Here is a 288,358-nt window from a genome sequence, read left to right on the forward strand (position 1 = left end):
GCGAAACCGATTTGGTAGATTAGCAGAGCAATGTTTCAAATTGCGACCTACAAAATAAAACCTAATTAATTATTTTAAAGATTTGTCGAAGACAATGTCGTATCTAGTGGCTAGTTTAATCTCATCTTTATATTTTTCCATTTGTTGGATTATTGTATATAAGCCATTCATTTTAAAAGAGGCATAAATCACTTTGTTTTTAAATCAAGTATGTTTTGAAAGGGCAGTGATTTACTAAAATTGTTGATTGAATTACATATGTAATAATAATTTATACTATCAACATATTTACTGTAAAGGTTTGTTTTGAGTATTTTTTTATTATAATGTTCATTAAAAATACAAAAATAATTAGTTCATTTTGAAACATAATGTAACTTTAATTAATTTATATGCAAAACATCATTTCAATTTAATTTTCGTCACCAACAGGAGTGACTAAGTCCTCGGAAATCTTGTTTGGTTTCAAATTTTTAATATCACTGTGGTATATTAGGGGTATATAAATAAGGAAGTCCATCATGCCTTTGTATTTTGCTGAAGAAACAGGAAGAAATCCAGGGTATAACGGATCAATCTCTATTTGTGAATAACGCCTAGATCTACTTCTTTTTGATCACAAATTAAAACTTAAAAATTCTAAAATCTTTTTCATCTTAAGTTAATTTATAAAACATTTTATAGGGAATACTATAGTAAAATCGTATCGTATTTCCATCTGTTATGCTGTTTTCCTTTTCGGGCTACATAGAAATCGATTCTTCATCTGATGAAATCACTCTCACATGTCTCTATCTGGGGTTAACGCTTTCTCTCATTTTAGAAATTTTAATGCCCATTTAAAGCCACCTAATAACTAGATAAGTATGTTTTACTTGTACGTTATACCTCCATAACTAAATAAATATGTTTTACTTGATTCGCTGTCTGAAAACATCATATAAAAGTAATTTTAATAAAGTAATGCTAATTATATGTGCTATATTATATGTCACTATAATGTAATTCATAAAGCTGCACTATACTTTCGCACTTTTAAAAAGAAGACAACAACTTTTTTAAGAATACTGATAATTACTCTTAACAATACTTCACACACCTTTATCACGTGTTTCCATTTCTTTCACACTAAGCCCCGCAATTAATTTCCTGAGTACAGCGACTTATGCCTCTTTCAAAATAAACATGTTTGTTATGTCGTTAATTACCAACACTTCTCTCGAACAGGTCTCAAAAGGTCTCAACTTATTTATTGCAAATTTTTTAACAATGAAATGATACCGTTAATTGTATTTTTATTTTAACTCGATTTTTTCTAAAAAGTCACTTAAGCCACTTTCAAAGTAAACAGCTCATATAAGTGTTGATCTCCAAACGCCTGCTGATTTTCAATCACTAAATACCGTTTATGCAAAATGATGCGGGTGGGAAGACGGTTTCACGAACAACACATTTAGTCATGTATTATTCAGACCATGTAATTACTTCAAAGCTATTAGCCAGCCAAAAATTGTGCTGTTGTGAATAAATTAAATTTATTAAATTGAAATTAAAATATCTGAAACACTTGCGAATAACTTAATTGTAGTGCTGTGGTTATGGAAACCCCTGCCAAATAGGTTCTTCCCTTGTCGTAACCGCTAACTAGCCGTGGCCTGATCATCAATAGTGATGCTAAGGGAAACCTACATTCAGAGTCAGTACGAGACATAATAGTGCGAGCTGTCGAGCAAGAACTGTGGGGGGCGAAAGAGGAGCGTTTGTCTGTGCTTCCATAAGAAGCAGGGTCTCGAGAAAGAAGAGAGAGAAGTGTCGGTCGTGTGATGATGTTCTCCTCACTCTTCGCAGCTAAGCGTCATTCCGCCACTGGACAGACGGTGGTAGTATTGTGAGGGATATCAACGACCGAAGGCAAGATCCACTGCTAGTGGCTGAGAACAACCTTACTTGCGAGTCCTAGTTGCTCCCACTCATGATTCTCTTGGACTCCGGGTGTGTCCTCTTAACGACTTTGCTTGTGATAAGGAAGGAAGTTTGTCCATCCGCGGTGCTCTATGATAACGTTCTGAGGATCTGTCATATTGCGATGAAAGCGGAACATCTCAGGGGTTTTGATTGGTGCAAGTTAATCTGTCGGAGTCCATGCAAAGATAGTATTTTCCCTCACATATAACAAAAAAGTGGTTAAGAACTGTTGTTCTGATGATACGTCGCAAATTCGGTACCGTCATTCTTCACAAACAGTTTAAAAAAATATTATAAAGTAGTTGCCATATTCTACGACCCTTCTATCCGAATTGTGTCGGCCTTATGGTTTACGAAGATAACTGCCTCAGAGTATCAGCTTGTACCCTACTTTTCAAATCTCGAAATACAGAGCTATTTACCATACAATTACATTTGATCATCTAAAAATACATAACGACAATTATTTTTTTAATAATAATATCGTTTAATATTTTGCCACTTGTTGCTTACACCTAAAACTTTGCAAACTTAAGTAAAAATCTAAATAAAAGTTCAAAGCTCTATTTTATAGATCAAAATACAATGATACCAAATGGTTAAACAAGGTTTATCTGTTGATCTATTTACGGTAACAATGGAACATGTCTCAGAGAACCCATAGCAATATGAACATTCAATTGTCATTGATTTTTTTGCTGGAATACGTCTCTATTTACGTGAGCCATTTCTAGTAGGTCAACTCCGATGTACAAATACTGATGCTTTCGAACCAATTCGTATTTCGATTCATCTGTGTGCAAAACAAATGGAATATTGATGCATTCACGTAATCGGTACATCGTCGATCAAAAGAATTCGGCACGGTTAGTTATTTTTGAAAATGATGCGCTTTTAATTAAGTTCCTGAATTGTGATACATACACTTTCAGGGAATTTTTTTAATTTTCTATGTGTTATGTGTAATGTATAGTTGCAGATTCATGCTTTTAAATTTTAAAAAAATCTAACACATGATTTTGATAAAAACATCAAGCGATAAAATGGAAAGGCTGTTTTAATTTTTTTAAGTGTGTATGTAATCCAAATGTCTTCCGTCAAGTTGCACACACTGTTTAAACCGAAGCCTTGTGTTCACAAGAGTTTGGGGGTTGATATTGTAAATTCTCAAGAGGTAGCCCCCATAAAAAATCTATCGCAGTTAAGTCGGGTGATCTCGGGAGCCACAGGATATCCTAAAAACGAACGACCAGTTTTTGAGGGAAAGCTTCCGGAAGCAAATTTATCGAAGCTCTGGACGTATGTGACGATGGCCGCGCCATCCTGTTGAAACCACATGTGTGATGAGTACGTTGGATGAGCTCGCTGATTTTGCAAAAAGAAATCCGTTGTCATGTGTTTCTCTTTATTGACATTAGTCGTTTGGCCTAGAGCGTTTTATAAAAAAAAATGTTCCAATAATCCCATTAGTGGATAAGGCAGATGATGAACAATTCTTAGTCAGTTGCTGTATTTGCTTGACTTTATTCAAAACATAGGTTTTTAATCATTGGTAGTTTACTCCAATTCGATGACTTGGCTATGCCATTTTCTTCGCCATCAAAGAGGAACGAATACGTGCTAGGATGGTAACTGGCCTTCGCCGGCTAATTACGATGCACGTAACAATACTGATCTGGAATCCGAAATGTATTAAGATTTTATTTCAGAAACATTGTTTTTGTATTAACTTGCTTAATCAGAATAGTAATAGGTGAGTTTAATACTTTTAACACATGATATCCATCATGTGTTAAAAGTAAAAAAAGTTAAAAAAATACAATGGATATCATTACACATTTTTTGTTATTAAAACACGGCTAGTTTTTTTTAAACTAATTTCCATACGGGAATTGGTTTTATTATTAAGGATACTTACTATCCAAAAAACTACAGATTGCGTGTTTAATATTTCGATACGATACGATTCCTTTAATCAATTTATTCGTTCTATATTAGTTAGCGAGGTTAACTGGCACAGTAAAATGCGCATAAGGTCGTTTGGACAATTTATTATTAGACCTACTTCTTTCTGCCTGTCATACATTACTGTGATATATTTGTAAAAAAGTAAATAAATTAAAATGACTTTGATTTATTTATAGTTATTATCTTTTAACGAGAAATTGTTACATTTAACGACTCTTTAGTTTTATAATTTCGTAATAAATACTTGTTTATCTATAGATCTTATAGAATGTAAGATTATTTTTTTATTCAATAAAATAATTACAACAATTAATTAAAGTTTGTACACTAAAGGAAAAATCGTTAACAACTACTGAAAACTAATGCTCTAAGTCAATTTGCTTATAAGTTTCGTGTTGTTTACTTAATTTAGTCGTGTGAACATTACGAACCGCATGCAAAATTTATCTCACGTGCCAATATTCGCATGTTTAACTGCGGTTTTATTTTAGAAACATTATTTTAACCTAGTAGGTGTAAGTCACGTTTGATATACCGAGAAATCGTATGTGCACTCCTTGGGGTCTTTAGAAAATATAGTGACAGTACACTGTAACTAGATCAATCGTTTGTTGTAAACGGCGTCTGGCTAGATACCACCGCGACGACTATTTCTGTTCATAAACAGCATCAGTATGAAAGCATTAAATCTTAGCTATACAAATCACTGGAATAATAAGAAAGTATTATATTATATTAAAACTGATGCGCATTTTTGTGTATGCTTAATGTAAAATCCTGAGTGGCAACATTGTAAAATATACGGAGTACAATTAAAAAAGTGGATATTTTGATGCTAATGTGATAAATTCATATTATAAGACCCACCGCACTATCACCAAATGAAATATTAAACAAACATATGAACATATAAAATAGGAAAGCCGATTTGAATTTGAACGGGCAAGAATAGTTTAACACAAAAGTTGTATTGGTGACTGTAATGGTCAGCAATACAGAGCCTAAACGTTATGAAACTATCGGATTATTTTTAAGAGAAAAATAATAAAGAGCTGGCAACGGGTTTTGCCTCAAACATAGACATCTAAATACAGTCTCCGCAGGGATTCACGATGCACATTTAATTAAGACAAATATAGCCCTGTGTCCCGGTTTCACTTATCTATTAGTTATAATTCTAGTTAACTGATATAGAGTTTATTAGATTAAAAGCGAACATGATTACTACCAATGATTTGAAATTACTGTTAAAGTTGTTAAACGCAATTGCGCTGTTGCTAATTTTTGTCATTACCACAGGTAGTATGCAAAATATTCTCATTATAATAGATCAACATTTAAACATTTTGTTTCTCTCACAAAAACACTTGAGAAATACGTACACTAAAGACCCGTTAAGAGAATAAAAATCCAGACGGGTGAAGTTTAGTAAGAAAATTCGTAAACGTAATTATTATTTTGACTAGTTGTGTAGTCGATACACACGAAAATAACAAAAAGCAGCGTTCAACTCTGATGCCTTAATTTTCCAATGAAATTAACTGATTCTGTCGTTGACTTGCTAATAATTTTTGTCTCTTTTTAAACACGTAGAAGTAAATAATATCCCTCAATACTTTTCTTCTACTACGACTACGGTATAAGAGTTTATTTTATTATATTAAAGAAATATATTGTAAGTGTATGCTGATAAGATTCAAGTGTATTGTTATTATTCAGTTACTGCATAACCAACCTGTATGCAATAATTACCTTATAGCAAAACTTTATATACAGCTACACTCTTATAAACAGGCAGTATCATTTACCAGAACCATTTATATTACAAATAAGAAGGAAAACTAAATTATTCACGATCTCGCTTTTAAGAACCGTTTCAGTTAGTTATTTTCATGCCACGCCCGTAACTTGAAACGGACAGGTATTTTGTAAGCAATTAAAAAGCTTTCAGCTAACGATAAACTATGCGGTTTGTAGTTTTGCTTATTAATATTACTTTAAAATGCATAATCGTATTACTTAACAAACTATTTTACTATCTTATTACCCCTAATCAGGTTATATGTAAAGGAATGAAATATAATCATCTATCTAGCATTCTATATTTACTGAATAGCATTTCGTTATAGAAAACTGTATTTAGTTAATACGTAAGTTACTATATTGAGTTTTTACATTAGGAAGTGTAAACTCAATGAATTTACTTTTCTTAACATTTAAAACCAAATTATTAATTACCAACCGATGGAGAACTCGTGACAAGACACTGTCTGCTTAATCGTCATTATTCCTATTATGCTCAACTATAGAAATAAGTGAGGTATTATTATTTTATTATTATTATGGTAAAAGTCATAAATATAAAGAACGAATTAAAACTGGCAATAAAATAATAATTGTAACCAGATTTACTTAAAACTCCAGTTTAACATTGCATTGCATATTAATTGCGTGTATCACTTGTCTTCAGAGTGAATATTCTGCTCATTCTGTCGCATCCTAAAACCTTAAAGTTAAAAATAGATGGGTTATCTGTTATTTCCCTGTGAACATGGCTTGGACGGAGCGTGCCCGAAAGGACTTTCTATGTTTTTTACTAATATTACCTTCAATAATTCATAGACGACAAAATAAGTTTTAAGTCAGGAAATATCACAACAACGGGCGTGGCCCTGATTTCAGTCGGCGCTGTTCCCTCGCTTGTTTGTTATTAATTCAGGTTCTAATTGTGAGGTAACGTGTCGTTCTTTGCACCCTTTCACACGGTCGGGCCGCCGCAACCCAGATTTATTATTGTACCCATACGTATGTAATTGCTTATTACATAACGGATATCTTTCATAACGTATCTAATAGTACATTGTGTTCTTACTGTTGCTTACTTACAAATAATAAACCAGCATCAGATACAATTGGATTTCCACAGAAAATCGAGAGCATTCGAAAAAAAAAACACTGTAGCCAAGTTTTTCGGCCTACTTGATTTCAACAGCCTCGCTTGTTATTTTGTATAATTGTTGTCTCATCATATACACGTTACATTATCGTAGGTGTGTGTAGTTTTATTGCATTACAATCAACGGAGGTAGATCAAAACATCATAATGTGAAATGAAAATTGTAGTCACCCATACCCAAGTTCCCAAACTTAGTTACTGTAAAGAGATATAGTCTAAACATCTACACCACTTTTCCACGCAATGAAGCGTAACGCGAAACGTAATCGGGTAAAAAGCCTTTATCAAATAAAACTGATAATTAATGTCGAAAACCTTAACTAATGGTTCAAACCGATTTCGTAAAGGTTCAAATAATAAAAATATTTGCGGATGCACTTTATGTAAATTACATAACATCACCACTGATGAAAGATCGAAAACAAAAGCATAATAGGTTCAAAGAGTCCTGGGATCAAAAACATGTAAGATTTGTAACTTTCACTATTCCGTACAGGGCCGTCGAGGTGAATTGCAGATATTAGAAAAAGTATAACGCCAATACAATTCAAATTACAATTGTTGTAACAATAACATAATAATAGGTTGTCAAATATCTCCCTTCCGCCTTTTTGTCTTTTGAATTTCGCGGCTATGTACAAAGCGCTACAGAGCTCGTATCTGGCAATACTATACATAATTTGAAAGGCCTTGACATAACCTACAAAACGACGCTATGCATGATTAGTTTGGATATTGCGTTCAACAGTTATAGACGTGTAAACATGGAGTTTACCAACGCCGAAATTCGCGCTATTTTAAAATTTTCCTTCGTTAAAGGCAAATCCGCTAGAGAAACGTTCCGTGAGATTAATGGTGTTTTAGGGGATGGTACTCTATCACTTCGAACCGCGGAGGAATGGTTTCGACGATTCAGAGCCGGCGAAAAAGACACCTTGGATAAGCCAGCCGGCGGAAGACCTATGACGACAAATACCGATCAAATCATGGACTACATCGAGTTAGACCGGCATGTGGCATCTCGTGACATCGCCCAGGAGATGGGAGTTAGTCACCAAACCATTTTAAACCATCTGCAAAAGGCTGGATACAAAAAAAAGCTTGATGTTTGGGTGCCGCATGATTTGACGCAAAAAAACCTTCTGGACCGAATCAACGCCTGCGATATGCTGCTGAAACGGAACAAACTCGACCCATTCTTGAAGCGGATGGTGACTGGCGACGAAAAATGGATCACATACGACAATATCAAGAGAAAACGGTCGTGGTCGAAGGCCGGTGAATCGTCCCAAACAGTGGCCAAGCCGGGATTGACGGCCAGGAAGGTTTTGCTGTGTGTTTGGTGGGATTGGAAGGGAATCATCCACTATGAGCTGCTCCCATATGGCCAGACGCTTAATTCTACCATCTACTGCGAACAACTGGACCGCTTGAAGCAGGCGATCGACCAGAAGCGTCCAGAATTGGCCAACAGGAAGGGTGTAGTGTTCCACCAGGACAACGCCAGACCACACACTTCGTTGATGACTCATCAGATGCTACGGGAGCTCGGATGGGAGGTTTTATCACATCCACCATATAGCCCGGACATAGCGCCAAGTGATTACCACCTGTTCCTGTCCATGGCGAACGCCCTTGGTGGTGTAAAGTTGAACTCAAAAGAGGTTTGTGAAAAGTGGCTGTCCGAGTTCTTCGCAAATAAGGAGGGGGGCTTCTACGAGGGAGGTATTATGAAGTTGCCGTCTAGATGGAAACAGATTATCAAACAAAACGGCGCATATTTGAACTAAATCCGATCACTGTAGCACTTTTTATAAAGCATTGAATGAAGAGCAAAAAAGCGGAAGGGAGATATTTGACAACCTGTTAATAAAAAAATTTGTCAAGGTGTTGGTTGCCTTACAAAAATGTTACGTGACAGGTATTATCGACGAGTGACAGCCCTGGCCGAGGTCCCCAAGGTGGCCCTTAAGCCTAGACTAGTACTATCGACAACCCTGATCCGGTGAAATTGTAGTATGTAGCGGCTACCGAAGCTACGCAATGAGCCCTCGAGCAACTTTAAAAGAGTTTAAAAGCTGAAAACCCTGCCGTCTAGCAGCCCCAGAATCTTCAAATGACATTTGGGCAGCAGTGTAAGTCAAATCCTAAAATAAATCAAATAGACGAACTTAAAAGGCAACAGATAACAGAAAAACTATAAACAAAATGATGTTTAATACAGAACTAATTAACAAGCCGTGCTCTAAATAGCTTGAACAAACATTATTTAAAAGCATCGTAAAGCTTTAATCCTATTCTTGCATCGGCATTGTTACAACGGCGCTTTGTGTGGAAGCTCTTCTTTGTTCCGTTCGCGATTGATTTAGAGAGTTTAGCAGATAGTGTTTATACAATCCCCCATATTGACCGTTCACTCGTTACTGCATATCTTTAAACACGACATTTGAGACAAGCTGCGTGTTAATTGAGGTCTGATTATTTATTCGATAAACCTTAATTAAAGCCAAAAAAACCGCTTGTTTGTAAACAGTTACAACGGATAATTTGTTTTTATTGAAAAATACGGTTTGTTTATAATCTGTTTTAAAATATTCAACTAGATTTATACGAGTCATACGATTTAAAGAGTAAAATGACTTCTTAATGAATATGCTAAGTACTTCGAATTCAGCTGCTTTATATCTTTATTTTCAAGTATCATATCTTTAAACGTATGAGATGAACACTATGGTTTTTCATATTTGCTTGTATATAAATCTTACGCCTTGTTTAATGATTAGATGAAATCCAAGCGAACTTCTCGGAGGCTTATGCGACAGACATAGTTTTAATTATTTCTTACAAGTAAGATATGTTATAGTTAACACTAGATAATTGACATCAGACGCATATCAAAAATATCCCGAAAGTTACCTCTAAGTTGGGTAAATAAAAGTTAATTTCAATCAAATTAAAGAAATTGGACAAACTTGAAAAGTTTTGCTTTAATTTGAAAACCTTTCAGAATTATGTGAAAAGCCTACCAACATAAGCCATAATAACATAAGACACCTAAATTTCTCTTAATTATTAATGCTATTTTCCAAAAACGAAAACGGTATTATGTATTATAGTGGAAGTATTTTACATAGTCTAATATATTTGAATGGTGAAACAGTAGAACGTGCAATTATCAAGACAAACACAAGGTATTTGAAATATTTTTAATTTTTACTTTGACGGAAGTTCGCTCCTGCTATGTTGAATTTACAGAATGCAGAGGGCGCATAAACCAACCTTCCACGGGAGCTTCTCACTTCTTATTATTTTCATTATTTTATTAGGAGGCCGCCGATGTTTCATATGACACTGGAGACACTGACAATGGAGTGATCAGGCGCGTAGACCCCGAGAGGGATCCCCTCGGCTTAGACTGTCACTCTGCACGTGTTTAGTATTCAAGTGCTCCCTTTACTTCAACGTTACTATTTCCACTTTTGAACAGACTGGTTGACGTTTTTCTACCTTCCTCGTCCTGCCATTTAAACACCTCAGGAAGTGACTAACACTCTCTCGTACACAGTTCACAAAAATATTACCTAAATTATATTTTTATAACTGCGCAAATAATTCAATATTTATTTTGTCCCGTAAAGAAATTAGATATGATTACGATAAAAAATATATGATCCAAATGCGAATAAAAGTAGGCAACAGCTAAAATATATTAAAAGAAACTTAACTACAAAATTTATGAAATAAATAACTATAGTGAATAAATGCTGTTGTATATGAAATGTCTTTTGCAGAATTCAACATTTACATTCAATGCAAAATACTACAAGTGATCACAAATGTTTAAACCGCGGCAGTTAATACCGTTTGGGGCATAACAAAGTAGAATACATTAAGAAACTTGATGCGCACAGCTGGCTTCTTGCGAAAGCTTGCGAATTTAGATCTTCTAGATGCAAAACGGTATTTAAAAAGAAATAACTGATGTATTTCTGTCCAATATGTACAGGTTATGTTTTAACTAGTATACTTAGTAAATCTATCTTATAGTCTTTATTGAAATATATTTTTGCACCACTCTTCAGTTGACAGAGCGCTGGAAATGCTTAACGCAGCGCTTGTTGTGTTGTACTAATTATACTCGAGGACTCGGTCTCAAGCCTCGATTCGAGTCAATACATTACTTACTTAATTTTCAATTATTACTTATTTTAGCGGATTAGCAAGGTTTTCTTTGGTAACACAGATTGAAGTTTAATAACTTACAATACAACTACCCTAATTATAGAAATGGTTATTCCTGTATAGAATAGAATAAGTTTATCCACCGTTTATCGTTATCGTTATCGGCTTTACTCATAGATTTCCAGCTGGACCAGTACGAAGCGGCCTGCATATGGTTTCTTCCGATGATATTAACAAGTTCGTCTATCCATATTGTATGTGGATGTTACGCCAAGCTCGCCGATCCAGTTTTCGGGTCCCAGTGGCTAACTGTACTTCGTGCTATTTACGAATCTTCTTATCTCGATATTTTAAAGCAATGTAGCCTTGTTCTGTGAGTTTGCTAAGATTTATCAAGGCTTAAAATACCATATCTCTGTAGTTCGTTAGTTTAAAAAATTTACTATAACGAAAGATTCTTATAAAAAAACACATACATACACTTAGTACTTTTTGCAAAATGCTTGTTTTTTTATAACAAGATAATGTTTAGTCGCCTTTCAAATGCACTTGGTTCTATTTTGAGGGCGCTTTTGCTTTGCTTGGTTATGTATATAGCCTAAGAATTACTATTCTAATAAATACATATACCTTTACACATAGGCTTCTTTTTTATTTTAATTGTTCCTTGATGTGGGTGGTCAAAAAGGTTGCAGCATGTACAAACTGTTATTGACTTAATTTGATTCCAGATCTAGGTTACAGAACCTAGCTCAGCTGTTATATCTAATATTTAAAAGTCATACCATCTTAATTATCCTGGGCATATATAAGTATACATATTACAGCTTATTTTAAATTACTTACTTCCCACATGGGTTATATCATATTACATCAGCGCTTGTCGCTTAAAATGCCTGTTTTTTAAACCTAAATATATAATATAATATATATATATATAAACTAATCGATAACTATTGTCATTAATTATAATCACTACTTTAAATTTGACAAACATTTTAAACGATGTAAAACAAACCCTTGATTGAGATAAAATTCAAACTACATATTAGTTAACCTAATTATAAATGATTTGATTACCTGGTCGTAGCTATTGCCGCTTTTAAAACCCAAACTACATTAGCTGTAATCGTATTTGAAAAATGTTTATATTATTTTAGTATTTTAACAAAAATGAATTATAGGATAGACATCACTACACGTATAGTAACAAAAAATCCTTTAAGCAAAGTGAGGGACAGCTTGAACTTTAAACAGATTATGTTGTCCGTGAGACCTTTGCGCGATGAAAGCACATAGACTCACTTATTCTGTGTGAAATTTCGGCTTGACAGTCATCCGGTTAGTTTGTATGCAAATAGCACATATCCCATGTTACACATGGACTACCCATTTTTGGAATGACAAAGTAAACTGCTTAGGTGTCGTCTTAGGCAATAAACGAAACCACGATCGGCAGTTTTCTCGATAAACAACAAATTGTCCATCGTAGATGTACGTCTAATTTCCTTCAACATACTACTACTACGTACTTGTAGTGGTCAACTTCAAAAAACAACAAAACATACCATATATGGGATTACAGCTAATGGTGTTTAAGTTTTAATAGCTTCGAAATTGTAATAAAATCAGTAATGATTAGGTTAATTAACATTAATGGGTTTGAATTTTGTTTCAAACTACGTTGTTATGACTTATTTCACATTGATAATTATTATTTCAATTTAAAGTAGCAATTATTATTTATGTTAATAATTATCAATTTATTTGTATGCCAAGATTAACGATTAAAATTCATAGTTTATAATAATCAAAAATCAATTAGAAAAGAGAAGATTCGCAGAAGAACCAAAAAATTGCTCCTCTGAAATGGTGGTGGGCGGGGCACATCGCTCGGGTAGCTGACAACCGTGAGGGCCGAAAGGTTCTTGAGTGACACCCACGAGCTAGTAGACTCAGCGTGAGCTGGCCTCCCATTAGGTAGACGAAGGACATAGTCATGGTCGTGGAAGTCACCAAGTACGGGAGGGCAGGACCTGTCATCGAGGTGGTCTAATAGAACTCCTAGGCTATACGCATAGACAGGCTCAAGCAAAAGCGCTCCCAAAAGAAAAAAGTGCATTCGGAAAGTGGTCGTAGATTCTCTCACTACAAAAACCGTAAAACTGTGTGTATCTAATTTTTAATTTAAAATAAATATGCGTTATAGGGTCCGAAGCGCAAACATGATTGTAATTTTTTAAAAACTAATGAGCTACTGATAAGCCGATTTTAAGTCTTGAGATAATCTTGACAAGCTCACAGTGGCTAATCTTGACCGTGGGGAAAACTATACTCGTGATTTCACTACAGGATCGAATCGGGGATAAGGAGATTAGTAGACGAATGCAAGTAACCGAAGAAAATCTAAGTAACATAGCCCAACAAATTGGCAAATTGAAATGTCAGTATGTAGGTATAGCTTTAGAATTCTGGAATGGCGACCTTGAAACGGTAAGCACAGCCTGCCACAAGCCACTTCCCACAAGGTGGACAGACTTGTCAAGAACGTTGGAAGACACCAAATTCAGGCCGCTTCCACCATTCCAGCCGTCGTCTTACGGCTGAAATGTTGGATCATGATATTTCTATGGACAGGGTCACAACGGGTAGTTCTGCATTGGATAAGGTTTAATTTTACTTAATAAAACTTCAATTTATGTTACAAAAGAAGACCTCATCGATGCGGTAAGATAATAAATAGGCTGTTATATCCTGACATGAGGTACCCGAGGGACACCTCGATGTCTGAAAGCTTAAAACCTTAAGCCTTCAGTCACCTTAAACCTAGTGCCAATAATAAGAACCACAACTATATTAGTTTGACAGAAATATATATATATATATATATATATATATATATATATTCAAAAAGAAAGATTAAAGGCATAGCTAATGAATTAATAGTTTAAAGGAACTTTGCATGCTTTCGTATATCTATAAACAATTATTTTTGCTTTACGGTAATTCATTAAAATACTTACTTACGATATTCATTATTTTGTTTTAATATATTTGTTGGTAAAGCGAAATAAATAATAAAGCTCTTGTTTATAATTAGTCGCATTCAGTATTTATTGTTTATTTAATTACAAGATATAATAGAAATATTAATTTCATTATGCAATAATAAACTTAAAACTCAAGAATTGCTATTGTATAGTGTAGAAGCAAGTGCAGGTCGCCTCCTAAAGTATGTGAGCGGCAGACGAAGGAGGTAGACAAAAATCAATCCATTTTTACAAAAGTGGTAGTAGTATCTTTAGCAACGAAATAATAACTGAAAATAGTCGAGGTCGCCTCTCGAGGCCCATATGTCAGGTCACTCCCTGGAGCATCTTCTTAAGTTTATTTATACCTATTATAATCTATATAGAATATTTTAAATTGACGACTTGTATAAGAGTTAGGCAGTCTCCCAATCTAATAATAAAAATAATACGTAGTGGCTCGAGGATCCATGGAATCTTTCGTGCCATTCTACCTAAAATCCTCATTTTCTCATAAAGACTAAGCGTCTTCTGCACTCTGCAGCATCTGTGAATACAGTGAGGCAGCAGCTACCTTCCGTCAATAAAAAACAAAACTGCCTTTTCAGATAATTCGAATGCGTATGCATTGTTCATTTCTGTATAACATTAAAAAATTATAGAGTATTCTAGTATGATTAACACTTAATTCTTAAGATATTTGTCAATAAATTAATTATTTTGTATAATTTTCATTTATATTCAGTATCTATAAATGGATCGAGATCTATTTTTACGTACATTTTTCGGGATATCTCTGATATGTGACTGATTTCAATTATCTAGTGTTAAATAGATTGACTAATTTGGAAAAAATAATTAAACAACACTTGTCACTTGAGGCTGCGCGAAGGTTGCTTAGCTTTTATCAAAAATTCAATGATCGTGAAGTTAGATTTCTTCTACACAAGCATACATGAAAACCATAGTAATCATGTTATAAAGCTGAAATTATACTATTTGACAAAAAATATATTTTACAAATCAATTTAAAGTACCTGCATATATTTATTTATCAAGAAGTAATTCTACACTTAAATCCTTATTATCAACAAACACGAATAATATATTATAACTGTCGACTCGTGTTTCAAAAATGTTTACAAAGTATAGCACATTTCAATATAAAAAAAATAATCTATTTATTATAACCGTCAACAAAACACCGATTTCTCTTTTTATCTATAATTAAGGTTGATTGAATAAAAAATCAGACATCAATTAACACGCAGCTTGTCTTTAAAACATATAAATCAACAAAAATGTCTATGCATGCGATGAAACAGATGTACATGATGTATATAAACATTTGAACATTACAACAATTGAAAATTAATCCGTAATGATGTAATAAGGTAGGTAGTGAATAATCTGGAATAAAACTTTGTCATGTGTTATATAATCAAAATCTAATATATTTATTATATACTGCGATATTCCTGTATATTAAAATCATTAATAATACCACAAGCACAACCTTTCTTGTAATCAGCGGAAGTGGAAATAAAAAACTACAAATCGACCTATGCCGATTTTTATGAACTCATCCTTTTTTAATTTAATTTCAGAAATTTATTTTAAAATAGTTTAGTTATAACGAAAACATTTAATGAATATAATAAAACATTATTACACATTAACTATTTTCTCAGTAAAATCGTAAGTAACTAAACATTATTAATTACCGTAATTATATTTAATGTGTTACTGCGCAACGTTTCTTAAATAAACAAGTCTACTTAAATTGTAATTTCAAGTAAGCTCTGTTGTTTTGAATCTACCAACAAAATTAAGTGTTTTGCCCATGTATATAGGCGGCAAAAATAACTGGCCACTTTGTTTGTTGTTTGTTTATAGTCGGCATTTATTTTGAATAAAACAGATTGTGTTGACCTTCAAATATGCAAAATATTCAAAGTCTAAGCTTGTCGATTATTTTGAGCATCAGTTCAAACTTAATTTATGGGTCGCATTCTGCCTAAAGGAACGTCGGAACTGTCAGACTACTCAATGCGACCGCCATGTATATCAGAAGGCCGCCATAAAGCCACCGTGCATAAAAATAAGTAGCGACCTATTTCTCAACAAATCATCATCTCCACTTCGCAGATAACATAGAAACAAGCCTTTTGAGAAATGCACGCAAGAAATTGCAGAGCTTCTTGCTTCCTGAATAGCGGAAGGCGTTTTGTTTATGAAATGAAAACATTTTCAAAGGTGACATTATAAAAAGTAGACCTGTAATTCAGTGATTAAATGACTAGAACTCGGTTCGCTAGTTCGAATCCCGATAGACCCATGCTTTGAATGTGTTGTGTTACACGGATGCAATGTTTAAACAAAGAATCATGAAGTAACATTAAAATCAAAAAAAATCATGAAGTAATATAATAGTAAATAAGTAACACATAAATAAATGTAGAATGCCTTAGCATCAAACTTACTTTAAAACACGGAAGTTTGTTTAAACTTTTTGTATTATTCCTAACATTCACTTTTTTAGAACTCTCATGACCCCTATGTAATAAACTTGTTTATATAGTCCATTAATTTCAATAATAATAGGCTTTTAGTTTATAATAACCACTTTAAGTGTCCCATATGGATTTTCAACAAGACCAGTTAGATGCGGCCTTTATTAAACATTGTTAAGATTGTCGGCAGTCCGCCGTCGTTAGAAGTTGTGATTGGAAATCCTAAGCTGCACTTGCTTAAATCTATGTTAAAAGTAAACAAAAAAGAAAAGTAAAAATTAAATTATGAAGAAATGTAAATGTAACAATAAAGAAATTAAAAATAAATCAAAACAGAATAAAGTATAATTCTGTAGTATTTGAGTGGGAAGGCGACGAATGTGAGGTGATGAATGAAATAATTAATAAAAAATGATAGAATGAATCAATAACATTGAGAAGGCAAAAATATTAAAACTTGAATTATATCACCTGTAAAAAAATATTGTAAAAACAATCCCTGTACTTGTTGTTACGGTTATGTGTTGGTATTGATTTTTTAATGAAACGACGTGCAATCACCTTAAAAGTATATTGGACATTGATCTGCTATATACTTACACGATTATAGTAATAACGCTGCTGCGGTAATGATGGTTGAACATGTTTACCCAAGACAGGAGAAATACGAGAATCCCCTAAAACGGGGGCCAAATAAAAAAAACTGCGTTCGCCGATCCTTGGTCTCCAATCCAAAACCATGGCCCCGTAGTCATCTGGTCTGCACGCAATGTGGGCTTCCCTCTGCCACTTTACCTTGCCAATCCGCCAGTCTTCATTGGTCACTTCTATTCGTCTATGGATCTCCTCTTTCCTGACTTGATCTCAAAGAGATCCAACGAATATAGCTTTGTCCATGGCTCGTTGAGAGACTGTAAGCTTGCCAACGACGCCTTTGGATTTTTGATCGTTTGTAATTTTCTTCTTACCCAAATGTATTTTTAACGCTCCGAGCTCTATGATAGATTACTCCACCGATTTCGCTATAAATACGAAGTCGCTATATAAATTTTACTATTGCATAATATTTACGTGTTATTTTATTACAATATTTCTGTCTCTAAGACTTGCTCATACTCTACTTTTTATTGACAGTTCTTTAAAATGTATGTCAACTGAATCTTAAACAACTGTCCGTACAAAACCTTCGCCTAACTGTCTTCATAATATTTTAAGTAGAGTTTAGACTTGAGAATATTTAGTTCAATTATCACACTGGTTTTAAATACAGTTAACAGATTTTGAATATAATAATAGAAATGGTTAGACTAACATTAGTAAACAAGATGGAATAAAGCAACCGAGCCGAGTCGGACAAAGAACGAATGAAGGAATAATATATATAAATAAATACAGCAACATTCTCTACTTATTGCCTGGTATTATAGGCATATTCATGGTTTTATGCGTTAGCTCACTCCATTGTAAGACATTGTATTTCCAAATATCTCACTGATTCACTAGCTACTTTGCTCTCTAAAACCGAATACTCACACAATAACTACAAGTTTCTGTGCAGAATTGACGGCCAATATGTACTCTTTTTGGCTCGTGGAGCCTGTGGTGTCTTACATTTACACCGGAACCACTAACTTGTTCATCTGATTACCTTATCACTTCCACTAAGCATCTCCCCGTCGTTCTTATAATTATTTTCTAAACCAATAAAAGCGAAGACATCTCCAATTTTCGAAGTAGTAAATAAAGATCGACATTAATTAAGGGCGCAACTTATACATTAAATTAATTACGTTGACAACTCACGCGGCAGCTTTGAAATTCTAAATTAGCTGAAATTTTGTTAATTAAGGTATAAATTTGTAACTTCCTTTTAGAAAATCATATGTGAAAATTGAACATTTCTAATTTTAAACCTTTGTTTTATTGAACTTTTTTGTGAAATGTGTGTAATAATACTCACATAATTAGGTCTGATACTAAGTACTAAGTGTAGGAAAAGTTGCCCTGAAGGCAGGTTAAGATGGAGCATCACAAAAGTTTCTCTTGCTGAGTGACAAATGCCGTTAGTACAGTGACATTTACAATTTTACCTAATTAGAGATTGTATCGCTCTATTTCTCTGTAGGTAAAGTAGTAGTATCTATAAGCAGTATGTGAGTTTTAGAGCTCTGTTACTATGAAAGGATGCATTGCAAATCAATATTTATACATAATACTAATATATGCATTTAATAAAGGGAGAAGAGAAAAAAGAGAAAAGATTTCAGGCTATTTTAATATTTAACTATTTTCTTTAAAAATATAAATATTTGGCTAACGTATATAAAAAATTATCTCTTAGGCTGTGAACTGCGACGGCAACGTAAGAAGAAATAAAGTAATATCCGACTTCGATGCCGGGAACTCTTAAAACCGCTCTTGTGCTAAAATTTTGCTAACGCAATTTGTGGCAGAGCATTATCAAAGTAATTTATATGTTAAGCAAAGTAACCACAGTAGCGCCGAATATTGCCGAAGAAGCAAAACATAAAAGTAATTACGATCCCGAAACTACGGATATACTAATTATCTCTTACACAAACGAAATTAACGACGCACACAAAACATACTGGTCTGTTATTAGAAGTATAGTGCAGAAACAAGTTCGAAATCACCATCTTGACGCCTCTGTCTATTTTTATTTTTATATAAAAATTTTATTGTTGTATGTATGCATGCATGAATGCATATATGTATGTGTTTTTTCATATACGTGTGTATCTTGTTTAATTGTAATTATTTATGGTATATATCCGTCAAGCGAACTTAGATTTCCAAGATGCGTAATAAAGAGAAATTTGATAAAAAAAAAACTACTTGGTGCTTCTAAAACACAATATTTGTTTCGGTAAAATACAATTCATTGTTTTGGATTGTTCAAAATATACATTACAATATTGGAACTATATGACAATTTTGAACCAAAAATTATATAGTTTATTACATTGGGGTTATTACAGGTAAGTTGCATTAGATATACCGCCAACAAAAAAACGAAAAAATTTTTTACAATTAGCATAAAAGAAAGCTCTATCCTATAAATGTTTAAATCACTAATTTTGATGACATACCAGTCTCTCTTAGTGTTTCAATTGTAACTTTTAAATTGGCTAAAGTTGCAATCTCAAAAAGCGCATCGAGCGGGCCACGTTGAATGTTCAACAAGTATAAACAAGCACAATTGCTTAAGCATACTACTGCTTTGAAATTCCGGTTATTTGCAGAGAAATTAACTTGACGGGCACCTAACCAACATTATACACAGAATAAGTAACTCGGCTGGGACCGCCGAGGCCCCACTGACAGCATAATCTGAAGCAAAGTCTAGCGGCGCTTTCTGCAGGTTTAAACTGTATTTGCTGAAACCTTTACGTAAACGTTATTGCTTTTTGATTTATCTATGAGATCCTACTGTTTGTATACGATTTAAAATTTTATGTAAATATTAACGAAATCTGTTTTGTTTTATTTAGGTAAATTATTCAGATGTATAATTACGATAAATATTTTTATTACACGGCAATCGAACCTATGATAATTTGAGCACCATCAGTGTGTACCCGATATATTTATTTGTTTACTGTACGGTTATTACACTATTTACGCAAAAGTAACTTTTGGCCAAGTAAACAAACACAACATGGCCAAAAAAAACAAAAAACCGTGAAAAAATTATAAGTATTGATTAAAATAAATACGAATCGACTCCAAAAACAGATTAGTTTATATAACCAAAGATATAATATTTCTTAATCTCTTCTTATGTAGTTTATCTACATATAAATAATGCGAATAATATTATGATCGATAAACGGATATTAATAATCTTTTCACCTCGCAATTATCTGAATTTTTTCACCACCTTGTTGACATTTAGCTGAATGCGACGCGTTTTCTTTCCCCTTTTTAATGAGCAAAGATACGCCGAGTTTTAACGGGTCAGCGGTATTTAAGTAAAAGGCCGTATTTATATTGGGGCATGGAACCGAGTAACAAAATACAATTCATAACAAAGTAACACACAACTTTAGTAAAGTCGTCATTCACTTTTATACAACCTATTAGAAAGTATTTTAGTCTAGTTTAGTTCTACGTTAGTATATTCAGAGAAAACTATAAAGTTAACATGGTCAAAATAGAATAAACAGAATTATAACAAACGTCTATCAAATATGTTTACAAAGACTCACGCAGGTCAATAAATTACTTTTACCTCGACTTTATTAGTACGATATTAAGTTAAATATACATTTATTATCACAGTCACAAAAAAATTAGTTTGTGTTGTCTCCACAGACCACACAGTCTTCTTTAAGAATATTTAACATTAGGATACACACTCTATTAAATATAACGTACTTTAAATGAATTTAGAGTAATCGGTTAAATAAATTATCATTTTTTTTTTTTGAACGCATTTATACATGCATACTCATAATTTAATAATGCATCGATAAATAGATGAACAGCACCTTTGACATTAAATTAAATTATATTATTCATTACATGTATTATTACGGTTAAAAAAAAAACACAAAAAGCGTCGGTGCGTGGTGATATACAACAGCGAAGGGCCACAGCACAAGCGTCTCTTGCATATTCCCGAGATACGCTTCGAAACATCGCATCACAAACTTGCTCTACCTTCACGTAGTTCCCAACTCATGCACTCCCCGCAAAGTTTACGTCTAAATTTTAGACGTGATCGTAGTTACAGTGGAAACCACAATCTAGAAATGTACCATTCCTAGACAAATTGGCATAATTATCATCGACATGTTAATGAATCATATAGTACTCCAAAACATTAATAACACCAGAAAACTAATAAAATTAAAATTACTTTATTTGACTTAGAGCACATCTAAAACGTGCTGTAGGCTAAAAATTCGTTCTTCTTTCTAGTTATTGATACACAAGGGCGCAGGTGCAAATACAGACGCACTGGATGTAAATGTTAATTACCGTTAAAAGATGCAACTGAAATATCCGGGAGCGAACAACAATACCCCCTGTTTAAACCAATTTGCCCAACTAAAAAAGAAAGGGATGGAGAGAAATTGCTAACTAACCTAATACTGAAGAGGTAATCGAAAGAAAATGACATTCCATGTGATAAAGCTATCACTAATGTGTATTATTCGATAATCATAAATAACGGCCCATTAAAATTTTTGAATCAACAAATCAATCATGATAATGTAAAATATTTTACTTTAATAAATTCTTAATATATTATAAGATTTATAATTTCAGAATATACAACCTCTACAAACACACTACTTTTGTACCCAAATAAAACTGAAGTACTATAATACATCAGTTTTATTTTCATTATCATTGTACATTTTATACATATATCGCATAAAATTTTCGTCATAAAATTTAGTAATAATAATCAAAAATTTGTATATATAATGGTTATGAATATACTACTAATTATTGTTTATGCATATTTAGTACATGTTAATGCACTACTACTTGGTCCAGCTTATGCTTCACTTAAATGTCATCGACAGTGGCGGTGAGTCTTTGTTATGAGTTGAATTATTATTCATGGTCAGAGGTACAACCGCAGAACAATATCTTACTAACTCTCGTTCTTAAGTATAACATCACATCTTACACATAAATTAAACAATAATTCCATATTTTATTTTCTTGTATTAATATTTTGTTTCACAAGAATATGCCAACGAAGTCGTGTTCGACGTCTAATAGTAGAGACTTTTAATAATAAATAATGTACTTCAAATATTTTAATCATACGTGAAGAACATGAGCAACAAGTGATTTCATTAAACAATACGAGAGTCAGCAGGTGTTCCTTGCCAGAAAGAGATCAAACTCGCACCATAAATAATTTCGAAATGAGAAGGACAGTCTTGTTCATTGATTTCATAGGTTAAAAATCCAACTTAATGCTTTCATTCATCCAGAGTTCTTTTTTTATTAGGTGAGCTCCTCTAAGAAAAAGGGCTGTAAATCAAATATTTTCCCATCTGTTTACTTTAAAACCGTACACCATATGCCACCGCTTCCCAAAAGATGTTATTTAAAACATTCAGTACACGTAAAACTAAAAATAACGATAATAAAGCAGTAACGCCGGTCATTAATGGCTCCGTGCGCACTGCACTAATTAAAAATTATCTCTATCCGTCTATATGGAATTTCCGGAGCAGATTCCTGACTCATGTCATTTCTACATCAATGCAAAAACTTGTTGGCATAGAATGTTAATCTGTTCCGTTACTAGTTTCTCTAAAAACTAAAACTCTTAAATATAAATCATAACAAAATTTCCTACTCTCTCACACCTTACATCGCAAGTAAAAGGAATATGCTTTGAATTAAACATGCATGTACATTTTTATAATTTTATAACCTTTTTTAGCTCAACGTTTAACTTCATTAATGCCAAAATTAACATTAATTATAATTTATTAATTTAAGACATCCAATAAATTGGTAAGTTGAACTTGCACATAGCTCGCAGAAAAAGCCGCTGAGGCTCTAAGTTTTTGGAATGGACACCACAGACTGGCAAGCGCATCGTTGAACGTTCACCCACAATGACTGAATACCTTGTTAAAATTGCCGAAAAACGGTAGATGCTGGCCTCTTCCAACCTGTCCTATGTGAAATATTTAGGGTTAGATTATGTCCAGCCGTGGGCGTCCTAAAAAATAAATGCTCTTACCATTGACCTAGAAAGAATAATTCTGGTTAGGGATAAAGATATAACTTTACTTGCTGTCGTTTATTTAAAAATACTTTACAAACATTTAGTAAAATGTAGTGAAAATGAAAGTACGCATTGTAAAACTTTATAGCGCAATAGATTAATTTAAATTTGTTACATTTTGATTTCCTGACATTCAGAGCGCTCGTAATCAAATAATTTTGCTTTGTTTCTATAACTCGATTTATTTGTATTTGGAATATCCGATCCAATGTACTTATTGGTATTCTGGTATGTTATTTATCTTCATAAAAATATTTGTGTGTTGTGGCTATAATATATGAAGTCATTTCATCTGATTATGGAGTAACCGAGATTTTAGTAAACTCAGATATTCCTAATACGAATAAATTATAAACCGAACGTTCACCGAAAAATTGATGCCGACACAAGGCTTTGCCAAATGCTTTTAATTAACAATTTCAGAAAGGTCAGTAGAGAATACTGATGACTCACTATCAACTCTCGCCATCACGGAGCTAACTGCCTTTTAAATAAATAAACATAAATAAAAATTTACTCATCGTCTAATTTAAAAAAAATCACTAAAATTTCTCCCACAATGCCTCTCTAGTAATTAAAAAGGTTTTGATTGTATTAGTAAACAAACGCGACGAACCAGTCTAAAGTTTTATGCAAAGTACAAATAAAGATAAATCATGTGCTATACATATTTCCAAATAATTCTACGTAATTAGTTATGTACAGAAAAAAATATTTTTGAAAACAATTTGCTGTTCCGCAAAGGCGTTGGTATTATCTGTAATGAAAGCCTTAACCGAATACACAATAGACATCAGAACGACATTATGCGAGACGGAGCGATAGCTTCATCAATTCCCTTTATAGTCACTTTCTTTCGCCATCGTCACTATCTAAGAGCGAGAGTCGGGCACGACGTTAAATTTTACGACGCCGACTCATTTGTGCCTGTTACTCTTAGTCATTTTCGTCGATAACACGCGGCATTTCTGAATTGACATTTCTGCGAATCGGTTTTCTATCGAAATCAAACTGTTGGTAGGCTCTTCGATTTCTCTCTTTGAACAATACACGACTTTTCTTGGTTAAAATATATTTCCAGAATAATCATTACAGGTGACAAGAAGCTAATGTAATTGGATCGATGCTTATTTAATTAAAATTATAAAATCAGGTTTTCTGTTTATTTTAAATATAGATAAAAAATATACTCAAATTACAGTGCCGGGACCAAACATCTCGCCCGCGTAATGAAAAATTCCAAATTACATCCCTCTCTAATAGAAGAGTCCCGACTGAGAGTAGACTGTGATATTAATACACAAATATTCTTTAGCAAAGGTAAGGTAAATGGATATCTTAAGAATATGCTACTCTCTTTAGTTGGGCGATGAGAAATTTTTGTTCACTAAAACTTCTTCGGCGTTCAGCCGCTGCGCTGATCGCTTCGATAACTACGTCCAGACTTCTATTTCTATTTTCCTCATAAATAGCATGTCCCAAATCCATTCATTCGAGACCATGTCCATCTATAATCTGCCTCAGAGTCGCTGAAGCTAGTGGCGTTTTATACTCCCGTCCTGAGCACCCCATCAATTTTTCCATTTCCTAAGAGAACCACAAATGTAACAAATAGTGCCGCTGCGCTATGGCCTTGATATTCGAGCGTTATCTGTCCTGTGTCAATCTTCTTTGGCTTACTCATTTTGCACAATGACGGACTTATAAAAGGAAGTCTTCGACGTCGAAGGGCCGTCCAGCGAAATCAACACGACTGCGGGCAAAAATTGTAAAAAGAAGGTTCGATCTCTCCACCGGAATCCGCTGCTCCCACTAACAGCCGGGCATTCCGCGTGCGTATGCGAGGCGGAATCGTCATTACTTTCCATTCAATCTTACACGGATAATCGCTGAAGGATACATATACACAAATACTTTGTTGACGCGGCATGCAATATATAGTTTATTGCTTAGGAAAAAAAGGTATCATACAACCATGTAGATTTTTGATATCTTTTAACTTCAAAGCTTTGCTTTTATCTTTATTTTTAGGTTAAGTGGTAATTCCTCGATTCATAAATTATATTAAGCGACTCCATTTGTACGTACAGAAGTACTGGAAACATCAATTATTCTCCAACCTGAGATAATGTAACTTAACCCATTTCTTACTTTGAACCCTCGTAAGATAGCTCCCGAAAAGACTTATCATTTATCTCAAAAGGCGCCATAATCAGTAAGTCAAGTCGCGGATAGGATTACGGGAATTTTAAGGGCCGTAATGATTTAAGGGCGCGGTTAGACGTCGCACCCCACAAAGTTTTATCTGACGCAAGCACAGTGAACGCGCCTTAACGGTAATCCTAATTAATTAATAGACGGGATGTGGTCTCAGACATTACACAAACTCGGTACAAATCGAGGTCAGTCCTGCCGGACGAAAATAATCCTTTTCACAATGGTACAGGGTTTCTTAAGCGGTATTTGCAAAAGCCTATGACTTAATCAGTGACTTTGAAAATAGGAAGTCGTATTAAGTGCGACATGCGACTCCTTAAGACTATAAAGGTACAGTACATAAAAGGAAATAATGCTTTTCTATATATTATTTTAATGGAGATAATCACCAAAAATGGTTCAATTAGTCTTAATCTACACTTATCACAGATAAAAAGAAATTTGTCACAATTTTCCTTGGATAAGACAAATTATGTATCAATGATTTCGTCTTTAGATGTTTGTATATAAACTTTATAAATATAATTCAATGCTTCATAAATATAATTGTAATCAATATTCAACATAACCATCATTGCCACCATTCATGTCAAATATTTCACCGCCATCTCCATTTGCGAGTGCATGGTGTGCTACTGAATAACGATCTCGGTATCTCTATCTTTGTTTCATATTCACTCAAACATGATTGATTGTTATTTACTGTACTATTTTTGTAAATATATTACCTCGTGTAAGGTTTTCATTAATTTTTACTTTTTTTTATTTTTTTGTAGCGATACATAAATACGTAAAAGAAAAGTTACCTTTCTGTCATAAATTGCTTTATATCAAATTACTATTTCTAATTTTCTTTGTAATGATAAATTAAAATTTATTTTGTGTAGTTATTGTTTTATATTGAGCATTCCGGAAAAGCAAACTACAGACATAAAACAGCTATACTGCAAACTAAACTATAGTTAAAGTCACAATGAAACTCGGAACATTTCCCTTCCATTATGTATTAAAAATTATTTAGCGAAACAAAGGTGTATGCAAAACACACCATAAAGAAAAACACGTCTGTTTTACATATTCAAAGAGTTTTATTTTTTTCCAACCGGCGGACGAGTAATAGTGGAAGCTGTTAATGAGTGCTCGTGAAAGCGTACATTCAAACCATAAAGCACGATAGCGAGTAATGCGATTTATAGTTTGTTGCTCATTATAACATTGTGCCTAGCTATAAAAGATATATTTCCGGGGTCGTTGAACCTCCGCGCCGTGCCCGCCCACGCTCGTTCACCCATGTAACCAAAGTCAATACGTACGGGCTGCATTGTTTATCCAAATTCTCCTGTTATTCGCAATTATTTGTATTTTCAATTTTTAAACGTTTTATTACGCGAGAATAATATAATACATGTACAAAACATTGTTATATGCCTAGAATACACCGTGTAGCCTACAATAATAATTGAGAGACGACATCTGGAGAATCACAATAGATCTACCTCATAAGTCCATAAGGCGTGTCCGAATCGGCTCAATGAAGTGTCCCGTTGCAACAAAATCAAACTCCTATATTAGACCACGACACATTGAACTCCTACTACCCCATAGCGACCACTACAGTACATTCGCTTTGATCAATATTGTTTCTGATAAGGTTATAGTTTTCTTTATTATAATATTTTGTATTCTGTTGTATTACTTCCATGTTATACTTTTGTGACATGTTGTGTAGTATGTAGTGTTTTCCAGGGTAGGCACACGCCCCACAGGGGAACAATTTGATTGTTAAGGGAGGTAATTCGTAATTGGAATCGACACGAGTTTAACCTTTTTCCTTTAATATAAAAAATATACTACATAGGGGACGTAAAAATTTTAGTAAGACTAAGGAGGAGCATGGCCATAAAAGGTTGAAAAATACTAATCTAGTAAGTCTGAATTGTTGGTTAGGAAGATAAGATATTGTTTTAATGAGAGATAACTATTGCACCTAGTGTTTTACGAGATATTTTTAAAATTAACAAAAGACTCATCTATACTTTGTCAATGGTTTACTAACTTACTAACTAATCATTGTGAAAATGATTTTTTAATTTCTGGTTGGACAAGGAGTGTGGCCATACGCAGCTAAGTAACAAGGATGATCCTTATATATCATAAAGCTATAAGCTGCACTTTAATTCAGTAAACAATTCTCAGCCACATACCAAACCAAAACAAGCACAATAATAGAATAAAACGCGGTGGTGATTATGAACTACTTCCATGTAACAAAGTTACTAACTAGAACAAAAAGGATTCATTTAGTTACAATTCAATATGATTAACATAAGTTTGTACATAGACGAGATGAAAGAAACAATAAGTATATAGAGATAGATATGTGAATTCTTAACTTCGGTTTCCTAACATAATAATATTAAAAATTGAAAGCGAAAAGATTAAAAATGATGAATGTTTTTAAGAATTAATTTTTCACTTTTTATGAAACGAAAATTAAAATTTGTTCCATTTACATGAGTAACTATACATTGTATTATTGTAAATGTTTTAATTTTTATACACTAAAGGTTAGTTCAGGAAATCATTTCTTAAATAAGGCTATTTTTTATAATTGAAATTGATTGTAAGAAAACTTATTCGAACGTTACATAATAACAAGAACTATAACTTCTATTATTTCACTTTATGCGCTATTCTCGAAACAAAAGACAAAAGAGTGTATATAAGAATTGTAGTGATAAGCAATACAATAACAAAAGTAAGTGAAATAACAAACCAAGTTTTTTTCTGTAAAATAAAGGACAAGTTTTTCAGTCTATCAAAGCCTTGTGAAGAACAAAGCCGAGTAAAATTCATTAAAACAAAGCAAAGTCGCTCACGATGGAGTTTAGAACGTTATTGCTGAGTGGTAAGCGGAGCTGCCAATAGCTCGGGTCAAAGTGTTCTTTACATTTAACCTCGCAATATTCTCGGTGGAGCCACCTGTGAATATATGCGAATCTTATGTTAAAAGAGGTAATTCTACCTGTCTGAGTGCCCACAAATATCTACACCAAAGTCTGAAACATTTTGAGATTTTAGATGCTCATTTTCAAGATTTCACTTTATTTTAAAAGGGTTTAATTCAAAACCGTCTGTATTAACCGCTACAAAATTGAACCACTACTTTATGTGTTAAATCACAGTACCTTGATAATAATAAATGACAACTGAATTCTGTGCAAGATTTGGGAATACCTACACTAATAAATACCGGAATCGCTTCCAACCGATCTTATTGAAAATCTACTTCCTCCAGCTGAAATGATAATAATCACAACGATGAAGAAGCTGCATCTCGTTTACAGCATGGCGTTGCATGGCGTTTTCACTAATTTTAGCTTGTAACTTACAGTATCTATTGTTACTATTGAACTGAACATTATTCCGTGATGATGATGATGATTTAGTGGATTTTTAACTATTAGGTAGCGGCAGTGTCATATTTTTATGAAAAAGATTTCAAAACTTTAGTTCATGTACACTTGTACGTTGTACGTTTATGTAACGTATGATTCTAGAGAAAGTGATTAAGCCTTTATACAAAATCATGTTCATAATCAAGAATAGTACTTTAAGCAAAACATAGCACAAAGGCATAAAGTTCCATCCACTTGAAGAAAGAAAGAGCGCGTTACTCTATGGTTAAGTAGTTAAAAGATTGTATAAAATTCAATGGAGAAAATTTTGAATGAGTGTAATATCAAAGTATAAACTCTACAGAAAAACATTTTTAAATGATTTTTATTTGAAACAATATTTAAGGCGTCTAGCCTTAAGTACCGACCTGCAATAGTAAGATAACTTATGTATATTAAAAAAAAACATTGTATCACTTTAAAAATTTTAAATGACAAAAATTTAAATTCTGTATAAAAAATTACGTTCGGGTTCTTCGTAACCCGGGCACGAGTGAGCAATAAATCACTCGATTCGTTCACACTCTGACAAAAATCAAAACGATAAAAACCGGTATATATTTCGAATCAATATTGATTTTTACCGTTTTTAGCACATAACTAAAAATTCATGCTCCCGTACTTTTTCCTAGAATGTTTTCGATCGAAAGCATTAATCACCTAGATATTTTTTCCCGTCGGAATGTTGAAAAATGAATTCATCCACGCGACGTACTGAAAATGCCAAAAATACATAAAGATTCTCCGCTATGCGTTAATAATTTATCGCTTTCCTTTAGTATAAGTTTTATAACTATAGAACAAATAAAACTGAGCTGCGGTCGCAAAACATGTCAAACAATAAAATGCAAGAATAAAAAATGCATATAAAAGTTATGGTAGTTTTGATACGGCCATTGTCTTCAATATTTATAACCTAGCTTCTGCTTTAGCGCTGGCTTGAATTTTGTTGCTATCAAACTTTATGAGTCATTTAAATAAAAGCCGCAATTTGAACAATGACGCATTACTTAAATAATGATTTTTCGACAGACATGCAAGTTTACATTTACTTCTGTTGATTACTAAACCGAACCTTATTACGATCGAAGTAGACAAGTAAATAAGCGTACAAACTTCCTTGCTTGATAAGACACGGGGGATATGTGGGGTTCCGTAAAGGGTTGTCACGCAAACTGTCGCAACATGGCGCCTTGTTTTACTTGTATCTAATTATAAACACGTGAACGGTTATGAATTAAGGTTCTGATAGGTGGTCGTTTACGATGGAATAGTTACGCACCGATATTGCATCAGAAAGGAGGACATCCGCAGGAGAACTGAAGTCACTGACGTAGCTCGAAGAATTGCACTCTAAGGGTGCAATGGAGCACTTTGTGCAGCCGACCGCTGTTGAGGTTGAAAAATTCTCGGGTGGCGACCACAAGCCGGTAGACTCGGCATAGTCAGTCATAGGCCAGTAGACCCCTTCTTAGTGAGCTGGTGATCTAGATAAGTTCACGGGATTTCGTTAGATACGGGCAGCCCAAGCGAATTCTTCCTACTGATCATTAGGAGATGCCTATACCTAGCAGTGGGCGTCTATCGGCTCACAGAATGATAAAGATATTTCGTGATATTTCATTAAATCGCCATCTCTTATTTTGTAAAAATAAAAGGATGAAGCATAACAATCGTTAGTTACTCGAAGAAAGGAGTCTGTGGCAAAACTCCCAGCTGAGAGAAAGTACATATTTTATTAGTTTAACTTTAGAACAACGGAAGAAAGTTTCACAAGTGGATTAATTTTTAATCATGCCCCTTTTTAGAGTTCGGGTGACATAATTCATTGATTAGAATTAAAACAATTCTATCTTATTCACTTTTTTGTTGTTATTTACAAAAGTAAATTGTAAACGGATAAACTGTAATAGTTTTTAAAGAATATCCGGAGTTTTTTAAATCGGGATACTATTTCTGTTCATTTCCTATTAAGTCCTCTTTAGTAAATTTCCAAAAGTCTCCCAAACTAGAATATTTGTCTGCTATTTTTTATTTAATTTCCTAAAAGCCGATGGAGAGAGCTTACTCAATATTACTATGTATTACACGTGATACTGTTTTACTATACTGTACTACCGTTCCTATTTTCCTCATTTCCTAGAGAATGTCTTAAACATCATCAAATTAGACCAAAAATATTAATAAATTCTTAACTCTGATTAATGATTATATTGATCACGGTTTTAAAAACCATATATAAAATGTAGTAATTACATTTCCGGTAACAAAGTCACAGATAAATACGTACATAGCGAATAATAAATAATGTTGCTTATTCATATTTTTGAAACATATACACAATGCATAGAGTTTTTATAGCATTTTGAAATGAAACATTATGAACATATTGTTCAGGTCTCTTTATAGCAGGATGGTGCGTCTTGTTATGTCAGTAATTTTACCAATTACGACGCCATTAGGACCGGAACACATTAATACTAACGCGCTATAGCTTTGCATCAGAAAAATAGAAGTCTTTATAAAAAGAAACTACATACAATATGTAGGTAAATTCAACATCCATAAACGAAACATGTGCACTCACCTTTTAATTTTTTTGTTCTTTTAAATACCTTGGCGTTGCATGTGAAGTTGTTTGGCGATATTGTCCACGACCATATAAACAGAATATGGGACATGGTTTATAGAAATGTATTTCTGTATAATGACCAATACTTCATACAACTAATTCTGCCAGATTAATTATTGTACAACGCATATAAATAATATGAAAGTAAATTAATTAATTGTCTAATCTTATTACAAGTACAACTGCATAGGCCACACGCTCCGAAGGGACCCTGATCACATACCGAGGCAAGCCCTAGAATAGAATCCTAAAGGAAAGCGAAGACGTGGCCGCCCAAAGCAAACCTGGCGGCGGACGATCACTGCAGTAAGTGAAGACAGTTGGAATGACGAGGAGTGAAGTAAAGCGCGAAACTCAAGACCGTTCGGGATGGCGACGTACTGTGGACACCCTCTGCCCCATTTTGGGGACATAGGAATAAATGATATATACCACGTCCGAAAATCGACAATTGTAACAGCTTCGCTGCAAGTGTTTTGAATATGGAAGTTAGTGACATGCCAATTTTCTTTTTTGTTATTTATTTCATTTATCATTTACACATATATTCAGTTATTGATTAAGTACCATTTGAATAAATAAGGTATTTAAAATAATAAAATAAGAATAAAAAACGACACGCGCCAGCGTGGGACCGGCTCTGCGAAAGGAATTTTCCTTGTAAGTGTTGGGTCTCGCGCTTTTTTGGCACGTGGCGGACCCTTTCTCGTACTTATATTGCAGACGCAATAAAAAAAATATAAAAGATGACTAAAACCACTGGTTCGCCAACGAAGTTAGAACGTTCAAGCGCAGTGCAGACACGCTGGCATATTATTTCGCATGATACCGTCGCCATACTGGCTCATAAAAGCATCTCATCGCGCGCATTGCGAACTCAGCGCTTGGAGCGTTCGGACATGTCTCCCGACTTTCCCGTCTCCCGTTTTGCTGACTTGAAACCAGGTTCGCTGCTTTGCATCCCGGTGCAAGGAATTCCTGCACACAGCGTTTGGAAGTGCGAAAGTGTCCTCGGACTTTCCCACCGCCCTCTCTGCTGTTGCTGCCCGTTAAATCCCGTGTCCCTGCGCACGGATTCGCTACGTTCAGCGTTTGGAGTATTGAAAGTGCCTTCGAACTTTCCCGCGTCCCGTAGTTGCTGACGTAGTGTCCGCCTTCTTGCTTTTCAGTGCAAGAAAACTCTGTGATCAGTGCTTGGAGTGTCGGAAGTGTCTTCGGACTTCCCCGCCACCCCTAGTAGCTGACGCAGACTATTGTTCGCTCCTCCTGTCGCTTCGGCTCCTTCATTGTGCCAAGTCAAAAAGCAAGCTGCGCCCGAGCTACGCGCTCGGTCAACTTCCGTCGACCGATTCGCTTCCCGCGTATCCGCGTTCCGATACCAGTCGCGCTTCGACGCCGTAACCCCCCGCCCCGGGGCGAGGCCGCCGTCCGCATGTGACTAGGCACTGTTTAAAACGGCACCCCTGCCACACTTTCTCTTCTTCCCCCCGCCGCCGCCCCCAGCCACTTCAGCCTGGGTGAAACCACTCTACTCGAGAGGCAAGCCCGCCACCCTCCTTTCCGCCCCATCGGTGGCTCATGAGCAACCGAAACACACTAAACCCCAAACCGGGTCCCCTTCGCCTACCGAGGAATTTAAAGCCCTCACGCTACCTCACCAATGTAGACCTCGACGAGGTCTGCATTTTCGCCGCGAAACTCCGCAAAGCCTCCGGTCCGTCGGAGCGCTTAGAGAATACAGAGGTATTGCGGAGTACTCGGCCCTTCTCGCCGCCCTTAAAGCGAAATTTAAATAATATCCGCTCCCCTGTCTCAGCGCCAGAATACACGCCTCACATCGAGCCCCTGCGGTCTCGATGCACATGTCATGCACTACTCACCTACACATGACACGGCGGCCGCGTCCGCCTAACCCGCGTTCAAGCGAGGGTGGTCCGGAGAGGCCCGTGTCTCTCCTGACCGCCGAGTACTCCTCGCTTCGTCCTACATACACTACACCTCACTCACTGCACTATACACCTACATAGGTATAGTTCTCCGCGTGTGTACGCCTTCGTCGTAACTGAGGTACGATCGCCAGATCATTTTAGTCCGTGGACCTCTGTTTCCACGGGCTCAATTTCGATGAAGCTGCACAAAGCCTAGATCGGCTATCAGCATAACTCCTAGTACATCAAATAGCAACATTAAATAGTATCTCTAGTCGGCGCGAGACCAACCCCTCATCATACACCCCGCTTCTCACGCCGGCGCGTGACCGGCAGCTAAGTTGTTAAAGAGAAAGGCCGATAACATGTTAATTACATTGCACAATATTCGTTAGTACTTACAATTAGTCATTCATTTCACTAACGTGGCAATTGTTTATTTTTATTATTTATATCGGAACTACTAATGTACATTAAATTCACGTTAACACATCCTAAAATTTCTAAAACTCTTTAAGGTTTCTTTAAAATGTGTCATGTATTACTCAATGTATTACATGTAATAGTATTACATGTAATACATAAAATAACAAAAACTACGTCATCAAGGATGTCAGCAATCACTAGACTTATCTGTAGGAAAAGTCTATCGACATTAAGTCGTTCTTATATAAGTACAACCTGTGTAAGAATTTATATGTACGTACATTGAAATGAATTCTTATTAAAAAGTTTTTGTGCTATCTGATATCCATGTTTCTGTCTCCTGATTTTATTTTTAAAAAAATACAATAATAAATAAAAATAGAAATGCTGGCAGCATTATTCAAATTGACAGAAATGGCACTAATTTTGAAGTACATTTTAAAAATTCGAACGACTAAAATAGATAGGTTACCGACGTATCTCATCAAGCAAGCAGTTATATTCGCAAGTCGTACAAAAACATTTTTTGCATGTAACTAGCACTATACAGTAGTTTTCAACATTCTATACGTTCGCAGTCTTTAAAGTCTACAAAACCGACCACATCAATGTTTCATAAATCGATTAATGTAATATGAAGGCTTGCAAAATAAAGCCAGTATTTGTTTGATTAACAATCTGTTTTTACCGGAGGCCCGTCGAAAACGGTTAGATTTTATCGTTGTACGCGAAGTGTCATAACTCGGCGTTCCGTGCCATCAAGTCCAGATAAATGACATCTCGTGAGCGGCCGCTGGCGGCCGGCCAGCTCATTCCGTCACATCTCGGCGGGAAAAAATTGTTCGCAATAATTATAGGGCTCGCCGGCCTATTAATTGCGGGATACAATCGCCAACCTCACTTAAAACGTGATCATTTTCCCTCGCTTTATTATTCATTAATTAGTTTTGTATAATACAGAAACCAGTTAAGTATTGTAGCTAGCATGCTAGATTTAATAATCATTTTTAGATACTACATAAAGCACTTAGGAGATAATGTAATAATTGAGCAAAAGTTTCAAAACATCAAAAATGTTCAACCCATTACCACTAATTTCTAGGACGATGGCCATCTAGGTAATTACCATAAAGTGGAAGTGGAGCTATCGTATATATCCGATGCCAAAAAATCCTACATAGATTCTTATTGTTGTTGGTGTATTACATTGTTCCCTTTGACTACCGGGCAAACGACAGAGTTATACCGGACTCCCAAAACAAAACCTAACGGATTTCTTTTGATGCCCGTTGTCAACATTAAAGGAACGCTTTTGCATACTGCCTTCTGAGCTGGAGCTTTTCATGCGTAATATTACAAGCACGATCAATTCACACGCCACTGCGGAGCCTTGGAATATGCGGAGCGGATCATGAAGACCATGGTTATGTGAGTTGTAAAAAGCGTGGTCCAACGTTTTTAACGTGCAGCTGGGGAAAAGCGGCTCCAATATTCCCTCTCTCTCTCTCTCTCTCTCTCTCTCTCCTTCTCTCTCTTTCTCTCTCTCTCTCTGTCTTCATACAGCCCTCTTCTGCAAGATTATTTGTCCATTAAACATCATTCAAGGCATACATGTCCAACAATATATTATTGTGCGTAGAACTTGGGTTAAACGTTCGGCATCGTTTTCATTTTTTAAATAATATATTCCTGGTGCTACAGTGGCTTTTTTTTCGTTAATAATAATTAATCCCATGTATTATAATAATTAGTCCCATAATATTGTGAATATAAATAAACCGCACATTTCATACTTCACTTTCAAGACTTTGCAACGACAAAAAAACGATGCGAGATTTATTGGACTAGTTTCGCAAAACCCATCGACCTCATCATTCAGCGGCACATAATTATATAGTAATTTTCGAACTGCTAGTGCCGCGACGCAGTTCCAGATCGCAAAAACGAAGACGCCTGATCTTTAATTAGCACACACGCTAAGTACCGAGCGCGGCACACTCACAGACGCACAAGTACACTCACGCACGCATTACTTGTGACACAGATGCGAGCACGCTGCAGTTCTTGTTTGTCATTTACCCAATCGGATATTTCGTTAATTATTTCTCTGTACTCGTAAAAGGCCTACAATATTTTTTTTTTCTTCTGATCATTTAACATTTCCACACTGAGCCTTGAATTATTTATATTTATTTTTTTAAACGTCCTTTCATTATAAAATATATCAATAAATAAATTTCATCTATCAATGTAATCTTCGAGATAGTTATTGGCGTGGATTTGAATACAGGAATATGTTACGATAATCTGTTGCGGTAATAAGTTCTGAGACATCTTATTATGACTCCAATATCATAGTCTATCACTCGCACAGAGACGTGTTCGTACCAGATCATTATGCGTCGAAACTAACAATAAATGTCACTGCCAATATTCTAATCTCCATAATTTATTCGTGAACAAGTTAACATTGCGTTGAAAACGTTGTGTGACGGTTGTCAATTGCAACACAGTGGGAGTCGAAAGCAGCTGAAATTCGCGCTAACCATCCAAGTAACAATACTCATTGTATTCCACACATCGGAAAGCCAATTAACGCCTTCTTTATATCTGATGTTCCACTTTATTTCGTCTGCACGTACCCTGTCGCCGGAGTTTTAAGTGGGCGAATTAGTATTCTTGATGGCAACACTAATTATTTTGTCATTGGTAATTGTTACAGGGTTCTTTTTAAAGGCACTAATGACACTGGTAGCCTGGAATCACGTACAATGGCGGATGTTTGTCTTTACGGTTTTTATAGAGCTCTTTGTGTTACAGAATATAATGAAAATGTTAAAATCAATTTGTTTATTATACAATACTATCATTACTCTCAATGGAAACATACAAATTACAAAACTTATTACACAAAGTTAAAATTTATGAATGCGTATACGAGTAAAAAACAATTATTTATGATCGAACTATGTATCAACAGTTAGCAGAGATATCGTAGTAATAAAGGTCAGTGACTTCCAGCCGTAGAAGCGGGATCGAATTCCGGCAGAAACAAAACACAAAGAGAATTATATAACATTTCAGCTGACCTAGGACCATAAACTCAAAATATTTATCATCGCTACCAGTCCCCCATCTCTCCCACAGTAAGAACATTACAAGTATGGTACAAAAACCCCAATTTTTGCGATTCGTCAGACCTTGGACAGCTATTTAGTTACAGAAGTACTTAGAGATTGAAAAAACAATAAAGTTATGGCATGCAACATTTCATTCACCACAAGAAAATTCAAATATCTCACAGAATTCAGTACATTGGTCCGCAAACTCCATTCAATCCATTCAGAACTTTCGGTCTCGACACGTAACTACTTACAAACACATCACGTGTCGGGCCAAACAAAGCCCGCTTAGCGGCCAAAGATTTAACTAACTCAGGTCGATCAAACAGTTCTCGGCTCACAATTCATGCTGACAAAGAGCGGTCGGAATTCACTTAAACTAGTGAATCAAGTGACCGACGCGACCACTGCAGTAAGTTCCGATCCCTGACAGGACGTATACAAGAGCTGTGTGCGGATGAAATAAAGACTTGAACTGCTGTAAATATTCGAAACTAGAAACGAATTACACAGGATGATTGGATACATGGACAAAAGTTTTAAAAAGGTGAATACCTCATATGCTGTCAATTACGAAACCTTGTCTTAAAAGTCAGTGGTTTCAGATATAATAAACAACATAAAATTGAACTAAAAAAAGCGTCGTAAAGTTTCCAGTGTCAGATATCTTTATTGTCGAGTTTAACCTGGTAGCATCATCGCGAAAAATTTATAACTTTTTTTTCGTATACATTTGCCTAGGAGACTATGACTAAGCAAATAAATGAGTTTCCTCTTCGTCTGCTGATTCTATCGACAAGTTAGTTATATAAGCTTGGGCGCGTGGAATCGGAGTAGTAAATAAACACTCAATTTAAGTTTACGAACGATATTCATCTCGTGAAGAAAATCAGTTCGCTGGAGATCAAAGTACTTTTATTAACATTTATCAAACTTGACAATTCAACTGATAATAAATTTTACCTTTAAAACAACAAATCGTTAGAAAGAAAACATAACAACTATTTCGCTTTTCATTTATCAACTTTTAGGTAAAATTAATTAGCACTCATCCTAAGATCACAAAGCCTACCTCTCAAGTTATACATATACTTGTGATTAAATACATATATGCGTGGACAAAACATGCGTGGACCGGAGAACGGAGCGGACGTCACGTTTCATTATAATAATTAAATCCTAAGATACTTCAACATTTTATCTCTCCCATACGACTTTAACACAAATGAGCCAGTATCAAGTCCTGAGTACGCAATGAAATGAGGGTTAGTTCGGCCTTCTGCGGAGCAATCACGGTTATTAAAGGACTTCTGGGACCCTGATCCTATCTTATACACTCGAGGATTATTGCAGGCTTGTGGTCAAGAAGGCGTGACGTAATAAAATATAATGAAATTCACTGGAGTAATAAAATTTGAAAGGACCACCTCTAGAGAAATATAGAGTAAATTTATACCTTAACAAAAGCATAAAACATGAAAAGCTACAACAATATTTATACGAAATAAAATTCTGAGACGAAAACCATTTTTATACATGAGAAAGGAGTTCTGATAAAATAATTATCATTTAGCACAAAGCTCGAGAACTCGATCGATTCGGCTACTTATCATGCTATTAAAGGACAAAAGGAAGATAGGACATTGACCGTACTTTAGACCATACTTTTCTCTTCCTGTACTAACCACTGAGTAAATTAAAACATTAGAAAAAAAAACAAAAAAGACTTACTAAGTGTAACTAAACAAAAAAACAGCGTCCTTCATAAAGTTTACGAAATAGGAAACTTTTTTGTATTTAATTGTTCTTTGTTAATTGTGAGTGTAATGAATTACGTATCATTTTTTTTGTTAGGCTGCGATATTGTTATAAAACTTTCTACAGACAAATGGTGCTCCTAGAAGAAAATAATTTTAAGTGATCAATACTAAATTGTACATATATTTAGCGATACCAAAATATTATAAGGGATGTATTAATATGTGAATATAGTGCAAATAAATGAAGACGTTTATTGAGATCTTTCAAAAGTAATATCACACGAGTTAAGAACTAATATTAAAATCTATTGTAACATAATTTTCTGTTTATTAATTTTCTACAGGTCTGTTTGTCAGTCTGCAAAGGTCCACTCTGTCCAAACCACTTCTGCCACTGCTTTGATGTCATCTCTCTTCCTTTTACCTATCCTGGGGTACCTATTTTTATTATATGGTGACTATTTTTCTGCATTTCAATCTCTTTATTTTTAATGTAATATCTTTGGTATTTGTTTTGCCGCCAAAACGTAATTACGTTTATTTTAAAACTGTATCGAAATCTAAAGAAAACTGCATTACTTCTATGAAGATAGACATACTCGTACTTGCAACAGTACACAATTTAGAGCGAGACCTCTTTTTGATATAAGTTCACTCATATTTAAAAAAAACTATCATAAGCGAAATAGATTCGCAGTTTAACCAATTCAATAATAACAATTTAATATTTTTAACACTGCTTAATAAGTTAGTTTTATATTTAATGCGCTATTATGACGAGAAATAATATGTGCAGTTGTTCTCTCATCCGTCTCGCCATTATCACTTTGGGTTTCATAACAAATTGAATTGGACAATTGGCGTTGATCCAAATTTCGGATCCAGTGAGACGCAATAAGAATTTTCCAATGTCTATTATTCCAAACTGATCATCAAAATTCGGTTATTCGGCCATTATCCAAATAAAACTACATGTCCAATAAAGGTATAATTATATATAATTTTTGTATAACATTTTCCATCCCTAAAAACACAAAACTCAACAGTTGGAAGCAATTACAAAAATGTTCAATGTTTGTTTACGATATTTAAAACATAGTAGTGGCGCTACCAAAAGTAATCACTTCCTGTTTTTTTTAAGTCTCTAGCACAACTTGAATGGCACAATTAAAACTTTATGCAAATATCTTTAATAAATAATGACATATTTATTTGCACATAATAAAAACAATTATGTATTTTTCATTTATTGATGTGTCAGTACTTTGTGTTTGGCCTATAAATCTGTTATGAAATATATTATTCATTTTCAAAATATTGGTTTTTTATTTATAATATTATTATATCAGTATTATTTTGGTCCCACAGCACCTGCGTAAGGTAGGGACCATAATCAATTACGGGGTGATTATAGGCGGATGTTTTGTTCCGGATTTGATTGACTGTTAGCATTTACAACACCAGGTGTAAGATCGCTCGTATAGATCGCTAAAAGAGCTTACCCTAATCCTAAGGCTAAGTTTAAACATCAACTTAGTAACTAAGCTAGGAGCACTCTTGGGAAAACTCCCCAAGTCGTTATATTATACAAAGAAGCCCCAAGTGTTGTTCCTGAAAAATACTGTCAATTAGCGTTATAAGTCCAGCTTATTTTTAAAAGACATTTGAAAACAATCACTAATCAATATAATCCTCTATCAATTAAATGATAACATCAAGTCAAATTATTACCGTTTATTACTTCGTTATACAATCAGGTCGATGTCCGTGTGAAGTGGCATGTGGTACATCCACCGCTACTTTTAATGGACCTATTTGATAAATACATCAGTACCATATTTTCAGTCCTTGTGAAAGTTAATAAATCATGTTCAATTTTGGAATTACGTAAATTATATTAAATTACGATAGTTTCTATCAGTTTCAAGGTAACACAGCCTTAATAATTTTACTAATCATTTTATCTGTGTAAAATGGGTAAATTGACCAAAAAAACTAGTCAAATAAATTATTTTTATTAAATCGAAATACTTACTCTAATTGATACTTAACTCAAATTGTTACTATTTTCACTCGTGTTTATCTCAGTTCTCCGTAGCTATTGTACGAATTTAAAATGATTCTGCCTCTCAAAAGCTCTTGAGTGGCAACCAACAGTCGCTAGACGCGGCGTGGATAGGCCATTAGGTCGACTAGACAGTCAAGGTCGCGGGAAGTGCGGGCAGCGCAAGACCATTTATTGATGAAGTGATGATCTTCGGGGGAGATGATGATGACGGTCTCTCTCCACACCCTAAAGAAGAGTTCTTTAACAATAATACTGAATTAAAACAAAATGTTCTGTCCAAAATGGTTGTATCTATCATGTCTTTGGCTCATGCAGTAACTAGAGTAGGATTAAAAAAGGGTTTCGCAGAATTATGTGAAAGGACTTAACACATACCATCAAACGACTGTATCGTTAAACTCGCATTTTTATATAGTATATTTGGTTTGTCGATGGTTTAAATACATTAATAATCCTGTCAAAATCAGAAAATTGACACAAAATATCCTGAAAGTTAATATTATAGTCATTAATACGGCTTAATTAATATTTTAATTTACAAATAGCGGAAACAACCCAATTAAAAAGTAAATTATTCCGGGACGTTTACGGCGTAACGAACAAGCAGCCAAGCGAAAACAATTATAAACCATTATTAATTAATTAGCACGTTGATTTAAACAAATTTCCTATATTCAGTACGAAAAATCAAGCCCAGCTAATTAATTAAAAAGATAATAAAAAATCTGTTTCATAAAAGATAAAAAATCCTTTATTCATGATTGGAACTTCTAGCAGCACTCTTATTGTTCGGCCATTTTTTTGTTCTTTTTTATATTTTTGACTCTACTCTGCTTCGCAAAATGTAATAGTTGTGGAGAAGAAGCAGGAAAAAACTTTTCAAAAGCACATCTTTTAAACGTTTGGTAATAAAGATTAATGTATGTACACTTTGTCAAATAAAGCCTAAATGAAAACAAAATAGTCAAGCAACATCATTGCCCAAATATTCTTATCATTTAAATATTTACTTATTGAATAATATACTTTTTTGCCGGTTTATTTTAATATTTTCTTTTACTATTTTGAATTGTTGTTTTGAATGTTGTTCGCCAATGAACTGGATTAAATCCTGATAACATTTTATTACAATGTTTACTTTAATTGTGTTTACGAACAAAAACAAAAAGTTATATTTATAAATTGTGGTACCCAAAAATGTAATCTCAACTAAACAGCTTAGGACAAAAAGGAAGTGTCGGAAGCAGGAACAAACATTTGGTAGAGAAGATAACGCACGGAACGTGACCGAGTACATACGGATGGGGCACATTCACCGCTTTTTGCGCCATTCGTTAACAAGGAACGAGGTTCAAGAAGCTGATGTTTACTATCACCAAGGTTTAAAACAGCTTCAAAAGTATTCACGTCTAATTTATCGGACTTACATAAAAAAAAATACTTCCGGGGTTTCAGGATGGCGATCATCTTGGTATCCAACTGACCACGAAAACGTGTGTAGCTGTTTGAATAGAGCCGTAATAGTTATAATAATAATTAAGTCTATTTATTGTATATTTCTTAATTACGTTTCAGCTATTGTTGGTAAATATGCTTAAATTACTTTTAGTGTATATTCTAGTCAGTGCAAGAAATATGAACTTCTGTTTGGGTACAGGCCTCTTCCAGCTTCTTTGATAGGGTTTTATATTTACGTAATCTGAACTATTGCTCCCCGTTATATTTATTATATCATTAATAGAACGATAGCAAGGATAATTATAGGGCAAATGAAACTTAGCATCTTACATACCAAGATATATGAGAATTAGTGTTATTTCATATTATTTTCTTTAACTTCGAATTTTTTACAGTGATCAATTTTGTACAACATAAGAAGATTTTTTAAAAACCTCAATTTTATCGAAACTGGAGTTTATTTGGGTCCGCCATATTGACATTCTTCGACTTAAAACTACGAAGGTTCCAATCGCGACTAGTAAGTGCCCACAAAAAACTTAACTGGGTTTTTTGTAACCACTCTCTCAATATATTAATAAAATAATCTTAATACGTTAAAGCAATTAATTTCTAATGGGTATTATCACTTAAAAGTACTTTACATTATCAATCTTTGTTTCGTTTTTTTGATGGACGTTTTTTTAATTTAATACTTTTTAATTGTTAGCACTTTGATGATTTTTTTTACATAAAATATGGGAAGTTTTTTTATATCATCGTTTATGGAGGTACTAAATTTATGTTCACTTCATCTCCTGTTGCGTCATAAAATCATTAAATTCTCAATCATCACACACGTGCTAATGTTACTACATTGCTGTCTGCTGCCGTCGATAAAAACCCTCCATCTCTACATTCCTTGGGCAACAATCATTCTGTCGTTATGTGCCATGTCGAGTCGATGGGAAGCGATGAGTCGCAGGTTTTTGCTCTCTGTACCATTGTGATGCAATTTAACGGGACCGATCCACTTTCAGACGTAATTTGATGTAACATCGGAGATAACTAATTGGTAACGGTAGTACGTAATAGGACAAGGCAAAAACCATTTCGACCCTGGCACTCCCGTCGAAATAATTATTGATTATAAATCATCGTTCACTTTAATAATCAGTAAACCACGACTACATGTACCGTTTTCATCTTATCATATACATTTCTTATTATTTAAAAATTTTAAAATCGAATAAAATAGCTGTATTAACATTTATTAATGTGAACAAAAGGTTCTTTTATATTTGTGAAGGTGATCACAAAGAAACTTGAATAAGTTTGATGCAGGATCAGAGTGCGTTTGGAACCCACGTTGCCTGCATTTAAGTTAAATGGTGATTTTAGAGTGTAGCTCAGAGTGAGTTAATTATAATTTATATCAAATTGGGCTGTTCTGACATTCTACTCTTAACGTATACAAGTGTTCACTATAAATTATTAATATTTTTTGCATCAAATTTACATTTCGTATTCTACAAAATTTACACATTATATGGGCTTTTAAAATGCACAAAGACGCACGGTAACTTACATTTATACATTTATGAAAGAAAGGAAATGAATGATAATCCAACAGGATTGCGTTGTTAGACACGCGATATGAGTCACCGCGGGGGGATATTACTTATTATACTTTGAGTCATATGGCATCGTTGACCTCGTTTTATCTACCTCTGGCAACAAATTAAATATTTTTCTAATGCAGGCCTGCTGACTGATATTTCTTAATTTTAAATTATTACAAAATTATGCATAAAAATCATATAAGTACAGAATGAAAATTGCAATAGCATTTTTTATAACTTATTGTATTACAAACACTATTATTCAGACTGCAAGATTACAAGTGTAAAAGCTCTAAAGAGGTGAATGTATAGCTCAATTGTCAGCAATTTTTTACACCTATTTCTAATCAATACAGTCATCATTCGGAAATAAGCTGCTTTAAATATTTTTTCTATTGAAATGCTACAGGCCAATAACTTCTGACAGTACCAATTACCAACCCTGCAAAGAGAGATAATAAACACTAATTAATTAAAAAATTAGTTATGCTACTTTTTAAAAATGTTTTTTCTTGCTGCATTATCATTACTTTAAAAAACAATAAATAATTATTATTTTTGAAAACATCGGTTTTTAAATAAGATGTACCCTTTTAAAAATTTTCACCCATAATCAATTACCTTCATTGTGAATAACCTTTTCTTCTATTAGTTATTTTATTGGTTCAATTTATGGTAGTTTTTTTTCCCCAAACCGATATGTATAATATAATTATTAGTATATTTTACATTACATAAGTCACTAACTCATTGCCAAACAAATTCATAATAGTATGATTTATCTCGCTCCGCTAATACCGAACTTGTGACATATTCGATTGGCTATTAACTTGAACGGTGCGAGATAAGGTTAGAATGAATACCGGTCATTACTTAAAGCTGAAGTGAACCGTAAAAGTACATATGGAACACAAGATTAGCTTCCCAAAAGCATTTCTCGAAAGAAGTCAAGAAAGCTCCGTTTTATTTAAAAAAAATAAGATCAAAAAACTTATAACAGATTAAATATAAGAGCATCGTTTTTTTTTCAATCTTAGAAATCAATTAAAATTTGAATTTGAAACATTTGAAAATAGTTTTAAAATTCGTTAAATACATATAATGCGTAGAAAAGAATGGAATAATTACCGTGTTATAATTACATAGGGTAAAGAAATATCGAAGCACACCTGGACGATGTTTTGTATAAGAGAATTAACAAAAAAAAATAAACAATTAAAAAAAGCACTTTAAAGTAATCTTCATCTTTAAACATCTTGTGTACGAGTATAAATTATTTCACCAGCCATTTAAACGACGAGTTGTTACGATAAGTTTTCTATTCCGCTATTAGTCTATTATTTAGTGAATAATAAAAAATATTAATCGATATCGTGTCTGTGAGCATTTTATAACTCTGTGATTGGAATGCAAGACAAATCGAAAAGTGGTGTACGGCTATGTCCAACTACAGTTTTTGTGATGGTTTTTATTCTACTATACCCTACGTGTCAAGGGCTTTAAATATTACGTCAGCTTTCGTTTGTGTTTCGATGTCACGCTTACGTCGAGAACAATTTTGTTATAATCTTTCATTTCTATCATCACAAATGGAGACTATTATTTACTTACACGCAATCAGTAAAATTAATTTCCTAATATAACCGGTTGTAATTTTATAACTAAAATCTCTTTCAGAAATTATTGAGCTTTGATATTGATATTGACCAACCGACTGTTATACTGCAACAACAAACATTTCTTTTCGCTTTAGCGTTTTAAAATTTTTATTTATTAATATATAAATAATAAATACCAGATGAAAAAAGAAGAATATCAGTGCAGTTATTTTGTGAAAGTGATTTCGTATTCTGTTTCTAAACTACTAAACATTGAAACGACCTTAGCCATGCAATGTGATATTAAATCCACATAGGGCAACGCTCCTGTACATTCCGCTTAGTCAGCCGTTCAAATAAAACGTATCCAAGTGGATCGGGCCGTCCAATTATTAAGCCCCGCGCCTGTACGTCGTCTAATACATGTTCTAATCACCTGCTCCATTCGATTTGTTTATGAAACTGCACACTCTTCAATATAGATTTAAAACGCAACACTTGCTGCTTATTAAAAATGTAAATTTACTTTTGTATATGTGGTATGATTTAACCATTAACTATTTGTATTTTTTCTATCCTAGACTTTTGTTGTATATATATATATATATATATATATATATATATATATATATATATATATACATATATATGTATATATTACCTCAGTTTTGTTATTTATTTCAATTTAATTTGAGATACGAGAGCCTGCTCGGATTATAATAAAATAATTATTTTCATGTTTTCTAACTTTTATATAAATATACATTTATAAAATAAACTCCTTTGTAATACCTAGGCTTATGACTGTAATATATATATTTTTTTAATTTACACGAGTTCTCTTACTAGTGCAGATCGTACACACTTTAACTATGTTATAAAAAAATGTTACGGTAAACTTTCTACACGTTGATTTCATCATAATCATCATTATATCAGACGATAGATGTAAGCTTCTGCAAGACGAAGGCCACCCTCTAAAGTCGCCACGGTGACCAGTCCTGCGCTGCCCGCATCCAGCGATTACCCACGACTTTAACAATGTCATCAGTTCACAAAGTGAAGAGTATTACGTAAAAATCCCTTTTCAGTAAAAAAATGATTATAATGCTTGGGAATGAATTGCTCAAATAACTGAAACATGCATTTTAACGGGTTCTTCTCATATCAGAGCATCCCTAAAATTAATAAACTTATTCCCGGATTACAAGAGAGCTTAATTAAAACTATTTTATAAATTTCCGACCCTTTTGGCATTATCCCCATGACGAACCAAAAACTTTATTTAATTCATAAAATAAATATTTATACAGTTATCATTATGTAATTAGGTTTTTCATAGTTTTGCTACTTTAATATAAAAGAAACCATTCTTCGGTACAACGTCTACGAAAAATATAACAAAAAAGTTTAAAACAATTTTATCATCATCGAGCAAGCAATCGTTTCTATGAAACATGACGTAACGGTAACTGACCATGCATAAACGTTCTAATATTACAGCAATTATACTTTAAAGTGGAACGAATGTGTGATATACACCTTTGTTAATCTAGATGTACATAACCATGTTCCCGGCTACGTATATGAATAAAAATGTGCTATTTACATCGATTAATATTATTACTTTCAGAAGAACTTATAAAACTTCAAGAACATATCGCGTAGACGACTTTCTTCTATAGAACACAGGCGTATTGCTCAGAAGAAACTTTTCCGTTTCCTTTTCAACTTGACATGACTTTTCCACACATATATATATTTACAAACGCGAATCGATATTTATATAAATAATAAAGAAAATTACTGTCCCTTAAAAGTAAACGACACGCGCTACCCGACGCTATTGATATATGGACCGTTTATTTTGAAAGTGGTGTAAGTCCATTTTCTTTTGTCTCGAGAAAATTAAAGGTTATTATATTTGTTGATTTAAAAATACAACAATACAAATTATATGAGGTCTGGTTGGATTCCGTTGTTTCTATTGTTTTATCAACATTTAATTTGTTTATATAGATTTGTTTTTGGCTAATTAGACTGCGATAACACATATTTATGTGCTGTAAATGGACTTACACCACTTTCAAAATTAGACAATTGTAAAAATCGTTTAATATCAATTTTGAAAAATCAAATATCGCTTAAAATATACTTCATTTTATTACAATTTTGTTTACAAATGCGCACAACAACACATAAAATATTATTTTAGACGCCAATTACATTGTTATAATTGCAAGATACTGATAGATACTGATTACAAGAATTTACTTATTCTTTGCATGTGGTAGTGTTTTAAAATATGCATGATGCACCGGGTGTATATAGGGTAGTAGCTGCTTCTCGTCTTTATATTTTTCGTACTGTTATGGCATTTTGGTACAGAGGCTCCAGGGCGATTTTTTCAAATTTTAACGGTCTCCCAGGACGTAGAGGTAATAAATTGATAATTTTGAATTCTGCGTCCGTCATCGTCGTTTTATAAAAAATGGTACATGGTGCACTTTTAAGGAATCCACCACATCCAACATATTTGCAACCAATTGACCTGTTCCCCGTTAGTATTTTTTAACTGTTTTTAATTGCATTTTGGAGATTTTTTTTTAAATGAAATTCTCCCGTTCTTCTTTAATTTAATTTAATTCTTACCTATATCACTATCTGATGTTAATATGAAGTTAGCCATTTTAACAAAAACATAGAATAACAAACCTAACTAAGCAACTCTTGACACGTAATGTCACACGTTATATAAAATAAATGAAAAATAACAAAACACTGATCGGCATCCATCTGCTATGCCACCTACCTCTGTCAATTGAACTTACACCACTTTTATAATCGATGATTATGCAAATTTCATTTACCGACCGATTTTAAGTTGTACAAAACATGGGATTTTTAAAAAAATTGAACACGGACTAGTTATATATAAAAAATTTACATTAAATTAAGCATGAATTACGTGATAGCTCATTTTTCTCAAACATGGACTTACACCACTTTCAAAATAAACGGTCCATATTATACAGCGCTATACAAATCACAATTCAGAAAAAGATGTCAAGATCTGCAACCACCTATTACCAGTAAATTTAATAATCAACAACATCATATCAGCCGATTAACGTTCATTGTAAGACTTAGGCCTCAAAGATTGCCTCGGTTACCAATCTTGTGCTACCCGTATTCAGCTACCTCTCGCAACTTTAACTATATCATCATTTCACCTAGTAAGAAACCTGATCACACGAAGTCTATTCGTGGTCACAACTTGAGAAAACCCCAGCCCCGAAGACCCATTTTCAATACTCTCTAATGATTACTTGAAATCAATTCAAATATACCACAATCTATATATAACCTTTACACTTGTAATAATAGATAGTTCTAAATATTCACTAAAGCAATCGAAAAAAAAAACATTAATGACCATTAGGCCTTTTTAAAATTCTGTTATGATAAATGGTCTTGTTCTACCAAACTATTGGAGTAGCAAACACAAATGACGTCAGACGACAATAGCCAGCCGCTAAACGATTCCCCCGCCAAATGACTTTTATCGCTTTCAATAAATATAGTTCCCGTAGAGCATGAGTCCCGCGTGCTTCTTATTCAGTTGACATTTCTAAATATTTTCTCTGTTGTAAATTTTATTTCGTGTTTATCATATCTAAACGAAATATCACTAATAAATTAAAACATTTTTATACAATTATCAGTAAACTATTTTAGTTTTTTAATAAAACTAGCAATATTGATTGTAGTAGACGACCATTTATTGAATTATATAGCAATAACAATTTATAAAGCTTCTACAATAACGGCTACAATCGCTTCAACTATTATTCCAACAACAAATAACACTTGACCATTAGCTTTATTGGATCAATGTCCCAGAGCACTTTACAAGATAACACATAATTGTTTGTAATCGTAAACGTACTACTATAAGTAACTGCTTTTATAGAGTTAGAATAACAGCGATGAACTTAGCCCGTAAAAAAATTATATCCAACAAAAGCGTGTTTATCACACTAGAGATCAAGTGAGGTATTGATCCAATACTAAAAATGAAAGTGTTTTCGTGTGAGTTTTCATATTCTACCATGGTAAAAAAATATTACATGCTGTAACCTTAGCGATATAGTGCAACAATGTTGTGTATTAAAGAACTGGATCTCAGATATATAATTTTGTAATGTATGCTAAACATTGAAATTAGAGCTAATCGTCTGATCATAATATAGCGCATAACCCAATTGCAACGCGCCGATGCTGAATAATAAATACAAGTTTGCTCCGTCTAATTGGTGCGCTCTTCTAGCTTGTTCGAGTAGCGACTGCAGGCAAATTGTGGCACTTGCGGGGAATGATGGTACTCCATCCGGGGTTGCCAGGTGTCCGATTTTAGATGGATATTTTTATCTTTTTATTCTAAAGGGTCAACTAATATATTTTCAGACAACTATGCTTTTTTCTAAGATACTTAACCGAATAATTAAAGAAAAAAATTCTGTAAGAAGAGGGCTACCGTTCTTGTGTAATAAAGTCGTACATACAAATAAATACAATACTTGTAAATGGCTTTAAACCAGTATTGTAATACAAAATCCTTATTACTAACACTACGTTTAATGATAATTAACCATTCAAGATTAAATTTTGATATGTTTATTACAATGGATATTATAAAAACGTATTTTCAAGCAATTCCGAAACAATCTTACTGAAGCGTATATTTCTTTTGTTAAATAAAAAAATGTAAATGTTTTGGATTGTCTTAAAATTATGAGTAGTTGATAATCCGCAAAAAATTCGAACGTGTCATCTGAGCTTTTGCGTTTAAACGCACACCCGACCTCAATTTCACAAAATTTCGTTTAAATAAATGATAGAAAAAAATATGTGAAAATCATTGTCCCAATTTTTTAAAATGGCTACCCTATCTCGAATACGCTTGAAATGCTTCAGGCCAAATTGGCCAGGTCCTTTATTATTAAATTGAACAACACGCCGTCTTGTCTAGCTACCAAATTACGACACCCGAGACAGAACCAAGACGATACTTCGGACCTGTATGTAGAGAGTGCGCCATGTCATAAATTTATCTGCTTCTTCAAAGAAATACTTTGATATAGTAAAAGAAATCTTTAAAATAACTTCGATAAGTACTGTTTTTTGAAGAAGTAATTTAGCTTTTTTAAAAGTTACGCGTTAAAAATCTGATGTACAAATACAACTTATTTACAATTTTCTCTATTGAAGTAAGACAAGGTAAATCCATACCATAATGATTTTAAAAATACCTCAACCTGATGGCAGAAGTTCATTTATAACTACAGTTTAATTTAAAACATGTCAAAAATCAAAAATCAACAAAATATATTTGGTTTGTATGTGATGACTAAAGGGCAGTCAAACTCCACAGGCAATAGATAAAACAATGAAAGACAAAACGCGAAATAACTTGATAAGGAGACGCACATAGGAAATAAAGAAAAAACTACTAGAATTAGTTGCCTGATTAGAGAATGTGGTTTTTCATCATAGTAACGCTAGACCACGCTCGTTTTTCTGAAATCTAAATATATTTATGTTATTTAGGTCTTGTAAAACGTCATTTGTGTATTTAAAAATAAATATAAATAAACTGTTTAATTATTTACTAAAAGTATCCTTTTCTCCCACCTGTAAATTATAAAATATATTAAAGAGAAATTTAAACTATATTTTTATTATATATCCTAAGGATATTGATTATCCTATTATTACCGTGTTATTTAGAATGGGCACGCGAATATAAATAGCAAGTGTACGAACGCTCGCCTTAAATTTCCGGTGAACGTGCACCAATAAAAATAAAATTGTTCGTTGCAATTTTGACTACCACCGCATAAAATTCTCGACGGCACAGTAAAACATCGTAAGAAGTTTTCTTATCCGTGCAACCTGCATACGTAATCTTTGGAAAGAAAATGAGAAATTATTCAATCGGCAATAAAACTGCATGGCTGTTTATCCATTAAAACTTTAAAAAAAAACAAAGCTATTACAACATTCACCTTATTCTAGATATTCCATAGGCGCTACGTTTCAACAATTTATACAGATATTAAAGAAATTTTAACGTATTGCTGAATTTTCTCGCACTTTAGATAAGCTTGTTTTCCATGATGGCTTTTCTAAATATTTTAAAATTTCACAAGTACATATAACGTATTTTTTGGTTTAACATGAGGTCAAAAGGAAAAGTCAAGGCAATGTATAATTTTTACCCAAAAAACTTCAAGTTCAACTTAACAACTCTTATAGTAGCCTGAATTCTCCTTCCAAACGCATTGGTACCTCTAAAAATTATTAACATAACTATTTAAAATGTTCAACACGATAAAAGCAGACCAACAGTTATTTTATTCATGGAAACTGAAATTTAACTCGGCGACATTAAATGTGACTACACCGTTATGCTCATAATTTTTGAAAACATTATTAAAGCTTTGTAAGTTAAACAAGTTGTATTTTTTGGAGGAAACTTTTAAAATTGAGATACATTCAATGTCAACCAACGGAACAACCTTTCATCTAACAAGATAACTTCAAACATTTTCGTATAGCGCTCTATATAAAGTTTGAGTACGGAAAGTTACATGTACAATGTATTGCTTGATATAATAATTTATTTCAATATATTTTGATGAATCCGATTATTGATTTATCTACAAAGGTGTAAATTGCCTTAAATTTCGGATGTTATAAAAAAAAGAATTTACTAATGAAATATAAAGCTGAAAAATTAAGTGTCCTATAAGAGTAATATGAAATAAGAGTAACCTTTTAAATTAGAGAATGACATTGACGTAAAACAGATTTTTTATACATAACTTAAAAGATGGAGGTTATGTAGTGTATTATATCGTACAGCATAGATTTATGATTTTGGCTTTTTGTGATTTACTGTGATATTCATAGTGCCAGAAACAGGTTGTTCAACTATTTTAACAAGCTTTGAATTATTTTTTTATTTGCATAAAATAACGAGAGAAGTTAAATATTATATGCAGCCCTAATATATTTACTCATAGACAAACCATGTTTAGTTATTTGGCTAAATATTTCAATAGCCCCGGAGCACCCAAAGCGGAAAATGTTAAACTTACTCAATAATTGTATGAATTTAGAAGTAAATGTTTTGAGTACGATACTCTAAACTATTTCGTGCAATATACATGTCAACCACCCGCTACTTGTCATGCATCTGTTTCCGTACTATGGTTCTCTGTAAAAATTGTCGCGTGAGATTTATCACTTGAAAACTCATTGTACTTTATTGTTATTTTAACTTTATTTTTACTGTTGATGTCATTTGTACAATAAATAGTATAAATGGACAAAAAATACGGCAATAGACATAGATGTCCCAATGACATGTCTTGACACATTGGTAAAAGATACACGAGGAGTTTTGAAATTCGTTAAAAATACTTTTTTTTTACATGATATTGTTCCAATAACTCTTATATCTAGTTCAGCAAACGAAACAGCTCAACACAAATTTATTTCCTAGTACCATATTTACGGTTTTCATATCCGCTTCGTCACGAGCAAAAGGCATCTTTAGAGAATACAGGGCTTTCACAGAGCTCGCTACGCAGACAAAAGGCATGCTTCAAACACATAACACTAATTCTATCTCTGATACCGAGAAATATTTCAAGCAAAAGTCAAAATTACTTTATTCAATTTATGTTTACAAAAAGCTTTTACTAACAGTAAAGATCATCCTTGGTTTACAGATCAAGTCCTTCAGATATAAATATCAAAGATTTCTGTTAATGTTTGTTTTTGAATAATTTTTTTACGCAAATCCTTTTAAGTGACAGCGGGTCAGTCTTGTATCAAATAAGCGACTCTTTAGCAGTACCCTCTGACATAAATGTTCATATTTATAATTTTTTTAAACAACTTATTTATAGAAAGGAAGTCTGTACTGTTCCACGCACATTTCGTTAACACAATACCATTTCTTGCAGTTAAAAGTATTCAAAACGTTTAAATACGAAAAAGATAACAACACTTTTCCCAGTATTTTTTTTAACTTTTTCCAGGTTACAATCATCAGCGTTTCTGTTGGTTATCGATCGATGGCACAAATTTCAAATTTACTTAACAGGATGTTAGCATAAGGTGGCACATCTCTTACGATATTAATATACATATGTGGGTCAGAAAACATACTCGAAGTCCATATCAGAAGATAGATGATTTGAATGGTCAGTGCCAAATTAAAATTCCCGTAAACCGCTCGAATATATTATATAATAACTTCTCAAATATATCCATCATATTGATATCGCTGACCGATGATGACTAAACAAATACATACAAATAACTGGAATCTCTATCGTGTACTGCATAGAAATAAATCCTTTTAAAATAAAACAGTCGTCTCCGTACATTCTGATGGAAGTATTGAGGACCCTCATAAATAACAGATTTTTCCCGCACCTGCACCGGAAAACGTTTCAGTGGAAGGGATATTGCCCACATACTGTTTACATCGACGAATACTCGGGAAGAAACAATGACTACGTACGTGCAGTCGGACGATTTCACGTATTGATTACACAGCATCGAATTCGAAATCGCTAACACCATATTATACTTCACCGAAATTACAAATACAGAATTATTATTTATCGTAGATATAAAAGCATTAAATGTATAGTACATTTGTTAACAAAAATTTAAACGCTTATTTATTTATTTTTTTTCAATTACTCTGTATAAAGTGTCTCTGCAATAAGTTACCTTAGCTTATTTTATTTTTCTATTAGAATGTGACAGCCTAATAGCTTCTGGCAGCATGAAGACTGCAAGATCTTACTAATGAACAATTATTAATTTTAATTTATGTTAATCGTAATTTTGAAAATGGTTTTTACTTGCGTTGTTTGTTATTTTCATAACTTGATTTTTGGATAGGTTGTACCGTGTATTTGTTGACAGCAAATGTCCTATATATTAATCCTACTTTACTACTGTAATTAATCATCCTGTGTATAAATGCAAAGCTCAAGAGATAAAACAATTTATTTTATGTATACCGCCAAAACTAAAAAACAAAATAAAATTGAAAAAAAAAACCTATTTAAAACAGTTTTTGGGAAGTAACAGTTATATTTTTTCCTATGGACTATATATACTCGTATATTTATAGGTATATATATATATATATATATATATATATATATATATATATATATATATATATATATATATAAATATATTCTGAATAGGGAAACTGACTAGCTAATGCCTAACCAACCAAACGCTGAGTTCTCATAAAATTCAGCAGCACTGTATGTGAACTCATATCGGTATGACAATATTTTACATTTTATTCTCACATTAACTTGTGTAAAAGTGTAATTAAAGGCTTCTGCTTATTAATAAATATCATGTACGTAGAAATTACAATAAAATAAATCAAAAATTAGGTAATTAAATATTAAAAAGGTTATTTTAATATTAATTAATTTATTATATATATATTATTAATTAATTAATTATTTTAATATAATAGTAAGGAAGAAATAAGAAGAATAATAAAAAAGGCATCGGAAATATATGATTAAACTAACTGAAACTAAAATGATAATAAATAAACCGATCTAATTACAAGTAATAAATGGAATTATAAGTACTATATGGATATTGTAATGAATGGGATTTTTTTATATCAAATGCGAAAAACCTATTTTATCCTATATAAAATGCCTATGTCATCAGGCGGCAGAGGATTAAAAGTAAATAAAAATAAAAAAAAATACTTCGATTGTTAAAGCATGCATTAACTGCATCTATTACCTTTAAATCTTAGTGTAGAAAAATCAATAACATTGTTTTAAAGAAATATGTCAAAAAAATACATTATTATCCTGTTACACTATTATTTTTAAACTTATTTTTTTGTATATAAATGAATAATCTTTTTATTAACGCCATTCGATTTCATTATATAGAAATGTACAAAATACATAATTTTTATCAGTTCATTGCTATAAGTATCTGTAATTAAAATGTTTTTTTGGGCAGCGATAACAATTATCTGTGTCGATATGAAAATGCGTATGCCATTTTTTTACCTTCAATATTTAATTACAAACGTATTATTTAAGGAATTAAAACCTTTTCAGGTCCTTCATAAGGATAAATTTACAGTCTTGTAAACTTGTCTATTTTCTTTGGCTCGTGAAACAAATTAAAATACAAATAGGTTGGTTACATTGTCCATTTCCGTGTTTTTATAATGAGTTATGTTACGTATATTTTTTTTTATTTAAACTTATTTATTATAACACGTTATCTTAATTATTCGACATAACAGCGTAAATTTAAAAAAGAATAGTCGAATTATAAACTACAATCAAAAACCTTAAGAATATAATAATTTTAGGAATTATTTTATAACTGATTAGATAGTCAATGCGATCGTTTTATTCACTCACAATAGTCAATTCATCGATATGTCTTTCAACATAGTAATTACAATGGTTACACAAACAACACTACTATGCCTATTAAAGTTTAAAGGTAGTTTGCACCGTGACAGTTCTTACTTAGATCGCATATATCAGAAGAGATCTTGAACCACGAAAAGAAAAAACATCAGACCCAACTATATAGCATAAAAAATACAGTTGTTCTATTTCCTTAAATATTAACATAGATATTGTTGTTTCCATTTCACCTTATGATAAGACGATCTAAGATATTCAACTTGTTCGTTAAATAACCTAAAACCATTCAACTACTATGGGCCGTCTTTGATAGGTACCATCGCAAAGCTTTTTACCTTCGATCGCACTGGTACCTTAAAGCATATATGCAGATATATATTGCTAAGCGTGTGAGAAATTATTTAAATGTAGTAGCACTAAAGAGGTAGTGCGATAAATTCAATTTTATATGTTACGGTAACATCACAACATAAACAGTGTTTGTTATGAACGCCTTATCTGTCCTGTTATTTAAAAATATAAAAAAACCTATTGAAAAAGAGAAATTAGCTCTTTGTTTTCACATCAAGTCCCAACACATAGATTTTTTTTTTCACTAACTACCCATGTGACTTACTACATCACGGGCCATGAGTATCTACGATCGTATACTGGTATCAGCAATATGTGTTTCTTTTGTAAATCTCTGAACGCACCAATAATGTTATGATTGATTATTTTCCGACTACTGCCGCGAATAAATATTACACTTGTTTTGCAGAGCAGAATCTATTTTAATTCATACTGTCCTCTATAATATTCATATATATCAATATCATCATAATAACAAAACAATCATAATAACAAAACAATCATAATAACATATAAAAAAATATTTATTACGGATAAGGCTTTTAATAATTTCGAAATGTCCAGGCTGTATTGAAACCGTGTCACAGAGATTGATGTATGAGACTATCCGAAATCGATATGGCAAGTTGGTATACTTTATTTATTTTGTATACGCGGTGTCAAGGGCTTCCAATGTTTGGTTTTATTTTTTGTCAAAGCAAATAACATAGACGTTGTAACAACATTAATAGTGAAAAGTTTATCTTAATGATTATTTTTTCAACTGTAAAGCCTGTGAGGATTGATAAGGCCAAAATAAAAATTGTTTATTTTTTGGCATTAAAATCAACACGTTTGAATAACACAAGTCTTTTCACAATTATTTTCCTAATACATTAAAGTGTAGGCAGCTCAATAAATATATAGTAAGTTATTTAAGTTTCACTAATATCAAACATCTTTCGGAATAGGCAACACAGTTTGGTTTCATGTTGCCGCGTACATATAATTCGGAAAGTCATTGTTCGAACTATTAATGCTTATAACATTTAATCGAATCTGTGGATGAGTTTAACTTAATAAGTAAATATTTGTTATTAGCTTGGATACCACAAAACCGTGGCTTACTTTCTCGAATTAGTATGCATGGGCGTTTTTGTTTTTCGGTTTCGTGAACATTTAAGTTAATGGTATTACTTGGTTAATGAAACCTATTACTTTATGCCTTAAGGCATTGTTACTTCACTTGATGATGAAGATAAACTATTGTAAATTTATGCTCATGGCATTAATTATTCAACATCGAATATATCAAAACGATATACTACAAATTTTGTTATTTGACCTACCCATATCAATACACTTTATTTTATGGCTTCAATATGCAAAAAACAATTATTCATGTACCAAACATCTTAGAACATTTTATTGTAATACGAAATGAACTCAACAATGATTATCTTTGGTTACCATAACAGAAAATAGATTAATTGTACGTTTTATAGTATATAGTTATGTCTGATGTTTTACTTTGCATGTGGTATCTCTTCTCCTTTAGGCTCTCTTGGTAAAAACTGCCCTGGTGCTAGCTACACCTGCCTTCAAACTTTAATGAGCATTATGTTCTATGATACCATAACTAATAACAAAAAATTACTGTCACAAGTACCAAGTGACAAACTATTGTGGGTGAATATGAAGATCGCATTTATTATCTTATCAGTTTTAAAAAAATCAGTCAATCAGAATCAAAATATTTTTAATTACATGACATACGATTAATAAAGAGACAAAAAAATATGTATGACCGAGCTACGCGTGATACGTTAATTTCTTATCGCAAGCCTTAGAAGGTAGGCAATTTATTAATAATAACTGTTGTAATTTATCCTTGTCAAGGCCCCGTGAAAGTTTTGAGTCCTTAAACAATCCGTTTATAATTTAAGGTCAAAGTTAAAAAAAAAACTATCGCGCACGCAATAATCCACTGATAAGGATAATTCTTATCACGGCCAAATAAAAAAGGTACGAGTATGAGTCTATTTTGAATACAGATATTTATAGAATGGTTTTGAACTGACTTAAAAGGATTTTGTATTTTTTATTATGTGTGCTTGTATACAATGGAATCGAAAGGTATTAATCAAAGAGTATTCATTTATATACGACAAAATCAATCCAAAAAATAATGACGTATCGGTAACAGGATAGCCATTCCGTGTCGGTTTTAAACATATTTATTTAAAAAAAAATGGTCTGTTTACAAGGAATTAATCTGTCTTCATAATGATATAGTAGATACATTGCTGTGTTTACAGGAAGGAGCAATCAAGTTACATGAGTATAAACTCGATTTTACTCGGTGTAAATAGCACAAAAAATCATTACATAAATAATATTTACAATTTATGTAATATTGACTTGAGTTCATAAACAGTGCAGGTAAATTTTATTTCGGAAGCTTTTTATTCGGCTCTGGATATGCACTATTGTCTTATGGGACTTTTACAAATTCTATCAGCTTCAGGAGGCAGAGAAAGGAAGGCGCTTTGCTAAACCTTTTACGCAACTTAGCTCGAGGGTTCCCTCCAGAATATGAGCTCGTGTCGCTACATACTACCATATTACTGACTTAGGAGGCCGCTGTGCTCTTAGATTGCTTAGACCGGCAATTAAAAGAGTAAGTCGACTTAGGCCACCAGTCAATATACGTTAAGCAATTTGACTCAGAGCACCCGAAAAAGCCGAACCTCGACTAGGTTAATTGCCTGGCTAACATTACTGCGACTTCGGGAAGCGTTAGTACTTGGTAAAAATTCTCGGAAAAAACTCTTGCAACACTTTCATCCATGAAAACAAAGGATTGTATTCCTCTTTATTTCACACATAAATTTCTTCTGCAAGACCTGGAATATATGAATAATTCACCAGATAATATGCGCAAAGACCTGTCAATCACAAAGTTATATATTGTCACTTCATTTGATAATATTGAATAATATATATTGGCGGCAAAGTACTAAGGTATTTAATGGAATCAGGCGTTACCGTGCAGTCTATCCTAAGTAAGAAAAGGACCAATATTAAGCCCTTTCCGCACATGCAGTAGCAGTTGTGTAATTCGCATTATTTGCCGCACACGCTTTTATCATAAAATTTTGAACCTCCTTGTGCTAGTTAAGAATATAACGGCCAAGTTTTATTTAACTCTCGATATAAAAATACCCATTTAATTAGATACATTATAAAGCCATAAGCCGCAATTTTACAATAATACGCACTTTGATATGACATATAATAGTCGCTGATGAGGAATAACAGGTTTAGAGCAAAGAGCGTACACAACAGTCAGTAAAAACAATTTCAGCTTTACAGTTTATACTGTAGTAATACATATTTCTTTTTTAACATTAATTTGTTTATTTTAAATTTATATTGTAACCACAACACACGATTAACATTATTAATATTTATTAACTCCACAGAGTTCTGTAGATGAAGTATTAATTGTGAAGCAATTTTATATGTTCAAAATATTTTAATGTACTTTTTGAGAATCAAAACATGTTCGAGATTGTTACCTGATATCACATTTTACGTCGAGAAAGAACCAATTATCATCAGGAGAACGCCTTTGCACATCTCCCCACATTTTCGTACATAAAGACAGAGCTATTATTTTGGTGCTTACTTTTCTTACAATATAAAGCAGAGGCGCTGGATCCTATCATATTTGACTAACACCGTAACCACGTCTTGAGAGATCTGAACACACTGGCGGTTCATACAATTTTTTTCTGTTGCCTATTGTAACGTTATTATACATTAATGTGAAATAAATTGCTGAAGAAGGTACATAGGTCATTGATTGTACTCCGTCTACCCTCAACTCTTCCGATTTGTTAAAACGGCTGAGATACGCGCGCGCGGCTATCGTGACATTCCGACAAGAACCGTTCCGCGACACACCCGTGCCGCGCCTTGGACTCAGTCGCCACGTACATTTAACTTAAGGGCTTACTTCTTTAATTTTGATTAATCTTTAATAAGTGTTGCTGTTTTTAATATTTTAGTGATATTGCTAAAGTCACATTAGAGCCTAAAGTACGGGTTCGACGAATCTTCTTCGTGCCGCTCTGCGCCACTCGCTCGTCCATTACCATCATCGAGCTTTACGGCTCCACTTACGGTACCACTTTCCCAGCATTGGACCACGGACTGCGAGAAGTACCAAGCTGGAGCAAAAACAGACAAGCTACCTTTTCTCCACGACCCGTAGTCGTCTTGCACCTCCCATTAAATAATATATTTGATGACTTGGCTCCTTATTTAGACGTACAACATCACAACGTACCTGTGTTATTCATACCCATATTTTAATTAATTATTAAATATATAACAATCACGTCATTTTGTAACATGATCACAAAAATGATAATTTTTTATTATGATTTGACAACGCAAACAATAAAAGAAATTCGAGCATACTACTAAAGTTCTCACTGTTACTTGTGTCCGCTACATTTAACTACACATAATTCAAGCACTCGCATGACTCGCAGCTGGGAGAAGATCCGTATAAAATAAACAAAATACATTGTAAACAAAACACCGTAGCGACAAAAATAATAATGGAAAAAAAGCTTTAAAAAACAAAATATTGTATGGAGTCAACCATAATGCACAGCATTTTGCTTGAAGTTACCTTACGGTTGACTTATTCAAGCGCCACTAGTGTAAAAAAAACACGACGCTTTAATAAACAGATTATGAAAACACGCTAAAAATGTTTTAATTATACCCACTGATATTTGCGTTTGCAGAAAAGAATTAAAAAAAATAATTGTATTTCTGAAAAAATATTTTTTTAATATATTTCATCGGTGTTCTTTACCGCTTACTAAATAAACAGATGTCAATTCTAGCTTATGTTATTAGGTATTCACAAGATCAAGCCACGAAAGACGAAATTTGTTTTACGACATAATTTCGTGTACTTGTATTTTCCTAATAAAATCAACAACTTTTTAAGCGATGCATGCTATTGCATTTTTGTTAACCTTTTTTTTTCCTCGAAGGGAAATCTTCTGGATGTTCAAAATGCCCTGCCTTTGGGGGAAGGACAAGGTTATGTGGGATTCCTACTAACTAAAACCGCCCAATGATCACCACGCGATGCGCTATAAGTGGGACCGCGGTATGTACAGGTCAGGGATTGCCACACAGTCTTCCCTCGCGCTGTGCTATTTTAGATAGCCTGTCCCGGGGTATACGTGTATGGTTCACGCTACCCCCAAAACTCTCGTGGTGCTATCACGATAGTTCGAGACCAAACCGACCCATCGTCCGCCACCGAGTTGCTGAAGCTAGGAGAAGTTTAGGGTCCCCACCCTTAAAACCATCGACTCCGAAGGCCGTTTATGGTAGGGGAACACCATTCTCCGGAGGACTGTTCCTGGGACTCTGCGCTGACGGCTTCGTCTCCTAGCGGGATCTCTCCTCTGCCATTCCCGTTCGGCAGCCTTCTTATGGAGCATGACGGTCTCACAGTAGGATGTCACGGCCCTCCGCGTGCATTTTTATTCACAGATCTAACATGATCTTGCTTTTCATACCATTAAAATTGTAAACATGCCTTTCACAGCTTACTCAATAGTTCATCATTTTATAGGTATTTACAATCTAATTTAACTTCGCTTGTCACATTTGCTTCTTAATGTATTCTTTTCATTCTTTATATCGAAACCTATATTATTGTAATTGCATACAAGAATTCAATACTCATAAGGTTAAAAAATAATTATTAAATATGTAAATCGATTTTATTCATCGACCTTTCTTTTTTAATTTAATTTAATTCTTTTATATTTAACTTATATATTTATTTACCTCGTAATGAATAAAAATTATTTTGTAATCATTGCAGTAGTGATCTACTTATCTCTCCTTGCTTTACTATAAGTATCATTAAAGATAAAGACGAATGTGTCAACTCAATAGTTTGTAACGTATCCAAGGTTGAACAATATGATATTATTTAAATACAAAAACTGATCTCCTTTAACAGTAATGAAGTGATGTACGCACCGTCGCGTCATCGGACCAGACGGTTCTCGCAGAACAGATCCACCACCCGTGTTTAGGTGTTTTAAATAGTATTATTACAACAGTGGATAAAAAGACGAAATGGCGAATCAAACCATAGATATCATTTCAAAAACAGCATGAAAATAGTTAATCTGAACTTTAAAATTGCTAATTTAAGATAAGAAAATCTAAACTTATAAGTAAAAATAAGTTGAATAGATAGTTATAGAAGAAATAACATCTTAATTTCTGTAGGCGACAAGGAGATTTCTCGCACGATTTTTTTAAGTCGTTTGATTATTTTTTTATGTATTTATCGACTCTAGCAAGTATGTAGGTTTTTAGCAGGCAAGTCGCTGTTGCGCAGCATGGGTAAAAGTACTAATTCTACTCAATATAAAATCAAAATTTTCATTGCAAAGAAATATATAAAACAATGACACCCGTAAGGTTAAACTTACAAAAAAGGGAAAAAACTAGAATAGAAAGAAGTGTCAGACAGGGAGACCAATTTTCACAAAAATTGTTGATTTTAGTATTAAAAAAATATATTTCGAAACATAAATTGGGGAAACAAAGACATACAGATGCTATTGTAATATTAGCGGAATCGTCAAAAGAATTAAAAAAAAAAAACGATTGACACCTTAGATGAAGAAAGTCAAAGAATAAGTCTAGGGATTAATAAAATTAAAACAAAAATCATGACATAAATCTTATATTACTTAACAAAAGAGAAGAGAACGAATTAGAATATGTAGATATGTTCATATGTTTAGGCATACTATTATCATTCATCGAAGTACATAGCACGGAAGAAATTGAAAAAAGGGCGAAGAAAACTTGGAAAAAGTATTGATTACTTAAAGAAATTTTGAGAGGAGATTTTCTTCTAAAGGTACGGATAATATTGTATTTGTTGCTTGTCTTTTACCTTTTTTACTACTTACCCACCAAACATGAGTTTATACACATTATAAAACTAACCAAAAAAATTCAGACAACACAACGAAATATGCAAGGGGCGCACTTAAATAAGAAAAATACCAAAAAATTAAGATATATGCAATAATGATACGTGGCGGGAAGACCGAATAGATAGACGATGAGCTAGTGATATAATAGACAAGGCCATTAAATACTTGTTGACCCTAGCCAGAGAAACAAACTCATGGAAGAAGTTTGAGGAAGCCTTCATCTAAAGAGGGTTCCATATCCCGCAAAAAAAAATTACTAACAATTAGTCATGAGTAAATGTATTAAAATAAGGATAAGAAAATAAAAGGCTTTTATTATTATAATAATATTTGCTATGACTAATATTTATACTTAAAACTACATACTTACTAAACAAAACCTACTTATAAGTATGTATGTATGTACACGACTTGGCTATTTGTTGCACTATGTTAAATATTAATGTTTATTTTAAATCTTTGTATAGTCTTGGGTGGGTTTTTATTAATGTGTGTTCTTTTTTAATTCTTCAGAATTTTCAGAAGGCATCTGTTTTTTTAATGTTTTTTTTATGTTTGTTTTATCCCGCCGATATTTTACAGGAAATGTGCCTGCCCTCTTGCTTAGTTATAAAGGACATTTGGCAAACTTTTACATCTTTTTTGAAACTTACGCTTTTTTATTTTTATAATTACTCAATACATAAATAAATCTGGCTCTATTTTATTATAATACTTTACTGCATTTTCCCATTTAAAGACTACAGGATACTATAGTAACATTTTAACTATTACACTACTTGAAAACAATGCTATTACTCCACATAGTTTTTTGTTTTTCTCGCGTTTACTCCGGGATACGACGTGCTGTCGTTCTTAGCCATCGCATGTCGCACAATTTTCTCTACATACCCCAGAAGTCTCGGTCTGATTCTTTCGTCCGTTATTTACTGCGGTAGAATCCCTATTCAGTCTCTGTCCTATTACTGACTCCAGGTCGCACCTGTGTCCGCGTGCCTCAATCAGTGCGGCAGCAAATGAAAAGCTCCTTCTTCGATAACAAGGTTGTTGAAGCCTGTCAGGTCATCTTAAAGTTGAAACTGGCGCAGATAGAAAGCAAAGGTCTCATATACCGAGAACAGAGACCTTTACACAATGTCTATTTATGTTAGCCACGGTCATTGTGCTTTATTTAGTTTTCACATTTTAATCCGGTTTTATATTTAAAGCATTAACGGTGGAAAGTGACTATATATTGTGATACTCTATGCTAGTGCTTATCAGTCACACGACAACCATACTCTTTGAATAATTTATAATTAAGAGGGAAGATTAAGAACTGAATTATTTTGCATCATGTTTACGAAATTGTGCCTTTATTTGCTGGCCGGTAGCTGCTTGCTGTTTGAAACATATGCTTCGTTAGGTATCGTACCTTCGTTTTACATAATACATTTATATGAACTGGTGTTTCATTTCAAATATAAGGTTTTTTCCCAATGTTGATTTACATGTCGTGAAATAAATACGTATTAATAGTTGTAATATCATCATACTACGTATACTAGTAGTTATACTATTTCCAAAAATAAATTAATATAGCAGCAATACACTAGGGGTTTGTACCGATTCTCGCCACGCTTGGCAGGCGGGTCAGCGAGCGCAGACTTGTACACCATCAATAACATAAGAACCAATGGAATCCTCATCGTATTCATTCCCTCACTACTTCATTCCAGGACCGTTCATCAAGCCGTGCGTCCCCGGCGACACCGAATGCTTTATTCAGGGAAACGTTCGCATCGCACTTTCATATCTTAGCAGGGGAGTACCCGAGTTGGGAATAGAGTCTATTGATCCAATTATATTAAGGAACATTACCATGGACCAAGGATATTATAAACTAATTTTCCCGGACGTGAAAATAGTCGGTGGAAAAAGTTGCAAATTCGAGAATATACAGTAAGTTAGCTATTTACTATTTATTACAGTAACAAACAAGTTAACAAAGAAGTTAATCATTCCTGTATAAAATTTTAAATAGAATTGAAAGGAAAAATTGTTAGAATAAAATAATGATTTTCCGCAGTCTAAACTTGCTCCAGTCAACCATGTCAATTACCATGAGCTGTCCTTTGGAAGCAACTGGCACGTATAAATTCGCCGGAAGCTTTTATTTTATCGGACTCAACCATGAAGGAGGATATCTAATTAAAACAGGTACAATTAAACTCGCAAGCTTATAAATTTTTAACATAAATTCTTCCTTTTCATCTTAAAGAGCAAGGAGTGCTACTAACACACTTTTACCATGCAAATATCGAAAAGAATTGAGTCAATACGTGTAGTTAAAAGTTATGTCGATTACTTTTGAAAATTAATCGGAATCGTGGTCATCTTCAGTCTCTTATAACAGAACAAAAAAGGTTTATTTTCACAGACAGCTTCTTGCAACCTAATTAAGACCAAGGAGACAATTATTTTTTTCAATCTAATAACTTTATCTCTATGTAACGGTGTGTCAAATGGAAGATTGTGTGACTATAAGACAGCATTTTGCCTTTGCAATGTACTCGCACTTGTTTTGGAATATTACACTTTAGAGATATAGTTGGACAGCATTTTTGTGAATTTTTATTATTTGAATAGAGTATGGTGTAAGATACAAACATAAACGCTTGCTTTTGGATTACAACTATAAAAATGCTGTAAAACTATCGTGATTTCTTATGCACTTTCAAATGCTTTTAGATTCTATCAGAGTGACAATTGCTTCTAAAGTTGATACGATATTCGGAAACGACGGCAACAGGTATTTTAAACTAATGGCTTTTGATTACTTCTATGAGCCAATGGAAAATCTCCATGTTGACCTGGGAGGTCTCTTCGTCGGCGACTTGGCGAAAGGTACGTTATTTCATATTTTTAAAAGTAATAGCAATAGCTTACATTTTGGACTTGCAACCTAAATAAAGATTTTAGTGGCATGTTAGAATAATTTCGCGTTAGATTATGGAACAAATATTTATAACACTTTCAATCAATTATATTTTTAATTTATATTTTTAACATAGCATGAAGCATCGAATAACCTACAGTGCCATTACGATACTAGCAGTATTTTTTTTGTTTCAGTACAACCTTTTATAAACACTGTAAACAGCCAGTGGTGGCAGACGATCGCGAAGATTGTGAAGCCGCTAACGGACGCGGCAGTCGGGCGCTTCCACGACGTCCTGAGGTCACTCTTCCTTCGCTTGCCCATTGAGCAGCTCAGTAAATAAACCTCAACACCCATCGCACATTACATTAAACAATGGTAGCCCAGCGGTAGAGGACTGAGAATTTTAATCCTAGATCGCGGGTTATATATACCAGATATAATCTTTTATAATTTTCACTTTGTGCATTATTTATATAGAGTTACCACTGCTCACAAATAAGTTTTCAGAGGCCACACTCGCCAAACCACCTGCCAAGTGTGGCGGTTATGGTATATCTCCCATAGATTACTTCGAAGGAGGCCTACTCCTTGCGGATAGCGTTTATTGACTTAAACAACGAAGTCAACGACCCAACGCTCATAAGGCCCGTTAAGATATATATATTTCTCACATTGCTATTAGTATAAAAATAAAATAGTATAATATATAATATGAGATGTTTTATTTGGTACACTCATTTGTAGATGAGACTTTTTTTTAATAATTCTAATTTATGTCGCTAGGGTGTTTTGTTTACAGTATGCTTTTTTCGCGTTTTCTAAGCAGACAGGAGAGGTATTGCCGCTATTTGATTAGGATCTTTCTTCTCCCATCTGCGAATCACGACAACTTTTTTTATATACATTTTTCATTAAATTTATACATTTATACAATTTAAGACTTTTATTTAGTTATACATTAATTTCTGCATTCATTTATTTGGAGTCGCTGCTCAAGCGCTACATACCGTTAAATGCTTTGAGGTTTGAGACAATTTGCCGAGCCTACTCATCAAAAGATTCTGCGGTATATTTTTTTTCAGGGAAGGTAAATAAGATGGACACCAACACGAAAGTTGTTTCTTAAAATTTTGAACATATTTTTCTTTTCTCCCAAAACACTATTTTTAACGCATCGCCACGAAAGAATCTCAAATCTTCATTCACTAAGGGCCACAGAAAGTACAAGAGCACGAGGTATACTTGTATCAACAACATTTATCGCTGACGCTAATTAGTGAACGCACTTACAATATCTTGATTAATTGCTTTCTGATCACGGCTGCAAATAAACGATACATTTAAGAATATAGAAAATTGTTAAACCATTGGTAAAAATAAACAGAACAGTCATATTTTTAATTATAACATTCGAGAGCAAATTTATTATGAATAAGGCTTTTAACATTTTTGAATGACTACTCTGTTTGCGATTTGTGTAGGTATTGAAACCGTGTCACAGGGATTGATTTATGACATGTTCCGAAATGGATTTCGGTGTGGCGCGTCGGAGTACTTTATATATTCAGTACACTCGGTGCCGGGGCCGCAAAGCTTAAAATTTTGTTTTATGTCGTAGCAATAACAATTAGGTAATATATAAGCAATGTTAGTTACAAGTAATTCGAAACAATGTGCAGCCAAAAGCATGTTTAATACCATAATGTTTACGCCTCTTGTTTTAATGCCTTGTGCAATGCTTGTACTCAACGTTGGTTTCAATTTTGTTAAGTAAAATATCTTCAAAAAGAATTTCTCTTTTTGTAAGGTGGGTAGTTCTATGCGCCTTTTGTGTTGCAGATTCAATAGTAGCTTAATATGGTTCAGGAACGATCAAAATTCAGAGGTAGTACAATTGCGAGTTGCCAAAAATTTAGGTCGATGAACCTGCAAATGTAAAGCTTAATTCCGCCGAATATGAATGAATACGTTGTTTTGAGCAATCCATTGTAGTCACTACTGAGTGGACCTACTGCTCTAAGATAAAAAGATATCGCACACGCACTGGCACACAGACACGGTTATTTTTGTTCATGGTCAAATAAAAGGTATTAAACTATTTTTAAAACAGATATTAATAAAATGTTAATGGACTGACGTAAACGACTTTGTTTTATTTTTAGCACTTGTACTTCCTTTTGTTTATACAGAGAATTCAAAAGCGCCTAATAAAATGTATTTGTGATACAAGGAAAAAATTACCTTTTTAAAATTATAGGCTTTACTTTAATAATTGGATATTCAAATTTCATGATACATATCAATTGTCTAAATTTTATACAGAGAAAAAAAATACCTTATGATACGGAGATATTATCTCTCCGCCACTGCCACTATGGAATACAAGCTCTTGGAATGGTAAGGATTCGGGATGATTTTTTATGCTTTTTAATGTATTTGATGTTGTGCTAGCAGGTACAGTCTTTGTACAGCTTCATCGAAATTGAGCCCGTGGAAACAGAGGTTCACGGACTAAAAATTTTACGCTGGGGATCGTACCTCAGTTACGACGAAGACGTCTACACGCGGACAACTATAACCGTGTAGGTGTATAGTGTAGTGAGGAGAGTGTAGAGTATGTAGCACGAAGCGAGATCTACTCGGCGGTCGGGAGAGACATGGGCCTCTCCGGACCGCCCTCGCGGCGTTTTTTAGGCGCCTTGAGACAGCTCCTGTAGTTGGCGGGGTGGCCTTCGGTCTTACAGAGGACACACGCGTGTGGTGTCTCTGTGACCGCGGGACGGGAACGGTCTGCAGTCCTGTGATCCCCTAGGCACTTGACGCACCGAGGGCGGGAGAAGCAGTTACGGGCTGCGTGGCCATACAGCTGGCATCTGTGGCACTAGCCGACGATGCCTCTGCGGTGAGGGGCCTTGAAAGAGACCCCTGAAAGAGAGCAAACCTCCTTGGGGGCAAAGATTCGCTTCCATAATGAGTGGCATGGAGAGCTTGGTGCGCAGAGATGACATGCGCTTCGCATCGATCACGGGGACGCCCGCTTTCTTGGAGTCGTCGATTACTTCGGCAATCTCTATTTCGAACGGGAGGCCACGGATAACGACTCGAAGTCGCTTATCCTCGGGGAGGGCGTACGTGTGGAAGGAGATGCCTTCCTCATGCAGGTGGCGGGTGAACCGACGAAGTATCGACGGTGAACGTGCTAATCATAAAACCTTGAGTGGTATTTTTACCTTTTGATTTGTCCATCTCGTTGGCAAGAAGCCACGAGTGGACGGATTTACACGCTTGTTTGTCGTGAAGAAAGACGGGCGGGGGAGATTTAGTCCCGTTTTCGGGAGGGCCTTAGGAGTCTACTTGTTGGGGTTGGGCGGACGGTTGCTTGGGAGCAACCGTTGGGGAGGGCTTGCGTACGGCTTTTTTGGCCGAGGTAGCCGATGGGGAGGCAGTTTTAGAAGTACTGCGCGGTGAGTGGGGGAGTGAGCTGCACGAAGTGACCTCTTCCTCTTGCCGGTGATGAGGGTGAAGACGTCGGTTCGGGGGACAGACTACGGTCCATTCATCTCCATCTCCAAGTCCGAGCCAAGATATTCGGACCCGGAGGTGTAGTCCGACGAGCCGACGCTCAGGTGTGGGTCACTTCCGACATTCCAAACGCCAAGCGTAGCGAATCCGTGCACAGGGGCACAGGATTTAAAGGGCAGCAACAGCAGAGAGGGCGGCAGGAGAGTCGGAAGACAATTCCGTACTTCCAAACGCTGTACGCAGGAATTCGTTGCACCGGGGTGCAAGGCAGCGAACCTAATTGCAAGTCAGTTATACGGGAGGCGGGAAAGTCGGGAGACACGTCCGAACGCTCCGAGCTCGCAATCGCATGATTCGGCATCAACGCCAACGGGGAGTACATCACTAAGCTTCGGTTGCCTACGATGTTGTAGTTGTGACAATTTCTATGACGGATCTCAGCACGCTCCTGGAACTTAAGAGAAAATGAAGCGGGGACTTAAAAGATTCATCCGTTGTTCATTTTCATGTCAGAATTCTTCATTTTTTTATATAGTTGCTGTTAATGGTTCGTTTAGTTTGTTAATTTTAATCAACATGGATAAAAGAATTAGATAGAAAAATTACATCAAACCCATATCCCATATCGTGGCCACAGGAATATCGATAGTAAGCACAATTTATGAATTTTACAGGTACGTGTATCTGGGGAAAAATGTATCGATGTATCGATACATTTTCATCCACGTATTGAAAATCAACAGACAACATTTTCAGAAAAAAAAAATCTTCTTTATTGGAGCTGCACTAATTCACAGTAGTATGCTATAAAACACAATAGCTTTAATAAACTATGAGAGTTGTTATAAATATTGTGTACGTTATTAAATATTTATATTACATTAACTACCATTGAGAGAAACTTTAACTTCATAGAGAAACGAATACTATCTCATATTTATTTTGAAATGTGGTAAGGTAAATAATTAATGTAAAAAGCTTCTCTTAATATTTACAAAGCTTTAATCACTTTATAGTCAAGTTTTGTCTCTTTATGAGCATATATTTCGCAAAAGTACAAAATCGCACTATATGAAACACTTTTTTAACCGCTCGTCTATTCATAAGATTTGTTAATTTATTTTTAACCTATGCCCAATTCGATTAAACACGTCAAAAAGAAAACTACAACCCTTCTCTTTCAACTCCATTTAAAAAAAAACTTCTTAGAAATATTCGGCGAAAATAATGAACTCTGAAACCTTTTTATTTCATGACTTTTCCGTCATATTAGTAAATACAACATGATGCTATTGTACTATTATAAAATACAAAAGTCCATCTTACTAGCGAAATAATGCCTTTGCATTAATGTATGCCGCCACCCAACTATACGGTTCTTGCAAGACAAACCTATCACTTGTACACAAGATGTTTCGAAAAATACTCCTCCTCATATCTGACTATGAGCTATATCGAAATTATCCTGATTAAAATAGTACAACCATAGGGGTTTTACTTGAAATTTTGCTTATGATACACGAAAATCTTCGCCAGCTCAATAAACGTTTTGAAACTTTTAATAAAAGAAAAATACATAAAAGTTTATTAAAAACTAATATTATAAATGTATTTTATAATAGAATACATACATGATTGCATAATACAAAATAAATAAAAAAAATCCTTTAAAATTGTTCTTTGGCATAGATAATAGTAGATAATAGTTTTTATAATACATTCATCAATACATTCATTACGTTTCTTGTAAGTTTGTTACTTGATGTTAATTGTTAGTGTTTAACCTCCAGTACTATACTATATTACTTAGCAAAAGTAGTAATTACAATAAATAAAAAAAAATATAGATTATCCTTTCATCTGAGATTTTAAGTTTTGATAAGTTGAAAAAGTTATTTATATCCGAAAATCAAGTTGAAGTACCATATGTGGGGCGCGACCTTAAGATTTTTATAAATTGAATCATAAATTGCCTCATAGCAAAACAATATATTTTTTTAATTTAACTAGAATATTTAGCAACGTATTTAAAATACACAAACAGACTCAGGAGACCTGTTGAGAACTCCCGCGTGCGTACTACAACTTCTTCCTTTCCTATATGTATACTACTACGTGTCTAAACTATTAAGTGTACAATAATAAAAAAATAAATTAAATATACATTACAAAGCCACATAAAAACAATTAACCTAACTAGCATAAAACTATTTGGTCTCTATAGTAAGAATAATTATGGTGTTAGATGTATTTCTTTAAATATATAAAGGTTTTATTTTGTGAAGTCTAGCAATCTAAACACTTTTTAGTATATTTATTTGAATACATATTTTTCATGTTTAAGAATAGCAGAGAGGACTACTTAGCTCTCGTCAGCACGACCTTTACACGAGGTCTAGTTATTTTAGCCACGGTCATTGTGTCTTTTTATAATTATCACAATTAATTCCGGTTTTATATTTAAAGTTATCACGATGATCACGAAAAGTTACTATATATAGTGATCCCCTACATAGTATTTATCAGTCACGACCCAATCACACTACTAGAATCATTAAAAATTGAGAAAAGAGAATTAATAAAACAATTTTTTTCAGTATGTTGATGAAACTGTGCCTCTATTTGCTGGCCGGTAGTTGCTTGCTGTTTGAAACATACGCTTCATCAGGTATTGTACTATCTCTATTGTATATAATTTGGAATACTATTTTCATAAATATGTTTTTTTTTATCCTCGTATATTGTTTCACGATGTTGATTAACATGTTGTGTATTAGTATGTGCTAGTGATGATAGTTTTGTGTTACTTGTCAAAATAGATTAAAGTGATCGCAATAGAAGGAGTTATTTCAATATTTGTGATCACTCTCGAGCTATGTTTATTTTACTTTCTTGTATTATGTCTCTTTCCAATGTTGGTTTATATATTGATTTGACATATACGTAAGGATTAATTGTAAGTAAAAAGAAAATAAATAGATATCATTGGGATAGTATGACTTAATTGATACAACATCATGATCTCTCCCGCGCTTCTTCCTTGCAGCACCGTTTATCAATCCATGCGTCCCAGGCGACACAGAATGCTTCATCCAAGGGAACGCACGCATCGCACTCTCGTATCTGAGCAGGGGAATACCCGAGTTGGGAATAGAGTCTATTGATCCAATTATATTGAGAAACATTACCATGGATCAAGGATATTATAAACTAATCTTTCCGGATGTTAAAATTGTCGGTGGAAAAAGTTGCAATTTTGAGGACGTAAGGTAAGCCACTTATGGTGCCGCGTTGATACTGATTTAGAAGGTATCATCATTTGTAAAAAAAATGTACAACCGAACCTAGCCAATATAAACTTAAATTCTATACCAATAATATTATAACTAATTGTTGTATAATGTGTTCAGTAAAGTACTGACGTTGAGTAACGTCAGCATCGTACAGCTAATATTTTGCCAGCACATCTTTTTATAAAACATTTCCAACTAGTTCCAATTCTAAATCTTCAAGATTAAGATTAAAAATACCAAAAAAAAAGTTTCTTTAACATCTATCTTTTTCTTTTTCTTTTCAACATTTATGTCATATCTTTTAGTTTTCTGAAAATTAATTTAAGGTTTTTTCCTTTTTTCTGATTGGTTATAACAAGTATTGTACAAAATTTAATTTGTACCACTTCTAATTAATTCAACAAAAATAATGATCTTCTACAGTCTAAACTTACTACAATCAACCATGTCAATTACCATGAGCTGTCCTTTGGAAGCAACTGGCACGTATAAATTCGCTGGAAGCTTTTGTTTCATCGGCTACAACCACGAGGGAGGATATTTAATTAAAACAGGTACACACACAAACTTGTTAACTTATTAACATTGATTCTTTTGTTTTAAATTGAAAGAAAAAAGGCCATAGAAATGTTCTGGTGCACAGTACAGATTTCGAAGGCGATACAATCAACTAAGTTTATGTATTTAATAGTTAAAGCGGTCGCGTTGATAAATTTATTGTGTTTGTATACTCTCGGCATCTCAACATAATAAATGGCACACCTCTTTAGCTCAATCTAGAGAGGAAACAATTAATATTAAACTAGTTTTATAACTACAACTTAAACCAATTTGTGCCATCGGCTAGCCCGGTCAAAAAACCGTACGCATGTCCTCCCCAACGGAAACTCCCAAGCAACCGCCAGCCCAACCGCAAAAAGTGGCCTCTCAAGGTCCTCCCGACAACAGGACTAAACCTCCCCCGCCCAGCTTCCTCCACGATAAGCAATCTTGGAAATCTGTCCACACGTGGCTTCTTGCCAACGAGATGGGCAAATAAAAAGCTAAAAATACCACACAAGGTATTATGATTAGCTCCGTTTCCGTCGACGACTACCGTCGTCTCACTCGCCACCTGCGTGAGGAAGGCATCTCCTTCCACGCGTACGCCCTTCCCCGAGGATAAGCGCCTTCGGGTCGTTATCCGCGCCCTCCCACTGGAAATTGACATCGCCGACGTCGTTTAGAACCTCAAGAAAGCGGGCATCTCCATCCTAGATGGAAAGCGCATGACCTCATTAGCCTGGCATGGCCACTCATCATGACAACCCTCGAGCTTTCCTTCGAGGGAAAGAAGATCTTCGGCCTCAAAGAGGTCTGTTCCTTGTTAGGGGTCTTTTTCGAGGCTCCTCACCGCAGAGGCATCGTCGGCCAGTACCACAGATGCCAACTATACGGTTACGCTGCCCGTAACTGCTTCCTCTGTCCCCGGTGCGCCAAGGGCCTGGGGATCACGGAACAGCAGAATGCTCCCGTCCCGCGGTCACAGAGACACCACCATCGTGCTCTGCAAGACCGAAGACCACCCCTCCAACTACAGGGACTGTCTCAAGGCACCTAAAAACGTCCTGCAGGCCGCCCCCCGCCCTCTGGCCCTCCCAAAGTCAATTTCGAAAAAGCTGCACAAAGCATAGATCGGCTAGCAGCATTTCTTCAAATACATCAAATGCAATGCCAATTTGTTATAAAAGTTTATATCGTCTTAGAATTGCGTGTGGGATTAAATTTAAATTGTGATTGCTAATTTAACAATTGTGTTGTTTTTCTGTTACAAATTTTAACATTAATTTGTATAAAACATACTATGTAATAACATTTTATGAACTAATTTTTAATGGGAATTTTGCTATTTTTAGATTCTATCAGAACGACTATAACTTCTAAAATTGATACGATTTTCGGAAATGACGGCAATAGGTATTTCAAGCTGACGGCTTTTGATTATTTCTATGAGCCAATGGAAAATCTGCATGTTGACCTGGGAGGTCTCTTCGTCGGCGACTTAGCGAAAGGTATGTTGTGAAACGTTTTTAAAATTTTAACACAAGCAGTATACGTGCAGTGTAATCTCACTTTAGGAAAAATGATGACTAAAATTTACACAGAACTGTGAATCCTGCACATAAGTTGTTTTATTACAAACCGATTTAAATTTGAACTTAATAATACCAAGCAAAGAATCTAGCACAATGTTCGTTACAATACTAGCGTAATTTAATTGAGTTTTTTTTTTTCAGCGCAACCGTTCATTAACACTGTAAACAGCGAGTGGTTGCAGACCATTGCGAAGATTGTGAAGCCGCTAACGGACGCGGCGGTCGGGCGTTTCCACGACGTCCTGAGTTCGCTCTTCCTTCGCTTGCCCATTGAGCAGCTCAGTAAATAAATTAGCTCCCGTTACATATAAAACCCGTTAAGATGTATATAATTTGTAACATTCTTTTCATTGTGTAAATAAAATAATTTAATTAAAATCAGGTATTTTATTGGATATCGACTCACTCCTCGCTGGATGTATCGACATAGATCAGGGCTATCCTGATGCCTTCTCGCAGTTTGAAGGGCATATAAACTAGTAATATTACTATTGAAAAACACATTGATTTAAGTGATTACTGTATGTTAACAAAATTCAAGTAAGACTTAAGAATTACTTTCAATGGATTGCAAAACAAAAGTGTAATTTTCTTTCACCCACAGGGTAAGAATATATATTTTTTACAAGAGCACGTGCGGTGATCGTCTACGGGCGTTGACTTGTATCGTTACTGTCGTAACTCACTGAACTGTCGGTGCTATTTTTTGGTACAGAATTTTTGTAATACTCTTACCGAGAAATCTAAATTGCACATTGACTAAAAAAAACCTCTGAGTAAATATTAAGTAACAGAGTACTTAAAATGTATTTAGAATTTCCCGATATTGACTCTGCGATTTGTGTATTAAATCCGCGTCACATATATTGACTTATGATACACTCGTCAATGGATTTATTAGCCTAGATGAACAGTACACAAAAATAACTATAAAATTGTACTTGAGAAGTCTTATATTATTATAATATTAAAATATTTTATCAATCCATTTGTTCTTTCAAGTTTATATAAAAAATATTACGCACACACTGGCCACACAAATAAGGTCCATTTTGTTCATTTAACAAGAAAGATATCAAACTATTTTTAAATCAGATATTAATAAAATGATAATGACATGAATAAATTAGTTTATTTTTAGCTTGTGTACTTCCTGTATATCTATATAAAGAATTCGAAAGACGATAATAAAAATACTTTTGATTGAAAGTTTTTTTTTTTAAAGACTTATGATATCATAGTCAATTTAATTTTACAATAAATTCCTTTAAACATGTACTTTACCAGTGCTATATGTACGAAAGAACATGTGGGCAAAACTCCTGTATTTTGTGTTTAAATACCACTGTAAAATGTAAATAGCTGTGATCTATCATCTTATTTCAGTTTTATTACACTATATAATAAACGTTTATTTCCCCATTCAGACGAGGAAATAAATACATCATCATTTAGTAGGAACAAATTTCAACGCTAACTTCCCATAAACAATAGGTTTGTATTTACGTAACTAGTGAGACGCGGTATAAAAAATCTCTACGATACCTCTTAGAAACGCTGTTATAGGAAGGAAGAAAGAATTATCGTCAATTCAACGCCCTGCACGTCATGTTATTTGGTAATATGAAAAATGTAATAAAATCAAAGAAAAACTTAAATCTATATCTAGGCAAATGTGGTACTGCGTTTGATTTTCTATTTTAGCGTTAAATCCAGCCAGGTAATAGCAATCGACCAAGTCGAGGTCCCGCGTTGTCTGGTGCCCTGGAGTTGGACTGCGAAACGGGTATGATCGGCAAGTGACAGCCTAAGCCGAACTCTCCTCGTGCAAGCCCTTGACCCTAGTCTCTTGTTACAAGACGGTAAAATTGTATTACGTTGCGTTCCAGAAAGCCTTTGACCTTCATTGCTTTAAAAGAGGCTTTAAACCCAGCGCCGTGTTCTCTCGCACCAGCGGAATCAAAATGACACTTGGACAGCCGTGCAAGTCACGAAAAAACATAATGATATATATCTTCATCGTCCTGCACCTAGCGTTATCATTATGATCTACTTACCTTCTGATGAACATCTCTTGCGTCTAACCACTCACACCATCATTTAATATAGAATATTTCTTCCTTATATTGACGCAAATATTTCAGATTCTCCAAGTTTTCAACAATGTTTTTAAAAACAGCCAAATACTAAATATTACAATGCATATTTTATTCAAACATACTAAAAATATTTCTTACACGATGTGATATTTCCGCCTGCAAACAAGATTAAAAAGTTGTAACCCTTTTAATATATACGATAAATATTATGACATTTATGTTTAAACTTCAAAAGTTTGGTCACATATTCGTCTAACTTCAGTTTATTTTAAGTATCTAAAATTAGATATTGTTCACAATTCAATATTTTGTCATATACTTTTTCTAATCCAAGTTATCTTAAAAACATTGTTTAATAAATCTTAAACAATTTTTGTTTATATTTTGGCTTTTTATGACCAGATATTTCGCGACCTTGTTGTTGTACAAAATTGTATTATTTACAAAACAGCCAACAGCCCGTCATTTCATTTGTTTTGTTTATTTTTTTATTGACTTCTTAATTTACCTTCTCTTTGTCTACCTTCACATATACTCAGTTTGATTACTAAAAACTAACAAGCACTTTATTATTAAGAATTATATTAACATGTACAATTTCGATATAAAAAAGAACCTTTAAAGAAACTTACGATCAAAAATGAAAACGTAAATAGACGAACTTTTTTATTCATTGAAAACGAATTTCGGAGCTTTTGCTTTCATCTGACGTATGCAGTCATATTGACATAATATCGAATATACATTCAATAGCAACACATCCTGGCTAGTACAATGTGAGGTTATTACATTTAAACATAAAAACCCTTTGCATTAGTTCATTTATACTTATAAATTTAGTACGAATGTGAATGATAGCTAGATGGTCTCTAATAAAGAAATCACGACTTATGTATTAGGTGTAGTAAATTGCATTCTAATAACAATTTATTTAATCTTAACTAAAAAAAATTAGCAAACAGTATTATCTCCTATTAATCAAGTTTTTATACTGTAGAGCTTTGCTGACCTTGGTCTATGATTTTTTTAATATAATGAGCTGCTCGTAGGTCAAAATAGGTTTCTTTCAGTGACTACGCGTGGCTCATAAATATCGTAAATTATTTTTTTGTTAATCTCTAGCTCTTCGGTTAAATCGTAACTATCTTAAAAAACCGACAAACTTCACTTTGTTAAACGGCACCGTCTTTCTGTAAGGTCCCCCAGAACGAAATTTAATTTTTAATATTATTAGTCCGGGAATTATCCGGGGATAATAAAAAAAATATTTAAACCAACTTTAAACTAACGCTACACAGTAGGTCACATTTTTTACGGCTTGATTTGTGTTTTTCTCATTTTAGCAACTATATTTCTTTACACGTCGATTATTAATCAACATATAAAGAAATTTAATATTCATAAGATTCAATAATTGACGCACAGAGAAAAACAAAATTTTTCAAAATCAATTTTTTCGTTTTTCTTTTTTTTTAATAGTCATTTACTTAATGGTTCCAAAACCAGCGTGATACAAGCAGTTACAACAAAAGAAGCTTTTCTTTAAATTTTTATTCTAACGGTACGTGGAAAACTTTTTCTTGTGCCGAATAATATTTCAGGGGAAGTTACAATGACAGAAAAATAGTAATCTATATATAATACTAATATCAAAATTCAAAAAAGTAATATTTTATTAATAAATATGGAAAGCGCTATATGTTGTAATAAATAAATTAAAAATGTTGCCTAAATTATAAATAATGTTTAAACACAGAGAAAAAATATATTTAACTTGTACAATACATTTATTACTTTCCTAATTTTGAAAGATGTTAATCTCTAGAATTCCAATGTTCTTACAAGAAGTCCAGTAATTTTATAACTAGGCAAAGGTAAATAAAGCCAAATAAGGCAAATAGTTAACAAGATCTTATTGTTTATCTTGTACCCCGTTTTAAAATTTCGCGACAAAATGGTTTTCATTGAATGAAAAGTGAACTATTTAGGACACCCACACCGATAAAAATTGTATTGTTTTACCGCCTTTATGATAAAACAAAATTAAAATTAACATTTTAGAAAATGTTTAAAATATACTTTACCTACGTACTACTAGACGGCATGTAGGAAAAGCACCCAACTCCCAGCAAGAGTAAAGTCCCTATCACATAACTATTTCAAGTCTGCATTGACAGAGACCTTTACACGAGGTCTAGATATTTTAGCCACGGCCACAGTGCTTTTGTTAATTTTGACATTTTAATCCGGTTTTTTATTTAAAGCTGTAACGATGAAAAGGGTCCTATATATTGTGATGTTCAGTGCCGTGTTTATGAGTCGCACGACAGTCACACTCCTCGAACCATTGAAATTAAGAGGAAGGATATCGTATAATAACATTTTACAAAATGATGACTAAACTATGCCTCTGTTTGTTGGTCGGTAGCTGTTTTCTGCTTGAAACATATGCTTCATTAGGTATCGTATTATTTTAATTCTATTTAATTTGAAATACAGTTTTAATAAATGAGTTTTTATATTCTCACATTATGTAGTTTACGAATGTTGATTTATATCTTGTTAATAAGTACGTGCTGGTGATAATAGTTGATTAGCTATTTATGGAAAACAAATCAAAATGCTCAAAATATTAAGAGCTATTTGAATCTTTATGATCACTCTACTTTCTTCCAGGACCGTTCCTCAAGCCTTGCGTCCCCGGCGACACCGAGTGCTTTATCCAGGGGAACGCTCGCATCGCCCTCTCGTACCTTGCCAGGGGAATACCCGAGTTGGGAATAGAGTCTATTGATCCAATTAATTTGAGAAACATTACTATGGACCAAGGATATTATAAACTAATCTTTCCGGATGTGAAAATTATCGGTGGAAGGAGTTGCAACTTTGAGGATATACGGTATGTTAGTTTTCTTATTACATTGCGGTGATATTCTAACCTAGGTGGTATTATACAAAAAGAAGATGTAACAGAACATAACTTGGACAGATAATACTTTACAACAGTTGTACAAAATATTCTAACAAAAACACTTAAGTTTTGTGATAATCTTTATATACCCTCAAACGATACCAAAATACGCTAATAATGTTGTACGTCTTATATGATTACATTGTAATATATTATTCTTTGCAAAATTAAAGTCATATCTTTTATTAATACGGAAATTAATAAAAAAATTCCTTTTAAAATACCAAATAACGTAATTACTGTTGTTTAATTGACTGTATGTAATAATTAATATACGTTTAAATGGCGCCACATTTTATTAATTAAAAAAAAAATTTTTTCAGACTAAACTTGCTACAATCAACCATGTCAATTACCATGAGCTGTCCCTTGGAAGCAACTGGCACATATAAATTCGCTGGAAGATTCTATTTTCTCGACTTCACCCACGAGGGAGGATATTTAATTAAAACAGGTATAAATATAAACTGATTTTAAGAAAATATTATTTACTTTAGATTTCGCTATAAAAGTTGTACTACAAAGTTAAATTATGCCACAAAGTATGCAGTTCAAATTAAATTTATTTCTTTTGGTGATTCTTAAACGTATATTTTTCTCACGACATCTTAAAACAAAGAAATAATAACAGTAAAAGTATTTGTTTTTTCCGCAAACGACTTCGACCAAGCTTATTAAATGACTTAATTCAAGAACATAAATTATTTCATGTCTTTATTATAAGAATAAGAATACTATTGCTGAAATCTATAGCTTGCTTGCTTTCTTTAACTTTCAGCTAATTTTACAAAAATGATTTCGGACAAAAAAGTGTACATTATTCCCTCTTATCGTTTTCGTGTGAACATGCTTACATGCACTTTTTTTAATTATATTTATTTATTATATTATATAAAACATAATTATAAAGTTTTGTGGTCTGATTTTGAATGCATGCATATTTTGTTGTTTTTAGATTCTATCAGAACAACTATTACTTCAAAAATTGATGCGATTTTCGGAAACGACGGCAATAGGTATTTTAAACTAACGGCTTTTGATTACTTCTATGAGCCAATGGAAAATCTGCATGTTGACCTGGGAGGTCTCTTCGTAGGCGACTTAGCGAAAGGTAAGTTAAGAAAAATTTTTAAATTTTAAACAGAAACATTACATGTATTTGCAACCTGAATAAAGATTACAAAAAAAAATTTAGACGAATTTTACAGTAATTTCGGATTAAGGGTAATAATTACGAATACTTTGAATACTGGATATTAGCCGTGTGAATATAACCTGGTTAAAATTTAACTTAATAATATAAAGCGTCGGATAGTCTATAACTTTATTGTTATACTAGCGTTATTTAATGAAATTTCTGTTTCAGCTCATCCTTTCATTAACACCCTTAACGGCCAATGGTTGCAGACCATTGCAAAGATTGTAAAGCCGCTTACAGACGCGGCGGTCGGGCGCTTCCACGACGTCCTGAGGTCGCTTTTCCTCCGCATGCCCATTGAGCAGCTCAGTAAATAATAGCTTCTATAGTAGATAAGGCCCGCTAAGACATATATAATTTGTAAAATTCTTTTCGCTGTATAATTGAAATGGTTTAATAAAATAACAGTATAATATAATATTTTTATTGAGCATTGACTCACTCTTATGTAGGTGTATAGACAAAATCTAAATAGGCACCAACTTGACCCCTATTTTTCCCTATTTTAAAGGAGATGATCACAAACATAGAAGCATTATTAATGTTCAACATCATAAACTGAGGTAGCATCAGAAAATTATGGATAGTAAAAGCACTCGCCGCAGCAATAGCGCTTACTAATACGTGAATGCCATACTCGACTCGAGTCTTCATTCACGTACGGGCCGCGGGACTTACGAGAGCACGGGTCAGCGTCTACGAGTGTATGCTTGTATCAACAACATGTATCGCTATCATAAATCACTGAACGCACCCATAGTATATTCATTATCATCATATTTAAGTTTTCATGTAATGTCATGACATGACAAAATGCGTACCGACTACAAATTTACGTATATATGATACGTAACTAACGATTCTTTTATAAGAATATATTAAAAGTCATATTGTTAAATACAGCATCCGATAAGAAATTAATTATCAATAACGCATTTAACATTTCGAATCGGAAAAGTGCATCGTGTGTTGATGGAATGTGCCAAGAATCGAAGTAAGAGAGAATTACTGTCGAGGCAATTGATACTTAGTTCAAAAGATGTTGGCGCCACGCAATCTATTGTGTTCTATTATGTTCTATTGTAGGTACCGACCTAAGTGAGAAGCGGTTAAACGATTTAGTAAAATGGCGTCTTGCCTCCTTAATGATTTTTGAATGTTTCAATGGCGAATACTTGTAATGGTTATAATGAGGGTGACACATCTTAACAAGGATATAAGCAAAACTAAAATAAAAGATTAAAAAAAAAACATTTTTAATGAAAGGGAGTGGTCACTCTATTTGAGAATTGTGTTAAGTATTAAAATCTTGCTATGGGATTACCACTTATGACATTTTCCGAAATTGACTTCGATATAACACAACGGAGTAGTTTATATATTAACCACTTTCCGAAGTATATCAAAATCAAATTTAAACCTTGCCTCCCAAAACACAAATTTAGCAAAGCTTCAATTGGATATTCTATTGATGACTGAGTAAAGTATTAAAAAAATAATAAGTAATTTTTAAATTTAATTCGAAACAACACATCTTCAAAAGCATTTAATCATCATCATCATTTCAGCCTTAGAACGACTACTGCTAGGCCATATTTCCAATAAGACTGATCGCAAGCAACGAACATCCATCACTTTTCGATGACCTTAAAAACACTTTTCCGGTGGACGTTCTACAGTGCGCTTGTCGGTCTAGAAACTGAAGGCCCCAAAGGCAATCTGTTCTGTGCGTTACGTGGCTTGCCCACTGTTATTTCAACATGCCAATCAACTGTGCTATTCAATGTCGCTAACTTTCATTCGTCTATGGATTTTCACATTGCTGATCTCGTATAAATTTCCAAGCATAGCCATCTCCGTGACTCGTTGAGCAACTGTAAACTTACCATTGAACCGAGAATGCTATGTTTCATTATCCTAATTCATCACTGGTAAAACACATTGATTCGCCATTGCCGTGACTGGATGCTGTGAAGTGAACGATTCTGGAGAGATAATTTCTTCCTGTTTCACGCCTATTTTTGAATGGAATGTTCTTTGTGGCTTGCTCCTGTAATTGGACTTATATGTTAGCGTTATTATACAAACACTTCAACCCATCATTTCTGTCGTTTGCTCGCAGGGTGGTAAACAATGCAATAAAAAATAACAAAACCTAATAGGAAAACTTGAACCAAAAATGAATAATATGCACATGTAAAAGAACTTATTAAAAATAATAGAATGTAAGACAAGACTCTAATGTATTAAAAAGTCTAATCTAAACAAACTTGTGATATTAAAACATAAGGATAGAAAATGTAAGAATAAAATAAAGATTAGAAACAAAATTGTACCTAGCCACCTAAGAGTAAAAAAGATGAGGAAAAGAAGGCGATGAAAGCAAGAAGGAATGAAAGAACAAAAAAAATTGCAAGATATTGTGAAGGATAAAAGGAAAGAATAAAAGAAATTGAGAAGAATGAAAGTGAGTGTAGAATAAAGATAAAACCCTGAAAAAAAAATATTTGTAAATAAAGTCCCTGTCCCAAACATAATAGGGGTACGAGAGGCTCCCAATAGCGGGGGCCATAAAAAAAAACACTTCAACACTTCGATTTGCCGGTGGTCAATGCAGCGTCGCTCATGGGACTCAAGCCATTATACCGTTTCTTATAGAACACAAGCGCGGGCTAATTTTGAATTGGACGCACTAGACATAGTTATACTACTCAGTCTTCTGTACAATGTGTTGAAGCCCGTGAATCTCGTCTATGGTACTATAGGCTTAATGGCAACCAGACTTTTCGCCAAGCTAGAAGTCCTCAAACATGCATTCGAAACAATTCGCTAAAATTCGAGAACGGCTTATAAACATATCATCATTCTTTAATAAAGTGTTATAACCCGTCTTCAAGAAGAGCACTACCTCACTTCGGCACCATGCTTCTAGCGTATTACCCTCGAGCAAGACAAAACTGAAGAGCTTCTGAAGGACTTTTGTTACTGGTAGTCTACTCATTTTCAGAAATTCTCATATCATTCCGTCATCACCTGGCACTTTGTTTATTTTTGGGCTATTTCAGGACCAGCCATAATGCGTATAATCTGAAATCCGGTACATTCTTAGTTTAATGTTGGAGAAGTGTGGTTCCTGGGTCTTTGATCGCGCTGTCAACAGGCTTGCAAACGATGTATACAACTGTCAATATAACCTTTCGTTTTCATTTTCCTAAGCACATATGATTTAATCAATACTACGCCTCTATCTTCTTTTTTCAGCGTCCTCCACTGGCTTTGCCTAATAAACTTGGCTTTCACAAATACTTTCGAGCATTTCTTTTGACCAACCGGCTCTTTGATACAATTTGTTATCAACAGGTGTATGTGGTGACGCAAGGACTTTCAGATTTTACAAAACAAAATTGCCTCAGTGTAGAAAACGCGCTAATCACGGTACTGTCTAATCTACCTCTTGGGAAAGCGTTTCCCACATCACAAGTTGCTTGTAATACGTTAGGCGAAAACCTGTGCGAGAGCTATCTTTGCGTAAATAACAATAAACTAAGTTGAACAGGCCCTCAAAAATCAGACAGCAGCTAGGGTGAAATTATAACAGAGGAATATCAGTCTTTATAGGGACCTCAATCTCTGTTTCTGATACTAATATTGAGGGGTAGCCTCTCTTCTTGACAACTATCTAGAGGCAGCATAACCATTGCGATCGATACCCACTTCAACCGGTTCTCACTGGATAAACAGCATACAAACTATTTATAAATCAGATAATTATGAAATGGTAAAACACTGACGTGATGAATTATTTATTTTTAGCACATATACTTCCTTTTAATGCATACTATATAAGGAATTCAAAAGACGCCAACAATTTTTTGTAACTGGTGAATTTTAATTTGAAAAACGATGCATGCATACATTAATGACGCAATTTAAAACCCTGTAACTACGTCAAAAGTATTTATATGCCAAACTTAATCCACTTTAAAAAAAAATGGTATTATTATGATCCGTAACAGGGTAACCATAGCGAGGTACATCTTCATCAAAATTGCCAGAAATTCAATTTTGAAATTTATCAAATTTTATCGTTACATTTGCTAATTTTAAAAGAAAGAAAAATCAATTAGAAATGGCTCGAAACAAAACTTTACTTGGTTTTTTAGACTTATCTTTTACAATGTCATCAAAATAAGACAGGTAAGGTTTTATTATAAATTTATACATACTATTTGACAAAAGACTTTTTCCTGGCCTAAGTTTAATTTATATTTTGCCATAGTAAAATTCCAGTGCCTTATATTTCTCAAATTGACGAGGAGAGACAATCGTGATGCGGTATTAGATTTTATACAATAAATACCTTAGCAGTCAAAGCAGCACCAAGCATTATGGATTGCACTACCTTTCAGTGAAGAAACGGCCTTTACTTTTGTGTACTTAAATTACAACACGTCGGTCTGATATTAACTAAACTAAGTTTCAAAGGTTACTTTAACACTTACTTCACACAGCCGATGCTCAGGATTTTTTTCTAATGGTATTATCGTCAATTGTAATAATGAAGCTTTAAACAATGAATGCCTACGCTTAGCGTTTTTATTAACAAATATTTCGCGACCTCGCTTTTTATAGCATTACATATTGCCTTAAAGTTGTATTTTTTACAAAGCTTACTCGACAGCCCTTCATTTTATTCTTTTCTAGATTTTTTATTTGTTAATTTGACTTCCTTTTACGTCACCTGCTTTAGCTTTTTATCAATTTTTTTGGATACTATTAAAATATGTATATATATGAATATATATGTAAATATATATAACATATATAAATATACATGTATATACATATATATATTATATATGTGTGTATATATATATATATATATATATATATATATATATATATATATATAGGATTACTCTTTCTATATTAATAGACACATCAAAATTAGATAATGGAGTAAAAAATTTATATTATGTTCTTCTTTTTTGGTCTCTTTACTTAGACATGCTTGAGGAACAGAAGCCCGCCAGTACCTTGAACTGTTTCAAAGCTATTTGGCGTATAAATTAGCCTGTGGTACTAACGACAGCACAAAATCTTTGAATTTTGTACATAACATTCTGCTTAATGTCACACTTTTATAAGCAGGCCGCCAAGTATGTCTTTAGATGAATGATATTTTAATCTAGTTATAATTTTTTTTCATTAAAAACAATATAACGCCAAATTTAATTACACATATATTGTACCGCCCTATGTGTATGCGACTCAATGTAAACAACTACAACAATAATAATATTTTAATCGGTAAAATCCTGCGAGTTAACTTTGCGCTTAAATTGTTTTTATAAAGAGCATTCAATACACATCTTTTTTCCTGCAGGATTATTGATATATCCTATAGGGTATAGAATATTAATGGAAGATATATTCCCCATCATAAAATCAGCCCTGGACAGTACGGATACTGCGTACTTTGCGTAAGGTCTAGTTTTTTTTAACCGCAGCCATTGTGTTTTTTTTTCATTTTTATTTTCCTATCTGGTTTTGAATTACAAGTTGTATCGATGAAAAGGGGCTATAAATTGTGATACTTCATACATTGTTTATCAGTCGGAGAACAACCACATTCCTGTAATCGTTTCAAATTAAGAAAAGAGATTTATTAGTGAAATATATCTTATCATGTTGACAAAATTGTGCCTCTATTTGCTAGCTGGCAGCTGCTTGCTGTTTGAAACATATGCTTCATTAGGTGTTGTACAAGGTATATTCTAAATAATTTAGAAATACTTTTTTTAAATGTTTTTAACGTTATCTCTTATTATTTTTTTTTCGCAATGTTAACTTTGAAGTGTCAATTTGTAGTCGTAAAAATTGTACTTTTGAAAACAAAAATAATGTAACAATATCAAAACATAATTGAGTACTCATCAAACTATTTCTTTGCAGCACCTTTCATAAAGCCATGCTTGTCCAGCGACATCGAATGCTTAATCCAAGCAAACACTCGCGTCGCACTCTCTTATCTCAGCAGGGGAATACCTGACTTGGGAGTTGACTCTATTGAACCAATATTTTTAAGAAACATTACTATGGAACATGGATGTTATAAACTTGATTTCCCGGATGTGAAAGTCGTCGGTGGAAGTAGATGTAATTATGAAGAAATACGGTAAGTCAGTACTAACAAACATAGCGGTAGCATCTGATTGTTACAGGTTTACGAAACACAAAATTGTACCCATCAGAGCATCTGCACTCGTCACCTTTAAACGTGATGGTACGACTCGTCACGTCCGGTTCTAGTAATTTTCTATTATGTACGTAATGTCGTAAGGGACAAAAATAGGCATAATGTAGAGAAAACCACTAACAAACAGTATATAGTCAAGTAAATTATACAACTGTCATTTTGGCCTATATATGTCTATTGTAAAACATTGGGCAGGCTAATAACTTCTGACAGTAGTGCAAGGGCTTGTATGATTTTTTATATGTTATAATCCAAATTTTATAAACGTCATTTCTTACTATGTTACTATTACAAATATTATTATTTGAAAAAGCATTGAATTTTGGATTAGTTGTCGTCGTCGTCGTTTTATACCATAGACATCCACTGCGGAGAATAGGCGCGGGGCCAAAAATATCTATGGGATATAGAAGCATCGCCACGCTGGGTAGGCGGGTGACGATTGCTGTGTGGTATAATAGTACGCAGAAAATGCTGCTGTTCATCCTCTGAAAATTTGTTTGTGTGCAGTGGTAGTCCTTTATAATTAATGCACAAAATGCGAATTATTTAATATTGTAACCTGAAAATTGAACCCACAATCTAGGATCGTAAGTCTCAGGCCTTTGTCGCTGGGTTACTACTGCTAAATCATACAGTTGTAAAAGATAATATAATACTATCAGATAAAACTTGCTTTCTGTTTTTTGCTTGAACAATAATCATGACTTTCGAGTACTTTGCAGCACTCCTGTCGCGGGCAGGATTAGGTCCATATCTTATATTTATTCCGTCACTACGAAAGTACTCCAAATTTCGGTAACATAAAAATAATAATAAACGATATAATCCAATAAAAATTATATATTTTTATTGGAATTATATACTATTTCATTAGTAATATTTCCGTAAATGTAAAAAGTAATCAAGTTCTACGTTGTTACGTGATTATCTAAACTGCCAAATTTAAGAGTCTGGTTAATTACAGTGATAAATGTTAATAAAACATATTTCATATACTTGATCGACAACTATTTTATTCTTTTTCTTTATGATATTAATGTAATGACTTTTAGTTTTTCTAATGATTTTGTTTTATATACATTTTATTTATGTAGTTATAATTTCCAACCTTGAAGTATCCCTACATGTGGTAAGCAAAAAGTAATATAATTGTTTTCTGCAGTTTAAACTTACTCCAGTCGACTATGTCAATTACACAGAACTGTCCTATGGAAATAACTGGCACGTATAAATTCACTGGAAAATTTGGTTTCTTCGACTTCAACCACGTTGGACCTTATTTAATTAAAGCAGGTACAATTAAAAAATTAACGTTGATTCGTATGTTTCTAAAATATGTTAGAGGCGGTATACTTAAATGTTTATATACATTACAGCACGGATCGAATGTTAAAAATAAATATTTGAAATATTTTTAAACTGGAACTGTTTCGCTTATCATCTTCAGAAATTATGCGTTTCTTAAATAAAGTGATAGTTTCAATTATTTTTCACCGAATAATAGTAGTTGGTTTTCATAAACTTGGAATAATAGTCTGAATTAAGTGTAGTATAATAATTAACTATATGACATAAATCCGTCTTTTCTTATCAGTTTTGTGAAACTTATCAGAGCTAGGAAAATTTAAAACAAAAACTTTGACTTCGAATTGATGCGTCATTTAATTTTATCTATTAAATTAATAAACAATGAAATTGAACAGTTTACACATCTCTCTTTTAAGATTTATGAAAATCACGTACAATTTTTATAAACTTATATTATTTTTACGTTAAATCTCATTATGTGTAAATATTGTATTTTTTTAGATTCTGTCAGAACTACTGTTACTTCTAAAATGGATACGATCTACGGAAACGATGGCTACAGGTATTTTAAACTAGCGACTTTCGACTACTTCTATGAACCAATAGAAAATCTACATATTGACCTGGGTGGTCTCTTCGTCGGCGACTTGGGGAAAGGTACGTTATATCACATTTGTCATAATTTCCCACAATTTCGTAATAATCAATATATATATATATATATATATATATATATGTATATATCCTTCCGTAAGAATAAAAATGGTCCTGTAACAACATAAATGTAACAAATCGTAAGACAAGAAATTGAAAAAACATTTAAACACCGATAATTTATAAATATCTCCACTATATGAAGGATTTTCATAAAGCTATTATTCTAGTCTATTATTTATCATAATAAAGTAGGGTAACAATTAGAAACATTACACGTCTAGCGACATACTAAACGAATGAAGATAACAAAGATCATCGCGGTTAGATAGCTTGATATAACAATATCGCATTAGGGGAGATGATGAAACATCGATGCGAATGTTTGTGGGAATATAATGGTGTGTACGATGTTTCATTTCAAACATGTTCTGATTGAAAAGTTATAATACTGAGCGAGAAAATCTATGACAGTGGACCTTTGGTGTTTCGCGGATGTACGTTGATTATACATGGTTATTGGTAACAGCGGGTGTCTACGAAACTGTTTATAGTATGATTAATATTATAAAGACGCTCATTGCAAGACATAAACCTCCTTCAAAGATATGGGAGATATACCATAAGTACCAAACTTGACAGTCGGGTTAGCATTTGCAGTGTGGTATTATTGTATGCAGAGGACATTGTTGCTCATCCTCTAAAAACTTCTTTGTGAACTGTGGTAATCCGATATAATTGACTGTGAATTACTTAAGATTGTATCCCGTATACATATCGAACTCACGATCTATGATCGAAAGTCTCAGTCCTCTACCACTGGGCTACCATTGCTCAATATCATAATGATGATAAGTAACTAAAATAATGATTTGACTTCACCTATTATTGTAGGCAGATAATATAGACAAACCCATAATTAAAAGTCGCGGATGTCGCTGTATATGGGCAGCGCACAACCGGTCATCGTGGCGATGTTTGGGGAAGGTCTGTGCTTTGCAGTGAGCGCCTATCGGCTGAAAAAAAAAAGAATATTTTAGTTAGCTCAACGACTGTCACTAGTAATTTTTTTGTAATATGGTAGAAATGTCACAAATCATATTGCAAGAGGTCTACCGGAACCAGCTATATATATGATCTATAGCTTCACTGCGACTCCGGAATAATGAGTTTTTTTTTCCAGTGCAACCTTTCCTGAAGGCTATTAACGGCGAGTGGTGGCAGACGATTGCTAAGTTTATGGAACCGCTGACGAATGCCGTGGTCGGGCGATACTACAACGCGATGAGGTCGCTCTTCCTTCGCATACCCATTGAGCAACTCAGTAAATAAACCCTAGTTGCCGTTCAAAACACTCCTTAAAACAATATCTAATTTCTTCTATATTCTTCAACTTAAAACTTACACCTCTATACTAAAGTATCGAGATGATTTTTTTTTTAATTTTATAGATTTTTATAATAAAAACCTTTCACGTTGTATATAATTCGTTTTTTATTTAACATTGAATGGAAAGTCATTTAACATTTAAATTCGGATATTTACTAGTAAACAATTAATAATAATGATAAATGAGATGTATAGAATTTTTTTATTCAACTTTGGGCAGTGTGTATTTTAATGACGAACTACTTTCGTTTATCACTCTTTTATATAAAAAAGTAATATTATATTCTATTCATTTGTCGATATTTATATTTTTTTCTAATTTAATATCTTTATTAAATTTAATTTAATTTAAGTGTCAAGGAATTGAAACAATAAATTTATTTTTTAAGCTTCTTGTATGACAGCAACTGCGTCAACAAGTTTATTTACAACCGAACCTCAAAAAGTTATTACAAAAAAGAAGTCTTAAAGTTAGCTTATTTTAAAAGTTCCAAATAATTTATAGAATTAATACTAGATGTACGATAATTGTGAAAAATATTAGAGTGACAGTGATCTCATAACTCGAGTCATTGTCAGAAAAAAACTAATTAATTTACCTTTATTCAATTTTAACAACATCTCACGTGATTGATTAGATTTAAAATAATTGATTCATTTGTGAAGTATTAAAAAAAATTATTAAAAAAAACGCTGGGATAACTTGCTGAGATTTCTTATAGATATTAATTTTATAGGTAAACCTTTTTAGTTCATTATGAATGGTAGTTAGTCACTTTAACTCACAGTTATGCATTTTGATACACTCCTATGTTATCTGGTGCTATCTATTAAGATAATTATCAATAATTAATAAGATGCTTCTTAAACTAACTATTTATCTTCTAATATTGACACGTTTAGTGCCTAGCGAGGCGTGTACAACCCACGCTGTACATTCCGTTCAGTACTAGTTGAGAAATAATCTACCATGCGCCTTAAGTACATACTTTCTAAAAATATTTTTTCGTATATTTTTACCATTTTTTTGATAAATTCAACTCCTTTCTAGCTCTTTCTTTGTAAAATGATTCAGCCGCATTTACAGTAATAAAATGCGTTTAAATCATATAAGCAACGTACTCAGGGAGTAGAACGACGTAAATATTGATCCAATGAAGCCAAAGTAATAGTTTATTTAAAGCAATTGTTGTTCAAAAGTTTGATTCGAACAACGCCGCCCAACTTCAACCGAAAACAAAAGTCGACGTCATTTGATCTTTGTTGTTTTTAAAATCTGCAGTTCGTCGTCACGGAAAATAACAAAAGGACGGCCACTTTCATTTTTTTTTATAAAAAAATCTTCTATTTTGGAAACAAACTTGACAGAATAATAAATATGTTTTGTTTTTTTTTTTCATTAAGTACGTTACGATTTTTTATAAGCGCCTATTTATATTTATTAAAAACTCTTTATTGTACACGCTAGAAAATATATACATAATTACATAATAGTAAAGATAAACTACATTAAGCCGTCTTCGGTCTTATAATACGAGGCTATTTCTTCCAGACACCCAACCATGGTATGATATAAATATAATATGTTATTTCGAGCGAAATTCCATATTTTTTTTCTTTATATTTTTTTAAGAATAATATTTTTATATTGCTTTTATACTGCTCATAATAATATAATGAAAACTGTGTTTCTTGTAACACTATGATAGAAATACTGTTAGTAAGTATGGTCACACCTATTCCTATCGAGAAGTAAATATATGAGGTACTATATTTAAAGGTCTCTACTGCAAAATTAATTGACTAATAACATTTTCGCAAGTGCAGTTCAACGAAGGAATTTGTATTTGCAATTTGTGGATTTGCTGCCTTAGGTCACATCAATATTAATATATTAGAAATAATAAATATCTGACATGTTTGGTATTTTGATGAATAAAAACCATTACACATAACCAGCTTTTACTAAAAGATTGATATCGCTGTCCTGGGACACGAGAAATACGTAAATATAAATAAATGGAATCTCCTTATCGTATATCGTAAAGACATAAATCCTATGAAAATGAAACAGTCGTCTCCGTACATTCGGATGGAAGTATTGGGAGACCCTCATAAATAACGGATATTCCCGCACCTGTCCCCGGAAAAACGATCCTGTGGAGGGAATATTACTCACATACTGTTTACATCGACGAATACACAGAAAAAAAAAACAAAAGCTGCATACGTACAAACGACGTTTTGGTATTGATTCAGCTAGTTCGCCCACCGTGAAGTTATCTTCCTTATACGTGCCGTAACTTAGAAGTCGCCAGGTAGATTTATGCATCTGGAAGTAAGAACTTTCTACGTAGGTCAGTTTGTGAGAATTTACGAGAGAAACGTCCTGATATTATAACTTTAAGTATATACATCACGTAGGTACAGAAGCCCTAATGTATTCTAAAAATCACTTATGTAATAATAAAATTACAATTTGTTTTAATTATATGCAATATTCATAAGTTAAATAATAATTTTTTAAAAAACCTTAAGAAGTTACAAAATTCAGTCAAAATAATACACGATTACCTTTTTAATATCTTATATTTATTATAAATCTGATTGTCACGGTAGTGATACACTTACTTGATTTATTATCCTACATCTCATATACGTAACAGATAGCGTCCCCAGGGAATTTTCCAGTTAGACCAGGCTCAAGCTCCACGATTCTCTTCGCTCCATATCTTGTCGATGCCTTCACTGCTGCAAGTATTGCACAGCGCCAAGTTTGTGATGGCCAATAAGTTTTCTCTTGAGAGCGACTGGCTTGCATATATATTTATTGCATATATTCAAATAAAAAGGAATTTAATTCTTTGTAATTTTTTTAAGTACACAATTAATAGTACATAATTGTTTTTGTTAGAAATTACAAATTATTACCTATTTATCAAAGAATAAATAAAATATGATATATGTTTTTAATCAATAAAAGTGATACCTATAAATTGAAACAACGATCAAAATTGACCTCACTACTGAAATTGTATGAAAAAGTGTTCGTTGTACCCAAGTTTATCAGTTTCAAATCTCGTATCGCCACATCGCAAAGCGCAGCAGCAATCAATGAAAATGCCATGCAATTAGTCACCACACAGACCTAACCCATAGTTACACTTGTAATGCTTTCAACCCACTCACCACACACGTCGTGCTTAATGAATTATGATAAATTCCAATCACACAGTACAGCAATTATGATTCCAATACAATGCCAACCGTTATACCAATGTACTACAGATGCCTTACAGCGAATAATCCATGCAATGCTCATTCAACGGCCAAGATAGAACGTGCCATCAAAATTCTAAATTGCACATAGCGCCTAACGGTCTAATAGACGGCTGTTCAGTATTCCATTCGTGTTTCGCAATACGCCGATAGTAGTGCTTGCTTCTTTAACTGGCGGAATTCGTTTCATTCATCGACAATAATCTGGAGTTGAGCATATTTGTTTTTAAAACTAACCTGAAGCATTTTCTACAATTGTCCTGAGCAAAATTTTTTTGCATATCCGGTTGATTAATATTTATATTTGCGTATAACCTTTTGTTCATCATTCATTTGTTTGTTTGATCATCCTGTACCATACAGAGCCATGATACGGATTAAAGAATGTCTATACAGGTATCTTATCGATGTTTCAACATACCATCGTAATTAATGTCCAAATTGACATTTAACAAAGAATGCACGTTTCGCACAAACAAGGTTCATATCCTAACAGAACATTTCAATGTTTATTTACTTTACAAAAATAATTACATTACGAAACCAACTACATGCTACAGAGAAACAAACCTGTGAATTACAATCACATTTAATTACCATTGTAAATTTTTTTTTTCTCTGTGGCAGAGTGCTAAGGGCGATGCTTTCTTATGCGACTTAGACCTATTTACAATTACTAATCTCGGGGGCTATCTCGGCATCATTGACTCTTACAACCATTACGTGTACCATCGAATTGAGAGACGACCAAGCCCTCCGATTGCTGTCGGAGATACATACTCAGCTTTGTCTTTCTCTCATTTGATAAGCGTTTATAATTCCGATTTGAGAAATAATCCCTTATCGGGTTATACTACCATTTCAGATATATTAAGCGCTTCAAAAAGTGACAGACGAAACTCCTACTACACTTGATTATATGATAAAAGGCTTAAAAGCTACTTTTATCAATCGTCGATTAAAGTCCAAGACCAAGTCGTTGAGTTACGAGTAACTTTTAATCAACAATTACACGTCATCAATAATGTAATAAATATAACAATTTGTTAAAGCAATTTTAGTTATGCGCCTACATTTAGTACCGGTTGATTATTCAAAGCAGTCAATGTACCTGCAACGTACAGACCTCCGCCGAAGATTGCCACGCAGACTGGTCCCGTGCCGCCTGCATCCAGAGACTTCCCGCGACCTGTACTATGTTGTCCGTGCACAAAAAAAGTAACGTAATCATTAATAAAAATTTAGTCATTGTTGTATAGTGCTCCTGATTCTTCCTTATGTGCTCTACGTTTTTTTTCTAACGTTTCTAAGTTGTCCGAGTGGGCGCAATGGTATATTCGTGTATAAACGCGTTTCGAGTGAAAGTTTAAGTTAAAGTCAACTTTAGAGTGCCTCCAATCCCTGTGAAGCTGTATTTACAAGTTGTATGTTGTAAGTTTACACTGTGACAAAATATATTAATAAGTATTTTTATTTATTAGCTTTTGTCTTAACCTTCTGTCTAATATCATCACCATGTCACTGTTATCGGTTGCTAAAGTACAATGTACTTGTAAATCGGGACCTTTATTGATTTTGAACATTTTGCTTAATAAAAAAAATTATAAAAACTGTTAATAATTTGTTCAACAACTCCGAGCCTTTTTCAACCTTTATGTGTTCTCATCACGAAAGTAAGTAGATGTATTTATTTTTATTTAGTTTTATGGTGATGTGTCCAAATATGAAGTGAACATATTGACAGATTAGAGCAAATTTAATATAATTGTTCATTAATGGTGACACACGGCATAAGCCGGTTTAATATTTCGACAAAAAACTCTCATTTGTTGACTTTTACCGGCCGTAACACGATAAGTAAAAAATCATTGATGTACAAACAAAGCTTTAAATAAAAGTGACTTTGAGTATCGTTCCGCCACTTTTTTCCAGCCGTAACCTACTTTCCCTTACACTTCCCGAGCCATCGTCGTTTCGACTCTTTGTCTACAGTATTGATCAAAAAATACCAGTTTTTAGTGCACTTTCTCATCTTTTACTTCGGGGGACAAATATGAAGAAGGAGGAGATGATCTTTATTAAATGGGATTAGCGTTATTTTTATAATAGAAAAATATTCAAAATTCCCGCTCGGCATAAATAAGAGACACAAATTTAGATAGAAGCAAAAGAATCCAAAATTAAAGCATTCAAACTAACACTATACCATTAGTACTGTGAAATAAGGTTTAGGTAATTTGAGCAGAGTATGACTTTTAAGTTGGTTCCTTCGTAGTAGAATACTACCAAAAAACTAGGAAAAATATTGGTCCACAAACTCAAAAAATCACAAGACCTTTTTAATAACAAATTCTTTATATTTATTACTCATTAATAAGTAATGCACACCCAACATAAATACGCTCGTTTATCAATACAGTCCATTACAAAAAATCAATACCCAAAAACATTAATAACCCGAAATAAATAGGCGAAGTAAAGGAAACAGTCATAAATTTCGAACTGCAAGCTCCGCCCTCGATAACTACGCAAGAACATTCTTCGTAAATTTAAACCAACATTTTTAAAATGTTACTCGCATGTACGTCAGCGGAAGAAATTTTTATTTCATTTATATTTGCATCACCATTTATTTCTTTGATTTTTTATGGTCGATAAATTATAAGATCATGTTTTACATTTATTAAAAAGACCATATAAATAATAGTCAATACATTCTAAATTTTTTATTTGTATTTTAAATGTCTCATAAACAATAATATATTCACTTATGGTGTCAAAAAGTGATTTTCAAAACATTTTGATTTTCATACATCTGTTTCGGGTTCTACAATGATACTGTTTTGCATTGTATTTAAAATGTCACACGCGCTGAGGTTGCGTAAGCGACAAATATAAATACAGGATTTGTTATTGTTTTATATTCCAAAAGGCGTCAACTCGATCATTCCCCGAACCCGCAGCAGGCAATAATTCACTAGTACGTCATATTATGCAACAGTAGGCGCGTGGCTGAGGCGTGCTTTGTTTGAAATGAGACTGCCGTTGTGCTTAGTGCGTGAAATTACAAAAACCTATGACGTAATGACTGATATGGAGTTATACCATTTTTGCTGAGTATGAACATCAATCAATGGAATGTTTCTTCTTTGGTTAGTGCATAAAACTAAATCTGTTTACAGTAAAATATCTCGTACCGTTAATTGCATACTTGGCTATAAAAACATAAATACAGCCTACAATAATAATTATAACACAGTATTGAACAGAATTCATAATAATCGGGAAGAAACATAAAGTTGTTCAATGCATAGCCATGCAATCACGTTATTGCTAATTTAAAATAAAAGGTAATATTCACTTCAATTTTCAATATTTTTTAATTGCCTTAACTAAATATTTATAATATTCAAGAATTAATTATAATAATACTATTTTTATTTACGAATAAGTTTGATAATAATAAAAATATTTTGTTGTTTTTTTATATCAGATTTTTTATATCATGCATGTAGATGTTTATTCGAATTCGAATTACTCGCTATGCCTGTTGTACTTCTTAAATATTTGGACAGTAGAAGAAAATTAAATTATTCCTTTAAAAATTAAAATATTATACCAACATGGTATACTCTCACAGATTCTCATCGGATACTATACGAGTACATTCCATATAATTTAAATAAAAAGCTTTCTCCGACCATTTATTTTACATGAAGTCTTTAACATTTGTCACACTACAGCTGCTTTGTTTATTTTTTTATTTTTTATTTAGAAAACAACACACGGACACACAATTTGCCGAACAATATGGAACTTTCAATATACACGGTGAGGGTGGCGTAAAAAATACAAAAACCCGCTGTTTTATTACACAAGTATGACTAATAAAGTTGCCTTCGGTACTCAGTGATGGATATATCGCCTATTATTTGATGGGACACATTGATTAGACTTTCGAACGATGCAGTAGGGTCGCTTTTGCTTAGTGGACATTTTGCTATGTGTCTACCCGTGGCGCCATTCACATAAAGTAGTTAAGCTAACACAATAAAATGTAACTCTAAATTAGCTCCTCGTTTTACAAGCAATAAATTTAATAGGCCCTGCACGGGGGGCTCTTTCGCTCGCGTTAGAAATTTTAACTCGGCGACAATTTGGTTAGCGTAGCGCGAGGCGTGTGTCAGAAATCAAGTTGTGTAATCAAGTTTTTAGTGTTATTGACTGAGAAGGCACTCCCTCGGCAAATTTAGGGATTTATATTCGAATAGTGTTTCATTTTTGTTGTTTAACGAACCGTTGTTTACGGAAATTAAAAGCGATTGGCTGTGAGATTAATAATTCTTTTTTTTTACGTGTACATAATTTAAACAGAAAGGGGTTTTGACGAACTCGCTTCTTCCAAAACGAGACGAGTTTAATGCTTTGCAAGTAAATACTGGCGAATACTACTCATATCCATTTGAATATGAGTAGTATTCGCCAGTATATATATATATATAAGAGTAATATTCAGAATGGGTGAAAAAAATTAGATGGTGTTATTGACAGCATCTGTTTTTAGAAAGCCTAAGTCGAAATTTTATTTTTCGCATCTTATACCTTATAATATAATGTATATCTATGGTAATAATTATTCTGTATAATATACATAATATAACTATTTAATAGAATTTATTATAGACTGTTGTGATATTAAGACTCTGTAGTTAATCCGATGAAGGCTCAAGGTCAAAAACTCTAACATTCTCTCTACTATACTTTGATTTTTTCCTGTAACAAATTACACTACACTTTCAAAACAACGACACAGATATATCGTTTTATTGTTTTTTTTTTTAAATCACATTAAAGGTTTAAAAAAAACTCTTCTGACGTATGGACGTACCCGGAACTCGCAATATACATACGATACTTAAAATTGATAAAACAACACTAAAGAATTCAGTACAATATTAAAAGTACAAATTAGTAATGATTATCTTTTTCCTATTTCTTCTGTAAAAACTTATATTCATTTACACATAGCTGAAAGAATTCCAGAACGTTTGTCAAATTTTATGAACGCACGAAAAGCAAACATTGAAAAACAAAGTGAAAATTATCTTTTACACTTTTGATAAATAAAATAAAATATTAAAATAAAAGTAATTAGGAAAATAATTAAGGAAGGAATCGTAAGATATAAATGTCGGAGTAATGAACTTTAGATAATCATAGATAGCGAATTTATTGAATCTGATTTACTGATGATTTAATCTATTACACTAGAAAAACCTTTAGACTTCGTTATAGGCGCTTAACTAAAATAAAATGCTCATAATTTTAATGTCGATTTAAATTTTGAACATATGAACCTTGGGCGTTCATATCATCATCATGTCCACCAAGAGATATATTCTATGCTATAGTAACCTTTTTTACATTGCCCAAATCCAGCGACTCCTCGCAACCTGTGTCGTCGGTCGATCTACTAGAGACAGCTATGATGAGAGTTACAGAGAGATCGAATTAGAAACGAGAAGATTTGCAAAAGAACTAAAGTCTCCGTCGTACTTCCAAGAATTGCACTCTCTTCAGATGAAGAGGCAGAAAGTGGGAACATCGGTCGTGCAAGTGACATTCTTTTGGGCCGAAAGGTTCTCGCGACGATCCGCTAAACGCAGCGTGGTTAGGCCCCAACTAGTTGGATCGACGATATGGTCAAAGTTAATATTATACAATGTTTTAAATAAACTACTTTTAATAACTTTCTGTGGGGCATTTTTTAAAGTTACTAATACATATTGTTTGCGTCTGAACTGGTTGTTAGGTTTTTTTTTGTATGTGCCTATGGAAAAGTTTTCTAACTTTATGAAAGATATTCATTATAATAGGATATTGACTATGATAAAATTCACTAAACAATATAATTTCTCTATTTCAGATTCACCTAATTTTAGACATATCTTTGTACTTAAAACATTCAGAAAATTTTTGAAAAACGTATTTTAACACCAATTACTTAGAGATATTTCAGTAATAATGATTTGTCCATTTGACAGTGTACACCACAAAACATCTGTTAGAAATTTACAACCCTACGGAATAAGGAATAGCGCCTTAGACTTAAAAAGTTTTTTTTTAAACAGTATACATCCTCATTTGTCAAAATGGACATTATTCCTTCTTTATATTATTGACTTACCTTGTTAGGGACAACAATAGGATAGTGTAAACAAATGAGGACGTCCTATGCTGAAATGATATTGATAATGTAATATGAAAAGAAATAATATGTAAAGAACATTGAAGTGTTTAGGGTTTCTTCGTAATAATAAAAATTGAGATCGAATTGCTTAAAAAAAAAGAAAAAAAACGACTGCGTGCCAGAGCGCGTTTGGAACCGTCGTAGTCATGTATTTTGAGTTGAACAATATCATTCCAGTGGAAGTCGATTTGATTATAGCCTCTAGGAGTAGTAAACTTCTAGCATTGTTCTCACAATGTACACAAAGGACCGATATAAATGTCATAATTTTATAAAAATATTAATTAACATATAAAACCCTATTTCACCTTAAGAGGCATGTTCTTCGATAGTAGAAATTAATAAAGTTATATTAATCCTTTCAATTCCAGAGGATTGGCTAGAAGAAGTAGTAGCGGACAGGTCACATAGCGGGGAGAACAGACCGTTGGGGCCTTGAGGTCCTGAAGTGGCGACCACGGACTGCTAAGTGCAGCGTAAGACATCTGTTTTCAAGATAGAAAAACCGAACTTAAAGTCGTCAGAAGACGCTGGATGCTGGATGCCCTTCCAAACGGATTTATTGAAAAAATATAGGGGAGGCCTAGGTCCAGCAGTCGATATCCTATAGCTGAAATGATAGCGGTAAATTCTTTTAGGTCCCGGTATAACTAGGACGAAACTAATTTCTATTGCCTAATTCCCCGAGGTAACCTCTAAAGCTATAGCTAGAATGAGTAACGCGCAAAATGCGAAATAGGTTTTCCAAATTTGCGCTTTATACGTAACGAATGTTTGCATTAAGATTAACTTTAACGACGTGGAATTCAAAGAAATTTTAATAAAGATTTTTTTACATCACTTTTTAGATTCTATCGCCGAGTTTCGGAATTCGCACAACTTTGTTGCCCCGTCCACTTTAGATAATCACAACAAAATTAATCTCGGTAAAACACCTTTAAGATGCTTCGTATTTTTTACTAACAAGAATACAAATATATTTCAAAACAAGTTTGACGTTGAGCTATCTCATTGTTATGAAAATGTATGAAATAATCTACGATACGAAAATATCAATTTCTTTCAGCGAATATTTGTGAAAGATGAATAAATATTTACTTGGTTGAATAATTGGTATTCTGTAATAGTCTTTCGTGTATTATTCATAATTTACTACCCTGCTATTTAAAATAATGTTTATCCGCCAGTGCCACAGATGTATTGACCAAAAATTTGCCCACTAAAACAATATTTTGATCATTAATGAATTGTATAACTTAGTTATGGTATTAAAGATTGCGGTTTCAATATATCAAAATTTTCTCACATTACATCTCTAAAGAACATTCAGTAATCCTAAATAATTTAGGAGTTATAAATAGTTATAAAGTTTGTGTACATACAGAGAATCGAATACGATGAAATGAATTAAAAAGAAATTCCACGCACTAATCATATTATTTATTTAATGCCTGTACCGATATCCGTTACACGAACTTCGAAAACTTGACAGTGAGTTGCGAGATTCACATAATGGTAAAGTAATTTTGGGAAGCCGCCACAACTTCCGGACAATTCTATTTGAATATATGAATAAAACTTCGTAAATGGACGATAATGATACTCAGGCAACCGTGAATACATTAGTTGTATTATTGAGACACGCTCCCGTAGACGGACATCGTCATACTTACTGCATTAGGTATAACGCTTCAATCAATAATATATAGCTGTTTCATCCAAACCAAAAGCTTTATACTACACATTAGTGGTATATTAATTAAACGCGACAAAGTCATGTAAGACGAAGATAAACTTTCTTATATAATTTGGGCATAATAGGCAAAATTCGGAATAATTTTACAGATGTTGAAACATTCATTTTTAAATTTTATTCTTTAGTATAGTAGCTTATAGCTTCATTATTCACACACATTTTTATTTACTTAATGTCTATTTTAGACTTGCAATGATACAAGTATTTGCTTTACTTATAATGCTATAAATTAATTTATAAAAAAGGTTTTGTGATAGTTTTCGTTCCGGTAATATAAAAAGAAAATTGATTAACTAATGTTATTTTGTAGTCAACAAATATTTAAAATCATTAATCTCTAGACTAATCACTATCCAAAGATAATTATTTCGAGAATATTTCTAGACCTGATCTTTATTATCAAATCACTAGCAACTTATGGTTAAACCTAAAATCATTGGACCTCGGTTACGATTTACGCAGTGTTACTATAAAACATTTTAAGCCAATAATTTAAAGTTATAACTGAATTTCCCTGGGTATTCTGTATACAGTATATATTAATGTTATTAATGATATATCTAAAAGCTTTATAGAGGTAAAGGTATACTTCATTAACAGCAAATTAACATATCTAAAAATCAATCGTTACTTTTCGTTATAACTATATCTATAACCAATCTTCCTGTATATCTTCAAAGTATGAGTTACTTTTCCTCCGTTATAAGCTCATGTTATATTTATAATTTATCTTCTGCAATAATAATGATATTCACCAATAACCAGTTTTGGTCTTCATTCTGGCTACTTTCTATTTTTATATTTTCTATATCAATCTGTTTAAAAATGTATATTTATACGGAACCTTTTTGATCTCAATGAATACTGAATACCTCTGACCTAATGAAGATAAACATTTCTTTATGTTACCCTTGAGACCCTAAATCTATTTTCTTCGGATATAGTTCGGACCTTTATCTTAGAACATTTTCATCTATGAGTAGTTCTGTTAAAATAGAGAATACCCTGTATCATTTTTATAAAACTTATTAGTTTATTGAAAGTTACGAAATAATAAAAAAACATGATTTTAACAAAGTTTTAATTTTTTATTTGAAAATAAATTTTTTACCCTTTCGCTGTAGTAACGTCTAAACTATTTTATCTTTTATTTAAAAAAAGGATGTTAAAATTTAAAAATATCACAAGCAATAGGTGTTTTAATGCTAAGTATCAATGGAAAGTCGAACAATTTTAAAAGCAGTGTACTTAAAACCACATATGGCTTAAAAAGGTCTGAGAAAATATGTTGGTACATTATTACGCGCATTAGCGATAATACGTTACCAGGCTAACGCCCACTCGACAAACATTACAAAATCTCTCGAGCCTTATACAACGTATAAAAAGTTGGTGGGTTTACCGGGAGAAAAAAGAAATGAACACATTTTCATACCTTTAATAACAATAAAAATCGTCAGGATTGAATACAGGAATAACAGAAAATATTATATAAGTTGGATTATCTCACAAATTAAAAAAAATACGTCAATAAATATATCATAAGACAAGATATTAAAATGTAACGTAAAGTGTAGAAGGAGAATTTAATATGCTATCCGCTAGTTCTATGATGTCTTAGTTGTAACATTTTTCCACAGCAATATTTTGCTTGAAATTTGTAACCGTAAATAAGGCCGCCTTTCTTTCTCACTAACACAAAATTCTCATCGTAAGTAGCTTTTAGCTTTCGACACGGATCTAATTCCATATCAAAGAAGTTCTGCGTTAAGAAATCAATCGTTATTGCTACTCCTACACATATTGTATGATCACAAGAGATAATATGAAAAATTTTGCTATAACTTTTCACTACAATTTTTCCCAAATCGAAGTTAAATTGAATGTAAAACGTTATATAATAAATACTACTACAAATTTCTTTCATAATTAATTTGTATGTTTGCTCAAAGACCTATTTTGGGAGAAAGGCTGTACATAATTCTCAATATATACCCTGTGCGAATTTACAGATATAACTTACCATTTTTAATAGTTAATACTATGCGATCTTTTCTTTATTATTTATAAGCAGCGACAGAATTACAATTCGTACAAAAGATTGGACTTTTTAAACATTTTCATTAAAATAAACAGACAGCTTTGTGTCTGAGATGTGCCGGAGATGCTGAAGCAAGCTGCTTTCGATCGATCCTACTGAAAATTCAGGCTTTTATCCAGCTTAAGTGATGATGGTGATGGTACGTCTCTTGCACCTCGACCCTGCGATTTGCAAATAAACTTATGTGCATTAGGACTCAAATACAACTCCATCTAAAATAAATAACTTAATTAAAAAAACAACGTTATATCAATACAGTTGTTCCAATTTGTTCATACACATTGATACTTACGTTTGGATTTGATTGCGCCCTTGCCCAGCGTGGTTAGGTTAAAATAAATAACAAAAATTCAGTTTTAAATTATTTTTATTAATGCGTACAATACAGTTTATAATACCAGAGATTAATAACACGCCAATAGCTCTTCTATCCAGTTTAATCTAAACATTTTAAAATATCTCTGTGTCTGTTAGTACAAATTGAAAAAAATGTTTTTTATTGTGGACACTGGATCAAAATGCGTTCGGCAAAAAAGTTTTAGTTTTTATTTAAATTTCGTGGGCGTCATTTCTGGGGAGCTTAATTAGAATCTCTCTCATTGGCTTTCTCTTAACGCACACATTCACTATAAATGATACAAAAGGTAAAATAATGTGCATAAATGAATATGCACTTAACCTTGGCCAATATGATCATGGCCTAGTATAATATAACTGTAGGTCACTTCGCTAAACTTTCAAAGGACGTTAGTGGTCTACCAGTTGATCTAAATCTTGTGAAATAAGAATTCTCTTTTAAACTAACTTCGCTCAAAACTAGCACTAATTTGTACGCAGGCCTAATAAAATTACACTCCAGTACTTATTTAGTACGTAAGCTGTTTAAAAAGGAATTACTCATGTATAAGGTAGTTAAAATACAGTTATGTCCATTACATAATTTTGTCAATCGTTTGTTGCGACGTCAGCGATGTAATTTATTATATTGTACCCGAAGTGGAGGAAGCGAGTTCATGTGGATGACACAGTAAGCACCCAGTGTAATATATATTCACGTTATCAGCCATGCGAGGTTTTTGTTATAAAATTAAAAGTTCACGTATAAAGGGAAATTTAAAAAAAGACAATACAAATTAAAAATAATTATTGTTAAATAGACTTCTAATTGACACTTCGTTACCATATGATACTAGTATTATAAATAATCATTTTGTTCAAATTTGATTGTTGATTGAGCTGTTACTTTTTTTTATACAATACACTAGTGAAGAGATAGTAAAAATTTCATCTGGTCGCCTAACAAAAAAATATATAATATCACACTGGAAAGAACAAAACAAACAAATAAACTAAGTCTTTATACCATGCAGAACAAATTGACTAAGATACTATATCTTAATCATTTCTATCTTTCACATGTCATAAATCTACATAAATATATTCCCGCCCCAAATAATCAGCGCCCAAGACTCTATGACCAATTTGCCCGAGTACTACAAGCACACCAAGTTTTCGTCATAAAGTCACACATTCTAGTCTCCCTCCGACTTTTACGACTCCCAAAGCTAGTCTCAATACGTGTTGTAAGATCGCAATCACTATTCTTAGATTGTAAATTAATAATTTTAAAACATACCATTACAGACCTGAATAAATATACGAATGGATAATCTTTCTAGACCAGAGTTCCCCAAACTTTTTTGTGTCGTAGACCCCTTGCCATGTTTTTCCGTGTTGGGTAGACCCCATACTTACCTAAGCTCTGAGACTGCGACTCTCAGGTTTTTACAAGTTCAAAATATATTGTGACCACAAAGCGAATACCAACATCCTACAACTTACACAATTTTATAAACATATATAATAATTTTTTTACTTCATAGGTACTTTTATAAATAATGTAAATGTTTTGATATTATAAGATAGTATGATGTAAGTAAATGGGTACTATCAGTGTATGTGTTGAGATCCACTATCGTGGACCCCCATTTTCATTTCATGGACCCCCAAATTTTTTTTCGCTGACGTAGACCCCTTGTAGGTTGTCATAGACCCCTAGGGGTCGATATAGACCACTTTGGGAAACACTGTTCGAGACTAACAGCATAATTATGATTGCAATTTAATAACTTATACAATAATTGAGAATAATATTACTTAATTATTATAAATAGTTTTTAGTAGCTTTTTAACGGAGAGACAAAATACAAAACATTAAAGAATTCGTCGTTGTTTAAATGTTTTAATTTTTTTAACTCGGTTATCTCTACTTCATGTTCTACCAGGCGGAACTGCCGATCTGAACGTAAACGTCCTCGTGGCCATACGGGAGAAACGCCTGCCTGTTTGTTGATGGAGGAACATTGTAAGAATTAAAATCGCCAAGCCCATAATCCTTGAATCCCGACAAGAATGAGTAGGTAATAAGCAAACATATTTAATTATGTATTGCTGGTGCCGTGCCAGTTTGAAGTAAATAAATAAAATATTTATACAACTTTAGTTGCACCTAATAAAACTATGCGAATATAAACAGCATGGTTGTTTACAATCGCACAGTTTCTTGTTTTCAATTTACCGATAAGTCCTAAGTAAAGTTCGTTTTCCTGGGTCAGACTAAACGGAAATAGTCAAGTTCGTCAACAATGGTTATTATTATCTTTACGCTTTAGTTGCGTTCTGGTTCGTAACAAACTTTTGAAAATTTATGGCTGGTGAATGCTCCATTTTGGAAAACTTAGTCCAGGTTGGTTGCAACTGGCTTCTGTTTCTGATTTACTGTTTCCATAGTTATATTGCACTTCATAGAGGGTATAAGGCCAACATCTTTTATAAGACAAATGATTAAACACCATGTATGTCTTGTACTGTATAAAAAAGAAGTAGAAAGGTCAATGACTTAAAATTTTTACAAAATTAATGTTTTACATATTTTTATCGCAAGAACGATGAAGCAACGGCTTGTGAATTAATATTGTTTTTTTTTACCTTTATAAAGTTACAACTTATAATTCGTTACCTCTACTATCATGGCATTAAATTTATGCGAACGATTTTGTTAGTTTATTTTTCAAGTACACTATCATCATATTAATCTTAATTGAGGCAGTGACATTGAATAACAGTCACATACACGAATTTTTTCTGTAAAACGTGCACAATCAGAGTTCTTTTCTCACGTCTCTCAGCATTTCTTTGTTCTTACGTTAAGTAATTTTATTACGAAAACACCCAGAGCTCCGTTCTTAGAATATAAATCTTTTATATCATGTTTTTTGTTTACTTAAAATGATAAAAGGTTTTCAGAATATGTGGCTTGTTTCATATTAAACGTACACATAAATATCATTCGTGAATTTCAGAGTTGTAAATAAATTTAATTAAGTAAAAATGTTGATTTTTATATTTACCATGGTGTGGTTTACTGTATCCGATGCTAATCGATGAAATCGTCGTGACGCTAGTACTCTGTCCCTCGAAGCCCATTAAACGTCTGTGAAGGACTCGGAGTCGTTGTTGTATTTTCTTTTCAATGTAATTAATATTAAACATCAGAGCTTACATCACAGATGTTATAGATTACCAAAGCAGAGGAGATCATTAACGGATCATTAATACATGCTACCTAAAGGAATGTTATCAAATAAATTAATAATTAATTACATATAAAGTACAGTTATCCTTTTAAACATAGTGAACATAATTTTTGCAATTTTTTGACGGTGTACATAATTTGAACTTTGCCTCTCGTGCTAGTTAATACTACACATTACAAAGATCTTTTAAATATTAAAATGACCCTAGCGCATGAGGTAAATATTTTTTTAGGTAACAAAACTTCATAAAATATTTCATATTGGACTTCATAAGAAGCATTCACATCTTCACTAACTTAATTTAATTTTAAAAAAATAAAGACGTCGATTTTTATCTCAAGCTCACTAAAGAAATGTCGTCAATAATAAAACGAAATGTGTATATTTTAATTCAACAGTAACACGGAATTATAATATTCTTTTCTTATGTGCACCGTACAGTCATTTCATGAACAGGACGTTAATTTTGGATTAAAGAAAACGCCTTAACCACGACAATTTATAAACAAAATGTGATGTGATAAAAGTAAAGGAAAAGTAAAAATAAATAACTACACACTAATTACATACTCCCGCGTGTATAATACAAAGTTATAAAAGCTTTAGATGTAAAAAAATCTCCGATATTTCGCAATAGATCGAACTGAGATTTAGTATTAATATTTCTAAAGTCTATTCAGTTAAAGAAATAATATCTTTATCCACTCAAAAAATTTCAACGTCATCCAATAATTTTCCTAATTCTTTTCTCCAGAGATCCAAAATAAAGGTAAACAACTACATAGTGTAATTCCAATATCCAATTTTTTTTAAATAAACGTAATAATAATAATATTATTATCGTCGACAACTAACTCAAACATGCCTCTTGACATATTAAGATATAGTCAATAAGATAGATTACATCTGTACTTTTTGAACCATACTACAACTGGTGGTCAATATGAATACAGCTTTCTAATATAACTGGTGAACGTGGCTAGGCTAAGTGACATTGACGAATTACTATAACAAATAGACCATAATTAAACCTCTTTAGACTGTGAGATGGTAATGTCTGTGCTTTGTAATTTGGTTACGGAAATGGCCACCGCAAAGTTGTCTATGTTTATAGCTTCTGGCAAACAATATCTTTTGGTGTATTGTTTCTACTATTGGAAGAAAAGCCTTTATAAGGGAAAAGAGACAAGCAACAACCCACCACGCGAATTCAGATCGGTGGATGCTTCTGGAATAAACCAGTTTCCACATGAGGTTTTCTTTCACCGTATTTAGCGTGATGTGTACGATTGTTAATTGCAATACTTAATAAACCAAACTAACTAAAAGGCTAACACCGCGAAACATGAAAATAACATCTAGATGAACACGTGTCGTTCTCTTTACCGGTCGTCGAACTTTGCTAAAAATATATCTGTAAATGCGATCCTCAATTGTCTATGATAATTATTTTTTAGTTATTTCTTAAGACGCCGAACATGTGGTCGTTAAAACTGGGATAAATTAATTCCATTTTTGCAGACTTCGAACCCGTTAAACTCGCGCGTGAAAGCGTGCGCCCAAACATTTAGCTATATATCTGTAATGTTGCGATTTCTCCTTCACACATTAAATTAATATGAGGTCGAACTGAAATGTAATTAACAGGCATGTGTAATGTTATATATTTTACGTCGACTGGGTAATTATGTAAACTTTAAAACTCTCTAAAAACGCCATTGTAAGCTTCATTTCACAAATGCACAAGTTGCTCAAGTTGCTCATCATAATCAACATTTCAACTGTAAGACATTTACTGCTGAACGTAGGCCTTCCCAATAGATTTCTAAAACGAACAGTTGAGAACGGTCTACGTACAGCATCATCTATTATACCTAACAGTATATGTATATATCGATATATTATACGATATACGATATCTATCTAGTTAATTTATGTTCGATAATGTTAACAGGATCTTCTGTACGTTGTGCTTGCAAAACGAAGTCTCCGCTCCAGGACCTTAAGACCCCAGCGTCCTACGGGCTCTAGCCACCACTACCTTATCTTAACAATACACTCCGGTATGTCGGAGTTGCTCGCGTTGAAAAAATTACTAATTTAAAACGCCTGAGCATTATATGAACCGTATATTTCCTGGAAGCAATGAAACCAAATCCAAATTGAAACGCAAGCGAATATGAAAAAATATCAATATCTCAATATGAAACAGCCACGCACTCGTATATCCAAGTATTGATACTCATCTGCCAATTTTAGCAGAACCGTTCGACTTCAATAATCTCAATATTCTCTAAATATTACTTTTTGCTATATTTGGCTCTGGCCCAAATATACAAAATCCAAAGCTAAAGCGCTTTATATTATTTTAATAAAAGCGCGGCTAACGTAAAGGATCTCATAAAATATATTTGCTATTTAACATATACTCACGAGCGTCAATAGGTTAGTGGTCCAAATTATACCCTAACTACTAGGTCAAAGTTTAGAATTCGCCACGCTTATATTGTCATGAAATATGAGTTATTCAGAGATCTACATAAGTGACACAATATGTGGAATAATTAAATAATAAATAAGTGACATATCACGCTCTAATCAAAAACAAGCCTCGTGTAATTTGCACACACGGATGTTTCGTCACGAACACACCCTGCAATAGTCTTACAAGAAATATAAATGCTTTGTTACACCTGAGCTAACAAGAACGCCTTCAATATTTTTCCATTATCAACACAGCAAAAATATACTGAACGATGACATCATCCTAATCTTATATTCTGCGCTGTGCTCCTAATTTCAACAGTACTACTACTACTAACACAGAAGCAACAACCGAAGTTCTAAGAAGTTTTAGTATACACAAACAGGTTGTTAGTGTAAAACATACAGAGCCGTATATCTATTCTAGTACAACACGGAGAGGAATGGCTGCCGCCATGTTCATTTTGTATCCTGCAGCGGAATATTTCTAGCCCGAGGAACAAGTCTAGAGCCGTACGTTAACGTTAGAAACACAGCGTAACTATTTAGTTATATGTAGAGTAAGCGGTATTCACTTGCTATTTTTCTTAATTTCATTTCGAATAAATAGTCTCGTCGTATATACACTGTACGTAAGTAAGACTTATTTGCTGTAAATATAAGTTGTATGTTTAGCGCTAAAACAAAATGACGGCGAATATTAATATCTTTTAATATACGTGTACGTATTCAAACCCGGTCTTGCAGCAACCATTTCTATGTTTAGTATCAGAGATAATCGTAGAATCGACTTTTGATAAACCTTAATATAAATTGATACTTATCACGTTGCCAGAGAATTCAAAATGTCGCACAGTAAGCATGTTCAAATAAACTAAGTGGCAGTTTAATGCGCGTAAGTAAATGTGACTAATGGGCACCGGAATCGTTCCACATTATTACTCGAGCGCTCTTTACGCCTACCTCAGATCAAGCCACAGATCGTGAACATTCCGGTGGGTGGGACGCATTCACGGCGCCTGATCCGTTATACAAACTGACCATTCCTTTGCAGATAACTTCAGCTAATAAATCGAAAAGCCGTTTCTTATTTTTGGTCATATTTGTTGATTTTAACTAACACTTTACCATTTTTACAACTTCCACAAAAACCGGACTCGCGGAATTGGGAACTGCTATATAATATCCGTTCAACGGTCAATCAATTAAATCCTGTTTATCCCATTTGTTGCAGAAAAAGCGAATGTTATCCTTTATCCGATATTGTCAGGTTTCTGAATGTGACAAGGGTTAGCCTATTTCTATAAATCGAACACGACTGTTGACGAGTGATATAATCCAACACTTTTTATTGTGGTAAATGTAACATAGGCAGCACGAATTACATCTATTTTTTCTCTGTACTGGTATCCACTTTAATATAGAATTCTACTTTCGTCATGAACCTGAAAACGAGTATTTAATTGGAATTAAAGGTCATCTTTTTAAGTATCAGGCGTAATCAATAAATTACCTTTGTTCTTTATATAAATTTAAATATCTATCACAAATAAATCGTTGCCCATTTTTACTTCGCACACTGTATACATAGGTTACTCAATTCCATATAACCCTGAAAATTTATATCTTTTATAGTTTTTAAATTAATATACTGTAAGTTTTTCTTACATTGTATTAATTTTTTTTTCATTTAAAAATTTTAACATTTAATTATGATATTGTAGTTATAATGATAACTCTTATATAATTATAAAATATACGATCATAATCCAACAACCAAGTGTAATTAATAGACATGACATTGTTTGTTACCTTTTCTCCTACAACAAAAATAGATAATATTGAGAAAGTGAAATCTAAATAACAGATGCCTTTCTCAAAAACTACGAGTAATCTATTCTGTTTTGATTGCCTTAAATAACACACACTAGCATTTGATATTTATATTGTGTTATAACATTACAAACCATTACAAAGTTTATTTACTTATATTTATAAATGATAAGCTAAATTAAGAAAAACATTTCCAACAGTAAGAAAATAAGCCTTTCATTATAAATAAAGAATTCCCAAAATGAATAAAACACTCTAAAAAATTTATTTCATCCTCATAAATTATTCAAGTCATAATCGAATTACAGCAATATCGATTCAATCAATACTTACTTCAACTGTACGGTTAAGTGACATATCGTGTTTCATTTGTATTCCACATTGAATATAAATCGGGTTCGAATAAATAAAAGGCGCATGACCCGGCGACTATCGGCGACGAAGAAAAAGTTGTCCGATAGAGCATAGATGTCGAGTGCTCACTCAATAAGTAAAATGACCTCTGAAGTGGATTGAAGACGCCATTTGCGTCCGCAAGCAAAAAATAAAGCTATCGCTATGGGCGTTAACTTTTAAATGAATTAAAAAAAAGGAAAGCAGTAGAGCTATTCATTTGTTTTTCCTATTTCAAAGGAATCGAAGGCAATTCATTTGATTAATAAAGAGATTCCTAGATCTAAGCATAATATCGGATCTGATCCTATAAAAAATATACATATTTGTCAAGGTAACAGCATTCAAAATAATCAGTCATTCTGTTATTCAAGATTTGAAACATTAGTTATAATGAAAAGCCGGAATATTGTCAACGGGAAATATAAAAATTGTTTTAAAAAAATTAAGGCGAACACTTTTCTATTTATCTCGATTTCTGTTTACTAAACCCAGCTGCTCCAAGACATCGTAAAGACGGTCACGAAATAAAACATCTACACGATACGAAAGTATATACATTTAAAAAAATCTTTTCCCCTCAACATAAAATAAAATTACTTTAGTTAGGAATAAAAGACAACGTTTGGTTATAAAGATTTTTAATTAGGTGTCTATACAAACATCAGCCGTAATCGGATAAAAACTACACAATATTTTACAGTCTTTCGAATTAATACTTACATATATTATAGAACAAAGAAATAAATTACAAACAAGCAAATCTCACAGAAATGCAATAATTTGGTATCGTCAATATACAAGATATAACTAACAAATATTATATTATAATACATTGTTTCTATTTACAATACAGGATCATTTTGTTTTGTTGACGTCAAGCAATCTTTTCAGAGCTCCTTTGATATTACAACCTGAGATCATATATTTATGAATTTACTACGAATTACACCAGATACGTTTGCACAGTGTGCTGCAGAACTACAGAGTGCGGTTGATTGTGGCGGCCGTGGAAGTCTGCCGACGAGTAATCGGAATCTATTGTTGAGTATATATGCTCGGATAAAGGTCTATCGCACGGTGATCGCTCTGCGGAGTTCGCAGACTTACCGCACAACGTTTGGCAGGTGCTATTCAATACAGACGCGTCCATTGTGTAAGTATTCGAGTTCCTTCCGTAATTGAGCCTTTTCAACTTTTGCCCGCGACGTTTCGACGAGGGCATGGCGTATCGTAATCGTTCCCAGAACCGTTTCTCTTTCCACGTTACCTCTAAACCTGTTCTCAAATACGACTTCAATTCCGGATCTCGTGGAACGAGCCCTACGGCGACTATTATTAATTTGTGGGGATTCTTACGGAGCGCTTTCTGTAAGGCATGACGGAATTCTATTTGCGACCATTCTGTTAAAATGAAATTTTTAGTCAGTACTACAATTATGCGACGCGACGCTTCTGTTGCTTCCACTACTAGATCGGGGAACTGGGCATACGTAGCCTCGAATTGAGGTACGTCTCTGTAATGTAAGCACAGATGATAAGACGGGTAACCATTTTCAAGCTCTTGTGCCAGAGATTCTATTACAAATTCTTCGTCTTTAGGACTATAACAAATGTAAGCGTCATAAAGCTTATCAGCGTCATTAAAGGCGCCCGCTAAGGGAGAGAGCTTAATGCCGCAATTTGAATACAACCACATTCTGCAAGCGTATCTAAATGTGAATGCTAAAACTAAAATCAATAATATAAGCATGAAGCCGGTGAGGGCCGACGCCAGCAGAGGTATATTGTTGGAAACGAAAAGAGCGCTTATCATTGACGAATCACTTATTTCACTACAAACTGTCACATTTAAATTCAACGACTTTTTCACTGGTCTCGTTTTCTCATTGGAACACCATAAGCTATGAATATCTACAACTTTTTCAACGTTCTGCGATATATACATTAAGAAACCTTGTAAATATTTACAATCACATGACCAACGGTTACCGCTGATAAAAAGAGTTTGTAACTTTATATTATTGTCCAAATGCCACAGACCATAATTAACAAGTCTGTTTCCATCCAAGCGTAAAACTTCGAGAGCGTCTAAAAAGGAAAAAGTTACGTTTGAAATAAACTCAATAGCGTTACTTTGCAGATACAATTCTTTCAAGTTGCTCAACTTTGAAAACTCGAGACCTCGTAAACATTTTAACTTATTGTTGTCTAAATGTAGGATCCGCAGTTCGACAAGTGTATCAAAAGTATTGTTATGAAGGTCCACAATGTTGCTAGAATTTAAATACATTACAACGGCTTTACGCATTGAAAGGAAAACGGTGTCGTTAAGTACGTTGTAAACATTTCCGTCCAAGTAAATATGCGTCGCGCTAACCGGAAATTCTCCTGGAACTATATCAGTCTGCTGCACGGAACAGTCCACAACGTTAGTGGTTTTCGTGGAATCGTGATAGCACGAACAATTTCTAGGGCAAACAGTTTTACAATTACAGAAGTTAAAATCGCAACAGCCGCAATCTTCCGGGCAATGACTGTCATATTTACATAAGAAATCTTTCAAATGAAGCGAGCTGACCGGGATGTATTTGGCACCACGAACATAAGATTCTCTACATATAGCGTTCTCTAAATCCATAACGCGGGGGTACTCCCTTGTGCTCATTGAATTAATTAACAGTAACCACTTCATCGTGCAATCGCAACGAAAAGGATTACCGCTAATGTAGAATTCGGGCAGTGGTCGCTCTTCTGCCATTTTGGAAATCCGCAAACTATTTATATCCAAGCTCTCAATCGCATTAGAATACATATCGACCCGTGTCAAATTGTTCTTGTCGCGGAACGTATCAATATCGATGTTCGAAATAAAATTATTGTTTATAAACAGAAGCTCGATGCTGTTTGGTATCGACATTTCCGACAAAGCAACTATTCGATTGTGACTCGCGTCCAACGTTTTCACGTGTAATTCTTTTTGAATTTTATAGTAATTGCCGAGAATCTCTATGAAGTTGGCGTGAATATCTAACCATTTCAAATTACCCGGAATAAAAGCGTAATCGAACCACACTAAATGATTTTCGGATAGATTCAGCCACAACAATTTCGTCAGCGATACAAACACCCCGTTTATATCAGAAATAAAGTTGCCATCCAATCGAACGGCTTCCAACTGCGTGTTCCTTTGAAAGGTTTCGGTCTCAATCGACTGTATTTTATTTTTCGCCAAATTGAGTACTTGCAGACTCGGCAAACCCCAGAACATGCCGGCTGTGAGGTTTCCTATTTGATTGTCAATTAAACGTAAACCGGTCAGCTGCGACAGATTTTGAAAGGAATTATTTGTTATTTCCGATAATAAATTCTCTCCCAAATCTAATGACTTCAACAATGGTAATTGCAAAATAGCTTCGGGGACTTTCGACAACTTATTAGAACTTAAATCTAAATCCTTCAAGTCCGAACAGTTTCGAAACGAGTTTTCGCTTATATACGACAACAAATTGTTGTTTAAATTCAATTTATTTAAAATGAAAAGCCCATTGAAAACGTGATCGTCGATCGTATTCAATTTGTTCTGGCCTAAGTTAAGACTATGCAAATTGAAAAGAGGTAAAAACGCGTTATCCTCAATATGTCCTATTGTATTATTACTTAAATTTAGTATCTGTAGAAAGAATAAGTCCTTAAACATGTTCTGCGCAATCCGCACAATCGCGTTGTGTGACAGGTCGAGCACAATTAATCTTATTAAACCCCCGAACGTTTCATCTTCTATGTGGTCGCTCTTCAATTTATTCGCTGAAAGATCTAAAACGAGTAATTGTTCCAACCTATTAAATATCCTCTTGGGCAATATTTCCAGTTCATTGTTTTTCAAATAAATCTCTCGAATTTCTCTTGTATTTTGAAATAAATTCTCAGGCAAATAATTTATAGCGTTTTCAGAGAGATTCACAACTTTTAACGCAAGCAAATCGCTGAATACATCGCCAGGCAATTCATTTATCTTGTTATTTTGCAAAAATAGTTGTGTGAGCCTTCGAAGATGTAGTATTTCAGAGTCAGCTGGTAAGGACATAATGTCGTTGTGACTCAAGTCTATACTTTGGAGTGTCGAACCGCATTTGTGACCGAAGCCCAACTCGTCAACAAATTTTATCTTGTTATGAGTTAAATTGAGTGATATTATGTTTTCCAAAGCGCAGAATAAGTCCGACGGAATTTTCCTGATGTTATTGTACGCTAAGTCTAAGGTGTGCAGTTCTCGTAAGCCGTTGAACGCGCCGAGTGACAAATCCATTTCTTTAGTTTGGCTCCATTCGTTGTTCATGGAGCGTATCTTCAAGGTTTTCAAGCCCCTCAAGCCCTCAAAAGCGTTACCAGGGAGACGAAGAAGTTTACAATTATTTATAGTGACCTCGGCCAAACCTTGCATCCTGCCGAAGTGGTGGTCTCTGAGCGTGCTCTCGGTAAGTAGCGGCCCGCAGCGGATCGCGAGCCGCTGCGCGCCTTCCGAGTGCATCGAACCGCCGACGTCTCTGTCCGACAGCGTCCGTACGTTGCACTCGACCGCACCGCCGCCACCGTCGGGAGCGCGGAAGCAGCCGTCGGTGGAGCCGGGCGCTTCCGTCACCACCGCGTCCATCACCAAAAAAAACAATAACGCGTTAATTATCATTTTAATCCGCACTGTGACCAGTTCATTTTCACCCGTCAACTTATTTCGAAATAGGATAATGGAGTTCGTAATTCGCACACAGTCATATTAGCGTCCGGAACCGCTGGTACAATTCACGATACGTATTCGTTTATGAGCGTGGTAAATAGAGCGCGATGCGATCCGCGAAACGACACACGCTCCCCCCGCGGCGGCCGGTCGGCGACTGCCGCTTACGGCTCACAATGAAATGCCATGAATGCGCGCCGGCTTGTAGGGATCGGGCCACACCATCGCGTTTCTATTGCCGCATACTAAGTAACCCCCGTAGTTTTCGACTTTTGTAGAAAACGGAAACCGTTACGTGACTCTGCGTTCATTAATGTTATTAGATCGTGTCCGGATCGACTCCGTGAGCTACAAGTGCGTAATTAGTACAGGATGCTTCATTTACTTAAAATGAGATATGCAAGCCTCCAACATTGTCATAAAAAATAAACAAAAAGGTGCTGGATATTTAAAAAGTTAAGGTGAAAGAAAATTAAAAAGAAAAATACTAATTTTTACTGATAATCTCTCACATTTCTTGATAAATAAGAAAACAATTTTGTCCGTATTCATTCAGCGTTGTTTACTTTAACGGCATTTACAGATTCATCGAACTCAAGGCTCGAGATGAAATGAATCTTAATATTCAAATGGACATCCAAATTCAGAGAAACCCGTTTTTCTTTAATAGTTTTTTCAGTAATATTTCATAAATTCACTGGCCCTCTTTAAAAAATGCTTTATTATTTTATTATGATGTGGTAGTGATGTGGGGGTGATACAATTGATGTGGGCAAGGACATGTGCCAATTTTATATAATTACACGCTACAGTAATCCGCATAGGAATAATTAATCTCACGAAAAATTAGATATAAAAAGGTATTATTAGGTATTATTCTTTAATCGTCACGAATCAACGACTGTTTCTTGTGCTTCAGCGTTTTATACTAAAATTATTCTTGTCGATATCCATTGACTGATTAGTGTTACAGCTGTCATGTCTATTTGGCACAGGGGAATCACAATATCTTTCGATTGTAGCCTCAGAACATATGAAATATGGAATAATGATGTCCACCCACTAGGGTGAAATAATGAGATTAAAAATATAATTACCAGTATCATATTATGATTCCTTTGAAGTAAATATTCACATATTTTATTATAAGGCTTTTTCAGACATAATTAAGTTTGTGAATGTATTGCTCTACTTCTGTATTAAGGATATTGTTAAAATCGATACAAAACTAGCCGCCTGAATTTGTTATGGGCTCTTCTCATGTCAGGGTGCGTTTGGAACTTTCAAAGCATGGATGCCATTATAGGGGAGCACAATCTGATTCCTGAAAATTGGGCTTCTGGCATTTTTTTCGTGATGTACACAAGTGGTCGCTGTATATTAAAATATATAAGAGGAGTAAATGTATATTCATTAACATATTTTTTGAATAATTACAGAATATTTTTTTACAGGCAACGCGTCTTACTATTTACCCTGCAGTGTTAATAACTTATGTTAATTGGCTTTTTGGTGGAGTTCTTTTCAAAATCAAATACATCAAAATAAAATTGATGTGTTTATTTTTTTGTTTTTGCTTTTTTTCTCCAGCGTTAAAATAATTTTTAGCTTTTTTCATTCAAATTAAGACTGATATAATAGCCAGCTTTTGTTTGTAGTCGCCCGTAACTAGGTACTCTACTATCCATATTTTATAGAGAACTGGCAAGTCGATGGAAGCATTTAAAGATCCTAAGCCAATGCTCATGACATAAACTCAATAATTATCAAGAAAAAAAGAAGTTCTAATAAAACTCGTGTTGTGTAGTCATATTAAAAAAATGATGTCAAATCCTTTTTGCTCAACTTAGCCTCCTCACCAATTCAATAATATTATATTAGAAATCCATATTCACATTGACCACTGAGTAAATTAGTAAACAGTAAGCCTCTCAGAAAGGACACATGCTTCCTTTGTCAATTATAAAATGGATTTCGCACGTGTGCAAAACGCAAGTGACTAAATTCCAGACCTATTAAAAAGTCGAATTAATTTACTCTAGTCATGTCTGCCTAGACCACTAGTACAAACGTGGTGCTGAGCTAGCTTTTTATTTTAACTAATATTCAGGAATAGTTTTGTAGTTGAGGACTGGGGACACAGCCTTATCAAATATGGTCCTGCGCTATACTTTCAAACGCTATATTAAACACGTCTATTGCTCGTAAATAGTGATGGAAAACATAATAAACCGAGAATCCCGAGAATAAGTCGGAAAATTACGTAACTCTTAATCGACACTGAGCCTGTGGGATGCATAAAAAAGGAAAATAGAATTTGAGCGCGGCCGCCGCGTTCAGTGACAGCTGGCTGACAAAACGCGACGGCCGATAGTCGGCCTGTCCTGCCTCGCGAAAAACTTAGACGCGGTACAGCGGTCTCGGTAACCCTTATAAGTCATTTTCTCTCAAAAAAAATACCAGCATGTGAAATATTTACCCGCCTAACCACAATACGACATATAATAAATTTAAAAAGTTCATGAAACTTAGTATGTGGCAGTAGAGAGTACGTAAATGATAATGAAGTAATACATTAATTGCACGCATTTCATGACGACACTGTCGACTATTACACTTCAATTCATAATGGTTACTGAACGAGTTAAAGGTTATTTATTATTCATCGATAGTTTACAACAGATAGTGACAGTTGAGAATGTCCGAATTGGTTTTTGTTAAACAATACTCGCTAATACCGTCTTATCTTCTATTTTTTAACTTCATTCACTCTTCATATTATCTAAAAATCGATAATACTTGGGATTATAATATTTTTACCTATCATTAATTAGTATACAATGCTTAATGTCAGAAATTTTTTTTGAAAATTAGTTAAGGTTTAGAATACTTTATTTCTCATAATATTAGAAATAATCCGATACTGAGACAAAATTAAGTAAAACGGTAGTTTTTACTAAATACCCGTTTAGTTATTAACTATTTAGCTATGGATGTTAGTACAAACACCGAAAGTATCAACTACACCGCACCGCGTAACGTAGTTGCACTACTATTTTATTTATTGAGTTTATTTGATTTTATAGTTGCGTTCAGTTTGCTAATTGTAAATGTTAATTTAGTTAGCGTATATGTAATTTTAGTAAACATATTTTAAGTGACAAAAAATATTCTCTTCATAATTATTTTTGTTTTATATTTAACCTACAGGTGTTTAGTTTAATTTTAAAATACTGTTTTGCAAGACTAATAGACGGTCAATTTCCATTACATGTTTAAGTTGTTTATTCAAATTAACTAAAACTATCCACAATAGTCAAACTGTCCAAATCTTCTCAAAGCGCACACAGCAGATATTGGTTTGATGAAAAACAAAAAAAATGGTTGTTTGTGTTCAGAGCGATTGGTTATAGGTGAAAACGCTTTTACACTATGTATAAAGTGAATCCGAAATGGCAGTACAAAGTCAGCAGGCACAAACAATATTTTATTTCAGTATGTAATTGATAATCCGGATTGTTAAAAAGTTTTTTCTTATTATATTATCATTACGTTATTAACATTTATGAAACGATTGTTTTTTTTAAAAAAAAAGGGTGTACAAACATGTTGACAATATGTTATTATGACAATAAACTATACATTGACCCCTATAAAGCTATAACTAACCACCCTGTTTAATAACGTAAATGCGTAACTACTATGTATATATATATATATATATATATATATATATATATATATATATATATATATTTATATGTGTGTGTGTGTGTGTATATATATATATAAAGTATTTTTGCCACACATTAATGCATACATTAGAAGTTGGAGTAAGCCGGAGTCACCACCAACGTTCATTAATTTTTAACTAAAACAAATGAAAAACGTCATTTATTCTATAGATCAAAGAAAACTGTCTTTGTTTCATTTATAAACTGCACGACTCCAGGTTTTACAGAGAATTCAACAGCTGCGTCTCCGAGTGCACTGCTCGTAAAACTAGTGGGGGACTTTTTTATGTCACTAACCGATGTGCTGACAACCTGTTTCAATTGACGCAACACATTTCGAGTTACGTTCGTTCATGCATTGAGATATGGTTATTACGAAATTAAGGACTTCACAATCTATTGGCCGCAACATAATATCAAATTAAATTTATATTATATTAATATTTATCTCACTTCGTTTCTTTTATGGTTTTTAAAAAACTTACAACTATTTAAAAGTTTTGTTCGAACATTTATGTGTAATTCTGTCATCTGAATATGAAAAATACAAGTTAAAGTATAAATATAAGTGAAACGAACAATAAAATTAAAAATGTGTTAGTTAATAGCACCATTTTTATAAATTAGACGATAGTTTTAAGACACAAGTTAATATCGACGTAGAAAATTTTTGTCATATTTTTTTTTTGTTTGTAAAAGATTTGTGTTTTCATTTCATTGCAATTGTCTAAATTGATTAAAATTGATTGATTTCTTTCCTAATTTCTAGTGCTCCACAACATTCATTTATTCCACTTATTTTTAATTTGTGTCCGTCCACTATTCTTTATGTTTTTGCTTATAACTTACGTTACAATAAATTGTAACACATGTAAACTGACCTAATTATTAAAAAAGATGTATATATTGATAAAAAAATCATAAAATGTGTTAACTCTTAACCTCAAAATTTGAAATTTAAGCCAAAACCTATGTGAAATAAAAAAGGCATTACTAAAAAACTAAAGGAGACGGATATATAATCGCGTACTATTTGTTTCCTTTCTTTACGTATTAATTAAGATATTCCCTTAAGTCAATCGTTATTACCTTTGGCTTAGAGTAGTATGGCAACAAAATATTTCTATGGTAGAGACTTAAGGAGAAACTTAAAAAGTTTAAGTAACTTGGTTTTGTAAGCCTAGTCGTAATTGAAGGCAGCACAAGGAACAATCACATGCATTAAGCTTTAAATTACCACAGGAATGGACCGCGACAAGAACATTAAAAATATTCATTCTTAGAAGACAGCTAAGAACACGATTATTTAGTAATTGAAACTTATGGTGTATGTAATTTTATTTATGCCATAAGAATAACTACCGAACTTCATAACTGTGTTTTTTTCTGTTTAAAATTGCATAAAAAACGTTTGTTAGGTATTTAATGCTTACAGCTAATACTATTACGACGATATAAACAGCTTTTCTGTTTAAAAAAAAGTTTTTTAGATATTTAATGCTTACAGCTAACACTTATACGACGACATAAACAGCGAAACTAATGTACATATTTTAATATAATGAAAAAGCCACATCTTTGTTTTACAGTTTTATTGCACTTAACAAATATCATAATGCGAGGCATTATATGCTACGAGCGATTTCCAGCACAACGTCATATTACAACCGGAACTTTTTTTTATTTGACCCCCCTATTGGGTGCCTATCCTTCCACCCCTATCTGGTTGGGGACAGGGATTTAATTTATTAATTTTTTTTTCCAATGTACTTATTTTTTTATATCTATTCTCTTCTTTCATTCGTCACAATATCTACCTTCTACTCTGTCATTCAAAAATTCGATCAACTTTTCTCATTCACTCTAATTACCTTTCATCCAACCTCAATCACTGCTTAGGTCTGTTAGGTCTATTTACAATTACAACCGGAACTTATAATCTCCAACGGATGTATTACCGCGGCGTAAGTATACACGCAAACTCAACAATTACTTTCCCAGTATCCTCGTAACCGGCAAGAAACGTTACAACTGTCATTTATTGTCTCAGGCACACGTTACGCAAGGTTTTCCAGGTGCGAACGTAACATTTTATGTATCCACAAAACGTAACCTGATAAAAAGGTACGTACGTAAAAAAGCCTTAAAATGAACATCGTACACAATACCTACGATTTACATAGTTGTTTACTATTAATAGATTTAATAGATAATTATTCGAAGTCACCTAGAAACTCGTCGGAATCCAATTACAAAAGCCACACAAACAACAAGAAAAATATCGGTTTGAACAGCTATTTTTTTTTACTACTGGCAATAATGGACATACGTTACGTGTGCGACAAATTACATTGGACTAACATCTACGGGAGTAAACATCAAGAACAAACTCGAGAACATGACGACAGACAATATTTCCTGTAGTATGAATTATAAAATACTAAAACAAAACTATTACTCCTTATCACTTCTAGAAAAGTAGGATAAATTCACTAATAAAAAGGTCGTATACATTTCCAAAACCGTTTTGTGTTTAATCCAAAAAAAATATTTCACATAACTAGTTGTATTATTGGTTGTTCGGAAAGTAATTTCGGTTTTCCCCGTCAGAGGATTTAATTCTATTCTTTTGATCCCAACTTCACACTTAAGCCGCACAGCATATACGTGTGTGTATGTGTTTGTGATTTTACGCAGTAGTTTTTGGTTGGTACCCTTTTTAATATGGAGAGCAATATGCAGCATTTTCGTTATATTTTTTTACTTTTTATCTATAGAAAAGATAAAAATTCTGTTCAAGCCAGAAAGAAATTAGCTGATGTGTATGAAGAAGATGTGTTGACAATACGCCAGTGCCAGAACTGGTTTCCAAAATTTCGATCCGACGATTTTGATGTCGCAGATGCGCTGCGTTCTGGAAGGCCGGTTGAAACTGATAAAGACGCGATAAAGGCATTAGACGATGCGAACACGCGAGATCGGTGAGAAGTTAAATCTATCGAATTTAACTGTTTGTAAACCTGAAAGGCCTGGGTTTGACCTCGAATCTCGATATATGAGTTCTCCATGTCCTCACGGATAGTAATTTGTATCTTCAATCATTTTATAGGCGTGGAGTCATGCTACTACCAGAGAGATGGCAAAAGGTGATGAATCAGAAAGGCCAATAAATAATCACCAAAAATATTTATTCATTATACGAAGAATGTCTTACATATTCACAAAAAACAAAATTGCTTTTTAAAGAACCCAGTACATTTCGGTATTTGTATGAATAGGTGCATACTATATACACGTATGATATTAAAACATCGTAACAGATTTGTTATTACTGAAATAGCATAAATAGTGCCCAAAAAGTAAATCTAATACAAAATATATTGAGACATATATATAAAAATAAAAAGGAGAAAAAACCGTCTCGAATTATATAAGCATGTATGCGTCTTATAAACAATTTAGCCGGAATAGATAAAGAGAGATAATAAATATGAGCAATAATAAAGAATTTTGGATGATAAAGAACCTAAAACTTAAAAAAAACAAACACAACGTTCAAGTCTTGTCAAAATTGTAAAAAGATTTAGACTAATATAGTAACGTCATAAGTTTCATTATAATTGACTATGTAATTTATATTCTCAATAAACTTTTGATTGTCAATAATATTACGCTATTGATAAGAAATTAAAAGATTTACTTAAAGTCAATATCGGATTGTCAATGCAACCCAAAAAGATAACTTTACAATGTAAGACATTTTTCGAAATTGTACTGATAAAAACCTCTTTTAATAGTGATTAACAATTAATACTTTTCTGTGAAACAGACGCTCGTTTATTTCACAGAGATGTATAGGGAGAAACAAAATATGCACATGCCTTCACTGCCACGCAGCGCGGCGCGAAACTTTACAACGAGCTTTCGCAAACTAGCGCATACTTTGTACAGCTTCAACAGACCAGCGTGGTAGAATATTTGATGTCATAAAGCTGCATACTTTATTTAAAACTAAACTGTAATGCTAACTAACACCGAAATAATCTCATACGCTGTAATTAGTTTCACTAGTAAGTTTATTTAACAAACAATTAATGATTAAACGTAATATTTTGTGTATCCGGTAGTCGCAGCGTGGGTAGGTCCCCAACTAGGCCGACGACGTAATCAAGATTGCAGAAAGTCTCTAGATGCAGGCAGAGCAAGGCATTGTAGCAATCTTTAGGGGTAACCTATGTCTTTCAGAAAGAGTCTATCGACTGAAAAATGATAATAATTATACCAGTCAATTTTATAAAAAATTTATAATCAATCCCTAAATTAGTATCGGTGCAATTTTTGAGGCCACGTAAAATCAATAATGGGTTAGTTAGTTATATATATGTATATTAAAATGTAACAAAAACCAGTACTTTGTTTTTTTTTAATGACATTTTTTTTCATTCGGTGCATGTTAATTCCTTACATTTAAAAATTAATTATGAGTTAATATTACCACCATGTTTGTCGGAGGAATTTCTTAAAGCGGGTGTATAATTAATTTAATACAAAGGTTGACAGCCTTTCTACAGCAAGAAAGGAACGAGCGACACGCTACGTTTTCTCGCATAATTAGTGGAAGTTTGCCTCTTACAACATGACCTGCAAATGCATCGCGATCTTTCTTTAATATTTACATTACCGTACATATGTATATAAATAATTAAACATATTATCAACAGAAACATTGAGTTTACTTAATTTATTTCATTTTTCTATTAAACATTGTCATAAATTTAAAAGTAAGATAATAAGACAACCCACGAGATCTTAAAATCAAAGACATTTCTAATAAATATTTAGAACCGAAAGTAATCAATTATAATGCAAAGTGAAAAGTGTAAATTACATAATAGACCTCTACGAGTATATTTCCCGCATAAAAATGATATAAAGATGTAAATGCTAAAACGAATTAACAAATTCCAAATTACATTTCAATATGACTTGAACCTTTCAGATAAACATAATGATAATTAATGTTGTCAGATGGTGTAGACAATACCTATAATTTCAGAAAATAATTTACATTTCAGCTGTACGGGGGCTCTTTGACAACTCCGAAAGTTTTTAAATTTCCCCTGCAGTTACTATAAATGCAACAATGCTGTCGTTAATCTACACTATCTATTAATAGGCTCCTGTCAATGAAAAAGTGAATTTCGTGTGTTGATTAAACATTTCGTTTGTACAAAAAACCATCTTTCTTACCAAGGTAAGCTCGATAAATACTATAGGAACTGTACACCATCAATGTTGATGGTTAAGAAATGGCCTATTGAGCTCCAGTGTTGTCGTGTCAGCACCAGAGACGCCATACCTTTAAATAACCCAAAAGAGGTCAAAAAATTCATGAAATAATATTGGACGATCAGAGAATGAAAATAGGTGATGTGGCTGAAGCTTAAGTTAAAAAGAGAAAAGTGGTACAATGTCCGACCAATATTACTCAGAGCTTTTAGACAGATTCGATATTAATTTAAAACATTCGGCGAAAAAAGAGTCCTGTCCTATCAAGACAGTACAAAAACACGCGTACACACGTGTGTAGTCACCATGTAAAATATCTATAACCTTACCTATGAACTGCTGCCCCCTTCAGTTCATTCTCGACTATTCCCTTTTTCAAAATCTGAAAAAATGGCCGGGTAGTATAAGATTCGGATCGAACGAAGGGGTCATAACCGAAACTAACACCTATTTTACAGGCCAAAAAAACTATTATTTGGAAATAATATAGAAAAATTGATCTCATACGTTATTACATTGAAAAAAAAAACGCTCGTTTGCCGCTATTATTTTATTCAAATAGTTCAATCTTCATAAAATTCAAATAAATTTATGCAACATAATATTTTCAGTTTCATTTTGGACATGCAAATAGTTTGTAAATGACAACCGAGCCAGCTCATTTCTGCGGTCAAACTTGACGCTGCTCAATCGTTATTATTTGGAACACTGCACTTTGAAAAGCGGATCGGCTTACTAATTATAAACGAGCGGTTTATTAAGGACCGCAGCATGACTTCCGGGCCTAGTTCACAAAATAAATTATTGTTAAAACAAAATAAAAACAACTTTATTGTTATTTACAATTATGCTACGAGTAAAATCTATTATTCGAGTAGCTTGAGTGAGAACCGGGTATAAAGAACACCTAAAAACGGCAATTTACTGCAGTTGAATAATCTTTAAAGATCATTAATGATGTCGTTATTTTTTTATTTGGATAAGTTAGGAGAGGTCGTCGATGAAGACGACTTCATTGCAAGGAAATTGCATTGACTTTATATATTATTTTAATAACGTCACGCTGGTGCCCAAAGAGTATGCATATTTCGCGGGTTCGAGGCGGCAGGGCACAGAGGGCGTATAACCTACGACTACGGTAGCTAACTCGAGCGCTCTCGAAAGGAGCTTCAGCTCTCGCCTCTACATACTACTGTTTCACTTGATTAAAATATTGAGGACTACTCCTTAAAACGTGTATCCCAAAAATTGTGATGTACATGACTAGAAGCAAAGACAACTTCTTGTATCTCTTTTGTATAACAGAACCTCGGTTTGTAGTGTTACTCAATGCGCGTTTAGCAATCTTATTGGAGGGTACCCCAGAATCTCGATTCGATTGATTATTATTGACAGTTTAAGTGATTAAGTGGTATTATTTTTTTTTTACTACGATCAAAAATATCAATCCACCAAAAATTTTTAAGAGTCCAATTACGAGTGAGCTTATTAAATTAAATCTTAATACTTGAGGGATCGTGTAGCTGTATTAATTTCATATTCTCGATTGAAGACGAAATCTGAAAATATTAAATCTTTCACAACCTACTGTGAGGATTTACATCATCGTAATATTACGTAAATAATAATAAAAAAGGTTAATCAGTCTTACTTCATTAAAAATATCATTACCAGTGATTACAAACTAAATTATTTTCATGTATATTTTACATTTTTAAGGATTAATTTAGTTACTTATGTTTATTTCTACAATAATTTCATTTCGACGATAGTAAACGTAAATAATATTTAAAACTTCGATTCAGATGTTTCTTTATTCATTATCTTTGGTAATTAATATTAACCAGACGAAACTCATACAGTGCTTAGTATTTTGAATGTACTTTTATAAGCAAATTAAAGGTAAACATGGTTGTATTGGGAGCTAACAGATATAAAGATATCTAAATGACTTTAAACACAAATCTGTTACGAAACGCATTTAAAAAAAAAAACAATAATCATTCGTCCTATTTACTGTCAGAGTTGTATTCATAACAAAAAATGAAACTTTGTCCTTGTGCCTGTACATCGCATCCTTACGGCGTTATGACCTGCCATCGAGACAGCTTGTGCATTTTTAACTATTAGCTCTATCCGACAAATAAACGTATAAGTTAACCATTTGCACTCGAGGATGTTTTTGCGCAGACCAACTAGCAACTCAAGAAGTTTCAGAATACTTTTGATGAATTTACATCCTCCAATGTCAAATAACTACACATTTAGTATCATCTTTACGAGCATAATTTCTTAAACATTAGCCTTGGTAATTTTGCTTCGTACGATATTTCATGAAACAGTTGCAGTGATGCATACTTGGGTTTATCGGGACAATACGGTAATATGTTGTTTGATGTCTTTCGGTATGTTGATTTCGTTGAGAGCAGATTTTGTATTCTTTCCTACTCTTATTAGAATGATATGCAGCTTTAAATTTAAGCATAATTTCGAAGATTCAAACTTCGACTTTTCTATTCTTCGCCGCGACTATCATGTTCATACTTGGACCGAAACACATCCGGTTCGTAGTTGTTTAGTAATTTCGACGTCGCATCTGCATTTGAAGGGACATAATTTTAAATATAAAATTATACAAAGTGTAGTAACGTGCGTCGAAAAAACGTAAACAATTACCGGCGCGCATCAAGTTACCGCAGCGAAAATTGAAGTGGTGAGCGAGTCAGCTCTCGAGTGCAAAGCGTTAAATTTAAAAATGCGCCATTTTAAAGAAATTGTTGGTCTTATGTTTTTTTTTACCCCCTTCTTGCCAATATACTCTAATAACTAAACAACCAAGACTTTACAGTTGTACACAAAATAAAACGTCATCTTTATTCATTATTTATTATGTCTTATTAAATTAAAATACAAAATAATATTTACAATCCATAATGAAATGATTTCACATTCCTCATCCTCATTCTTCAACCTAACACAAAAAACAAGAGACATCACAACATCTTGTATACCATGTTAATATAATGGACAAAACTTTAACAATGGCTTACTTATCATTCATGTGAGAAAATAATATCACAACTTGTTACTAGTAACAAACTTCATGAAGAGCCATCAATCCTCCTCCATTCTCCATCTTCCTTCAGAAATCACTCGTCCTTCCATTGCTTATTTAAACTTATTGTTGCGTCATTGTCCAATGTTTTTGATAAGCCATTTGCTTCTTAAATAACTCTACATGACATGATATTGAATATATAAATCAACTTTATCATCAGCCGAACATAAATTCAAATTTATATCAATCTACACATGAAAAACATTTTCATAAGAGATATTTAAAGTATGATTATTAAGAGCTTTGAACACAATATAGACATCGGTTATAGAAAAAAGATTTGAAATTTTGCATATGCAGTATAATCATATATAGCAATCATCATTAATTTATTGTATTAGCTTTTGCTTTAATATTTGACGAAGAATAAATTGTTACATTTAATTACTACTTTTACATTTAATTGGCAAAAGTTTATTGAAATAATAATACCATTATATATATAGTTACGACAGAATTTACACAATAATAGTACTAATTGTTAATCAAAAAATTAAAATCATAGACCATACCAAAATTCTGAAATCGTCAAGTTCACGCCATTTAGTTGCACAAAGTTCAGTCTTATCCCACAATATTCAATATTAAAAGTAATAAATATATTTGGTATGATTTATTTAATAAACATCTGGTGCAACATAAGCCAAATGATTTTTTTTAGATCACTTGAAAACTGGAAATTGCCACTTACAATGTGTTATTAGTAGATTGATTAAAATCGTGTATTACATACTACTCTCAACAATGGCTAGGATAACAATGAACTCGAAAAATTTTATAATCCGTATACTCCTTGTTGCTTACATTGAAATTGTGTTTGAAAAAAAAAAAACAAGCAACTTATTTAGTTAAAACATATCTGTACGAAAATATAATACATTCTGAAATCTATTACATCTACTTAATATTTTGTCAAATCGACAATAAACTTCTCACACAACAAGCTAAAATAAGTTTAGTTGACACAATATAAGTAGTATCTAATTATTGCAAATTCTGCTGATAAAAGGCCACTGAGTACTTTTACATGATATTGCTTCATTAAAATTGGCTTACATTTGAACATATTCAAAAGGCAAACTTCAATATTCCGCAAATTTGACTAGAAGAACTACAGCTGTTTAGTCCATGGTTAACGAACCGCAACACAATACTGAAAGTTGTGTCAAATAGATCTAGAACATGGCACATTGTCCAATGATCAGTTAATCACATATGCGCGTGCAGCTGGAAATAAAACACACTAACAATTTTAATAAGGCATCTATATAGATATAGATGTGTCAACTTGTAATGTTTGAGTACAGCTGGCTATGCCCACACTTCACACTGTTGGTCCGCCCGTAGCATTTAACGGTTGCCTATTTGTCGATAGCCTGCACGTGGTCAGGGCGCTCGCCTCGCGAATACTTTGCCCACATTCTGGTGTATAGCATCTCGAGGCCGGTCGCGTATGCCTTGCAGTCGAAAAGCGGGCTCTCAGTCCTTGCTGTCCAAACTTTCGCGCGAATCGCTTTTAAACTGAAAATAAAGAATTATTATACAATTATGAACATTTTATACTCTTCGTTTGATTTTCACTAAGTAAAAACTTTTGTAATCATCTGATAGTAACTTGTTGCATATATATATATATATATATATATATATATATATATATATATATATATATATATATATACAGATTTTGGTACAGTTTTACCATGAAATCTCTATTCAAATTTAACTTACATCAAAAATGACAAAATATAAACTGTGACAACAAAGGAATCTAAACAGATTTTATAAACACGAAACAGATACGACGAATAATATAACTTAAAAAAAAACAATCAACAGCATGTAAATCCACTTTTTCACATAAACTCATAATCGTAAATTCCTTTTTACACTTACTATTCTTTATCGGTGCCTAATCTTACAGCTATATCTTGATACTCCTGTCGCGTCCTTGCAATCAATTCAGGACATCCAAGGGTATTAAGTTGAGAAGCTGCCACTCTAAAAAATAAAATGAAACATGAAAATAAATATGTTAATGTTGACTATTCAAGTCCCTGACGGTATCACAAACCAATCACAGAACGCGTACACAATGCAACAGCTTTATTTAAATTTATTATTCCATTATTATAGTACTATTCTTCCTGCAGTATAATATACTATTGAAGTTTAAAAGGAGCTGTGTGGTGTACTAGCGTAAAAAATATCCGGGCGCTCGATTTGTACAATTCTTAAATCACGTTTAGTTGCCCTCGGTGAACAACGTGTTGGGTTTGAAATTTTACCAGCACAAGCTGTCTAGGACCCCCAAAATGGTTCACACATTACTCGGCTGAAAGTTTTTAGAATATACACTAGTATATAGATATCTCACCAGCATTACTTGATACGTTGCAATGTAATGGGAAAAACAATTTACCTGGATGCTAGAGTTTCGCCAGGTAAGGTGACCACGGGTGTGCCTGTCCACAAGATGTCCATGCTGGTTGTGTGTCCGTTGCAAAGTGGCGTATCCAGGCACACGTCGGCGAGCTGCCCGCGCCGCACGTGCTCCTCCTTAGCAGCCACATTCGAGAATATTATACGTCCCGGAGGAAGACCTGTGGTAATTTGTAAAAAAATCATGAATATAATTTTTTTCGCAAATTGTTTGTCTTTATTATTAGGCGATATTCACAATCGCTCTGAAAAAGTTAATTCTATCCTTTCCTACGAAATCCAATTTAAAACCACAAACCAGTGGTATTTTAGCACATAGACAAAGTGACTCTCTATAATGGAAACATGAATAAAAAAAATATAATTTTTTTATTACTTAGCATAATTATGCAGAACACCGAACACTTACCTAATTGTTGAGCGGTGGACTGTAAGTTGGGTTCACCCACAGCAGGGAACCTCAGGAGCCACAGTACACTGTTAGGCACGTGTTTTAGAATATACACCCACATGTGTAGTGTCAGTGGATCGATTTTGTAGAGCTGATTAAAGTTGCAGTAGACTACGGCGTCGTCGGGCAGGCCATACTGCTGGCGCGTCGTTATCACGATCGACTGGGGCACCTCTTCTCCCGTCGCTGCCTTGTTGTTGGTTTGCGTCGTCGCCAAACCATTTTGTAATATCACTCCATTTACTGACGTCTACAATCAAATGTACGTGAAAATTACATTGTATTAGTATTTTTAAGGATAAATTCAGTGACAAACTATTTTTTATATCCACTAATTTTCACTCGATCTGCTAAAATTTTCTTTGAAAAAAGTATCAAGTCCTATTCGTGGGAGAATTAAATACATAAGATATAAGACTATACATAAGTAACGAAACCTGTATATAATCCAAATTACTGACCTGCACTTGTCCTGAAGCGATCATAGTCTCGATGGGCGTTGTCGTGGGCAACTCGGCAACTTTCAGAGAAATCTCCACCGGCCTCGCTGCACGCACGACTTCCTTGATTTCCTTGATATCGGTGTTCTCAACAAGTGGGGACAGATCCGTCGCGTTAATAACGGCTACATTATCAGCTAAACCGCCCAGGCTGTTGTGCGACTTCACTTTGTCGCTTACAATCAATCGCTCTTGCAAGTGTGGGAACATTTGCTTGTGGTCTCCAACGAAATATGTGTGGGGCATATACGCTAGTTTCTCGCTATATTGACTGGCTAGTTCTAACGGAGACGTCACTGCGTCCGTTACGAGATAATCCATGTAACTCGCCCCGCTAGTTCCCGGGTACCCAAGCCACATGACTTGAACCGGAGCAGGACGCAAAGCGAATATTTCATTCCGTGCCCCTTTTGTGTAGCCATTCATATTTACCAAAATATGTATACCATCTGCGTAAATTTTGTCAGCGGCTTTCCCGTTGCAGGGCACTTGCGACAAGTCGATAAAATGCTCCGCCTCCTTAGCTACCTTCGATCGGAAGGTAGTACCGTCGTCGGGACTCAGGGCGTAACAGAATATTTCGACTTTAAGGCGGTCGTGCAGCCCGGGCACGGATTGCATCAGATGTGAAGTAGGATGGTTACCGAAGTCACTGCTCACGTAGCCAATGCGCAAGCGCCCCTGCAACTCGCGGCTGAATTTGTATTGAGCTTTATGAAGTACCTGAACCTTTTCTAAGCAAAGATTCGCATGACGGGCGGCGATCGCTTTCCGAAACTCGTGCGACAGTGGATACAGCATAGAGTGATGAGGATGTACCGAGGGCAGCCTGTTCTTTTCGAGCTGCTCCGCAACGATACTTACTAGTTTCTTCATCCTTGCTTCATAATCTGTCCAGTCACAAACGATCTGCAGGCAATGTGCCAAATTACAGTAGGCATCAGGAAAATCAGGTTTTAGTTTTAAAGCAGTTCTATAAGACTGTATTGCTTCTGGAATATTTCCAGAGTCTTTGTGGATGCTGGCAAGGTTGCTGTGTGCATCAGCGAAGGCGGGGTTAATTTGTATAGCCCGCGAATAACATTGCAAGGCTCCAGCTACGTCTTGCATTTCTTTAAGAGTATTGCCCATATTACTGTAGGCATCGGCAAAAGCGGGCTGAATTCGGATAGCTTCCTTGTAATGCATTAGCGCTTCATTGAGCTTGCCTTGTTGTTGTAATACAGACGCCAGGTTGCTATGGGCGGCGGCAAATTCCGGGAATACTTCTAACGCTTTCAAGTACAATCTGGTCGCTTCTTCTATGTAGCCTTGTTCACGTTTGATATTCGCCAGGTTATTCAGAGAATCGGCATGTGACGGGCACAGACGTAAGGCCGTGTTGTAGCATTCCTCCGCATCGATAACTTGTCCCTTTTCTTTCAAAGCGTTCGCCAGATTACAGTAAGCATCTGGGAAATTCGGTTGCAACTCTATCGCTCTTCTGTACGTATCGATTGCCAGATCAATCAGACCTTGCTCATAATAGACGCACGCCAAATTTCCATGAACGACGGCATTATTTGGGGAAAGATTCAAAGCTCTTAAGTACGCAGCGACTGCCCTATTAAAACAACGAAGGAAGCATTAATTAAATGTTGATAATTACAAAAATATTTCAAATTAGGTTTTTTTTATCTTACCTATCGAAAATTCTAGCTTCCTTGAGAACATTGCCAAGGTTGATGTAAGCGTCCAAGAAATTAGGATCTAACGCTACTGCTTTTTCAAAATGGTGAATTGCCAACCAGATTTCACTTTGTGCGTTAAAAACGCATCCTAAGTTACTCCAAGCCACTGCAAAGTCGGGCCTGGTTTCGATGGCCTTCAAGTAACAAGCCTACACACACGAAAAAAATGCATATTACTATTTAATAATATTACAATTTTCACATTGATGGATTATTGAAATGTGAATTTACGCCAGAGTAGAAATTTACACCAAGGCGATGAATGGTGTCCGGAGGTCGATTTGAAACAAAGGCGACCGAGCACCAATCACCATTTGCTCATGAGATTACGCCAAGTGCACCCTACTATACGCTACGCCGAGAGCCACAAACATCAGTAGGAAATGCAAACGACAAGTCCCGGTTAGAAGGCACGGATGTACAGATGATGTTCAGAAACACGACCGACCAACGCTTCCACTTCCTATCCGATGAAAGAGGATGGTCACGAACATGAAAAAGAACAAAGTGTGCACGACATGTGTCCGATATCCTGTCCAAAACAATTTCTTGCAAACCTTTTACACTTTACCTTCGGGGCACAGTACGTTGTCATCGCGGCAGGAAAGCGACTGATGTACCAACCGTTACCCGGCTACTAACAGCACCGCTCACACCTACTGTCTTACCAGACAACACCTTGTGAAAATATAACAGAATTAGTTGATTTTGAGTCAAACTATTTCACCCGATCTCGGCATAGTTCTACTAGTATTGCAAATCAATGTTCATGGTTCGAGAGGATCATTGTCGCCCGCGCTGTCATCGAGCAGAGCGTCACGACAGGCATGCCATGAATGACCAGGTCGTATCGTACAGACAAACATAATATTGTACACTACCACTTCTCGCTAAAGGAATGTGAACATAACATACTATTGACTCCTTTGATCCTCCATTGAAATGTATATCAAGAAATCACTACGAATCACTACAAGCAAAAGGATTAGATTAACTAAGTGATCTGTAGAAGGCAACAGGACATTTTCAAGTACGAAACGTTTGTTAGACCACTACAATCAGCATACTCTCTCTTTAGACATCAACTTTCCACACATCGATTTGTTATCCGTTAAAACGTTTCCGATCTTTATTTAGTTATCGAGGTCTAATAATGATCAGATAACCATATCCGTAGTGTGGAAAATTTATATTTTTACGCATAACGCAGTCACAAAATATTAAAGTAAATTGAAAATGGACGCTTTAGTGTTTTGTGACAGGGGTTAACCTCTACATGGAACAAATCAGTAGACAAATATTCAACGTGATAATTGCATGCGTCAGATACCGATTTGTTCTCACAGAAGTAATAATGGTTTAAACAAACGCGCTTCTGACGTTTAGCTTACGTTATTTGAAAACAGAGTGAAATAATAAAGTTGAAACCATTATCAATGAACGCAACGCTGTAACCACAATACAATGGAGTACGCAATGGCCGTGTACGCTGACGAAACAGAGAGTACGCTGACATGTTTCCGCACAAAGAGAACAAATGTAGCGTCCCGTTGGCTTCAGGGCAAACCAGAAAGCAGAAAACGAGATTTTATTTACCTTCGCCTCGTCGAGACGACCAAGGGCCTTGAGTAAATTGCCAAGGTCACTTCTAACACAGTAAAGTTCCTGCAACAATATGAAAATCTAAGTCAACGTTACATTCCGGTATAATTAAAGTTTAATAAACATTTGTAAATGGATTAAATTCTTATTTAGGGACTTAAATATCAAATTTAATTTGGAATAGTCCCCCATCATATACTAAAACGCATAAAGTATAAGCTACGATAGATACCATTTTCCAACACCTCGGACGTCTTCAGTTTTCCACGTCACATCATTCTATCATAAAATATACTAATTATTATTCAAAAACAATAGCACATAATTCTAAGAACAAGTTTCCGGTTTGTCAAAAGCTAAGAATAACGATTCAATCGTTATTCTTAGCTTTTGACAAACAACTTTAAAAAACTACTTCTTACAATTAAGTTTAAAATGAAGTATAATAATGTTGCTTGTGTGTATTATTACTACTATATACTGTCAACAAAAGTTTTAATACCCGTAAAATAAGATTGTGCTTTTCTAACTACACATAATTAAATTAATTCGCTCTTCATACGTATCGTATCAATACGAGATACAAAGTAACTTATTTCGTTACGTATACATAACGATAATTCTATTTGTAAGCGATTATAAAGACAATTTTAATACAAGACACTACGGCCTTTCCCTTTGATAAAATTTTATACTTCAACAACCTTTATAATCTAGCGCTACAGAAAATTTTGAAACACAAAATTCTGAGCAGCACCGCGTATCCATCTTGAGACAAATTGGACCAGTAACCAAGTATTGGACTAACAGTCTTTGGAACTGGGACAATAACAATCACAAATTATCTGGCTTCGCGTCAGAAATGAACGCCGCAGTGAATTCTACCTGTAGGTTCAAATAAAAGATATCTAATTAACACTAAATGTATCAGATCCGATTTAGCTCCGCCACTAAGTCCTTATCGGTAAAATATATATTTTTATTTCTTTGCATTTGTATTAAGATTGTTAATGTTGTTAGCAATTTTTAATAAATAAAGTAGAATAAATCACGCAAATTTTGTAAAATTTTTAACTCTGTAATATAGGACTGTTATACAAAAATTCTATTCAAATCGTAACGGCAATAAGAAGCCCGAATACAAGACATTAATAAAGCGACATCAATAAAATAATTCAAAAAACTTGTAAACATCATTCTTTTTCTTGTCTAAAATAATAATATTCATCTTGTAGATGCTTTTGATGACAGGTTCACAAAGAGAACAATTTACGAAACGCCTTATTGAAACCATTCAACTGTATCTTAGCTAGGACCGAGGACAATGAATTTGAACTGTACACATCAAAGTCAATGGATAACAATCGAAACAATAGGTAATTGCCGAAGGAGGAAATTATTTACTTGAGCAAACAATTTTCGAGGTTATGCATATTACTATAAAGTAGAAATTTGCAATATCAACATTTTTTACATAACCTCATACAACCGTAATCACTGTATCATAATCATATTAATAGTAATTCTTAGGTAGCAAACAGACATGTCGTCATCTACTTCTGTATTCAAGTCGTAGCTCATTTTTATTTACTACTTTAGACAATGGATATTTTATCCAAAGGAAAGTTTAAAAAAGGTAAATTGTAATTTTCCTGCAAATATATGTTCCTGGACTATAACTATGAAGTTACAACCCGACCGGAACGGATGTACCGCATGTTAGGAAAGCGCATATACCTAACTAGGGTTGCTGGTCAGATTGTACTGCCTAGGATCAATTTAAAGAATATTCGGATTCTAATCTATTATACTGAGAGATGTTCGTTCATATACTCCAAAAATCTGAATACATTTTATTTTAACGACTGAGCGCATAAAACAATAACACATTCACGACAGCGCGGGCCACCGGTAGCCCGCGCGAGATTGTCTCAACACCGGTCGTACGTATTCGATTGTATATACATTAATTTTTCAGCGTCTAAGATTGTTCTATTAGATTTTGAAAAAATAACGTACTTTCATTAAAAACCTTCATTTTTAATTACAAATGCGATTAATTATATATCTTAAACGTAAGTTACGTCTTAATTCTTGTAGTTTTGTTGGAGGCAAAATCTCTGCCCTTTTTAAACAAATTTTGTAGCATTTCTTGCATCGTTTATGGGACTCTATTATAGGCCCTTTTTGTGGTTGAAGAACATGTTTATTAGACGGTATATTACATTATATTGGATTTTTTTACTAAAAGGTGATCAATAATAACTTCCCTAAATTGAAACAGTCATATTTTTTGTGCCCCATCTTTTATAAATATACCAGGAATTCACGAGAGAAGTTCTGCATTTCATTTGTATTTTTACTTTTCGTTACTATTTAATAGTATTTCGTAAACAACTGTAATAAACATATAAAATAAAAACCCACTGCACTACTAAACAAACATAAAACGCGTATACATGTCTCTACAGGCAAAAATCGCGTGCCGACAGATGAAGCACGGCATTAATTTATATTCATTGAGTATTAACCAGGCAGTAAATAATTTATAAGAATGTACTAAAGTTATTTATGTATGGGTATATATATATATAAATAGTATTCTTATAAGTATATGCATTATAGTATAATTGGCAAAACCCTGCATTTTACCAACCTTTAAATTCTAGGAATTTAAATGTTTCATACCCTCATACCATTTAGATTATGTTTACATATTTAAAAAAAAGTAATAGATATAGATAGGGTAAGTGCTATGGTGCGCATGAACATAATTAAATTATACTTAGTCTGGCAATAAATACTGTTACTATTCAAAAAAAGAAAATATTACGTTTGAATTTGGAATCTGTCATTTTTATATGATTGCTTGATGTGTTTTCTTATTTTCGCGCCATTATATTGTTAAATATTTTGTTATATTAAAATGGAGTGGGGTGATAAAGAGAACCGAATCGCTGTGATTGCCTTACATAAAGTAGGTATGGAGAAAAGTGCAATTTTTAAAACCCTCCACCCGCTTGGTATTAGTCAAATGTTTGTTTACCGGGCTATTGATAGGTACAATGATACCTCCTCTGTTTGTGACAGAAAAAGATCTGGCCGTCCACGTACCGTTCGTGTGAAAAAGGTGATTAAAGCAGTTAGGGAAAGAATTCGAAGAAATCCTGTCCGTAAGCAAAAGATTTTATCTCGGGAGATGAAGATAGCTCCTAGAACCATGTCGCGTATATTAAAAGATGACTTAGGACTTGCAGCCTATAAGAGACGTACTGGTCACTTCTTAACTGATAATTTAAAGAAGAATAGGGTGGTAAAATCCAAACAACTACTTAAGCGGTACGCAAAGGGAGGTCACAAAAAAATTTTGTTTACGGATGAGAAAATTTTTACAATTGAGCAGTATTTTAATAAACAAAATGACCGTATTTATGCTGGAAGCTCTAAAGAAGCTTCGCAATTAGTAAACAGAGTACAACGTGGGCATTATCCCACTTCAGTGATGGTTTGGTGGGGTGTTAGCTATGAAGGGGTGACTGAGCCATATTTTTGTGAAAAAGGTATTAAAACGTCGGCACAAGTTTATCAAAATACCATTCTTGAGACGGTAGTTAAGCCTTTAACTAACACCATGTTCAATAACAAAGAATGGTGCTTTCAACAAGACTCGGCACCGGGTCATAGAGCTCGATCCACCCAATCTTGGTTGAAAACTAACGTTCCGGACTTTATCAGCACTGAAAACTGGCCGTCGTCAAGTCCTGACCTAAATCCATTGGATTATGATTTATGGTCAGTTTTAGAGAGTAAGGCTTGCTCTAAACGCCATGATAATTTGGAGTCCCTAAAACGATCCATTCGGTTGGCAGTGAAGAATTTTCCTCTAGAAAGAGTTCGTGCTGCTATTGATAACTGGCCTCAACGTTTAAAAGACTGTATTGCAGCCAATGGAGACCACTTCGAATAAACATTGTATATTTTTAATAGTTATATATTGATGTATTAAACTAACTCACTATGAAAGGAATAAATGTTACGTATAAAAAAAAATCGTGCTTTTCTTTATAACAATATTTATGGCAAGACTAAGTATTTTCAAAGCTTTGCTGACAATACCTTAAAGGAAGGTCATATCATTTATCAACAGATCAGCAGTTTCCTGTTTGACCTGTCACTTTATGGGATAATAAACATAGCTTTTAAGTTGCTGTTGAGATCATTGCTATAGGTATTTATATTATTTCTTACAATAATACAATTGCATAAAGCAATTTACATGTCATTAAAACTCTTTTTCAGAGCACTTCTTGTTAAACTGACACTTCAGAGACAATGTGCTAAATGCATAGGAGGATTAGAAATAGATTTAAGAGCTTTAAATAAATATAGTCCATTTGCTGTTTCAATATGTGATAAGCCTTATTGAAAAATTAATACTTTCAGAAATAATAAATAACAATGACAATATAAGTGAAAGCATTATCAAAATTCACACTACTGCATATTATTGTTAACCATTCTTTACTGTGTCCCTGCAGACTTTTTACTTACTGCCAGAAGTTATAGGCCTGTGACATCCCAATAGAAAAATATAAACTAATATTAATTATTTCAAAGCCATCACTTTACACAAGGCTAACAATGGGTGTGTTACAAAGCTTTTTACTCACATATTAGGTAAATATTCACCCCTTTACAGCTTTTACAACTATATCCAACCTATATATAGTTCAATTATTATAATTTGTAAAATTAATCCAAATGGAAAGATTAAAAGATGTGCATCTTTTAAATTCACTCTGTCATTGTTTTAAAGCATACAATGAAAGTTTTCACTTAATATGTAGACAAAAACTCCAACAATAGAACAGAATGTGCATATAAAGTATTAACAGAAAATAATCAATGATCATTGTTGGCATGTGAAAGCAAACTAATTTTACTTACGGGATTATATTGCAGAGCTGTGACATAAGCTTGCACTGCTTGCTCCATATCTCCTGCAGCCACAAGGGCAGCAGCCAGGTTAATATAGCCATCAATAAAGTCTGGCTTCAACCTCACTGCATGCTTGTAGTTCTCTAGCGCTTCTTGTAACTGTCCACGTTCTTTGTAAACATTTCCTAAATTGCTGCAAGAAAACAGAAATTACTAATTAAAAGAAACTTCATTATTCTCACATAAATATAAATCCAATCCTTTGATATATATTAATATAATAGATAAAAATATCAAATGCATTAATAAACAACTGACCAAGTTGTATATCTTTTGATTTATATGACTATTGTGTATCTTATGTACTATATGCTCAAATCTGTAATACTTAAGCACTATGGTCTTGTCCTCTTTCCTCAGAACCTTTCCTGTTGAGTTTAACAGTAGTTCAACAGTATCGGTAGTCACCAACATTAATTTTTTACAACGATACACCTTTAATTAGTCCCTAAATATGTAAATCACACAATCTTAAATTAGTAAATAATATTTTCTCGTACACTTTTTGTAAATATTACCTGTAAGCTTCAGCCAGTAGAGGGTTTTGCTTGATGGCAAGAGTTGAAAAATGGGCAGACTTATCCAATCGACGGCATTGAAAATGAATTGAAGACAGAAGCAATAACACACCGGTGTTAGTGCCATCTTGTCGCCACAATTGCATACAATGCAACTCTGCACTATCATAATCTCCGGCTTGGTACTCTCGATGTGCCAACTCCAACAATCCTAATACAAAGCAACTAGTTATTTTCGTCTGTTAAACGTATCGTGAAACAAAGTTGAAAAAATATTAGAAAAAGATGTGTACGATGATACACGTGTACAATTAGTAACGTATGAAAATAAAACAAATATCCTACCAACTGTAGATATTTGGGGAATGTCCGACATTTTCAATATCACAGCATTTGCTGGAACACCGACTATTTGTTGAGGTTGCGTTGTCACAGATTGAGGCACTGGTACATTTGCTTGAGGTTGCATTTTGGTTATCATATTTTACACAAATTTTAACTAAGTACAACTAATAACACATAACCGAATAAAACAAGAACAAATAGTTGTTAGTAATTTTCCATGACAAAAATTGCACCAAAACTACCACGACAGTCCCCACAAAGCAATGCGATTAACAACGCGGAAATTATAAGCACGGATGCTTTATTGTCGATGGTTTCATCCGTTTTCGCACTATTTTTTAACCAAGTTTTCGAAAATGTAATAAAAATATGTAAAATAATACAAAAATAAATGAGAAATTTTAATGTTCAGATTTTGGATTTTAGTGTTATAATTACATGTTTAATTTTTAGAATTATTCAGACATAAAAAAATTATTTTTACGCTTCCGCTGCTTGTGGAAATTTTACGTTACAGATTATGTAAAAATTAAACAATAATCACAAAACTGCTACAGCATCATCGGGACCTAAATATAACAATACAGCTAGCATTTAACCAGAGTTGCGTGATTTTTCAGATTTGGTAACGCGTTTGTAAATAATTTAGTCACTGTATATATTATACCATGTATATAGTAACCATGTTTTTACTACACTTTTGCAATTAAAACTGTACAAAGTGATATTGTTAAAATTAAGCATATCTAGTCACTATTTATTTTTCTTTATTCTTTTTGTACTTTAAAATGTATTCTTAACTAAATCCCGAAAGGAATCTTCACTTCCATACGAATTATACATTAAATATTTTTTAAAACGGTAAATGCATTATAGGCTATACTGCAATTTAATATTTTTAAATGAAGCTAAGAGCTCACTTATTTTACTGGTATATTAGCAAAATAGAAACAGATACACATAGGATGAACACTTGAACATTTTATTTTATATATACCTAGTGGTTTACTAGTAAGATTCATTGATTCTGGTAAAAAAATTGTTTAAATAAAATTAGTGATGATGTATAAGTTTTTATTGTATAAAAATGTTTTTTTACAAGGTACCCTTAAATTTTAAAAAATCTTACATTTAGGTATGGACGGAAAAGGTTACTGAAATTTTATTTCAAATACAAAACTAATCACATTTATCATTCTGCTTCCAAATGTTTAAAATGTTTACTTCTTATTGCAATTAAAATATTTTTCTTCCTTATCACTAATTTTTTCTTAAGATATTCCTATTTGTAATGTTAATATGATTTTGATAATAGTATTAAATATTATTCTAAATACGACAACAAATGTGCAATTTCTGTAAGATCTTGAGGTACAGATTCATGATAGCATACATACAACTGTCTTGGCTCTGGTTCGCTGAAAACTCTCCTGTAATAAAATTATGATTTCAGAACATGTCAAAGTCAATATTTTGCTTGCTGTAAACTAAATATTATATGATATTCGATATAGCACAAATACACATCCTTGAAGGTGTTATTTAGCTTAAGGCATTTAGAGGGAAAAAGGGTTATGTTCACTTTTAGTACAATATGTGCCTAACCAATTTTTTGGTGGGTAGTCGGAGGAACTCATGTTTTGAAATATTGTAATCCATGCATAATCACTTATGTAGCTCCTCAAAACTAAAGACAATATTCATAACGACTGCTTGAAAGGCCAAACAGGCTCAGAAAAAATTATGTATATGTTAGTATAATTCTATAGGAATAAGTAAGTAACAGGAAAAGTAAGATTATTATACTATTGATTGACTATTACCATGTTACAAAAATAAAACAAGCGATAAATGTCAAAGAATAAATGTATAAAGGTTAATAATTTCATCATCATTTGTTCAACTGTAGGATATCCATTGAAGGAAATCCACTGTTAGATAGAGATTGGGCCTCTATCTAACAGTGGACTTAGTATTTATATAATAATGTGCGAAAAAAAAGAAGTAAATAATAATAATAATAGGGCATTTCACACATAAATTCTGAATCCCAATTAAATTGTTTTTTTCTATGTATCAATACACCTAATCAAAATGTATTCATCAAAGAACGACGGGAATCTACATCAAATATAAAATGAAAATGTGTTTCAAAATATTTTAAAATATGTCATACCCAACAACCCAAAATAAAAATGGTTCAGAATTCTTTTTGTTAAAACCACATTGATTCAAGATGTCCTGAGGTGCTTCAAACAACATGCCATGCTCTTTGACCGCCACAAGAATTTTATTTAAAGGATTGAAAGAAACATGGTTTCTTTTAAACCTGTAAAATAATGACAGTTTAATTAACATTACACAAAAAAACAGCGGAAAGATATTATATAATTAAAAAAAACTTAGCTATCAATATGATAATTAAATGCATTAAGCCATTTACCTAAGAAATAATGGAGATGGTTTCGATGAGTTATTAAGAGATAAAATAACAAAAGGAACCATTTATATTTTTTCAACAAGCATGATACCTATGTTAAATGTTATCCAGAGATTATTAATTATTGACAAAATTATTTCGGTGATAAGCTAACACATCAAACAACACAACAGCTACCACTGATTCAGAATGCTGATCTGCTGATAAGAGCCAACCAGGAACTCAACAATTGCTCTTTTTGAATAAAGTTTAACCAATGTATACATTATAATATCAACTAGGTAAATGAACAACAAACCAATTTCCACATATTTCTACTCTCTTGAAATGCTATACTAAAATTATATATATAACATACTTTTAATTTTAGAATAAACACTAGGACCAGGAACATCTAGTTTGAATTGGTATATCCATTCTCTGATTATAACCAGTACAAGATTATTTAAAAAAAAGCAAGTATTCAATGAAACTCAATAATTTCAAAATGGTCACCAAGGTGGAAAACAATATATATATATATATATATATATATTATATATATTACATATATATATATACATATATATATATTTATATATATATATATATATATATATATAAAAGTGTGTGTGTGTGTATAAATACATAAATATATATACTAGAAGGTAGAGACAAAACTATGTACTATTAAATATATATTAAATATATATATAGCTTTTGGTGGTAGTTTTATAGTGTAGCATATTCATAAATAAAAAACATTTTAATACAAGTCCCTTATGACTACCATCTGTTGAAGTTTTGAATTTTGGTGAAATTTTCATATTTACAAGTTCAAATGAAAATTTACAAGTAGAGAGGAGAAATGTAGTAAAAAAAAATTTAAATAAAAAAGTATCATACTTTATGCTATATTGGAGTATATCATGTATCTTCTTAGTTGCCATTCTGAAGGTTTGTAGTATAAATGAATATAAAATGTTATTTGCTTGTACTTCAATACTTTTCATAGGTGCTATTAAAATTCCTTTTTCTGTTTCAAGCTGTACAAAATGAAACAGAACGTTTTCTTCGCCTGCCGTTATTCTGTGGTGAAACAAATTATTAAAAATACCTCCTAATTTACGCCATTAAATATACAACACATTTGCTCTCAATCAATAGTTTCACATATAATAAATAATGTGACGATAATACAGTGAGAAAAAAATACCATATATTACCTTTGCACTGTTACATGGTTAAGTTCATTCAATAAACTTTTTCTTATATCTGTCATATCAATGTTACCACTTATTCTACTACCTTCCTGGAAAAATAAATATAAATTTGAATGTGTTCTAATTAAATATAATATTTGGTATTGATAATGTTGATTTATTTCACATGGATGGATGACATGGTCGTCATCATCATTTAGACAAGTTTCTACTAAAAGGTTTTTGTAATACCTGTCTATCCCAATCAGAATCGGATCCTGAAGAATCGCGTCGAGTTCTTTGCTCTCTATCAGCCCGCCTTCCTGTTACTCTCTCTTCACTTATTTCACTTTTAATGAAAAAGAATAATTCTTGACAATCTTTGTTTTGGAATATTATACAGGGGAAATTAATAATAATAATGCTTCTAGGCAAATTTTACATAATTTTCGGAAAGCGAGAAATTTTAGGAAAGAGTTCAGGAGGATCATATTATTCAAACCAGGAATGTCCAGACATTCCCAGGTGGACTTTCTACTTCAAGTGATATTCCCAGGAATATCCCTTGATGTAGCAAGTCTAGAACGATTTTAAAAATTATGGTTATTAACAAATTTATGTTTATAAAGCATGAAATATATTTAGATCACCAGTTCCAATATTTTAAACTTTCAATTTGATATGATAATAGTGTATTGTTAATATCATAAAAATGTTAATGTATGAAACATAAGTACATTAGGTATAAAAATATAATTTAAACCATTAAATAATACATACACACCTATTGCTCTTTAGGCTATTTGAGTCTTCTGAATAACTAACGTCTAAATTACTGGAATGTCTATAATTCTTCTGAGATCCATTATACCGTTGATTGTATAAGGTATGATGGCTCATGCTGTGCTGGTTATTTAAAGGACTGTCTGTTAAGGTAGCAGCGATGTTGATTTGATCAGATGAATTGTGCCGCTTTTTTAAATCAGGTTGAGATCGTGATAGCTTCAGTGTGCTCAACCTTATAGTGTCAGATTTGAGGGCTAAAACGAGTTTTATTTGAAATTAGTACAAAAGTTCTACAAAGAATAAAGATAATGAAAAAATAAAGGTATAGAAATATTATCTTTATGTAAATATAGACTAAAGACAAAGATATTTGCAAAAAAAAATGAATATTTAAATTACGACAACTATTTTAAATAAGAACATTTTAAAAGGGGCTGGGTCTGAGTTCTTCTCGGATCAGGGTGCATTTGGGACTCTTGTAATTTTGAGTTCAAGGATGTCTTATAGGCAAGTTCTATCTCATTCTTGTTTCTATCTAATTTAACTGTACTGGCTTACTTTTAAGGTATATAATAATATGACAAGAACACTATTTGAACATATTAAAGAAAGTTTTAAATTTATTCTTACAATTGTTGTCCCTCATTTTTCGGCCATACTTTGTCAAGAGTTCTGGCGACGTCTCTACTTGAGGAAACGTATTTGATGAAAACCAGGAAGCCATATACTTATGAAGGCCTACTTCATATAATAGTTCCAAGCAACTTTCACACTCTTCCACATAAAATGGTGAAGGTGATGTAACACCAACTGCCTGTAAATAATGAAATAATTAAAAGTTTTTACTTCATTGTTTATATATATCATAATGAATACATTGCAACAGAGAGGAGGTTTACAAGCTAACTTCATTATTATTCAGACACAGCCATAACTTAATTTTAATACATTAGATGGACCAGAAAGTAATATGATTTCTGTCGACATATTTTAAAGAAAAACCAATTGTTTTTCACCGTTCCGGCATTGAAAATTTGTATCCTGGATGAAAAATAGTTGTTGATATAGAAGGTAAATATATTGTTGATTAGAAATTAAAACTTGCTAAAAATGTAGTCATGTGAATTTAACATAGGAAACGGAATTTCCGGTCCCCTTAACACTTATCTTGACAAAAGATCTGTGTGTATGCTTATTTACGTAGTAATAATAAGGAGGGTATTTTAATGACTCAAATATAGATGATTATTTATTATGATGATTTAATAACCTCCTAATGATTGATTTCAGAGTCTATCTGCATACAAGCATGTATATATCTGTACACAAGCATTGGGGGGTTTTTTTATATTACATAGATTAACTTTCCATAATAAAACTACACTTCAACTTTGGTACAATATGCACCTAAATAAGTGATCTATAACTATGATTATTTGGGAATGATTATTTTCTTTATTATAGTAATCTTTTGCAAACACAATGTTCCTCACATGAGCATCACACAAATAATGATTGATTATACATTACATTCTGGACTCCACATATTATAAATCGATTAAAAGACATCCAAACTTAAAATTACTTACATCTTCTGTGCATCCCCCAGCTTCCATAAGTGTTGCTAGTATAAAATGACCCTTACCTACTATTAAAAGAAACCATCTGCCATCAGGAATTCTAAATAAAAAAAATAAAATTGACAACACAACAACATGGAAAAATAAACTAAAGCTCAGAAACACTATTTCACCTATTTTCATTCCTTTCGCTTTGTGTTTGACTTCTATGCTCTTTAATGAAAACTTCTTTCCACATAACAAGTTTTTCCAAATCCTTTTCTGTGCTTAGTCTCAGTATGCCATTAAATTTTAGGAAGGCATTAATCTCCACCAAGTCTTCATCACGTAAATGAGAGCTTAGTAAGTGACCAGAATAAAACAAACATGCTCCAATGACAGTGTAGATCCTTTGAAAGTTTTCAACATCATCTGTCTGAAATTAAAAGTTATTATTCTTAAGATTGTTTTAACAAGTTTTAATAGAACATTCCAGTGACTGAAAAACTGACCCATTCACGATAATCGGCTGCCTCTAATTCTGTTATTGCATCATCAACTTGTATCTTCACTTCTAAAGGCAACATTACTGTATGAGATGCTAAAATGTCTTCAAGTAAAAGTGTCTCAATTTTACCTTCTTGTTTTGATTTATTATTATAATTTTCAAATATTATATGGAAGAAAATTCGAGAAAATAAAGCATCTAATTTATCAACATTGTTAGGTTTGGTAAAACATGATTTCAAGGAACCATAAAGAAATTCTAGAATCTTGACAATGTCCTCAATAACTTGCTTAGCAGAAAATAAATCTAGATTTTTATTAGGTATAGCCAATAATAGTAAGTCGGTGAAATGTGATGCATAAATAACATTAATTAATATATTGTTGTACAAGACACTTGACACTATGGGCTCACTGGTACCCAATGATTTAGATGTCAAATGGTTTAATGTGACATATGCTCCTCTAGTGTTGTAAAGAAAGTTTTGATTATATGGCCGAGGGTAACAGTAAAGAACCCCTTTGTCATCATTACTCTGATATTCTAGATCATTGCAACAAATATACAAAACAGAACACATTGAATCTTTCAATAGTTGTGTCAGAGAATTTTCTGGTGCATTTTTTATTGACAATAATTTGACAAGATCTATGTTAAAGCCTTCATGTACAACTTGAAATGTTAATTTAGGACTTTCAACATCTTCAATAACTCTTTGCAATATATTGTTTAGATTGTATGAATTCACTTCAATTCCATTAATTTTCAGTAGGTGATATCCCACTTTTACTCTAGGAACATATATTGCTTTAGCTTCGGTTAAAAAGTTTGCAACAATTAATGTTTTTCCATCCATATGGGTCTCCAAACTTATTCCGAACAACTTTTCTATTTGACAATTTTTCTCACTATTGAATATCATATTTTTGCTGACCTGAAATAGATAAAATTGATAATCTGAAACCACTATAAAAAATCTATATTCATTGCAAAATTTCTGTTTTATTTTTACTAAACAAAATGATTTTAAAATCACTATTCTGGAATCTAGCTACTGCTTGGCAAAGCAGTAACTATTCTAGCATCAATGTTTATTGATTAATTCTATTTTTTTTTAATAAATGTATCACAAAGAAAACAAATCCCAGAGATCTCTAAAAGTTTTTAAGAAATAAAACACTATACTGCTTTTCAATTTAAATCATAGAAGGAATAATTAAATTTTACCTGAATTATGACTAATTTATTGTTATCTTCTAAATAATTCTTACTTATGTTGGTCATTGCACTGCATTCAAATCCAATAGTGTTTCCACTAGTACTTTCATGTTTTGCTTTGCGATTCTTTAGTACTTTAAATATTCTACCTGTATTGTAAAGAGTGATATGATGGTTCATTTTCTGCATAATATAAAATTTTATAACTCCAGCCACAAAATATTCAGTTTAAATGTTTTCACAAAATATATATTTTTTTGTTTCAATTTGAACATACACAATTTATCTAACACTAGTTCATTAGGATACACAGTTCATGAACCAATTTCCCAGAACTTAACCACTTCAGTAACTACCAAAACTTTATAAATTGTTAAAATACTTTTTTATGTTACAAGCAAGGTACACTTATTAACAAGAAACATTTTTGTTAATTGATTAATGCTCAATAATAAACCCAAAAGTGGTCTTGATGAAGACTTAAGGTTTAAATATTACTCTAAACAACATCTTAAGAACTACAGTACTTTCTCTTAATATCTGTAATATCAATCTAAATAAAAATTTTAAAATATATTAATTGGCTCAACCTTTAGTAGATCTTCTAGTTGAAACTCTCTTAAAATCACGTCTTAACTTAAATGTTTCACAATTTTCTAAAAGAGGGGTGTTAACGTCTTCATTGCCGTTACTGTTTTTTAATTTTATAAAAACCAACTCTCCGTCTTCTCCAATATCAGAATCCCATTCAGGAACTGAACTGTACACAAAAAACAATTTTGAATAATTGCCTATTTGCCGTATTCAATAAATTGTCTCGTAAGTTATTTACCTCTCGGAATCAGAATATTTGGAGTCGTCGGTTGAATCAGTCCAATCATTATCCGAATCACAAGGAGATTCATAATGAACTTTATTTTTGAATTTATTCATAGTGAACATTCGTGTCTCAAAGAAAATATTTATAATAATATTTTCGAGTAAAACTGCGAGATGGATAGTTTGAATAGAAACTGCATTCACTTTAAACGGCAAACTTGTCAAGTTGACAGAATATTATTGGACAGAATATCTTTTTTAGAAAAGTTGGCTAAGTCATATATTTATTAGTTTATTCGATGGTCGCTGACAGACGAAGGCACGACTTGACTCTGAGATGTATAAAATATTGCTTAATTTTGAATACAACCAAACGAAAGTTCACCTAAATATTATATTATTGACCGTCATAGTGTGACCGTTAAGTTTATTTATTTATTTTGTAGAGATCATTAATGAAACTGCAGAATTTTATTATATTAATAATTTTATTTTTGTTAAAATATTAATAAAATTTCAACGCTATTATAAATAATTCTTATAATGCTACCACAGCCAGTCGTTCAATGTACATTGGTTAACGTCAAGTAAAACTTTTCAAATTGATGTCGATATAACTGTCACTTGACTTCCATCATTAGCTTCTGAATTTCTTAAATTTTTAAGAATGCTTTTATTGAGCGTATACATAAAATCAATGTAAAAAATAAAATAAACATTTCCATAATATATGCATAACAATTTTCTAGTTTATCAAGAAATCGCAAATTGTCTTTTTTAAAAATGATAATATGTAAATCCTAAGATAAAATGATAAAAATGGATAGTGACTGCACAGACAATAAAAGCTGTTATGCAAAATCATCTTCTATTCAAAGCTTTTTATTTTACAACTATGAAAATGAGACTTGTGAAGAGAAGTCTGTGCAGGATAATCAAAACAATACCGACGTTGATCTTTTTGAAGAAAATGCAAATATCACTCAATTTGTTTATGATACCAGTACCAATTTAAAAAATCGTAGTAATGAAAACGTTGTAAATAAACAACCAGTAGAACCTACTAGTAAGGTAAAAAAATAGGCAATAGCCGGTTAAAAATTTCAAAAAATATTTAATATCATAATTCCATTTTTCTAGAACAAATTGTACGACTTGAAAGAAAGTACTAGAAAATTGTTATGTTTATTGGATAAAATATTGCAAGAAACTCAAACCACAAAAGTACAAAATGAAACGCCAAAAATTACAATTAAACCGATACAGCCACACGTAAGTGTTAAAATAAAACTATTTTGAAACTTATCATGATTATTTTCAATAGTATTTTCTGTTATTTCTGAGAACATTCAATCTAGAGTTAATTAAAATATTTTTTTTATATTATGCAAACCTTAAAAGGAAGAAGATGGGAAATGCTCGGTATACAACAGGCTCACCAGAAAATGTCAATGTCTTAATAATCCTGATTACAATGATTTCATACTCGTATTCAATGAAAACGTAAAACACGCTACATGCGACCTTGGTCAAATTATAAAAAACTTGCGTGTTCTAAAAAAATTTTTGTACATGGGAAATGGCTACACAACACATGCTCTTATTTTTTTAAACGAAGTAAGTGCTTCTTATTACTAGTGTAAGAAAAAAATACAACAATGTATCGAAGTGATGCTTTTGGTCAGATATTAACATAACTCTTACAGTAAACAGAATCCCTGTCGGAGTCGTACATATCGAGATTCCACTAACTTAAAATTACATATATATACATAAAATTACATTACAGACGACTTTAAGAAAGGTCGTCTGTTCCATCTTGTAAGTGAACATCTTACGCTAAACAAACTACTCTGTGGTCAACCTTAACGCCTTAGCGGCCATCAGTTTGCTTTTATGCTTTAATAAAAAAAAAAAACAGTTTTCTGTACACGATGTAATGTAAACATTTACGATAGTGCATTGAGTTAAAATATATTTCAAAAAAATTACTATTATTACAATCACTAACGGCCGTTTCAACAATAATTTTATCCGCTGTTCTATATTTCAAAATCATTCAGTTTTTTTTTATAAAATAATATTAGTTATTTAAGCCTTTTAGGGGTTATTTTCTCGTATTTATTTAATCTCATTAGATTGGTGCTTCACTACGATTCCACATGATATAAGTGGTGATGCAGTCCTTTTATGTAAACTAAAAATGGCGTACTCACTCTTGCTTGATGGAATCACGTATTTATGTTACTTTATTCATAGGGTTTAACAGAAAGTACGTTGAGTGAAAAAGATGACATAATTCAAGGATGTATCCATGCGGATATCTGTAACGTATTTGAAGACCATTCGATTATTACATCGTTAATAACTTGGTCACGTAAATATAAAAATTATGGAGATCAGATGACGCAGGTACTTGTAAATTTATTTCATTATTGACAGATAAAAAATATGTATTATGACTAACATACACTTTTTTATTTACCACAGGTTATGGCAGCACAAATAGTTCATAAAATAGCAAGGTCAGAAGAGGGAAGGCGATATCTAAATTATAACTCTAAAATAACCTACGACATTAAATACGCTTTAAAGAAATACACTAATACCTTCAACTCTGTGACTCTTGAACCTTTGACTGCTACGCTAGATTTATTACAGCAACATTTTACACAGAATCTGAGCATATCATATTATTGCAAGCCTATCCACAAAGGTAATGAAAAGAAATTTAATGAAAGATTTGAAAGTACAATTTATTTAAAAACAAATGGTTGCAATAATGTGAAAATAAATAAAGAAGTCAATACGTGTTTTATTAAACGAGCAAAAATTATACCAGAGTATACGATTTAAACAAAACAATTATACAGTAACTATATAAATAGAGTTGATATAAAATTAATTATATGATCAGTTATCCGGATTATAGTTATGTACGTACGTTTACGTAAAATTATAACATTGAATATTACTATCGGGTCCCTTTAAATATTTCTATTGTTTTAGGTGTAGGAGTGAAAACTTTACTTGATTTAAGTAAACGTCAAAGTGTAATACCTTTGGAGGAAATGGTTTTGAATCTTGAACTTCTCAGCAATTTGTCTAAGTTGGACCGTGGTAAAATGGAACTCATACCATACGTGCCTGACCTGCTTAATCTTTTGAAAAGAGTACTCAGAGACTATGACAATAGTGAAATTAATATAGTAGCGACTAATCTTCTTAACAACGTCATTTCGAGAAGTATGCTCAAAGATAATTCATTTATTATGGAAAACACGGTATTGGTGAAAAGCATTGGAACTGAGGTAAATAATAATAGAAAATTACACAGACAAACGTCAGCTTGCTCTATGTTCGGGATATGACTAACATTTTACTATTAAGACAAGAAATATAGATTTAGCAAAAAAGATTGAAGATTTTACTGGTGGATTTTCATGGCCCCGTTATTGGGGACCTCTCATACACTCTACGTTATTTTTGGGAATAAGGTTTTTTTATCTTTAATAGTTTTTTCACATTTCTTTGTAGTGTCATTCTCTTCTCTCGATCTTCATATTATCATGCCTTCATTTTTGATCATACATCACAAAATCTTATATTCTCATTTATTCTTAATTTCCTTCTTTGCATCGTCTCTCATCCTCTCCTCAACGATCACAGTACAGAGTTTTATGACAGTTTATCATCAGTTCCTTACCACTGGACTACTTATAACTCATTGAATTACATTACTTTTACTTTGTAAACTTGTTATAAAATATAATTGACTATAGAGCACAAAACACACCTGACGTTACAAAGCTGTCAGACATTCGGATAAGTACGCGTACTTTAAAATAGCCGTGCAAGTTCATCAGTGATCTAAGTTTGTAAAGCTTAACATCGCGACCTTTATAAGATCGAACGTCTGCCACCGTTGTTATACTACTCACTCAAAAAGCAATACATCAACTCTTGCAAAAAAATATTATTTAAAATTACTCGGATTAAAATTACAAAGGTTTTATAACACTACAAACATATCTAAATAGGTTTTTTTTTTAAAAAAACTATACCTGAATACTTACCAGATACTGCCGTATTTTAAAAGGGATAAGTACACATAGAGGGTAGAAGAAAAACTTTTTAATGTATATTAATAAAGTAATGAAATAATGGATTATATTACATCGTAAGTTAAGCAATGAAGAATATACGCGGTTTATATTACAGTATCTATATACATGATATACTAATTTTAGCCCACTGAAATGAAAAATGAAATAGTGCAAGTAAATGAGAAAAAGAAGTCCAAGAAGCATCGATTAAGAAGTGATAAAAAGTTGCCCACAGAACAAGGTATGTTTATATGTGCATGTTCTTCAACGTAATTAATATTCTAGTAATGCGATTTTCTTTCAAATAGAAATAGCTAAGTTTACGGATATCTTGTACAGATTTCTGTGCATTTTTGCTAAATCTCGCTTTACTATGCTAACGGACCGGCGTAAAGAAGCGTATACATATGTTAATTTTTTTAACATGAGTAAATAACATTTTTTAAAGAATAAATTAAATTTCCTACATTAATTTTTTATCGTTCATTAAGAATTGTGCCTATGTTATGGTACATAAAATATAAATATAGAAATCAATTTAAAATCAAAGTAGCATAGTTAACAAGAATAATTCACAAAAGAGCAAGAGAACGTGTTCGCACCGTCCAAGTGGCTGCTGTAGCTGCATAGCATTTTGCGCTCATGTAAACGCATCCTTAGTTAATTATCATTAATAAATTAAATTGTCGATTTTCTAAGGTTAACTCGGCGATTATAGTGAATTCAAATTTTAACATACGTATCATGTATCTTGTGACGAAAACCAACGTTTTTGGCATAAAGCTTTGTATACTAAGGCCATGGCAAAGGAGCGAAATAATGTTATCAGATGACTATAATATTGAAAAAAAAATAAACACATGTTTATCACATTGTATCTCTTTCTAGGTACTTTATATGAATCGCCAATTTTAAACGAAATAAAAGAAATTTACGACAGTAAGTAATTTTTCAATTATTGAAATTGTTTAAAATATTAATAAGAATCTAATTATCGAAAATTTCTATTCCAGAAACAAAAAGGCAAGTAATAGTTGTACCATTGAAATAATAAACAAATTTAATGAAAGTAGTTCTACATATATTTTTTAATAAAAACCAATATCACATTAATATCACTCTCTTATTATTTTAGTTTTAAACAAACCTCGATTAAATACAATAAAACTAAAAATGTGGATACATTTATTTTCTATAACCTGTAACAAATCATACATAAGAAATGTAACTGAAAATCATATAATGTAAATACTTTAAGCATTAGTGCTGTGCAACTAAAATTTTTAATTAATTAATTTTATAACCTGTATTAATTAAAAATCTTCCATATAAATTGCTAATACAAAAAAAACCTTTCCCATGATAAAATTATCTGTTACCAAAGAATTGTTTACAACTCCAACGTAATATATGAGAATAAAGACATGACTAAAACCTTGTAAAATAAAACTAAATGAAAGGTACAAAATGCCATAAACCTTTAGTGCTTTAAAGCTTTTTCTATTTTTAAAACAATACAAACACGATAATATACCTTATTAATTACAAATAACATTAAAATTAAACATAAGCTGCAGTGTAGCTGTAGCAAATCTTATTGGATATTTCAGAAAATAAAATAGTGAGAAATATCCTTTGATTTTAGGGTTAATATTATATTTGGGTACTTTTATTTTAAGAATATGTAATTCAATAAACCTTTTGGAATAAACCTTTTAAATCTTTCCACCCATAACAACATTACATTGCAAAAGGAGCTATATGAAATATAATGTAATGTATTTTATAATATAATTAAAATAAAAAAATCAAGTGCATATGGTATTAAATTCAATCATCACCCATGCCTTTTAAAGTATATTTTAATCAAGTAAACCAGAAAGTGGATCTTAACCAGTTATATTATATTTTAAACAGTTTTTTGTACAAGTATCAAAAATTGACATCAGAATGCAAAAAATGGGAATGTTAACATTGAAATGCTGCAAAAAACATTGTAACTTTGTTAGTAATATTAAATAAAATAATTGACAAGCCATAACTTAAAAACTATGCAGATTTTTCTTCATATAACAATATTTTTGATCTTTACAATGAATAGCAAGTTAGTCAAAGTCTTTGCTACTGTATGGAACAAAATGATTCTTTGGTGTATACGTAAGAGTTCTTTCATTCCTCACAGGAGTATTTGGCTTAAAGAACATAGCTAAGAGTATATAAAAACCTCCAATAATTTTACCAAAAAAATCCAAAATACCTAAAAACATTGGTGTTGAATTTTTAATAAGAATAGAAAACTCTCTTACTAATGCCAATATAAAATTACCTAGAAAAACAACAAAGGTTGTTCCTCCTGTAAAAAATGCTATTACAAATGCAAACAAGAATGTTATAAATTCTGACAAGTTTTTTATTGATAATACACTTTTAAGGTTACTTAATACCTGATTACATGATTCATTAAAAGATACTATAGTATCATCAAGTTTGGTTTCTTTTGATTCTAAACTATTTTTCGTAGATTTAGCGAATAGCGGTTCTAATTCCATGTAAGCATCAGAAATATGTCTAATACATTTTACTAATATTATAACTTCGTTATCTCTGAACCGGACACTTTTAATCTGGAACCAAAATGCTCCAAAGGGTTGGTTTTCAATTTCGGTCCAAATGCAGACATCGCTGGGTTTATCAAATATTTCAGCGTTTGTAATACCTATCCAGTACTCATCGGGTAAAACCCTACGCAGTTTCATTTCCGCGTCCAATAAATCTTTTTTAAGCTCAACTTCAGCAGCGCTTAGAAGTATTACATCTCGATAACTTGTACGCTGACTGATTAGTCTCCTTTCCATGTAACCACCAAGGAAAATACGAGATTTTAATAAATCTTTAGTATAGTTTTTTACTTTAATGGTTTCGGTATTCTCAAAGTTACCAATACTGGTTGACACGGAAGACGTATCTAAAGTATTTTGACTTGTTTCTATCATTTTAATTAAAGTGATTAAATGGTTACTATAATTAAAAATACTATATACAAAATATGAAAACTATGTAAATATGAAAATCTGTAACACAAAACGATTGTATAAATAGTTTTGACAAGTAGTGAACAGAGTTGCCAACGCTATTCTAAAAACTAATTGTAGAACCATTCATGAAAATAAATAATTTCATAAGTAGAACACAAACTCTCTAGTTTATTAACCAAATTAATTTAAGTATGGTAGTGCATTATTAGTAAATAATTATCTATTTGAATTAGCTTTTAATTAATGTATAATAATATTGTAGTGAATGCCTTATATCCAAAAAGAAGTTACCCATTTATTTTTAAATGAAGAAAAAAATAGTTTAATGTAACAGTCGACTCCGGGTGCGATTTCTAACAACACGCAAGCAAACTTTACGTAGCTGGAAACTGAAATAATAGGACTAACCAGAAATGTCATCTTACGTTTGTATCTGTTGATAAGGTCTTATCAAGGTAAGGTTTGTATGCAGCGAGTGCATGGGCGCCGGCGGCTAGGAAGCTGCTGGTCCGCAGGCAGTTGGACGCGGTCCAGCGGGGCTTCGCGCAGAAGATCGCGAGGACCCACAGGACCGCGTCCCTGCACTCGGCCCTTATACTTGCCGGGTTGCTTCCCCTGGACCTTCGGGTCCAAGAAGCAGCCCGCTTATTTGAAATAAGAAAGGGTCATTCCCGGCAGGTGGTAAAGGACCGAGACCTGGAGGTACCGGTCAGCTACCTGAGACTACCACACCCGTCTGGTCAAGTTGGTGTGGAGTTCTCCTGTCTGGGGGAAAGTGCGGAGGAAGTCCGACTTGCCACCGCGGCTGCCGATCTGGTAATTTATACCGACGGCAGCCGCATAGAGGATAAGGTGGGTGCGGCGTTCTGCGTCAAGCGGGGCGCCGTAGAGTCATACACAAAGAAACTCAAGTTGGGCAACTTCTGCACCGTATACCAGGCAGAGCTGCTGGCTCTAGCTGAGGCAACAGGGTACGCGGCCGGCGAGTCGGCGCAAGTCTGCGCCGTACTGAGCGACTCGCGGTCCGCTCTCGAAACTGTCGCAAGATCGGACACCCTCCATCCCTTAGCGTTAAGAGTGAAGGAGAATGTAATGAAAGCGAGAGAAAAAGGGAAGGATGTAAGGTTGTTCTGGGTGAAAGCGCACGCGGGGATGGAGGGGAACGAGAGGGCGGACCAGCTGGCCAAGGAAGCGGCCCTGAAGAGTAAAAGACGACCAGAGTACGAGAGATGCCCTGTTTCATTCGTCAAGCGGCAACTGAGACTGGAGTCGCTCGACGAATGGAACAGGAGGTATGTGGAAGGAACGACGGCTTCGGTAACGAGGATGTTTTTCCCGGACGCCGTCTCAGCCTACCGCGTGCTCCGCAGCATCGAGGTGGACGCGGTCTCGGCCCAGCTCTTCACGGGGCACGGGGGGTTCTCTGAGTACCTTCATAGGTTTAAGCTCAAGGAGGACCCCTCGTGCTTCTGTGAACCGGGCGTGGACCAGACCGTGATCCACCTTGTGGCCCGGTGTCCCGCATTCGGCTTCGAGTGCCGGTCTGGAATTCAAGTCAGGGAGGAGACAATACCCTCCCTGATCAGTGGCGAAAATAAAAAGACATTTTTATCCCTATGTCGAGAAATCGCAAAAAAAGCCATCGACAGAAACAAAACAAACATTGTATAAAAAATATAAAACAAAATAAAAAGCTAGAAGAACAAAAATGTAATGGTATAAGATCAATGTTAAACAATGTTAAATGAAATGAAATTTATAAATGTAAAAAGGAGAAAAAAGGGAAGAATGTCAGAAGAATAGAGCGAATGAGAAAGAAAGACGAAATGTAACATGAAAGATAGACAAGACTGAAAGATTATGTGAAGAACGATAGAAGAGAAAGACAATAAAAATTCTGTGAAAAAATTATATTAAAAGATTAAGTCCCTGTCCCACTCAAGATAGGGGAACGAGATAAAAAAAAAAAAAAAAAAAAAAAAGTCTTATCAAGATACAGCAAGTTGCAGTAGCAAAATTAAGAATAGCAATATATTCTTACAGATATACATCTTACCCTTCTCTTCAGTTTCTTCGCTTTATTAGGAATCTTAACGTTGTAACATATTATTTAAAATCCATTTTTATTTATGGAACAAAGCAGTTTTGCATTGTGGCTTGCGATATATTTCGCGGTTTCAATCCTCAGGATGTTTTATGTAAAATATGTGACATTACCACTGATTACAAATGGAAAAGATTTACAACAAAAAGTATCATACCTTAAGACCAAAAATCCTATAAACTGGACACTAATATTAGAGGCAGCAGTCGTGTAGGCATTCTTCATTAATAAACCTAATAAGTATAGAAATAAATATACCCGTATTCAGAATAATAATTTCGGTAGCTTATGTGGATACTTTATAGAGTGACTAGACGCGAGGGCTCCCGAGAAAACCTCGTCTTCGGTTGTATATTTCAAGAACGCATCGTTTTTATGTGGAGAGGCCTGCTCCAAAGCGGAATACCATTCGGTTGAAAATTCATTGTCGTGAAAATAGTTTTAATCCGTTTTTCAAAATTGCACCCAGCCGCATTTTATTATACTATATTATTAAGGGGAAATGAAACAGCTATTAATTATTTGCAAAATTTGTACAATTTATTAAATTTAAATAATACAGAGAATACTTTGAAAGTAGTAACATACCATATAGGTAGTAAAAATATGATCTTAATATTTACACACATCTATCATAAGTCATAAGAAAAAGGTTCATTTTAACCTTATATTCGCTGAAATATTGATAAATCAAGGTCAGACAAAATCAATTGCCCTTTGTAATTTTAGCACTACTAACTTAGAATTCTAGTAAAATTAAGTTAAACAGATGACTTCTAAAGAAAAATATTTAATTATAGTGAAATAATTCACATTAAGTGTGATATTTAAGGATAAATTAAACAACAACAAGTCAGATATGGTTAGTGATAGGGCAAATGTTTTATATCTATAACATAGAAATAATTGAAACCATATTGAATAAATACTTGATGAAAGGTTAAAGGTTCAAAGTTGGAGTTGCACCTATTGACCATCAACTCAAACGCTAAAGTTACTTGCATTCACAAATTCTTAATTAAATACCCGGCTTAGTAAACTTTGTGACACAGAAAGCAAAAAAATTAGAATACAACATTTGCAAATTTAGTTTTAATTATTTCAATATCTAGATAATTACAAAGTAGAAAAAATATACAATTTTTAATGGAAACACTTAACAGTCACAAAAACGAAAATTTTCCACAAATAACAAAATCCTGTTTAAACATTTTTATATCTAAAGTGGTTTGGAATAGGTCCAAAGCTATCTATAAATTAAAAAACATTAAGTTAAACAGGAGAAGATGAAAACTTAACATAATATTATTAATTATTCTCAATATTTCGCAACTATTATTTGAGAAAATACTTTAAATTCTACATAATACAAATGGTGTTCTTATGTTTTGCGTATTCTAATTTTTTATGTAATAAAATATCAAGAAAATTACTCTAGTAATATTTTTAATAAGACAGTATATTTCTTATATAAATAGAGACGGACTTAAAACCTGCAATAAATATTAACAAGTGCCAATTACGTCGTAGAATTCAAAGACACTAGTCGGATTGTTACAACTATAAATAAGAAAGTTACAAACACAAAAATTTTCTTAATCAATTTGGTGATATAAAAGTATATTTATTGATGTAGTGAAAAAGTAACATCTTTTTATCAAACAAGGATTTCTTTTATTTCGTATTGATAAATGCATATTAATTAAACATTGCTTAAGATCTCGTAAGGTTGTATTTTATTATAACATACTAAAGAATGTGTAATTTTTAATTATAGACCAAATTGTTTAACAGTTTGTCTGCCGCCCGATGAGGGACTCCACTAGTTGGAAACCCGTTCATGTTTTTTTTTCTTTTCGTCTGATTTTTTTGACAAAATATGCAAAAGTAAGTAGTTTAAACAATTTTAATTTTTTTTTAATTATTGAAGAAATAATTATCACGCCTTAAGGCCTAAAAAAGAAGAAGAAGTTATCAAGAAATTTTAATTATTTATAATAAAATAAGCATTCAAGATCAACAATAGCGAACAAGAACAAAGAACTCGCTAAGCCGCGAGCCCGTCTCAAGGCGCCTTAAGGCGATGACGGCATTCAAACTATTAAACCTATACACAAAACTCACCGAATTGTAACACAGAAATTATCCTAAATGACTAGCAATACAAAATGATCATTTGTGATTGTAACTTACCCATGTTATAGTTTCTCTTCCGACTCACAAGTGTTGCTGTTGGGAATCGTTGAATAAATATTTTTATTAGCGCATTGTCTACACAGCTTTCACAACCACAAAGACAAAAGGATTGCTTTTCGTTGTAAACATTGATAATACCTTACACTTGAATATGCATAAACAATCAATTTACTCATGAAAGAGAATATTACTATAATAATCGTGCCGGCGGTTATTATAAGAAAAACAAACATTGGTGGATCAAAGATAATAGTGAGAAATTAACCCATTCTGTTAAATCTATTATTCAATATACAAAAACACTCTCCTTTCTTAGGTTACGTTTTATATAATAAATATTTAATTTGAATACATCTGCTAAGACTTACGCCTCTTCTCGAGTAGAGATTTCCATAATAGGAAAATTTAAATAATAAAATTAACAAATAAACTTAGTGACATACACGTCACACAATCTTCCTACGTATTTCAAAGTTATTTGACAATACAATAAAAAGTTAACAAAAAAAAAACTTCGATATGTATAAAAGTATTGTTTTCTAGCATTTTCTTTACCCTATTTTAATCTTTAGTAGACATTCTTATCATCCTCACTATGCGTCGATATCGTTCTAAAGGTCGCAATCGAAATCAGCTGCAAAGCACCTGAGAAATTTAGGCCAAGACAGTATTAAAATTAAAAACTAACAAAGAAAACTACACAAAGCTCTTTCTTTACAATTTTTTTATATCATTACGTAAGACGTAATGTTAATGGAATACATCGCGTAGCCAAAGGATTTGGTATAAATTTTACTAAAATTTAATCCTTTGGGCCAAAGATAGATTAATATTTTTGTAATATTTTTCTCTATAGCCCAATATGGCATGGTCTTTAGACGAATGCTTTCCATTACGTTTAAAAATATCAATCAGTTTCATTTAAGAAAACATTCCAATCCAGGTTATTTGACGATGAGGAAACCATGCACGCTGGCTAGGAACTTGTCAAAGTTGTCTTGAAATCTAATTTTATGTGGTCTGTAACCGTCAAAAAGTACGCCTTCTGTGAGCATTCGGAAGGCTTCCTCCAGCCGGGGCACGTTGGCGGGGTCGTTAGCGGCGAACGCTACGACCACTTGCCTCGCGAGACCCTCCAGCAGCGAAGGTTTCATGCACATCAATGAGTAAATGGCGGCCCCGGCAGCGGGAATCGAATCCGGAGGTATTTCCATCTTTATTATTAACATTAATAATAATTCCGCAAGAGTTAACAGCGACGACGAATACCGGTTATCGTCGCCCATAGTTTGTGCCTTATTAGACAGGCCGACTATGGTCTCGCAACATAGCGTGGACACGTCACTGGAGACCGCGGTCAGGCCGACGCGCAGCGCAGCAACTACCGTGTTAAAGTCTTCTATCGGCAGGATTGTCAACTGCAATAGTTTTTTTTTTTATTTAATTACAAACACATAACATGTAATTTTATATTCTTCTTAAAATATATATGACGTTTATGACGATTGGTTGTATCTGTAAGAGATTGCCTTGTGTGATAGGACCGCCTATTATACTTTCTTGTTTATTATTATGAAACTATTTAAATGTATCGTAGCGTGTACCATAAAGAACATTAAATTATAATAAAAAAAAACTTTATGGGTGTAGTATCAATGGTCTCAGATATTATAAACAACATAATGATAATATAATTATTGTAAGCGTTTTCGAAAGTCGGATGACTATTTGTCATAATTAATTAATTTTTATTCACTATGTATGTGTATATCCCTGGAGAGTTAGTAACTGTCAGAGCTTATTGGTCTATCACAATCCAATAGGAAAATACATGTTTTTGGAGTGGTCACTTTATATGGGGTGATACAAAATTGATAAAGTAGGTAAAGTAGATAAAGCTTTTTGCAGAGAAATGAGCTAAACATTCATTTATTTAATGGTTTTACAACCTATAACCAATCTTCTTGTGTATACAGTCTTACTGAGTTTAGCCTAATATCGTTGCAGAATCAACTTGACGTCAATAATTACATCGGTTTAGTTTGTATATATTTTTTAATATGAAACGTTTGTACTAGTATATATTTTGCTTTTGTTTTAGATTCAACTGAGAGCATATTGTTTGCTTTAGTAACAATTTGCTTACAGTTGAACATATTTATAGTTTATATACTATGTGTTGTAAAAAATAATAAATAATGTAAAATATAAAAAGTACGTTACACCCTTCTCTTTTTACCTTTTGATTTATTAACGGCAATAAATACACTTTTTATACGAATTTTGTATTCCTATATTTTTTTTAAATTCTTGTTTAAATAGTGCTTACAGAAACTTATCTATACACCAACACAATAAAGTTCTTCAAACCTAACAGTTGTAACAGCATTTTAGATTCAGTCTGTAATCAACGTGCACAAGCGTGCATGTTATCAACTAAAGACGAATGGTTAGAACATTGATTTTATATCCCAATTTTAATGTTTTGTACTTATGGATTTAATTTTGACTAACATTTTTTGTAATAAATCTTATTTAGTTTTATAAATACTTATGAAATATGGATTTCATTATTACATCTTTTACTGCAAATTAAGGTCATGAAGGAATAGCATTACAGGTGTTCGATTTGTAAAGTCCCATTATGTATAACACCATGTTTCGCTGAATATCGCTCCACACCAAATATTTGAATTCTTACTATCATATGTATATTATTTAATTGAATTTAATACGGTTTTAAGTTTAATATGTATGTAATAATAATAATAGTATTATTGATATGTTAATATAATATAAACCATCTTTTTCATGCAATATGTTACCAGCACAATTTATTCTGTGATTGTCGAATATACTCTTCATGGTTTGATTTTGAAGACACAAAACTGTGCATACTTTTAAAATGCGGGTGCCACAGTAATTTGGTTAAAGTTGTAAAAAAAATAATGTGTACTAGTACAAAGGTTGCTTTAATGTTGAAATTACCTCGTTATCCGCATCGAGGTCTCTGAGCAGCCGGAAGGTTTTGTGCGCCAGCGTGGGCAGAGCGAGTAGAGATGGCGACACCATCGGCAGCAGCAGCTTGAGCCCGCGTGCACACGCGCCGCGTCCCAGCTCGCCGCATGACAACCATCGCACCAGCTCCATTAAGGCAATTATATCCTGCAATAACAAACATTATTATACCGGGTACTTCAATTTGTATATGAAGGTACTTCGAGAAAATATTCGTATATACCATTCTATAAATTCAATACGGCGACCAATGACTAGTGGTATTTTATGGCAATCTGAAGGGTTAGTAGAGTATTGCTCTTCTGACGCACCTCGAATAAAGTTGCAAAGCTAATAATTGAGATAATTACTAAGAATTACTCCTCGTCTTAACACACACATTATTTGCGCATAAGCGAATGGATGCAGTAAAGAACTGTAAATTTTCCCAAGAATCTACTTCTACGATATTATTTAATACGCATGCTATCAGCGAAACAAATTAAAATTATACATTTATTGTGGGCGTACACAGCTCTGGTCATAATGATGGCTCCGTAAAACAAAATAAGTACAATCTATGTTCAATTATAGCCAAGATTTTCTACTTTTGTTAGTGATATTTAATAGAAAAAAAAAAAAAACATAGATCCGGTGTTTAGTTCTAATTTTAGTTTTGAATGTTAACTTTTGTTAAATTGAATGAATGAATGTTAACCACGCTCCGCTTGCTGGTCTATGGTCTCGACGCCAGAATCTAAATCCCTGTCCCCCGAGTGGTCAATAAATAATTATAATAAAATATTAAATCTACTCCTAAAGAACAACATAAATCCATACCTTAGTCATTTAGTAATTAGCTTTTTTTAGTTTTTTTTTTATTCAATACTAAGATTCTAAATTTCGTTGGTTAGAGATATATAATATGGGCGCCAACAACCTAAACTAGTAGATATAGTCTACTTAAAAAAAAATAGAGATATAGTATAAGTTGTATATATCAGGGGTGGCCAAACTGCAATGATTGCTGAACGATTATTTTTGGCTCCGAATGATGTCGAATTATATCAATATTTTAAATTATATTATCTATGTCAGCCCCTGTTAAATTGAAAACAAATCAGTAGTGTGAATCATTTTTTTTCCACCATAAAAAAAGCGAAATCAAAACACCAATCATAATTAATTAACCAACTAAGTGTTTTTAGAAGTGTTGTCATATACGTGTGTCATTACACATATTATGTACTTTTGTCATATAATTTCAACAAATAGTATTTAGCTTATAAGTTTTCGATCGCAGGTTGTTCATAAATATTTCATACCTCGTAAACTTCTTCTTCTGCATCTTGTGGAATGTTTGAAATCTTGCCAGAATTCCACCTCGCGTATACGTCGAACGTTGTATTGCAGATATCCACAAACCTTTAATAAGTTAAACAGTTAATAAATCATTGTTTTATATTTACAATATAAAAATCTATGAGAAATAAAAATGAACGTGAATAATCTATAAAATATATTTACACTGATAAAATGTAATAATTAAAGTATTTTAGATATAATTATGTTTTTTTCTTCTTACATACCTATTAACTATTTCTTGTTGTTGTGAATGCATGGCACTTTTTGCAGTCTTGGAGAGGAAATTGAGCGCTGGCAAGACCACACCCGGATAGTTGTGGTATTTGAATACAATTTCCGGTATTTTTTCCAGTGTACTGAACAACATTGTTAGTTGCTCATCCATTTGCTCGAACTTAAAATAAGATTATAGTTACATTAAATAACATATTTATGATCATTACCAAAAAAAATAGTATTACCAGTATTTACAAGACATTTAAGTAAGTATAGTTTTAGTGGTCTTCTTTTGATGCGAACTTAGCACTCTAGAAAATTCTGAATAAATCGAAAAATGGTGGGAATCTGAAGGCGCAAGGCCCTATGGACTAATAGGCCTAAAGCCATATAGCAGATACATTGTAACATCAAAACATCCAAACAATTGAAAACTTTATGCTATTACTGACATTGCATAAGGATTGCATTACATTTTCAAATTCATGGAATTTATTCATTACATTCACTCATTTGAACAAAAAAAATGATGAAGAATTCAAAGCAAAATTATACTGTTTTTTTTTTAATAATTGTTACCTTTTTATTGTCATCATTACCAGCCAGAATACAAATAGTATAATGAAATTTCAAAGAAATATTAATAAAAGTTCATATATAGTTCATATATTATGAATAACGTATGACATCCGGCAAACGCACACGGTATTGCGTGACAAGTTACGGTCGTATAACGTTTCCGAAAAGAACAAGGTTGCTGTTTGGCCGTTTATTCATAAGATAAGTATAAACCTAATAATAGCAAAAGTTTGGACCTCACCCCTATGATGCCCTCGGAGACCCCGAGGAAACAGTCGAGTGTGTTCGCGATCATATTGCGCACGGGCTCCGTGTCCTGCATGTTAATCAGATTCATCAACTTTTGCTGCAGCACCGCGGTGCCTGCTATCAGCCGCCTCTTCGCCTCCCCTTTACATGCAACAATTAAATTATTTGCTTAAAATGACGTTACAAAAGACATTTCCCAATATTACCACAACTTATACTTAAATATGATCACTACTTACTAACAAAATTATATCTAACATATAAAATTATTAAATGGCATATTTTTGTTTACATCTATGTATAAAATAAAAAAAACGTACACTCTATTGTGAAAAATGAGACATTATAATAAAAATAATAATGATAATAATTCTAGCTCTCAGTTACTTCCATTTCACTATATGTGCTTTTAACAATAAGTATAATGGTGTTTATTATGTACAGTTGCAATTTTCCTAAATAATTAAATACGTAAACATAATGTGAACATATTTTTTTATTTTATTTTACCCCAACCTAAAGCCACCACTTATAGAAAAATTGATGTATTTTATATAAAAAATAAAAATAATTATCAAATAAAGCAAATGAAACTTGTTTTAACAGCTCCTAATAGATACCGGACTGTTTGTATTTTGTGCGACAGAGATAACGCTCTTCCAAGCCGAAATTAGCCGATTGTCTCTTTCCAAAGGTCGATGTGTAATATTTATAGCCAGGTACTTTACTGTTACATAGTTTTGTAAGATTATAATTAAATTACTATCATTTTCATTTATTTATTCCGTTTATACAGTCCAAACGCTCGCCAATAATATTGTAAGCCAATTTTGGAAATAATAGGCCTAAACTGCCATTTCTCTGAACACAGGGCAAAAATTTTATCAGTTATTTTTATTTATTCGTGAGCTTAAAAAGTTATCTAAAATGCATAATTAAGAATACAACTCAAAGTACGTGATAACTAAATGTTAGAAATCTTTTATAATTATGTGGTACTTTTGCAAGTTATTATTACTGTAACATCATTGCGGGTCATGTCTTATAAAAGTGGAAGTCAATGTAGCGACATGCACAGTTCAATTTATATTTTGTATTATATTATTATAGGGTGCTATTCTTTAAAAAAGCTTTATATTAAGTGTTTATAGTGTTGGAATTTATAACCAAGAGTGACAAATAATTAGTGTTATAGATATTATATAATATAAAAGACATTGCATCTGTTCGTTTCAGCATATAGACACCTCCTGCAAGGCGAAGCCGTCCCCCTGAAATATCAATGGGAGCGTATGTCATAATGTATAATATTATGGTATGCACAGGACGCTGCTGTCATCAAAAACTTTAAACTAATGCAAAAAGTGTGAATTATAAAAATGTATTCTGGGAATAGAATCCGCGACATATGGTTGCAAGTCTCAGTCCTCTACCGCTAGACTACCACTGCATTTGGTATAATTTTTTTTTTGTCTTTGATAAACACTGTTTGTTCATTGGCATTTACAACTTCACTGGATTTGAGGTGATATACACTGAAACAGCCATAGATTTACCCCTCAAGACTCAAGTCAGGATTAGTTATTTCAAAAGAGTATTACCTTCTGTGTAAGAGGCTACATGAGCGAATATTTTATGCAGTTCCTTTCTCTGATTTCCAGGTAGATTGCTGCCTGATGCTTCCCACGCCACCAATGCCACAAATTCTTCGCAGCTCGCTAACTGGTTTTTACTAAATCAAAAAATACATATATAAAACCTGAAGTAAACCAATTTATGAAAAAAATTGTTTATTATATATATTTAATAAATATATTTGTACTATTTTTGTTTTTCTAATTAGTGAAATTGTAACTTTAGCAAATTAAAATACAATGTTGATTTACATTAAATTCTTTCATACAACTGATTTTTGCACCACACATGTTATTTTTGGGTAGTTAGAAAATTATACGTTTTTGTTAGTTAATCAAAGAATCATAGAATCAGATCATCAAAGATCGAACAAAGCAGTTATCTAAAATGATTTGCTTAAAAATAACAGTAAAATTAATTAAACTTCGAGTCTCCTTACATTTCTTTTTGATATCACAAAACAAATGCTTTTTCAGTGTGCTTTTAGGGACCTTATTATACCATTTTAGAAAACTTTTCATATGATTTGTACACTTTTAGTTGTATTTCTTTATAATCATGTGGATAATAGATTAAAAATCTTTTTTTATATTTTATGCCTTTTAAACCAAGTAATGTCAGTTTCTGTAGTTTTGGATGATTTTAATATTATTAACAATTAAATTTGCAATTATTTAACAGTACTAAAATTATTAACTATCAGAAAAAACAAACCTTTTTTAGTCATTATTTTATTTTCTTATAAATAGGATTTTTAATAAAAAATAAACTAAATATTTCAGATGTTTATATGGATTAGTTTATATATATAATATAAATGTTTCATACATTAATTGATATCAAACGCTAAACTATATATTCTCCTCTTCAAAGCTTTTACATCTATTTCCAATTACTATCTGTAAGATGAGTACATATATACTATATTGTTTTATTGAAAGATCAAACTTTGTGTCGATTATTGCTATCGGTATACTAACTTTGGTGAAGAACTGGAGAGATGTGCCAGCAGTTTGAGGGCTTGCTTGGCCGCGTCGGGCTGGGGGGCGTAGTGCTTGAGGACGATCCCGGTGCGCTTGGCAAGTTTCTGGACGATCCACGCGGCGCCATTAGAGTCTTGTCTAAACGCACACTCGATAACCGGTGACATCTAGTATTTACATAAATATTTTTAATGTTAAATTTACAATTTACGATATAATACCCGGCAGCATAGTATAATTAACTCATTTTTGACCGGCAATTTCATTGAGAATTTTATTTCCTGTAGCCGGGTAAATTTTTTTTGCACAAAATTTTATGCACCTCTTTCATTTGAAAACACCACTATCAAAAAACAAAGTCATGAAATACTACCCTACTGACAGTAGGAGCGTCACCAAGTTCAAGATAGTTGCACCAGGAATATAAAAATAACTCTGTAAGTTTGGTATAATATCAAGTTCGTCTCACGTTTCTTTTAAATCGTTACAATCTGTTGCTATAATATTTCTTTTTTGATATTTTGGTGGCCTAATATCAGAGTCGCTCTCTTCTGATGAAGTATCATTGTCACAGTTACCACATTTTGATTCATAATCACTCGGACAATCAGATAAAGCATCTGCGAAAAATTTTTCATTACGTTCTTTTTTTATGTTAATGTTATTAACATAAAAAAGTTAAGTTAAGTTTTTTTTCATATATTTTACTTTTATTATTAAATTTTTTTACAAGAAAAGATTTGACGGCTCTTATAAGCGAGAGAAACAGCTTGTATTATACTGACTAACAATTGCATTGCATAGTCGCCAACAGAAGAAACTACAGTGATGCAAAAAAAAAACATCACGAGTTTACTCGTGATCGGTCAACAATGTGTTAAACGCCAACTGTAGCTTTGAACAAAATGAACATAATGTTAATAATGACTTGCCTACTACAAGTCCTAGTTTGAAGTACTAACTTCAATGCGTATCCACAGCATAGAAGTAATAGACAATTAATTGTATGTTCCACAAAGTACTTGAAAGCGTGTGTCCAGAAAGGTGAAAATATAAGCAACGTACTTCAGTGTACTCCGCGGGATCCAGCATCAAGTAAGAATTCGCCCATATCTTCAATAACCACGAGATAGTTGCAGATAGTCCGGGACTGTAAATATTTCCAAGACCTGCTTCCAGCGCCGCACACTCCCATTCGCTGAGACGAAGCAGTGTACCAATTATTCTGAAAGTATGTCCATATATTTTGTTACACTTCAATATTTAACATTTTATTAAAAAAAAAAAAAAAACACAAGTGATTTTATCATGCTGGATTTTTTATGAAGAGAAGGTAAAATAATTATTATATAGTAACTGCTTCGATATACTTCATACTGTCAAAAGGTGAAGTGGCCCTAGTATCCATCAGCACCGTAAAGCGGCAAGCGCAGGGTAGGGAACCCTCGTTAAGATCGTCGGTAGACGCAGGCTGCATCCAGCCAGTTTTATTAGAAATATAATGCATGCAAAAACACATTCACAGGCTGTGAAAGGAATTAAGAGGATTACTCAAGAGAAACAGTAAAGTATCTTATGAATTCATTTAACGAGGCAATATTATGGCTTAATTTAAAAAAAAAATTACATTTGACGTAAGTTTGAAGCAGTTATCAACCCTTTCGCTACGAGCGGCGCCTTTTGGCGCTCAGCTAGACTCTTTCTATCAACGAACAACGCCTTCTGGCGCCGTTTGTTTTACATTATCGTGTCAATAATTGCATGATAATGGTCATTAATTCCTGTGCAGATATTTTGTCACATAACAAAATACGTGTCGTTCGTACAGACTACCTACGATCGCACCGGCTGCCGAGACAGTAATTAATTTTTAGTCGCTCCGCAGCGAAAGGGTTAATGTTCAAACCACTTGAACCATGTTACGTAAAGTAGTAATGGATAAAAAAATAGACAGTGATTTTATAGTTTCGTATTGTAATCTCATGCTAATTTAAATAACAAAATATTCAAATTTAAGACGCAAAATGTATTCTTTTTCAAAACATAGTAAATAGAAACAATGTATTGGAAAATCATTGATTATTTACGCCATTGTGAAACGTCGTCGTCTCAGTATAGATATTAAAATAAAGATTTATTTTTTATGAGTTATTGCGCGTAAAACTCGAGAATGGTTGATCTAACACTTAGACTAATTCCGCCAATTTATTTCTCCGTATTTTCTTTAATGCATCTGAAGGGTTCTTATAGGAAAAAATAAAAAATTGCTAGGAAAACATTGCATTTTTTCTTTTCCCATATTTACCACAGAAAACTGAAAAACCAAAACAAGTCCTTAACTATCAAATCTTTAGCAATCAAAACCAAATAAAAACATAACAGATTACAATAAAAATTTAATCATATTATTATAGCAGTCTTGACAGTAAAAAAAAGTTTTTTTTTTATTATTGTTTCGATTCAATAGTTTTACCACAAATATTAAATATGTTTACCGTAATTGATTATTAAGGCAATAAATCTATAAAGTATTTCTCTGAATAACATTTATTTATTATTTTCGACTGCACATGACCAATAACTAGAAAGTTAGAAATTTTTCATTATACTGATGAAGAAAGAACACAATAATGCGTACAATAAAACTTATGTAACTTTAACATAAAAACTATCTTATAAATAACATATGTATATATGTTATGTTTAAATTATCATGTTAATATTCGTGTTTAAAATTCATTACCTTCAAAACAACCTTCAAATTGAAATTGATATGCACAGAACATTATCAATTTGTAAGTAAATGAATAAATACTGCATAAATAAACATTTTAATTATATTAAACATTTTATAATGAAATTTACATTCAATTGATTAAGAAAATAAATGATAATTTTAATTATACATACTTCAGAATGGGGTCGACGTTATCCATAGAGTTGGTTTCACCAACTAGAAACCGCAGCGATGAATCGATATTAGCGTTTACCCTGATACTATATCTTATTAAGTCCAATGGTACAGTTGCTTCACTTCCTGTCCCGTCCACTGCTAAAAAGTGACCTTAACAAAATATACATATTATGCAAACATACACAATAATAAATGAAATGTTCACAAACAAAAAATGCATAACATTAAAATAATTTTTGCATTTAATACTTACATGTAATCATAAGAATCCAATGTAAATCTTCAAATAGCATAACCAGATCACCATTGCTAATGTGTGGCTTGTTCATGTGCATTAATTGCAACTGAGTTTGTAACCTGAATAAGTAATATAATCTATATTTATAAATATGGAAGTGTGTCTGTACTGTCCAGAATCTAAAACGATTCGTCCGATTGCCGTGAAAATTTTGTAAATTATTAGATGTATCCCACGAAACATTTTTGAAAATTGGTCCAGTATCAAAAGTATAACGATAAATAAAATAACAAATAAACAAATCAGGATCAAAAACCAAAATGGCAGTCCAAGCAGAGGATTCCTTCATCAAATCACTCCTTAGAGCTTACAGCATTTATCAAAGCCTAAGAACATAATGGATTCTTAATCCAGCAACATTTCTAAAGTAACTCCCAGAGTACTTCTGCTTACTTACTGTAAACAAGTTAAAGCTAGGCACATTCGCCTTGAGTCCATATTTAAATGACATAAAAACACCTTGATGCAACATTTCTCTACTGGTTTAATATATGTAAAATGTTTGTAAAAATATTATGGGAAACATAAATAGGACAGTCTGAAGATTTTTTATTATCTTCAGACTTAGCTAATAAAGCATATACCGAAATATCTCTAAAGGCTTCTTTATCTGAATAAATGTTTTTTTAGAGTTAATTTGCATTTTTTAAATTTTTCTAAAAAAATGATTGATTACCTTTTGCTCCTTTCGTGTAGCAACGTAAACAACACGTGGCAGCAGTGAGTTGGCGCCTTCCTCGCCATGGCTCCTATTGTCATGAGCACGTCATTGTGTAGCTGTCGGTCATAATCGTCCATTTCATCCCTTACATCGTCGTCATATGCTTCCTTTTCTTCCAGTCCCCTTCAAAAACTTTCCTTTTTATATATACGAGAAATATTTGTGAAACAAATATGTATGACTAAGCATCAGCTTTACTTGTCAGCTCACTTGTCGTCTTGTCTCGATATAATATGACTAATGACATATAATAATAAGGCCATAATCTCCATCAGTTTCTAAGCAGATATATAAATTTTATTGCATAAGTCCATAATTTTTTTTTCAATATTTATATTTATAACTATAATATTAATGTTTAATATTAAATGTTACATACCTGATACCTTCTGGGGGAGCCAATCTACAATACAGGTAGGTATTAAATACTTCTATACATGGGTTTTGTAATGTTTCATTTGAATACCCATCAGTATCATTGACTAAAGAACTCCATGTATGTAAAAACTTGTTTAACGCTTCCCTTAATACAGTGTCCTCATTTATCTAAAGATTGAAAATAAAAATGAAATTCTTCAACCTATGACATTGCATAAATACTTTATATATTATACTAGAAATAGTTGAAATTAAAAAGTGTTTCATATGAACAAATGATTATTTTAGTTAATATGCTATAACTAATAATACTTACAATTTCTTCTATAAATGATCCTTTTATGCATTGACAAGTGAAGGATGTTAAATACTGAAGAAAGGCAGGTGGCGTAGCTGCTATCAAGGCCGGTGTAAAGAATTGCACCAATCTCCGGTAAATCTCTGCTATTCCTAGCATTTCTCTTGCATCTGATTGAATTAAAGTCAACAAGCGCAAAAAATTGTTTACATAGTTTTCTAAATATTGTTGCTTTAAATTATTTGCAGACACTACAACGCCGCTTAAACTCGCTAATTGTACCAGACAAATAAGAGAAGGATTAGCTAAGTCAGGGTTAGATCGAACATACATATGTAGTTCAAAGAAAAATGCAATTAGCTCTGGTTTCATAATAGTGTCACGCCAATTTCCATTTAAACGCAGAGCAGGAGCTGTTTCGCTTTCGTAAATAGCTTCAAATGCACCAATTAACCGTTTTGATAATAATGGTGAGACATGGCTCCAACATAATATTGTTTCTATAATGGTAATCAATTGTTTAGTAAGTAATGCCTGTTGCCCTTCAGGTGGATGACCAGAACGAATTATTTGTTCAAGAACTCCAATTGTAAATCGAAATATCCTTTTTAAGTTTAGTAATTCAAATGATTTCTTCAGTCGAAAGTGCACTTCCCATATTAAACCAACATCAGCAGTTTTGACTGTAATTGCGAACTCTTGCATTATTGCCAATATCAAAGAACATGCCAATTTCTGTTGACTTATAGGAGAATTTAGAATTATTTTTTCCAACTCTGCTAATAATGCTTTTCTTTCTCTTCCTCCATCGTCAACACTTCCTCTTTTAATGATTATTGCAATTGTCTGAAAAGAGTATTGACATTATAAACTTATGCATGTAAGTAAAAGGTTTAAACACTATTAAATATGTATGTTTATTAGCTTAGTTAGTTAATCACCTTAAAATATAATAAAATTTACCTGTAGTAATGTCTCCCTTAAGAACGGAGGATTCTCCTTCCTTAATAAATAATTTAACAAGTATTCTCTGATTGAAGAAGTATCTTCTTTCGATAATAAGTTCCATTCTCTTATCAGACCGGATTTTATAAGACCGGCAGCCTCAAATAATACATAATCAGATGTCGATTTTTCAAGAATATCACGGCACAATTGATATGGATTCTTAGTGGTACGAAATTGCAAAAATACACTTTCTGCTTGATGACGCTGTTCTGATGTCACCAGATTAGGTGGTGCCTAAAAAAATTTAAAAATGTAAAATAGTGTACTATAGGTTAGTATGTTTTACTAGTAGAAATAGTAAATATATATATTCTGTCTATTTATAACCAAAAACATAATTAATATATACCACTATAATGAACATGAAAATTATATTAGGTCAAAATGTTCATATATTTTTCGTGAATACAAAAATCTTTGTACAAATATGCAGCTTATGGTAAAATTTTTTAGCTGTTTCATAAAGTATTTCATTTAAGATAGATTGTTTAATAATGACAATGGAAGGTGAGATTTAAGGAATCATGGTGGTTAGTAACATTCACCACAGCTGAAATAGGGTAGTGTCAACAAACAAGGTCTACTACACAGAGGTGAGAAGAGCATGTATTTGTGAGATGCTTTCCCTGGTCCTAATGGCTTTTAAATAAGTAACTGAGAAAGTCCATAGCATGCATTATAAGAGGTTAAAACAAAATGTATAACATATTCCAGCACACCTTTCCTTGGGACATGTGGTGGAGATTAGCCTCCTAGAGATGAATATTTTTAAGTGTCTGCCACAGCGGAACAGATGTGAGCAAATGCATTTTCCAAGCTGTGCCATTTGTGCATGTAATTTGTGTCATTCTATCATTACCTGCCCTTGTCCCTCGCATAAAATAAAAGCAACTAATCATAATTATATCAATAACACAAACAAGTGTAGAAGCAAATTCCATATGACAAGGTTACAGTTAAACCATCCCTATTAGATCACAAATTCACACAAAGTGCAAAGAAGTAAACATTTCACTAATAAGTATTTTTTAATTCATGCTTGTAATAAAAGTGTTGTAATTACTATAATAAGTTCAAATAATTAATTTCAATTATGAAAACAAATATTTTCAAATAATTTTAGTGAATGAAAATAAAACAGCTTCTATGTATGTCCTAAACTTTTCTTAACTTATAGTTTGTATCCATAAAGGTAAAATTCATTAATTCATAAGCATCTCATTTACTTATTGTGAGATGCAAAATTTCTGATCTGTAATATAAATAACATTCAACCTTAAACTATTTCATGTGATAGCGACCAACCAAACAACATGTTGACCAAAATAATAATTTAAGTACATGGCAGGACATGAAGCGAACACAGCGCTAAATATCCCTATTTACTGAAGGCGTGTTAGATAAAATGACACAAAACTTAAAAACAGATTTATTTAATTAAACTAATATTTTAAAATAAAGCACATATTATTATTAATAATATGAAAACAATAGAGACTTTATATAATATTAAACTTTAATATGAACTATTTAAAACATAAATAATGTAAAGAAAAAGATGAACATTTGCATCAGTTTTAAAGCTATAAAAAAACAACTTCAGAAATAAACAACTACCTTCTTTTTTTTTTGAGCAAATAAATATTAGACCTGTGACCTTTATTATGACGAAAACCATGTAAATCCTACTTTTCAAACAACAAAATATTTAATTTTTTTTAGTCATAAGAATACAGTGAGAATTTTGGTAATTTTTAAGTCTCTTAATATTATAATAATTAATGTAACTATTCATTAATATCTTTAACGAAATAAATTAATTTATATTAAAAAAAAATTGTCAAACGAATTTAGCTAATAATGTATAATAATAACAGAATGAAATTATGTTTTAGCAACCATTGATTTTTGTTAAATTATCTCACCATGAATACTTGTGCAGCTGCCTCTAAAGTTTGAATGTCAGAATCACTCATCTTGTTAATATTTAGTTTATCTCAGAAGCGAGATTATTATTTAAAGCAGTTATAATCACTTACTCTAAATAATTTCATAAATCAAAACATTTCTGAATTCTGACATCGAAAAATTACCATTTTCGAAATGAAAATAAGGGGTAAGGTACAGATATACTAAAACATTGTTTTTGTGTTACCAATTATTTTTCCATTTTACGTGTTTGTAAGTTGAATGTCATCTTGAAAATAAAGTAATTTCTTAATCAAGACTACATTACAATCGTGACGAGAATCAAATATTTAATTAAAACATTTTTTAATATCAATAAAGTTTTTTTTATGAATAACGTTAGCTTGCTTATTCTTTATACCCATGACATAAGAAATCATACAGTTACGGTACAAATCTACGGCCAAAGCAGATACTTCAACATGTTGTTCATCTACCGTATTATCTTCATAAACTATAAGGTTTTCTAAGGTATAAAGATCATAATAAACTCGGACAATTAATCGGACGATATCAGCCGCGAAATGAATGTAGTTACATTTTCAAATACTTATGTTTTTACACACTTAAGGTTCCGTTACTACTACTGTTATTGTTTTAAGTAAAAAAAAATGTATTTGATGTGCACAACAGATGGCGCTAAAACAAGATTCCCATTGCCTGCAATTTTTACAGCTTCGTTACATTTTCTTTGCTTATACTTCTTATGGTAATTGTTTTACCTAAATTTTGTAGGCACCCCAATCATACCATTTCTCGATTTCAACGAGTTGAAGTAGGGCTGATATGTAGAGTAACTTTTATTATACTATATATATGTAGTATGTGTAGCTCTTTCGGATTTTGGGAATGATTGAATTTCAAGATTTGCAAAACAAAATTTCCTGAACAGGACATATAAAATATCAGCGAATTTTACATCTTATTATGATTAAGATTGTCATGGTTAAGATTTTTTGACTTGCCAAAATTTCGGTAAGGTGAAAATAAAGGGAACAACTTCATTTAAGGCCATTTCCTTCACATGCGAAGAATTACAGCCGCTTAATTTATTGTCGATGTTTTAAATTGTATTCCTTATTAAAGACAGACAATTAAGTGTAATTGACGATAGATCATTTTATTTTAGCGGAAATTTATATTAAGGTATTATTAGACAGCTTATGCGTAATAATGTGAGCAAATGTCGAGCTCCTGCAATGTTGGCAGGCTTTTGAGAGAAAAATATTAAAAATTAATTAAATAAGACTATAACTAATGAACATGGCTACAGCAGGACGAAGCAACGTTATACACTTTAAAAACGTAATTATAAGTTTTCCTGGTTAACTGATTTGCAATTCCATTTTAGGCAGTCCCGATTTAAAACCTATAGATTTATTCTAATGACCTCCTTGGTGTAATAAAATGAAAAAAAAATGGTCACTGATAACCATCACATTAAAAATGATAATTACCCTGTATCGGTATAATTATAAGTATTTTATAACTGTTAATATACTCCTCATTTACGTATTGAAGAGACCTTTTTAGAGAACATCTAATTAAGTCGTATTTTAGCTGTTGGATATCTACCGCTGAGCATAGGCCTCACGCATAAATTATCCAGAGATTTTTGATGACCTTAACCTAAAATTTATTTAATGGATTCAGGCGTTACATTGCGGAAGTCCATCCTAAATAAGAAAGGACCAATATCTAGCCACCTCCGCACATGCAGTGGTTGTCGTGCATGAAAGTGCACCGCCCGCCAGCCCGCTCGTAAATGCGCATGCGACAGACAATGCAAACTACACAACCGCCACCGTAAATTCACTCAACACGTGTTTCACCCCTCCACGGGGCATCTTCAGGAGTTGTTACACAGATTAGTGCTAAACACCGAGTGAGCCTTACACTGTTGGTTAAACCAAACGTTTTGACTAAACTAACTAAAGGAGTTGTTACACAGATTAGTGCTAAACACTCGGTGTTTAGCACTAATCTGTGTAACAACTCCTGAAGATGCCCCGTGGAGGGGTGAAACACGTGTTGAGTGAATTTACGGTGGCGGTTGTGTAGTTTGCATTGTCTGTCGCATGCGCATTTACGAGCGGGCTGGCGGGCGGTGCACTTTCATGCACGACAACCACTGCATGTGCGGAGGTGGCTAGATATTGGTCCTTTCTTATTTAAAATTTATTTGTCCATCTTGTACGCGGACGTCCCGCGCTGCGCTTGTTGGTTCATAATCTTCGCGGCTATCTATTCTGCGCGCTATGCAGCTTGCCCACTGCTACCTCAACTTGTTAATCCGCTCCGCCTAATATATTGTTGTTGTCTTATTACAGTATTACATAACCTCTAAGTAAACTCTCTGCTGACCTCGTCAGTTTTTGCAATATATAATATGCAAGATATTCAAGTATTTCTTTAATTTCCATGTACACAAAAAATGTGTTCACATTCGTTTTTAAAATATCAATAGCGTAAGGCTTAGTAACTCCTGAAGAAATTTGATGCGTTAAACACAAAAACAGTTTTTTTCGTTCACCGAATTTTTGAGAATGGGATATGTAGGAGTTCTACTGACTGAAACCTTTACGACGTTCCTCCAATTACGTGATATCACGGGGCCATTGGACTACTTCGTATACGCGTGCAGGCTTACCGGCAACGACACGCGTCGCCGTCTCTGTAGAGACAAATATCCCCTCTCATCCTAAAGAAAGATGCGACCGAACGCTGCATTATTATCGGTCTTTTTATCTAATCCGGGCAACTGATGCCTCGAGCCCGATGGCATAGACGGTGTGCACACACAACTACAAGCTCTTTTCAGCCTCGGTGGACTTGGTCTTGTGTTCTTCCGCCAAAAAAATGCAGTCGCTAATACAGTTGTTTATTTACCACCAGCATAAGGAAATCGGCGCAAAGCAATACCGATTCTCTTCTACCTCCACAAACCACCTACTCGTCTCTGAAGTAAAGTTATACAACTACGTTACCCAATAAACGCATTTGAACTAAAGAACATTTGTGGTTATGGTTTTGTAGGTAAAATTATACGCTGTTTTTAATTCTTATATATATATATATATATATATATATATATATATATATATATATATATATAGTACAAAAACATGTCACGTTATTTATGAAAAAAGTTTTTTTACATTATAAGTATTTATAACATCTCAATTTTTTTTTCTATATATACAAAGAAAGGTTATAGGTAACCTCTTTTTGCCTTATTTCAACCGTTATAATGACGTTAAGAAAAGTGCAATTATTAACATTTTGTTAATAGTAGTTTGAGCTCGGAAATTGGTATGAAAATACTAGGCCAATTGAAAAAGTAACGGCTGTTTTATTACTGATGATTGTCGTTATCTAACGACAATGTTTAATTATGCTAGTTAAATTTTTACTTACAAGAAACTGGTTTTAGATAAGAATTATCTAAAAATTTGAATATAAAAAAACATTTAATTATTTTTAATGAACTTGTCTTATTATATAATTTATACTTATTATAAAGGGTTAATATTGTATTCATCAACATAATTATAAACCAGTAAAAGAATTTAATACTGAATTAAAATTAATTATTGTTTACGTAAGCATTAATTTTCATACTGAAAATAATTAATCGTGGTTATATGTATCTCTGGTTCCGTCGTGTCAGAATATTTTATACAAAATAAATTGTTCATCCGCCTGAAAAAAACCGCTCTCACCTTGAATTTTATCTTCAGAATTAACTTTAACTAATTACACTTCAGAAAAAATCAATTTCGATAAGTATTTATTCGTTTTAATTATTAATATTCAAAGATTAATGGTAGACTTTGGGTTTAAGGATCGTTTTGGTGTTTAAAAGAATCGACTATTCAAAACTGTGTGTAAATAACTTCTCCAATAAATACAGTTTGGATTTAAGCAAATATAAAAATAAGTTCAGAGTTCTTTTAAAAATCATATTTTATGGGTAGTTAAAAAAAGCAGTTTGTAAATAATAAATATATATATTCATTACAAAACATTGGTTATTAATTAAAACTGTTATACATTATTCACATAATTCACTTTCGATCATTTTTAACCGTTTTTCTAACAAATCCCTATCCAATCTATGCATACATAGAAATTTCCCATTGAGAAACAATACAGGTATATCATGCCTGTATAATCTTAACCATCTTACGTTATCTTTTTCTGTAATAAACACTTTTTTAATAGTCAGCCTATGTTTAAACTGTTCAAGCTCCTCCATAACTATATCACAAAGGGGACATGGATTTTTTGTGTAGAAAGTTAAAGAAGGAAGTCCTTGGTTAACTTCAGGTCTGAAAAAAATTTATTATACTATAAAGAAAAAGAACGGATAAAAATTCCATGATTTAATCATTATAAAATCTGATAATAAAGGTGAAAACAGCTAAAAATCATGTTACAATATAAAACCTTTCCTTAAAACTACCCTTGACCATTCATATCTTATCCTAACACAGCAAAACAAAATTAAGGCACAGACAGTATCAAATTGTGACTGCAATATAAGAATACAATAATATTGGTATTACATAAAAAAACCCTCCTAATTCACAATATACAAATTTTTAAAAGCTGCCACTTTTTCAATAATGTTAGAACTTACAATTTTTCAATCATAATTGATGATGCACCACCACCACCATTGCAAATAGATGCTACACCCTTTTCCCCTTTCTTTAATGCATGGCATAAATGAACAACAATTCGTGCTCCCGACATGCCAATGGGGTGCCCTAAGCTAACTGCTCCACCATGGACATTAACTTTAGAAGGATCCAAATCTAGTAATTTTTGATTTGCCACAGCAACTACACTAAAAGCTTCATTTATCTCCCATAAAGCAACATCATCCTTTTTCACTCCAGTTTTTTCTAAAAGTTTAGGAATTGCAACAGCTGGAGCAATCGGGAAGTCAATTGGATCACATTCACCATCAGCAAACCCAACAACTTTAGCAAGGGGTGTTATGTTTAGCCTTTTAGCTGCATCTGCAGTCATTAGCACTAAAGCTGCAGCACCATCATTCAGAGTTGATGCATTTCCAGCAGTAACAGTTCCATTATCTTTTTGAAAAACTGTTGCTAGTTTTGTAAACTTGTCAAAGTTAATTCTCTTGTATTCCTCGTCTTCGGCGAAAATGACTGGAGGAGCACCTCGTTTTTGAGGTACAGAGACAGGAACCAATTCATCTGCAAAAATCTTATTTTCATATGAAGCTGCACTTTTTTTATAACTCGATATAGCATAATCATCTTGTTGTTGTCTTGAGATTTCTAACTTCTTTGCAGTATTTTCTGCACAATTACCCATATGAATTTTGTTGTACACATCGGTAAGTCCATCTAATACTATACCATCAATTAATTGCATTCCACCATAAGTAGTTTCTCCTCGTTTTAAGTAAAATGGCACATTAGACATAGACTCCATTCCACCTGCCAAAATAACATCTTGTGCTCCAGTTTGTAGACTTTGGGCAGCTAGCATTATTGATTTCATCCCAGAAGCGCATACTTTGTTAACTGTAGTGCATATAGTACTTTTAGGAAGTCCAGCAAAAATGGCAGCCTGTCTTGCTGGGGCTTGTCCAAGGCTACCAGAGCACACATTTCCGATATAAACCTAAAACCAAAATACAATATTACCTTTATGAAAAATTACGTCATTTTTCTCTTACTATTTTTTAAAAAAAATACGTCATTATATTGTTATCATTTATACATACGATAAAAAATCCTCGCTTTAGAGTAAAAGGAACTCTTAATATTACTAATAAATCGTGTGTATGCGTCATATAAATTATTCAATCAATTATGTTCTAACTGTACTTTGTAGAAAGTAGGTAAACAGAACTAACCTCTTTTACTTCTTCTTTAGGAATGCCGGCTCTTTCTATTGCGGCTTTAACGGCTACTGCACCAAGTTCACTGGCAGAAAGACTTGCCAAACTCCCCCTAAAAGAACCCATAGGAGTTCTAACTGCCGATGCTATGACCACCTCGTTGAGAGAAACTTTCGAAGAATATGTCGCCATCGCTTTCAGAAGCTAGTACGCAAAGTCAATATAAAATAATACTTTAAAAATTAATACTGTATGGTAAGCTACCAAGAATATCACCTAGCCGACCAACTTGTCGCTACGGTGTCTTTAATACAACTGAGAGAAAAAATTGACGTAAAGAAAATTTTACTTTGAATAAAGTACATACGAACCTTCCTTCCAGTGTGCATTTTAATGTTAATCATTTTCGTTCCTTTCAAAAGAATCATTGTTATTCTTTTATTATTAAAAATGCGACCCTTTTCAATTCACTAGACGTGACACAAGATGTACGATTAATAATTACTGAATAATAATTCTTTAAGATATTTTATCACACTGGTTATAGTTTATTTATTTGGGCTTATCGCCTTATATTCGTACACAATAGTAAACTTTATTGCAACGTAGTAAAGTACTCTTTAAAGATGATTTAACCTTAAATAAATAGGATTTCCGAAGTTTGACCTATGTTATAAATATTAATGTGTAGCTATATAAAACGCTTTGCCAAAGGTTAAGCTTTAGGCAATAGGCTATTTACTTTTTTATTAAATAAAAAATTGGGTATGTGTTGTATATAGTATGAAATTTAATAGAAAATTGGATATTAGTAAATGAAGAACAAAGTAATGCTGTAATACATATTTGTCACATTGTTGTAACCTCAATTTTTTTAATATTTCGTTAATTACGTTTCTTGAAATTTAAGATATCACTAATGAAACAACATAAATTGCTCAAAATATACTTAATTAGCGTAACGGCATCTAGTACTCAAACAAATCTTAAGGCTTGCTCTTAATTTATTATCTATGCATTTACAAACACCAATAAAGTTAACTGTCATTCACTTTGTCAAACTGGCATTCACTTCGTATTGCAATATTAAGTAGTAATAAAAGGTCGAATAACTTAGACATTGTTCTTATTTACGAAATTATAATATAAAACCCTAAAAACTGATTTATTAAAAAAAATCAATCTAACGAAGTCGTTGCATAAATGTCACTTTGTTGATTTCTTTTGAAATTAAGCACAATGGCTCATACCTATGGTAAAGAAACAAGGGATCGGGTTAGTATAAGGTTTTGGATTAACTTTAGGACAAAAGCTTTTTACCTCTTTTATGTGTATCTTACTCTAATCTTTCTAAACTTTTTTATCAATTTTTTCCTACCTAAGATTTTCTGAATCATTTCTATTCATAAAACTGTAATAAATATAATGCCAAATTTGTTGATGAAGTCTACAAGTAAAAATTGTAAAAAATTTCAGTGTTAAATGCATAGTGACAATAATATACATTTTGTATGTGTGACAATGAGACAAATACCACAAGGCTTCATTTTTAAAACTGCTTTAAAATTTAGGTAAGTGTTTATGTCCTCTTAAGTATTTTATCGTTCTTCTTGTTTTACTTTTACACAATGTAATGCATGTTTTAAGAATTTATCTAATCTTATAAAAAAATGTTGAAATACACCAATTTTAAGTTATTTTTTGGTTAATGGTTAATGTATGTGAGTAATGTTTTTTGGTTTATGTATGTGTGTAAAAAATTACAGACATGTTAATTAAAAAAAGCAAATCATACTAATTCTATAATAATACTTAACTAATTTATTGGATAAAGGAAGGATATTGAATTTTTTTTGATTGAATTATGGAATTATTTTTAATCCTTACCAATACACAAGCAGGTTTAGTTTGTACTTTCATTCACCGATTCACATTCTGTTATTTTTCTGTAAAAGTGGTTTGCCTAATAAGTCAAAACTTTATCTTCATGATAAGTAAATCTTATTAATATTTGTTGTGATATTTTGATTTACATATATATATATTCAGTTTATTGATAGGGTGCACACTTGTTCAGAACTAGGGAGCATATTTCTTGAAGTTAAACGATTGATACAGTAAAGAATTAGTATGAAAAAATTAAAAGAGTTCTATTTGTAAAGTTGTTATTATTGTCATTATAGATATTCAGATTACAATATATTGTAAGAGGAAGTGATATGACATAATGAACAGTAAGATAATAGCAAAACTACTCACAATAGTATAATATGGTATTATATAGTTAGTGTTGATAGAGATTGAACCATTGTTATTTATTGTTTTAATAAAGAGGTGACTGTGCCTTAAGCTTCTTTAATTACTCAGTAGATTTCATCATGTATAGTTGTATGTATAACTGAAAATTATTTTCTCTGTCATATCTTGTTGGCTTTTATTAGCAATTAGGATGATGCGTCTCACTGTGCATGTGATTTTTAACATTAATATACATAATACTGTTTGTATAAGTCATTAATTTTCTTTATGTAACACTTAATGTTAATTGTGCTAACATTTACATGTGGTGTACATGTGAATATGTGTCATTAGCTAGTAAAACTGTTTTCAGTTGTAACCAACCATGTACAAATGGTGGAAAATGATTGCCTTCAAATATAGTTTGTGCTGCTTTTACTTTATCAAGTAATAACTTGTGATTTTTTTTTAAATTCTCATATGGTTTTATTCTGTTATAGGGTTTAAGCAGAAAAGAGCCAGGTACAACTTGGGCCATGCCATAAAAATGGAAGTGGTTAACATGGATGATGGCAGGTATGAACAGCGAGAAAGTTTACCAGGTAGCAGTGTTGATAGTGATGCATCTAGCAGTGTTCTAGGAAGCAATGAGGTCAGTGAACACACCAGCGATAAAACATCTGATGATGAGGAAGACTTACGGGAAGACTTACAAAAAACCATACCTGAATGCTACAAGTCAGAATCGAATTATACGTCACAATCTTTTAGAAACATCACAAATGATGATGAGTTTCAGGCAACAGCTCTTTGTCAATTTATGGATATTTTGAATGATTTAGATGAAGTTTTAGATAAGTCCCTATTAGCTTGTTTCAATGACACACAAAACTTGGATAGTGATGAAGAAGGTCTTACATGTAAAATAAAGGAGTGTATGGCTGACCATGAAGAACCATCAATTAATTCTGTTAGCCAAAGTTCTGTAGATGACAATACACAAGTAGTTATTGGTCCCTCAACACAAAACCTAGATTCAACTTTAGATGATGAAGATTTAGTACAAAATGTATTTGAAGAAGCTCAATACACAAATCTTAGAAGGTCCAAAAGTTTTTCAGAACTTCCGCAAAATAACAGAGAAGTAACACAGCCTTTAGACAGAGCGAATACATTAAATGAAAACTTAAGAAATTCAATGAGAAGATTGGATCCAATTGTCTTGCCTGCAATTGATACAGAAGAAACAACTTGTGAGCCTTTAACATTACCTGTTATTCTTTTCTTAGAACACCATGTCAATATGAGACCTACTAGTGCACCAATACAATTACAAGTGACAGCTGCAAATCTTAGCACAAGTAATGGATCATCAGGGCCTTTAATAGTAGGGAGACATGCATTGTTAATGAATCGTACATTGTCTTTACCATCTCCTGGTGACAGTGATATCACAACCGTTGGTTGGACTGGACATAATACAGCTAGAAGTGTAGCCAGAAGTGACAGCACAACATCAAGCTCCTCCATCGAATCATTAGCAGGGATTACAGCTGTAAATCAAAGTGGTGCAGGATTGGGTGATGAAAGGTAAACATTACAATCATTTGTTCTGTCTTTCCAATTTATTTCTTTGTTATGAAAATTTATTTTAAGGAAGTCATAAACTTGCAGAGCCTGCCTGATATATGCTTGACAATGTTTTTTACTTTATTGCTATACTTAAAAATATGACTGCCCTGCCATGATAGTACATACTTCATGTGGTGTTGCTGTTGCAGAAACGAAGAGACTGAGGAACCGCCTTTTGGTGTTTGGCCGCATCGTATGAGCGCAATGTTAGCGTGTCTTAGTTGTACAGTCGGAATATTTAATATTTCGAGATTTGCAACCTTCAGTGTACACTATGGAGGTAAGTTATAAACTAATTTATATTAAACAAAAATGTCTTTTATTGTAAGTATTAAATAAGACTTGTCTAGTAATTATGAATTAACTTTTCAGCTGGTTTTATACTACAATTTTTCATACTATCTCTCTTTACTGGGATACCATTGTTTACATTGCACTTATGTTTGGGCCAAGTGCTTGGATCAGGCCCAGTTGACATGTGGCGTATATCGCCAATATTCCAGGGCGTCGGTATTTCATTGCTTATAACGCAAGCAGTCATCGGGATGTACAGCATAATAGGCCTGTCCTGGATATTCGTCTACTTTCGGGATTCTTTTATAACCGCTGACGACAAGTATAAATGGGCTTTGCCACACGAGTTCAATTTTGATGGTGAGTATATTTTCTTATATTACGATATATCTCATAAGTCATAGAGCTCTTAATGATATGAACATATTAGGCGAAGCATACTCTAGTTAGTAGTAAAATTACTGTAATAAGAAAAATATTGATATGACTTGATAAGAAGTAGGGTAAGAGGTACAAGTCTGATGAGCAATTTTGAAAGAAAAAGGGGTCAGGAGTATTAACAATTTGGACATCTGGCTCTGTCATTGCTCATGTCCTTTATTTGCAACTTTCCTTAAACTTTTACGGACTTCTTCTCATATGTTAATCACTATATTACAAGAAATAAAAAAAAATGTCAGTGACAATGTCACCAGCCAACATAGCTCAGTAATTTTCTTCAACGTGGTTGGTATAGTATGGTAACAATTTCGAAATTCAAAATCATTTATTCCAAAAAGGTTACATTAAAATGAAAGTGTAAAAAAATAGAGAGAAGTGAGTATTTTGTGTCATAATAAAAAGAACATCAAGGGTGCACAGTTTTTATTTCCTTTTTTGTATTGCATTAATATGAAAAATACGTAAAAAAGATTTATTTAATTAATTTTTAGAGTTAGCATTACGTGTTATTCGATTATTGACGTTTATTTATGCGGCAAAATGTATATAATACATTTAAATAATAAATTTACGAAGAAATATATACAATACTACAATATTTGAAAGCTGTATAAATAGTAATGTAAAATATACACAAAAATTTAGGTTACAATGAAAAAAAAAATCATTGCATTGATAATTATTTTTTTAAATTATCACTTGCAAAAAATTTAATACAGATAATAAATGTAAAATTGAAATCGAAAGTAGTCGCGATGTTAATTTAGATCGCTGAAAATGAAAGTAGCATGGTAATTGTTTAAAATGCATGACATAAGGCGTTCGCGCTATTTACTGCGCTGGCATTATTCGGTTGTACTGTCTGTATTAAACTGTAATAGAAAAAAAGTCTATCAAGTAAGCTATTCAGTATGTTCACGAACCATAAGGTTCGTTCACATTTTTTCAATGTCAAGACGTTTGTATTGGACGAAGTTGTAAATTAGAGGAAGTTCATTTGAAGGTCTGTAACGAAAACCCATTTAGGAATTTTTTATTTTTGTTTGTACCACCCGCACTGCACTGCAATTTTATAATGATAAGGCTATAATCTTTTTAATTGTTTCTTTCCTCATATGCAATGCAATAAATTCTTTATTTGAAAACGTACGTTACTCTAATGTAAATTTGAATTACGACACGAGGAAGCTTCAAGGCTGTATGAACATTGCGTTAGCAATAAACAGTATTAGTACACCTACGTTTGTTTCAAGCTAAATATTTATAATCTCTCATATTCCGTCAATTTTAACTTGGTAACTTTATACAATGAAATTTTAACAAATCTATTTACTAATAGGTTATTTTTTATTTTTCGTTTCAAGGATGTCTTAAGTCTTCGTTGCTTTTTAACATTTAATTATAATCAAAAGCCAAATGATTAATAAATTAAATGAGCTGAAGCGTATTATATGACTAGTAATAAGTTAGATATAACAATTTTAAATTATGTAATACAATTTGGAAAGGAAAACAAGCTTACTTAAGTTATTACCCTTGTGGTTTTTCAAAATCACCATTATAGTCTTATTGGTATGAAAGCTTTTCAATAAAGGGCTTATTTGTTAGCAAAAATATTACATTCGTTCTAAAATACTACACGCCAATAACTTATGGCAGTAAAGAATAATTAATTTAAATGTGTATTAATCCGAAATTTTGGAAACGCTTTTTCTTATATCTTTAAGTTGTCCATGATTTCTGAGACTATTGATTTTCGGATATGGGGTACCAAACATATGAAAGCAAGCTGTACATTTACGCTTTTATAGCTTTTATGTGTGGCAGATAATTTGTTATTTTTATAACTTGTGAATAATAACTTAAATTGTAATAATCGGTTAGTAAAATATTATTTCTATTGTTACTGAGAGTATCGTGTATAAAGAAGTATACGTAACGAAATAGGTGTTAATGTGTAAATACATTGTGATAAAACATTATGACATCGATAACAGACGATAATGATACGCGTGATATCTATATACAACTATCTGTCCCAACAGTCTACGTACTGTGAAAAGGTTTCTAGCTGTCCAACACAAATAAAAGGAGATATCTTTCCTAGTATTTGCTTTATTTAAACATTTTTTGTCTGTTATTCAGATAATTTTTGTTAGTTATCGACTTATAATTTTATAAACAATGGGAAGATTTTAATAATGAGTGACTTTCACTGTGTTGGTTTATCATATTCGATACTCTTTGATTAAATCCCAACATGTCAGATGTTTGACAGCTAGACAGGAGTTATAGTTTACTCTGTGGTAGTATTTTTTGTACTATTTTCCTGACATTTTTTTAGTTTTCCTCTATTTAAGAATTTACTAAGTGCCTTAACAAAAATATATCCGAGATTTGCTTTTAGCGACACATTTGGCATTTGATTTAGATAAAATACGTTTATAATAGTAATACTTAAAGATTTTACCCTATTGCGTATAGATTTCTAATCAGTTTAGGTTAATATTTAAATTGTGGCATAGATTTTTGGTTCATGATATTTTAATTAAACTAAAAAATTCTTATCAACTATCATTGCGTATCAACGATTCAGTGTTTGATGATGATGATGAAGTTTTTATCATTTAATAAAGGGGAGGGTAGATCTCCACTAGTTGGAAATGCGACATTTAAGGTCGTGGAAAGTCGCAAGGTGTGGTCAGCGCGAAATCGGTCATCGTGGCGAAGTTCGGGGGAGTTCTATGCCCTGCTGTGTGTCTATCTGCTGATACGATGATAGAAAAAAGTTTTAAGTTGCTGGAACGTTTTAGTGTTTGATATAATTTTTTATTTTTATGACGACCTTAAAAACGAAATTCCGCTCATCACGGCCTCCGCGTTCGTTATCTTTTGTTATAAGATATTCCGGAACACGGAACAGAATTGCTTACGCACTATTGATTGCGCGCAAAAATAAGCATCGCGATGGTATCAACCTACACAATCGTTTGTACAAAAAAGACTTACCGGCAGTAAATAAAAAAAAATAATTTAAATAAGTTTTAGTGTGTTTACACTAAAACTTATTTAGAGCTCATTAGCTTTGATAAGACACACATTCTTACTCATCCTAATCAGCTCACTTCTGTGGTTAAAAGATTAAAGAAAAACCACGTTCTCTGATTAGACGATGAGGCATATGCCTCTTGTTATATTAAGACTAACCGTAAAAGTAATTTGCGTAACTTCCCGATGACGATTGACAGCCCACGCCGAGGTCCTCTTGTAGAGGCTTTTGCACGACGACATGAATCGACCTCCGAAGCGACCAGAGACCTCGACGGCCTCATAAGCCTGTGAATTATTAGTATGAGCCAAGCCTTTCCCGGGAGCTTAGCTGCCTTGAAAGGAATCATAGGAGGTCTTAGTCTCCTCCGCGAATTCAGCATAAACCACTTGGGTAGCATTGAAAGTCAGGTCTTAATTTTAAAATTGGTGAATTTATTATTACAGACAATTAACGCGGAAGTGCTTCCGGTTATTAAGCTTATAATTTCTTTATCTGTGACATGGAATTCGATGTTTTAATTATTGAATAATATTAATCGTGAAAGATTATTCATTATCCGATAACTATAAATAAAGATTTCTATTATCTATAAGCGTATGACAACATCGAATACGTCTTGTATTGCATTCTTTATCAATCACAATCCAAGGATTGCTGCTTACGAAATTGTGATATAATTTTGTTTGTTCATATAATTGGCGTAATTGCAACATTGACGCTATACTCTTTGTGTTCATTAATATTTGAAATAACACACGATCACTATTGTTTAAAAAATGTATCAGATATTATAAATATGTTGACTTTTTTGAAACGTTAGTGATTATGTTTATGTAGGCATATAATCATAAATCGCTGGATCTTTTCTGAATAAAGTGCATATCAACCATAGTTTGTGTGAATTATACACCGTCCTTATCACTTGCAAAGGTTGAAGAATACACAACAAGGAAACCATAATGCGCACATATAAACTCACAAAATCGTGCGCACGCGCAATCTAACCCGCACATACACTACTATATGTATTTAGTTTATGTAAAAAATGTAATAATTTCATACGATTTAGCTATACCACGTTCTGTATGTATAATACGTTAAAATAGTTTTTAGTGACTATAAATATAATTTAGGATATAGCGTTACAAATATAATATTTTGCGTAAAATGTTATTTCATACATTTAAGAATTTAAATCATTTATGGCGCTGGCCACTTATAATTACGGCGCGCTCTCTATTTACCTAAAAGATGACTTGTGCGAATGAACCAAAGGTCAAAAATAAAATTTGTGCCAATTATTTTGTGAAGGTTATATTTATTACATAGCTTAATTATTACATACAACTACAACAAATGTATTTAACATTTAAATACGTAACTTAGATTTATTCATTTTCTGGAATTAGCTACTGCTCTATCACGAATGTGACACGAATATGACTTGACGTTGATTAATGGGACAACCTTTATAATCGCTCCTAATACATGTAATATACTGGCAAATATTTTTTATAATTTTGATTGTTTATAATTTAATTTTTTAGCCGTTAATTGAAATTAAGCATTTTAAGTTATAGCTTATAAATGTTTTATTTATAATACATTAAATACAAGGAATTCGCTACTATTTATATATCTTGCCGTGTGTTAAGAAATAAGCGATTTTCTTAAAATTATCGTGTAAACATATATTTATTATCCGATTAATATATAGTTTTATGACAACACCGTCTTTAGAAGCAAGGAATTGTAATTAGACTATTATTAATATGTTGTGTTTCTTTTAATATAATAATAGAGAAATATATGAACATTGGCAAGTTGAAGTGGGAGTAGGCAGACCACTTGACGCGCAGAACAGATGGTTGCAGGTCTTAAAGTTCTAGATTGAAGACCACTGACCGAGGAGCGCAGTGCAGGTCATCCACCTATAAGGTGTACAGATGTCCTTGTTAAGGTCGTTGAAAGACGCCTTATGCAGATTGCTTCCAACCGGTATTATTATCGGTATATGTCTTGGTTGGGGTATATCTTTAACATACAGCGATTGACGTCTGCAATATTGCAGGTTAAATTATTATATATTGCATCTTATATGTTTACGTATATTCAACAGATCCAAGCTTAAAGAATAGTACAGTTAAAATTCAAGAAACACTGCCGCAGTATTTTCACGGCGAAGTGCTGCAGAGAAACCAGGGTTCGAACAACTACTTCGGCACGGTAAAGTTCCAGGTCGCCTTCAATCTGGCCGTAGTTTGGATGATCGTGTTCGTGTCCCTGAGCAAGGGGCTGAGGTCGTACGGCAAGGTAACGCGTTTATCATTGACATGCAAATTGTTCTTTGTTACATGCACGAGCTAAATATTAAATATTTACGACGCAATAGCGCACAATGAGAACAGAGATAAGCGTTTACTTACAACAATTAAACACATAGTATCTGATGTAAAATGTTATCAGTCACTGGTTCTCCAATCTCGGTGTTTATAATAATAGCATTGGTTTTGTCCTTAATGGCTTCTAAATAGAAGCAATACTTATTTATTTTTAAGCTAGAGTGACGAGATAAGGGAACGTTTACTTGGTTGCACTATAGTATCTCACTGCACACAATTTTTGTGATAGATGATTTATATATTTATACTATATACTATAGTAAATTTACAAGATCTATACCAAAACCGCCGTCCTAAAGATCCTATGCATATTTTATATTTATTTAGTAATTTACGAAAGAAATTTTATCGGAGGCGACTACATCTTTACTGGGTTTAAGGTAGAGTGTTAAAGAGGCTTTGCCTAAAAGATTGGAGGATGGTGGTCTATTCACTGCAACGTACCATACCATGACCGTATCGGGCGAGTAACCCTAGTCTCTATGCTCTACTGTTACAACAAAAATTGATTGAGCGGTTTGTTTTCGTACGATAGCCGTAAGCAACCCATGGTGTCTACATGTAACGTTTAGCTTATGGGAAACCCGTAAAGGAGGACCAGCCTACATGGTGGAATATACCATGGACGTGTAAGAACTTATTTTACACAATTTCTCATTCTCCATTTTCCCACGTTTTCTCTCCGTGACTCATTCAACTTAATATAAATAAAGGTATTTATACTAATAAAAAGTTCAAAAAACTATCCGTTTATTTAAACACACTTCATCGAAATCTGTCTGTTGTTATCGGTTAAAGTTGTAATATCCGGTTTACGTTTCAGGCTGTATACATGCTGATATTCCTGCCGATATGCGGAACGCTGGTGTTGTGTACAAAGCTCTTGACATTGATACCATACGACTCTGTCACCAACATCTTCTCTGACACTGAATGGAGTGAATTTTTTATCAACAGCAATGTATGTATATAACAGGTCGATTGCTTATAGAAGTAAGAGCTTTAAATGTCTGAATGCACAGCTAATATAAGTAATGATAATATATACTAATAAAAAGAGTTTTCAAAATTAGAATTATCACACATGAAAATTAATTATTTTTTATCTGTCTCTGCCCTGTCGCATTCCAAGAAAAACATAAATTAAAGTAACATATTTACGTTACAATGTAAATATTTATATATATAGCTATATATATGAGTATTTATGTATGTGTAAGTAATATTGTATGTATGTGTATGTATTAATTTATGTTTATATGTATATATATTTGTATTAGTATGTTTGTATATTACTTACACCCTAAACCGCCCTCTCCTTCATGTCTCTATCTCCATCCAAAGATTGTCTGGTAGACATCGCCTCGACCGATAAGACCGCCTCATTTACTATATGAATTGTTTCTTTTTTTTCCCTCTATTTATTGTCTATAGTGTATAAAAAGTGTTAATAAAAATAGGATGTGAAAGCTTTAAAACTTTATGCTTTCTAAGTTGCTAAACATTCATCCTTTTAAAGCGGAAGCCTTCGTGTATTGATTATTTAGATGAGTTTCCCGGACCTATTTATTTATAGTTTTTGCCCATATTGTGGAATAGCAGATTAAATGCTTCATAGCAATTCTCTACTAAGCAGAGCTGGTGTGTAAATATCAATAATAGAAAAAGTCGTAACATTTAAAATGTAATATAATGTATAATGAGCATTATACCGTATGTATAATTACTAATAAACTCTTACTTAAACACGAGGATGTTATGAACAAATTACACCTACATCTTTATTATAGCTATAAATACAAACTCGGTGATTTTCGTGTAAGATGTTTCGATTACGTAAATATAGTCACGTGTCTTTTCGACTTAAACGTAAATCCTTCTTTTGACTTTATAATCTTGTTATTTTTTCAATCTTAAATGACTCGGATTTTCCGGTCACTAAATAATAAATTAATCTTGTGTAAAGGATATTTTAGTAATGCGATTGGATTTGTAACACCTCAATTAGTAACACTCAGTTTTACGGGAAGGTATAGGATAAGTTTACAGTGTTACTTTATTACTAAAGTAATTTTACTTGTATTTATTGTAGATGATTTTATTATAAACATAATGATATTTCATTATAAACATAATTGTTGTATAGAGTTGGGCGGCGGCGGCTCAAGAGACCTTCCTCACTTGGGGTCTGCTAGGGCCGTGTGTAATGCAGTTAACATCTCACAAAGATGCAAAAAGGAAAACCAACAAAGTGCTCCAACGTGAAAGTGCATGCATTGTGGCGTTCACATTCGCCGTGCTGTTGCTTGCTTCTTTCCTTGCAAACACTTGCGTCCAGATACTGAAGAACTATGGATATGTTTATTTACCGAGTAGTTATGGTAAGATATATTCATACTTATGACATTGCATATCGACTTATATATTCGGAAATTTGTATAATTTATTTAATCTTTAATACAAATAATTCAGGATGTCTAAGAGAAAAAAAAATAAAATCTAGAGTTAATATTATCCAACACAATTGAGTTAATAATCAGGTATATACCTTACAGCTTTCTCGGGAAACGAACCTGCAACCTTCGACCGACCTTAGTCGTATTAGTCCTTTACCGCTTTGCTCCTACATAGTATTAGGATTATTTTTTACATACGTTGGTACTACAAGATTTCTTGCATATACAACTTTTTAAAAATTATCGCAAACATATACCATCCTCTTCGCAATATTGCAGAACTAGTGTAGCGGCGTCATCAGGCTTTAGATTACATTACAGTAAAATTTTTGCGTTATATAAACATGTGAAGTACCACGGGAGCTTATAAAACCTGTGTTACTTAGCGTTGTACCGCCAAAACAGCGTATGCCTTACTTACCTTTATGCAACTTTGTATATTTCCCCCCATGTCGACTGTTCTCCACTCATCGGTGAACTATATAGAGGCCGATGAGTCTTCGCTGCAATTAAGATGTTCCTGTGCAAATTTTAAAGCAGCTTGCCTGTAAGCCGCCGTGTCTTTAGACTATTTGCTGTTCTAGACGAGGTGATTACCACTTCCTTTAGCCTCATTCTTATTGCTTGTATACATACGTTTCCTCCACACACTTCATTGAGCGCTGTTTTGATGTTTCCTGAATTAAGGAAACGATTTCGTAGAGAAATTGAAACAATAAATTGGTCATCACGATAGTAGTGGCTTAAGTTCTCTTGGTAGCGGATCTACTTTTCTAAGAACCTGTCGCTACAAACCTTCGGTATACTATAGCAACCGTAGACTGGTTTAAATTTTAATTTCTAACAATTGTTAGTTGATCTAAGCCTTCCCGCACCAATGACAACTTGTATAAAGAGAAAATAAATAAATTTGATTGTCTTTCTAATTTATATATCCATTTTCATAAAGAAACAAAATATTTATATATCCATTTCATTATTATTTATATGATTTGATTATTTTTAACTTTTCAGAAACGGTGAAGTCATCACAATTTTTGTGGCCAACGTCTGATCCTCTGCCGGGCAGTGTGGTATCCACTCCCGTTCGTTATATGGGCCACTACGGCAGCCTGGTGGGTGTAACAGTCTGGCGGAATGGTAACGCCGGGAAAGTTTACAGCGGGTGGCAGCCTTTGCAACTGGCAACACAAATAGTCCCCGCCACGCTGGCAGTATTACCTGCCAATGTTGTAAGTTTTATTTCTAAACTGAAATCCGTTTTTGTGCGGGATTTTTTGTGCAAAATTTTTAAAGTATGAACATAATGTGGTTTGTATGAAAATTTCAATAAAAATGAAACACAATAAATCGAGACATATACAATAAGAAACAGTCGTCGCAATTGATCACCTACCACACGATAACTAAAAAACAATTACTCGTAACGAATGCGAGTTAGCATTCTTGTAATGAATCGATTTTGAAGTGAGTTTTCTAAGCGATTCCTTGTAATTTCGTAAAGTTTTGAATAATTTTCTACGTGAGGCTTTTTAGGCCTGCATATAAAATATTTTTACATTACTTAACACAATTATGTGTTGTAAACATCATTTTTATAGCTTTTCGGGGAGTTTTACGATTTTTAATGCGGTCCCTGTTCACCGCAAAAAACTAGTTTTGAATGTAGTTACTATATTTGCTTAGTTATTGTAAAAACATAGTAAATTAAATATTATGATGTGCTCAACTTTCCTCCGGCTAGTTTCAAGTTTTTCATACGAGGATATACATATTGTTTAGTCAATTTTACTGCTGAGTTACATGTTCCACATGTAACGGTATTTAATCATTAGGATCTTTGATTTTTAAATTGATGTTACCCTTATTTCTTACTAAAACTGCAGGATGTTTATAATTTATCTATTTAATTAGATTTTATTGTATATTATTCCAGTTGTCTCCGGCATGGGCTGTAATATTTTATTTCATCCTGATAATGTTCGGGATAGCTCAGCAACTGGCCATCTGGCACTGCGTGATCACCGGCATAATGGCCATAAACCCGCGCACGCTGCGCCTCTGGGAGACGACCATCACCTTCTTGAGCTGTGTTTTTGGACTCGCCATGGGTTTGCTGCTCTCAACTGATGTGCGTAACCACAGTATTTGCAAAAATTTTTAATTTTTCAAGCACAAGTTTAAATGCATGAACTCCTTGTCTGTGCGTCACTAATTGACAAAAGGCTTCACAAACTGGTGCTATTTCTTTTTGTCTTTGACTATCCTTGTCTTGATAGCATATGCTACCGTTTTAATACGATAATTGTAATTTTGTATATATATACCATGAGTAATAGTTATTAGTACATATATTAGGTAAACCGGAAAGTAATATCGTTTTCTTATGTTAAATTCACACGACTACATTTTTACCAAGTTTGTATTCCTTATGAACAATATATTCACCCACGTTATCAACAACCTTTTGCCATTTAGTATACCAATTTTCAATGCCCCTTTTCTGTAAAATATGTCGACAGAAACGACTATTCTTTCCGGTCCTTCTAATATATTAGGTACTTTTTATTCCCATTTATTCTTTCTCATTTAGATATTTTTATTATTTATGATACATACTTATTTTACTTATATTTATTAATTTATCTCTGCACCGTCGAAACGGTAAATTAGTACAAAATGCTTTTAACATTAAGTTCGTCGTTATACATTTGTAGCGTTAACGCTCTAACAGATAAATACTTTTGTTTTAAATAATTTTTCCACTTTTTAAATAATAATTTGATATTATTCAATTATTATTATATCACAGTCACACCCAGTATACACGACGACTTACTGATGGTGTTACTGTAAAGAAAACGGTGGTAAGCGTTTGTTCCCGCAGGCAGGCATAAGGGTGGTGCACCTGGTGGACTACGCGTGGACGGGGTCGTGGTGGCAGTGCGCGGTGCAGGTGTCGCTGGCGGCGGGCGTGTTCGTGGTGCGCGGGCGGCCGTACAGCGCGGAGGCTGTGGCGCGCGCGCTGCTCGCACCGCGCCCGCGCCTGTCCGCCGCGCTCGCCGCCGCCCTCGCCTTCACCTGGAGCGTGCTGCTGCCCGTGCTGCTCTGCGTAAGTCGACACATTGCAAATATCCAGACTTGAACATCACAAGTTTAGAAGAAGATAAAATAAAAAAAAATGTAAAAAAAATATTTAAATAAAAAGGACCAAAGAACTATAAACTGATAAATATCTAATAAATCTGTAATAGACAGAAATAATTTAAGCCCTATAATAAATTAAAATAGACTGTGATACATTGTTACGGATAGAAATAGACTGATAATTGAGGAGAGGATGAAAGGCGATGTAGAAGGAAATAAGAATGAATGAGAATGTTAGGTTATCTGATATATGTTAGAAGAGTGAATGAACGATTTTGTGAAGACTGGAAGAAGAGAGCGAAAATAAAGGACACGTGAAAAATTTATTAAAAATGTAAAAGTCCTCTGCCCACAATAAGCTAGGGGTGTAAGAGAGACCCCCATAAACGGGGCCATTTAAAAAGAATATTACAAGTTTAAAGTTTAAGCAATGCTCCAAGAGAGGAGGCCCTCGTGCGTGGAGGGCTTGAGCGACTTGTGAAATGAAAATGGGTGAGTGCATTGCTGGCGGCAGCATCGCTTCCCTATTGGAGGAGGAAGCAAGCCGCCACACATTTTTGCGTTATTGTTACCGGGCAGAAACTCAATAGTTGCTCTTTAAATTGAAATTTAACCACTTTCCATTTGTACAGGAAAATCATGTAAATGAATGAACAAACCAAGTTCTATACATTTCGATCAAAAAGTCTTAAATGATATAATAAGATTTACTTTTAATATAAAATTTGAAACTAAGAAATGGAGGGTCCCAGATATCTTGTGGAATTTTATGATATGTGTATACATCCAGACCTATGAAGGATTTCTGAAGGAATGCATCCTGTTACATCAGTCGCAATGATATTATTTTTCTTACAGGCAATCTGCGTTATGGATTTTCGGATTGGCCAACAACGTCAATTGTACACTTGGAGAAAACCTATTGGGTGAGAAATAACTTATACATATTATGTTTTCAATGGCAAAATTTATGACAAATAAAACCATCTTAGACTATTAAATGCAAAAGCATTGATAAGTATCCGTATTGACGGTTATTATTTTTTTATGCTAAAAATGCTGGACAAAACTTGCTTCATAGATTATAATACTAGGTGTATAATTGTTTTCCTCGTAATTGGGCCTCTCGTTCTCCCTTATTTTATTTAGGGAAAGGGAACTAAAATTTTAAAATAATTATTTTACATCCTTCTTTTAATTTCTCTATTTGTACACTTCTCTGGGTGAATAATCTGAAAAGCGAGTTTTGTATAAATACGGCATGTTATGATTTTTAATGAATATGTTGTCAATTTGAATTGAGCATATACAAGTTAATTATAGGTGTAAAAGCTTTAAAGGGAACAATGTCCTGCTTTTGGTATAGGTCATTTCTCTTTATTTAATATATGGCCCACCCTATCTAAACATCAATGGTTTCAAAAATAATAAATAACATAATGGTAACAGTTAAAAAACATTTTTTTAAAATTATGATTAACACATAAAAATTGATTATTTTTAATCTATCCCTGCAGACTTTGTACTACCAGAAGTTATTGGCCTCTAGTATTCCAACAGAAAAAAATAAATTTTATATATTACGCATCTATATATTCATCCTTTTAAAACGTTTTACACCTATTTCCAATCACCTTGTATAAAGTTCTACGAATTTTTTTTTCGTTTAAATCGTGATTATTTGGTTATAGATTATAAAAGATAATATTAAATGTTTTCTTTTATAGTTACTGGCCGATATGGGCGAGACAAATAGCAGTGATGATGCAGCAAGGTGTATTGCTGACAGTACCTATAGCGGCGTTCGTACAAACGTGGCGTTACATGAACAAAGGACCGCCGGATATCCTTGAGGTGAGCATTTATCGGCAAAGGCAACCACAATATACATCCTATAAAATATTTGTGGCTAAAATTTCTTTTTTTTTGTGTATGATGAAATGAAAATTTCATGCTGCCAGGATTTCGCTTCAAGTGAATGTTTAGAAGAATTGGTAAGATATGTGTCATCTGTGTAGATTGAATTCACATTGCAATGTACATTTTCGTGTTTATCTGTATTATGTAAGGATCTGTGTGCGACAATATTTTTTATTTAAGCTACATATAGTGTATATATATTATGATAGTAGTTTCATAAATATTGTTATATTTCATGAAAAAGAAAATCTTTGTGGTCAAGGCATGACTTTTCCCAGAAATTTTAGTGCCCTTGTCTATATTATCCCCTGAAATGTCTGTCTTGTACCTTTTGTAGTTTATTTGAGCTTGATTAGATTCATATTTCATGTTAAGATGTCGTTTATGACAATAAAACAGTAACAGTATAAGTGATTAAATCATTAGAATAGCAGTATAATGAGTAAGGGTACAATACCTTTCACTGTTTTTAATTTTGTTGGTTGTAAACTAATTCTGAATTTACACTAAGTGTGAGAAATTTTCAGAATATTTCATATGAAAGTCCTATGAAAGTGTATATGTAGATTATTTTTCGGTGTATTATAATTAAAAAAAAGCCTTGTGTGACGTGCTTTAAACTTTATTTATTTTATTTTCAATCGCCGCTTTTCATTAGGTGTATAGTGTATTTTCGCTAATATAATAGAATGAATTTAAATGTAAATGTTTAGCAGTTTTATTACCAAGGTCCCTTCAAATTGAAATTTCTTTTAAAATAATCATTCTAGTTATATGATGACAGCCAAGCAATTTTTTTCAAGAAGGTTATACAATGTTATTTTTTGTTGTAATAGATGTGCTTAACATACAATATTTAAAGTATATAATAAATATATATATATATATATAAGTACGATTGTGTAAATGTACGGTGAGACTTATCTCATTTAATTGAGTCTTTATAGGCCTACGCGTTCTTATGAGGCAGCGAATTGCAGACGACAGTCAAACTGTATGGCTTCTGTTGTATGGTTTGGTCTAATTTGACCGAGACAAGATAATTGATCGGCCTTGTAAAAATTGTTTGCGAAATAGCAGTTCTACAGACGCATATATTTCACTATTACGGTTTCGTTTTGAAAAGCGTAACAGAACCTCGTGTCTGTATGGACTCATTTTCGCATGGACACCATGAGTATTAAACCATTAAATTTGATTATCCACAATTATATTTATTTGGACAGGTTTATTTTAAAAATAAGTAGTTTTTTTTAAATATATTTTATTTCAAGTTTCACATTTATAATCTATGAACGCTCCTACAACTTTTATAAAACTCTTCATTGTACTGTCGTTACGAAAGGGATTTAGTAGGATAGTTTTTGAAGAAAGTCGCTTCCGCATACGAACGCGTCGTTGTACGTACCGTAAGAGTAGTACAATTTCGTTCAAAAGTGTGACGGTAACGTTTGGTTAATTTGCAGCGCATACAGAACCTTTACCGACCGCGAATGGGCGCGGCGAGCGAGTCGCCGGCGCCGGGACGAGCGCGCCTACCGCCGCCCGCGCCGCCCGACCCGCCGCCCAAGTACACGCCGCCGCCATCTTACTCCACGGCGACGGGGGCACGGCTGCTCTCTACGCTACGCCGCAGCTTCCGTACGCTACGCAGGTACTCCTCACCGCAGTTTTAATTTACACATGACATGTAATAACTATTGTACAAAACTTAAACACAATAAGAATGTTCACAAAATGTCAGCAGTGGAAATATATTATGACGGGTAATATAGTTAAGATCACAGGAAGTCGTTGGAAGTGGGGAACGCAAGAACTGCTATCGTGGCGATATAAGGGCAGGGCTATGCTTTGTCTATCGGCTGAAAAGAAGAATAATTAAAAAAAAATATCTGTCTTCTCCCCATTCTTGATTCGATCTTATAGATTATGCCGAGTATAGCCGTCTGCATGCCCCCTTTGAGGACTGACTTGCAAATGAGGTCAGAATTGAATTTTAGTTTTGTTTTGTAATATAAAATAGATTTCGTGAACCTTCCGAAGTGCTAAGTTGTAGTTTCGTCACGTTTTAGTATGAAATTATGTCGTAATCGTTGCAGAATAACATCATCCCGCATTGAGGCGCCGCCCGACGACACGTCACAGATACCGATCACGCTGAGCGAGAGTGTGGAGCGCAGCGCGAGCGTGGAGCTGCAGCCGCCGCAGTACAGCGGCGTATTCACCACGCCCTCCATCACCGTCACCGACGAGACCGACGCCGAGCGGCCCGCCACCTCGCGGAACTCCCTCACGCTCACCAGAGACTACCTGCGCCGCTCGTTCATGAGGAAGAGCGACTCCGCGAAGAGCATTCGCTCAAGTCTGCGCAGGAGCTTTAAGTACGGAGGCGCGCTCACCACCAGTCACGAGCAGCTGGTGCGCGACGCCGAGCCCATCTCGAACACAGTCGCCATGTCGGCCGCGATCACCGACGCCTCCCCCCCACACGCACGCAGCCTCGCCTCTGTCATATAATCGCAACACACGTTTATGTTAATTTACTTATCTATATATAATTATATCGTACTAACGTCTTCAAAATAGTATTTGCTTTAAAGCTCAACAATTAAAAAAAAACTTTTTAAAATAAAATATTCACCCCGTTTTAAAAAATTCCTCCAATAAACGCGCTTATATGTCTGTTGCTAACATATTTATTGATGTTACTTGGCCGAAAATAGATGGCCGCTGGGACCTTAAGGTTCTGAAGTGTAGAACACGGGCCGACAAGCGCAGCCTGGAACGTCCACCCATAAGGTGTGTAAACGACTTTATTAAGACCGTCGAAAGACGCCGGATTCAGGCTTCCAACACTGTAACATTTGGAAATCTCTGGGGGACGCTTAATGGTGAATATTTTACTCTGAAATGGTGATGATTTTGATTACATTTTTGAACAAATTAAAACTACTCCGTTGGCGTTAAGAAAACAATTAATCATCACTGCCGACCGCTATAGTCACGCAATGTAAGGAATAATTCTTAACCCGTTGCATTGTATGTCTTCAACTGTTCATTGTGAACGAGAATTTTTAATTTAGGAACGATTTGTGAATGTTGAATGTTCATGTACTGCTATCGCATCATATGCTAGGTTAAATATTATATATATTTTAATAGTATATTATTGGGTTATACCTGGCGATGTAGGGCTGAGTAAAGTACGTACAAATGACAAGAAGCTATATGTTTTAAAACCTTTTTTTATGAACGTATATATAATCCGTGAGTGGATAAATTATTTGTTATGAAAAAATTGTTGTGAATTTATTAATCTTGAGATGCTCAACCGGATCTGCTGCAGGAGATGCTTACTTCAACTAATGTCTATTAGATTATTTTTAAAAGCCGATCGACAATGATATACCCCAAAAGTTACGATTGTTTTTGATATCAGTTAAAAATAGTGTTGATATGATCACCAGCCATTCGTAGCAGACTGCGGTAAACCAATATGTATTATTATTAATAACATTCAGTCTAATGTAATTTACTCCATGTAAAAAAAAAGTAATTATTTTTTTTTCTAAATTATTATTTTTAAAAAAGTTCTAAAGTAATTTTTCCACAAGTATCTCGTCATAATAGATATATCGTTAGTAAAATAATGATATATCTTAAAATATTAAATATTTATCAAAATTATAATTTTTTTTAATTATTTTTATAACTAAAGGTATTGCTTCTATAGATTCTCTTATAAGGTAAGGTTTTAAGCCTACGAAATAACGGATGATTATTATATATTGTCATTAATTAGTTTTTTAAGAATATAGTGTTCTGTTAATATAAATTACATAAGATTGAATAATATGTTTTTTTAAGTTGATACACATAAAAACATCACATTTGTGATCACAGACATTTATTGTAATATGTTATTTTAGTTCCATTAATAAACCGTGAGCAAACTATTAATTGTATTGCAAAAATTTAGTTCTCGAATTTAAGTAGTTGTAACATTTACAAAGGAATTTAAAAGAATCTCTTTTATCTCCACTAATTATGTGAATTATTTTACATCCGATTATCGTTTGACCTCGTGCACAATAATTTATATAGCAAAAAATAATTGTCGAAGTAATAAAGTCGAAAATCGTATGTTTTTCGATCGAAACGATTTTAATGTATAATGTTTCAGTACAAATATTTCAACAATATTATTTGAATACATGTATATTAAACTTTAAATACTGCCTTTAGTTGTATCTATATAAGTAATATTTCTAACGTCAACATAGTTTCAAATACAGTCAGCATATTATAAATTCAACATACATACTATAGATAGCATTCGCTCAAAACGATTTTAGATTCTAATAAGGCATTCTAAATGAAATTTTAATAACTATGCCCAATAATTAGCGTGTATTTTACTTAATTAGATTTATAGTACTTACTCGATATTAATTCCAGAGCTTAGAAATTTATTGAAAATTTTTTAACTAATACAAATTGATTTGTAGTAGATTAAGTAATTTTTAACCAATGTATCGATTTATTAAGAAAATGTGTTCTTGTTAGATTAAGTCGGCATGAGAGAATTTTCTAAATTGTGAAATTGAGAACCTTTCTAAATATTTTCATGTTTATATTATAATGGTCGATAACGTATCTAGAAACAGTATCAATACAATATTTTGGTAAATGCATTGTATCACAAAGACTCGAAGATCTCTATTTCATTATTGCATTTTAATTGCGTATCAATTCGTCAACGATGGCTATGGTAAGAGATTTTGTGATTTTAAAACGAATCGAAAATATGTTGTACGATTATTAGTATGAGAAGTACAATGAATTTAGTAATAAGCATAATCGATTGTTCTAGTTTGGTGCGGCGTACGTTTATTGTCGGACATTATTTTGTTTTCTGTATATTAACATCACAGTACTATCATAATATTAAAGTTTTAAATGTTATCTGTTGTTAAAACTGATTAGTTGTTGTACCTTATTATAAAGGTGTCCCATAAATTAAAGTCCAGCCAAAATCAAGTGATATATAGTAGGTGGCTTACCCCAGAAAATAGATAGGAAAAATCCTCATCATGTATTTTAACAATAAACTAACGTAGGATATCATAATAATTTTAAGTACATGATTTAAAAAAGTAAATTTTCTTTCAAAAAAGACCATTTTATGAATTTTTATGTCTTTCACTGAAGAGGTAATATCGAGGTAAGAAATTGTGTTATGTCTTCAATGGTAATAATATTAAAAATACGTTATGTAGATGTGACCCCGATTTTGGCTTGATGCTTTATGGAACACCTATTTAAAATCACATGTATAAATATTGTCGTCAAAGTTAGTTTTACGATACCAGAATCGTCCGACAACGCTTAAATATTGTTTCGACTGTTTTATGATTAGTTCCTTTCTGCATTTATCAAGCGCTATCAAGATTGTCCATTTCGAAATTTCTCGTCTAGTCACGTTCGCGGCTTAAATGAACAGTATTTCTATTTTCGACAGCATCACATCTAGAGAATTTTATTTATTATATTCAACTGCGCACATTTTATTTGCACATTATTATTATTGCTTTTATCTTTATTAAGTTTACTTAAACTTTAGTCTTTACATTCCACTTATATTAACTATAACTTAGACAATAAAAGTTTTTTTACACACTTAATGTTTTATTTACTATCCATCCAAATCAATATGAAGTTTATTATCTTGTCTTAAAATACTTTTTTAATTTCAGTTTGGTTAAAATCTAACAATAAACTAAATTGTGCTTTATTATGTATTATGCTAAGGTCGTATCAATATCATCCTCCTGTTAATTCGAAGTAAGTTCCGACGAAGTGGTAATCTGATGTTTAGATTGGATTGTGTACTTTTTATTTAGAACAGTATAGAGTTATATCGAATAGAGAGGTGGTTTACCTTCCAACAAATGTATCGATTTGATAGAATTATACAACGCAAATATCTGAAGATATAGGAGAGCGTAACCACTATCTTAGGAATCTCTCCTCTTTTATATATAGTAACCCCATTAGGGATATTCACTTATATTCGATATATCGAATTTACTCGATGTTTCCATACGATATATCGATATGAATCGATGTTTTGACAAATATTGTTTTCATTCGATATATCGATATATTTTAAAAATATCGGATCGATTAAAAAAACGAATGCTTACTCATAATGACAATAAAACCGAAGTAAATTTTAACTTTACTCAATGATTTCTATTTTGAATCAATTTCATTAACGTAGTGACATTTGTGAACGAGCACAGAGCCATAGAGCAGCTAGCCAATCAACACTGAAAAACCGGAGAATTGAAGTAAGAAGAGCTATCTTGAAATGTTAAAAAAGTTAAAAAAAAAACTTAATGAAAAGTTAAAAAAGTGTCCAACAGCAAATAAATAAATAGTCAAATAGTAATTTAGTAAATTCTTAAATTCGTAAATTTCGAATTTCTTAAATCAAAACATGAGTTGGTCTTCCTTCTACTTCTGCCCTCCATAATCCTACTGCTACTATGCTACTATATAGCGCCGTTTTTATTCCTTCCATTCGCTATTGTGACGCCAACTTAATTTGCTCCCTTTCAGAGGACATTTTTTAATGTACTGAGTTGGTTCTTCTCTATTTAATTCTCCGTGACCAGTGTCTGCAGACGTACAATAATTATTGTACATGTATCATAATCTCATGAATTTTTCAATCCTCAATCCTAAGCGTACAATCTTGACAAAAATACTATAATTTTGAACAATAGCAATTATCTATATAAAATAATTTATAAAACAAGTTTTTAAATATTATGTTTTATTCCGCCAAGAATACTGGGTAAATGTTTCCTATTATGCCAAATAGACAGCGTAACGATCGCCTTGTGTTGACAACATCAGCCATAATACAAATTTTTTTGATCTGCATTTAATATGATTGGTTAATTTAACAGTTATCAGTGTGTATGTACTGTACAAGATTGCCTTCAAATACTTAACTATTGTAGGAACTTCTGTTCCATCCGAACGTTTATTTTCAAAGGCTGCCAAAATTCAAATAGTAAACCAACACAGAAATAGAATGAAAGGCAAAAGGCTAAGTAAACTTTTATTCCTACAAAGTCTGCTTAAAGAACATTGGTTTTAAATGAGTAAGGTTAAAGTTTTCTTAGTATCTAATTTCTAATTTTTTACTGTTTTTAAGTATTAGATATGTAATAAGTATACAATAAATAAAATATTTCAACTATAAATTTGTTGTTTCGCTTACAAATGTATAAATCATCTCACTACTGGTACTAGAGCAAGCTACAATTTTAGTAAAGCAACACTCATACTTAGTCTTGCCATAAATATTGTTATAAAGAAAAGCACGATTTTTTTTTATACGTAACATTTATTCCTTTCATAGTGAGTTAGTTTAATACATCAATATATAACTATTAAAAATATACAATGTTTATTCGAAGTGGTCTCCATTGGCTGCAATACAGTCTTTTAAACGTTGAGGCCAGTTATCAATAGCAGCACGAACTCTTTCTAGAGGAAAATTCTTCACTGCCAACCGAATGGATCGTTTTAGGGACTCCAAATTATCATGGCGTTTAGAGCAAGCCTTACTCTCTAAAACTGACCATAAATCATAATCCAATGGATTTAGGTCAGGACTTGACGACGGCCAGTTTTCAGTGCTGATAAAGTCCGGAACGTTAGTTTTCAACCAAGATTGGGTGGATCGAGCTCTATGACCCGGTGCCGAGTCTTGTTGAAAGCACCATTCTTTGTTATTGAACATGGTGTTAGTTAAAGGCTTAACTACCGTCTCAAGAATGGTATTTTGATAAACTTGTGCCGACGTTTTAATACCTTTTTCACAAAAATATGGCTCAGTCACCCCTTCATAGCTAACACCCCACCAAACCATCACTGAAGTGGGATAATGCCCACGTTGTACTCTGTTTACTAATTGCGAAGCTTCTTTAGAGCTTCCAGCATAAATACGGTCATTTTGTTTATTAAAATACTGCTCAATTGTAAAAATTTTCTCATCCGTAAACAAAATTTTTTTGTGACCTCCCTTTGCGTACCGCTTAAGTAGTTGTTTGGATTTTACCACCCTATTCTTCTTTAAATTATCAGTTAAGAAGTGACCAGTACGTCTCTTATAGGCTGCAAGTCCTAAGTCATCTTTTAATATACGCGACATGGTTCTAGGAGCTATCTTCATCTCCCGAGATAAAATCTTTTGCTTACGGACAGGATTTCTTCGAATTCTTTCCCTAACTGCTTTAATCACCTTTTTCACACGAACGGTACGTGGACGGCCAGATCTTTTTCTGTCACAAACAGAGGAGGTATCATTGTACCTATCAATAGCCTGGTAAACAAACATTTGACTAATACCAAGCGGGTGGAGGGTTTTAAAAATTGCACTTTTCTCCATACCTACTTTATGTAAGGCAATCACAGCGATTCGGTTCTCTTTATCACCCCACTCCATTTTAATATAACAAAATATTTAACAATATAATGGCGCGAAAATAAGAAAACACATCAAGCAATCATATAAAAATGACAGATTCCAAATTCAAACGTAATATTTTCTTTTTTTGAATAGTAACAGGTATTTATGGCCAGACTAAGTATATTACTCTCAAGTTCTGATTATTCTTTCATATTGAACATATAAACGACAACAAACTCTTTGCGTTTTATAAACTAACTTTTGTAAAAATATTCGATATTAAAAAAATATCGATGTTTTCAAACGATATATCGGAAAACATCGATGTCAGGTACCGATATTTTATATCGAATACATATATCGATATATTTTTTAAGTGGACACCCCTAAACCCCATTCAATTGTTTTATATAGTGGGCCGATCCCGGCGGCACTGCAATGCCGGGCCGACCCGTGACGGGAGTGGAGCGAGCCCCGAACATCCCGTCGTTTTACAAAAATCAGTTTAATATACTGGTCCCGCAGTGCGGGAACTTTCAGATATTAAGCTGAAAAGAACAGATACTACACTTTGATCTTAGCCAAAAGGCCGAGAAGCGATACCGGTTTGCTGTCTCACCGAGGTGGTCATTGCCGTACAAATAATCTCAACACCGCGACTTGGCTTGTGTTAGTAAAAGGTTCAGCGCCATCTGTCGGCACAGAACTGAAACATCTTATAAATTTGCCACTAATAGTCAGTCCTATATTTTATGATAAGTGGGATTCTTGTATTTGTTTGATTTTTAGGGGTGTTATCGTAATTTAATTAGAAAATAATTTTAGAATTAGATAGTAGGAAAGTTAGCATTCTGGTCTAATAACGGTCTAGGGATCAAATATTTCGTAGTTCTGTTTGCGACGCCTCGGCTTGTCTACATTTGAAGTCGACGCTGTTGTAGGGCTGTTACAGCTTCGCCGGTCAGTGTTTTGAATCTAAGGGTGCAAGTATTATTCGCCGACAATTGGCTTTAGTACGCCGATTCTCGTTCGATGCCCCTCATAAGAGGGGCTTAATCGGGCAGTGTCATCGCTGCCAGCTTTACGGGCACTCTGCCCGCAACTACTACGCACGCCCTAGGTGCTCAAATGCTTGGGCGACTATGGCACCCAGGATTGTTCTAGAACTTTCGACACAGAGGGCCCTCCAGCATGCTTCCTCACTCCGCCAACTACCGGGGTTGCGCTAAGGCTCCCTAGCGACGACCGGTAGGCCCTCCCCGCGGCGCACGCGTCGCACAGGGCCGTCCGGCCGCCCCCGTCAGAGGCGCGACGTGGACCAAAACCCTCTACCCCGCACGGGTAGCGGCCCCCCCTCAGCGCGCGGTAGCGACTCCAGCGCTCCCATCTAAGGCTGCCCCAAAACCGCAGCCCAAACAAGCCGAACCCTCCGCAGGGCTCGCAGACTTCACGGAGGACGTAGCCTTTCTGACCGCGTTTCAATGCGCGATATCCTCTTCTTCGCCGTGAAATTTCGCGCCGCTAAGAAGGCGCAAAGCTCTTGGTGCTCGTCGAATACGAGCACCTTATCAGAGCAATCGAAGAGAGCTTTCCCTAAAAGCCCTCACACCCTACACACCGGGTTTTGCCCGCGCCCCTAGGCCATCACCCTACCATTGCCGACGGCGAACTAAGGGGACGGATTGAGCCATCCGCTCTAACTGTCGTCTATTTCAACATTGTCGGCCTCTCCGATAAAAATGATGGAGTAACTTAGCTTCTGAGTGAGCATAACATCGACGTTCTGCTCATCCAGGAATCCCACCTCAAGCCTTCCAAACGCGATCCCAAAAAAGCTAATTACAACTTCGTCAGGAATGACAGACTCAGGAAGGGAAGAGGCACTTTGATTTATTTCGAAAGGTCTCTGCACTGTTCCCATCTTGATCCTCCACCACTCACCAACTTGGAAGTCTCAGCGTGTAGAATGTCCCTCACCGGACACCCTCTACTAATTCTGCATACCTCCCTGGTAACAAAGAGATATTCCGCTCGGGCATTAGGACGCTCACTTCCTTAGGTCCGGCAGTCTTGATTGCAGGCGACTTTAACAGCAAGCACGACAGCTGGAATCTCTGCTCTAACAACGCAAACGGCTCTTGGCTTTACAAAATAGCCGACAACTAGGTTTACCCATAAGGGCTCCCTCAACACCCACTCGCTAACCCAACAGCTGCTCCTCCTGCCCTGCTCCCTCACAAGGCGTCAACTATTGACCTAGCCCTATTTAGCAACGTCCCGTTGCAAATTAATAGCATCGAGTCGCTTCACGAACTCGACTCTGACCACCGTATCGTCTTAATGCAACTGGGCCAGAGCGCTGCAGAGGTTCTTACAACAAAAATTAGCGTTAACTGGCATGCCCTCGAGTCGAGACTCGAGGACATGAACTTCCAGCATCTCTCTAGTATTCCCGACAATCTCAACTCGCCTGAGGAAACCCTACAGGCAATAAACTCACTTGCTCAACACGTTCACTCAGCCACCGAAAAATCTACCCGGAAGACAGTCATCAAGCGCAAGTTTGTCGACACTCTCCCGGACTATATTCGGCGCCTGACAGTCCAGTCCTACCCAGGAGTCCCAGAAATCCGGGCACGGCTCCCGTGTAAATCAGGTAGGCCCGTCGTCCTAGGCCATCACGGCCGGATCACTGATCCCGAAGGGTCCTCCACACTCGTCCCTGCAGACCCGCCACAATCACCATCACCTCAACATGGTCTTTAATCTATCTCTTGATATACATCATCTCATAATACAAATCAATCTACCAATGATTTGTGCAACTTACCCGGGAGAAGGGTAAGTACTAACCAACCGTCATCGTGCAAGAATCTTACCACGTGAGACCTGTGACCGTTTCACCAATCAGTCACAACACAACACGGCTCCACCTACGCCCTTCTCATACGCGCACTCCGTGCGCCAACACAACCTTTACCAACGCATGTTGGTTACTCCTCCACACGCGCACACTCCATGCGCCAACACATGCCTCACCGACACATGTCGTATTTTCCTCCGCACGCGCGCACTCCGTGCGCCAACACATGCCTCACCAACGCATCTCCTCCTTATCCTGAAAAATGCTCTCTCCGTCTTTTCGAATAAAATTCGCTCCTTAGAATAATATTGCTTCTTCCCGAATATAAATTCGGTCTCCATCCTTTTTACCATCTTGACATAATCTCTCATAAAAAGTAAAAAAGCATAACGACAACACACTGTCAGGGTGACAAAAGAGGTTTAATATATTTAATAACACTAGCCATGCGATCGAAAAATCGTGTATTTCGCGACAGAAGATAGTGCATAAATTTCTATGTTTTCTTCCGTACTTTCATTTTTGCAATACCATCAACTGATACATTTTTAAAAATGTTTTACGTGGTGATTCTCTCGTCTAAGTAACATTCAAAACACAAAACTCAACGTCTCTGACGTCACTCCTTCACACGTACTACTTGTAGAAACGGCCTGAATTAGACACAGTTGTTCGATTTTATATTGAATTTATGTATCATTACAAAAGTCAACGTCTTCTATACTAGTCTCATTGCACTAAATCAGTCGACTATAGCCCATAATTTACATCATAAATATTTTCGATTACACCCTAAACTGAGAATCATCAATAATTATGTTAAAAATAGTTGAAATAGTAAAATTACGCAGTAATAAAATAGGTACAACATTATTTTTAATAAATAATTCCCGCATTTAATTTTTAAATTATTACACATGCCTTACGGGGCGTATACGACCCCCGCTGCACTTTCCGTTCAGGCCATTTCTGTCACACAGTTCTCATTGAAAAACAAAGTATTCTTTAAAAAATGAATTGTAGGCTCGAATATAGATAACTTCACATCGCTTATGCGCGTACGTAATGCATATCAAAATTTATAAGTTTTACCCACAAATTATAGCTTTGCAGTATTAAAAAAGTATAAAGAATACATACTATACGACTTTAAAAATTAAAAGTGTGGGTTGTATACGCCCCACGCGGCCTGAATGGAAAATTTTCAAAACTTACCGTGCCATGTGTTAACCGGCGGCAGGCTAATTTTCGCATAATGTTAACGCTTTATAAGCCACAAAAAAGACTAAGAACATTTACATAAGAAATAGTAAATCATTTAATCTTAGTTTCATTTCCTCGCAGCTAAAAACTAGCTGCTACAAAATGGTAATTCAAAGGTGAAATTGCATTTGCCATTGGGCAGGCAACGGTCAGCGTGGTCAAGTGAGGGTTTCGCCACGTAAGTGGTAGTCCACACAACATAAAAATAATCAATAGTAAAAGAAGATAAAATAAAAAGAACACATACGTCAATTACTTTATTAAATTTTAATAAAAATAAAACAATCGCTATATAGCTAAATCATCTTAAACACCATTATTAGGTTTGTAGACACTGATATCAACCGCACAATAATACTGTAAACGTGTTACAACAAGAAGGCCGAGGTAGAGAAATGCATTAGCTAGAAAACAACTAGAGCGAGGAGAAGGCGCGGTAGATCAAAGCGACAGCGGAAAGTAATCGAAATGAAATTTGAGCAGCAAAACAGTAATTAAACATTTTACGACCTCGACTTCACTCGCTTGATAATAAACAACATGATCAAAATTGTAAATTATTATCAAATTTATTTTGTGCAGTAAAAATTGATAAGATGCATAGTAAAACATATAGGTGTATAAGAACATCGTTAAGAGAATTAGATAAATCTAATTTATTTATCACAATTACAAACAAGAACATATTGTGTTACACAATAATCAGTCAAACGTTGTAAATAAAAAAATGTCACTAATTTTATTATCTAATCAAAGAATTCATATTTAAAAGTGATTTAGCGGCTTTTGAGTCGGTGGGTTCTTTCTTCTTGGACGGGTCTAACATGAAACATTTCCAAAGCCTGAAACAATATAAAAATTCAATAAAATTACGTAACACTTTTTGTTCTTATTATGAAAAACAATTACGGTCGATTTTTATTTCTCAGTGGGATTTTGTTTACCGTACATAAATTTCATGGTTCCCCTATTTAACGGCGACATTTCGCCGAAAGGTAAAACCAAAGTGACAGATTGATGAACTTTTACTTACATATTGGCAATTTATACATTTTAATTTTCATTTGAAGAAAGTTCTCATTTTTTGTTATGGCAAAAAGTAAAGCAACGTGTACAAATATTATCGGTTAAAGGTGTGGCGGTGCTCAATTTCAATAATGAAGCTTTTTATATTTATTCTAACCTAGTAAGATAAAATTCTTTCATGTCATCATTATGGATAAGATTTTTTTCATGAAAAACTTTATTCACGGAAAAAAAATTTGTAGCTCAAAACAAACACTGAACCGAACCAATAACATGAAGTACACGACATGAGTTTCGTGGACTACTTTGACCGCTATTAATTGTTTCAAAACAATGCAGACTACCGACCGCAGCGTCTCGTCGGCACCGGCCGAGAGCACGGTGGTGCCGTCGGGTGACAGCGCGAGATGCAGCACGCGTGCCATGTGCCCATTCAGCTCGGCCACGCGCGACATCAGCGGGTATTTCCAGATCACCAGCTGGTTGTTCGCATACCCGTGGCCAGAGATCAGCTCCTTGTAATGCGTGCTCCACAACAGCGAGCACACCTACAAAAAAATTTCACTTTTTAAGTCTCCTATTATTATCACATTAATCTATAGACGCCTATTGCAAAGTAAATAAAGGCCTCCATCAAATATTTCAAATACGACTAGTCGAATACTGCACAGAATTATAATCGCTGTATTAAAATATTACATATATGGATATCTTTTAAACGAGTAATGTTGGTAAGTTCATAAATCTATCTTCTATAATATCATTAAATAAGAAAAATGTACCTGTGTAATTCATCTTGTTCTGAATTAATTTGTCGCGAAACGCACGAATTATAAAAGATTGTCTGTCATATTAACATCAAAAAGTTTACCGACTAAGGAATGTTGTTGCCATGTCTCTCCTTAAATTAGGGATATTCACTTATATTCGATATATCGAATTTACTCGATGTTTCCATACGATATATCGATATGAATCGATGTTTTGACAAATATTGTTTTCATTCGATATATCGATATATTTTAAAAATATCGGATCGATTAAAAAAACGAATGCTTACTCATAATGACAATAAAACCGAAGTAAATTTTAACTTTACTCAATGATTTCTATTTTGAATCAATTTCATTAACGTAGTGACATCTGTGAACGAGCACAGAGCCATAGAGCAGCTAGCCAATCAACACTGAAAACCCGGAGAATTGAAGTAAGAAGAGCTATCTTGTATAATGAAAAGTTAGAAAAGTGTCCACCTGTAAACAGCAAATAAATAAATAGTCAAAAGTAATTTAGTAAATTCTTAAATTCGTAAATTTCGAATTTCTTAAATTAAAACATTATGAGTTGGTCCTCCTTCTACTTCTACCCTCCATAAGCCTACTGTAATAGTATATAGCGCTGTTTTTATACCTTCCATTCGCTATTGTGACGCCAACTTAATTTGCTCCCTTTCAGAGGACATTTTTTAATGTACTGAGTTGGTTCTTCTCTATTTAATTTTCCGTGACCAGTGTCTGCAGACGTACAATGATTATTGTACACATCATAATCTCATGAATTTTTCAATCCTCAATCCTAAGCGTACAATCGTGACAAAATACAATAATTTTGAACAATAGCAATTTTCTATGTAAAATAATTTATAAAACATATATAATATGTTATATATATAATATGTTTTTAAATATTATGTTTTATCCTGCCAAGAATACTGGGTAAATGTTTCCTGTTATGCCAAATAGACAGCGTAACGATCGCCTTGTATAGACAACATCAGCCATAATACGAATTTTTTTGGATCTGCATTTAATATGATTGGTTAATTTAACAGTTATCAGTGTGTATGTACTGTACATGATTGCCTTCAAATACTTAACTATTGTAGGAACTTCTGTTCCATCCGAACGTTTATTTTCAAAGGCTGCCAAAATTCAAATAGTAAACCAACAAAGAAATAGAATGAAAGGCAAAAGGCTAAGTAAACTTTTATTCCTACAAAGTCTGCCTAAAGAACATTGGTCTTAAATGAGTAAGGTGAAAGTTTTCTTAGTATCTAATTTCTATTTTTTTTACTGTTTTTAAGTATTAGATATGTAATAAGTATACAATAAATAAAATATTTCAACTATAAATTTGTTGTTTCGCTTACAAATGTATAAATCATCTCACTACTGGTACTAGAGCAAGCTACAATTTTAGTAAAGCAACACTCATATGTTACTCTAGTTCTGATTATACTTTCATATTGAACATATAAACGACAACAAACTCTTTGCGTTTTATAAACTAACTTTTGTAAAAATATTCGATATTAAAAAAAAATATCGATTGTTTCAAACGATATATCGGAAAACATCGATGTCATGTACCGATATTTTATATCGAATACATATATCGATATATTTTTCAAGTGGACACCCCTGCCTTAAATACCTTTTCATCTTTTGCCTAGATGTAATTAAAAAGATCGAAATCTTATATTAATTTTAAAACTACTTTAAAAATAAAAACTTTGGTGAGCCCTGCCACACTTCAAAAAACAATACTTGATAACTTACAATAAGTCTCTAAATATTATAACGCGAGTTACAGTAGTTGTTTTATGAAAACAAATAAGCCACAAACGTTATTATGTTGATTGCGACGAATTTTCTTGTTATATTCATTTACATACATAGATAGATATAAAGTGGGCCGATCCCGGCGGCACTGCAATGCCGGGCCGACCCGTGACGGGAGTGGAGCGAGCCCCGAACATCCCGTCGTTTTACAAAAATCAGTTTAATATACTGGTCCCGCAGTGCGGGAACTTTCAGATATTAAGCTGAAAAGAACAGATACTACACTTTGATCTTAGCCAAAAGGCCGAGAAGCGATACCGGTTGTCGATCTCACCGAGGTGGTCATTGCCGTACAAATAATCTCAACACCGCGACTTGGCTTGTGTTAGTAAAAGGTTCAGCGCCATCTGTCGGCAGAGAACTGAAAAATATTGCATTGTACTACAATACTAGTCCTGCCATCTTTATGAGACATGGGATTTTTTTACTTGATTAATGTTCAGTGCGAATATCTTTTTTGTCCTACAGCCTCGTGTCATTATTGATCACTGTATTGATTTACCTTAGTAAAAAGTTTAAGGTATTCTATCGGGAACTAAATAAATATTTATACGTTTTCATCTGCAAAGAAGATTATCACTTATGAACAAATATAATTTTAACTCTATAGCAATGTAATTAATAGAAGTAAGACATAGTAACAAGTTTTTATGTATATAACTAAAAAGTTTTGTATTTATTACTAATCATTCAGTTAAGTGAAATACCTGTGACTTGGTATCGACGGTGTTGAGATTGGCTCCCGTGTTGACGTTCCATATCCGTATGGTTCTATCCGCCGTACCGCCGCCGGACGCCAGGATACCCGAACTCCATGGACACCAAGCCAACCCCTTGACAGCTGCTAAATGTTGACTGAAATATTTTTTAATATTATTTACTTATTTAGAAAATCGCAATAGAAGCATTAAAGTGATACAATTAAATTTATAATTATGTTTATGCGCGTATATTATAACAATTAAAAATTCTCGTACTAAGAAAAGTAGGTGACAAAACAAAATTTAATAAAAGGAAAAAGATCAACAAAAAAATTTAATTGTGGATAAATAAATCTTTCAATTTAAATTTTGCAATTTATTTTCACAAAGTAAAGAATAACCAAATTGTGTGAGTTAAATGTAAAAATTTATGTAATTAAATATTTTCTTACTTGAATGAATAAAGAAACTGTGGTTGGGAATAATACTGTCCTTGTACTATTGGCCAAATGTTAAGAAGGTTGTCATTGCCACCAGATGCGAGATATTTACCATCTGGTGACCATTTTAAACCACAAATCTGTAAAGAAGTTTACCAATTTAACTTAATGAAAATTATACATAATTATTATTTCTGTATATGCTCTACATGCTTTATGGAGGTTTTCGACGACTTTTTACCTTTTGAAACATATCTCTGCTCTTAACTTAGGAAGCATATTTATTATAAGATTTTGTTTTTAGTTGTGATTGTTTTATGGCAATGTTTTTATAAATAATAGAAACTGATCTTAATCCACTTTCTTTATTAAGCTATAACTTATAATCACTCTCTAATTAAAGCATACAGTCATAAAAATAAATATTATATTTTTGCTAATTAAATAGAGTATATGGAACAAACCTCTTGTGAATGTGCATTAATTGTAGACAGTGCATGGTCCCTTTGTCTCACGTCATGGTGTACTATGTTGCCATCTCGGGCACCACTCGACACTATATACATATTCCAAGCCAAAGACCCAACTCTTCCCGAGTGCCCATCCATAAACTGCAATTGTTAATAAATTTAGATAACTCATGTATTGAAACTACAAAATTTATTCATGACTTGTAAGTAAATTCATCTTGCAAATAAATAAAAATGATAAGCAGCAAATTTCTGTCCTTACTTTGCCTTATCTAATAAAAAATCAAAAATGACAGTAAGTTAATATTCATAATTTTTGATTTAGTAAAAATACTAGTTTAAACTATAAGCAGAGTGTTGTTCTCACATTGAAAAATGGAAATTAAATAATACTAACCCTCAACCTTTTCATTTTCTCACAGTCCCAAAGTTGAACAGTGGCTGATGAAGTTCCAACAGCGACATGTGGTGCGCCTCCTTGTATCCAGGCTACAGAACAAACTGTGTCAGACCCTTCGAGGGTTAGAAGTTCCTCTATCTGTCCAGTGCCAGCATTCCATAGGTAAACCGACTGACCTAAAGCTACTGCTAGAATATTTGAAGCACTCCAGTCAACTAAGTTCAGATCTGCAAGAAAATATCAACCAATTGTGAGATTACTCATAGATTTATGTAATTATAAGAAATCTATAAGAATATTTCTTTCTAACTTATGATGTGTAAGTGAAATAACATATAGATAGCAAAGCTAACAATTTGCTGCAGTAAATTGAGCATTAATTTGTAAATATTTCTATTCTAATAATGAAAAATGTCAAAGTATTGTACATTATTGGTAGGTTTCTCATAAGTTTTAATACATGAAAGTCTATTGCTAACTCTTATAATCATTATTTATAAGTTCTTGCAAATTATGTTTATTTATTTATCAGAAACTTCAAAATCTTTCATTGATCTTTTGCTCCATTTAAAAGCATTACCTTTTAAAACCTTAAAGTCTAATAACATTAAATATAATTGCAACATGTCGAATGTGATTAAATTACTCATAATAAATATCATCTATTTATAAACTATGTATCCAATAAATTCATGAGCCCCATATATAACATCTTTATCAATAATTTATCAATTAAAAAAGTTAAAAATTATAGCTTACAATAATCGTCTAAAATATCTGGAGCATCAAGTATTCTATCAGGTGCTTGTGGGATATATCTTGTAGTGTTTTTCACTGATGAAGGAACTTTCGCCTGAAAAAATATTTTAACATTAGATTGTCTAACTCAAGAATGTTTTCAGTAAAATGTGCAAGCCTACATCATGTATATTATATGTTGGGAGAAACCCTCAAATGTAATTTATACTCTTAGAGACTTAATATCTGACAAAAGTAGAAAAAATAAATTTGAAAAATATAAAACATAAACAAAACTAAAAAATTAGCTAGTGGGTAATTCTCCAAATTATTCATTAGTTTATTTATTTTATTAACAATTTATTTGTAACAGAGTGCATACTTGAGAATACACAACTCGTAATCTGTTCTGGTATCCTTCAGGTGCAGCAGGGGCTTTACATGTGTACTGCAGCAAACGCCCTGGTTCAGTGTCAGTGAGTGCTCTTCCAATTGCTTCTCCTGCAGCTGTTTGAGCAATAACCTCTTCTCCTTTTTCATCATCTCGACTCATCTGTCATAAAAACACTAGCATATTAAAAATATAAAATCAATTAATTACATTTCATACCAGTCTCATATACATAATCAAATGCTGTTTTCAATTGGTCACTTCGTAACTCCTGCTGTCAAATCTCTGCATTTTTCCCTTTTATTATTTCTATGACTTACAGTTTTTCCACTTTCAGTTATTGTTTTTTACATTTCTTTGGGTAAATATTTCTTTACAGGCAGAATGTGAATTTCAAAAGAGAATAATGCACATGGTTTGTGCTCCAGTATATAAAAGGTTTTAAATTGTTATTTAAAATGAAGGTGGATAAAAAGTATTTAAAATAGTTTATTTTATTTTTAAAATTATATTTTTGAAATTTTTTACAATGATGTTTTGGTTCCTTCTCATTTCTATTAATCAAGAATCCACATTTACCCCTATTTATTATATTCATATGATAATAAGTTACCAAGTTGCTAACTATTAGAAATAAATAAAAATGCAGAATCTGTGATCTCATTTTCTTAAAAAAAATATGTGTGAAAAAAATGTGTTTTACACTAAGTTTTAAAAAAATTACATAATGGTATTAGTAGGCAGAAATTACAGTAATAATGTGTTTATCAGCCATACATATATAACAACAAATTATCCAAATATTTACCTCTATTTCAAATTTTTAACAAAATTCATGAAAGTCACTAATGAAGATAATATGAGAATTAGATTTTTATAAATTATTTTAGTCCACTTATAAAGCTGGTGGTTAAGTTTATACTTATAAAGTTGTGGTATAGTTGTAATATCGTTGTACACAATATTACAATTATACACATCTTTTTAAGGTCCAAGATAAAATTATTATCAATACATATTTTAAAGCATAGTTTAAGATTATATATAATAAGTTCTTCCATTGATTTCGTCATATTAAACTAGTGCAGGTAGACATAGACTAGGAACAGTTGAGCACTAAATACTTACACACCAATATTTATATAATGCACATTGAATAGAAATAATACTATAATAGCAACTAACCTTTTTAGGCATGACGTGATACATTTCATTAGTCTAACAGTTTTACTACCTATAGAGCCCACAAATTTTAGACAATTACACAAAGTAATATTGCAGCACATCTGTTTACCAGAGACTGTAAAGGCTGTCATGATACATACAAGAGATCTACTGTAAAACAAACGACTAAAATAAATGATGTATCCTTACCATATAATGGCACAGGTCGTAATTCGAATTACTTCTTGAAGGAATGAATCTATCAGCTTTGTTGGGTGTTTTGGAGGCTTTGTTAGGAGTCGGAGTTGTTGAACGACCTGTGGGTCATTACAATTTTTTTATAATGAGCACATCGTGTTAATTTGACGGAACAGTTTAAACATACTTAATATTTGAAATTTATATTTGATTAAAAGTGGTACGAAGTTACTTACCAGGAGATTTGTTTTTTGAAGGTGTTTTCTTGCTTTTTTTGTTTTCATTTCTAGTGGGTGTTTTACTATTAGTTAAAACACTGTTATTTGAACTTTGATTCGCAGTTATGGACAATTTTTGCATTGACTGGTTACAGGAGCTAATATTGGCACTGGAAACGTTTTTGAATGATGCACTTAACGATGGATTTATGTTTTCGTTTGTGGTTTTCTTTACCCATCTTTGTAAAGGACCTCTTGTTATCGGTCCATCCATTGTCGCTAAACTATTTATTTCGTTTAGGTAGTTGAACTGGGCCATTCCTCGTTTAATATCCAGTTCAAATAAATATGATATTTGGATAGTTATTACTCAATATCAATCCGATACATAAATTAAATAAATGTTCAACATTAATACACGTCCTACTTCAAATATATTTCGACATCCGTTGAGATTTAAAATTGTTATACTTATAAATCCAGTAACCATTTAAGGCACAAGTCTAGCGCTCGTTCGGCCATAAGTTGCGACACTGATTTTACTTGAACTTTTTGTTCATATATCGAATATGTTTAAAGTGCTGGTACAAAGTAGTTAAAAAAAAATTAATTCCAAAGGGTTAATTCATTAGAATTATCTCGCTAATTGTCCATCATTTAAAACTTTCCACTGTCTAAAAAATGAAAATGGTGCAACAAACTGATAATAACTTAATAATGATAAAGATAACTATAATAGCCTAATCTACTATTTCGTAAAGCTAGAAAACAAAATATGGAATGAATTGGGATCGTCTCTTTTCTGTTTCATTGAATATTAATATTATTTATTAATTGATCTACACAGCCTAAGGATGTCGCACAAAATTACAACACCTCATAAAAAAGATTATTTTTATCCTTACTATTCCATATTTTCTTTAGTAGTACTAAATTACGATCGTTGTACTTTCTTTCTTTTGTTAACATAAATAATTTTTATGCATTTCCCACATTTTTCTATTTAATTAATGTAGTTATTTTGATTAATATAAATGAAATTGTTCAAAACCAACAGAGCAAAGTGTGTGTACTTACTGTATATTATTAAATAAAATTATTACCTATGGGTGTCTGCAACAAAACCACAATCACAATAGCGACAGTTTTCCGATTAAGCCATTTTCGTGATCTATGGTCGGAAATACATCTTGTAAATTTGTTTACACATTTAAAATGAAAACTGCCGGATAGGAAAGCGTCATGAATATTACCTCCTTATTCTAGGCTCGTCGTTGACATTTTGTTTACCGGCATAATCCCACTATTGCGAAAGATTCAAAGAGTGTTGTGACATTGTACATTTAACACCCATTGCGGTCTTATAGTTGTAAATAAAATATGTACGATGATATAAATGATATGCATTGCTGTACAAATATTGAAAACTTTCTAGTAACAGTAAGTGTGGTTTTCTTCTAGGAAATAAAGGAATTATTATTAGTAGAAGCACATTATGCCAGGAAATACTGTCAAAAACTATTTGCAAGAGGATTAAATATAAGTAGAATGTACAGCTACTATAAAGAATGGTTAGCAAGTGAAAACTTCTATTGTCAAAATCTTTACTATCATGTTTAATTACTCCTTTTTTAAACTTAAAAAAAGATTTATGTGCAACATGTACACGCTATGGGCAGGCTGACGAAGAAACGAAGATCACATTGTAAAGTCGCTATGAAAGTCATAAAGAATAAAGAAAGAGTGCGTAACGTAAAGGATGCTGAGAAAGAAAATATTCATGATATGGAGACGATAGCTTTATTCGATCTGGAAAAATTTGAAGATGAATATATGGAGTAAAACACATAAACGATACGAGGCGCTCGGGTACGAGGTGGACACCAAGAGGAAGTACGTACTTGAGGAAGCGATCATGTTGCAAGACTAGCTGCAGAAACTAATCGTTACCGAATTGCAATGAGCTTACGACTAACAGTTGCCTGTATTAAGGTCTTGTATGCAGACCCCACAAGTCTAAGAATCATCATATCCCACTCATATATCATGATTTTTATGAATCTTTGATATGTGAAACTGAAGATTTGGAAGCAGGTCGCAATTCGGCAAATTCACCAGAAGAAACACTGTTTACTTCTGAATGCTTTTTATGTCGGTGTTACTTTTACAAAATTATATTTTGGTATTTTTCGATATGATTGCAAACTTATAATTATTTAAAATGGTTGATGTCCAGATTCATAATATAGGTATATTTATTAAAATTTAAGATCGTTGTAACAAAACATGTTGACAATCATAGGTATACCTCCTAGATATAATAAAATATATTTAGTGACCTTAAGATCTCTTTGACTGTGATTGTATTTTAGTTAAGTAATTTTATTAATAAAGACTGAAAACCTGCTGATTGTAGTAATTTGTTTTAATTTTCTACCTAGTATTTAATTACTGAAGGTATTTATTTAAATCGTAATTTCTTTTAAATTACTGTAGTTGATCTAAAAGTACAACAGCAGTATTATTGGAGGATGGAGTTCCAAAAACTTCCTCGTTTCTTGTCCACATCTTTTAGGAACCTCTGTGTAAAATAACAGCTTTTTTTCTAGGTAGTGCTAGAAAAGTTGCTTAGCATCTTTCTTTATACTATGGTACCTAAGTTACACTATTTAAAATACTTCCTGGAAGGCTAAAAGTAAATAAAATACTTAAATTTTTAAGAAAGTTTTAGCATCCAGACAAGTTGACCAAAATTATTTTATGTTCTTCCTTATCCTGAATAACTTGTTTTATTTTTAATTAATTTAGTTTAGACAATCTCCTATTTATTTAATTTATATAATTAATAATCCAGATTTTAAGAAAAACTTGAATATACTATATACACAACATTGACCACTATATCTTACTTGAAGCTAAATAAATTCAAGCAATATGGTATTACTGTATTCACCATAAATCCTTTACACTGTGTAAATCATAATATATGTCGTAATAGACTATTGCAGATCGGTAAGTTTTGTATTTTTTTCCGGAATAAAGCTACTATGGACTATTTTTTTAACGTTTTTAATTTCTACACACTTATACATTATTGTAAACTATGTCGGAGAATGGCATGAATAATTTGTGGATTTATTTTAATAATATATAATGTAAGTAAATAAAACGAACATTAAAATGTTTCTAAAAATATAGTTTATTGCATTATAATATTAAAAAGTATTTCACAATAGTTAAAAATATTCAAAACATAATTTTAAATGCATTGTTGAATTTACGATTGGCAGTTCTTGCATCGATATTGTTATATTATACAAGTATAGAAAAGACTTAAATTAGGAACAGATGGGAAATGCTGAATTGAGCATTAAATACACAGATTTATGTAATATGCATTGAATTGAACAGAGATGAAAAAGTCCTGTGTAGGAATTTTCGTGTGTACATTATTCAACACCTATTTATAAAATAAATCTACAGTCATATAGCACCATATTTTATAAAAAAGATATAATTATCTTATCTACATTTAATACGAGATCTTTTTAGACTTCCATATTTGAATTATTTACATATCGAACAATGTTATGTATACATCATGACAAAGTAAAGCAATCAAATCATGAGTTACTTCATATTTGCTACTTAAAAGTATACATATAAAAATAATTATTAAAAAAAATGTTAAAACAATTGATCATTACATAGCATATCATAAATGATTATAAAAGAAACGATTCTAGCGGTTTTAATATAAGGAAAAACCTATTAAAATTTAAAAAGCAATGATCATGAGCAAAAAAATTATGCTCTTTCTATATTGTTAACTACATTAAATTAAATTCATATTTATAATTGAAGTGCAATTCAGACTAAATAAACGCTATTACAATATTATATTTCATTATAATTATATTTCTGTTATTATAACTTCATTTTTAGGAATTGAAGAAATAAGTAAAATATTTAACATAGTGAGAAGACAGCTTAAACAAAGAAATTTGAGAGCTTATTTTGGGACTTTGAGACTGTGGTGGGATTGATGTTAAACTATCATAATTAATAATTACTTTTTATAAGTACAGTTTCGTTGTGATTAAATTTGTGCGTTAATGTCTAATTACAAGAGGTTAATATTATATAAGTAAGGTTAATTAAGGTATATAGGTTCACAGAAGTGAACTACACATTTTTGTAACTTTTTTTCAATAACTTTACTATATTGGCGTACTTGTGACTTTCTTTGCGTCCAGGTTAACTGCTTCAATGTAATTTTACAAAACCATCATCACTTATTAAACTTACAGTTCTATTTATTTAAAGTTAATTACGAAATAAAAAATATGTTGATATTACACTAAACTCATCAATTTTAGAATATTTTTTTTTCATAAACATGTCAAATGTGGTAAAATAAGTACTCATATAAAATTAACATTTTTTCGATGTATTCTTCTAGTAACATATTTTATTTACTTCATTAGTTAGTGTATTATTTACTTCAATAATTACTTTACCACTTTATTTTTAACAAATAATCATTATTGAGCATTTATAATTAAAAGAATAAAGCAATAAAATAGAGCAATTATTTATGTATTAGTAGCACATATATAAAAATTAATACTATGGGTATAATTAACTAAAAACAATCCAAATGTTCATGGATAAAAATATAACAAATACTTAACATAACTTCATTTTTTTTTCTATTCCTATACTTTAAAGAAAGTGTCTAAAATTATGCATTTACGTTGTTCGATAGAGTATTAAATGATTATTTACTGTTAGTTTCAACCTATCACTGTGAAATGTCAAAATGTAAATGGCGATATGTATTAAAACAACTGATAAATGAAAATTGAGCCCAAGATGTATATATGCGTGACTAGAGAACTTCTTTATAATATTGTGTCCTACATGTTTAGAATTCGAAATAAACAATATCGGAATGCGATATGCAATTGGCATTCTAAGAATGTGAAATGATTTAGTAAAGGAATGTCTAAAATATACATTGATTCAAATTTCATTTGGTTCCTCAGATCTTGAAGCTGATCAAAAATCAGACGAAATAAGGATTGGAATATATGGCAAATTAAATTATTCCTTCTTAAAGCCCAAAGACATCCACAACAGGGCACAGGCCTCCCCCAAAGAAATTAATAGGGGATATACCATAATATGCTCGGAGTTTCGCTGCGAGATCGATTCAAAAATGAGACGGTGGTAAGTGTGTAAGTGGTAGTGGTCGGGGCACATCGCCCGTGCACATCGTTGGGGCCGAAAAGCTCTCGAGTGGCGATCAGAGCCAGTAGACGCGGAGTTGGTAGGCCCTCCACTAGGTGGACGGATGACATAGTTAAAATCGCTGGAAGCCGCTGGATACGGAAGCGCAGGACTGGTCATCGTGACGATCTTTGGGAGAGGCCTATGCTTTGCAGTTTGCGTCCATCAGCTGAAAAGAAGAAGATACAATAATCGCCACGCTTGGTAGGCTGGTTGGCGATCGCGGTGTTGTATTATAATATGCAGAGAATTCTGCTGCCCATCAAAAACTTGTTTGTGAGCAGTGGCAATACTATATAATCAATACAAAAAGAGTTAAAAAAACTGATGTTTAGTAATAATATTCTTATATTGACATTGAATTTATACGTTATTTTTAAACTAATCATAAGCTATGGAATAATTAGTATTCATGCAGTTTTGTTCATCTTTCTAATTACAACGTTAGGGCAGTTTTTGTTTAAGTCTTTTACCAGATCTTTAATATTATGGTGATATTCGAGAAATAGATAGAAGTTGGGTTTTAACCTACAATGTAAATTTATGGCAGATTCTTTATATCTATTCCTCTTTTTGATAAAAAAAGAAACTGGGACCTATAGAGCTTTCAGTAAACGCTATGTGGTGCTTGCATGCATTACGTTCATGATGTGAATATGCCCAGGATGATCAACGGTGACGAAGCAGGAGAACTTCTCGTCGTGGCATAGTTTCTTAGCGTTGACGCCCGATAATTTGACGCACGCGAGAATCTCCTTCCTTTTCGATCCTTCTTTACATCTGAAAGTATGTGTTAAATTTTAAACCTCTTTGAAGAGGAATATAAAAATGGTCACTATACAATGTATATACATGGTAATTTATTACAGGTGTAAAAGCTGGAGTGAAAATATACCTCATTTATCAGCAAAGATCTTAGCAGATTTTACACCTATTTCCAAACAACCTGTATAAAGTGATCATTCTGTAAATAGAATGCGACAGGCATTATTTCTGATACTACAATATTTACAGGAGTAGATAGTAAACAAAAATTAATCTTAAAATATAGTAACCTAAATTTTGAAAATGCTGTATTTACTATGTTTTTTATTATGTTTAATATTTTTGAAACAATTGATTTTTTAATGGGGTTTACCATACAATCAATTGACAGCAAATGAGCTACAAAAATAGCCTGTGTAAATGTTAAATAATTAAAAGAAAACCAAAGATATGCCAATTTTAATGGAAATTTATAGCCCATTTGAATAGACAGATGAATTTATTTTATTATACAAAAAAAAGTTATTTCTGGTTTCTATTTGTGTTTACATAATTTCATGTGTGTTTACACTTCTTTGGAAAACTGACTGATTGAAAAACTAGATCCAAAAGTTGTTTTTGATTACAGTTTTCGGGTATCTAGAATTTTCATTGTTTGATTTCCTACATAACACCATTTTGTACAAATTGATTTCAATGTACAACGTCAACGAAATTAATAGTAATTTGTGTGATAGGAGGTTTTATTTTAATTCACTTACGTTTTGCCCTTCCAGAAACTTTTCCAGCATTTCATCATCAGACTACTTCCGAAGAAGAAATTATCAATTGATTGACCTAGGTTTAGATTATCCATCGCTGCTGAAAGATTTATTGTATCTATAGGGCTTGCTATCGGAGTTACCGCATTCCAACGATTTCTGTAACAGGAAGTGTAATGAGTTCTATACAATTTTACATCATGTTAAGTAGTATTTCATAAATAAATTGCAATAATTAATGATGTGTTTTTATTGTTACTTCCCATATCCTTCTCTTACACAAAAAATAATTGAAGTATCTGTTACAATTTTTTTTACTTCTTGTAATTTAGAAAAAGAAAATTAAATTTTAGCTTTTTACAATTTTACAAATTTTATATTTTTTACATGACAAAAAAATATTCACAATGCCATGAGATAATTATGAAAATGTTTTTCATTATTTTCAATTTCATCGATTTTTTGAGGTTACCTTTAAACGCAGTTTTAGTATTAACTAGATTAATACATAATAATATTAAAATAAATGGTAAATATAAATTGTGAATGCATACCTCCAGAAGCCTTTATTGACTCTAGTCTTGATAAGATACGTCATATTCCACCAAACGATTTCTGAAGCCATAGTTACCAGCACCAAAGGGGGTAGTTCCTCGTCTTCTGTTTGGGTTGAGGGTTGGCAGCTCACAGGGGAGTGAGAGTATAAGCTACTCCTGGACAAACGTTCCGGCACCGGTGAGAAGCAGCACCATTGCACCTTCGTTTTATGGTGCTTTAAGAACCTCAGCTGGCGTTGATTTGGAACATGCCATACCTTGAACAAATTGAAATTCAATGATGTAGTATCCAAAGTAGTTATATCAAAAAGGTTAGTTTTACTGGAAAATTACATGTTATATAGGACGCGTGGTATTTTAATTGTAATAGATATGGAGTAATATAGGAACGCTATTGTTTAAGAAGTACATGTCAGGGTCTCTAGGGGCATTAAGAAAGGGAGCTCTATACCTGGCTATAGTCAGTTACCAGTCTAACTTCGTCCAGTGCACTGCGAACATTATTTTAACGCCTACACATCATAGTACGTACTATTTTCGTTATTTGTAAAATAGTTATCACATTATAGTCGTACATATCGTATATGGTGATCGATTCAAGTCGAAGCTCGGCTGTGCGAATCTATATTACAGCCGTCGACTAAAGCCGATGCTCGGCCCTGCGGTACGTTTGCGTAAAGATGGTCGACTTAAGACAATGCTCGGCTGTGCGCATACATATTACGGCCGTCGACTTAAATCGACGCCCGGCTATCTGTACTGTTCTATGGCCGACTAGTACCGTATCGAAGTGATTAAAAATCCACTGTAGATTGTTACTTACAATAACATTGCCAGAGTCCAGTCCCAATGCTAGCAAACAACCGTCAGCGGTGAGATCGCACGACACGATGCGGTTATTTAGCCGATACTCTTGAATCGAGTGCAGCTCAACTTTTTCACCTACTTTCAGCTCGAAAGTCTGTAACCAAATCATAATCGTCAATTAGTATTCTTATGTAGCCCTGAAGGCTTTATTTTAGATATACTTAAAATCGTACCGCACCTTAAGTAGGCGCGGGCCGAGACAAGAGGGGGAGTGTATATGCTTTTTCGTTCGTCAGTCTACCGTTAAGTCTCATGACGGCGATGCTCATACTCTATTTTCTTCAGCCAATAGCATCGTCAATTCTATTACTACTGTAATCTCAAAAAAAAAAAAGATCACACGTAGAACCAATTTACGATGGCTGAGTTGTTAGTGTTTCTTCTACCAGTTCTTTAGTTTATCAGTTTTCAAAATTCTCACAATAATCTGTTAATATCAAACGTTCAAAAGGTTCAGCAATATCAAACCCGTTACGAGTGCACACGCGGTTAGTTACACCATAAAACGTTGGCCCTAGCGGAGGCCCCTGAAGGAATCTTTTAGCTCTGAAGATGTCTAGTGCCTAATGTTTCCATCACCGTCATCTTAATTTAGTGGAAATGTAAATGAGAAGGTAACCGTAACTAACGAAATCAACAAAGCTCAGCAAATTGAACTAGAATTGGGCAGGCCAATAGCATGCAGAAGCCTCTGGGCCTTTAAGGTCATCGAGTAAAGACCAAGTGTAGCGCATGACGTCCACCCGCAAGGTGATAGACTACCTTGTGACCAAGCAGCTTCCAAACCATCTTATTGGAATTTATAGGGGAGACCTGTGTTCAGCATTGAACATTCTACGGGTTATATGGTGATGTTAAATATTTTTCTTATACACATGTTTACTATGTGCAAAATAATTAACATATACATTTATATTATTTATTTAATCTAACGCTTAACCGAATAAGAAAAACAAAATTTAAAACGAACACTAAAATAACTCTGTTACACTGACCTGAAATCCTTTATTATAATCATCGCATATAGCCAGTACATTTTTCTGAAAAGCCGCACAATTCACGTACACGTCTGTCTGCCTGCCGTTCAAGATGCAAGCCACTTGCAAGTTCCGATCCCACAGTTTAATGGTGGCGTTGGTTTCGACGGTTATTAACCCCACGTCGTCCACCCAGAAACAGTCTACCAAGCTGCTCGCCTTGCAGAGACGACCTCTAGTGTCACCGTTAGGAAATAGCCGATCTCTAGAGTTGAGGCTTGTGTCGCTACTCGATGCGGATATTTTCTCTGGACTGATTTTCTTTTTAAAACCTGGGAAGATTCAACAAATGTACAGGTGACTAATAATTTGAATAATTTTGATAATGTATTTCTTTTAAATTAATTTATTCCTATTATTATTCACAAAGGACCATTTATAGTAATATCTCTTGTGTATTTCTTCAGAGGAATGGAAGAAGAGCCCAATTTGATAGAAACTAGGATCGAATTGAAGACCCTTGTAATGGCTTTTTTTTATCAAGAACAAGGGTTCTGGCTGTATCCAAATTTAAGAGCTCTTAACAAAGTTAAATGGTTTTTTTGTTATTTTATACGTGGTGTTATATTTAATTACTCTTTTTACACATTGTGTAATGACTTATATGCATTCTTCACCGGTTAATGTATATTTAACAGCGAAATATAAAATTCTGTTGTAAGATAATGTAATCTATAATATAATTAAACATTTTAGTAAGAGAAATAATGTAGCATGTCTTGTAATAATTTCCATAGTACTACTACTTTTTTATGAAATTATATAAGCTAGCTTCTGATAAATGAATATAACCAAAAGGTTTATAACAATTTGTGTTCTTTTAAGTTATAATTGTTGTAAAATTTTATTGAAGGTAAGCAGTCCGGCTAAATATAAAATGTAACTACCCGAGATAAGACTTCTGAAATATCAATTACAATATCAACAAACAATGCGTTAAAGTTCTAAATAGATATTTGGAACTTTAACATTACAGCCATTTATTCGTATTTTACAACAAACGACCTTATTGTATCCCTCATAGCTTAAAACCATTCTAAAGTAAAATACACAATAATTAAAACTTTTAGAGACCCAAAAAATGGTTTTAAAATTAAAACTTTTTCATATATAAAACATACTGTTTCATAAGCATAGTTACAACATCCACTGCTGGAATTAGCTCCTCCATAGATTTTGCAAAGGATTGAGGCCGATATATTTATAACAAAATAAAATTATCATTTACAAAATATAAATACCTTGAATATCGTTCAGAATCTCCTGAGAACCTAGATGCGTGTTGCCACGTTGCAACATCTCCGACTTCCAGTCTCCGTCGCTGGTGAGCCGGTACGCCATTAGACACCGGCTTTTCCCCGCGACTATCAACAGGTCCGGGTTCACGAAGCTCATGTACTGCACCGGACTGTACACGTCGATGATATCCTTGGTTTCTTTAGACCTCAGTGCGTACTTTGTCACTATGCCGGTACTCAGACCATATATAATATACTGGTTGCACGGTGAGATTCTAACTGCGGTTATTTGATCATCAGTTTTAGGCGATATTTCCGTTAATAACTTCCTACCGCGCATTATCTGTGAAAATTAAATTTTAATAACAATACAATAGTCATTTCAGTGACAGGAAGTCTACAGCTAGATATAGGCCTTACTACTACGCCTACAGCGTCTTCCGTCAATCTTAATATTTGGTGGACGTACTACGCTGCACTTGCGGGTCCGTGGTCTTGACTCCAGAACATTTAGGCTCAGCAGCCATCTATTCTGTGCGATTCAATCAATTCAAATTATCTTTATTGATAATATGATAAGTCTTATAAATAAAAGTAGTATACATAATCGAAACTTTTTTTACTAATTGACATAAGAACTCATCACACTAAGTTCCTCATAATATATTTTATTTAAACGTACGATAGTATAAATATACACCATATAATAAGATAGCAATTCAAATCAGTAGCATATTTGAATTATATCAAAGAGAAATGATATCCTCTCAGCCTACAGACGCCCACCGCAAGTCATAGGCCTTCTTCAAATATCGTCTCGATGGCCTGACTTGCGCTGCCCGCATCCAGCGACTTCTCTTAACTATGTCGTCCGTCTGTCCACTTAGTAGAGTCTACCCACACCGCATCTACCAGATCGTGATCACCATTTAAAAACTTTTCGTCTTTTGCACGAGATATATACCCAGCCAACTGCCGTTTCAGTGGAAAAATTCTACCGCTTGCGCATTTATCAGCGAGTTGGCGGGCGGTGCACTTCATTGCACGACTATTGCTGCATAGTGGAAGTAGCTATATATTAGTCCCTTTCTTACTTAGTTATGTAAAATCCTACAAATTTGGAGTCGTTCGATGTTCTTGTTCTTATCTATGCGCTCTCTCAAAGGAGATGAATGTGTTCATAGGCAGGAATATTACAAATCCATTAACGATTTCGATTATAAATTTTAACCCTTTCAATGCGGGGCGCCCTAAAATAAATACTTTCTCAGCAAACTCTCAATGATATTTGGTTATGTGACAAAATATCCACACAGGAAGCGTATGCAGCTATCGCATTGGTAAAAACAAATTAATAACCATGATCATGCAACTATTGACACGATAACGTAAAACAAATATACGGCGCCAGAAGGCGCTGTTCGCTGTGAGAAAGCGTTTATAGCTTAACGCCAGAAGGCGCTGTTCGCAACGAAAGGGTTAACATATTGTTATAAGACTAGTAGTAGTAGTTATTACCTGTATATTATTTTTATCGTCTAGTACAGCCAGCAATGGTTGGATCCCTCCATCACTGTTCCCGTTGCAAATACCTTTCAGATTTAGAGGCTTCAAATTATGTCGGTCTAAGCTCATTGTTTTCTTTGTCGGCTTCTTCTCAATCTCTTTGTGCGTGACAAACGACTTGTGTCGTTTGGGTGTGTTGTCGTAACTCTGCGATCCAGTACTGGGCGGTGGGTTGGGCGATTGGGGCGATAAAGTTCCCACAAAACTCACGTCGAATGTTGTCGTGAGACGCACTTTGCTGTTTATACAATTATTTTTTTAAAAATTTTTTTTGGGTACTTTCGGGAGTATATTCTACATAAGTATGGAACACAGACATCTTGGTATTTACATACAGTAACTGAACCGGATTGTGTTCATAAAATAAGTTATAAAATAACCTAAATAATATAGATAAGTACAGGTAATATACTTTGTATGTGTATTTCTGTTAGGTTGTTTTGATCCTCAAACATTGTTTATTTTCTTTATCTTTTTTTATTTTATATTCCTTTATCAATTTATCTGTACTTCTCGATAGACTAACCGATACAAGATGTCTTTGGAATTCAAATAACCCTTATAGTTTTATAAATGATTTTTATGTGCCAAATCATTTGCCGGATAATATGCGATACGAATTCGACACGTAAAATAAAAAAAGATTTTCATATTTGTAAGATGTTATTGTATGGCATAGTACAAAAAATTGGACATGTTACAATTTACCTGTTCTTATGAGTATTCTGTGAAACGAAGGATGCATCTAGGAACCACACTTTGGCAGTGTTCTCAACTGTACCGGTTCCAGTGAGAAGGACGTCCGAGCCTGGTACGAAGTCGTCCCACATCATGACCTCACTCACTGCCATAGATGTAACATTTCTGAAAAAAAAAACTGTTGTTAATACATTTGTACTTCTATTATTTTGAAACGTTTATAGTTCTATTATCAGAAGTCTACAGAAGGAGGTATTTTTGAAAATTAATGTTAATAACGACGGTAATCTTAAGCGGTAAATTAACCTTCGACTACTTAATTAATCTCAATTTTCTTTAAACTAGGAAAGGATAATCTATATATACACTTTTAGTAAAACTGTTATAACCATTGGTTTAATCTAATCGCCTTTAACGAACATCCATCTATAATTTTACATTTTTATTTTCAATATGGCATGCAGATCATGGTTCCACAAGCTCTTTATTAGTTTAAGCTGTAAAAGCCTTAAGCCTAATAGCTGAATCGTGGGCTATAGTGTGACAAGATGTGAGGTTGTCATTTAAATTTTTTTATATTGAGGTTAATTAAATAAGTGTCAAATAGTTTTTGTCAGTGACATTTTAAATATTATCTGTTAGCTATTACAGACCATTTTTGCAGAGTGTCACAAATCAAACCTAGTTATCGTGTTATCGATCCAAATCGGTAAGATTTTCTTGTACAAAAAAGTACTGAAGCTTGTTAAACAAATATTTATTTAAAATATATAAACGTACCCTCGTCTGTTATCCAAGTCGAATACCCTGGCGTTAGTTTTAAGGTCGACGCATATAACGCGGCTGTCGTCGGTGGAGACGAACAGCAGAGCGCCGGACTTGTTGACCGCCATTGAGAGGAAGCGGCCGCTGTCCCGCACGTCGTCGCTGCTCAGCACGCGCCGGCACATGTACACGTTGCGTATGTTCTGGTACGAGCCCGCGATTAACTTGTACTCGTGCTCTTTTACTTCTCTCCTCGACAGGGTCATTATTCTGTTGCTACCTGGAAATACGTTACAATTTTTTAATTGGTGATATAGGCCTCCACCAGAGATTTCCTATTAGACCGATAACGCATGTATGTACATAGATAAAATTTAATGAATATACAGTAATACCCCGCTTTACGCGAGGGATACGTTCCAAAAAAATCGCGTTAACTGAAATTCGCGTATAATGAGGTTTATGATTAAACATAGTCAAAAATTATTACAAAAAAATACAAATAATTTTAATCAATCACTTTAATTCTAGGAACACTTTATGCAATACAAACTCTTATTTTTACGGAAAAATACATCTATTGTCTTTTGGGTAACGTTTTGTTTACGTTCTTGTAAAATACGTTCATAACACCCAACAGTCTTTAATTGTTTGACAGATGGTCAAGACACCATAGAGAAGTTGATGACTACATTATATTGATACGCACTCTTTCGCGTAATTCGAGGCATTTGAGCGCGAAATTTGCAATTCGCGTTATAGTGAAACCGCGTATAACGGTGGGGTATTACTGTATAAGGTACTGTTTGTCTGTACATACCAGGCACGGTTAGTACATTCAATACGGGATCATGCTCTTCAAAGGACATCACTTTTTCTTTGGTGACCAAATCGATAATTTCCAAACAGTGCATGCCATTAGTTGCCACGATTACTTGCTTGTCGTTGTTACAAGGCACGCAGCAAACAATCTCGCGGTCTCGTTCCAAGTTGTCCAGTATTTTTAGTACTTTGCCGCTGGGATCGTACATGATGATCATCTTGGACGTGTGGGTTATCAGTGTCTCTTCATTGTTGGCCCAGCGGCAGTTGAGGAACGGGCCTAACTTTGGCATTATGGTAACCACATTTGCATAATTGTTGTTAAATGATTCCTCTGTTTCTGTAAAATTATAACAATAATAGGTTATTAAAGATATTTGCAAAAATTCTGTAAAAACTAATCCATTTTATAACAAACTAGCTGACTCTGTAGACAGATATAATAATTATACATTTCAATTTATCGACAAAACTAGGTTTATTATAATTATACTTAAAGAAATTCAGTAACAATCGCGTAAAACAAACCACAGTCATATTACGTGAGCTGTTAGTTACGTTCTAATACCATTTATAACAAATTAACAAACGGACTTTCTTTCGAAGATTTCACTGAGGTTTTTTACCATTTTATTCCGTAGACAAATCTAAAAATTAAAAAATCGTAAAATTTGCTTCTGCAGTTCTCAATAACTATTTAACTCAAGTTAAAAATGATGAAACAAACATGACTTTGTTTTGTACATATAAAGATACAGCAGAACATCTCTCTCTTTTCAGCCGATAAACGCTCATTGCAAGGTACAGACCTTTGCCAAAGATATCTATGAGGGGATATAACATAATCGCCACGCTTGGCAGGAAGGTTAGTGATCGCTGTGTTCAGAAAGGACGCTGCCGCCCATCATCTGAAAACTTGGTTGCGAGCAGTGGCAATCCCATATAATTAATACACAAAGTGTGAATAATACAAGATTGCATCGCGGCTATCTAATTCGCGACCTACGATGCAAACCTCAATGCTATACCTTTGAACTACCACTGCTCACTAGAGCTTTAATATAAAGATATACACAGCATATAGAAAATAAACAAAATACAAATTCGCTAAATCATTGTTTACATTACATTAATATTGATATGATTTAATTTATTTATCTACATAAAAATACGTGTAGGTATAGATTTGCTCGTTTTTCACATTTTAGTGGCATGCAAATGTGAAAACACTACACGTTAACAAAAATCATGCCAGTCGTTTTAGAAGTAATTAACCATAAATGTGATAATAAATGAATAATCTACTCCGTACTTATTTTAGTTTGATAATTTTAATTTTTTTAAGGCACAGGAAAAATTTTCAAACATTATACCAGTTTCCAACATTTATAATGTTGTATTATAGAGTATATTAATACTAAAAACGGGTTCATTACCTTCCTCAATGATGTCATCCGTCTCATCTATACCAATGTCGTCTATGTACAGTATAGTAATGACACCACTACAGTCCAGTACAGCTACTATGGGTGGGTTCATTGGACAGGCTGCAATCCACTTGACTGCAGATCCTTTGCCTGGTAACTCCTTCTCTAATCTATTCGTAGATATGTGGAAGAACTGAAAAGTTTTTCGGGATATTTTAATCTAAACTATATTTATTTTTAACTATTACTCTGTTCACATTAATGAGCAATGTCATATCAGCTTATAGACGCCCACTGCAAAGCATGCTTGCATGCAGGCTTCCTCCAACGATCGCCACCATAATCGGTATTGAGCTGCCTGTCTCCAGCTTCTTTCACTACCTCCTTGGCCTGGTGGTGGCGGTGTCCCACCCACGCCACGGCTACCGGTTCGTGGTCCTTCCTTTTGTCCCTTACACATTTAAAAAAAATGTGACGAAAAATTTGTTTCAAGTCACTTATATAAACGCTTAAATTTCATTCTTTTAATCTCAATCTGTCATAAAGCATTCTGGTCATAATTGTTAAAGTGAAACTGGTGCAAATGTCACTTGGATCACTGACTCAGACTGAAATGATGATGATGATAACTATTATCATCATCATAATTTCAGTCTGACGTTCACTGCAGGATAAAGTGCTCCCCCCACCATAGATTATTACCATACTTCATGTAATATTCTTTAGAAGACGAAGTATCTAATGTATTTTAATTACTCATCAAATTTTTGTGCATAATTTTATGTTTCAAAACTCTGCATGCGTATCTTATCAGTTAATGGAATGAAACATAGTGAATGCTTCTGTGTGTCCAAACAATTCATTTTTTATCTTTGTAATCACATCAACATATAACTCGAATAACGTGCGAAAAACGCATTAATAAAAAATAAATTATATATTAGGCCATTTAAAGAAATAAAACCGTTATACTTCTGTTTTTAAAACATTATTACCTTTATAACACCAGATTCCGTGCCAATTAGGACATAATCGCCGAGGAAGCAAACAGCCGTAACAGTCTCCTTTACGTCGATCGTGGAATATTTCAATTCTTCCAAATTTTGCTCATGCCTGTAAAGTTTTTTTATATTATCTATATATCTAATATTTTAAATTTTCGTTAAATATATTTTGGACAAGCGCAAAATATTTAAATATTGTTACGGTTAACTATAAACACCCACAACACCGATAATGATAATTGGAAAAGTCATGTTAAGGAATAAATTTTTAATTTTTAAATTAGGGCGCTACCGAAACCGCTGTGCCTTAGGTATGCGTTCGGTGAGACGGGGGGAGTATTGGACACTCCGTTTCGTCACTACGCTGTCAATGCTTGCGGCGGTGGCTTTCATGCTCTTTTTCTCAGCCTCCACCACGCCGTCCTTTCCTAAGGCGCGGTACAGCGGTTTCGGTGGCACTATAGTAACGTTTTCTGTTAACACATTTGCAATATTTTTCAAGTTTGGGATTTTCTTTTGGTAAAACATACTGTTTGCCCGTTAGCCATTACAATTACAATACGTTTAAATGTTAATGGCTCACTCAGGATTCTCAACTTCGGTTTTTGCACTAGATAAAATATCGGATTGTGATCTCCGCAAGCGCTCAAGACAATTATATATTAAGGCTACTGTGAATACGTCTGAGTTTATTGGAGGCTCTACTTATATCCGGATGCGTTTGGAACCGTCGTAACTTTAATTTTAAGTATACTGTTATTAAAGGTTCTAGATCTGATTATAATTTATTACGAATCGAGTAAAAGTTCTAAAGTATAAGAAACACTGTATTCAATATTGCTAGTCGATTGTTGCTAATCGGTTTTGGTTCTTGTTTCTTTTCTGGCTTGTTCTTACGCTTCTTTATTTGCTGCTCTTGACTTCTTTATTTTGTAGCTATATCTATATATTTTGCGTAGTACAAGTCGTGGGTGAATGAACCCGCACAGGTCTGCGTGTGGTAGGCATTGTGCGAGCGTAACAGCACTAGGGATGAATGTTTGGCTTACTATTGGTTGATCCCCATGGATAAAAGAAGGTACCACGACTTGAGCTGTTATACAAATTTCACAATGAACATATTAATCTTTGGCATGTTTATATCTTATATAATCTTTTATACAGCATGCTTTAACGATTAATCTTTTTTCGTGGATAAATTTAAAATTACTTATAAACATTTATTAATGAGATGCAATATGGTCGTTTGATTTGTGCATGACATTTAATTACTTGGCTTCCGTGCTTGTTGGTTCAACTGGTACTATAAAAGCATTCAATAGTCGCAAGATACTTACAGGAATTCAAAATAAAGCTCATTTTTGCTGCATCTCTCCATAGCAATGGCTGAAGCTTTCGTGTATAGGATGCCTTTGGACTCGTACTGCAATATGCTCTGAACTATATCCGTGTAGGGGTAGCGGTAGAGGTCGGTGCCGTGCGTACTGAGGTAAGCTTTAATACTGGCTAGGAGCTCTTTGTCTAATGTCTGTAATGTGCAAGATTAATTGAGGGAAAATTTACCTTACGCTACTTTTTTAAATCTTAGTTTAATGTTTTAATAAGAAGATTTTTTTAAACTATCTTATATCAACCGAAACCACTGTGCGGGGCCATATGAAAATGTGGCGAAGTAGGAGCAGAGGAAAAAAGGCCATGAACGTGAGCGGCGGACAAACTATTTTACGTATTGCACGTATGTATATATATATATATACATACGTGCAATACGTTTGTTATATATATACACCTTAACACATATATATATATATATATATATATATATATATATATGTGTTAAGGTGTATATATATAACAAAGGTTGATATAACCCGCTCCCTGTACTCCGCACACGTCAATGATATAACAGATTTGCAATCAAAGATTTTATGTTAGCTATGTGATGCAAATAGGTCAATCATATAATGAAAGTGCTATGATTTATATTTTTTAATATCACTCACCTCTTCCGCAATGTATTTGTCATACTCTTTCAGATCTAGAATGACATCAGACGGCCCTGTTAATCTAACTTTATTGCCTAGAAATTTTAGATCTAAAAATAATTTATTAAATAAACTGTATTTGTTGTTCAGATTATTTGTTTTTAGTATATGGTACCCGATGTAGAATGCTATATACCCATCATCCACTATATCAGTAGAGGCATTGTCTACGTTATCATAATTGTAGCTTTTTAAAAACTCAGCATGTAGCTTCTTCAATTCCTCTTCGCTCCAGCAGCTTCTTAGATAATCCATTATAAACACGTGTATCTCATAAATATAGTTTTGTTGTTCGCGATCGTAAAATTCAATGATGAGCGATTTGCTGCGCAGGTGTTTTATAATGGACTCGACCTCGGTCAGTTCCTTGTTCCACAGTTTGGTTAGCACTTTCGCTGAGACCTTGACGTTATCGGGCAACACTGATAACTTTTTGAAAAGTGCTAATATGTCTGGTTGTAACAGATTTATGCAGACTTCGACTGTTTTTTTCGGATTGTCCTGATGTCTTAACAAGCTGTAAAGAAATGATAATAAACGTAAATGAAAATTTTATTTTTATTTTACATTGACAAACGTTGTTTAGTTAATGACATTTACAGCCTCTACAGGTTGATCGAGCGATTATACTGGTTATAATGTCCCAAAATCGAAATAACAATTCTTAGACAAGGTCATACATAAGGTGGCTGAGGTAGGAATCACATTTACATCTACCCAGTTAATTAAATGAGATAGACATATTGCAAAATATGACTTATAATAGTAATTAAATATCATAAAAAGAAATTGAATATCCTAATGCGTGTTTACATTCAGTGTCGCCAACACCTCAGTGTTGGCTTGGTCTTGTAATGAAAAATTACCGTTTATATACTCATAACTTACATGGAGAATCGGTTATAACTGTAAAAGCTATAAAGGAATGAACATATAGTAGGTTTGCCAGCAAAAAGCTTTAGAATTTTTACAATTATTTTTAATCACCTGTTTGTATTGAACACATCGAAATTTGTATTTTTGTTTTGGAATTCTACAGTCCAAAAACTTCAGGCGGTGTATAGTCTTCAGGGAGAGATACTGAATATTAATTAATTTAAGTATGTAGCAATACGAATTTTGAAAATGCTTTTCTTTTATTAGTTCTATACTATCATTACTCTATTTATACTTTGTAAAATAATTGATTCTTGGGTAGACCATAAATTAATTGACGGCAAATAAGCTTTTACACCTATAAGCAATAGCTCTTTACTATGAAAGTAGGTTATTTTATTAAATTTCCAGTAATTCATTCAAGTAGCTTCCATAATTTCTTAGAAAAAAATCAAATATGACAACACTTACAAAAAGAAGTCCCTTTTCTCCAGTTTATTCAAGTAGTAATTCCAATACTTGTGGTCGTGTTTGAAACGCTCCTTGTTCTCTGACAGCTGGGCGCCGATGAGAGCTAAATGAAAAGGGCTTCCTTTGCATATTTCGTGCAGTTTCCTGGCCTGCCGAGGTAGCTGGGATACGGGCTGCTCGAGACATGATGAAAACAGCTCCAGTGTTTCATTTTCAGTAAAGCTATTTTCAACCTACAAGTGTTATTTTAATATATTTATTACACACACACGTGTACAAGAACCAAAATTAAGATAAAAATAATTCATCAATTTACTAATAATAAATTTATTTTTTATATTTTATTACTTTAAGTGACGACTTGTGTAAGTCATAAGAAGAATGTCGGAAGGGCTTAATTTGATAGTAACTATAGTGCACTGAACTCCTCTATGTACTGTTCACTGAACTCTTTCTTAAGGTATTCTTCAACTTAAAGCTACGAGGGTTTGAAGCGGGCCCTGATATGAAAAGAACCCACAACAAACTTGGACGTCTTTTTGTGATTGCTTTTACAATATTCTTAATACAGTAGTAAGAACAAGTAATAAATTTTATTTTATTTTAAATACACAAGCTCTATTATCATTTAAAATATCCTTCACACTATATAGACAATATTTTACAAGTTTAGGTTTAATGAACTTAAATGTATTACAAGGTACAAAGACATTACATGCGAGTGTATTATAATACCGTTCACAGTTACAATGATAATTACACGATTTCAAATAAAACAGACTAATACAAATAAAGAACGATAACTATTTAAAAAAAGGTGTACTTAAAGTATTCCGTAGTAGTCTCGAACGAAATAAAGTGTGCCGACGTTTACTATCCTTTAATAACTTAAGTTAAATTATTTGTGAATACAACGTAAACTTGTACGCCATTGTAGGAGCACTAATATTTAATTATAGGATTTATAATGTCTCTATCTTATTTAAAAATATTTTTAGAGTTAAATTTTAAGTTTGATGTCTTTGAGTAACCCATTTAATGTGGTAATTAAAGTTAATAAATGATAAAGATGCCATAGTTATAGAAATAACGATCATTGTAACATAACAACTTGTGTATTAACACAGCAGTAATTAAGTTTTCAGAATCCTGTAGAGTATGATAGTAGATAGATTATAGTACCTAATAAACAGATATATGTCCACTTCGTTTCTTTATTGTCGAATGTTGTTTGAGTTTTGACATTTGGCTGGTGAGCTTTGAGTTTTCACAAATGGAATAGAAAAAGATATCGATTATTTATAATTTTCACTTAACGTCTTACACAAGTGATCATTATTATAAATAAATAACTCATACCTTAATGATTTGTGGTTGATAATTTGAAACGACACCCGTGTCGGGCGTTGTTATTAAAATCTTGCAGCCGATATCGAAAGCCTCCAAACAACTCTTCTTGTTCACCTCGTCTAACACAAGCAGACATTCCTTCAGTGAAGGTTCCAGGAACAGTGACTTCAGCCGGTCTGTCGTGTCCTGCGACGACCAATCGTAGAATGAATGGCTGTCGGCGTTGGATCCGATGCTCGACATAGATATTGACGAGTTCATGTGTGAATTATGCGTCGACATAGATGATGCCTTACGATATAATCTGGAACAAAGAGTAAATTTTGAAAAACATGTATCATATTATTTAATTATTTTAACTAAGTTAACTGTTAGTTATTAACAACAGTTAGATTTAACTATACTGGTTTCGCAGGATAACATTTAAAATACTACTCTTTGAATTGCAATTTTGTAAGTGACACATAATTACTTTTAGAATTTGATAGGTGTTAACTATTTTTAATAACCTAAAGGTGCTTTGAAATATTTTTTATCAACTTACAGGTTTTTGGATCTTTTACATTAGTTTTAGTCAAAAGAATCTCTTTTTATTCTATCTTTGCATATTAAAGAATCACCAGTAAAACAATTTCAAGGTTTAATATTAGACAGGCAAATCAGAAGAGCAAGGAAACACGTCCGCACCGTGCAAACAACAACATGCAGAATTTTACCCCGTGTAAATATTAATTTCTGGCGAATGGTGGACTATTTATCTTAAGAGCTGTTATTAGAAAAATGCAAAACTCAAGGCTTTTTTTGGCACAATACTTTAAGAATTTAAATTGATGATATTATGTACAAAAACCTGATAGTCATATAAACTACTGTGTAAAGGGTTCTCTTATTTTTTTATTACAAACCTTAGTGTAAACAGTTGTCTGCTGTCCGCTTTAGTCAAAAAATAACAATAAATATCTCAAGCATTATAATTTAAAAAAATACTTACATAACTCTTGTAGTGTATCAAACAGAAAACATATTTTTACAAATAATTTTAGATTATTAATTTATTAAAACATTGAATTGATAAATAAAGCGATAACCATGAAATACATTTTTTTAATATTTGACTGCAACAGATTAAAAACTTTTAACAGAGTGAAGTACCAAAAATAGTTTGGGTAGGCTTTCCTCGGAGATAATCGAAACGATATACACGGAAGTAGAGCCCATGGAAATGTATGCGGTGAGTGAATAGGCACCAGCAACAAATAAAAAAGGAGTGCGTTAGCATGGAGTGGGAAGGATTTGCACAAAAAGTAATAAATAGTATAGAAACACATATCAAAAGAAATCAAACGACACTGGGTTTCCATGATAGTGGTATAGATTGAGAAAAGAATATAACACGAAATCCGTCCGAATCTAGTGATTAATATTAAATTAAGAGAAAGAGAATTAATATTTAAGTAATAAAGAAAAAGGTTAAAATTTTATATAAAACATCTCACTTGTTTTGCAGTGCAAGTATGTCATCGTCTGTCTTACAGTTGCCGAAGTTCAGCCAAAACACGGCACCGTTGAAGTTGCTGGTCACCAGGTCGGGGTTGTTGCGGAGCACACTGACGGCCACCGTTGTCTTACCGCACCCCGGCATGCCGTGCAGCGTCAATATCTTATGACGACTCAATTCCTTTAACTTGTTTGCTACTTCTTGTTCCTGTTCAAGATACTTATATACAGTCATGACTTTATTTATTGTATAAAAATAATATATCTAGTCTGATCATAAATACAGATACAATTAACAAAAAAAAACAACATTTCATATCACTTTTAAATTTAGAATCAGTCTCTTTTATAAATATTTATTTATTGCATATTCTCGTTTTATTGCTAGTTCGTTACGCCTACGCCTTCTAGTGGACGTCTAACGGCAGACGTCCACTAGAAGGCGTAGGCCTTCCCCAAAGATCTCAACGAAGATCGGTCTTGCGCTACCCGCGTCTACCTAGTAAAGGGCATACCTATGCCGCATCTACCAGCTCGCTATTCGAAAACCTTTCAGCCCCAACGGCCGTTAGCCGCAACCATAGGGGGGGTATGTGCTCCGCCCACTGTCATTACAAACTTTAGTTCTGCGAATCTCATATCTGATTCGATCTCGCAACGAACCACCGAGCATAGCCTTCTCTATTGCTATGTTAGTGACCTTGAGCTGTCTTATAAGCGACCACATCGTCAGCGTCTACTTAAGCGTTTATTGATTATAACTATAGAAAAGATTAGTTCCGCCACCAAATATAGATAAATAATAGTTTGTGTATGCAGTAATGTTCTTTATTACCTACATCACGGAAACAAAAAAAAATTTTTTGTTGTTGTAAATCTATGTGGAGTTTTAAATTTGCATGTACTCACAACGGCAACTCTCCGCACATAGTGATCAGGTAGACGCGGCACGTCGCCCCTGCTGAGTCCGTCTTCGAAGCTGTCATTCAGCATGGCCTCGTTGTTCTCATCCGTGAACTTGTTGTAGAGCCACTGCCAGTCCTTGGCCAGACTGTCTACAAACGCTTCGTAGCTGCTGTTCGTACCATTCTGGAGGAGCGTGTCGATCAGGTAACGGGTTCTGTCAACCCGACTTGACTAAAACACGTTTAAAATATTTTTAATCAATTAATTAGTTTATTATATAGTATAAACACTGATTTTTCATATAAATAAGAATCAATTGGTTCATATTTTTTACTTTACGATACAATACACAATACAATATAGACTATGGTAACACCATGATATCTTCTGAGCCATAAGATTTAGAATTGATATTAGACAGGAAAATCCTTTTCGTCCATTACGAATTTACGAAAAAGATTACACCAAATTGGGCCAAAAAGAGGAGGTTAGGGGGTGGACAGGGGACTGCTAGTAATATATACACACACACACACACATGTGTGTGTGTGTATGTATATACATATATACAGCGAAACCTCTCTATAACAACAAAACAAACAAACAAACAAACAAAGCGAATATCAGCTCATTTCTGAAACAAGCTACCAAAACAGCATTCATAGAACCATTTAAAATTGGTATTCGCTCTTGAAGTCCAAATCCTTTAGCAGGTTATAAAGAGATTTTGCTATTGTGCCTCTCGCTCCAACCTATGCCTCGTACAAATTATTACCTAGTTATTTCTTTACTTATGTCGTAATATTCCAACGAACAACATAATATTTTAAAAAGTGTTGAGAAGTAAATGTAATAATTAGCATATTTAAGTAATTTTTTTTGTATTTACGTAATAATCTAAAGGCGTTTAATTTTATCATTTAAATGGTATTTAAGTAAAAACAATTATTTTTACATAAAACTGATAAAATTTTCCCATGATTTTCTTGTATTTATTTTAACAAGTTTTTTTGTTGCAATTTATATTGAAATCATACGTACATTACATACCGGTGCGAAATAAACAGGTCATATCATGGGAGCGCCGGTAACGAAATTAAAAATAAAAGTTATTGTTTTAAAAATTAAACTCTCAAATGGTATGAGTAACATCAAGGTCATCTTTACTGACTGCCGTTACTTACGTTTCTTTTATTTTTAGTCTTTAATAAATCAGTGTCTTTGTAGGTCGACCAAAAGTTGTTCTCTGTACTTTCTTCGAACGAAACCGCTGTACCGCGTGTTAGGAAAGAACGGTTATACAAAGCGCGGTACAGCGGTTCCAGTGAGTTTCGTTTGGTTATCTCATTTTAAGTAAATCCCAATTTTAACTCTGTAAGCGAGGGGTCAAAATGTAGATTCAATTCCATTCAAACCATAAACTTTAATTCGATAGAAGAAAGGGAGCTTAGTTACCAAAAAACCGAAGTTAAGGCTAAACACTAAGCTCTCTGCCACCGGCAATGCACGGAAATGTATAGCATCATTTACAGTGACCACCTGTATCATGACGCACGGAGGAATGCTTAAAGAGTCTAATTTGATAAAACCTATAATCAGATTGACCTTCCGTATGGCACCATTCATCTCAAAGCAACGAGTCTTCCAAACGTCATATAAAAATCTACATACGCATTACAAACAACAAAACCGGGCGTCAACGCGCGCACGGGCGAACGTCGACTTTAGTCGTTAACCTGGAAATTTTAACCTATTATTGCAATTACAGTAATGCGTATTTGTATCAGCTTGTAGTATACAACAATCTCATCACAAGAGCAAGATGAGCTCAGTGTCGCGGTAGGTAGGAGCGGGCTGTGGGCATTCACCTGTGGCCGTCGACTATAATCGTACCGAAGTGGTTAATTCCCATGGAAAGTTCGCTTATAATTTTTAAAATTCATATTTCGAAGATTATTGTCAGCCAACAGGTCAATTAAGAATTAGTTTGATACTCATCATTCCTTCAGCTTCCTTGTTTTCCCTTAGATTTTCAGTATCGTCTTTTAATGACATTTACAAGATCGTTTGTCTACTTTATAGGTGGGCTTGCTTTCAATCTTCATTTTCCAGTTCGTGGTCTACGCCAGAATCTTAAGGCTCTAGCGGCCATTGTTCTTTGTGCTATGTGACCTGTTCACTGCCAATTCAACCTTACTAACCCTGCTATCGATTATTTTCGTTCCTCAATGGATCTACTTATTCTGATATATATTATATAGATATTACTGTAATAATGTGGTTTACTTTTATAATTGCTAGAAATATAACATTGCTCATTACTTTCGAGTGTTGCTTTTGATTTGAATTGTTCGCACGTTATCTGTTGAATCACTCAATATTTGTTGTTTATTTTAGCGACGGCTTAATCACTACGCGCTAAACGATCGCGGGCAAAACTAAATGAGTAATGGAGCACTCACAAGCTTGTAGATGTTATCGAAGTCTTCGTTCGATATCGCGTTCTTGGTGAACAGTTCATCCAGTATGTACGTCACGTCCAAATCCCTCACCACGTCCTGCTGGTGGTGTTGCAACAGCACCCTGTATTTGTTATCCATGCCGGCTGCCTCCCTTTCATCTGTACAAATTAAATCTTATTAAGTCACATCACATGTAACAAAGTGTACTTTTATTTATTTCAATACTTCTAACAAATCTACCAAAGAAATAAAAATAGTCTTTGTTTTTTTTTATAAAATAATAAGAAAATGTGGGCCTTTACACCGAGACTGTATTTAGTATGTTCTGAATCGTTTAAAGCTTTGCAACTGTCTGGTGAAACATATGATGTATCTCCCCGAGCCATGAATTTCGAAGGTACTTAGAAACTTTATTACCGTGAAAAAAATCTAGTCTTTTATGTGCTATGCCGAATTGTGTGTACTAGTGTCGCCTATAGACGTCGTCAGTATAACACTTGACCATTCCACCATGACACCTGCGATATGTTTATCTTTACGCATTGTGTACATCGATTAGTAGTTCAGCAGTGACAAATCGGTGAAGCACACTGCCGTAACGAAAGGGTTAAAACCGATGAACCTGCAAATAATGCCAACAGCGAAAAGGCATTAACCGATAATTAAAAAAAAGATACGACTTGAATCCTTAACTCACGATAAGATAATGCAATCTATCTACTACCGGAATAAAGAATTCTGCAAAGCTAATTCTTGCAGCGCATTTGCGAATGGTTGGAGCGGCAACTAAATGCTACCATTTTACTGGATTAGAAAGCCGCTGAGCTATTAGACCGTTTAGGCGGATGTTTCATAGATTGGTTAGATATGAGGGACCCCACGAGGGGACCTCGGCTTAGGCTGTGTCATCGAATAAATTGTAATCATTTTTTAAAGTGTAACAACAATACAATTCAGTAAATTTATTACTCTATATATACCTATGTAATCAAATTAAAAATATTCCATAGTGGTTACATATCTTTTAATTAATGAAACAAACAAACTATTAACGAAACTCATATGACAAACGACCTTATAAATGGTTTAAATAATAAAAAAAGTATTTTGAAGCTGCAATAAATATACACAAGAGATATAAATTTCATAATTTCTGATGCCCATAGGTGAATTGGTTATAGGTTCAAAAAACTTTAAATAAGGTCAATGTATTACTCATTTGTCAGAGTAAAGCTTTGTAGATTCTACACCAGTTTCCAATCACTCTGTATTAAGTGAACAATCTGAAGTAGGTCACATTTTTTTATTTATATCTATTGGAACGCATCAGGCATAACAATTAGTATAGCAGTACAGTCTACAGGGAAAAATAGTAAACAATAATTAACTTTAATACGTGGTAACCCGATTTTAAATACGTTTTTTCTTACTAATACAGTAAGTAAGTAGTAAAGTAATATATTATAATTACATTATCGTTATTTATTTAATCTGAAATCATTGATTATTAATAGGGTGTTCCCATACATTAATTGACAGCAAATGAGTTATAAATTCACCTCTTTAAAGCTTTAACATCTATAAACAATCATCCTGTATATGAAGCATATTTATCTATAGTTATGTGCTGACAAATTATAATGACTTATTAATAATATAAATGTGAATTAACAAATGTAACTATTTATTTATTTGTATACATTTACCACAAATGTACAATTACATGTAATTTGTCTATAGTGATTTTTACGATAAGCAGTATTTATGTATGTAAACATAAACATGTATCAGAATATTCGATGTCTATGTTATGGCGAAATATAAATTTATATAAACCACACTGTGTACATGTCTTGTTTTATCATATTAGTTTTAACATATCAACTTATAACTTCCGTACGTTTACTCAATTTACCTATTCTTGTTTATTTAAGCTTATTATATTTTAACAGCATTGCAAAAAAGAATCCAATCCTACCTTAAAGTTTCTTAACACCAATATGTTCTTACAAAATTTAAAAAACGAACCTTCGTAAAACTAATCAATCGGAAGTACAACGCGTATATAACTATTGAAGTGCAAAACAGTAATGAAGATTTCAATAACAAGATTTTAGAGTGATTGCTTAACATACGACCTTGCCGATTAGTACCACCTACACGACAAGCAGATACGCAAACAACCAAAATAAGAGGATAAATTCTTACGTCAATGACCGTTCTATGATTGTCAAGGCCACTACGATTCTGATTTTAACAATATTACACGGAAAAACACAATAACATATGTGCAGCATAATAAAGGAAGTGTAACTATGGCTATTTCATATCCATTAGTACTTTCATTTTATGTATTTTATGTACTACATTTTACAGTGTTTTCCTTTTAGTTAGACAAAAGTGACTCTTGACTTGACCTGACCCCTTAAACCTGTGAGCTAGCATCCTCACAGATTCCCAATACATTTAAATAAATTTATATAACAATTATACTTTCCTGAAGTTGGAAATAATAATTACAAAAAAAAGTCGAACGAAACATATCAATGTTGATGTAAAGTCAATACACAGTCTGATACTGTCACATGTAAAACTTAATAAACATTGGGTCTACAAACATAAGTACTTCATTCCTTATTCATTTATTGTGAATGAAATTAATTAAATTATGGTGATAATTATCAATACAACTTAATCATATACTAGCAATTCCTTAATATAAGTTATGACAGATATCCGCAATCTTCAAATATAAAATGTGTCCGGGGTGGCCAAACTGCAAACGCAAACTCTTTGAAAATTATTTTTGGGTCCCTTTGATTGTGGAATTATTTCAATATTTAAATTTATATTACCTATGTCAGCTCCTGGGAAGTTGAAACAAATTACTGGTGTGAATAATAATAATTATTATTATTCCATGATAAAATTAGCAAAATCCAAAGACCAATCATAATTAATTAACTGGCATCTTAGGTATTATTAGGAGCGCTCTCATATACATGTGCCATTAAATATAACTTCAATACACATTTTGTACTTTTGTCATATAATTTTTATAAATATAACTTTTGTAAAAAATATTAGTTTGCGTGTTTTATATGCGTATTAAATTGCGGCTCGCGAAAATTTCAAATTGCGAACAATGGCTCGAACTATCAAGGAGCTTGGCCACCCCTGAAATACATACAGTAAGTAGTACAAATAAGTTTTACTACTTTGTCCTTTTCACAGATCCAACCAAAATGGTTTAACTTTAGAATAAATTCTCTCTCACATATAAAGAGTAAGTAACCCATAGCCCATGTTTAAAAAGGTTTGAGGCTTATTGGTGAGAGAATTGACATAATAATCTTCACTTTATTTGTGTATAGTCTGTATATGTAGCTTATGTACATAGTGTGTCCTTCTTGTTAAGTATGTGTTTATCAATAAATATATATATATTACATATATTATTTATTGTGTATGTATTACACTATTTTTCTATCCCCTACTGCTTATATCTACACAACACTAGGTTAACAAGTAAGAAATGCCCACAAGGCATCAAGTCTGCCATAGTCCAATTTGTAAATGTAACTAAATAAAAGTTTTTTACAACATGAAACACAATATTACTCTTTCAAGAAAAGACTTATGCTTTTGTTTCATAAATGTTGGTTGCTATATAATTATTAAAATTACTTAAAGTTAAATTGTTAGCTTATTGTAGAAAGTATTTTTGAGTTAGACCTGCTGGGATTTTTTAAGGAGTCGAGTTGGCTAAATTAAAGCCAGGCCTGACACAAAATGAGTGCAACATTGTTTAGTTACAGAAACCAGCGCATTGTGACAAGTCTAGCATTTGTGCATGGATTCATGAGACACCAACCTAAATTAAAAGTGGATGTAGAACCGTATATGTTTTGCCTGACATTACATTGCCTTGTTTTTTTTGAAGATTTAATTAGGCAGACTTTCCACTCTTGCATCTCAATAATTTTAATGCTTGTATAGATTTACTTGAGAAATACAACAAATTGCATGAAATATGATTATTATTTGACCTTGACCTTAATGACTATTATTTTAGTCACTATGCCAGGGTCAGCACACCAAGTAATCAAGTAGCAATTTGTGTCACTTGGTGGGAATTGTGGTCAGATAGATAACACTGATAGGTAATACCTTTTAAAGGAAATAAACTAAATATTCTTTTTAACTACACTGTTTATAATTTTAGCCCTTTTGCTGCTATTATAAAAAGTTATTAAATATCAATACACATGAAGGGATCTTCAAATATGATCTTAAAGTGATAAAACAACCAAGATGTTTATGACATGAAGATATCTCTAAACCTATTTACATCTTGAATAATGGGCTGCTATTTTCTTTACTCTGAGCAATATGCATATGAAGTTAATCTGGTCTATACTAATTATAGTTCAACACTTATTGGCCTATTTTAGGGAACTTTCTACAATGCAAAGGGAATCATAGTAATTTTGCATATAATTGAAATTGTTGAACTCTTCAATGGGAGGGCTCTAACCAGTCCACTACATTTGGTACAATGCAAAAATTTGCAAAAAATCCTACAGAACACTTAAAATGCACTTATTATGCATACATCATATATCTCATGGTCAATAATGATCACTGGTTAAACTATTGGAGGTAATCACTGTTTATCTTAAAATTTGCAAAAATAACATTGTTTTTAACATCTCTCGCTCAAATTGGCTTATAAATTAATTATTAATGTGCTTATGGCAAAATAGTACAAAAGGAAAAAAACTATTTGTTAATTCTATAGCTTTTACTCATTTAATGTTATAATGCTTATTAACTGGCTAAAGTGTTGAACATTATTATATAGGACTCAAATCTCTACAATAGCTATATTAAAAACTTATATTGATTAAATTGATAGAGTATCATAGATTTTAAAAACAAAGTTTATTTGTCATTTAAGTTAAATAACAAGTTGATCAATATTCAATTGCATATTTCGCTATAAAAAGCTTATTTGTTTTAATGGTTTATGTGAAATCTAAAAAATAATTGCTGCATATTTTTTAAAGACTTATAAGTTTATTTTATTTATATGACATACTTAATGTTTTTGTTATTAAGTTAGTTGTATTGAAGGATGTTACATTTTATGTATTAATTAGGAATATATAAAACCTATAGCTAATTTTAAGCCCACACAATTCATAGAATATTTGTACATATATATATTTAAGGACTACCAAATACATTGGAAAGATTGTGATAGACTCTTACAAATAAAAACTTTTTTCTACTTTACATTATGGCACTTAAATCTTTTGTCATCATGTCATATAGCACATCATAAGCTAATTGTAAATTAGTTATTTTTCATTCTTTGTACTAAACATTTTTAAACACGATCATCGTTGTATAATAATTTGACTGCTTTATATATTATATGAAAAATAATTTGTTATGTTGAAACTATAACAAAGTTGGACGCAGCAAAGTTAAATACATTTATAACAACTTACCCCTTATGCGTACTAATAAAAATTGAAAATAGTCATGGATTTATTAATATCTCGTTTGTTTATTTTATTATTTATCAATCTATTATTTGATATGATTTATAACAACTAAAAGAAGTAAAAAGACCATGCACAACACATCTTTTCATTTGTTACTATGACAAACCACTAGACTTGTTTGTTTGATGCATTTAGATGCATTAGAAGTGCAGCAATCATTTGTTGTCAAAGTAACGTACTTGATTGGTTTAAATTAAAACTTAAGACAATCCTTTCTATTTCATTGGCTGACAACATTTTCTTACCACTACTTTGAAAACTCGTACTATGAACTTAATAAGGGTACTAAGTTATACTCGAACAAATTTTTCGAGTTTAAAATGAGTAGCTAACTAAAACAATAGTAAGGGTAAACGGTGATGAAATTGGACCATAGATAACAAATTACGGTTTTTAGCATCACTGTTACGACGTTGCAATATGATTACTTTACATTTTTAATTCGATTGGTGTCTAATTAAATGAACTGGATAAAGTTATATATCAGAAATGCACAACTTATCTCATTGGTAAGTAAAAACAGAAACTAAGAATGAGTTTAGATATGTGGTAAAAATCAATGTACATCACTCAAGAAAAAAAAATCTGATGTAGTTATGTCGCCTAAAAAGAAAAAAGCACCCGTTACTATATTTGTGTTAATCGATAGTTTAACGAAAAAGGCTTAAAAACAGTTTACCTAATAAATTAATATATATTTATTACAGAGCTTTTGAGAATTTTTTTATTCAGTCACAGATTAAAAAGACAAATGTTTGTTAATTGTAATAGACAAGATTTGATTCTTAAAGCTTATCATTTTTATAAAATATTTGGTACTACGTGGGTATTAAATATTTTAATATTTTTGCTATGTATTAATTGAATTTTTATTATTAATAAATTGAAAATATGAATGAAATATATAACATTCCTTTAAGGGATGCTATAGAATATATCCTTTAATAATTGTAATAGTAATAAAAGCATTTTTAGGTATGGAACAAGCCACGATTGTCTCAGTGTTTTATAAAAATAACGTTATTGGTTCTGATCTTTGCAGTCTTGAAATGATGGAATTACAAAATATTATTATAATGATTATAACTACACGAAAAGGGAATGAAGGTTAACTAATTCGTCACACTGGTAGATTCTTGTTTGCAATATGACAATTCCCGAAGTCACTGCGTGTAGTACTTTTATGATAAAAATCTAAAGTTATAAATAGTATTTCTTTGTTAGTCAAAGCCGTACGGCGGCATTAGTTGATGCTGTTTTCACAAAAGGAAACCTTGTCTGACATTGACACAACGGTTTAAGACAAGTGTCAATCACTAAGACGTGCTGGCGATCATGTCCCTGGTTCCTCCTGGTGATCAAGAGTAAAGGCTGCAAATGCAAAACTTCGAAACGAAATAGCACGCGCCAGTAAATATTTTCAAAAATATGTCAACACTTATGGCTTAAATGCTATAAATAGTGTACTCCGCCATCTATTGTTATCAAAATCAACTAAAATATACTTAAAAGGTTTTTTTCACCATCAGATTTTTGACAAACTTTAAGAGTGATGTTCGGGTGTTTATTGCATGGTTAACAAGAGAAAAGCAGAAAGATGGCGCTGTAATCAAATATAGTATACCGTTAAATTAATAATAATTTAAGTTGTCCAGACAGTAATTCCACTATATGCTAATATGACGAAGGACCAGTAACGACCTGTGATCGCCGAGTAGAGAACTACTCGGAAGAAGACAAGAATGTCTTCGTCATACATCGTACACACACTCATTAAACTCTTTTTTTACACTCACATTTAAATGTCTTCGTTCAACTGGTGGAACCGGGCTAATTTCTATTTTGTTAAGCTTATGGACCTTTCAGTTACGCCAAGTTGGTTCCGATGAAGCTGTAAAAGCCTGCGGCCTAGCAGCATTAAGTTCAACATATGCAGTATGTAAATCAGCTATACATTTACCCGTTTTCGCATCTATAATCAATCATCATGTATACGTAGACGTATAATTTTCTTTGTATTTATGCTAGTTTGCATTATTTTGATTATTTTTTTTTATTTATCATTATAAAAGAAGCGTTATTTTAATGACGCGAAATACTATTTTACCCAAGTTGTCTAAGTGTATTTCAATTTTTGAAGCTATCGTTTATGTATTAAAAATAGTTAAAAATAAAGGTTTCTAATAAGCTGTGTGTTGTGGTCCCGTCTTGAGTCGTTCAATAACTTTTGCTATATTGCACATATTACAATGACATCTGTCATGTCGCACTTTCTTAAAGTCAAGTCAAAGATCACTTTTTTCCATTATTTCTAAACCAGGTGTGTTACCGTAAACACAATTTTAACTTTAAATAAGACGAACAACAAAAGAGACCACACATCACAATGCGACCCATTTACCGCCAAAACCATCTCCATTGTGATTGTCAAAACAAGATCGGTTACAATAAATCTTATTAAAGATTTGGCCACACTCGCGCCATTCATGAACTTCTTTTAATCGTAGGGCAAAGAATACTTGTTTACAGTACGACTTATGATACTATTTCTTTTGTAATTTTGCATCTGTCCATTTTGAATAGGTAATAAGTTTTTATATTTGTGATTAAATTCTATGACATATTCCTTTTATTTTGAAATGAAAAAGGCAGGAAAAGATCATAGAGGAAAGACTAAATTAATTAACAAAATATTAAAAAAATAGCGAATTTATTATTGTTAATATAATTCTTATATAAAATAAAAACATTCAAAATTTTGTATTCGGAATTCGAAGTACTAAAGTTAAGTCAACTGTAAATTATACAGATAACAAAATGTTAACATCTTAAAATGGCTTACGTATACGTACGTATAATACGTCATTTTCTTCGATATGGATTACGCGAGTTTGAAGACCGTAGAAACTGCTTATTCCAAACCTCGTTTTCGTTACTTAGCCCGATAGCTCCTTCGGGAGCCTCGACTCAGGCCGTTGCATCGCATGCACTATAACAGGATGGGAATGTCATGCAAAAAAATGCCTCCTTCTTCTAGGTTCTTCTGATGTACTTGCCATCTTTTTCCCAGAAACACACTGTCACAGATTGAACAGAATAATGCCCACAACATGCCAATTCGTAGGATAAAAAATTAATATATGAACAAACTATAATGCTTTTTATCATTAACCAAAGAGATAACTTGTGCATTTTTGGATGTTCCCAATCTGGTAAAATACTACATAGCGACCCGGTAGCCCGTTCGCTATTTTAAAATTTATCTTAGACTAGTTGCCCTCTACGCCTTGCCATCTCAAACCCAACAAATACCATACTTATATTTACTCCTCTCCGGCGAATACAATATGGACGCACTATTTTAGGTCTCAGAGGAACAAAAAACGCATGACGCTGATGATTTTGTACCAAAAAATCTAGTCAACTCCTTGCGTGTCCCGTCACTTTCATATGTACTAGATTTTATAGCAAAGTATAGTTGATTCTTTGGTTTGATTAGATTTTAATTCGCCTCATTTTACTTTATGTATCTCATTATACTTTATCTACTTAAAGTAACTAAGAATAAAAGTGTCATCAACAAATGATGCTTAAATTAAAAAAAAACATTTGGTCTATTATAAAGTTTCTTAACAATAACTTACTTCTTGGTACTCAAAGCCAACTCATAAATCTGGAACTCATACAAGCTTTCTTAATTAAAATAACGATCATCAATTGATTCTTATTACGGCACATTCCAATAGCTTATATTAATACAAGCGTCCGTTTCATCTTTAATCTTTCATAATTACGAAACTTTCGAGGCCTTTAAGTCTTATCTTTGCTTGCTTCGCTATTTGTACAGTTGTAAAACTTTGCCGACTTAAAAATTCATTAATTACCTTGAATGTTTTCAAACGTATATTTTTTCGAATGAATAGGTTTATAACGTTTCAATAAAAAAATAAATTTTTACGAAATTATATTTTTAGAATTATTTTCGTAAGTCTTAAAAAATTTCATAATAATTTATGTCTAAATTGTACCATGTTAGGTTTTATAACAAATGTTTATTAGGTGTTTATTACTTAAAAATTAAAATGAAGATACAAGACATTAACAAATAATTTTGATTAGCTAACTAGATAAGATTGTCGTGTGGTTCTTTTGGTAATATTTCGATAAAATAAAACAATTGCAACGAATTACATAAACATAATAATTATTCAAAACGCCTGTTTTTTAAGTTATTGATTATGTTTATTAATATATTGTACATTCCTGAGATCATTATGCATAATAGTACGTAAATATAGCACGACATATGTAGATGACCTAAAAAAAAGACGACGATAAAAGTATAAATTAAAGATATTTTTTATAAATCATAAATTTTAAATGCACAAAATTATAAAAATTGATGCATGTAAACACACTTAAAATTATATGCGTTTGTTAACGCCAAATATATTTGGTATCTCACTTCTTCACAAATATGCAATTGAAATAGCGGTTTATTAAATATGATGATATATTCATAACAGGTCGTAAATCTATCTGATAGATAGATTTACAGCCTATTCAATATATATAGATACGACATTCTAATATTAGCGATTTACTGATATAAAATGTATGTAATCTAAAAGCAAAATCACGTTACGGAATTGACTAAAATATATTAATATAACTTCGAATTTAAGATAAACTATAACGTGTCGTTCTCCTCTATCGTTTATTTAGAGCAGTATAAATCTTTCGCGGCCATTAGAGGAGCAGTTCATTGTTCAGGTCGTGACGTCAGAGTCCACGGCCGCGGTCCCGGGTGCTGTAATCTGACGCGTTGCCACTTACAAATGTACAACGACGTGATAGCACCGAAGCACTGTTGAGTTATGGTAATGCACCGAATGATACTTTAGGACATTCATGGGACCTTGCGTTCGAAACGAAGAAATATTCTTATCTTAACGGCGTATAAACATAAAGATGTCCACTCTTGCATCACTAAAAACCGATTGTTGTTAAATTTAATGGCACATTAAACAGAATAAAACCGCTTGAGTCACGTAATTACGATATAGAGTAAAGCCAGAAGTATTAGATTCGTGGTTAGTAGTAACGAGGACTATATTTTACTGTACGCGGGATCGTAAACTGCTAGAGTTCTTATGGTAAGTGCATGTTTCCTTTGCACATAGATAACTTTAATAATACTGCTGGATTTCGAAAACTACACGGCTTTTATAAAAAAGAAAACTCGTTACAAAGAAAATAGATACTCTCTAGTATTATTCGTACCTATTTAAATATATTATATTATTTTTAATACATTGTATTTTTTATCTAATGGATTCAGGCGTTACCTCGCGGAAGTCCATCCTTACTAAGAAAGGAACTAATATATAGCTACTTCCGCTATGCAGCAGTTACTGCTGCATAGCGGAAGTAGCTATATATACAAAAGTAGCTAAATATTAGACCCTTTCTTAATTGTATTTTTTTAACATTTTTTTTCAAAATTATTAGAAATATTCTTAATTTTCTTTATTATGTGTTAAGTACAACATTATTAGAAAATAGAATCCGTTAATATGGTAGTGATTTAGCAGTGTTCATCTTATTTGTTATCTGTGGAATGTATTTAATTTATTTTTGGATTTCATTGCTCTCAAAAATATTTTTTTTATGTCGCCGGAAGACACTGGATGCAGGCCGCTTCAAACCGGTCCTATTGGAAATCTATGGGTCCAGCGGTGGACGTCTAACGGCTGAAATAATAACAATAAATACTTGAGACGTATCGACAATTATCCAACGATATATTTATATATGTATCCTGAAGAATTGCACCGTATTGAAGGTGTTTAAAATTCACGTTTTCGAAAAAAGTAATAACGCATTATAATAATGATGGGATATTATTCATACCACTGCAGGGCAAATGTCTTATTTTATTACAATATCGGGCGTAACCATGGATCTCTGCTCTCGAACCTTTCTTTAATAACTTATTTATATGCATATTGCATAAATATGTAAGTATATTGTAGACACATTTACAAATAACTACTAAAGACTAAAACTACTAATAAATTTACAAATTTAAGAAGGTAATATATATTTTCTAATACGTTAGAAACGAACAACTACATGAACGCTAATCTAACTTTAGATTATACACTAAATTTTATGCTATATTTACATCATGTTTGTAAATTTGTGATACGTTTATATATACAAATCAAAATCTTAATGCTTGTAGCACTACTGCTAATTAAGGAAAATCGGTGTACGATACTCCACCGACACGACCTCACGCTGAGAATGTTACCATCAATAATTTTGACGTTTTTGACGTTTTAGTTTTACTATTATTATCTGTTATCATTATCATCTGTGTGAGTAATTGTTTCACCGGTGAACCTGGCATCTCTTGCTATTTATTTACACACAAAAATAAGACTTTCGAAAGAATAGTATTAATAACATCAGTTTAAATTATTCTTTAGAAATGTTACATAAATGTGCTGAAAACATTCCATGATATAGAAATAATAGTACTAACGTAAATATGGGCAATTTCACAAACTGTACACGTCCGTGATTGGTCATTTCAGTATATCTCTGTTAGACGCAACGCGAATCCCGAATGAATTACGTGAATTGTTTATTACCCGATGCCCGTGGATTTGGTACGTCGATAAAAACGATCGAATTAATGCTATCTTTCGGTCGTTTGAATTACCTGTTTCACGATTTCCAGCGTCACCACTAGAAAATTTTTAAAAGACAACTCTGATCTGTTTGACAATTTTACGAAACCTGTGAAACAAATTTATAACTATAGAATATCACACAGTAAATGTTGTAATAATATAATTTTCGAAAATTAAAACTTAACGCCTATCCTTAAATGTATTAAAATATGTTAATGTCTGCTAAATATCAGCAAATCTTTACTTTTTTTATTTACCATTGTTTATCTTGTTGTTTTGTTACTTTCTCGCATAAAAAAACTTAATCAAATCTCGCATAAAAATAATGGTGTTAAGGCACCTAATTAATTTAACTTTCTAAGACCTTTGAAAGGTATTCCTTAAAGAAATAAGTAATAACACTATTTCTAGAATATTGCAATATTTTTTATCTCAGTAATTAATTATCTCAGTTCCTTTACATTTTATAATCCTGGATGTATTGCAAGAATATAAAAATAAATAGGAATTTTATATTAGCTTATTTCTGTGCACATCGAATTGATAATTTGTTGGGAAAGGCTATTGCTATGATCTCGAGGACCTCGTCTTGGACTGTCACGTAAAATGAGTTTAGCATTAGATATACAATATACGCAAGCGTTATCTTTTCAAGGCTATGATGAAGTCATAAAAAAATATCAAGTCTTAAAAACGCTATGGACGACCAACACTTTCTATTAAGTGAATGTCTGGGCCTTGTTATCATTTTTAAATCGTTGTAGAAACCAATAATTTCTGTTTCATGTTCTAATATTTAGGTAGTTTTGGGAAACAAATATAAAAGTTTTAGAATTACCTTTCACATAACTACTATTAGAAGGGTATTTACGATTTAATTCTGGGCTTTCCCCCAAAAGTGACGCCAATAACCGATATTACCTAATCACGACCCACGGACAAGATAATCCTCAAATTTATTGACCATAGACAACCGACACTGTCATCAATGGAATTGATGTTGTGGTCACACAGATTTATTAAGTTTGACGCTAATGAAATTATATTGAATGGCTGTAAATAAAGCGATGTCACGGGCCGTAGTCACCTTGGCAACAATTATGGCTATTTACAACGGGCAATTGGGCTAAATAGGCCTGCGGTAACAAAAGTGACAACCCCTAATGTTTGAGCTCGTGGTTTTAAATTAATGCAGGCCCATGTTTGGAACTGTCTGATGTCATATATTGGAAAATATTTATATATAGATCTGAATAATTATATTCTAAATTAATTGTTGTGGTTAATAATAATATAAATAATTAATTGTTGTGTAAAATAAATTTAACCATGATTTTCCGTTTAGATATATGGATAGTAATTTAATATACATTTTAATATGATCACAAACTGTTTTTTTTTAAATCGACAATGCTATTTATAAATTGTGGATTTTTTCAAGTGTGATATATTTCATCATTATTATTTCAGTCATAAGACGTCCATTCTTGAACATGGGCCTCGCTCATAGATTTTCAAAAGGAAAGTAGTCTGTATCCAGCCTCTTCCGTTGATATGTTCGTCTATTCATCTTGTGGGTGGACGTCTTATGCTACGCTTGCCAATCCGTGCTCTCCACTCTAGAAACTTTATAAAAGGTTGTCAAATATCTCCCTTCCGCCTTTTTGTCTTTTGAATTTCGCGGCTATGTACAAAGCGCTACAGAGCTCGTATCTGGCAATACTATACATAATTTGAAAGGTCTTGACATAACCTACAAAACGACGCTATGGATGATTAGTTTGGATATTGCGTTCAACAGTTATAGACGTGTAAACATGGAGTTCACTAACGCCGAAATTCGCGCTATTTTAAAGTTTTCCTTCGTTAAAGGCAAATCCGCTAGAGAAACGTTCCGTGAGATTAATGGTGTTTTGGGGGATGGTACTCTATCACTTCGAACCGCGGAGGAATGGTTTCGACGATTCAGAGCCGGCGAAAACGACACCATGGATAAGCCAGCCGGCGGAAAACCTGTGACGACAAATACCGATCAAATCATGGACTACATCGAGTTAGACCGGCATGTGGCATCTCGTGACATCGCCCAGGAGATGGGAGTTAGTCACCAAACCATTTTAAACCATCTGCAGAAAGTTGGATACAAAAAAAAGCTTGATGTTTGGGTGCCGCATGATTTGACGCAAAAAAACCTTCTGGACCGAATCAACGCCTGCGATATGCTGCTGAAATGGAACGAACTCGACCCATTCTTGAAGCGGATGGTGACTGGCGACGAAAAATGGATCACATACGACAATATCAAGCGAAAACGGTCGTGGTCGAAGGCCGGTGAATCGTCCCAAGCAGTGGCCAAGCCGGGATTGACGGCCAGGAAGGTTTTGCTGTGTGTTTGGTGGGATTGGAAGGGAATCATCCACTATGAGCTGCTCCCATATGGCCAGACGCTTAATTCTACCATCTACTGCGAACAACTGGACCGCTTGAAGCAGGCGATCGACCAGAAGCGTCCAGAATTGGCCAACAGGAAGGGTGTAGTGTTCCACCAGGACAACGCCTGACCACACACTTCGTTGATGACTCGTCAGAAGCTACGGGAGCTCGGATAGGAGGTTTTATCACATCCACCATATAGCCCGGACATAGCGTCAAGTGATTACCACCTGTTCCTGTCCATGGCGAACGCCCTTGGTGGTGTAAAGTTGAACTCAAAAGAGGTTTGTGAAAAGTGGCTGTCCGAGTTCTTCGCAAATAAGGAGGGGGGCTTCTACGAGGGAGGTATTATGAAGTTGCCGTCTAGATGGAAACAGATTATCGAACAAAACGGCGCATATTTGAACTAAATCCGATCACTGTAACACTTTTTATAAAGCATTGAATAAAGAGCAAAAAAGCGGAAGAGAGATATTTGACAACCTGTTATTAGTTTATGGCAATTGAAATAATATACACTTAATAATATAAATATTACGATAAGATGAGCTTAAATTTTTAATTGTGGCTACGTTTAATGGTATCCCAGCGGTAAGGACTGAGACTTACGATCGTAGGTAGCTTGTTCGATTCCCAGGATACAATCTTATATAATTCACAATTTGTGCATTAATTATATAGGATTGCCAATGCCTGCAAAGAAGTTTCCAGAGTGTGGACAGCAGCGATCTCAGCGTACCATAATACCACACTGTGATCGTCAACCCGCCTGCCAAACGTGGCGATTATGGTATATCTAACTATAGATATATTTGGTGGAGGTATATACAATTCAATGGGCGTCTTTGGGCCGAAACGACGACATTAAGAACGTTTAAGTTAACGTTAATTTCCATATCAATAAAATGATAATCGTATGTTATTCTTTATGAAGTAAAATCCTTACGAGGATACTTAACAGAGAAGAAAAAGATATATTTATAAATTCAAATATTTAAAAGCATTAATCAGACAACCAAGTCTTTAGTTTTAGTATAACGTGAAAGGTTTAATTAATGTATAAATTAACTTACGTACTTAATTACTTAATATTAAGATTTATAACTAATTATTATTTAATATCTCATTCTCTTTGGTTACAAATTTCTATACCAAATCTAAATAGATATAAAATTATAATTAAGGCTTATTACTGGACTGAAATTACAAATCAAAGAACAGTCGTAAAAGCTTTTCAGTTTATTAGTCGAGAGTCGAATTAATTTGAAAGCGGGGAGTCAATAATTAAAGAACTTTCGGGAACGGTATCCTTTCGTCCGTACTTCCATTGGTTCCGTGACTTATCTAAAATTTTTGTGGACAATGATCTGTAAGGGATCACAAACGTAGGTAGCTCGGCCTTCCGTTAATATCGTCGACAGCGGGACACCATTGTCACCGGGGCCTTTGTATCACTGGGGCAGCTATACGATGACCAAAAATCATTAATTTTGTATCACAAAGCGGGAACCCACAAATCGATTCACTGAAAAAAAAAGTCATTCAGGATCGGCCACAGACTCAAGAGAAGATATGTCCGTCATGCGTGATTGTAGTTTTCTTTTTAATTATAACCTCAAAAAGTATCACTGGTAGAAAATTTTAAATTAAGTATATTTATTTCATAGTTTTCTTTCTTTATTGCTTTATCTATAAAAAACTTATTACTTATTATTTTGATCACTTAATCGCAAATACATTTTCATTAACAGCAGAGATGCAATAAAAAAAATATATTTTGATTATATAAAGCCTGCAACATTTAATAAAATATTTTTTTAGTAACTAGCAACCTTCACAGACTATGTACCGTCATATCATAAGTAATAAGCCTGTCGCAGTCCAAAAAAATATTTTACTATTTATTTCGTCATTTTCTTCTATGTACTTTAAGGAACAAAATAGCATTACGTTGAATAAAACTTCGATTTCTGGACAAAGTTGCGAGGAATAGTGCGACTATTCAGAAATATTATACTATAGTTCAAAAATATTATCACGGTAAACATTTCATGTGTTTAATTTTGTATCCATTTCCAAAGAGTTTTTATTCAGTTGTACAATAATTAACTAAAACGTGATAATCAAAAATTATGAGTTTGTAGTACAACAAATGCATATAAACATTGCTAATGATTTTTATGTGGTGGTGTTTTAACAGTCCTGATAAGGGTATCACCAATTACAATAATAATTATACATTTCTACATTTCGAAACCAATGCGGTATTTAATATTTTGCTTTTGTGAGAACAATACGGAGTTTGTTTGGTTATAATGTGTAACTGATTTGTCAGCAAAAAGCTTTTAAGTTTTGTAACTTATTTAATTTAATATTTTATTAAAACGTGCGAATAACTTATGGTAAAATCTGCATGGACATATAGTAAACAATGATTTGTTGTAACATGCAATAGTCCAAATTTTGATAACGCTTCAAATTATAATACTTTCTTTACGTTGTTTTTTTAATTATGAAACCATAGTTTATGGTATCATCACTATTATCACCATGAAAGCCGATAGACATCTGCTAAGCATAGGCCGGTAATACGCTGCCTGCATCCAGCAAATTCCCGTCACCTTGGCCATGTAGTCGATCTAGTGGGGTGCTTACCCTCCCACGGATTGGGTGTACCATACATTGATTGACTATGCATTCATCCTATTCATGCTTTTACACTTTTAACCAACCACCCTATATAAGCAATGTTATCGTATAACATCAATGTGGTACTTTATCATTAGGTAATAATTCAGTCTAAACATAGTAGTCTGTATTAATATGGCGTCTATAGATTCTTTTATTCCAGAATGGTTTACCAAATATATTATAAGATAACATCATCAATGAATTGAATTGTTAAAAAACAAGTTTCGACATTTTTAAACGTTTCGATTTAAATAGTGTTAATTGTAGAACAAGGTATTATTGTGTGCATCTAAACATGGCTTCCGATAGCCAAAACATCATAAAATTGTCACGTTTTGTAATAGTATACGTTGTTTCAGAGACGTAATGCTCGGTACAAGAGGTTGGTCACTCCGTGTTTTATAAAATGAGAATAATGCCTCTTTTGTTTGTGTATAAGAGGCATATTGAAGTTAAAACATGTCAGATGTTCTCAAACTTTTAAAGTGTATCTTTTTTGAATAATTCGTGATGTGCTCACAAAACCGCTGCACTGCGCTTCAGCAACGCACGCGGCTATCCTGGGAGGAGGGAGGGGTATTAGCCGTTCATCAGTCCGCCGTCAACGTTCGCGACAACTCATGTTTTTTTTTACTTTTAATGCACAAAGGGAGGGAAATTCAATTCGAGCTGCCCCTAGATACGCGATAAGCATTGCGATTCTAAAATGACCCCGAGGGATGTACCGCTGCTCAATCGACGGCTATTATCATGTTATCGGGATAAATATTACCTAATGAACGTAACAATACGTTAAAAAAGAACTGTTTGATATATTTTTTTCCTGAAATAAATTTATCAAGTATAATCATGGGCGTTTGCACATTAAGGTGGTGTAAATCACAGACCGGCCAACGCAGTGCTGGATGTCAACTAAGAAGACGGAAGAAGCTTGATGTAAGGCTTCGGGCATATTGGAAATCTACGGGACTCTTGGAACAGTAGACATTCCAAGGCTAAGCTTTTTCCATTTCGGGCACACTTAAATCTTTCCTGGAATTAATTCGAATCACGAGTGAACGTGACGTGTTACTGTGGGTCTCAAATAAAAAATATATATAATGAAAAATTGCAGAATTTCAATTAATTAATTTTTACCGCGACCCACTTGTATCCAACCGACGGCACATCGGTTGCTTAATAATCAATGTAAAGATTTTATGAAATACATTTAAAAAAAAGTGCCTAAAATTTGAGATGCGCTGGCATAGGCTAAACGCGACACGTAGCGTTGTTGCATAAATCACGTTGCCTTTTGTGATTAATGTCAATGTTAAAGCGTGGATTCATATTTAGTGCAGTGTTGGCCCAAAACGCCCGTGACTAAAGCAACCGGATTAACTAGATCTATAACGTTGACGATAAAAAAACTTTCTATCCCCTGTTTACATATCGCTTCCCATATCTAATTATTTCAAATCCTATCATAATTCAAAAGTTGTCGGTTGAAGAATGCTTTAGGGTTACTTGGCTTATTTTTGGTTCCTTTTGCTTAATACCTACACGATTCCTCTCATTTATTTGTATACTAATATTTAGGATTGACTTAAATAATTTCCGTCAACATATTTTTATTAAAAGATCTGTATACAGGGTGTTTGGTTATAGGTTATGTAAAAACATTAAATGGGTGAATATATCTACACAGAAATCAACTAATGTGTAAAAAGCGTTTTTAAAATTTAGATATTCATATTATAAATTAATGTAACATATTTCAGAGTAATCACTTTATACATGGTACTTGGAAATAGGTGTAAAAGCTTTAAAGATATTTAAGATTTTACATCTATATATAATAAACATAGTAAGAAAAAAAAAGAGTTTTCAAAATTAATATGTCCACGTATTAAATTTAATTACTGTTTTCTTTCTTACTTGTAGACGTTGTACTGCTATAAGTTATTGATCTGACGTACTCAAATTGAAAAATAAATTTATTTTTTATCATTCAGAGTAAATTGGTTCTACAATATAATTGGAATAAAGTATTAAATATTTGCAGCCTTTTGATGACAGATGAGCTAGACGTTTACTCCTTCAAAGCTTTTACACACATAACCAATCATCTTGTATAATCAACATTATAAATTTTTCACAAAATTTAAATGTAGATTTTTGTAATATAGTATATAGAAAACATAAAGAGAGTTAGTAAAAACATTAATTGTTTAAAAATCATGCGTCTTTTGTAATATAATAATATATAATACAAAATCTTAGGTAAACGACTTATTTGTAAAACTTTTACCGTGATTCTGCAATTTTGTTAAGATTAAGTAAACTGTATTTTCTAAATCAGAGATGCCTTCGTAGTGCAAAAATTCTTGTCGATTATGTTATGGAATAACGTAACATTTAAAACTGGTATCCTAAATATTAATAATAACATTATCTCATTTCTACCTATTTAATTATTATTAAGTTATTACTTAACATTAGCTGTTATTTTTCACAGCAATCATCATCATTAACATTTCAAGGAATTTTGGAAGCGGCTTCGTGGCTTTCTTTTGGATGGACGTCCTACGTGAGCTTGCCAGTTCATGATTTACACTCCAGAACCTTAAGGCTCTGACGGACATAAATTTTGTGCGCTATGTAGCCTGCCCTCTGTTAATCCTAAAGGCGATGTCGGTTACTTTCATTCGTTTAAGGTGGTCTTATTTCTAATCCGATCTCATAGAAAAATCCCAAACATAACCCTCTCCATAGCTCATTAAGCCAACGAGGCCCAGAGTTAGCAATTATATCTTAAAAAACTTAGACTCACGATGTGTTTTACTTCTACAAACATATGTATAAAAATAAAAAAGCATAATCTGGAAAAAAGTTTACATTATACGGAATCCTGCTAAACAAAAAATATAAGTAAATGATTGCGGTTTATCTGTCACCAAAATAGTTAAACAAACTAGCAGACTATTAATAATATGCGTAACAAATGCGATTAAAACCTTTATGCGGCTGAATTCGAATTCAACATCGCCGTTTGAGGTAAAAATTCAACAGCAAAGAGAAAAAAGTTTTTGTATTGACTAAATTCGCTTTATCCCGCAAACCGGAATCTGCGGCCCCTCCAGACTAAATAATGCTAATCATAATGGCATTACATTCATTCGAAATTCGTCAAGTATCTCGGGATCGGTCCCGAATTCTCATCCGTGGTTTTTTTATGCGACGCTTTCCTTATTTACGTTAATCCAATACGAAGTCACGATTGTGTTTGATAATTAAAAATAAATTAGCTTTATAATTGAATTATTCATGATGAAGAGGCTAAAATTTAATTTGTTTAATTGACTTAATTAAAATTATTTTGGTTTGTTTCCAAAAATAAAATGCAGTATACAAAAATAAATGTTAAAATCAATGTAAAAAATTTTGCATTCATATAACTTCTAATTGATCTGATATTTTTATAACTATTAAATAACTTTATAATTAAATTTACAAACAAAAGTTAAAAATGTATAAAACACCTCTTCAAAAACCTTTACCTAGAGTGTAGTGTAGTTCAACATAAAGGGAAGCGACTACATCTAGTAAGCTTCTCCCACAAAACGATGTAAACATTTGGTCATAATGTTCCCGGTTACAGGCAACAATATAACTTTAATGCCAGCGTTACAAAGTACCACCATTAGCAGATCTGATGCCAAATATTTTGACGTTTTATACCGCCACAAATGTACGACTCTTTGGGGAATTCGAACACTAGGGACGGTGCAGTCAATAGCAGACAGCTCGAGAGATCGATTCGATTTATGCGTTTTTTGGCGGAAACACAATAGACCCTATTTATCGACAGATAATAGAATCTAACACACGGCGAACAGTTGGTTGAAATCGATTCATCCTGTAATGTGGTTAGTTATGGTGATCAGAATCACATGTTGTTTTCATTTGTCATTAAATCATGACCCTCATCTTGCATATGTCATATTCCAATAAAATTAATGCAATATTAAAGAACTTCTTAAAAGTAGCTTTTGCAAACAATAATATTTGTTAAGAATAACTTATATTAACGACATAAAGGAATACAAGGAAGTGGCAGTATTATAACGAATAAAGTATAAATTAGTAGGAGTTACTAAAGACAAAGAAGAATCAGAATAAAGTTGTCAGGACGACGAAATGGTTTTAAGCACCTACTTTGGAAGAAGTTTTATGAGTTATAATTAAGATTAATAATGATGTGAGTGCTCTGTAGCTCTTGATTCATTACGTACATCAAACGATAGTGAAAAGATTCTGTATTTTTTTATTCTTCAGTCACTCGAACAACAGAGTCGCTGCGCAGGATGTGTGCGTAATAAAAAGTAGATTAAACATTTTCAGCGGTTCGTTTAAAAAACTGACCAATATAGCGTGACCTTCGGATTTACAAATACTTTCACTTTTTTCGTCAGATGATTTTGTAGTAAGCAAGGGAAAGAAAGTATCAAGTAAATCTGGTAGAGTTGTGTCAAATGACAAGGCGGTAGAAGCTTGTGATTTATAGCTTCCCGGGTAAAGGGGCGTATTGGCACAGTACCTGAACAGACTTTCATGAACGACATTAAAATTTTTCCAGTAGTTTAAGTAATTTCTACATACATAAAATACCTTTATTATGAGCTAATTAACATTTTACCTATTGTTTTTTTGTCATTTTGTTTTCGAGTGAGTTTGTTATTTTTAGATCTCGCGACTGTATTATGAGATAAGTATCAAAAATAAACAGTGTCAAGCGCAAACGGATGAGTTGTTATAATTTAGTATCGTCTGGCACTCAATTTGCTGTCGAGATTTACACGCGTATTCTACTAGATGGCGGTAGTTGTCAAGTTGTGTTAACATTACAAAACACATCTAGTTTTATAACTAAACAATTTTTCAGAAAAATCTCATATAAATTTTAGAACAAAAATGTAATTTATTTATAATATTACTAATAATACACTTATACACTTTTTTTAATATGACCTCAAATTTGTTTTAAGACGTTATTTTAAGTTCTTTAACTTTTATATTACCCTCAATACTAAAGCGTTTTTATTCATTTGAAGAATATACTAAGTGAAAATACATTTATGTTAAAAAAATAAGCACTAATTATTTTAAAGGTTAAAAAAAACAAATTAACACAGCGCCATTTACGTTCTTATAGTCCTACTTAATATATATACGTTAAGTACGTACGAGGCACTCGTGTGAGGAGAGAGCATTCCTTTTGATCAGTTAACTTTGAACGATTTTTGTGTAACGCCGACAAGTGCGCTAATCAATGCGTGCTCTTCATTGCGGCAGCCGCACAGAGTCCTCAAGTGCAAACTTCCTAAAGTGATGTTTGTGACAAGAGAATAATAAAAAAATAAAACAAAACATATTGATGGGCTTCCTACCCTTGTCGGGAAGGAATCTGACTGTACTTCTTATAAAATATATCACAGCTTTAAAATATTTTATCACGTATTCTTTGAAGACCTTTTGAAGTATTTATTGAATATTGAATATACTGTTAGACTCTTAATAAAAAGAATGAAAAAGCGGCTCTGAGATACTTATCAAACTATATTACCGTATAGTTTGATGGTAGGGTAAACAGGGTGAATAGTTACAGATTTACGTGATCATAATTTAGTAAGAGAAAAGCCTTTCAAAATTGCGATCACTGCATATTAAAATTAATTATTGTTTACTACATTATTACCCTGTAGACTTATCAGAAATAATTGGCCATTCATATTCCAATAGAAAAAAATGTAACATTTAAGAAAGGTGACTATGGTGATTGGAAATATATGTAGAAGTTTTTAAGTTTTTTTCTCATAAATGTGCATAAAAATATTTCAAAAAGATATCGAAACTATTAATATTATATTACATTGTGTTTCGTCTGTTATATGGTAAATTTTATGCATTACTGTTTAACCAATTTTCATTTTAATTTACCTAATTAAGTTGAAGCCTTCATTATATAGTGGCTGACGGTGTACCGTTCCCTGGTTGAAGCGACGACTTAATATTTCGCGAGCGTGTCACAACTAAACTTGCTCCGTAACTCCTTAATTAGTGTACAAAATTAAACTGCTCTTATGTAGCTGTTATACAATATTTGTAAAATTAGAAATGTTGGTTTCGTGTATAAAAAAATGGCATGGAAATTACATGTTTAACCATTATGATCAGTGATATCTTAACTGCAGTGGAATACTTTGTTTTGCTAAGAGTCGTAAATATTCTGCGGTCATTTCAGCCATATGACGTTCACTGCCGGATGATAGGTCTCCACCATAGATTTACATTGGGATCGGTTGAAAGCCGCCTGCGTTCAGCGTCTCTCGATGATCTCCACAGGGTCATATTGTGAGTAGACAGAGTCCACAGTTGCCGGTCTTTGGTCTACACTCCAAAACCTAAAGTCCCCAACGACCAATGCTTATATTACAAGCCAATTCTTACCATATGCGCGAGCGGTTACTATTTCTTTTATCTGCTCACGATTATGTATAAGCGGCCTGTACAGTGCATCCTATTTATGTTTATTACGTTTTTGTTTTATGGAAATTATTAATTACATTATAAATACAGGTCGTGATTTGTTTTGTTTATAAAATTTAAATGTTTTGAATAAATGTTTGTGTTCATTGATGGATCTCTCAAGCTATGAACTAAAATATAACAGAGCATATCTGTTACGTATAATTCAATACTAACTACTGTGTTTCGGTACTGTCAAGCAATCAAGAATTGGAATCTTTTATTACTTGAAATTGATAATATATAAAATGATGTTCCATCGCGGCGGCTTTTACGCCTGGGTTGCTATAGGGCCTCTCCTGGTGAAATTTTCCCAATATTTATTTAATTCTTTTATTATATATAATGACACAAGTTAATAATAAATAATATAAAATAGGCAAATGAAGAAACTTAAAAGACGATCTTATCGCGAATGAGGTTTTCTTCTACCATTGTATGGATTTCGATAGTAAAGTAAAATAGACATCATTCAGAGCAGAGAGCAAGTCAGCGTTTGGATTTCCGATATAAATAAATTTTATTATAGAGATATTTAAACACAATAATTATAATACTTTAATAATACAAAACTACACATACTATTATAATACACTATAACATGTACTAGTATACTACATAATATTATATGTTATACAGAAAATACAATTAAATTACAGTCTATAACATATATCCAGTGACAAATCGCCCGCCCGCTTATCGTAGCGTAAAATATAGAGATATGTGTAAAAATCTATTTTCAGCAATTTTTAAAATGCCTGATAAATATTCTGGCCAAATTTTATTATAGGTGGTCATAAAAGAAAGACCCCTACAAGAATTTAATAAAATCTGTTCTTAGCTGATTTCTGCTTAATAAAAGGAATATTTTTACTAAATAATCAGCCTTGAAATTGCATGGTTCCATAGATATTGAGATGAGTCAGTACATTAGTGGGAATCTATGTGTACGTGTATATATACATTTATACATATACATACATATCTGTTGCAGGCAAACCGCTATTATAAATGACAAAAAGTAAAATGATTTAAAGATGGCTTTGCTTTTAGATTGGGATTTATGGGCAGAACCATCTCATGGTGATATGCTTTGATTTCCGAATGAAAAACTTCATAACTTTCGTTATAAGTATGTGAAGCAACAGATATGGGATAATGAGATATATGTATTTATGCACTAAATTTCTTTTGGAAAAAGCAAGCGTCACGTTACTAACATGCGAGTTATCAGTACATGTGAGTAAAGAGATTTCTTCGTAATTTGTCATGTTAGAAGCATGCGTATGAAGGATATTAGATTATGTATTGGAAATGGTTGCGATAGCGTAGGGTGGGTATACTTAAGGTGATGATGTCATTAAGTGAATAATTTGACAAGTGTACAGATAAGCCACGGGTTATCGCAACTCAAATGCGTCACAGACACAGGTAGTTAAAGATTAGAAACAAAGCAATTTTGCGGGAAGTGAACAAGTTGTGGAGATAAGAATATTGATATTTTTATGGTCATTCGGCTGAAAAAAAAAGGTTCTTTTTTAGTAAAATATTAACACGGGTTAAATATTTAATTCATTGACATGGTAAAAATTATTGTTTACATTTATATTTATATTACATTTGACTTGCCATAGTATCACACACCTGTATTCTTGTTTTACAATTATCGATGACTGGAGTCTACTTTTAGGCACGCAAACTTATTTATATAAGAATCTTTACTTCTCCATAGCATTGTGCCAAATTATAATTTTGAAAATTGTGCTAGAATATGGTTCTTTCATTCACATTTTTGTTAAACTAATGATATCAATATTCCAACAGTGAATCCGACTAAAGTTTCGGAAATCTAACGATAATCAACCAAGATGTTTCGATAACATGTAAATAGTCAGTGAATTAAAAAACAATACATTGCTCTTCCTCAAGTTTTATTCAAAGTTCTTTTGACATTTTACGATTAAACAAAACAAACAATGTTAGCAGCGCCATGTTTATAAAAGCTCGCAAAGCGCGCTCCTGTTCATGCCAATCTTGTGGCGAGCAACTTGTTGCCGTTGTGAACTTTTAAGAAGAAAGAGTCGCTCGTATCGGCCGTCCCTGTCGGGGGAGGAGCGTTCGCGCGGGGAGCCGGCCGGTCGCTCAACTCCACGCCGTCACTCAGTCGCTTCTCGCACGTCGTCGAGAGCAGTGCAGAAACTCAGCTTGTCCGCTGCGTCCGTTATGGAACAAGTTTGACGGGAAATTCGTGAAGTTTTCCGAACGCATCTGGACTAACGGTGCGATGTGCGCGACAACACCTGCCCATTTAATGACGGTTTAAATTAAAGTGACAGTTGATAGTGAAGTAAATATGCAATTGATGGGATTATTGTTGTGTAGTGCGGTGTGGTGTTGGATGTGGTTGAGAGCGAGCGCCGCGTCGTTGACGAGTCGAGTGGCGGAGGCACCGCAGGAGTGCGAGTGGCAGCGCGTGTCGGGCGGCCCCGGCGAGCCCACGCGCGTGCAGCTGGCCTGCTCCCTCCGCACGGCGGCCGGCGCCACCGACCTGCTCGCCGGTCTCAGCGCATCCCAAGCCCAGCGCATCACCGCGCTAGACTTACACTGCACCGACATACTATTTTTCGAAAGTTCCTTGGACATTGGCAGAAGAAAAGAAGAAGGAACTGAACTGTTATCACGTTTCCACAATCTTAAGGAACTTAGAATAGAGTCCTGCAAAATTCGATACGTGCCCTCTGCTGTTCTGTCACCGTTAAGCGGTCTTCGCTCTTTAAGCATACGCACGCACAATACGGATTGGTCGGCTATGTCCATGGAGTTCCATAGAGATACTTTCCGAGGTCTCACTGATCTCAGAAGTTTAGACGTAGGCGACAATAATATTTGGGTCCTTCCGTCAGAAATATTCTGTCCACTATACAATTTAAAAGAGTTAAATGTTACCCAGAACAGAATACAGGATATTTCGAATCTAGGATTTTCGGATTGGGGTAATGGACCCACAGCGCCCGGCAAGTCTTGTAATACAGTGTTGGAGACATTAGATATGTCGCACAATGAAATAAGTGCTTTGCCTGATAACGGCCTTTCTAGTTTACGCGCTCTACAGAAACTATTTTTACAAGATAACAGGATATCAGCTGTGGCTGATCGCGCCTTCGTTGGATTGAGCGATTTGCAGATTCTTAATCTATCTACAAATGCATTGACAGCATTACCACCAGAAATGTTTCAATCTTCCAGAGATATAAAACAAATATATCTAAACAACAACTCTTTGAGTGTGCTCGCCCCAGGTTTGTTAGAAGGACTCGATCAGCTGCAAATATTAGATTTGTCAGTCAACGAATTAACAAGTGAGTGGGTCAACCGAGACACATTTTCAGGATTGGTGCGTCTCATTGTTTTGAACTTGTCACACAACAGAATAAGTAAAATAGACGCACTTTTATTTCAAGACTTAAATAATCTACAATTCTTAAGTTTGGAATTTAACAACGTCGCTCGTATAGCAGATGGTGCGTTTTCTAATTTAAAGAATCTTCATTCACTGTCCTTGGCGCATAATAACATTATCGAAGTCGATAGCAGTCATTTCTCAAACCTATATGTATTAAACCAGTTATTCCTCGATGGTAATAGAATATCGAAAATAGACTTACGCTCTTTCGAAAACATAACTAAGCTGCATGATTTGGGCCTTAGTGGAAACCAGTTGTCCGAGGTACCGGAAGCTATAAAGACGCTGAGATTTTTAACATCTCTGGACTTGGGCATGAACAGAATTACTAAAGTAACGACTTCGCAGTTTGAAGGCTTAGATGATTTGTATGGATTGCGGCTTGTCGGGAACAAGATTGAAAAAATCTCAAAGGATACTTTTGTAGCTCTGCCCTCTTTACAAATACTTAACTTGGCTTTGAATAATATTGACCAAATAGATGACGGAGCTTTCTCTTCTAATCAGCAATTAAAAGCGATTGGATTAGATGGAAACAAATTAGTAGACTTAAAGGGGATATTTACAAACACGCAACCTCTCGTTTGGTTAAACGTGTCTAATAACGAATTACTATGGTTTGACTACAGTTATATACCATCAAACGTAGAATGGTTAGACATGCATGAAAATAAAATTGAAAAGCTTGAAGACACATATGGTTTAAAAGAATCTTGCAATATAAAGATGTTGGATGCAAGTTATAACAAAATAAGAACTCTCGACGAATTTTCTTTTCCGAGTAGTGTAGAAACTATTGTTTTGAATCACAATCACATAGAGGACATAAACCCGGGTACGTTTTTACAAAAGTACAACTTAAACAAGGTTATACTTTATTCAAACAAAATAAAAACGCTGGAAGTGGGTGCGTTTGCCATATCGGCTGTTTCAGAAGACAAGGACTTACCAGAGTTCTATATCAGCGAAAATCCGTTTGTGTGTGACTGTACGATGGAATGGCTGCAGAGAATTAATCAGTTAAGCGATCTCAGGCAGCGGCCGCGGGTAATGGATTTAGAAAGTGTTAGGTGCACTTTAACACATTCACGAAATAAACAAGGCGTGTATCTACTCGAAGTAAAGTCTTCGGAATTTTTGTGCAAGTACGATTCTCATTGCTTTACTTTGTGCCATTGTTGTGACTTTGACGCCTGTGATTGTAAGATGACTTGTCCAGATAATTGTACGTGTTATCATGATCTTACCTGGAACTCCAACGTCGTGTATTGTTCGAACGCCGGCTACGATCACGTGCCGGACAGAATGCCGATGGACGCGACCGAAATTTATTTGGATGGGAACGACTTAAAAGAATTAGGAAATCACGTATTTATCGGCAAAAAACGGCTGCAAGTACTTTATCTCAATAACAGTAATGTAAATACAATACAAAATAGGACATTTAACGGCATCGAATCATTGAGAGTACTCCACTTAGAAAATAATAAACTTGAAGTATTAAGAAACACCCAGTTTACGCGATTGCCGAATCTGATTGAGCTCTATTTGAGCGATAACAAAATAAAAGTAATAGAGAATGACACGTTTAATTACTTGCCGTCGCTGGAGTATTTGAATCTTGACAATAACGGTTATGTTGATTACATGCCGTGGAGAGTGATCACAGACAACAATCCACGCATGCGTGTCTCTATAGATGGGAACAATTGGATATGTGATTGTAAAGATGTTGCTCAGCTGAATCAGTGGCTCATAAAAAAGTCCAAAGACACCGAAGCCATGATGTGCTACTTTGCTCACGGACAATCAATGAACAAAACTATAGCAACGGTGGCCAAGGAATGTAAAACGGAAACTACTACTGAAGAAACGGGCACGGAGACTCTCAAACGATTATTCATTGAATCTAATGACGGCGTGGAAAATTACATTCCATATATCGCCGTTGTCTTGATAATAGTAATCATACTCTTAGTGATGTGTGCGTTTTTGTTCATGTTCCGTGAGGAGTTTAAATTGTGGATGCATTCGAAATACGGGGTAAGAGTGTTCAGTTCTACATCGAAGGACATGAACGATAACAAAAATAAACGCTTCGACGCTTTCTTTGTGTACAATCCTCGCGATGAAGATTTTGTGACGCGCGCGGTGAGTTCTGAATTAGAAAATTCGGGTCATTCTTTGTGCCTTCAACACAGGGACTTACAGTTGATGGAGAGACGTTCGGGCGATAGTTTAGTGAGTGCTTCTGAAAGCTCTAAAAGACTTGTTATCGTATTATCGATAAACTTTTTAGAACAGGACTGGTACGCGCCCGAGTCTAGGGCGGCTGTGCAAAGTGCTATTAATTCAGTGAACGTTAGGCATAGACGACAAAAGATAATTTTTCTCGTGACGACGGACTTGAGCGCTATAAACATAGATCCGGATCTAAAAGTTTTATTAAAAACATGTACAGTGATAGTGTGGGGGGAGAAAAATTGTTGGGAAAAACTAAATTTTCGGTTGCCCGACGTGGACGTGACTTTGCCAAATCGGACACTACATAACGCTAATAATATGAAAACTAGTAATAGGGAGGCGTTCGGCCGGCACGGTAACTTGAGGTACACGGCGCCGCCAACGTCTCAAGATCCTTGGTATAAGTACGGGATGGCTCCACCCGTATTGATGATGTCGAGTCCCATGCATTCCACCAGCGCCAGTGCTGAAGTGTCAGCTCGGAGTACAGAGGATGAGACCTGCTCAGTGGCCAGCAGTGAGGGTCGGCCTGATGATCGCCTGCCCCATCACCATAGCTACGTGTCCATAGACAATCATCAGTGTGAGGAAAGGCCGCTGAGGCCCGCCCAACAAATCCCAATGTCTAACACTCGGCCTACTAATGTGAGAAAGACTTATTTCGTGTAAAAACATTATAAAATGTGAATAATTCTGTATCATGTGTAAATTTTATGTAACATTATTTTTTTTTACGAGTGTACGTGTAATTATTTCGGATTGAAATATTCTAAGTTGGTGCTCATGTGTTACAATAAATTTTAAAAGATAATATTTCGTTTTAAAGAATGTACTTTAAGTACTAATGAATATGTAATCGGATGCATTTTATATATCGGTACCTGTCAGATAAAAACAGAATTTCTTAGCGTTTACTTACACAATGATTTATGTTAAAATTATGCATTCCATGTTTTACTTAACACTTATATATTGTTATTGAAATAGTAAGGTTCCTGATACGTAGGCCTGTTAACACACAGGAGAATATGATTAATATGTGATAACCTTAGGTACTTATGTACTACAGTACTTTGGAATGTTTTAAATGGGAAGTGTGAGGTACTTGAGCTGTAAGACGTGTAAATATAATTAGTATAAGTTAAAGCTGTTGAAGAACTGAAATGTACCCTAGTCAATTGTAAATAACGATTTCTAAATGTAAGTTTATAATTTGTGATGTAATTTTTAGCTAGAACATGAAAAAATTCGTATTTATTACGCTTCCAAACAAGAGTATAAATAAATTAATATTTTATCTAATTATTTTACTTTTATTTGACCGAATTCCTAATCAAAGCTCAGACATAAACATAAAATTTAATAAACTCTTTCATATGTCATTGATATATTTTCTGTTAACAACTGCATATATACATAGTGTCCTTAAAATATATAAAAAACACTAAATAATATAATAAATATAAACGATGAAACTCTGCAAATTAAACTGCCCATTAAATTTAAAAGCAACTTACACAACATTGTCAAATCGATTTAAAATATTTGCTATATCTTTGATTACATCATCTCCAAAATAATAATTTTAATTGAAAAACTTTTTTGTTACATTCAAAAGCATTAAAAATATACTTGCGGTGTCTATCGTGAACAATGTGTTCATTATACTATTTCAATTCTAAACATAATAAAATTATAATGACTGTATAGAAAGCGTCAGTCAAAAAATCTTCATGGACATAATCAATTTACCGAATCGCGTTATTCGCCCATCCACATTCAGTCGTATAAATATTTATTTTATCTAAATTGATCGATCGGGATAAGATCACGCCGCTCTGTACGATTTTAATTTAAAAAGCGACCGCGACAGTGCCCGCTGCGAAACTATAAATCATTGTCCGACGGAGCGAAGATGAATAAACAGCACTTTAATTGACTTTTGATTGCACCTCAATGTCTCTTAGTGTTTAAAAAGTCTCGTGCGCATGTAGATCAATTGATTTTGCTATGTACGCCCGCGCCTATTAATCTCAGTCAAAAATTACTTGTACTCATTACTTTGTAATCATGAAACCAAAGGTATCATATTTCAAAAAATAATTGGCATTGTAAAAAGCAGTTTTTTTAATCTGTTATTTTACTTTGGGGTTTTATCCATATTTGGATATGTCATCCTATCGTGATCATTATTAATATTTGGCATTGAATAGCATGAAGGTTTTATTCAAAAATATTTTCGGGATGAGACGCCAATATATAAAGCAAGAACATATTAAAAAATTCCTGGAAAATGAGCAATATTAATTAGTAACATTATAAGGCAAAAATATGAGGTTACTTATATATTATATACTTACGTTACTTATATATTATATAGATATGTAAATATTGTAATGGTTAACGTTCCATCAAAAATTAAAAAGTCTTTTTCTTAATAAAATACTTAAGTACGTAAACTATCTGTGATATATAGTTTGATTTCTTCCGTTAATATTATAACGGTTAAAATCTCTATGACCGTGTGCCATTAAACATGGAATTTAAATTATCCTTTATTTATTGTTGTCTTTTTGGAAATATGTGGTAGAGCCCTATTACAAGCAGTGTTTGTATTTCTGTTTGTTTGCAATAAATTGTTTTTTTTTTTAAATGCAACCCGAAAAGAGGTTTTAATAAATACTTTTATGCATATCGCATCGCAGTAAATTTTGGTGTTATGTTTGACATAATTAAAGAAAATAAGATTGTTCAGGAAACCACAATTGTTGATGAAACCAAATTATTTATTTATTTATTATAGATATGGTTTAAGGGAATCGTTTTACAAATTTAGTATTGAGTCTAGACATGCAAAATGAAGGGCCGTATGCCTACAGAATATAACGTTACCCACTCGGAATGTCAACCGAGGCCAACTAAACTCGGTAAAAACTCGAATATTTATACTTTACGAACTGAATAATCGAGATGGTGGTTTCAGATAGAGGCCTCATGCCGTGCCCGACACAATATGGTAGAGTCAGGAATGTATTTCTATTTAAGCATGGTCATTTGTTTTGTAAATTAATTAAGAAAGTCCCTAATTTTTCATCTTTTTTAATTTTTATCTAATTAATTTGCATCACATTTTCCACAGCTTTTATCGTAAGTACAATTTGAAAAGAATGTTTAACAATAGTGTTAATTATAAAACGGTCTTAAATTATTTATTCCCCATTATAAACACGGATAACTATAACAATGTATTGACATCGGTCCTTAGACTTAACAGAAAAGTATAATATATTAAGAGGAATATAAACTTAGCAATATGAATGAATATTTATTGCATGAAATAATACGAGGAACAATTCGTTTAAGTATCAGATAGTTCATTAAATGACTGCATCTAGCATCTAGAAGTATTATTATATGTATACATATGTGCATGGATTGTATTGGTTTTCATCATTATTTTTTTTAATAAAACTCATTATTTCTGTTTTCGAATATATATGTATGCACTAAGCAGAGGTATAATTACGATCTAAATATAAAAACCGATCTGTTATTTATACAATAATAAAAAATAAAGCAAAGATTAAATTTATTAACATGTTATTACTTCTGTATATTTATAAATAATAAATAAACGTAATGAATAATATATAATTGTGATCCATTATTAACAAATTAGTTCAAACGAAATAAATATAAATTCAATTTCGACTCACAAATTTAATTTTTTTTTGCGTAGAATACAACTTTTGAAAAGTTGTGCTGTTTGAATATGCACTCGCAAAGTCTTTCATATTTTTAGGTCTTCTGTGGTACGATACACAAGAAATATTTTTTTAATTATTTAATACAACTTGATAGCAAATTTGTTTTTAATTACTTTTCTGACCTCTCTGTCCGCATATTATTAGATGGTCTCTAATAAATTAAACCTGTTTTTTTTTCCTTTTGTGTAGGTTTGTGAATGGCGTACAATTAGTGCTGATGATTATTGACCACCTACTGTGAATTTCGTGGAACGTATCCTGGCTCCCACTTACGCATTTGATAGACTGAACAATCAGTAGGAAGGAGTGCGATGTGCCTGGCCGGTAGATGCAAAGGTTAAGGCATTGTTAGGGTTTCCGGACGTAGGTTTTGCAAGACATTTATTGTACACCGTTAGAATTCCAGTTGCTACTGATTCTAACACGTTGTCGAATCGTAAAGTACCCGGCCATATTTATTTTTGATACCTTGGAAAATTTTGTGTTTATTCTCCATATCTGATCCTTCGTCTTATCCTTCTACCTTAGGTACGAAGGTTACGAATTTTATAACTAGTAAAAAAAAAATTTGAAACAGAGTAAGCTGATGGCATTTATGTAGCGTGTTTTATGACATTGACGATATAATAATATATTTTGTTTAGATTAAATCTAACAAGGAAGAAGTATCATCCTGTGACCATTCCAGTAATGTTATATGTAGTATTGCGCTAAAAGATATAAGGACTCAACACTATTTAGCTCAACACAGATCAATTTTATTTCAACATTAAAAGTCATCGTGTGGTATTTATTGTACAATCCAAGGAGCACACTTTTTACAAGCAGTTATACGTGGTGACGAATCATCATAATAAATGTAATGTTTCCAGTCTTTACATAACCCTGTAAATAGTTCTGTTCTGTTAAGGATGTGGCCAACTGGTATGTTTATCTCATATATATATAATTTTTTTTATTATTTTGATAAGAGAAATATGTTCTTTCAAACTACGAAAATTTTAAACCTAATGATGTAAACTAAAATTTAATGTCAAAGGTTTATCTATTTAGTTAAATTATTCAATTCAAAACGCAGATTTGTTCGATTTGTATTGATTTAATGTTTTTCACTTTCTCCCGTCGCGTGTTTATTGACTGGAAACGGCAAATATCTCAATCACGTCCGCTGTAACATAACACCCGATATATTCCGATATCCGATGTTTGAGTTCTCGGTGGGATTTATAAAGGCAGTGTATCGAAGCGTCCCGCGCCTAGCGCGCACCATTCGTTCGTGCCAACCATGTTCGAACTTGTCCACTCATCACCTTTTTTCTCCGGTGCAATACGATACTCAATCGTTTATAGACTGCGTGCTATCCCAAACCCGTTCTAAATGGATGTGAGACATCGAGAACTTAGCTGGAAAATATTCAAAGGCGAGGTGACAATTGATTATGCGTCCGGTGGAGACAAAAAGCGGAATGGCGCGATTAGTTATGTCGTCGCCGGGCGTAGGCCGCGGGGAAACAATAGATTGGTTCTGCTTTATGATTCTATAAACATTTATGTCCCTATAAATGGCCTTTTAGCTTTTCGTGAAGCCAAGATTGTGATATTATCGTTGGACAGGTTTATTATGAAAGTGTGGATGGAAGCAATGTGCGAAAATCGCATAATAAAATCCGTGTTAAGAATGATTTTGCATGTTTGTTAGCTTAATAAAGTTTAATTGGAATAATAATTAAATAAATCAGATTTTATGTTTTTCTCGTAGCGTTAAATTTTACACATCGAGTAGGTTGCAGTAAGAATAAGAATATAAAGATTATTTTTATTACTTCACAGTTGAAATACTATGTCTGGAGGCGGTACAGGTATTTTTGTAAGTAAATTAATGAGAAATGGAAGCTTCCACGTTGTTAAACAAAAATGAATAACGGTTTTATAAAATGACGGTTTTAATGAAAACAAACTTTATTATAATCGTGTAGGGTGCCGGTGTCTTTGGAATAGCGGTTGTAATTAAAACGTTTCTTATTTGTAATTGACTTGGATTGAGCTACGTAATTAAGTATATTAAAGTTTTATTGCGGTGGTACGATTTATAGTTTTTCAACGATATTACGAGCACAAGAATTGTACTTAGTACTTACGTTTGATTACAATTATTTATGGCAAAAGTATTCGATGTGAAATATCACGGCTGTGAAAAAATTATTTTACAGTTTGTACAGAAATACGAGTACGTCGAGTATATATGGTTACATATCTCAATGTCTTAAAACATATTGTTTAAAATTTATCACTTTAATATGCCTTTATAAATGATCACACCAATGTTTTGTACAATTAAACACGACTTACTTTAGTTGAAGTTTATAACTTGGATAATCGCAGGACCGTAAATATTTGTGTGAGGGCAGTAGGGGAGTAACTAATGAACTGCTATAACCAAATAGTTTAAGTCGAAGGTTATGCGTAGGATGTCGGGAGCTCGTAAAATAAAACAGTTCCGTCGGTGAATTATGAATAAGTCATGTGTCACGACATACTTCAGTTATTTATAATGAAAATATTTTAAAATTAAAACATATTTGTTGACATTTGTATTACTTTAATTTTTAATAAAAATAGAAAGAAATAATTTCGGCTATCTTTGCTTTTATAAAGAATATTTATAAAAGCAAAGATAGCCGAAATTTTGAGTACTAATGTAAAGCAAAGTTTTTACTATATAGTGAACAAAAGAAGACTTCTAATTAATAAAGAAATTTTAGAAGGTGACTAAAAATACCTAAAAATGTTTACATTTAAAATTTCTTAATGTAAATTATACCTTAATCACGTTTCGGAAATAATTATTGTCCAGCTATACGGATAGCAAAATAGAGCAATTACTTAATTACTGGATATTTGTAACTTTAATTCCTCGGGTGGTAGTTAATCATGAAAAGAATACGGGGCCACATCAATTTAATTATTGGATTTTTTCCACGTATTGTACTTTTACGACGAGGTTAGTAATGTATGTACTATTCAAATGTTTCTATTTGTTTTACTTTCCAATATCCTCTTGTGTAACTAATGACTTACAGTAGCGAAATAGGTTCTGTAACTTCGGTTGTCATTGGAAAACTTGCAGTCTCTAAGAAGAAGAGTGCAAATGTGCAATTGATAAGAGTAGATTTTGTTGATTTACATATTCGATTTTGAACGCAGGACACTTTAACACGGTCGTATTAGAAATCTATGAAGGAGGCTTTGTCCAACAGTTGACGACATATGGCTGAAATGATGAAGATCTTCTAGTTTAAAGCTTTGTTTTATTTGACTTTATACTGTATTAATTGCTCAGAATTATTACCAGAAAATATACATACATTTCACTGTACACTCACGGTGTAAGGATTTGTTTACAATGGTGGCAGAAAGTCAGTCTACTTATTTATTTCTAAAGTAAGAGTCTGACTGAAAACAGACAGTAATCAGATATTGACAAGTTTTGATTATATTGAAAAAATGTTACTGGCTTAAATGGTAAACTTCTTTACAATTATTGACGCTAAGTACAAAAATTTCAATTCAAAACAAAGTGATCTGAATTTAAACTCCTGCTTTACCATTTACTATGTAAGTCCGTTTCTCAATAGAAATATGAAGGCAATCGTACGCTGTTTGGTTAAATAGATAATGAGAAAATAATCTACACCAGAACTCCTTATCCACACCCTACTCCCTCAAACCCTCATAAATCTTGGCGTGGATACAGTATGTTTCGCCGCACGTGTATCCAGGCTCCGCAGTGGCGAGCGAGTTGATTATGCCGCTGGCAGTTACAGCACTACCCTCAGACGAGTCACTTGGCCAACACCGTTGAAACTACGGTAGCATTTCTGGAGTTTTGATAAAGGAAGTCAATGAAAAACATGGGATTTTAGCGAGTGGGATTCCGGCACAACTATATTTCCAGAACTTCAGAGCAACAAAATGTGATACCATGTGGAATTTCTCCAGCAGACAAAAGAAATAATATAAATAAAAGTTGGAGTATGACAACCGCTATTTGAGTTTAAGATAAAATGTCCTGTAATAATTCGCTTTTTCTTTAAATATATGTTTATGGGGATAGTGTGTATTTAATTATACTTATTATCATTAACAATTTTAACAATGTAATCGTTTACTTTGTGAGTACGTATCGTTGTAGAAAAGCCGACTTTACCTAACCAGTACTTACGTAGTTGCCCAATGCTTAAAGTTCATTTTGTAATTATCACTACTGCAGCTGTTTCCGTTCGATGGGTGGAGTTATTTTTTTTAATAAAAAAAACACCTCACCGTTATTGGTGGAAAGAAAAAGAACTGTCTTGAAATTACAAATTTAAATTCGCTAGGGGAATAAGTTGAAAGGCTAAGAATGTATCGCATATGTTCGTACTAATAATGGGGCAATAACTTTTTTCCTTCTTTTTTATAAGACGGGACTAAAGTAACTGATGAAATAGACAATTTCTGTTTTAGTACACATACAAGGTGATTGTTATGATTTGTAAAAACTATAAAGGTTGAATGTGTAACTTATTTGTTAGCAAAAGCTTTATAGCTTTTTCACATATTTTCTTTCACCATGAATAAAGTGATCACTGAATTATTTATGTTTTCTATTGAAATGCAAGTGCTTTATAACTCCTGGCACTACAAAGTCTGCAGAGACACATAGTAAACAATAATTAATTTCTATAAATTCTGATAATATGAATTTTTTCTTTTAAATTTCTTTTAATTTATTTAATGTTGTCTTATTGTCCCGTATAAAAATTAGAACTCTGAATAGATGATTGCAGGCTGCTAGGTTTGGGAATAGAGATCATGGATTTACGGATCACGGAGATCATAAGCCTTGTCCAGCCGTGGACGTTCTATGGCTAAAATGATGAAGTTGGGCACCATAGGATAGCAATAACTTTTATCAATACCATGACCAACCACCAACTCTTACCAACACTGTAGTTAAGTTATCAATAAACCCTTATGTAATGTATAATTTCCATGACAATTTTATATGTAATAGCAGTTCAATTTAGTACGCCAATTTAGGAGTGAGAAGCTCCGTAGCTTCTGTAACAAATTCAGCAGAATTATTATTGGAAATGTCCCTTATCATAACCTTTATTTGTTTAAACCCTTATTATAAATTAATACTGATTTTCTAACCCGAACATTAAACTTTCGGCGAGTTATCATAGCATTTAATAAAACTAATATCCATTCGTTTAAATCACGCGAAAAGAACATTGTAGTCATAATTGCTTTGTTTACTACAGAAAAATACCTAATTGGACATTTAACGGAAGGTTACAAAGACCCTTAATGTTTAATTACTTTAATTTTCTACCCTCATTAAATTTCCTGACTGCTTGCGGTAAAGCCACAAACAACTATTTCAAACGAAATGAAGAAATAGAAAAATGGCCGACTGAGCTTTTAAAGGGTTTAATTAAAGATGTTACGACCGCGATGTTACCTGGGTGGCTCATGAGATCGACCTCCGATAAACTCCATATATTTTTAATTATTATCCTTTATCAGGATGAGGGTAGTCCCTAATTTCTATTTTCATATACGGTACGAGAAACATCCGAAACATCTGCACGTCATTAGTCATACAAATCCTCGGTATTATGTGTTAGTTTTTATCTTCACGTGGGAAGGAAGCGATGCGTGATTTTTGAACGTTGAAGTTTTGCGATAATTCCTTGAACGTGCTCCATAGATAAGAGTCCTCGTTAACTTTTATGGTATTTGGGCTTAAAAATAAATTTAACAACTAGTTTCCGATGTATACATAAGATGTATTATTAATTATTAATTTCCTCAACCGAAACGTTTTTCTGACGCAAGCGTACTTGAGACTTAAACTTCTGTGTTATGAAGTCTCTAGAACCTCCTTTTAGACAGTCTAGGCGTTGTAAGCGGAGTTGTTATATTGTAGTAAGAGATTTGTAAATAGCACCGTGTCGTAATGA

At 33.2% G+C, this 288,358-nt stretch overlaps 13 protein-coding genes and 2 non-coding genes across 21 annotated transcripts; 5 read left to right on the forward strand and 10 right to left on the reverse strand.

Moving 5' to 3' along the window:
- The first annotated feature begins 72,568 nt into the window (after nt 1-72,568).
- LOC137918462 (uncharacterized) lies at nt 72,569-75,781 on the forward strand. The gene is made up of 5 exons (XM_068761275.1): nt 72,569-72,701; nt 73,080-73,302; nt 73,750-73,880; nt 75,222-75,377; nt 75,603-75,781. The coding sequence occupies exons 1-5, from the start codon at nt 72,632-72,634 to the stop codon at nt 75,749-75,751; spliced, it is 729 nt and encodes a 242-aa protein (XP_068617376.1). The 5' UTR covers nt 72,569-72,631; the 3' UTR covers nt 75,752-75,781.
- A 4,183-nt stretch (nt 75,782-79,964) lies between these two features.
- On the forward strand, nt 79,965-91,285 carry LOC137918512 (uncharacterized). Its single transcript, XM_068761333.1, has 9 exons — nt 79,965-79,980; nt 80,237-80,459; nt 80,855-80,985; nt 81,487-81,642; nt 81,898-82,038; nt 87,685-87,907; nt 89,154-89,284; nt 89,801-89,956; nt 91,137-91,285. Exons 1-9 carry the CDS (start codon nt 79,965-79,967, stop codon nt 91,283-91,285), a joined length of 1,326 nt encoding a protein of 441 aa, XP_068617434.1.
- A 22,373-nt stretch (nt 91,286-113,658) lies between these two features.
- LOC137918447 (toll-like receptor 7) lies at nt 113,659-117,889 on the reverse strand. The gene has a single exon (XM_068761253.1). It carries the CDS (start codon nt 117,719-117,721, stop codon nt 113,981-113,983), a length of 3,741 nt encoding a protein of 1,246 aa, XP_068617354.1. The 5' UTR covers nt 117,722-117,889; the 3' UTR covers nt 113,659-113,980.
- An 11,781-nt stretch (nt 117,890-129,670) lies between these two features.
- Nucleotides 129,671-142,760, reverse strand: sxc (O-linked N-acetylglucosamine (GlcNAc) transferase sxc). Of its 2 annotated transcripts, XM_068761259.1 has the most exons (10): nt 142,497-142,760; nt 142,152-142,362; nt 141,583-141,766; nt 136,630-136,698; nt 134,986-135,182; nt 133,265-134,906; nt 132,762-133,053; nt 132,333-132,513; nt 131,807-131,911; nt 129,671-131,431 (listed from the first exon to the last, which is right to left on the reverse strand). In XM_068761259.1, the coding sequence occupies exons 1-10, from the start codon at nt 142,630-142,632 to the stop codon at nt 131,272-131,274; spliced, it is 3,177 nt and encodes a 1,058-aa protein (XP_068617360.1). In that variant the 5' UTR covers nt 142,633-142,760; the 3' UTR covers nt 129,671-131,271. The 2 variants fall into 2 exon arrangements, with proteins under 2 accessions (XP_068617360.1, XP_068617362.1); XM_068761261.1 differs by lacking the exons at nt 136,630-136,698; nt 141,583-141,766; nt 142,152-142,362; nt 142,497-142,760 and adding an exon at nt 135,605-136,607.
- An 850-nt stretch (nt 142,761-143,610) lies between these two features.
- Nucleotides 143,611-151,173, reverse strand: in (protein inturned). Of its 2 annotated transcripts, XM_068761262.1 has the most exons (13): nt 151,021-151,173; nt 150,779-150,948; nt 150,198-150,337; nt 148,975-149,904; nt 148,657-148,898; nt 148,493-148,583; nt 147,534-147,717; nt 146,902-147,157; nt 146,370-146,466; nt 146,142-146,227; nt 145,822-146,004; nt 144,673-144,825; nt 143,611-143,926 (listed from the first exon to the last, which is right to left on the reverse strand). In XM_068761262.1, exons 1-13 carry the CDS (start codon nt 151,128-151,130, stop codon nt 143,821-143,823), a joined length of 2,748 nt encoding a protein of 915 aa, XP_068617363.1. In that variant the 5' UTR covers nt 151,131-151,173; the 3' UTR covers nt 143,611-143,820. The 2 variants fall into 2 exon arrangements, with proteins under 2 accessions (XP_068617363.1, XP_068617364.1); XM_068761263.1 differs by lacking the exon at nt 150,779-150,948.
- Nucleotides 151,174-152,516: 1,343 nt separating this feature from the next.
- Nucleotides 152,517-156,164, forward strand: LOC137918514 (uncharacterized). Its single transcript, XM_068761334.1, has 7 exons — nt 152,517-152,624; nt 153,267-153,419; nt 153,498-153,723; nt 154,017-154,318; nt 155,258-155,354; nt 156,002-156,052; nt 156,127-156,164. Exons 1-7 carry the CDS (start codon nt 152,580-152,582, stop codon nt 156,162-156,164), a joined length of 912 nt encoding a protein of 303 aa, XP_068617435.1. The 5' UTR covers nt 152,517-152,579.
- Nucleotides 156,165-156,434: 270 nt separating this feature from the next.
- Nucleotides 156,435-158,192, reverse strand: LOC137918455 (uncharacterized). The gene has a single exon (XM_068761266.1). It carries the CDS (start codon nt 158,104-158,106, stop codon nt 157,219-157,221), a length of 888 nt encoding a protein of 295 aa, XP_068617367.1. The 5' UTR covers nt 158,107-158,192; the 3' UTR covers nt 156,435-157,218.
- A 2,674-nt stretch (nt 158,193-160,866) lies between these two features.
- On the reverse strand, nt 160,867-178,181 carry LOC137918450 (exportin-4-like). The gene is made up of 15 exons (XM_068761258.1): nt 178,015-178,181; nt 176,045-176,323; nt 175,100-175,927; nt 174,785-174,951; nt 174,361-174,528; nt 173,640-173,743; nt 173,383-173,536; nt 171,538-171,697; nt 170,470-170,639; nt 169,456-169,586; nt 167,847-167,995; nt 167,035-167,204; nt 166,771-166,870; nt 165,437-165,613; nt 160,867-163,866 (listed from the first exon to the last, which is right to left on the reverse strand). The coding sequence occupies exons 1-15, from the start codon at nt 178,063-178,065 to the stop codon at nt 163,393-163,395; spliced, it is 3,282 nt and encodes a 1,093-aa protein (XP_068617359.1). The 5' UTR covers nt 178,066-178,181; the 3' UTR covers nt 160,867-163,392.
- Nucleotides 178,182-182,302: 4,121 nt separating this feature from the next.
- Acat1 (Acetyl-CoA acetyltransferase 1) lies at nt 182,303-184,537 on the reverse strand. The gene is made up of 3 exons (XM_068761265.1): nt 184,310-184,537; nt 183,954-184,142; nt 182,303-183,718 (listed from the first exon to the last, which is right to left on the reverse strand). The coding sequence occupies exons 1-3, from the start codon at nt 184,364-184,366 to the stop codon at nt 182,696-182,698; spliced, it is 1,269 nt and encodes a 422-aa protein (XP_068617366.1). The 5' UTR covers nt 184,367-184,537; the 3' UTR covers nt 182,303-182,695.
- Nucleotides 184,538-185,029: 492 nt separating this feature from the next.
- bdg (bedraggled) lies at nt 185,030-205,557 on the forward strand. 4 transcript variants are annotated; one of them, XM_068761256.1, is made up of 15 exons: nt 185,030-185,213; nt 185,415-185,509; nt 186,677-187,766; nt 187,958-188,088; nt 188,181-188,462; nt 193,715-193,908; nt 194,821-194,958; nt 196,144-196,378; nt 197,468-197,685; nt 198,390-198,584; nt 199,341-199,565; nt 200,459-200,526; nt 201,328-201,454; nt 202,987-203,174; nt 203,620-205,557. In XM_068761256.1, exons 3-15 carry the CDS (start codon nt 186,724-186,726, stop codon nt 204,035-204,037), a joined length of 3,462 nt encoding a protein of 1,153 aa, XP_068617357.1. In that variant the 5' UTR covers nt 185,030-185,213; nt 185,415-185,509; nt 186,677-186,723; the 3' UTR covers nt 204,038-205,557. The 4 variants fall into 4 exon arrangements, with proteins under 4 accessions (XP_068617357.1, XP_068617358.1, XP_068617356.1 ...); XM_068761257.1 differs by lacking the exon at nt 185,415-185,509; XM_068761255.1 differs by lacking the exons at nt 185,030-185,213; nt 185,415-185,509 and adding an exon at nt 186,284-186,326.
- A 4,859-nt stretch (nt 205,558-210,416) lies between these two features.
- LOC137918578 (U2 spliceosomal RNA) lies at nt 210,417-210,609 on the reverse strand. Its single transcript, XR_011106700.1, has one exon. It is a non-coding gene; the product is annotated as a U2 spliceosomal RNA (small nuclear RNA).
- Nucleotides 210,610-214,378: 3,769 nt separating this feature from the next.
- fzy (cell division cycle 20 protein fzy) lies at nt 214,379-222,957 on the reverse strand. Its single transcript, XM_068761264.1, has 10 exons — nt 222,520-222,957; nt 222,296-222,402; nt 220,913-221,083; nt 220,552-220,645; nt 219,790-220,019; nt 219,387-219,533; nt 218,935-219,062; nt 218,489-218,636; nt 215,509-215,708; nt 214,379-214,976 (listed from the first exon to the last, which is right to left on the reverse strand). Exons 1-10 carry the CDS (start codon nt 222,818-222,820, stop codon nt 214,877-214,879), a joined length of 1,626 nt encoding a protein of 541 aa, XP_068617365.1. The 5' UTR covers nt 222,821-222,957; the 3' UTR covers nt 214,379-214,876.
- LOC137918577 (U2 spliceosomal RNA) lies at nt 217,845-218,037 on the reverse strand. The gene has a single exon (XR_011106699.1). It is a non-coding gene; the product is annotated as a U2 spliceosomal RNA (small nuclear RNA).
- Nucleotides 222,958-225,737: 2,780 nt separating the features above from the next.
- On the reverse strand, nt 225,738-254,607 carry Dark (Death-associated APAF1-related killer). Of its 2 annotated transcripts, XM_068761250.1 has the most exons (20): nt 254,425-254,607; nt 248,909-249,066; nt 246,450-246,677; nt 245,540-245,748; nt 244,053-244,347; nt 242,694-242,926; nt 241,305-241,863; nt 240,639-240,829; nt 239,293-239,410; nt 238,307-238,490; nt 236,869-237,210; nt 236,064-236,328; nt 235,293-235,448; nt 234,537-234,822; nt 233,022-233,361; nt 231,739-232,052; nt 230,700-230,837; nt 229,874-230,133; nt 229,320-229,478; nt 228,258-228,573 (listed from the first exon to the last, which is right to left on the reverse strand). In XM_068761250.1, the coding sequence occupies exons 2-20, from the start codon at nt 249,044-249,046 to the stop codon at nt 228,411-228,413; spliced, it is 4,578 nt and encodes a 1,525-aa protein (XP_068617351.1). In that variant the 5' UTR covers nt 249,047-249,066; nt 254,425-254,607; the 3' UTR covers nt 228,258-228,410. The 2 variants fall into 2 exon arrangements, with proteins under 2 accessions (XP_068617350.1, XP_068617351.1); XM_068761249.1 differs by lacking the exons at nt 245,540-245,748; nt 246,450-246,677; nt 248,909-249,066; nt 254,425-254,607 and adding an exon at nt 225,738-227,962 and having other exon boundaries at nt 228,390-228,573; nt 244,053-244,344.
- Nucleotides 254,608-275,056: 20,449 nt separating this feature from the next.
- Nucleotides 275,057-279,882, forward strand: LOC137918443 (toll-like receptor 6). The gene has a single exon (XM_068761248.1). The coding sequence runs from the start codon at nt 275,227-275,229 to the stop codon at nt 279,247-279,249; it is 4,023 nt and encodes a 1,340-aa protein (XP_068617349.1). The 5' UTR covers nt 275,057-275,226; the 3' UTR covers nt 279,250-279,882.
- The last annotated feature ends 8,476 nt before the right edge of the window (nt 279,883-288,358 follow it).

Source organism: Battus philenor, unplaced genomic scaffold, assembly GCF_028537555.1.
Source record: "Battus philenor isolate CCGP_79_NKW_IND1 unplaced genomic scaffold, ilBatPhil1.0.hap1 SCAF_14, whole genome shotgun sequence".
Lineage (NCBI taxonomy): Eukaryota > Metazoa > Arthropoda > Insecta > Lepidoptera > Papilionidae > Battus > Battus philenor.

What these genes read in the sequence shown, in the direction of transcription:
- bdg (XM_068761254.1), top strand. An exon ending in TTATTTACCGAGTAGTTATG is followed by an intron (nt 196,379 to 197,467) that starts GTAAGATATATT and finishes TTAACTTTTCAG; the next exon opens with AAACGGTGAAGTCATCACAA. An exon ending in ACTTGGAGAAAACCTATTGG is followed by an intron (nt 200,527 to 201,327) that starts GTGAGAAATAAC and finishes TTTCTTTTATAG; the next exon opens with TTACTGGCCGATATGGGCGA.
- LOC137918514 (XM_068761334.1), top strand. Translation starts at nt 152,580, where the DNA reads ATGGGAAATGGCTACACAACACATGCTCTTATTTTTTTAAACGAA. An exon ending in ATGGAGATCAGATGACGCAG is followed by an intron (nt 153,420 to 153,497) that starts GTACTTGTAAAT and finishes TATTTACCACAG; the next exon opens with GTTATGGCAGCACAAATAGT. An exon ending in TGAAAAGCATTGGAACTGAG is followed by an intron (nt 154,319 to 155,257) that starts GTAAATAATAAT and finishes TACTAATTTTAG; the next exon opens with CCCACTGAAATGAAAAATGA.
- Dark (XM_068761250.1), bottom strand. Translation starts at nt 249,046, where the DNA reads ATGGATAACAAATACAGGGTGCTGTTGCAACACCACCAGCAGGACGTG. An exon ending in ATACTTGCACTGCAAAACAA is followed by an intron (nt 244,348 to 245,539) that starts GTGAGATGTTTT and finishes TCTTTGTTCCAG; the next exon opens with ATTATATCGTAAGGCATCAT. An exon ending in GAGAAAAGGGACTTCTTTTT is followed by an intron (nt 241,864 to 242,693) that starts GTAAGTGTTGTC and finishes ATTTCTTTACAG; the next exon opens with CTTGTTAAGACATCAGGACA.
- LOC137918462 (XM_068761275.1), top strand. Translation starts at nt 72,632, where the DNA reads ATGTTGATGAAACTGTGCCTCTATTTGCTGGCCGGTAGTTGCTTGCTG. An exon ending in TGAAACATACGCTTCATCAG is followed by an intron (nt 72,702 to 73,079) that starts GTATTGTACTAT and finishes TCTTCCTTGCAG; the next exon opens with CACCGTTTATCAATCCATGC. An exon ending in TGCAATTTTGAGGACGTAAG is followed by an intron (nt 73,303 to 73,749) that starts GTAAGCCACTTA and finishes GATCTTCTACAG; the next exon opens with TCTAAACTTACTACAATCAA.
- LOC137918443 (XM_068761248.1), top strand. Translation starts at nt 275,227, where the DNA reads ATGCAATTGATGGGATTATTGTTGTGTAGTGCGGTGTGGTGTTGGATG.
- sxc (XM_068761259.1), bottom strand. Translation starts at nt 142,632, where the DNA reads ATGATAACCAAAATGCAACCTCAAGCAAATGTACCAGTGCCTCAATCT. An exon ending in CAGCTCTGCAATATAATCCC is followed by an intron (nt 136,699 to 141,582) that starts GTAAGTAAAATT and finishes ATATTGTTGCAG; the next exon opens with GAACTTTACTGTGTTAGAAG. An exon ending in GTCGTCTCGACGAGGCGAAG is followed by an intron (nt 135,183 to 136,629) that starts GTAAATAAAATC and finishes TCGTGTGTGTAG; the next exon opens with GCTTGTTACTTGAAGGCCAT.
- LOC137918447 (XM_068761253.1), bottom strand. Translation starts at nt 117,721, where the DNA reads ATGATAATTAACGCGTTATTGTTTTTTTTGGTGATGGACGCGGTGGTG.
- Acat1 (XM_068761265.1), bottom strand. Translation starts at nt 184,366, where the DNA reads ATGATTCTTTTGAAAGGAACGAAAATGATTAACATTAAAATGCACACT. An exon ending in AAATGCACACTGGAAGGAAG is followed by an intron (nt 184,143 to 184,309) that starts GTTCGTATGTAC and finishes TTTGCGTACTAG; the next exon opens with CTTCTGAAAGCGATGGCGAC. An exon ending in CTAAAGAAGAAGTAAAAGAG is followed by an intron (nt 183,719 to 183,953) that starts GTTAGTTCTGTT and finishes TTTTGGTTTTAG; the next exon opens with GTTTATATCGGAAATGTGTG.
- LOC137918455 (XM_068761266.1), bottom strand. Translation starts at nt 158,106, where the DNA reads ATGATAGAAACAAGTCAAAATACTTTAGATACGTCTTCCGTGTCAACC.
- LOC137918512 (XM_068761333.1), top strand. An exon ending in AGGATATTTAATTAAAACAG is followed by an intron (nt 80,986 to 81,486) that starts GTATAAATATAA and finishes TGTTGTTTTTAG; the next exon opens with ATTCTATCAGAACAACTATT. An exon ending in CATGCCCATTGAGCAGCTCA is followed by an intron (nt 82,039 to 87,684) that starts GTAAATAATAGC and finishes ATTTCTTTGCAG; the next exon opens with CACCTTTCATAAAGCCATGC.
- LOC137918450 (XM_068761258.1), bottom strand. Translation starts at nt 178,065, where the DNA reads ATGAGTGATTCTGACATTCAAACTTTAGAGGCAGCTGCACAAGTATTC. An exon ending in TAAGGGAGACATTACTACAG is followed by an intron (nt 175,928 to 176,044) that starts GTAAATTTTATT and finishes TACTCTTTTCAG; the next exon opens with ACAATTGCAATAATCATTAA. An exon ending in CTACACGAAAGGAGCAAAAG is followed by an intron (nt 173,744 to 174,360) that starts GTAATCAATCAT and finishes TTACTTATTCAG; the next exon opens with GTTACAAACTCAGTTGCAAT.
- fzy (XM_068761264.1), bottom strand. Translation starts at nt 222,820, where the DNA reads ATGGCCCAGTTCAACTACCTAAACGAAATAAATAGTTTAGCGACAATG. An exon ending in TTAATGCACATTCACAAGAG is followed by an intron (nt 219,063 to 219,386) that starts GTTTGTTCCATA and finishes ACTTCTTTACAG; the next exon opens with ATTTGTGGTTTAAAATGGTC. An exon ending in CAGTTTCTTTATTCATTCAA is followed by an intron (nt 218,637 to 218,934) that starts GTAAGAAAATAT and finishes AAAATATTTCAG; the next exon opens with TCAACATTTAGCAGCTGTCA.
- in (XM_068761262.1), bottom strand. Translation starts at nt 151,130, where the DNA reads ATGTTCACTATGAATAAATTCAAAAATAAAGTTCATTATGAATCTCCT. An exon ending in AAATATTCTGATTCCGAGAG is followed by an intron (nt 150,949 to 151,020) that starts GTAAATAACTTA and finishes TTTTGTGTACAG; the next exon opens with TTCAGTTCCTGAATGGGATT. An exon ending in AACCATGTAACAGTGCAAAG is followed by an intron (nt 146,005 to 146,141) that starts GTAATATATGGT and finishes GTTTCACCACAG; the next exon opens with AATAACGGCAGGCGAAGAAA.